Raw genomic sequence first — 288,358 nt, 5'->3', positions numbered from 1 at the left:
GTATGCCATCTAGGTCACTAAGACTAATTTAAAGCAGCCTGAAATAAATTAAAGACTAAATAACCAAAAATACAAATTGCCTGATAAATGTTTCCTTTCCCCTTCAGAGGTGGAACTGACACAGGTCTTTGGCTTGGCTAAAGTGATATTTACTGTTGCATCTGGGATAGATACAGTGGGAGATATAGCTCATAGCTGAACTGTGCAGGAAAGGGAGAGCTCTAGAGATAGCAGAATACAAAATCATGGCATTATTAAATATGAAACAGCTATTTTAGGGTCATTTTAGAAGATTTTCAAATTGTGAAACTTTCCCTACTAGGTTTTTCTAATTAGACTTGTGTCAAAAACAGTAGCCCGATTTTAGAGGACAGTTAGATTTGAAAATATTTTTAGAATAAAATCACATTTAGCATTTAGACAATGTAGATCTTTTGTCAGATGGTTCATGAAAAAAGAACACTTGATAAAATGGGCAGGAGAAGGGTGTTACTGGTCTCAATTTAGGATGATTGTGTCACTTACAAGTACAAGCTCCCTGTTGCCTTAGATAATAGACCACATCCCTTGTGCAAGGGGGTTTTTAGGACTTTATCATTACCCCCAGCATTTTGGAGCTAGTTTCTTTGGCAAGCCCAGTAAAAAATCACAGATGTCTGTCATTTAAAGAAATGAACTTTATACAGTTTGCTTCTTCCCACAAAAGTAGACAACCGTATCATTCCATTTGAACATTTGCCAAATCCTTTTGGATAATCGGATAGAGATGCCTCAGAGTCGTGAACAGTTGTATTTCTGCTGTGAACCTACAGTAGCTCTGTTTTATTTTTTTCCGCTGTGAACCTTGCTCGAGGAATGCCTGCTCTGTGGATTTTATCTTCTCGTTCCTGGTAGGATTACAGAGTATTGTTCCATCCTGTGCTGGCTTGTGGTGTAATGAAGCCATATGAAGTGACATAACTGACCACAGGAGGATCGCAGGAAAGATTAGCAGGCATACGACCCTCAAATATCTGCTGAACAAAGCAGGCTGAAACAGAAGGTCTTCTCATTGCACCACCCAAGAAAGACTGGTGTGGTGGAGCACTTCCTACCCAACAGGGTGAAAAAGAGAAACTCCTCTCTGCTTTCAACAAAGAAAGGGAAGATGTGTGCTTCTCATCTGAAAATATTTATGGAAGGGAGTAAAAAGACCAACTCTACTGTGTATGGATCTCCTGTTACAGAACTGCATCCTGCTGCCCTTAGTCAGACAGCAGTTCCTTTGATGGCAAATGACAGCAGTGGGAATTTTGCTTGAGCAAGACTACAGAGTTTGGCCCATTAAAAATGACTAGATTATCCTTCAGTTTTCAATAAGCTATTCCAAGCCAAATTCTTCTTCTTGTTTACATTCATGTAAATACATAGAGGAAGTAAGATGAAATCATAAGTCTCTAGGTTACACCATTGTAAAGATTTGTTTTTCTAAATTCTCTGACTCAGCTTTTAGGGACTTGTTTTGTTATCATTTTAGCAAACATTCTGAAGCCCATGAAAGTTCCTCACCTGGCAGTCTTTCTTTTTAAAGGATTTTAACCCTAAAAAGGAATAAAAAACCACTTAGGAGGTTTTACTTGGGACTACAAATACCACAGAGACACAAGTTTTGTCAAGTGCTTAGCTTGAGACCAGATTCTGCAAATCCTAAAATCACAGGAGTATTCCTTTCTACTTGAAAAGGACTCGTAATTTTAAGGACTGCTCATGTGACTAGGGATATGCAGGATTTGTCCTTTTTTGGCAAGGCTGAAATCATGGCTTTACTGTATGTTGTTAACCTGTATTTTGTTTAAAGGGATCCCATTAATAAAGTGGAAACAGATTTTTCTTAACTAAGTGCTTACAGTTAAATTTAAAATGCTGCCCTTGTCAAAGGTTAAACTGTTCCCTCCATTGCTCTTATAAGTGTTTTAAACTGTCTATGTTAAATGCTGTAAATACGAAATACAAGGAATGAGGGCACAATCTACGCACAAGAAAATGTAAAACAAAAGGGTGGTTTCGTTGTCCTTATTAAAATGCACTAAAAGTCCAGCCTGCTGCTTATGTTTAACCAATAAAAGTATGGTTTCACACCAAAAGAACAATTTATTTTGTGAATTAAAGCATTTAAAAGGTTTTATTAACAATGGAGAGCGCTTACACACACAAGCACAAAATTAAGTGCTTACTAGTGCAGATAATGCTGCAAAACCGGGGCTGAAAGTGTATAAAATAACTTGAGATGGCTCTGATTAGAAATGGATACAAGCAAAGCCCAAAGATCTGAACCACCGTAGTAATGTAAACATGCGTGTGTATGCACGGAGGTGGGGCTCCAGAATCTAAACGCAGTTTCTAATTTCCCTAGAATCCCCTTTTTTCCTGGCACAGGATTAAAAACCTTGCAGCTTAGGCCCATCTCTGTTGCTCACTTTCTCTAAGGTCTTGACTCGTTTTCTGAGTGAAGAGAGTTGGAGCTTTTTCCAGTGAGGGTGTAGCTAGAAATGTTTATATACACATCACTGAATCTATTGTGCCTCCAGTCCACCCTCTCTCAATGTCAATATACTCTACACAACATGATCGGTAATGCAGCGGTGTAATTAGCTAGCGATCTAGCTGTGTGTTAATAAAAGGCCTAAGGAAAACAAAAATCTGTCTTCCAGCAGGAGTGCCTGTCTAAACATTTATTTCCAACCTCATAGGATTTACGAACAAATAAAGTTCATCCCCTCCCTAATAATACCTATAAATAAATAAGCACTTTCTTCAGTGAATTTTTGCTCTTTAAAAAATTACTCACTGGCCTACTGTTCTCTCTCTTTTCTTCCATCTCCCCCCACTAATTTTCTCCCTTTAAATTCTATTTTTACACTACTTTCAGTTTGCATGTCACTTCATTTCCTCTACCTAGCAAGTTCTTCTGATTCTATATTCTACTTTTCTTTTGTTTCACTTTTTTGTGACCTATACCCAGCCTGTTCTTGCTTTGTTTCATTCACCTCCACACCCTTCATCTCACTGGCTCTCTACTCTCCTTTTCTAGCCTTTTCTCTCCTTGACTTCACCTTTTATGTTTATATCCCACCTGTATTTGGAAATCCTGACAGCATGGTAGTGGAAATATCCCAGGCAAACTCAGGAGGGAAGCTTCTCTGCTGAGAACACTGCCCGTGGTTCCCTGAGACTGATATGAAGTGAATCAACTGCCCAAGGAACGGCAGATACTTTCCCTTCAGGATCATGATCTGCATTAAGATGGCAAAATCTGCACAATTTTTAAGAGACAAGAATTTTTTTTGATAAGCAAGTGGGGCAGCCTGAACATTTGCCAGTAACTGTGCTGCATAGATACAGCTGTAAAAAATCAATTTGGAGAGGGCTCATCAAGACAGTGAAGAAAAATTTTGTCAAACTTAAAAAAAGACAAAACCATGAGAGAGGTAACAAGCAACTGGGACTGACTGAAGCACCTTTCTGTCTCCACAGCACGTTTTACACCAAAAGAGAAATAACCCTGAAACAAAAAGTTCCCACCCCAGAAAACTCCAACTTATCAAAAGCAATTTTTAAAATTGATTTCATGTTCTTAGTGTTTCTTCTTCAACATCTTCACACTTTTTCTTGCCTTTTAAATTTCTTATCATTTTATCTATCTTTTAAGATCTGTTTCCTCTTGAGTGTCATTTTCTTACAATATTCAACGGTTGTTTTCTTCTGCTTTTCATCTCATTCTTTTGTGTTCTATCTCGCCCTCTCTGCCTGGATCACTCTTCCCCTTTCCTGTGTTCCTTTGTCTCCCTCTTCATGTGCTTTATTCATCTTTTCACCCAGATGTTTCATCATACTTTCATCCCCATAGAGGTCTTCTATGCTAGCTTCTGCTCATGCTACAAATTATATATATGCTCTGCTGGCATATTCACAGACGCAGCCTTTCCCTCGCCTTCCCTTTCACTTGCACGCACTCTCATTCTCTCCTATGATCTTGCATTAAGCCAGCACTTCAAAACTGAAACAAATATGTGGATACACAAAGATTTTCCCAATATGTGTTCATACATGCAGGCTCCACAAATCTATTCAAACCCTGCTTGCTGGTTCCATGCCAGACCAGTTTATGTGGGAATTGCAATACAACTTCCTACAAAAACACATGTTCAACCTCTCTTCAACACATGTACCCCACTTTCTTCCAGGTCTCTTCTCCACGTATGCACAGAACCTCCATTCTCATGTATTTTCTCCTCTCCTTATTGATCCATCCTCAGATTACTTTTAAATAAAGAGTTTCAGGTTTGAAGTGATAAGGTATCAGCTCAATTGAAAGTAGCTGGCAGAGTGTCACAGGGGAGTGGGTTTGCTCCTTCAGCTTGGAAAAGTTCTCCTTGTTATCTCAGGAGAGGTTTTTTGATTTTTTTTTTCCCCTTGAAAAGAGCAAAGGGCATTTTCCATTTTGAAAAGCAGGATTTTGTAGGATCTTGCTGAGGAACTGGCTTGGACCAGTATCCTTACTTGATCTTAGGAGAAAGCTCCTTTGGCCTTTCAGAGGGCAGTATTCATAGCATGTTTCTGCAACACTTGTTTTTATGCTTCTGTACTTGCCCTCAGGCATGTCAGAGAAGGAACTAAATCTAAAATTATTGTAAATAAAAAAAAGAACATTCCCAGGATAAGAGCAGTTTCAAGACAGAAGTCAAGTTCCTCAAAACATTACAAGGAAGGGCAAGACCAACTCTCTGGATTCTGCTTTGACTCATGATTGAGGTGCAAATGCTACAATGCTGCGACCCCGCCTCTCCCAGGGCTGGCTGAGTGACACAGAAAGGCTCACCAACTCACATCCTGGCCAGTGTGCATCATGGTGTGCCCCAGCGTCTTAGTTCCTCAGAGCACAAGGCAGCTATCTTCTGGACAGGGTGCCTAGCTTGCTTTCTGATGGAAACTCAGTCTAATGGAGCCGAGGAGGAAAGTGATATGTACTGAAGTCTCAATTTGACATGGGGTTCCTATACAGATATGTTGCTTACCTCATTTCAGGAACTCCAGAGTGCTTCCAGGTCCAGCAGTTTAGAGGTAGCCTTAGCTTATCATGCCAGTCAGGGAAGCTGTCCATGCTTGTCAGCAAGTAATGTTGAAAGACTCACACTTTTCTTGTGTTCTGGGAGCCCCAGAGTGTTTCTATCTTACAAATAAAGCAGGAGCAGAAAGTAGGATTGACATAGAAACCAGCACTGAGAGCCAGTACTTCTTTTACAGACATCTATGGCAAATTATTGATAGCAACTGGACTAAACATGAATCAAGTGTTTGTATTTCAGAATGAAATACCAGCCACCTTCTAAACATCTAGTTATTATTTGCATAAAATGATGTCATATTCTTTTTAACAGTCACCCAATTTCTTTTATGGTAAGCAGCTTCCAGGCTGGTTCACCTGTATGCCAGCTATGCCACAGGAGAGACTCTGGCCCAGGGGGGTTTTTTGGGAGCTTGGTACTGCTTTGTTTTAAAACCTGCAAACCAGTAGCTTCCTCCTCTACTGTGTGTGTGAAAAAGCAGGTACACAGTATATCCCTAACATCTAAACTCACAGAACGCCCCATAAAAGCATTTAGTCTTGTGTATTAAGCAATGTCCTAGGACAAGTCTACACTGCAGATGAAGAAACTTCTGCCTGAGCTGGTGCGAATTCATGAGCAGTAGAAATGTGCCTGAATGAACTAGTTCCACCTTACACTGTTCTGCTGCCAGACCCTGTCTGGCACAGCAGAGACCTGTGCCATGTCAGCTTGCTGCTGTGGCACACTGCTCACTCAGGGATTGCTGCAGCACTCAGCGTGGAGCCAATGCATTGGAGAATCCGCCTGCCAGGCAGTGCTCGGTGGGCAAGAGCAGTAGATGATACACAAGAAGGAAGGAAGGCCGACTGCTGCCTGCTTTTAGCCCTTTCTCTTTCTATGCATGAAGGCTAAAAGGAAATAGGAGTGCATCTGGACCTTCAGAAGCAATAAATAGAAAAACAAACAAAAAGCAAAAATTGTGGCTGCATTCTAGATTCCTGTTCCTAAACAGAGGACCATGAATACAAATAACAGCAGAACATCTGGTTTGAACAGGGAATCTCTGTGCTCCACAGTCCTATAGCACTGGCTTTTTTTTTTTCCATGACATTCTTGTACATACTCATGTTCTTATTTACATATGTTTTTATTACTTATGTTCATGCTTTTCCACACTATTTTTCTCCTTTCTCTTACTAGAATATGAAAAATGTCTCTTGATGTTTCTTCCAAGTCTCTTGAATGCTCAAGAAACTCTTGGGGCAGCTACTGGAGGAAGGTATTATAAGAAAAAATGAACCTCAACATGATGCTGCCATCAAACATACCAAGGAATGCATCTCATACATTTAATGTAATGACTCTAACCAAGAGGCATTCATATAAGACAATGCTACTGAAACAGGATTGAGACATTACACCAAAGATAGAAATACCCCATAGCTTTTGTGTCAAGGTTACCAACAGGTAAGAAAACCATGGACTGGAAAGAATGTCTTGTGATACAGTTGCATGTGTCTATTTAAGGACGCAAAGTCGTGAACAATTTTCAACAGAAGCATCTGACACTGCAAAACTAGCCTACCTCTGTATATACAGATTTAATTTTGGGCCCAAGCAGTCCTGCAGCATGAAAATACAGAAAATGAAAAAGAAATACTCTTACTGATAGAAAATCCAACTATAAATCAACATTTTCAACCAGAGTTAAAAAAAAGAAAAAAAAGTGAATCGGTGCCTCTGCCTGGTGTATGTGCAAAGTGCGTAGTTTTCCTTTTTATTCTTATACAGCTGGCTTTAAAGCAGGGTTTTGGAAAATATCTGAAAACAAACTTTGCAAGACAGAGATTTACAAGTGCTTGTGTCTATCTGATAGAATAGCCAGACATCAGGGAAAAACTTTGCTTGCCTCTCAAGAATATTGGAGCTATCAAGATGAATTGGGCATAGAAGATAGTGTATCTAAAGGCAGCTGGATGACTGAAAATAGAAACTCTGAAGAATAAAGCTGAGCCATTATGGAATAGAAGTCTCTATCTGGAGAGCCAGAGACACAGCAAATTGGCCAAACTACATCAAGGATATCCAGGAACTTGGTGAGCAGATGTGAGACGTGGGAAAATGTGGTCCAAACAGCAAAAGAGACTAAGAAAAACTGCAGCATCCCTAGCAAACTTCAGAGCATAGCAGGAATGGACCTTTTGAGCAAATGCACCAAAATAAGTTACGATTTTGAGCTAGAAATGGCTTACACGGTAGCTGTTTATAAATCTGCTTCAAATACAAGTGCAAAGTTAAAGCACTGTCCCAGTCAATGTAAACCTAGCCCATTTAACTTTGCTTTCATGCTGCATATTGTGAATTGAGTCTGTCTCTCAACTGAGAAGCAATAACTTAATACAAGGGTGTGTTAAATTGATCCATTGCAATCACCTGAACACAGTGTGAGACCATATCTCTGCAAAAAGCAAAGAAAATATATAGTCAGTCATTCCTGAATGGAGGAATATGTGCACCGACAGCCTGAGCAGCTCCAGAGGCTGCACACAATGTTGTCTGCACACTCCTGTGTCTGTAGCCCCAGTGTTGCTATCACCAGTGGTCGGCAGGGTGATGAAGAAGAATGATACTTCTGCAAAGCTGAAAACTCCCTACCACCAAAAACCTAACTGCCTGCTAAACAGGAGACCTTGTTGTAATCAGATTATCTCCCCAGGATAAACTGTGATCTTGAAAAAACTCAGGGCACTGAAGAAGTGATTTCGTGCTGATAGAATACAGCAGTAGGCAAGTGTATATTTTTCTGAGATGTTATAATTACAACAACAGGACTTTGGCATGGTGGCTATGAAGGATGGTGAAATCTAAATCCACTGAGGTATGATCAGCACTACATGGAGAAACGCTAGCCACCAGTAAGGCTGAGTGCAAGACAGCCTCTTGGCACTGTCAGAAGACAAACACTCATTAAACTCCCACAGGTACATCCAAGACCCTGTGCTGCAGCACAGTGTGGAACAACAACTCTCCCAAGCCCACAGGAAAATACTTTAGATCCCATGCATGATAATAAAAAAAAAAAAAAGAGAGAGAAGAAGAGATGGTGTTAAAAATGATAAAATATATATGATGCTAATGACTTCATAACTTCAAGGGAGTGTTACAGAAAGCTAAGCATGTAAATTGGCCATGGTATTTGCACTTAATTTTGGTATCTCAAATAAATATAGTAAATGGGGCACTAGGATAAATATATCCCTATAGGGGATATTATCACGTGATAATTTACTGTATAACACCTGCCGATCCTTACCCTGCATTGTTGGCTGATATCAATAATATTTATGAACTAAAGGCACATCAGTGCTGCCGCAGGAAATATAATGACAACATCATAAGTGATACCTACCTCAGCTTTAATCTAAATATTTCAGGCAACAATGATGAATATACACAAGAACAGGCTTTAGCACAAGCTTGACTCATCTCTGAGGGATGGGTGGCTGGCTTACATTGGTGCCTTTGCAACTCAGGAATCACCGATATTATCATCTAAGGTGGTATCAGGATGCTGACATACTTGGAGGAGGCACTTGGCTAGAGAAGACAACATGCAGGGCAGAAGGAATACTGCTGGGCTGCTGAATTGCCTTGACTCTCTCTCTAGCCTTGCTCTAAAATGAGTGGTCCCAGGCTTTCACTCCCATGGGGATTTGGTGAAACCCGCCTGCAGGCACCCCCTCTTCTCCCTGTGAGCTTCTAAGCTCCTCTGGATCTCCTGGGGCAGATGGTACCAGAGAGGTGGCTTTGGGGACATTCCTCCTTCCAGGGCCTTCAGCTGCACCGCAGCAAGGTGGGGAGCGAGTTCTGCTTGTTGGTGCACGACTGGGTGGAGCTGCGGATTTAGCTGTTCTCTTCCTGTTTCCAGTTGATTTATTCTTGAGTGGAGCACCTGAAGTTCAATCCTTTTGCTTTGCTAAGTACTGAAGCTGTTCTACAGAAACGTCTGCAGGGACGTACACAAGGAAGTCAGGCAGTGAGAGGAATTCTTTCTGGCACCCATGTCCAGCTATGTTCAGACTGGATATAATAATTTTCCTATATAAAGAAGTTAAAGTCTCTTCTAGTATACATTTTTTACTTATAAATTACTCATAACATGTAAAAATTTTATTTAACCTCTGACTGTTGCCTTTTTGTTTTTACATGCAAGGCCTGGAGGGAACCAATTTTTTTTTTTTTTACCTGCATTATGTTGCTGAAAATAAAGTAATTAATTCGTATTCATTGCATTGCTGTTGTAGCTATCATCACTAAACCTAGTGACTGGCATTTGTATTGATCATCAAATACTGGCAGATAACATTAAATCACTGCTGGTTAAGCTTGCATGGGACTCAAATTTTCTGGGAGGAATGTTAAATAATGAAGAGACAGACAGATGTGAATGACTCTGTAAACTGGCTGCAAAAAATAATTCAGGCTCTTTTACTTGCCTAAGTGTGAAATTAATAATTAACAATTAAAATATTCCCTATATTTATAAGATGGAGAGATTGTCCTATGAAAAAGTGGCTCTGAAAAAGACTTCAGAGATGAGGGTCGTTAACTTGCTGAATGTAACTTCTCAATAAACATGGCAGCCAAAAGGGATCCTAAAAGTATATGGCCAGGAACAGTTATGGAGAGCAAGGAAGCTGATGTGACTGCTGCACTTAGCACGGGTAAGAGTCCTGATGGAAAAGAGTCCATTTCAGATATTCCCAATCCGTAAAGGATGCTGATAGATTACACGGACTATGGAGAAGAGTCATGAGGCTCATTAAAGGAGCTGAGAACAAATCTTAAAGCAATAGACTAAAGATTATAAAAGTAGAGTTTAATCTGTTATGTTAAGAAGGAATAGGCTAAGAGATGAGATGATCACATTCTGTAAGTATCTATGGCAGGGATAATCAGAGTTAGTCTAGCAGACAAAGGCATAATAGGGTTTAATTGATGGAAGCTGAATCAAGGCAAATTAAAAATAAAAATACAGCACAAAAATGTAAGGGTGAGAAGAGTTATTCCTTGAAACAATTCACTGAGAGTTGCTGTGGGCTCTCCATCACTGGAAATATTTTAACCGAGATTGACTGCTTCTCTAAACTTTGTGCTCCAGTTCAAACAGGAATTAATTCAGGGAAGTCCCGTGGCTTGTATTATAAAAGAGGCCGAGCCAGATGATCATAGTGGTCCCTTCTGACTTCATAATTTATGAGCTCTGATTTAATCATACCCTAGCGCAATATAGCCATAGGCAAAAATACTTCCTATTCATCACAGATTACTCTGAGAAACTTTACATCTTCTCATTATTTCATCAGGATAAATCAGGTGTTACAGTTTACAGCTATATTAAACTGGTAAAATATAACTGTAGTTTCATGTGTCTTTAACTCATTACCTTAAAAAACCTCAAAACATTTACCCAGCTCATCCTAAGTATTCTGTGTAGAAAGCATTTAAATGTTGAGAACAATGAGTTCAGGCTCCAATACCGCTGAGCTGTCCTTCAGTGAGAACACACAAAATGTATCCTAATAAATGAGCAACCCTAAAGTAAACCCCACATCACTATCACCTGGATGTAACTACACCTAATGTCCCCTTGATCTTTGCACAGAACTCTCATTGCGTACACAGAAAGAGCAGTAAATGGCTCTAAGGAGGTAGATACTGTTTCACAAAAAGGTTTAAGACAAACATAGACAGCAAGAAGTGCTGATTTAGTAACAGAATATTTTACAGCAAAGAAGGTCACAAATTGGCAGCATTACAGGTTTTATTTTGGTTAGTTGACAAGTGCGAATAAATGCTGTACAGAACAGGTAGTCAAGCGCCAGCAATATTTTTCTTTTGGAAATGTTATCTTCACTTAGATCTTCTTCAGTAGAATATCACCAGTCAATCATAAAGCTGGCTGTTCCAGCCAAATACTTGTACCATTACACAATCCTGTGTGAATACTGGGTTCACACAGTAGAGGCATAATGCTGCAAACCCTGAAGATAATGTTTTTTAATCCAAAAAGAGCCCATTTTCCCTTTATATATTAGGAAATGGATCCTTTTGGAAAGTGCATTTTAAAACAAACTAAATTCCTATTCCAGACAAATTGGCTTAACCAAATTTACGTAATTGGACTTTTTATTATTAGGCAGGAAGACAGGCAAACGGCTTATCTCCAGCATGTTTTTAATACACAGTCAAATCAGTATCTGGTGACCAGCTTCATGGAACACATCAGACTTTTTAGCTAATGTGCAATTTTTTTAATCAGATGACTAAGAACAAGCAATTGACTTTATGGCAATTTAAGCAGAAAATACAAAGAAATTTGTCAGAGTAGTGTATAGCTAGTTGTGTCACATGCTAGCCACTGAATCACGGTAGCTGAATTTACCCGTGTTGTCCAGATGGTGCTGTTTGTTGCTTGTTTGTTTAAAGCTCTTGGTAATTTAGCACCTCTTTAAAATTATATTTCTATTTTTCATAATCAGTCAAAAAAGAAATTTCAAAAGATCTGTAGAGTCTCATTAATCTCTTTTTACTTCAGATCTGGATCATATTTTAAATGAAGGTAAGCAAATGGCACGCAGTATTGCCACAAAACATTTACATGCTTATCATCAGCAATACGATCATCAGCGATTAAAAAGCAAGTGGATTGACTTAATAAGCAGACAAGCAGCAACTTGTGGATGAAGTTTCAGTATGCTACAGAATTACCAACAGGGCTCGACATGAATCACAGAATCACAGAATCACTGAGGTTGGAAGGGACCTCTGGAGATCATCTAGTCCAACTCCCCTCCTCAAGCACATTGCACAGGATTGCGTCCAGGCGTGTTTTGAATATCTCCAGAGAAGGAGACTCCACAACCTCTCTGGGCAACCTGTTCCAGTGCTCTGTCACCCTCACAGTCAAGAAGTTTTTCCTCATGTTCAGATGGAACAAGACATGGATAATATCTTCTTTGTTTTTTCTTATTTTTAAATAGTCCTCTCTGCATCTCTGTAGCCACATCCTCCAACTCTCATCCCCCTCTGGCTGCCTGTGACACTTTCCTGCTGACCTCTCCTCTAAACATCCTCCTTCCATCCTTGACTTTGTCTCTTTTCAGTGTTACTCCTTATGCCTTTTTCATTAGCTTGAATTACTTATTGCTCTCAGTGGAGATTTACCTGATCTATACTACTTGAATTCAGCATAAACCCACTGAAAGCAAGGTCAACATTTTATCCCATTCTTCAAAGCACACAAGTGTCATGCCGTTAGTTGCATTTCCTTGATTTTCAGCCCCAAACTAGTACACAGACAAAGAAAATGTACAATAAATATATTACTGGTAGACATAATGTAATATTTTGAACATATTAAAATTAGATTAATGGTTTCGGTATGGGCATTGCCTTTTGATAAAGCAGTCATCTTGCAGAATAGCTTTTGTTTGCCTAGGATGCCTGGATTGACCTGCGTACACCAACAACTAACAATCACGCTGTTGTGCGTTATCAGGAGGAAACAAATATATTGGCTGAGAAATGAAATGAAATACTATTTATTTCAGTCCCAAGGAGGAAGTAGCAAAGCAGCCTAAGTGAAAGCAAAAACCCTGAAAAGAGCATTGCATCTTTGTGAAGATGAAAGAGGGGATGTCAGTGATATCTTATGATTTATAATAGCTTTGCAGTTATGGCTGTGATGTGTGAATGTGATATGTTTTCCTAATAAGAGGAATAAGTGCCCTGAGTTGATCCTTAAATAAATGTATAAAGTGCTGAAAAGCATGAGCAGAGAGTATGGCTTGAGAAGTGTAAATACAGATATGAAATGACTGCTCTTGAGTGCAAGAGCCTGGGTGATAGAACAATGAGAATGAAAGAAAATAGTGTTCCTTAAGGAGTTTACTGGTTAGTGAGAGGAAAATGAACATACTGTCTTCAGTCCTACACTCCCTCTTTCTTTCTTCCTTTTATCATCTTGCCAAAATTGTTTGCTTTTGAAAAATAATGAAGTTTTTTCTAAATAACAACCCTTCTTATACCTTAATACATTGCTTTATTTCTTCAAAGTGCTCAACAAACATTGCCATGTCATCCTAACAACATGGTTCTAAAATATTACTATGAGATAGGGAAACTGAACCTTAGCTATGAAACGACTGAGCTGGGGCCCCATATTTAAAGTTTCTAAGTGATACTGCTGTACAAATAGTGATGATACTAATAAACATACTGTTAAATAGCTGATAGTGGACTCAAGGGTAGAAAATACGTTTTCCTGCCTCTTCATTCAATGTTGTGGACCACATAGCCTGACTATAGGAATCTATTTAAAACCATTCTTTTTTGGTATGTTCTTACTTCGCTGTATGAGCCTCTTACCAATGGGTAATTGATTCTTGAGCTATCAGTTTAATAAGTTACATATTATGCCTCACTTGTAAATTCTATCAAATGGGATCTATGGCCCAGTCAAAATACCTTATATGTTTAGAGTATTGATGAGAATCCAATGTGACCTAGAGATATCTAACTATTGCTGGATGCTCAATGACTCTAGCAAATGAATATAATGGTCTCCATCCCTTTCTGATTAGGCAAATGTCCCTATATCAGAAAAACTGATTCCACAATCAACAAACCAGACTGAAAGAATGAAGACTGCTAGTTCATTCAGATCATGTCTTCTACCAATATCTGTGTTCCTTTCATTATTAAACTGAAGCAATCTTAAAGGACATTGTGGGTACATTTTGCTGTTACTACCTGTGCTTTACTTTTTCTTTAAAGAAAGAAAACTTTAGCCTATGAGAAACTTGCAGAAAAAACAAACTTATAACATCTTTACTCTCACTTCCCCAAATACCTAAGGCTCAGGTTTGCCCTGATATGTCAATAATAATAGGCAAAAAAGTGTGGCTTGTAAGAATACATCAAAATAGAACAAATAGAACACCAACAGAATACAGCATAATGCAGTAGAACCAATAGGAAGGGCTAGTACTGTTTTCTGAAATTATATTCTTCAGCTGGGTCACCCCAATACAGATAATTTGCATGACAGTTGCATTTAGATGATCTCAGAAAGTTTGTTTCTGATAAATAAGTTGTTCATAAAAAATGTCTGATAAGAATACTTATATATGTGATTGTCCCCCATCTTTGATAAGCTTACCATTCTTTAAGCACTTCTAGAGGTGTAGTTAATAGGAAGCTATGTCTTTCTGCTAACTCACTGAAACACCAAATCCAGCATTCTGGGTTTGGAACACTCCCTTGAGGACTTTGTGACCATAAACCAATAAATGGCTTACATTCATTCACATGTCTTTTTCCCATCTGTGATGGAAAATGTGGCGTGCCACAACGAAGGTGAAATGGGATAATCAAAATGTAGTTTATTTCATGCCCTACAATTCATCAAGAAGCATCAGGATAGAGACCAAGATTTTCAGAATCTTGGACCAAATGCAGAGGCTAAACCCTAGAGGTTTAAATAAGGACACTGACATTTTTAAATATCTGAATGTGGGCAGACATCACTGTCACAGAGTAGGAATACTCACAGCCCAACTGCAAATGGGTAAAAATTGCCATGAAAGCAATCAGCTTGGGAGCATGAGGCAAGAACCCCCAGAGTTTTCTTTCCTTCTCCCCAAACTGGCAATAAAAAAACAGCAGAACAGAAAAAATCTCCTTTAGTTTGGATTTTAGATGTTAAAAAATAGGCATGTCACTTTTATACAGTGTCTGATGTATTAACTCTCAAACAACCCAAGAATTCTTATATAACCAAGTAATCAGCAGACTCAAGTTGTTTATAATATGCCAGCAGTAAACGCAGGAGGAATTTATAATTGTATTTTCATGGGGAGAAAGCCAAAACCCCTTCTGCAAGTCAAACAAACTGCTTCACTTTTTCATCTTGGACAGGTTTAAAATACAAAGAGATATGGCAACATGTCAAATAAGTTTTTGCTGTGGCATTTTCCCCATAGAGGTGATGCAAAGAAAAGCAAGAAGATTAGGTTGTTATGTCCTGTGTGTATGTTATAGTTACAATACAAGTGGGTAGTTAGAATATCCTGGTCACAGAATCTCTATAAAAATAAAAGAAAAATACAAAAAATTACTACGCTGCCTATATTTTCTGTTATTCCTGTCAGTTATTATCCATTCTTTTTCTTCCCCTCAAAATGTTTTTTTCTTTCTCCGCATATCTCTTCAGTAGACTCTTGTTTTTTTCTTTCTTTCCTGCCACTCTTAGACTCCTTCAACAATGGAAATTAACTGAGGTTAGCTGAATTGGTTTAAACACAACAGAAATACAGTTCTCTAGTGCCTGAAATTTAAAGACAGATTTGCCCTGACTGATGTCTGCTAGTCATAGCTGTTTTGAGATATTATTTTAAAACTACTTCGCAGATGTTCCCTCTTCAACTAAAATAGTCCCATTCTCGGTAGGGAAAGGGACAATACCTTCCTCATTTCCTCTCTCCTGGCCATCAACTGCTTTTTCCCCTAGGCTTCCCTCCTTCCCCACTCCCATCTCTGGCCTTCAGCTTCTCTTAGAAGAGACTTCAGCTCGGAATATGTTTGGGCACCACAAAAGCCAATCCTTGCTCTGGCGAAGCTCCTAGCACAGGCAGGGCGGTATTTCCAGAGTGTTTCCATCTTGGCTGGCCTACATGAGGATTTATAACACGTTAGTGTTGCAAAAACACATCTTCTCTCCCTCTTGGCTTTCAGTTGGGGCCATTACTAGTTGCAAGCTGCCCTGTAGCCCCCAGGAGTAGGAAGGGAGCAGCCCTCCCTGGAGCCAAACTGGGCAATTGCCCAGGGCCCAGGATGGCAAGCGGAGGAGCAGTTCCTTGGACACTTGCTGACTGGCACAGAGGTACAGGAACGCACGGGACAACAACAGGAAAGGTCTTTTAACGACATGCAGCAAACTAGCTAAGGCACTTGAAGGGCTTTGTGGTGACTTAGGTACTTTTTGTATGGGGTCATCTGCTCCAGGTGCCCCTCTGGTACCCTGAGCCCTCAGCCCTTGCACTCCTGCCATTTTTGCCTTTGGTCCTCTTTTCTTTTTCCATTAGTCTTTTCTCCTCTGGGGAGGTCTTGTCACTTTGTTTAGCCCGTTCATACCCACAGTGCTCTCCCATTCAATTCTGTTCAGAGGGAAGGAAGAAAGAGTAGATACCCCGGGGGAGGGCAGTGATGGAAACAGCGATCATACCCAGGCACGGCTCTAATTTCAGTCTCCGAATGTGGGTTGTAACGGGCTGACTTTCCCAAGACCTGCAAACAGGCTGTTCTGGGGACACGCTCAAGATTGTTCTCTTCACCTGGAAACATTTCACAGGCTCCTACTGACACTGATTCCTCTCCCAAAGGCCAAACCCTACTTCACTTCAGCACCTATGTTTATGAGGTACCTTTAAAGGCCAAGATCACAGCCCAAACTGGTGAAAAACCGCTAGTTTTCCCTTGGATTTAGGGTAAAGGAACCCTTTACGCATGTGGGCAAAGACGCTTGTCTTTGGTGACGAGGCTAAGAGATTTGTGCTTGAAACATTCTTGATAATACAACTTCAAGATGCTTGGCAAGACTCAACTCCTGTGAAAAAATCTGATGCAAGAAAACAGATGAAAGCTGCAATGTAGTTGAAGGGAATTGCAGAGATTTGATTGGGGAGAGGATTTGGCCTCTATCACTGAACATTCATGAGGCCAAACATGATATGGAAACTGTTTCAGCAAAATGTACTCCGCAGCATCTACATGCCAGGAATTCTGAACAGATTCATTTATCACTGCTCCACTGCTGGTGCTTGTCTTTATACAAGATCATAACTTTTTCCATTAAATCCAGTGCTTGACTAGCAGTTCCTGTTGATTTCTAAGGATACAGAAAGATGTTATAGCTGAATCAGTGTATATTCCTTTTTTGAAAGCAAGCTACGTGCTTAGAACCCTTCTGTCCAAGTACATAAAAGTTTGGATGTTTTTCTGAAGTCACTGAGAGTAAATTGAAAATAAATCGCTACATATAGGTTTGGCTAAGAGGAAAACTAAGTGTTAAAAATATTGTCTTTAGTATAGAAGAGTGTCTGTGGCAGTACCCTAGTAAACAAAGAAGGGGAAAACTATGGAAAACTTGAGACTTTTTGATATCGCAAAAATAACTAGTGAAGTGATTTTTCACTCTACATCTCCATCTGATTCATTTATCCTTGTGCTCCCCCAGTGCTTCTCTGAAGTAGCCCAAACTGCACTGTCTAGAAGAACTTTCCACTGTGTTTTTCCCACAAGTTTGATTTCACACGTATACCCTTATTTTCATATGGAAATCTTTAACTCATGAAATGAAGAGAACTGTTTGGTCTCGTATTCAATATTTATCCTAGTTACACACTTTTAAAGTGATGATACTGATTTGCACCACTAAACAAAGAGCACATTACTCTTGCAAGCAGTCATTTTCCATCCAGCTAAGCTTTCTTTGGAATGTGGCTGTCAATTTTTCCTTTTTCAGACCCTGAAGGAAGTATCAACATTTATTCAAAATAATGAATCCAAACTCTTGGACTCCTCAGAGCAAAATAAGCCAGAAGGTGGAGTTGCAACTGTAATTATGATCCCTTTAGTGCCTGAGGACAATGTTTTTAGTTAACTAGATGCATTCCACTGCTACTAATGCAGTCTGTTCATGTTTAAAAATGTTTATTTTGTCCTATCTAGTCATAGCTTTCAATGCTATTGACAAATACATGCAATATGTGCATCCAATAAACATATGAAACGAATTACTGAAAACATCTCTTTCTTATTGGCCCAACACAAGGCTTGAAGAATCAGTTTATTAAACTATTAGCTGTTCTGTTATTTGATGTAAATGTGATAAATGTAATGCTCCTCACACCCTACTAATAGTTTTTAAATTGTTTTAGGATAGTGTATACATATCTAACATGGAACCAATATGATCATTTTTCCATATGAAGATACATAAATTATAGAGAGCGGGGAATTATAAAGGTCTGAGAAAAAGTGAGTATTTGTGCACTTTAGGCTATGAGCAGTTTGACCTGTGAAGAAAGTATGGAAACACTGCAACACTACAACTCCATGAGAATACCTTGCTGCCATCAACTCCCCTTTTTCATGTAGGGGATCCTGAAGAAAGACTGCTTTTAGTTTCACTTGCAATTAAAAATATTCCGATGTTCTTTGCTACAAGTAAACATTACTTGAAGTGGAAAAGAGTTTTAAGTCTGCAAGCAGAGAAATACAGTGCAGCATAACTGTTTGCCCTTATTCTCCACCTTTTTGGTTTGAAAAACTTTGCGTTTTTTTTTTCACAGGGAGAAAAATCTCTTTCTGACATTACACACTGCACCTTCCTATCAAAAGAAGAGCTAAAGAATGACGGGCTCAATACCATAAAAATTAGCACTTGTTTGAAATATGAGAACATTTTCTTGTTGCAGACATTCAGAAATGATACTTAACTGCCAAGATTTTTTTCCCGTCATTTATTTATTTTCCTTTGTCAAAAGTTCACAGATCTGAGATAAGCTGTGGGGCTGTAAAACTAGTGTGAAGACTTGCCTACAATAAAGGAATGGAGAATAGTAAATTATTTGCACAACTACAAAACAATTCTGTAATTCTGTTATACTACAAATTATTCAGCCGTTCTGAAGGTTAGGAGGCTATGCATGTGTGCGCCTCTCTGTTGTATCTATAGGGAAATGTCATGGCAGCGCATTTTTTTAATCTACAATCACATGCCTCAGGAAAGATAATGCAGGCATCTTTATTTCACGCTAAATAAAAAGAGCAATATTGTCCCTTCCTGAGTGGGATGGCTGGAGGTGGTAGGAGATACCACCCAAACTGAGACAAAGCCCAAACTGAACCTACTCTCAGCAGTAAAATGTGGAGGTTAGGGAACCGACGAGCTGTACATCGTGTTTGTGTGTGTGTGTGTGTGTGTGTGTGCGTGTGTGCGTGTCTAGCTGCCTGTAAGAAACAGCAGCCAGGGAGCCAGTCGGAGAGGTGCCCAGCTCAGAGAGGCAGAGCCCTACAGGGCAGCGATCCGCTACAGAAACAAGCTCGGAAATTGTGGGTAAGAAAACGGCCTGTTGTTTGCTTCTATGGCGTTCGGAGAAGCAAGATCATGAGCACATGCTTTGTAAATAAACCAAAGACATTCCTGACTCCTATCATCAATTCCTCCTCCTAATGGAAAAAATCCAGCCAGTTTCCACTCAGTGAATAGGGGCAATAACATAAGCACAAACATAAGGTCAAGGCAAGTATTATCCTCACTTCTACTGGTACAGCCCTGCTCAAATCAGTGCAGGAAAATGGGTCCCTCGATAGAAAAGTCAGAGACATACTTCCACATGTATTTGAATTTTCAAAAACATAAAACTAAATGTAAAAGGAACAGCAGTGCTCATCCCTTTGGCTAGAAAGGAAGTTGCTCTTGCAATAAAGTGAAAGTAGAATTTGATTTATCTGAAAGCTTTAATCTATGGACCAAAATTTTTCTCTTCTCAAGTGTGGGGAATTAGCCTAAACAAATTCCTTCTTATTCAGGCTTCCCAACTGCAAAGCAGGTCTCACATAGCAATCCCAGCTGGCCTCACAAGCAATTGTGAGACCTAATTTTTCGGACTCAAGTGCTGTGAGATCCTGTGGATAACAGGTAGTGAGCACTTTGTTTCTATATGGTCAAAAGTGTTTTTCCATAAGCATAAGTCTTTGGAAAACACTGTAATTGGAGGGGGATGGAAAACTGGTTTTCTTTATGGCAAAGAGGAAAATTTAGAAAAAGACTTCAGAATAACTATTTTGGTCACACACATCCTTTAGATTCGGAGTTCATTACCATTTGATAATGTAGCCTCCCGATTAAGGCTGTATTACAATTAAACACTAATGAAAGCCTTGAAATTTTCTGTCTTTTATTTAAGTCACGACCTGCACTCCCATAAAAATATTGTATTTGGAGGCTTCTAACTTTTCCTCTTGGGATACTCTAACAAGAAAGCGCATGTGGGGTTGAGTGTAGCCTGTGAGGTAAAGGACTTCTTCAGGCGTAACTGTGCCACACGCAGGCAGGAGCCTGCCAGAAGCATTCATGCCAACAGCCCCCCGCACACTGGTCACATCCCGTAGGCAGATAGAGGGACCCCACCAGTGTGGGCAGGAGATTTAGGGCTGAACTAAAGCATTTGTCCATATAAGCCTCTCTCAGAGCTTGGTACAGTGGAAGTCCTGGTGCAAGAGCAGGGCTCCTGACCACTGCAGCAACACAGACAAAATAATCATTATAATGACAACTAGGCTGTAAATTGAAAGAGCATCTTGTCTGTCTTATAACCCTCTTTTTGAAGGGCCCACCTCTCAACCAGATTTCTTGCTCAGGGTGTCTTGCAGGAGTAGGGCAGCAGCCAAGAGCGCACAGTAGCCAAAATGGTGTTGAGGACAGGTACTGAGGGAGCCCTTCAGACACTGCCTCTCCAAAGGTGCAGAAACTGGAAAGACAAGATAAATATTACCATCTGATGGAGAGGAAAAGAAATAACAGCTGTAAAAAGGACAAAAATTGTACAAGACATTTAATCCATAGTTAAAACCAAGAAGGGAAAAACAACAGGCCCAAATTTAAAAAATGGAGAATCTAAAGGAAGTTGAATTAAAAGTCCTGAGAAACAACTGGACTAAAGGAGAAAGAAGCACTATCCTTCTGGTCCTGTGACTTCTGTGCTCCTCCCTATGCGGTGGCTCAACTTTAAGAAATGGGAAAGCATGACCTTTTTCTGTTTGAAATTGGACAATGAAAGTCAGAGGCAGAGGACAAGGCAGCAGACATACAGTAAGCCTGCGACTTGTTAGCATGGTAATGATTTCTGTATTTCAGTTTCTGGATGAGATTGTCCAGAGAGGAAGCGTAGAGAAACATGGGAAGGAGATAGAAGTCAAAATCTGAAGGACCTCTTTGAAAATCTGTAGGGGAGCATAAGAATGATCTTCCAAAGGACATGTTAAAAGAGTGTCTACAGCACTGGGAGAATCAGAAGAAGACAGAGAGAAGAAGACAAGAAGGCATGAGATGACAGGATTGCAGAAGGAGTTGGTAACTGTTGAGGAGCGGAAGGAGAGGCCATGAAGTTGGGAATGGCAGCCCAAAAGGAGTTGGGTTAGTGTTAAGGAGATAGAGGGTGCTTCCCACCCTGGCTGTGCATGGTCCTGCTTGCTCCCCTGTGCTGGCTCCGGTGCGCACCCAGCCCTGTATTAAGCCAAAACAGAACTAACCCAGCAAAGCAAATAGTTTTCCACCAGTTTAGCGTACTATTAAGCAATACTTTAAATAGCAAAGAAAATACAAGAGATGACATATGGAGACACTTTCCCACAGAAGCGTTAAAAGGGAGTTTAGCACAGTGCCTCGTTTTGAGATGTATGAGTATCTTTTATGTCTGTAGCCCCATCTTTACCACTGCTTGCAGCCTCAGAATAGTGAGTGGAGAGAAGGATGGACAAACAGAGGCCAAAGTTTGCCCTGAACAACAAACTAAAGAGACCACAACATTTAAAAATAGGAGCTCAGTGCAGAAGCATGTTGTTCCTGCATAGTCTAAAAGCTACGCAAATTAATGTGATAGCTTTTCATCACAGTGTGAAATAGCTTATATATTTAACAGAAACTGCAAATACATCAACCACATGTATTTGGTCATAGACGTAACACAACCGATCATATATGGGTACACAGAAGGTGGGAAAACAGCCCTCTGCTGAGGCAGCTGTGAAAGGAATATAGCTGATGAACAACCAGATCACATTAACACTGTATCACAAAAGACACAAGTACAAGGCAATGTCCTGCTACATTAGAACTGACTTGTGGTCCCTGCAACATCTAGCTGCAGTGGGATCTCTATTAGGCTTTGTACAGTACTCTAGTGTAAAAGAACAACTTTCTAAAATCTTGAAAAATGATTCGCCAGCACAGCAAAAAATGGTGTTTAGTCATATTTATAAAAATACAGATCAGGGGTATAGAGCTATATATTATAAACATGAAATGATGGTTAGATTTTACAGGGGCATAACAGAATGATAGCAGTGCAAATTATTGATGTATTAACATATAATATAGTTATTCCTTGAAGAATTATGAAAAGAATATAATAATGAAAGTATACATGTGGCAGGCAGCAACACAGTGTGGTAATACATTTACATGCAGAGAACAGCCAAGAAGTGCAGGGACTCCATTTGCAGCGAGTGCTTGGTGAACGAGGACGTTATGTGTGGAGGAAGAAGGAAAAGCCGAATGTTTCACTGTCCTGGCTCTGTTTCCGTGTTTGCTCGCAAGAGCAAATCCCTGACTTTTGCTGAGTCTGACTTACTGTTCAGCCTCTTCTTGGTGTCTGCAGTGAGCACTTGTATTGTCAGAGCCTTTAGGATATTCCCTGTTCATCACAAGCATGGTAGGATAGAGACTTGAACTCAAAAGCCAATGGTGCATGCATATCTAGCAGAGCTGGTTATGTATTAAGACTGGCTGACGCTTGTCATTCTGAGGTTATGATTTTAGTTATACTTTTGTGCCCAACTTTACTCCTTTGGGCTGAGCCCCGCTGAGCTCTCTCCTGAGCGGCTGGGAAGGCCAGGCTGCCCGGTTGTGCTCCTGGAAGGCAGCCCTGTCGTGCCCATGCCCGGCCTGGGAGCGCAAAGCCATACTGGGAGCAAGGCACCCACGAGCCCTGGTCTCCCTGGCCACTGGGCTGCACGATGCAGGCACCCGGGGGCAAATTTCTTGCAGAAGTCGTGAGGTGGGGAGGGAGCGCCACAGAGTCCATGCGTCGGGAGAGAAAGCCAGCAGGACAGAGCTGAAGAGGTGCTGCTGGCACAGCCCAGAGAGAAAAGCAGAAAACAGAGCTCCCTTTTAGCAGAAAACTGTCTGGAAAGGCTGGGCAGGGATTCGGAGCAAAAAAAGCCCATTCGGCTTTTGTTCCTGTTTTAGGAAAGTGGACTCTCTGTTTATTCTTGGTAAATAAACAGGACTGCACCAGAGAATTATCATCCATCTCCCATCCAGAGCAAACACCCAAGAAAGCCTGAAATGCTGGCTCACCTCTCACACCAAAATATGACAACACATCTTGTCCAGTTTCTAATGTCCTGAAATATTTGCATGAATGCTGGCACGACTTGGCAGACCTCGGCACCGTCCCCACCCTGCAGCCATTGTAGGAAAGGAGCTGCTATTTCTGCAGCAGCCTCACTCACCCCAAAGGTCCCATGAGGGGGTAAAACCTACCAGGGAGGAAGCAGCAGGGATCAGGCACTCTGAGGCAGGGAATTCGCTAGCTCAGGCTGAACTTCCTGTCTCCCATTCAGAAATTGTATATTCTACCTCTCCCAGTTTTAGTATTGCTAGTAGTTTAACAAAAGCGGAGCTGTACTGCCAGGGGAAAGGAGGGGAATAAAGCTCATCCATGTAAGTGGCTCTGGCTTCATGGGGAATCCATACGGTCTCTTGGGGGGGTCTTATGGCCCCTCTCATCAGAGAAAAACCTGCTGCCCTTGACTGAGTTGTGAGTAAGAAATTCCAGGTTTGCCTCACACGAGCTCAGCTTTGCAGGGCTCTCGCTGAGCGGGAGGGAGGCTGGATCCCAGGTCTTGTCCTGCAGCAAACACCGGCACGCCTCCCACGAGCAGCCCCTAACAGCCGCTCTGGGAGCTGGGGCTGGTCGTTGATGAAAGGCTAGCAGCATTTGGCCAGCGATAACCTAGTCCTTCTGTGAAGTAAAGCAAGTTAATTAAGTTCACATATGTCTCCTGGCCTGGCTGGATGAGTAAGTTACTGAATGTGCAAAGCAATACCAGATAGCAAGCGGGAGCAGGACAGGATCAAAACTCCAGCTGAACAGTACATGGGCAGAATATAATCACCCGTGCTTATCCACTCAAGTTGGCATGCCTAACTCCTAGGAAAAATTATGGGGGATCTTTGTCATGAATGACAACGGCTGATTTTACATCTTATCCCAAAAGACTCCACTCAAGATCCTTAGGAATTTTTTAAGTAACCACATATGTTGAACTGTTACTTATCTTAATGAAAAAAAGATAGTCACTTAACAAAAAGATATCCAGAGACGAGTTCACGCTATGGATTATAAATATGTACCCCCCCCAAGAAAGAGACAATTTTTATTTATACAAGCACAAATCTTCCATCTGAAAATACTAAATTTAATTGTTTTCCATCATATGAAGGAAGTCCTGGCTCCACTGAATGGCAAAACTCCCATTGACTTCAAATGGATCGGGACTTAAACCTTTGTTTTTAAGAACATGCCGACTGACTTTTAAATTAAAAAAAAAATCAAAAGAAAAATGTGCTTGTATTTAAAAGTTTTGATGCCAAGTCTCATCCCAGGGTGAATTACTTCAGCCTTGATATAAATCTATCAGAAAAGGTTTAAAAAATGTAAAGATGAACACACCCTTAAAGAGTAGCCCTGCTCTCCTCTTGTTCTTCCCAGGTCTGTACAAAAGGATTTGCACAGAAAATAACATGAATCAAGGAGAAAAGATAAAATAACAGACCAAATGATCAACATCCTTATGGCTATAGCCTGCAGTTTGGAAACAGGCGACATGTAATAGTCCTAAGCAAAATTAATAGCAAAAATATTTATTTCCTCAGTTCCAATTTTATTAAGAGATGCTCCATATTTAAGAAATAAAAGTAATACGTTTAAATTAATTTACATCAAGTAAAAACAAATTAATTACAGCCACTCTATCTGAATAAAACACAGACTTTTTCCATGTAATTTAATGTCTTACATCATACAAGAAAGTCAACATTTAGGCAGACCAAAGGTCAAACTATTGCTATATCCTGTCTCTGGCAGCTTTCAGGAGTGGTTCTTTAAGGACAGAGTATAAAACCAGGGCAAGTATCGAAGTATCAGGTCAACATCTTCTAAAACAGTGTAGATGAAGATTTCATAAGAAGATTTTATTCTGTCTAAAAATTCATTAGAGATCTAAATCTGTTCTGTGTCTGATAATGTTGTCTTATGGCGATCAATGAAATAATATGGTTTGGTAGCATACTACAGCTAGATCGCATTGAAATTTCTGCTTAAATAAAAATTTTGCATGCTTCCCATTGCAATCTTGATTCATTTATAGTAATATTGAGAAAAATTTCTTCTGTACTTTCACATTTAAGTAGAAAAACAGCTAGTGTCTTTTGACTGTTTGAAAATTAACCAAGCTCCTTAACTCAAAATAATACCCTAACTAAACAAGTTATGAAGCTTTCCCAGATGCATTAACATAGCTCATCAATCATTGCAATGATATTATGACATGATGATGATATAATTTTGCTGTATTAGTTACAGGGATACCAAAGCAAAAAAGGAATTAACGCTGCAGAAAGCTGTAGAAATGATTTCTCTACTTTCTGATTATGATTAAATCTTGGTGTGCTTTGCAATCCCTGATGTGTAATGCAAAACAGGATTTGGGGTGTTAGGAATGCATCCCCACCCTGCTTCCAGAATGCTCTGTAAATCATCATCTGCAGACCCCAAATCCTTGAGTGGAGGGGGAAGAAGGAGAGAGAGAGGTCGAGAGGAGGAGGGAGAAAGAGAGAGCAAAAGAGAGAGAGATTAGAAGCACTTTTCACCTCTTGGTCCCGTCAGTGTGATCAGCGCTGAGAACTGTGCTTCAAATCCAGTGTTATCGTTAGGCCCGATTGAAAGGAAGTCAAATAATCTACTGAGAAAACAGTGGAAAAAGTAAGGTCCTGAAGAAGTAAGTGCTGCATGTTGAAACGTATGCATGTCACACCCCATTTGTCTTTCATATTGAAGAATAAAGCAGCCTGTCCCGCAGCAGTTATTATACACCATATTCTTTATTTTAAAAATGCAAGAAATTTGGCACAAAGAACAAAAAATCAACTGATGAAAAGCGTTTATGTCATGGTTTAAATTAAGACCTTTGTAATGCAAGAATTACATCAGCAGTGGGCTTAGCTTAATGAAAATAAGACAATGTTTTTAAAAACTATGAACCAACAAATCCTCTCTGCTTTCTGAAAGAAGGAGAAGGCAGAAGTGGATAAATAGACCATTTAAGCTGAAATCAGAGCAAATGACACTTCACTATCTGTATGAGTTACTGAACCTTCTACTCCACTGACAATTCTGTGTCAATGGGGTAAAGCAAGAAGTTATTTTATATTCACATGTATATTTTAAACTTTTGCAGGGCATATTAGGTATTATGAAGTCTCTTCAGTATTCTCATTGTTTGATGTTCTGGTTGAACATCAACTTGAAATTGAATTTTTAGATTTCTCTCTCCTTTGATGTGTTTTTGTTTTCAGGTCCACTGAAGAAAAACTAAAAGTTTGAATGTACCACTTATCAACCTTTTGAAATGCTTATTAACATACTATTTTGGATATAATGATGGTTAAGGGTTTAATAAAAAAATCTTTTCAAATAAGAAGAAACTATGAATAGGAGCCATTTGTGGCTAGTAGAAACAAAGTAGGAATGATTTGATTAATGTTAAATATATGGGCAGAGGTAGGGAAAGGGAAATGGATTCTCTTCTCTTTGATATATATTGTTTGATATAAACCTTTGCCATCTATTCTCTGTGCACATTTTTATCTTCATGGGTCTGCTGAATGCTTTATGAAAATATAAGCAGTAATTCTCCAAAGCAAAGAAATGTATTTAAGCAAGATAAAATAGGATAGGTTTCTAGAGGACATGAGTATAGATTTCAAAAGCTAGAAGGAAAAGTACTTCTACTGTAGTATGGTGAGTATAATTATATGTAATTTTAATATTTCTTACTGCATTTGTGTGGCAGAAGGCTGCAATGTGGTTGGATCAAATGCATGTTTTGCTGTTACTGTGATGAATGCAACTGCTTTATTCACAAAACAACATATATATTTGGGGTGGTTAAGGTATGCGTGTGCAAATACAAATGTACTATTTACATTATATATAAAAATACATAGACAAGCAAAAAAGTTCATTTCAGTGATACCAGTTTCCAGGAAAAATTTTTTTTACAATATTTTGGATTACTCAGCTTCTTTTTAAATAAGCAGTAATTCTCATCTACATATTGTGTCTTAAATATTTTGGGATGTAAATATATGGGATGAGCATTCAGAGCACACAATAGACCCAAATGTTTATGTTTTATATGTAACAACAATACGATCAAACTAATGCCAATATCTGAGAGTATGATGTATATTAACATATTGCTAATCAATCAGTTTTAAAGGTTTTCTGATTTAGTTATGGAGAAGAAATTACCTCTGATATGAGTAAAACTAGCTATCCAAATCCTGAAAGTTACTTAGTCAAAGCAAAATCCCTTGATGTGTCTATTGTGATTTCTAGGGAGATAGTAAGTCTTATGACAGTGCTCCTTCTTATAATATGTGATAAAATAAGCCTTGTTCTACGTGACTACATGGAGTTTCAGTAATGGAAGGATGAGCAGTAGAGGTTTTCTCACAAAAAGATGATGTCAGTATGTTAGAAAATAATATCTTTCATTTTCAGAGGTCTGCTGTCATCTGTTTCAGTTTTATTTTAAAAAAGTGTAGAAAATGATTGACTTTCATTTTTTTTCACTTCCTTTGGGCTGTAAGATTGGATGAGTGAAGAGAAAGGATTTAGGAGCACTGGCCCCAATTCTGTGCCCAGAGCAGGTCAGCAACCACAGCTGTGTCCATGAGACCAGCTCAAAAGCAGCAGCAGCTGCAGAATTGGGCCTGATGCTAAAAGTGATCCAACCTGGAAGCAGGAAGGGAGAGAAGGGAATTGGATTTGCTGTTCACACAAAAAAACGTTTCTTATCAATCAAACACTACCTTTCCTCTTGTAATAAATGTCTCTCCGGGAGGACTCAGAAAGGCTTGTTAGGAGTCTGTGAAGTCCTTGAAAAAAAGCAGACAATACACAATATTTACCAAGAAAACCTTCCCCCTCCCACAGGATTGTTTTCAATAATTTATGTAGAAGTTAAACAGAACAAAAACACTATTTCAACCTGTCTGAATTTCAAATATGGCTTTTCTTCCAAGAATTCTTTGCCTCCTTGATTTCTGTCATATCATCTCAGATATCTAGTGCGTCCATCATCTCAAATATCCACAATCCCCGGGAAACAAAGGGAGATGGTACCTAACTTCATAATAGTAAAAAGGGGGGAAAATATGCCAGACTTTCTTCACACACAATTCAAGAGAAATGCAGGGAGCAGACAAAAAGTCACTAACTTCTAAAACATTTTCCCTTTTGCAGGTCACCTTTAACAAAAATAGGTACCCAGCAGGGTTATATGGTGGTATTATATAATGGGGTGGTAGTTCTGTGATGTGGTGCCAGCAGGAGCAAGGGGCTGGTGTCAGAGGCAGAGAGATCTGTTGCTGTCTGGGGTTTCTACTCCTGTGCTGAGCAGTGTCTGCACACTGCCATGTAACAGCCTTTGCTGCGACAGCAGGCTTCTTAAAAATGCAGTAAATGTGCACAGCAGTCTTTCTTATTTGAGTAACCACCACTTCTGTTTTGCCAGAGGACTTGACAGATGCTGCTAACTAAAAGATAACATTTCTTTTCACCCAATCACTTGAGGTGGACGGTAACAGAAATCTGTTCTCCTGCCCGACTAAAATTTCTGAGCTTTCAAAATATGTACATTGATAGAAAGGGCATGTACATGAAAAGTATTTGTGCCAAGGGTCTTTTTCTTGTGGACATGGTTTTGACAGCTGAGATTGCCAGGCTACATCCTGAGCGAAATGTTACTCGTGCTGTGGCTTACAAAGCAGATATTCCTCCTCAGGCACTAAGGCAAAACAACAGGTCTTAAAACATGGTCAGTGAAGCATGATTTCAGAAGAGCTGGCTACTCACCTGGTGCTAAATTTCTTCCTTCTGCTAATTGCTAAATTGCATTAGACACTGATAAAAACCCATTAAAGATTTTCCTTACATTAATTTTCTTAATATTAATTTTCCATGTCGGCAAAGGTACTCATTACCTCAAATATGTTATGCTACTGTGGCCTGCATGGATAGGATCACAACTGCTATGTATTAAGGTATGAGCCACATCATGAAAATATTAGAGAATGTCTGTGTTAAAAAATGACTATCTCTTGTTTAAAGCAGATTTATATTAATAGGGTTCTTAAGCCTAAAGTGTTTTGGGCAAACAATCCATAAGCAGCTTGATGTGGAGTTAACATTTGCAGGGCCTGATGTTTGCAAATGTGTGTGCTCATAAATAGTTTTATTTGTGACAGAAGCTTTACTGAGTGTAATGGCTCGTTCTGTCAAATGACATGCATACGCGCTTGCAAAATGGCTGCGCGGGCGGGCAGGCAGGCAAGTGCGGGAAGCAGCGCTCTGCTGCGAGACAGGGGAAGAACCCAGCCAGCACAGGACCTTTGAACACAGTAACTTTTTCTAGAATACTGTAAAAGGTGGTACAGCTTCAGACCTGAAAGGTTTGAAGATTATTTACTGTTAATCCATCACTATTACAAGCTATAACAAGAACTCTGCCCATGCTGTAAAAAAACAAACTAGTAAAAACTGTCTTGACTCTAGGGCCTGGTAGCTGCCCCCTTTGGGAACAGGTGATTTGTGTCTACCTTGATCGGCTGCAGAGTCAAATAACAATTAGGAATAATTAGCAAATTAAAATTTATATAGTACTCCTGTTTCCTTGAAAGGGGATAATCATCAAATATAAATGCATTTTTCTCACACTAAACTAAATTTAATTGCCTCAGAAGGTTATAACTAGATGGGTAATTTTTTTCCTTAAAAAAATAAAAGTTAAAGTTTATCCTCCTGAACATTTAAAGCTGAGCGTCATACACAGATACATATATATACACACAGATGGATTTTTGCCCTGCTAGCTCCAGCGATTGCAGTCTTTTCACTGTAATTGTCCTGACACATTCCTGCTTCCATTTATTTTAATCATCTCAGATTGTGCCTCTCATTTGGAAACCCAAGTGCTTAGACAATTTCAAAAGTAGTTTCTGAAAGAAATATTTTTTATAAAGCATTTTGTAATGCTACTGTTGTAACAGACAGCAAACTGGCGTGTTAGACGACCATAACAGAATACTGCTGCTTAACTGCTCAACCCTTCTGAAATGTTTACTTTATCCTACAAAAAATATCTAATTAAGCCTCATGATCATCCTCATTACATAAATAAGTGTTAGTTTCCCTGGGCTGCTAACAGGAAAACTGAGACACAGATGGGTTAAATGAGTTGTTAAAAGCCGCACAGTAGCTGCATTTTTGTTATAAGGGTTAGCTTGAAGGGTAGCTTCACTGATTTAAAATATGAACAAAGGAAAGAGAATCCATATGAAAAACAAATGAAAAAAATTCACCCTCTGTGGACAAATTTCTGCTGGAAAGGATATGCACAGTGATCAAAGCAAAGTTTAAAGAACGAGCGTCTGGAAAAAAAAAAGTTTAAAAGATGTTTTAGTTGTAATAATGCAGTTATCCAAACATCAGTGAATTTGATCAAAGCTGATCTACAGAGCTCAGGTTTAGCATTAGGTGAGTCATTTTCTTTTATTAGTGATGCTTTTTCATTCAAATGGGTAAAAAGGTGAGAGTTTGGATATGCTGAAGGTTTCCTTGGCTTACGGCAGGGGCAGACAAACGAGGCCCACCTAGCCGTATGGCCTGGCCCCCAGCTGCTCTGCTTTTGGCAGAGCACGGCACGGCGCAGGGACAGGGGCAGGCCTCGGCATGGCACAGGGGCAGGCCTCGGCACAGCGCAGGGACAGGGGCAGGCCTCGGCACGGCGCAGGGACAGGCCTTGGCACACCGCGGCCCGTTCCAGCCGCAGCCGGCCACACGGAGAGCCCCGCGGCGAGGCCAGCCTGCTCCAGGCAGGGAGCTCCATCGGCCATTTTGGCCGGCCTCGGGACCCGCGCTGCCTCGTCTGCGCGGCAGCGGTGGCAGCAACGGCGGTGCGGGGCTGGGGCAGTGCTGAGGCAGGGATCGGCTTGGCACGAGGTCCCTGGGCCCGGTGCAGCGCCCCTCTTGCCCCTCGCGCCACCACCCCTGGGCCCCGGGGGGCCCACAGAGCCGCCATGATACACTGGGCAGCCCCATGGGTCTTTCGTCCCTCTCCGCTGAGGCCTGGCAGAGGAAGCCCCTGAAAACTAGCTTTTTGAAATGAATCCGTCCTCCTCACCTGCCCTGTAAGGTGCTTGGGGACTTGCTGTGATGCCCTGCTGATGCCCGAAGCTGGGACCGGGGTTTTTTTGTGTGCTGTTGGTAGAGTGCCTGCTACAACACAGCCCTGATCCTGCACTGATCTAGATGCTATTACGATAAATAGTATTAATAGTGGTGTGAAAATAGAGAGCTGGGGGGCTGCTACTTTTCACAGCCTGCGGCTAAAACTGTATAACGGCTCTTTACAGAGCTTTTTCTCATCTGCGATTTCCTGTCATTGAAACCTGGAGAACTTCTGTCAAATGAGATCTCTGCGTCTAGGCGGCTCTCGGGGCGAAGGCCTCAGAGCTGGCAAGCTCCTGCGTCGTTCCCTCACCTGAACTGCGACTTTGCTGTGGGGTTTTTAGGGAAATGAAGCCGTTGCACCCCACAGTTTGGGCAGACAAACAACTTACTGCAGGGCAAGGTAGTGTAAACCTGCAGTTTAGCTGCTATCCAGTGGCAAATGTCCATGTGCACTCTCTTACCTGGCAGCACCTTGTAGCGAAAGCTAGGTATCTCAGCCTTTGGATGTGAGAGGGGAAGCTCATTTGTGTTTATGAGGAGGTTAAGGACTACACAAGAATAGTTAACTTGGCAGCCACCAAGATGCTGAACTTTCACACCCCCTGTTTTCCCTGCAGTAACTTGTTCCCCTGCCCATACACTCACTTCCCAGTTTGAAAACTCTTGTTTAAACAAACAAACAAACTCTGCATCTGCAGGGCAGGACTAGGCAAAGGCAGCAGAAGGCCCCACATACTGCCTTAGCTTTTGCATTGTAATCTCAGCTGATTTGTGACTTACTGCGTGATTTTAGGGAAATGAGCCCGTTGTGACCCCAGGAAAGGACAGGACCATGTGACTACATCACAATCTAATTTTTCATTAAAATCTCTGTGTCTAGGGTTTGATTTGTTTTTAACTAGACAAACGAGACTCAAACACATTTGTGCTGCCAATAGCTGAACTACAGAAAAACTATTAAGTAGTTTTTCATTTTTAAATAGGAGTTTGAGAACATGAATCATGACAAGACAAGGTTTTAGCTTGGGAAGAACATGACATGATGGTACGAGCTGCCAGGTAGCCTCTTCATGCAGTGTTCATTTCAAGATGCACTTTTCTGTGACAGAAAATAGCAGGTGAACAGGCACATGGCAAAAGGAAATGGGCAGGATCTGGCCCATTCACCCAAACAGATTTATTTTTCCATATATGTAACTGAAATCTCTTTGAAGGCTTCCTTGTTTTTGCAGAGCTTTTCTATTGCTGCCCATGTCCCTGCCTCTCTAGGATGGGACCAGGTCTCTTGGCCATCACTTCTACCATGGAGGGGGAAAAGGAGGCCACAACATGAAAATAAGAGGCAGAATCATGGGGTGACTTGTGTGGTTATGAGAGTCATCCCAGCAGAACCAGCTTCTGGACTAATTTATGGGCTGTATTTATGTTGTACCACAGCCAGGCAGTCTTGAAAGAGCTCCAAACCCAAGGACACCCCTTGGGTGCAGGCCAGGGGAGCATCATTTGCATTGCCCTTGCAGGCAGTCTGAATTTACTCTGGGGCTAAAGCTGCCTGTGCAGCTATGCCTATCATCTGCCATCACAGTTGGACTTTGGGCTCTGCTAGAAAGAACACGGAGAGCTGGTCTTCCCAAAGCCATCCCCGCCAATTCACTGCAGAGGTGGCTGGAGTAGCACTCAGCTGAGTGCTGCTGAAACAGCACAGGACACCCAAGGTTTCCCTGGGAGAACTAATTTGGGCGGTCCCCAGGACTGGCTCTGAGGGCACTCCAGCAGGCAAGTCCTGATGACAGGTGGCAATTTGTGCTGAGCTGCTCTTTCATAGGAGTTTTGGTCCTTTTCCACTTGTGTACTAAGTGTTCAGCACTGCTGCCAAACTCAGCCTTGCGGGGCCCATGGGACCCAGGGAGGAGAGGATGCTTCTGGGACCTGCAAGCATTTGCCATGGTTGCTAACTACTAAAACTACAGTGGGTCCCAGATAAACATAATTCGGCTGTCTATGTTTATCAAGTCAAAGAGGATTAAATAAAATCACTGAAATATAGTAATGAAAGCACCAATGATGAAACACTCGTACTTGTTTCGTACAGAGACACCAGCGTGAGCTCTCCCTGTGTGCGCGCACAGTGTGGCACGTGGAGTATAGGCTGCTTTGAACACAGGCAAACTTGTATTAACATGATAGGTAGGAGCAGTTACATTCTAACATATCAGTGATCCATGCAAATGGGTCACCGGGAGATTTAGAGACTGTACCTTTCAATCCAAGCCAAAGAGATACATCAAGGCATACTGACATGAAGCACGACTGACACCCCTCGAGGCATCTTCAGAGCGGTGAGAGGTAGTGATGCCAAAGGATGTCAGCTGGCAATTTCAGAGACAATACCTATACATAATCTCAGAGGAAAAAGAAAAAAAGATTTTGCTTCCTCTTGGGAAAAAAAAGCAGTCAGTCAATCTCCTTCCCCCAGAAGAGTTAACAGGTCTCCAGAATGCTCTAGCACATCAGAGGTTTCTCACAAGCACTCAGCAAGGGAGCCACAGTTCAACATTTCACTGCCGGAGAACGTGGGAGTCTCAGAGCACTCTGCCTGCGGCAAGGCACCTCAGGCGCTTACAGCCCTTGGGGGTTTAGTTCATATGTGCACAAGGAAGGCTAAGGTACTTAGTACAAAGCCAGAAGTCCAGGGGATTTCTGCACATAGGGAAATCCAAAAGGCCTGGGATTTGTAATCTTCTCCCAGTCCAAACCCTCAGCCCTGTGAGGCGATGGAGCCACTCTCTGGATCCTACGAGAATTTCAGGGAAGCAATAGTGCTGCTGCTCCCCTTGTCCTACGCAGAGCCAGGCCATGGCTGATGGCCAGAGAAGGCTGGGGAACTCGCTGCACCCCTCCTTACCAACTGGAAGCTGCCCGCTGCCCTTCTTGCTGCCCAGCCAGCTCCCTGGCCTGCCCATGGCAAACCAGCCTGGTGGCCTCACACAGGCTCTGTGGCTGGCACCGCTGTAACGCGCCGCCGGGAGAGGCAGAGCCAGTAACCGGCACAGCAAGACCTGAAAGGAGATATCTGCACGTGCCCCGAGGCTGCCACAGCCCCACAGTGCGCCGGTGTCTCCTCGGAGGCAGGCTGTCGGCACATGTCTGTGCACCAGGGGTTGGCTAACATCAGCGTGCTGGTTCAGGAGGTGATTTTTTTTGTGTTCCTTGCTGATATAACCTGCTGGCAGGACATCATGGTGTAGACCAAGCCTCTGTTTGCTTCAAGATGAACTTGGTATTTTCCCTACCAGTAAGATTGAAAGCACCACCTAAAGTCAGCCTGCACTGCAGAGCTTTGCCCCCGCGGTGACTAAGCAGTGCTTGAGAAATACCCTCTAGCTGGCACCAGGCTGCTGACGAAAGCCCTGGCGCAGGCATAACTGGAGTGGCAGCAAGCGCCTTGCCGGCTGCCCCGATGGTGCCGATGGCAGTGGCGTGCCCATGGGCGACGCTCGCGCTCTCAGGCTGAGTACAAATGGAGGTGGGAGGCTACTGTGACGGGATTACACATTTTAAGGACGTGCTCTGCTCATCCTGAGCTCCCCTTTGGCTGCAGAACCGGGCAGCATTTAAAACTTGTGCCTGGTAAACAGTACTCAGCATCACAGGAGAGGCCTCGAAGAAGGGGGAGAAGCCCATGCCTCATGTTTCCATAATTTTGTGGATTTAGAAAAGATGTTTAATTTTCTTAATGTAAATATTTTTGTGTTTCATGTTGAATAGACTAGAAGCTTCTAGAAAAAGTATCACAAACAAACAACTGCATCTGGATTTTTTTTAATGAAATTTTTATATAGATGTTGATGCCTTTATTTTGAATGTATAATAAACATTTTTTAATCTAAGTATTTATTTGCTTCTTTAATAATTTAAACAAAACTAACAATTTCTTTGGCTAATAGCTACCCTATTTTGCCGTAATTACACTGTTCTAAAAAGGAAAAAGAAGTAATAAAAGCTTCCATAATTAGGGTGGAAAAGAGATTCTGTGAGGAGAGAAATATAAGCTGGGAACATAGTACAGTACTGATATAAAGGCTACATATGCCTAAACCTTCATGTAATATATTTCAGTACACAAAGTCCCTCCTCTACATGTAAAAGACTACATGCAGTTAAAAAATGTTAAAAACAGAGATTTATTAATAGGTTCTTAACCAATGGAGAAGCTTAGCTGACTACAACTCTTAACTGCAAACTGTTTTTCTTGTGATTTTTTGGCTGGTACATTGCTTTTTCATGTTACCTCAGCCTGTTTCTTCCTCCGGAGTGCCCCGACAACCACGCAGCACCAGGGGCGCGCTCAGCTCCTGTGGAGGGGCCGATAGCAGCATCCCCCAGGGCAGCCTGGGGCTGCCGGCACTGGCCCGGGAGGCTGCCCAGTGCCCGTGCGGCTACTCCAGCCTGGGCCCTGGGCTGCTGCGCCCATGCTGCCAACTGTGCACCAGACCTTGGGTAAAGTCGTCATTAAAGTTGGCATTAACAGCTCCTAATTTCCATGTAGACACACCAGCGATGAGCGAGCTGGGCAAGGAAGGACTGACAGGATGAAAAGTAGTGGGCAGGGAAAATGAGGTCTAGGCTAGCAAAGAGAAAGAAGCTGACAGGAGCTGGTAGCTAAGGGAGAGATTGATGTAACGAACGAGTTTGGAAAGGGTAGGTTCAAAAAGAGGGAAAGAGTTTGAGTGAGTAATTTTTCCTAGGAAAAGAGAGGTTGAAACACAGGGTGAGGCATGCAAGGCAAAAGAAAAGCAGCAAGAAGAAAGTGGGGCAGGAGATGAGGGGACACAGCGTGCAGGAGGCGGGAGGCAGGGTCTGTGTGGACGAGGAGGCTGCAGCGAGCATCCAGGCTCCAGGAGGGAACGGGCAGCAGAGCAGTGAGGAGAAAGCAGGAGGGAAAAGTGAAGGGGGAGGGAGAAGAAGTACAAAAAATAATGGATTTTGACATGATTTACTCAAAGGGAGTGGATTTATTCCCTTGGCATTCCTGTTAGCGCAAGCCAGACTTGTGTCACCCTCCTGGGGAGCTGCTGCACTGTCTCCCACATAGATTAGGGCTGTGCCTGGTCCTGAGGTGACATCGGGATGATGGCAGCGCCAGCAAAGCTATGCTGGTATCAGGAGTGCGCGTCTGGAACAGCACAGATTGCTGTTGCTGTATAATAGATCACATTGCAGCAAAACGCTATGCACACATGGCTGTATTGAACAGCTCTACCGTCTAGTGTGGACAGCACTCGCTTCGGCAACTAATGTAGACAGAACTCAGTTTGCAGACAAAACCTCAAGAAGCATGCGTTTTTGCCTAATTTGCCCCCAAATTGGAGATTGTAGCCACAGCAGATCTTATCATCTGCTGTTTTTTTCCCCAAATATTTAACACAGATAGTCCTTCTTCCTGTTGGCACATTATAGTTGCTTATTATCTCTAACACAGCAAAAGGTGCAGAATGATCAGAGCCAACAGAGGAAGAGGAGGGGAAAAAAGGTTCAGAAAAGGGGGAAATGGGAGATATAAGAACATGCAGGAGCAGGAGGAAGGTGATTTGGGAAACTTCAAGAAGCTACAGACATACACAGCTGTATGCTATATGCCAGAACAGAACTCTAGAGGAACGAAAGATACTTTATACAGAAACAAATGGCAGTAACAAGGATATTATTGTATTTAGTGTTTGCATTGTAGAATTCAGGATGGCACTTTATAGCTATAAAAAAATGAACCCTGGCACAAAGAGAGCTTTACAGAACCTGTTTCTGTGAAAAACAGGTCTAAAAACAACAAACCATATATATATTTTAACATGTTCTTTATTACTGTCTCTGAAACTTCCCAGTGAGAGGTGATATTTTAAACGTGAATGGAAAATGTCAGTGCTATGGAAAAGGACACTGATATTGAAGAGAAATATTAAATCATCCTCTGACATTTTAAGATTATAGCTACTGGTTTAAATTTAAAAAACAATCAAGGGACCTACTGCTAAACATACTTGTCACTGCCTGGATCCAGCTCTTCAGCCTTTGTTCTGTCCTCTGAACTTTTGAAATCCTGGGAAGATAAATTTACAGGCTGCATCTGCTCAGTGGAAAGATTATTAAACAAGAAACCCCAAACAATTAAATAAAACCTTAGCTATATGTAATCATTTTAATTTAGTCTTTGATAGAGTTCATCTGATCAAGTTCTTTCCAAACTGCACATAGAGTTTGGCCTGGGAGAAGCAGAATAAGCCAACATGTATCCTGACAGGGGTGTTTACTCAAACGGAGTTATCCCAGCCTCCCTGTGTGCGCTTGGTTCTGAGAACAAGAAACTAGGGACGCAAAAGGGCCTGGGGACAGGAACTGCAAGAACAATAAGGATAGAGAAACTTAGAGGAAATAACCTACTGGGAGAACAGGAATGCACTGGGAATAGAAAAATCAGTCAGATGGAGAGAAATCAGAGATTGGTAAGATGCCCACGGTGAGGGAGCGAGATGCCCGTAGAGAGAGGTTTGGAGCAGAGGAGTGGGCAGAGGAGGGAGGACACAGGCTGCAAGCTTGGGGGAAGAGGGGAGCCCCAGGGATGTGGCATCCCAGCGAGGGAAGGGGCGCAAGTCAATGTGGTTGACAAGAAAAAGAGCAGATGGCCCTTAACTAAACTTTGACCAGGGAGGCTGTTCTTCAGCCAGCAGACCAGTATTTCTGGCTGCAGAGACTTATTTTCCCCTCCCCATCTTGCTGGACTAGAGCAGATGAAGAGATAGGCCTTGTCTATGAAATTTTGGCAGCATTTGAGACCGCCTTGTCTGCTGCCATCCTCATCAGTGGACACTCACCTGGCTGACTTGGCCTGAGACAGAGCGGGGCTTTTCTGCGGGGTCCCTTCCCCGTCCCCGTGGTGGTGGTGGGCCAGTAACCTTCTGCAGAGGTGACAGAGAGAGATAATGAGCAGCCCCAAGCAGTAATGCAGCCGTTTCTGCACCTACGACCCAACCACAGCCCAAGCGCTGCTGGTTTTGACTCGGTATTCATTAACAGGGTTCAGGCCGCACGTTTCCGTGCCACAGGACCGCCGAGTGCCAGGCACGGGAGGCAGCAGCCCTGTCGGCGTGGGCTTGCTGCGGGCTGCTCCGCGCCCGGTGAGATCTGTCGCTGCCGCGGACAGGTCCTTCCCTCTGCCGGGGCCTCGGCGCTGTGGGGCCGGGCCCAGGATCCAGCCCCCCCGCGGACCGGGCACGGTGGGGTCGCTCCCGCAGCTCAGGGGCTCCATGGGGCAGCGGGGCAGATTTCACTCTGCTTTTCTAACTTCGTGGTGAATTTGGGGTGGGGGGGGGTCTCGAGCCTGGAGAAAAACAGCAGGCCCCCAACTCCCCCAGACGCTGCGGGAGGGTGCTGGTCGCCCACCCAGGAGGGACCGGAGCGTGGGGTGGCAGAGGGAGGGCAGCGCGCCCGAGCCACCCGGCAGCATCTGGGACCAAGCGCCTCAGCGCTGGCCGCGCCGTTGGGGGGGGGGGGCAGAGGCGCTGGAGGGGGCGACAGGGGTGGGGAGCGGGGCCCGTGAGGCAGGCGCCGGGCCCCGGGGCGGCGGGGACCGGCCGGGGGGAGCCCGCTCGGGGAGAGCAGCCCCTCGGCCCGGCCGCCGGCGGGGGGGCCGCCCCGAGCGCGACCCGTGCGGGACGCGGAGCAGCGCGGAGCCCCCGCGGGATCGCGCCCGCCGCCGCCGCCCGCCGCCGGGGCGCGGCCGCGCTGCCGCCCGGCGAGGGGCCGGCGGGAGCGCGCCGAGGAGGCCCGGGGCGGGGGGGTTATTTACGCCTCGCTGTTTGTTTCCAGAGCTATCGGGAAAGAGTCGTCTTCTGCAGTATAAAGTCCCTGTCTACGCGGGCGAATTGCCCGTGTTCAAAGTCTAATGGCAGGAGACTATCTAATGCAATCTCCACGAAAGGGATGACTTTTACAATATATGGGCTGATTGCAAATAAGTTACTAATAAGCCGCTTTGGCTTAAGAATGGCTCTATACATTATTTCCTAAGATCTGTTTATTTGCAAGTGTTTCTTTCTTTCTCTTCTTTTTAAAAAGTATTTCGTTCGGGAAAATTACAAAAGTACAGTTAATATTTAGACATTCGTATTATTAAGTAATAGAGCTATAAATGCTCAAATACGGACACTTTCATTTTACTTAACAATAGATAACACAAAAGCAACAGTGGAACAGGCCAAACAAAAGCGATCACCGAAATTGTTGTGACAGTACAATTACCCGGCTAGAAAATTTATTCAATATGCTTTACTATTGCATTGACACAGCAGGAAAAAAAAGCCCAAATGTTCAGAGAATAATACAACAAGGCAGGAGGTATTTGGAAAACAAAAAAAGGATTTATTTTGAAATACACTTTTAAGAGATACTTTGACTCCCAGATTTGTTATCAATGTGCATCTGACATGACAATACGAAACAAACAAAACCACATTCTGTACAGAGCTCTAAAATGAGCTGCGAGTATCTACAAGACTAGCTTTACGCTCTCGGTGTGGGTTGGAGAGGGGCCCGATCCTGCAGTCCACACTCTCTAAAGGAGCTTTGCAGACGTGTGGTAGGAAAGATTGGCCCCTGAGTCTGCGTGTGTCTCTGTGTGTGTACGTACGTCTGGTGTGTGTGTGTGTGTGTGTGTGTGCGCGCATGTCTGTGAGTTTCTACAATAGAGTCCTTGAGCAGAATTAGCAACTTGGAGCTGCAGAAGCGGGTGCAGGTCCCTGGCTGCTCTAGAAGTCCTGCCGCGGAGTGTGAGTTAGACTGTGCCGCCGTAGATCACAGTTTCGCCTGAACACTTTGCCGCACTGCTCACAGTTGTAGGGCTTGATGTCTGTATGGGTAAGAAGGTGAGTTTTCAGATTACTTCTTTGATTAAAGGTTCTTCCACATGTGGGGCATTTGTGTGGAGATTCCTGTTCAGATTTGAAGCAAGCAAAGGATTAATCCTTTACAAACTACCTAAGTTATAGATTTTAACGTATTACTGCACTTTTTGTCATCACAATGCACAACGTGAAATATCGGGACTCGGCACAAATCAAGAGCGGGAGCCCGAGCAGACACGACACCAGCCGCCTCGCCATGTCCTGCCCGCGGAGGTCGGGGTTACAGTTGTCAGCTCGAGCGCGCATGGAGCAAACCGCAGCGCGGCCGCCCGTCTCGGCCACGCCGCAGCCGGCGGGCGGGCAGGGCGCTCCGCGGCGCTCCGCAGCCCTCCGCGCCGCGCCGCCCCGTCCCCTGAGCTCTGCGCCGGCCGCCGCGGAGGCAGCTCTGAGCCCGCAACGAAAAACGCGTCCAAGCAGCGGCGCTGACAAAACCAAAAGCAAGGCGCGCACCCCCGTGCGCACCACATCCGCGGCGCGACCGCTGTTTTTAAGCAAGCCCTCCGCGGCCACGGGGATAATCTCCGGCCGCTTTCCCAACCGGCGCAGCGGCGGCAGCAGCGCCAGGCGCGGAGCCGCCCCGCGCCGCGGAGACCCCTCCTCGCCCCGCAGCGCCCGTCCCCGGGGCCGCGGGCCGCCGCCGCCCTGCCCCGCGCCGGGCCGCACTGCCGGCACACGCGAGGGGGAGGCCGGGGTAGCGCCGGGCTTACCTGCATGTGTAAAGTTTTATGGACCGCCAGGGTCCTGGACTGGCAGAAGCCCTTCCCGCACTCCTGGCACTTGAAGGGTTTTTCTTTGGAATGGATATACCTGAAAGGCAAGGGAGGGGGTGAGCTGCCGTCGGGAGACGCGGCGCCAGCGCCCGCCCCGCGGCCCGGCTCTGCGGCAGCAAGTCCGGCGCCCCCGCCGACCCTGCCCGCTCCTTTTTGCCCTGTGTAATTCTGCGCATGGTTAATCTCACATATCGGTTCAAAACATTTACAAAAATTCGTATCAACGCTTGATTGCCCTCTCTGGTGACACATTAGGACTGCATGAGCGGAACTGCATCCATCCCGCCAGCGGGATCCGAGCCCGCCATCCCCCGAGGCGGGCGGGTTTCTGCCGCCCGACGTCCCCGGGCGCCGCTCTCGGCCCGACGGGGGCCCGGCGGGACGGGACGGGACGCGGCGGGGCCGGGCGGGTTGGGAGGCGGAGGGGGACGAGTGCGGGAGCTCCCACCTGCACCTCTCCCTCCTCCCCGGCCCACCACGGCGCCGCGCTGCAGCAGGATCTCCGGGAAGCAAAACAGCCCCGAGGGTTTCACCCCAGCGGCCCCCGCCCCCAGCAGTGCAGAGGTCCCCGGCCCGCGCAGAGCAGAGCAGAGGTCTCGGCTGCTCTGGCTCCTCCGCAGCCGCGGAGCGCAGGGGTTTCCTCCTGCCGCCTCCGCGGCTCAGCGCAGAACTGCCCGGGGCGAGCGCGGTCGGAGCCCCCGCGACGGCTCCCACCGCTGCTGCGCGGCGCCGGCGGCCTCTCGCCGGGAGCGGCGCGGGCCCGGGCGCGGGCGCGGGGCCGCGGGGGCGGCTGGCCCCTCACCTGTGGTCCCGCAGGTGGTCCTGCCTCCGGAAGGCCTTGTGGCAGATGTCGCAGGTGTAGGGCCGCTCGTCCGTGTGGGTGCGCTCGTGGATGAGGAGGTTGTAGGACTTGGTGAAGTGCCTGCCGCAGAACTTGCAGATGAACTCCTTTTTCGTCTTGGAGGGCAGGCGGCCGCGGGAGGGCTTTCGGTCCGGGGACAGCTTGCTGATCCCCGACAGGGGCGATGCCAGTCCGGGGCTCAGCTTGGCTAGCTCCCCCACCTTGGGCGGGTCCTCCTGCGTGGCGGCCACGGCCAGGTTGGCAAAGTCAAAGCGGGGCCTGTCCTTGTGCAAGGCTGGCAGGACGTGGGCGATGGCGCCTTGCTTGGGGTGGAAGAGGTGCGTGGCAAAGGGGAGTGCGGGGAAAGGGAAGCGGGAGTCCACCAAGCCCTGGGCGGCCGCCATCTCCGTGATGGTGGAGCGGGTGATTTCGTGCACATTGGGGTAGCCCAATGTCCAGTGGTTCATGTGCATGGTTTGCACGGCGCTGAGTCCGTACAGACCTTGCAACTGGTCCACAGCTGCGGGGAAGGTGTTCACAGCCTGCAGGAAGGAGTAGTTGGTGAGTTGCAGGGACGGGTGCAGTGGGATCGGAGCTGGCAGCGCCTTGCTTCCCATCTTCCCGAGGCGGGGGCAAGGCGGCGGAGATGCTGCTGCCTCTCTTCAGGGCTTCCAAGGGAAGAAATTCCTAGGAAGTAAGAGGGAGAAGGAAGGGGGAAGAGACTTTTTACTGAAAGCAGCGTGTTTTCCCTTGGCCGAAGCGAGCGAGATGAGGAGCCGGAGAGGTCCAGGCAGGACGGTCGGTGCGCTGCCTTGTTCCAGCTCCGGCTCCCCGCCGCAGCCCGGCCCCCGCGAGCGCCGGGGAGGAGCGGCCGCCAGCGAGCCGCCGGAACGAGGCGCTCAGCCCGAAGAAGCTAAAGCATCAAAAAATAAATAAAAACACGTCTCCCAGAAACAACCTCTCCACCAAAAAAGCTAGGAAAAAAAAACAACGCCGACCCTACTTCGGGCGCTGCAGCCTCGAATTAAAACTAAGCGTGAAAAACGTACCGGGAACGCGCGGCTGGAGCCGGGGCCGGGGCCGGGGCCGCTCCGCTCCCCGCACGGTGCCCCCGGGCTGCGCAGGGCCGAGCTCGGGCCGGGTCGCGGGGACCCCGGGCCGCCTCCCCCTGCCCCCCGCACCTGCCCCCGCCGTCGCTCCCACCCTCCGCCCGGCCCCCTCGAGTCCCTGCGGGCGCGGAGGCCCCGACACCTCCCGGCTGGGGCCTCCCCGGGAAGGAGCAGGGTGCAAATGGAGGGACTAGAGCCGAGGCAGGGCCTGGGGGCGAGTGGGGGGCGGCCTCCGTTTATCCTAGCGCGGGTGCTTATTTTTCTTCCTTCAACAACAACTCATTTATCAAGATAATCGAGGGAGAGTAAAGGAGCTCTTTCCCCCTCTACTGCCTTCTTCACCGCCCGCCCCCCGCGCTGCAGGTCCTAAACAAGCCTCCTTTGGGCTGCGATCCCTTCCAGATGGTCTGGCCGCCCCACGCAGCTCGCTCGCGGGCGAGCGATCCCGTCGGCGGCGAGGAGAGCGGCCGGCCCAGAGCCTCCCCAGCCCCCCGAGCCCGACACGGCCTTACCGCCGCGCTTTCCCTCCTTCCCAGGGGGCCGCCAGAGACGGGCCCCGGGGGCGGCAGCAGCCCCGCCGGCCGCCGGGCCGCGCCGGAGCGGGCAGGGGCCGGGCGCTGCGCGGGGCCGGCGCCGCCGCGGCCTGGCGCTGCCCGTCGGCGGGCCGCCGAGCTCCGTCGGAGCGGCGGTGCACGGTGCGGGAGCGAGCTGCCGAGAGGTGTGTGGCCGCCGGAGGGTTTCGCTCGGCCCGTTCAAGCGAAACCCGCGGCCCCGTGGCTCCCGCGGCCGCCGCTCGCAGTCCTCCGGGGGGCCTCGCCGCCCCCGGCAGGCCAGGGGGCACCTGCGCGGGGCCGGGGCCGAGCCCGAGCCCGAGCCCGAGCCCGAGCCCGAGCCCGGCGCGGCCGCCGCCGCCGTGCCTTTTCTCGGGGACGGCTCGCTGCCAGCGGCCGAGCGGCTGCCGAGGCCGAGGCAAGCGCCGTCGCTTCCCCAGCGGAGCGAAAGCGAGCGCCGGGGTCTCTGCGGGCCTGCCCGGCCGCTGCAAACAAAAGGTAGGGCCGAGGGTGTCTCAGTGCCTCTCGCGATCTGGGCGAACGGACTGGCGACGCGCAGTTTCCAAAAACGCACGGAAAGGGAAATACTGCGAGCGCGGAGCCCGAGCGCTGGTAGCCGGCCCGGGCCGGCGGCGCGTCCCTGCCCCGCTGCCGCCCCGCAGCAGGCGCCGCTGACACCGCGCTTTGGCTTGCTTCAGTAACGCCGCGCAGCCTCTGGGTGCAAAGTGACTTTCGATATATTTTCTAAAATACCTTTCCTCCCTGATTGTCACACAGCACTAAATTGGCCTTCTGGAAAAAAATGCGGCAAAGACATTTCGTACTTATTCCAGCGCTATTCACTCCTATTTTCGTTTTCTTTGAATCATGGCTCCCTGGAATTTCTTCCGTTGGCGCTTAATTTTTTTTCATTTGTTACTGTATGGAGACCAAGGACACTGTTATCACTATGATCTATTATATAGAGAGATTTTTTTTGAGGGGGGGCGGTTATATATAGAGACCTATTTTTAAAGATGTCGTAGTGTTAGTTCCTATTCGCTTTCGGTCGGAAAACAGCACAGAGTGTTTAAAATCCGTTTTCGCTGTTTGACACCACGGAGCGTTCCCAGATTAATTTCGGTTCACTGAAGCTGTATTTCGGAGCCATCGGAAATAAGCGAAAGAGCGATGTAGGTACATTGTTTCTGTAGGACAGAGTTTCGTTTTTTAGTGCTGCATTTTGTAACTAAGTCTGTTATCATTGCAAGGCGCTCGTTTTCGTGTCAAAGAACCAAGTCCGTAATTATTCTAGAAAAAGTATTCCAAACATGGAGTCCGTATTTTAACACAGAAAGTTTTAAAACTACATTTTTAGACTACATTGCTGTCTGAACCACGATACTTGTACTACTGTTTGTACTTTGAGATACCTTTCTTAAAACCTATCAAAAAAGCCCGGAAAGTGTCTTCGTGTGCGATTTTAAGGCTACTTATAATAAGGCAGTTGTGGGGGGGGGGGGCGAAAGTCAACCAAAAACGGATGTTACTTAAACCTTGGCACTTCCTTTTCCCTTTCCATTCAGAGCGCTTAATTAAATCAAGCCCGCTGTCTCCCTAACGCGTCTCTATCTACCTGCTTGCGTCCGACCTGCGCTCCGCGGCGGCGGGGCAGGCGGTGCCGCCGCTTTGCTCGCGGCACCAGCGCGGCGGCGGGACGCGGCAGCCGCCCCGCAAGCCGCGCCCGGAGCCGGAGCCGGGGCGCGGAGCCCGGCGCGGCCGCCGCGGTCCGCTCGGCGGGGACGCGGCTCCCCGAGGGTCGCGACGGCGGCGAGCCGTGGACGGGGCCGCCCCGCGGGGCTCCGCGCCGAAAGCCGGCGGCGCCCCGCCGCCCCGCGCGGCGGCTCCGCCGAGGGGCCGCGCTCCCGCCGACGGCGCGGCCGGCACCGGGCACGGCGAGCCGCGGCGTCGCGGCCCGGGAGGCGGCCGCCGGCCCCGGCCGCGGCGCAGCACGGCCCGCGCGGGAGCCACTTACCGACGGCGGCGGGCCGCTCCTCCAGGCCTCCCGGGGCGGCGCCGAGGCAGCGGTCGCGGCGCCCTCACGGAGACATTAGATCCAGAGCGAGCCGGCGGCGGCGTGCAGCGCGGCGGTCCCGGTAGCGGCCGGCATGGTGCGGGGGCCGCAGGGCAGCTCGGGGCGCGTCTCGCTGCGGAAGTCCCGGGGCGCCGGCATAGACCTGCGCCGCCCGCCCCGGAGCCTCCTGCCTTCGACCCCGGCGAGGCTCGGTGCGCGTCTGACCGCCCCCCGCCCGGTCCATCACATTTCAGCGGCAAGTGGCGTGGAGCGCTGTCCCCGCCCGCCGCCGCCGCCGCCGGCCCTCCCCGCGGCGCGCACGGCCCCGCGCCGCCGCCGGCCCCGCCCCCCCGCCCGCGGCCCCGCCCCCCCGCCGCCCGCACTGTTTACTCGTGTTTGGGTAGCAACTGGGCTTTAAAGGGGCAGGACGCCCTTCCCCCGCCGGGCTCCCCGCGTCACCTAAGGTGACTCTTCCATCCGCCCGCCCCCCCCCGGCTCCCGCCGCCCCTCCGGCAGCCCCCCGCCGCCGCCGCGGCTCGGGACCCTGCGCGCCGCGGACACCTCGCCCGCGGGCCGCGCTCCGCCGCCGGCGCCGCTTTATTCCCCCTTAAAACGCTCTAAAAAGCCGCGGAGCGTGTCCGTTTGGCGGCCGCCCGCGTTTCCGAGAGAAGCCGCGCGTGCAGGTAACGTTCGCTCCCAACGGCTGCGTGCGCGTCACGCGGGCCGCCCGGCCGCGCGATGCCGCGGGCCCCCGCGCGGGGCCCTGTCGCGGCGTCGCCGGCGCCGCGCCTGAGCGCCCGGCCCGTACCTGGGGCGGACCGGCAGCTCCGGGAGCAGTTTCGGTTTATTGCGGGGGAGTTCACTGCCCAAGGGGGCCTCAGCGACACTGCCCGAATTTCCCGATAAAAAGCACTCTGGTAGTTTTCGTCGTCAGCTGCAATATTGTCAGTTTCATACAGCGTATCGGGGTTGAATTTTTAGTAATAACGTCTTCGTATTCTGTACATTAATTAAACGCCGTGTGGGTCGAATTTATTGGGTAATCTCGTTGGATAATTGGAGGAAGAGTTTGAGAAGAATTAAAAGATGTAAGGACGAATGGCATTTAAAAAACAAACTGGCATAATTTTTAAGGCAGAGACTGCAGGTTAATTCCTGCCCGCTGAAGAAGACACAAGTGACGGCTGCACGGGAACTTCTCCTTCTAGTGTGCGGTAAAAAACGTGCTGATCCAGCCGGGGGAGCAGAAGTCGGCACACGGAGCTTGTGAAGCGCCCGTGGCCGCGTCCGCGCCGGCCGCTCCGCGCCGTTTTCGTTTGCGGCCGCGCAGCGCTGCGTAAAGACTGCGCTGTCGTAAATCCCGGCTGCCCCAGAGAAAAAATACTGCGTCTGCTCCGCGGTGGGGCGCAGCGGAAGGGGCGCAGCGGCCGGCGGCGGGCGAGCGGCGGAGGCGCCCTGCGCGCTGCCGCGTCCGCGCAGCCCCGCTGCCCCCGGAGCGCAGGGCCAAGGGCGCTGCTTACTCGCGTTTTCCACTCCACGCCGCAGCCTTTCGGATGCCGAGGAGGACCCCTCCCCTTCGATATGCGGGCTGGAGGGGTTTTGTTTTCGCGGGAACCATCATTTCTTGCCCTTTACAGCAAGGAAAAAATCGCGGCACTTGTTGGGGAGAAAAACCCCAAACCAGCCAACGAAACGAAAAAGGCTCCAGGCCCGGGGAGCCGAAGACGGGAATAAAACGGTACAGAAACGCTCCCCGGGCTGTTTGCCCCGGGTACGTCGCCGTTCCTGCGCTGGCGAAGACGGCCCAGCCCAGGGGCAGCGCCTCAGGCGCAGGTGCCGGCAGGGCGCCCACGGGGCTCGCGCGGCTCCCCGCGCCGCGCAGGGGGGGCCGCCACGCGCCGGGAGCCCCCGCAGCAGCGCGGCGCGCGCAGCGCTGCCGCTAATCACTGAAAGCGCCCCGCCGCGAGGAGCAGGGGCTGCGGCTCCGCGGAGGGCGCCCCGTGGGGCCGCGCCGCCGGCTCCCGCGGGCATGCAGCGCTTCCACGCCTGTCTCCCGCCCGCAGCGGGCCCCTTCTCGCCCGGGCGCGCGGCGCCGGCGGCCCGCGGGCGCGCGCGCTGCCGCTCGGGACAGGTGCCGTCCGCCGCCGCCTCAGCGGAGCCCGGCGCGGCGGGGCGGGTGCCGGGGCTGCGCGGCCCCCGCGGGTGCCGCGGCGTCGGGCGCGGCGTGCGGCGGTGCTGCAGCGCCGCCTGGAGGCCCGCGCGCCGCACGCCAGCGGCGCCGCCTCGCCCGCCGCCGGCCGCTCCGCTCCGGCCCCGCTCCGGCCCCGCGCCGCGCTGCCCGGTCGCCCGGCCCCCAGGGCCGCCCGCGGGGAGGGCGGCGCGGCCCGCGGTGCCTTTGGGCGCCCGGCCCCGCGGCACCTGGCGCGGCCCTCTGCCGCCCCGCGCACCGGCCGGCTGCACCTGGCGGCGGGGCTGCGGCGCCCTGCGGTGCGGCAGCGGCCTGCGGAAAGCGGCGCTGACGGCTTAGCTGCCGCGCATCCCGCCGGGGCGCCGCCGAGCAGCGCGAACACGGCTGTCACAGTCGCTGCTGCACCCCCTCCCCGCTTTTTCTTTCCAGAAATATAATCTAAGTTCTGGATGTCTTCCAGGGGAGCATGGAAATACACAATGTTTGTTCTGACTGCGAGGAACAGATTAAAATAGTTACTGTGCTGGAAGTGTAACTTCGGGGCAAACCTTGACCGTCCGTTCTGCCCTCAGCACAAAAATGCACCGGGGGCGGGTGGCAGCGGCGAAGCCGCGCAGCGCCGCCGCACGCAAACGCGCTGCCAGCAGCTTTAAGTCCTGTGCGAGTGCGGTGATGCGAGGACTAGCCCAAACTAGAGTAAACGCAAAAAAGTGCCGCAGCGGGACTGGCCCGCCGCGGGGTAGCGCGGCGCCCCCCGGCAGTCGCAAGGGCGGCGGCGGAGCGGCCGCCCGCAGCTCCAGGCCGAGCCGCGCACGGCCAGAAATCGCGTCCCAGCCGCGGCTGCCGCCGGGCTGCGCTTTCCGCCGGGACCCCCGCTCCCCCCTTGTCGACGACGGCGCCCATCTCCAGCCCCTCGTCTCTCCCCGGCTGCGGCCGTTCACGCGGCGGGGCAGACGCTGCTTATTATTTGCTGCTCTTACAGTATTCGATTTCCCTGGTAGACAGGCCGGTGCTTAAAAGCACTCGGACGACACACCGGGGGCTATTTTTTTTTAGGGGAAACAGTGACCACCCGTAGATCTGGCATCTGTTACCTCTGGTGCTTCTAGGTGACTAAATCATCATCTATTTCACTCAGATTTGTTGGGGCTTTTTTGTTTTGTTGTTTTGTTATTGTTGTTTTTTAATATACCAGTCATGAAATGCCACGGTTTAACCAACCAGCCAAAACGGCAGGAGGCGAGGCGCTGAGCCGGGGCCCGGGGACACAGCAGAGGCGATTCCTGCCCAGCACCACCCTCGGACTGGGAGCCCCGTGAAGCGTCCCCGGGACGCACCTCGGCGAAAGAAGAAAAAGATGAGGCACGCAGCGACCCCGGCCCCGGCCCGCCCGGGGGCAGCCGGCCCCGGCGCTCCCCGACGGCGGCCGCCCCGGCGGTGCCTTCCCTCCGCCGCGGCAACCGCGCCGCCCCGGGGGGCTCCGCCGCCGCGGCGCAGGAGCGCGGCTCTGCCCCGGGACGCGGGTCCCTCTTGCTGAGGGATGTCGCCGTCGTGCCCCGAGGTGAGCTCGGCCCGCACGGCGGGGGCATCCTGCCGCTCCTCCGTGCCCCACGCCTGCGACCTGCCGGGCAGGGGCAGAGGGAAGCCCGCAGCAAGTGGGCTTTCCTGGCCTGAAACATTCCTCCCTCTGCCTCCAGCAATCAGATGTTTTCGCGGTGCCTGAAACGAACAATTGTCAAGCCATAAAGAAACACAGCGTGCCTTACCTTATTACCATTCGTTTTAAGCAGCCGTTTGGCTAAAATCTGCCCTGCCGTCAGTATTCAGCCACTGAGCAGGGCTGCTGCCCCCAGTCGCAGCCGGAGCGGGTCCCTTCCCCTCGCGCGGGAGGCCGCGCGGAGCCGCGGGGCTGCCGAGGGCTCCCGGCCCTGCGTGCGTGCTCTGTTGCTCGCTGGCGGCAGCGGTTTACCGCGCTTTGCCCGCTCACCTCGGCGTGCCAAGCGGCTGAGCACGCGAGGTGGAGGTCAGCGCGGCTGCGGAGCCGCCGGCTTGCTGCACGCACGTGGGTTTGTGCTCTTCGCTCCTGGGGAAAACGGGATTTCAGGCACTGCTGAAGTCCTGCAGCTGCCTGAGGCTGCAAGAATCATGAAGTTTGCAATCTCAGTCAACTGTTAGGAGGGGAAACCTAAGAGAAGTACTGTATAAAAGCAATAAATTGGTTTAAGAAATGCAGTCGTACTTTTGGTCTCATGCCTCGTAACTCATCTAGGACATGAGATCTCCAAGGCAGCGGAGAACGGGGCCCATACATCTTGTCCTGTGGCTTGTATTAAATAACTCTATTTCCTTTTGAGAACTATTTTATATCCAAGTGAATAGCTTGATTTTCACAAATAAAATTAATACTATAGGGTGAAAGTCAGCAAACAACAGAGAAGCTCAAAGGGGTTTTTCCAGTTGTAAACATGCAGGATACATATGGTCATTAGATACATCTGTGGGTTAAGCAATGATTTGTTTATGCTAATCTGGTGCTTATGATACTTTTAAACTGGGACTACTCTGTTGAATATAATGTGCATACTATAATTGCTTTTTACCTACCCTCCACATGTGTATTTCCTGTTTTCAGCATGCATTCTCGATGTATAAACTGTGGCAAAGAATATGTTATAAACTGGGATACTACAGAGCATTTCAAATATTTTCAGAGTATTACAAGCATGGTGCAAGCATATGCAAATCATCACTTACAGATGTGCACAATGTCTGTATAAATCTCTGCGTGTTTTTTCTATTGTTTGTGACATCTAATTAAAAAAAAAGCACAATAATGAATATTATGAAAAAGTACCAATTGTTCCTGGGCAAGCTCACACCTAGGATGTCCAGATAAACCTTGCTAATGAAACCTTGCCCTTCTTTGGAAAATCAGGGTCTTTTAAAGTTAAGGGATTGAAGATTCCTGAAATATAAGGAAATGGAGGAAAAACTTACTATGGTAAGGCATTTGAAGACTCTTCACTGCCGAAGCTGAACACTACCCCATATATCTATTGGATATAATCCAGGAAACCACTTAAGCGCATGCTTAAGTCCATCACTGCTCAGGCAGTACCTAAGCAGGTGCTTCAGTTTCTTTATGTGCCGAAGTCACATGCTGAGCATGTGTTTTACTGCTGTTCTAAAGGATTTCCTGAATCAGGGCCATTATTTTCAGATCACCTCATAAAATAAATAAATGAATAAAAGCTTATAAAAAAAACAAAGACAGTTGCCATTCTAGGCAAAATTTTGCGTCATGACTGCATTCATGCCCATTTTCATGAATTAAGTTGTTGCCACTTGGTCATCTATTACGACCATCCTGTGCAATGCTGCTGTTCCCTTCAGCTTCCTCCTACTGCCACCTCCCAGCAGCAGAGTGCGGTCAGGTGGAAGGACAGTTGCTCCAACATGAAGCTTGTGGATATGATGCTGATCTTGCCTAGGGAGGCCGTGGAGGTTTTTCAGAACAGATTAGACAACTATCAGGATCAGTTTGGATATAGCTTGTGGCATGGAAAGAAGAACCCTTTTACCCATGAACTCAGAGGTAATTGTACTGAACTCCCCATTGCCACACTGGAGAAAAATCAGGGCAAGATCACCCTGGAGCATGGAAAGGCTGCACAGTCAAAGGGGCAGCTAAGAATGGGGCTGGAGCTACAATCAGTTCAAGAATGTATCTGAGCTGGGCAGGGACCAGTCAGAACATTTTCTGGTAAAGAATACTATTCTCCATCCTCTCTTCTCCTCTCCTCTCCCATCCCATCCCATCCCATCCCATCCCTGTGCTAGCTGAGTCCTTCAGATGGGTAGTCCACTGCCAACTAGCAAACCTAGTGTATCATGACAAACAGTCTTGCCTCTCTGGGTGTTGCAAGCTGACAATGCACAGAAGGCATGTAAGACCCGTATGACTCTTGAGTTGAAACTGAGCAATGGATTCCCACCTTCTTTACTCATGAATCCCTATTTTATTTTCCAGTGCTGATAAATACCCCTCTTCAATGGACTGGCATTAAATTTGTTCTCCTTTGTTTCCATTCACAGACCCTCTCAAAAGTAATTGAGGAACTCCTACAGGCTGGTAAATCGTAGGTTGAAAACCGGTAAATAGAAGTTTCTTCTCTTTCACCCTGATGGTGTGTCACATCTAGTAAAGAATATCAATGATTATTGCAGCTCTGTCTTGCTTGCATTAGCTATTTCATTTATTTGACCTGCTCACCCATGAAAGGCTGGCAAAACTTACACTACTAGTTCCAATGCCCCTTTGGGAAGTGTTTCCAAGAAAAATACAAAACCTATTCATTTCAACAATAGAACTCATTTTAGCCACAAGGGAGCTGAAAGCCTAGGACATCACACTGCAGCAGAAGTAGAACTGCCTTGAGGCCAGTTATTTTCAGCTTTTCAGCTCATCGAAGAGAGGAAAAAGATACTGTGTCAGCCATACTACAAACCTGACTTTTTGAATTTCACTGCTGTACTTGCCATGAGCCTGCCCGTATCCCTGAATGTGGGATGGAGCCAACCTGTGTCAGTACAGTATTCCCTGTCTGTTGTTTCAGGAAAATTGGGTTTGCACAGAGGGGAACAGCAAGACCCTGGGACCAGGCGTGCTTTAGGATGCCAGCCTTACTGGGTAGCAAGGTAGGCATAAAGTAAGGATTAATGTCATCTGAAAGACTAGAGACTTTCAGGGAACCTAGGATGGTGTCTATGAAAATTTGTGAGGAAGCCTTCATTATTAACAGAAATGTTAATGGAAGAGAAATCAAAGCTGATCATAGTAAGTGAAAAATTATTTTCTGAATCCAACAAAGGTGCCACAAGAAGACCCTTGCAGCCATCTGAAAGGATTCTTGAACAAAAGCTATCTTGCCCTTGAACCCTTCGCTAAACCTGAAAGTGGAGAAGTCTCCCTGACTTTGGCCAGGTGGGCTGTGCCTGACATGGCACAGTAAAGACCTCTACCAGGAAGAAGCAGCAAGTAAATGCAATACAGTCCGCAGTGTGTTTACTTCAGTGGGAGCTGGTATGAGAGTCAGCTTGTGGCCATAGCAGCATCGCCAACACTCCTGAGATCTGAAAAGGAGACCACTGATAAAGGTCATTAGCTAAAGTTAAGCAGGGTTAACCCTGATCTTTCTTCGGTCTCCAAATAGACAGCTCTTAAGCAAATACAAAAACACAGTTACTAAAGAACTCTTAAACAACTACAATAACAAAATAAATCAGAGTGAAGTGGAGCCAAAACTGCAGATCTGTTTTATTCAAAGCATAATATTTATAGATGGCAGATACTGAAAGGCAGTGTGATTGGTATGAAGAACCATGCATATAGCTAGATAGCGGAGGCATACTTGAAAGCATTCTGTCTTTTGAAATGCAGTGAGACATGACTTTAATTTTTTTTTGAAGGGAGTATTTTTATTCCTAGAAGCTTTTATGTGTGCTTGGTAAAGAGGAATATTAGAAATACTTGCCTTCCTGTTAGAGTTACAGGTGAAACTTGAAATGCTAAAAGGCTGCACAAAGCATCACTTAAGTCTGATCTAGTTCAACATTAGTCTAATGTTATCTCTGCCCCCCCCCAAAATGGCTTCAAGAAGATACATACAAACAGACCAGAGCTAATGTTTACTTTTACAGCTAATGGTTCCTCAAATCTATAAGAACTTCTAAGGAGTAGATAAAAGCAGCTGCAAAAGTGATCTAGAAATAAACATCCAGAAGAAAACATAACTGTAATCAAAGTTCCAGCTGCTCCCTTCCTAATTCTTATCAGTAGTCTTTTTAATCAGGCACATTTTGAAGTCAAAGGCTTATTTCCAACAGCTTTTGTCCATATATATATATATATATATATGTCCCTTGAAATATTACAGAAGTTCTGTTTCACATCAAAATAGTGTACATTGTCACTGAAATTATTAATTTGCTTTTCCTCATCCCCCATGTTCCTGCTGGGCCCCTCTTTTGCATCTGGCATCTGTACTGATACTCAAGATGACAAATACTGATAACTGTGAAGCTGCAGTGCTGCATACTTCTATAACGCAAAGTTTAGCCAAAGTTAGTCATTGATTTATGTGCTGTATTCTGCTCAACAGTGCAAGGTTTTTCTAATTCCATACCTTTAATCCTTACCACCTTCAACCTAGTGTGTGTCAAATTTCCATCTTATTGTTGCAGCTGTGGTTTCTTAAAACTAAAGCACATTTCTTGAATGCAGTGACACATTCTTAAGTTTATTTGCAGATTTAAATGCTCAATTGTTTAAAAAAGTCTGGGCTCATTAAAATGGGATGGTAGTTAGAAGTTATTGTTTTTCCATATTAATACAGAGATTGGTACAGAGATTTTAGAAAACAAATTAGGGACATCAGGATGACTATTTTTATTCAGCCCAAATCTGTAGAAAGTGTGGTAACCTAGGCAGCATGACAGAGACCTTAAGCCCAGCGTTCTTTTTAGCAGAGAAGCTACAAAATACACAATGCAGAAAAAAGTCCTCCCACACATAAAAAGTCTTCTGCAGGTATACAGATGAAAGGAAGTAAACTCTGTACTGTCTAGATACCATGTTACTTAGGATGACTTCATGACCCACAGTAAGATAAAGCCCAAGAAGCAGAGAAATTTCATAAGAATCTATATGCCCATGAAAAAGAGCTGCAAAAGTTAAGGATTTTTATTATGACCTTCACTGTGGTAAAAGAAAGCCCAGATTCCTTGTGCTCTCCCAAGGAGAATGGACCAGAGGCTAAATGCTATAAATATGTCTCCAAGTACTTGCAAGTGAGTGGTCCATGCCACCATTGCAAATGCTTCTGACAACCATCTGCGCAAGACTACGCTTCCTCTAGGTGACCTGGTGAAAAGGGCTGCACCTTCATTTCAGCTGCTTCAGTTCACAGTCTAGCGCAGTAACACAAACCCACTTTTATCATCTTTTAAAGCTAAGACATTAGTGTTTTCCACCAGAGCAGCTGAGATATGTCCCATTCCAGGAAAAGGCCAAGCAAATAGCTGAGAGTAGTAACAACTTAAACCGCTGCAAAAAATCTGCCAGAGGACATCTGTCAAAGCCCAAAGAGTTCCAGTTATGTATGATTTCATTTGATCCCAGAGGCTAAATAATGTACAGGAAAGATTTAATAATGTTATGCAGATTATGTGTGGAAATGTAAAAGGAACTGAATACAATGCCAGTTTGAAAAATCTTCATGTGCTCACAGCACTAGTATTGCTGCGAAGTCAGAAAACACAGCTTGAGCAACAGACTACGATAATAAAATTAAAAATTGGAATTGCTGGAATATTTACTCAGGTGAGAGTATTTGATTAAAAAAAGATGACTTAATAATATTTTCTCTCTGCCAGGAAATTATCAGTGAAGAAGGCCTCATTCCTGTTTCCGCCACATCAGTTCCATTTCCATGTGAAACCTTGATAGTGAAAACATGGTAACCAAGGATCACTGGTCACAACATTTGCAAATACCAGTGCAAAGGAGACTTCAGCTATTAAAAGAACAAAAATGAATGGCCCTAAGCTATATCTGCTTGCAATTTTGAGTTATAGCATCTGACTGTGAACTGGACCTGCTGAAGGGGTATGGTCCCTTTTGCCAATTCACCTCCAGAAACATTAACTTTTGGCAGGGAAGTGGAAGACACAGTTGGAATAGTGAACTGCCACCACAGGATTTACCAAAGGATATCTGTCAAATCTTCTAGTAGCATAACTTTCCAATGCTATGTGACACTATTTAAATACTGGCAAAGGAAAGGATTATTAAACGGGATCCTTAACCAGGATGGTCATGGACTTCATCATCAAATAACAACTTAAAACAAGAAGTAAATGGATCTTCCCTGGCATTACCTGCAAACTTTTCTGTTGAATCCCACAAAGTAAGCAAGTGTAATACTTCCTAGATTTCTTCAGGCTGGCACTTGTGGTGGCTTTTCTTCGACTGGTGCTTTTATGTCCCTTGGGATAATAGTTATAGTTCTATAGCAGCTGAAAACTTATGCTCACCAGTTTTTCTTTCAGTGAAAGGATCTAAGACTTTTCCTTCCAAGGTTAGATCTTTATTTGAAGGGAGTTCCAGCAGGTTTCTTAGGTTTCTCATTTCCTCTTGCTATTTCTGCTCTCATCTGTTTTGCAAATGGCCATCATAATACTAAGTTTATCTAATGGCCAGGCCTCCTCCTGGAAGAGTGCCAGCAGTGCACTGAAAAACCAGCCGTCTGAAAGCATTCAGAGTAGATGGCCATCACCTTCTCCCTGAACCCCAAACATAAAACTTCCCTGATAAGCACATACTCCAATGACACGAAAAGCAAGAGGTTACTCTTAAATCCAGATATCACTTTAACCAGCCTCCTGGGGTGACAGTCAGGCACTCTTCTGAATTAGTCTCTCTACAAATTCTTTTTGTCAGTCTTCGGAAAAAAGTATCACCTGTTCATACAGTAAAGAGGCAATGTCCCCACAGTGGCTTCTCTGTGAACACAGGTTTCCTTCTACAGTTGCTTCTCAGTCTTGTTAACTGTGATCCTTCCCTCCCTCACTGTGGTAGGGTGTATTTTGGGTCCAGCTGCTCCCACCTTTTGAGTGGAGGTTTGGAAGAGGCAGTTCCTGGGATCAGTGAGACTTAGGGGCTTTTCCTGCCAAGAAGGTGGCAAGGGCAGAGCAACTTTCTTTTCCTTGGTAAGGGGAAGTCTGTGAAAAGGCAAGATTTGTTGCAGGTCTTTATGTGCAGACATACATGGAAAACAAAATCTTGTTAATTTTGCTATTGACCTTGGTGAGATCTGGATTTTACCCAAAAGGAGGAAGTCAGTAGGAGTTCTGGGTCTCCAATTTAGAAATTTGAGAAGATGCCTAAAAAAAATGCCCCAGGTCTGCATAAGACACTCTGAGGACACAAAATGTAGCAGTAAAGGTTGACACAAGAGCTTAACCTTGTAAAAAGAAAAACAGGAGAGGTTTGTTGTCAAACTAAGAAGGAAGATCCAAGAGTTGTGTCTATATATCTCATAGAGGAACCAGCTCTGTAGGAATGGAGGACTGGGGTCTGAGTGAAAAATCATGCCTTGTTTGGACTTCTGTTTCCCCAAAGAAAAGGGATTTTGACCTTCACTGGAGACCTGGAGAAAGAAACAGCAGGCCAGAAAGAAGAAACAGAAGTATGAAGACATCTGTGCAGCAAGAACAAGAGAATACGTTCTCAGCTAGCCTGTTTTGGAAAAAGGGTTGATGGCAGTATGGGAGGAGAAAGATCTGTTGGCTGCTGCTATGTCTGTCTGAAAGGCTGGTTCAATCAGCACAGAGAGAGAGACCTACCGGGAGCTTGCTGGGAAAACAGTGTTTTCCAGCGCCCAGGGATCCCACTGTCTCAGTGCTGTAGGATTTGCTACTTACCACGTTCGAAGGCTGCCGAGTCAGCCACTGAGCACCAGTCTAATACTTTCCAGTCTGCTATACCAGAGGAAATACAAAGCCAGGAATACAGGACAAAACTAAAGAAGATATCACAGTATGCAAGGTAAACTCCGTTCTGTTCCAAAAAAAAAAAAAAAAAAAAAAAGGGAAAAAAGAAAAGTCATCCACTTCATACTGTTTTATTAAACTAAGCAGACTAAATAATACTTTGGCCTGGTTTATTTATTTAAATAATATTTATTTAGAAGGATGCTTTATGTAAGTGACTTTAATCAAAAATAAGTGACTTTAATCAAAACTCAAGCTTAACACAATAGGCAGATTGTCAGGTGGAATAAACTGGCACAGCTCTGTTGGTGTCAACTGCTGACTTACAGCGGCTGCGGGGCTGCCTCAGCACAGTCATTTGCTGATTAAACAAACTTCCTTAAGGCTGAGGAATCCAAATAACGGCAATAAGGCTCACTCTGGCTTCTAACTTGTGCGATAAGGTCCTGTGCTAGTCTTCCCATCATAGGACTAAGGCAAACACAGCTAGAATTTCTGGAATCTATTGCCTTTTTGAAGGGTATTATTTAAAAATTAGACTGCAAGAGATTATTACCAGAGGCACAAGACTTTAGAACAGACTTCCTAGAAACAAAACAAGCTTGGGGAAAACCCCTCAAACACCACCACCCACCACCCCCCCCATAAGGCACCTGTTCTCCTTAAAACACTTTTTTTAGTGGAAGTCACCCCAGCTGAATTAAATTTGTTTCCCTTGGGCCTGCATTTTCTTTAGCCAACACAACAGCTGCACCATGTGGAGATGAGCCACAAGAAGTGTAACAACACATGTTTGTGATTGCTGTATCAGCTTTGGCAGATTTAAGTGCGGAGGTCTTTAGCTGCCTTCTATTAGAGAGCCAGCTTTACAAAAGTAGTAGCAATTATATATATATATAGTTTTATGTATTTCTGGTACATGCTGGTACAGTAAAACCAGAAAGGAACTGACTATTACTTATAGCTATAAATATTGTATTAAGCACAAATATTTTCTTTTGCATGTAAAAATAGGAGCAGAACAGGAGGATGGGTTAACTACAGTAAAATCCCCAGAGGCTCACTGTGCTAGCTGTTATCCAGCCCTGCAGAGTTATGCAACCATTCAGAATTTGCAGTAACCCTATTATTTCAAAGCTGCAGTAAATCTAATCTCTCCAAGAAATTGCTGAATTCCTGGAAAATAGTGCATAATCGTTGTGCAGAGCACTTTTTTTTTTTCCTTCTTATTTTAAGAACAGGTGCCAAAAACCGGTCTTGGGAGCCTATTTCAATATGCTTTAGAACAGGGCTTCAGAGCCTGCTTTTGAGGCATTTGATTAAGAGTTGCTGAGTATCCTTCACCTTTCAAAATGAAGAGACTTCAGGTATTTGTTTTTGAAAGGTCATTTTGAAACTTTAAGTCAAACACCAATAATACAGCATAAATCAAGCATTTGTATGTATAGTGTGTCCATTCCTATTACTTCATGTGTAACTAGTACTGTAGATATTTGTGGGTATTCTTTCTTACACAGTTGTGTGACTTTAATCAGCCTCTACATAATCTCGCTTAAAATGATCATACCATTTAAAGAGTCCTCAAATAGCACAACATTGTGTAAGTGTCTCTGTGACTCAGGACAGCAAATTTTCTCAGCATCTAAAATTTCAAATTCCTAGTTTCACTTCCACGATAAGGGGACCGTTTCTATGCTGTTTATTTTATCTTCTTTGGCTGTATTATTCCTAATCAAATAAACTTATGACGTATTATTAAGAGGTTATGTCAAATAAATGGTGGTGTCTAACGTGATCTGCCTCTGATTTTGACCTTTCCTCCGTTCTCCTGGAAAATGAATCAGACTGAGGATGGAAACACCAGTCACGCAAAAATCTGCATTTATATTCACACTTCCATCAGCAAATTAGAGCGGACCTGCTTTGAGAACTGGTCCCCAAAGTAGTATATTTCAAAGAAAGACTCTGTTTGCTGCTAATGGATTTTGGATCAGGTCCTAGAGATATTCCACCTATTGTGAATTGTATAAAGCAAGGATTTAATATCTATTAATCTCACTGAAGGAGAGACAATATATATTAAAACATCTAGTCTGGCTTTTTTCTTCTGTTTCAGTTTTTCCTTGTACTACCTCGTATTCAGATTAACACATGAATTTTAAAAGGAGTTTTAAATAATTAAAATTTTGTATTGTTAATCAGGTAAGAGCAGCTTAATACCACCAGCATAACAAATTAGATCATAGAACTACAGAAGAGCTCAAGGATGAAGCAATAAAACTTGTGTATCGGCCAATTCAAGGTTACACAAAACATTAAACTGTCCCTTGTTTAGAAGACATTGAAATGTGATATATGAACACAAAAGAAGAAATGTCTTTAAATCTTAAAATGATTAGCAGTTTTACTCTGTAGGGATCTCTGGGAGGAGATGGTCTCCACCCCGAGGAAGATAAAGGGCCTCAGTTTTCTAGACTGGAAGGAATGATTCATTTTAGGTGGAAGCTGTATGCATGTGAGATGCTGAATATTCCTCATGTGGTAACTTAACTGTTCCCATTAAGAAAATTCCTAGCATATGAAATTGTTTTATTTTCTTCGGCTTTTTCTTGTAGAGAAAATTTTATCATCAAAACATTTCTTTCTTGCTCAACTCAGCTGGGTAAGAATGGGCATAACAGCTGTTGATAAGCTCTTTTTTGCTGTTAAAGAAATTCATTAATCTTCCACTAGTTTTCTGCTAGTAACTAAGAAAATGTATTTTTAGTGAAGAAATAGAGGAAAAAACTTAGGCCTCAAATTTAATAAGGTTTCTAAGATCTCTAGATAGTAACTTGCTTCATGTTTTACTGTGATTTTTATAGCCTGACCCGTGCATATTCAGCCACCTAAAAGTTTTGTTTTAAGCAGAGAGTTCTCTTGTTCAGCAGTGACAGTATCTTAGTGCTCATCTCGGGGAGCAGGGAGGCTGCCATAAAATCTCTCCTATTGAACCAAACTGAACTTGATTAGTGGAGGCCAAATCAGTGCACGTTATAAAGGAAGTTCTGTGAAACTTGACTATTTGTTGCTCTGCTATTGCTGTGGCAGAGGGGCTGCTGTGAGGATGGTGTCCTGCTGCTCTTAGGAGCAGAATGGGAATGTAAGTGCAAAGCTTAATCTTTCTTTTGGTATTGAGTATATTTCTACTTTCTGTGGGATCTTATCTTGTAATCAGACCCACTGCTTCAGAGTCAGTCATGAAATGATAATTATGTCACTGAGCTTTTTCATGAAGCTTTAAGGCTAGAATTGTTGTATGTCTTTTTTTTTTTTTAAGGTATGACCATGTATGTTATATGAGTAGCTTATCTGGACTTGAATTATGATCTTTCAGCATGTTTTGATTGGAAAAGCTTGGGGGAAAAAAAGTAGGAAACTGAAATTTGGTGGTTTTAAAGTCAGTAGAGTGAGTGGTCCTTTCACAAACACAGCACTTGCTTTGCTGCTGAAGCAAGCTGGAAAGGCACTTCAGAAATAAATAGAAAGGGTTTTATTAACAAAAGCACCGTAACTAGAATAAGCTGTAAGCATTTCATGGCATAGCTCTTGTAGTGCTCACTGTTCACAATGCACTTTGCAGTACTATGGGGTTCTGCTTGTTTGTCACCTGTTGTTGTACACTTGTGCTTCCTGTCTTTTTATGCTTTTCTCCAAGCACCTCTGCAAAAGGCCCATAAGAATGGGAAAGCTTCCCTTCTCCATAAGCTGAAAGAATGGGTCTTGTTAGCTTCTTGAAAGTGTTGTCCCTAAAAATGAAAATATCCTGTTCTATTCCTAATCTTCCTTTAATGTTTTTGCCATGTCTTCCTCTACCTCTAAATTCCATAACTAAAGGAAGAGGTGAGAAAATGTAGCCTTCACAGTGACCAAAACCTTGGGCTAGCCACACTGATGTGTCTGTATATTCAGACAGCTGAAATTTGCTTCATGTAATACTTGTTCCATCAAGTAATGATGATTCAGTCATTCTTTAGTTATTGATACTAGTTTCCATTGCTAACACAGGCATCGAGCTCTGCTGGGAAGTGTTATTTATTCTCTGGTGTCCCAGCACACCTTTTTTGCAGACTGGAGAACAGATGGTTGCCCCCATAAAGCGGGTGAATATTTCTGTGTAGATGGGAATCCAGAGTAACTCTGAGTATTACCAACAACGACAGTAATTTTTTAACAAACCAAAAAGATTTTTTTTTCCACATTGATGGTGATCCTTAGATCCCAGGAGCACAATCAATGCAGCTGTGGGTACATATTGGAATAGCTTTTGTGGTTAACTGTAAATAGCAACTCTGTCTCCATGGTTTATTTTTACTATAGTGTGCTATAATAGGAAAAACAGCAAATGGTAAGTCTATATATAGCCTATTACCAAGACTGTGAGTTAAATGGACAGTCAATAGAAAAATTCTATCCTAATCAACAAATATAGTTAGCTCTAGCAATAATATTTTGGATATTAAAATGATATGTATTTCATAGTGAGAAGAATTGCAGCAGTAAAGCTAATATTTTTATTATGCCAAATTTTATTACTCTTTTTAATGCCAAGTAGGATCCTTGTGAATCACACTAATTTCAGTAGGGTGAATGTGGATGACAGAATTTGTACCTCTATTTTCTGACTATTTATTTTCTGCATCTTTCTTTTGCTGGACCAGCAAAAATTAAGTGTCAATTTCCTTTTATGCAAAATTAATTGCCTATTCAGCTGTGGGTACTTCAGGGGGAAAACATGCAGTTCTTTATTCCTAAGTTTTGAAAGACTTGCTTTAAAAAAAAAAAATCTAAATTTTAGTCCAAACTTGAGAAGATGTTGTTCTTTTACTGTTTTATTTATAACTATTTTATGACTGTTAGGGTTAAGGAATTATATAACAAATTCTTAGATAAGCCTTCAAGGTTACTTCACATTAGACATGATAGGTAGGAAAAAATACAGGCAGAAGTCAATTTTTCTTATCTTCTGTATAAACAAGCTGGTATTTCACTCAAGGCCTTTTCCTTAACTTTCAGCATACCAGATCGCTATCAGGCAATCACACCGAGAGGCATGCAAACATGTTGTTGTTGACTATTTGTCTACAGAATTTACAAATCGGCTTCCTAAGGAAATAAGGCTCCTGCAGCCGTTCTGCCCCTCCGCGCGCCTGCCAGCCCTTTCCTGTCTTCCCCTCACAGTAACTGGTGACTTAGCTGGCCGGTATTAATCAAGTTTGATGAAGAACTGGGGTCTCTGATATCAACTCCTCTATTTGCAAAGCTCGTAGGTGACTGGGCAGAGGAGGGAATGCCCCGTCTGTGGGTCCGTCCATCCCCCGGTAAGGGAGAAGTAAGGGAAACGCTGTCCCTAGCCGCTGACTGTGCCACCACGCTGCAGACCGACCCGCCAGCGCAGCCCGGGCTCGGGCAGCAGGCGCCGAGTTTGCTGCCTCGTCGCTCCGCGTGGCAGCGCCGCGGGGCGCCAGGGCAGCCGCAGAGAGCGAGGGGCGCTGCGGAGGGGGCCTGAGGAGCGCAGAGCTGGGCGCCGGCTTGGGGGCGGGGGGGGCGCGGGGGGCTTCGGCACGGGGGTGAATGGAAGGACTGTAGAAGGAAATAGGAGATACGGAGGGAGGGAGCACGGAGGAGCCCGAGAGGGGACTGGGAGGCTACGGCGGCGAAAGGGGAGAAAGCACGTGGAGAAAGGAGCTGGGCTGGGAGGCAGAGCTGGGATATTTTGTTTGATGAAGAGCATAAGGTGTTCATGACTCAATAGTACATGTTTTCCTATAGATTTAAGTTTGGTGTTTTCTAGAAATACTATCTATTTGTTAAAATGCGTGGTGTTTAAATGAGCTTGATCTGATACCTTCTGAAGTAAATGTTTATTTTATTGCTAGCAAAGGAGCTGGATAAGGTCCCTACTATAACACATCTTATTTATGTGATGTTTATGATTGTTTGTGAAGTATATATTTGGAATTTAAATCTTGTTATTAGTAATCCCTCTTAGAAATTCAGACATGTGTTCATCAGATAGTAACTTTTGTCCTTCTCTAGTTTGTGTTTTATTATGAATTCTGTGTCATTGAGGCAGGACTGACATCTTGGAATTTGTTGGTACATATATTTAGGGTTTTGGGGACTGTCTTAGTTTGTGGTTATACAACATCTAATACTTGTCCAAGCCATTAAGATTCCTGATTCTATTGCAGTAAAAATAATTATAGTTGTAATATAAATCATTTTATTTGTTTACAAAATTACATTTTAATATAAAATAATAATCATAGTACTCAAATACTAAGTAGGGTCTTCATCTATCCTTTCATCTAAGGAACTGTATTTGATGTTGATGCCAGCTCTGCAGAGAAGTGAATCCTAATGCATGCCGGTAAAATGGTGAAGTGGATAAACTACTTAAAAGGAAGAAGAGTAATTCAGTAAGTTTTTCACCTAAATTCTTAAGATTGGACCACATCAAACCTTTTCTTACTTCTACTTCCTGGTAGCATTGTATAGTTCCACTGGTGGCAGAAATCATGGGAACACTAATGTAGATTGTCTGCAACTTCCTCATCTCCATGTTGTCTAGACACCAGCAATCTAATATTATATTAATGCCTCCAGAACATCTAGACTTGCCTTTATTGGAAAGCCTGAATTAGATAGTAGGAGACGCTTTTCCCTTTCAAAATTCCTTCTTTGCTAGTGGCGAGGTACAGTACTGTAATGACTACTGAATCAGTATTATATTTCACAGCAAGGTTCCCAAATTCCTGTTGCAGGGGAAAGGTGAGATGATGTTATTTATTCCAGTGTTGTAAACTAAGAATACCATTTGGAATGATAAGAGATTAATAAATTGATCTTGAAAAATACTATGGCATCTATGTTGTTTTCCTATTGACATTTTATTTTCAGCATAAAAATATTCAGAAGGCATTCTGGCAGTTGATATAAGGCACAACTGAAACTTCTGCCAGTAAGAAAGGCATGGAATTAGTCCATATTTTTTGGCACTGCTCTCCTCGCTAGGCTATAAAGCCAGGTTACCTCACTCTTTCTATTTAGTCATCTTGGCTTCCTTCAAATTGTTCTGTTTTCAGCAGTAGAGATGGAGGATGCTCCTGTTCCCTTCTTCCCCAACTATCTGGTGGTCAGGGTATTTTCTAGAAGTGGGGACTGTGGTAGTAAATCACTTGGTGAGAAGAGCTAACATCTAAATTTGCTTTTCTTGGACAAGCTGGACAAGTCTGTCCCTTGGACAAGAGATTTATGAAGGGGGCTTTGTGCTTAACCAACCTGATAGTCTTCTATGATGAGACGACTGCCTCAGTGGATGAGAGGAGAGCAATGGATGTTATTTATCTCGACTTTAGTGAGGTTTTTGACACTGTCTCCTATAACATCCTCATAGACAAACTGATGAAGTATGGGCTAGGTAAGTGGACAGTGAGGTGGACTGAAAACTGGCCAAGCTGCTGGGCTCAGAGGCTTGTGATCAGTGGCACAAAGTCCAGCTGTAGATCAGTCACTAGTCACAGGGTTTGACGCTGGGTCCAATACTGTTTAACCTCTTCATTAATGACCTGGATGATGGGACTGAGTGCACCCTCAGCAAGATCAGATGATACAAAACTGGGAAGAGTGGCTGATCCACTAGACAGTTGTGCTGCCATTAAAAGGGACCTTAGTAGGTTAGAGAAATGGGCAGAGAGGAACCTCATGATGTTCAACAAAGGGAAGTCCAGAGTCCCGCCCCTAGGGAGGAATAACGTCGTTCACCAGCACATGCTGGGGCTAACTGGCTGGAAAGCTGCTTGGCAGAGAAGGACCTGGGGTTCCTGGCAGACAAGCTGACCATGGGCCAGCAATATGCCCTTGCATCAAAGAAGGCCAACAGCCTTCTGGGCTGCATTAGGCAGAGCGTTGCCAGCAGGTCGAGGGAGGTGATCCTTCCCCTTTACTCAGCACTGGTGAGACCACATCTGGAGTGCTGTGTCCAGTTCTGGGTTCCCCAGTACAAGAGAGACATGGCACTACTGGAGCAAGTCCAGCAAAGGGCTACTAAGATGATGAAGGGACTGGAACATCCCTCCTATGAGGAGAGGCTGAGAGCTGGGACTGTTCAGCCTGGAGAAGAGAAGGCTCAAGGGGGATCTTATCAATGTGTATAAATACCTGATGGGAGAGGGGAATGTTAAGAGGACAGGGCCAAACTCTTCTCATTGGCACCCAGTGACAGGATGTGAGGCAATGAGCACAAACTGGAAAAATCCACTTAAGCATAAGAAGAAACCTTTTCAATATGAGAGTAACTGAGCACTGGAGCAGGTTGCCCAAGGATGGAGACTCCATAACCTCCCTGGAGATATTCAAAACCTGACTAGACATGGTCCTGGGCAATGTGCTCTAGGTGACCCTGCTTGAGCAGATAATCTCCAGAGGTCTGTTCTGACCCGAACCATTCTGTGATTCTGCAAATTTTTCTTTAGACCTGTTCTCTTCAACTGTTGTTGAAGGAGGAGTGAAAGATTAGTCTGTTAAGCTTAACTCTTCCCAGAAAGAGCTACATGCGTGGCTGGGGAGATGGAACACTTCTTGGCTCGCTTTCTTTGTGTCTTGCTCTTACAGCTACAACATAGCACCCATATTTTTGTAAGACTGTGGCTTGAGAGGGAGGGGGAGAAATTCTGCCTTCTCTGAAATATCCGGAACAAAATATTGTCTTAAAGATGTGTGTTAAAGGATATGAAGATAGTTTCTGCATTCCAGGAGTGTCATAGCCAAATGGGGATGTCAGGCCCCTGGGTGAAATCAGCAAATTGTAAATAATAAAAAATTGGTCGGGTAGGTACAGCCAAATACCCTGTAAAACCAAGTTGGGAACTAGCCACATGGCACCTTCTAACCTCACTTGACCTAGAACTGGGAGAGTGGAAGTCCTGCAGGGTTCCTCCCCACCATTTTCTAATGCACTCATAGTGCGCTGAGTCTGAGGTATCCACTGGCTCCTCTGTCTAGGTGCATTTTTGGTGTCTCCTGCAAACAGCTGTCTAAGGTATGGACATATTTGGCAGTACTGCTGGTGGGCCACTCTGGCTTGTAAGCTGATAGTTGAAGAGCTCTGCATTAACCTGCTGTGTAAAGGAAAATGTCCTATTTGTTTTTTTGGTTTTTTTTGATTCAAGAAAAAAACACATCAAAAAACCTGCAAAGGTCATATGGTGGCACGTGCTTTGTTTTATGGGTTCATTCAACATTGCCACTGTGCATGTATCCTGACCATAGTGAATCAACTGGATTGGACTGATTCAGGCAAAATCGTGGATATTGGTAGCAGTGAGACTCCAGTCACCTAAAATTTCCTTGCTAATGCACATTGAGGAGATGAAATTAGGTGTGAGGGTTTTTTTTTTCTTTTTGTTATGCATCTAAAATCTGCTTAAAGTGAAGCTTGGACATCCCAGTACCTTTATGGATCTTACCCAAGTTTTTTACTACCTTAAGCTTCCATTAGCTAGACAAATAAACCTACTTTCAGGAAAGGGTATAGGAACCAGCTTGAACATTTAAGCTTTTCTTGTATTGACTCGCCTGGGTCTATTGGATGCTCTGCAAAGTTAGCATCTTAACTTGCTACATCAACAGCACGAAGCTTAAAGCTGTAATGGGGAGAAATTGCAGGTAGCTGTCACTCAGTACTCAGCAGCCTAAATCCCTTGAATAATTAATTACCCTACAGTTTTGTACGGTAACTTGTATGCTTTGGCATTAAAACCAGTCCGCTGCCCGTGTTATTAGCCTCCACGCTGTGCTGTGTGACCCGAGTCAGCCCAGCAAAGCCCCTCACGCGTCCTGCCGCCACCGACTTCAGCCCTCCGGCCTCCTCGGCCCTGGGGCCGGGTGTCCATGGGGGCGAGGAGGCCGCTCCGTGGCGGGTTTGGCTGCCGCTCAGCACCGGCGTGCGCCTGCCCCGGCTCGGCCCGCGGCGGCTCGCGCAGAGGAGAGCCGGCGCAGTCGGGGCTGGCAGGAGCGGAAGCCGCCGCCCGGCCCGAAGCGCCGGCTCCTGCAGTCGGGCGATGAGGCGAGCGCGGGGGAAGACACGGCCGCCCCGCGCCCCGGCGGCGCCTCTGCGGCCCGGCTCCCGCTTTGCCCGCGCCGCGGGCGGGCCAGGCCGGCCCCTCCGCCGCCTCTCCGGGGAGGCCCGCGGGAAGACTACATCTCCCGACGTGCCCTGCGGGGCGCCGCCGCGTGGAGCATGCCGGGAGCGCGGGGCCTGGGGCCGGCGTGCGCCACCGCCTCCATGTTCCCCCTCCCGCCGGCGCGATGCCGCCCGCTCTTCCCGTGAGACGCACCCTCTCCCTCCGCCCCTAGCGGGCGGAGCCTCGGCCCTCCTGCTGGCTGTCGTTCTGGGTGACTTCCTTCCCACCCAATCAGCACTCGATATGGTGCAGTTTGTAGCCAATGAGAGGCGCAGGAGGGCGGGCCTCCGCCGGCGGGCGGGCAGGCAGCGGTAGTGGCGTTTGGCTGAGCGGCCGGGAACGGCGCGAGCCCCATTTAAAGGGCCAGCGAGTTTGGAGGAAAGTTGCGCGGAGTTCCGCGGGCCGGCCCGCCGCTGGCCAGGGCCATCCGCGAGCCGCACCGGGCGGCGGCGGGGGCGCCCGGCGCCCCGGGACCTGGCGGCGGCATGGAGCAGGCAGCGCCCAAAAGGTAGCGACCCTCGCGTGCCGCTCCTGCCTCTCCCGGAAGCGAGCGCGGCGGCACCTTCGGGGCGGGGGGGGGCGGCCGGGCGCGGCCTTGTCGCGGCGCGGCGCGGCGGCCCCGCCTGCCCCTCCGCCGCCCCCCGCGGGAGCGCGCCCGGCGGCCGCGGAGCCCCCGGGGCGGCGGGGCCCGGCGGGAGCGGAGCCGCGGGCGCTGGGAGGGGGCGTGGCGCGCGGGCAGGGCAGGGCAGGGCAGGGCAGGGCCGGCGGCGGCGGCGGGCCCCGGCGGGCCGGGGCGCGGTGGCTGCGCGACGCCCCCTCCTCGCCGCGGGGCCTGGGCCGCGGAGGGGCTGCCGGCCGCGGCGTGCTGCGGGGGCGGAGGCTCTGCAGCAGGTCGCTGTTAGTGCGCGGTAGCGCTCCCGAAATCATCCTTCTGATAAACGTGCAGTGACCCTTAGGGAATGCGGGAGGGACTGAATTGGAAGAGGAAAACTTTAGCGGGAAGTGAGTGCAACTTGATTGCCTGGAGCTAGCGAGCAGTCCCTTTTGGCCTTAAAGCCTGCGTGCTTTTTATAATTCAGATCTAAGGCAGAAACCGATATAAGCAGTTCATATCTTTTTACACTAGAAAGTACCCGTCTGTTTTGCTGGTGGAGAGATGTTTGTGGGGGTGGGGGTTGCATACTTGCAATTGCAAATCAGGGAGTGGGAAGAGGTTCCCTTCCCCTAGTATAAGCATTTTCATAAGTATTTAGAATAACCGTTCTTATTAATCAGTGTGTATTTGGGGGGCCCTTAGGATTTGAGTATTCTTCTTGGTAGTCCCCAGGGCAAGAAAAAGTTTTTGTTTCTCAGTTCAGGGAATGATGTGAAACCCTGAGCTTTTGTTTTAAATATAGTACTGTGGTCTTCATACACAAAGCTATTCTGCTTTAATTACATGGATATGCTTAAATTGCAACGATCCTTTCTTAGATGTAGTTAGTGTACAGAATGTAGTTATGTAGCGTACATGTATTCTTACCATTTTAGAACTCTAAATAGTTTACTCTTGCTTCCTGATAATTTAGCAAAACATCTAGAAACTGCACAGTAAAAACTTGTGCTGGAAGATAATAAATCAATTTTTATTTCCTACTTTATTTCTTTAAATATGCATGTTTTTGTGGCGAAGACTTGTTGTATTTTATAATTTTTTTTAGAACTTAGTGTCTTAATCTTTGACTCCTGATTTGACAGCGTGATAGTCTGGCTTCTGTAGAAGATGCATTGTGATCAGCATGAGAATCAAATTTTGTCTTCTCCACATTGAACATGTGAGAGAAGGTACCTAGTATGTTTAGTTTGCCTTAAGGACTGATGATGAGCTTTATAGTGTTTGACTCTGTTTTGTTTTCAGTGTTTTAATGTGTACTGAAGCTCCTAGCTGTGGACATCTTGACCCCAATATGTGGGGGAACATGGGTGGTAAAGAAATGCACAAGAGAATCTTAATTTGGAAATAAATTCAGTATGGAGGGAACTAGATGAGATTCTGGTGACCAAGTCCATTTTTGCAAATGAACTCCTGCTGGTGGTGTTGACAGTATTTCCTGCAAACATACTTTCTGCAGTCTTTTTTGGCTTAGTTATGAGACTTTGAGAAGTATAGGCTTTAGCAGTCTTTTGCTTTTTGAACTTATTTGACCATTTAGGATACGCTTATCTTAGGTTTTTCAAGCTTTTCTTCACTGTTACAACAGCTATAAACTTTCTTCGAAAACGAAGCCTCAGACTGTCTTCTGTTAGATATTGGCTCCTGCTTTTGTGTTGAGGAGGACAGTAGATACTGCAGTGTTGCAGAAGAACTGCAAGAGGTAGTAGAACTTGAAGGACAAGAGCCCTGATTTGCTTCTTGATGCATATAACCGTTAAATTATCTGTTTCCAGCCAATTAAATTTACCAAAGCTTAAGGTAAGGGAAAAGGAAGCAGGGACAGTATCACTATTTAAAGCATTGAGGCTGCCTTTCTCTACCTCGCTTGTAGTGAGATAGCATGCTACTGAGAAGAAAGGGAGACAGTGCTGCAAGTTAGATTGTATTTTAGGTTTTTCTATATTCTTCATCTCTGGTCCTGCCCTGCTGCTGCTTCTTTCTGATGGAAGACTGAATGCTGGAAATCTCTCATGTAGAAGCTGGGAATGAAGCAGTGAGGGGGGGTGGAGGGACAGACCTACAGCATAATTTCAGACTGGCAGCATTGCATGTCTTGAATACAGGAAATAGGAGAGGCACCAGTAAGAATTTAGGAGATGAAATGAGAATACTTGAGAAGGAATGGATATTAGAAGCACCAGTACAGAGCTTGTGTTCTGGTGATATCAGAAGATTGAAAATGAAGCTTGAAGTTAGCATAACTTACAGTTTTCTTATGATCCAGGATTTGCACTAGTTTTATTACCGAATTTTGACTGTGTGGGTATCCTAACTGAGAGTGGAGAGGTGGAGCTACTTAAATCCTTAAATTCAGGCAGGAAGAACTAGAAAGCTGATGGGGAAACTTCTAAACTCTCTGGCATGTTTTTAAACTTTTCAGGAAATAAGCTTCAAAAACTGAAATTTGAATGTGATGAGAACTTTGTGTATTTGTTTCTTTAATGGGAGGAAAGATAAGAACTCAGCTTTTCATGAGAAATTAGTGTATGCAGCCTTCACTCTGCAGCCCTTTTGTCTATTGGCTTTGGCAGTTTTTGGAGTGTTTTGTGGTGTTCCCAACTATTCTGCTAGACTATGCACTTTTTCTACAAGTCTAGAAAGAATACAGATTATTTTGTGGGTGATGGATTTTTTTCTTAATACCTGCTGTGGTGACTTGGGAGGGAAGCACCATATTTACTTGGCAAAATAGATGAGATCATTAGATTTCTTTACTTACTGTGTCTTCTATCTACAGGATCAATTACTGAGAGGGACCTATATATGTCACAATCTATGTAGCATAAGATACTCATTTAGAGGTAGCAAGAGTTTCATATGAACACTTCAAAGCTCCATAGATGTCTTAGAATCCCAAAGTTTTTGTATGGGTATAGAACACTTTTATTCCACCTTTGTCTATGAAGGAACACACCACTGATGCCAATGGGCTACATCACAGAAATTTTGTGTAGACGCTTGCAAGCCTTTAAAACAGGTTCTTCAGAAAATAGCAACGATGATGTCCAAGTGACAGGCCAGGCCATTGTAGTTTTTTTAAAAAAGGAATGGTTAAACAAAGTTAGTATTTTTGACAGCAATGTACTGCAACAATAACAAAAGACTTGTAAGAAGTCCTTTTCAGAATAATTTCATTTACTTTTTTTATTCAGAACACCTACTTCAAATTATTATAGTGAAGAATTTTTGTAGCAATTGACATGAACTGTTTTCTTGCGTCTGAATTTTAACTGTATTTCAGATGTGCTTCTCTCAGTCACTAAAAAAGATGTTCACTCTTGAACTGCAGTCAGTTAGAAGTGATTGAAAGTTGTTTTGGCTACAAAACTTGCCTCTGAATCTTTCTGCCACTTTTCTGTGGGTTTTGGTTGTGTTTTTCTGTATATATTAACATACTCATGTAGGGAAGTAGACTACATGCAAGGGAAAAGGAAGGTGGCTAGAGATGCAATTCTATCAAATAAATATATTTTAATCTTGCTCATCTGTTTATCCTGCCCACTGCCCCCAAATAAAAGGCTCCTTAACAAGCATGGAACATAGTGATCAAGGTCCTTTCTGTAAACTGTAACAATTTAACTTTTATTTAAATCCAGCTTTCTAAGTTTTGTGGGAAGGAGTCAATTCATATTTTAGTATGAAATTTTTTGTGAAACAGGTGCAGTTCTTAATATGAATGGGCATTTACTCAGTCATGTGGATGACAATTGCCAATTTCGTGCTGAAAGTGATGGGACAAAGGTGCAAGTTTGTTTAGGTTGAGAAAACTATGTAAATACACAACATAATGTAATCTCTCTTAAACTTGCCTCTATTTATGTGAATGGCATAAAACTGTATAAATGTCTCAAGACTTTTGTATACCACCTCTGTTTCTGATGATTACAGTGATTTCTCTTACTAGTTTCTCTTTTAGTATTTTGGTATAATTCGGTATAATTTAGTATTTCGGTATAATTGATCACAGCCATTCTTTTTGAATGTTTCGACATGGTAGTTCTACAAAATCAACTGTGCATATATCTGTGTTTCATGGAGTAGGTGTCCATTTTTTTTATAACTCATGACAATAATCAGTGGAGTTTTGTTCTTTATCCCTGCTTTATTTTTCTTTGCCACCTTTCAGTTTTCTTTATGCCTATCTCTTTAGCACATTGTCAGTTTATTTTGTACAGGCTGTACATAGTGACATAGAACACTAAACTTGTGCTTCTTTTTTTCATGTCTGAGGGAAAAAATTCCTGCTCTTTCAGTTCCAAATTCAGATGTTTCTGATCTTTATGCTAGAATCAGTAGTCTTGGGTATCTCTCACTGTTTCTAAATTTTTCTGTGTTTAGTTATATGCAGTTTTGGTGACATAATCAATGATGTAAAGGATTCTGGTCATGCTAAGTGTGAATATTTTTGCCCATCAACTGGATTTTTATAAGTAACTTTTTTTAGTTGGTCTCCATGCTTGCAGGAACAGTTCTCCTGGAAAATTACTGAAATTGCTCATAATTGTTACTTAATGATTATGGGCAACCTTTCTAGAGCAAACAAATACAGAATGACTTTCTCCCCAGGGTTTATAATTATCTTCTACATTTCTCCTTTAGGCTTTCTCACAGTTGCATCTATGGGACTTGCATCCTGTAGCCAGAATAAAACTGTTCCTGAACAGTTCCTGATTTATTCTGTTTTATACCCTTCCGTCATGAGGACCCATGGAGGAGAGGAATGCAAGGAGGCTTTTACTCTGATTGCTCTGTGCTCTCGAGCCATTTGTCTCTACAGTTTTCCCCTCTATTTCTAGTAATGCCTTAGCAGATAGGTATTCTGTTGGGTGCTCATAGTATGTACTTCCTGTGTAGAACATTGTAATACTTCCAGTAAACACCTATTTTAAATCGGCAGTGATGCTTCTAAAATGTTTGGCTCAATGTGTCTTGTTTGTCTTGCATGCCTATAAAATGAGGCTACTAAGGCATACATGCAACTCCTGATTAAGAAGCTGAGTCTTAAGTCTTAGATGTTACTTTCTGACTCCAATTTTAGTTGCTTAGTTTTTAACCAAGATAGTATGTTAATATCTCTAGTCCTTTCTTCTTGTATTCTATTTAGTGGTTTACAGGCAGTTATGACAGTCATCTTTCTCCTCCTCCCCTTCTCACTAAATTTTCTTTAATGCTTTCTTAATAGCATATGATACACCCTGAAATGGTTGCAATATAGTTTAATGATTTCTAGTTCTGAAAGTCTAATAGAATTCCTGGCCTTTAAACCATCTGTGTCTTTAGTAACTTTCTGTGTGATTCAAAGAACTGTGGTGTTGATGCTGTCGCTTGAACACTGGAGTTCTTTCATGATCTGCCATCTGGGCTTTCCAGTATGTTTTCAAAGGAGTGCGAAGTACTTTGAACAATGTATTTGGAGATGAAATTACTGAGGCTGACATATCTTGCATCCTCTAAACTGGTCTAGTATTTAGCTGTCTTATTGTTCAGTGTTACTTGGCCTCATAAAATGTTTTCCAGAGTGGGGTAAACATGAAAATAATTTTAAAACTACCAAGTGCTTATTTCTTTGGTCTCCAGGTTGTCTCTTAAGTACTCCAGATAATATCTGTTATTTGACAATAATGCTTGTTTTATTCAGTTTATGGCTATTCATTAGCACTTCCCTAGTGCTTCACAAGCAGCCCTAATGCCTTGGCATTAGGGAGCTGATAAAACCCTTTTGGTGTTGAGTATATTCTGAAGTTCTCTTTCAAGAAGCAAATCTGCTGAAAGGAACACTTGAAAGTGAAATTTTGAAGGCTTCTTCAAAATGGGCTTCAGATGGGAAAACTTTAATTTTAGCAAACGTTTTGGTGAGCAAGTGGAAGTGTTTTCTTCCTACACCTCTTTGGAGGAAGGCCCTTGTATGTTTTCTTTTTTCCTCCAATTACTAAAAAGTTTAGTCTTTCCACTGGTTCTGTTGAAGGTGTCATCTGTTACGCAGTTCTTCAGTTAAGTGAGAGACTCGGCTAATGGTCATATCTTTTATTTAAGATTTTTGAGGCATTGCTGGTAGCATAAATATATCGTGTATGTTCTCTGTTGGTGGCAAACCAAGCACAAATGCAGTAATTTTTCTTCTGTGTACATTACCTTTAAGGATGCAAGTAACCTGGTTGGGGATGGGGAAGAGAATGTGGAGGGGGGGGAGGAAAAAAAAAAGACTCGAAACAAAAGAAAATGGACTAAGCTTCTTAATGATTTCTTTCTTTCTTTAATACTTACATTTTTATTTATGCCTCAGTTTACACTTGTTCGGCAATGAAATATGTGCTTCCCTGCAGGATTTGAGTTCATGACAGTTCTTTCCTTCACTTTGGGAACTCTTATTTCCCCTTAACCCATATGCTTTCCAGCTACCTGTCTGTTCATTGTAGCAAACTGCATGGTCTTTACTGCAGTACATACACCTTCCTTTACCGGTTGTGGATGCTCTTTATATTCACATCAGTCAGATTATCTTGTGTGTATGTATATGTGCACACAGAGCTTTCTTTCCTCATTTAACACTAGTCTGTGTGTGCCTGTGTGCTTGTACAATTACTTTAAATTTTTGTCTTTACTCAGATGGCTGGAAATAACAAATCCTGTCTTCCCCTACCCTGGAGCTGCTCAGTCACAGTCATTTCACTTATCTTTTTAGTTCTCCATATCACAAAATTACTTCATTTAATATGAAGGAGTCTGTCTTGAGTACTGTTCTTTATGTTATGTTAATGTTAGATTTGACAACCTGTTCTGTCCATGTCCCCCTCCTTTTCTATATTTTGCATTCTTTTCCAGGGAAGTGTCACAGGGTAACATGTTTTCCATAAGGTCTCAATGATATTCTGTGCTTCAAAGTTTTCTTCTCCTCCATATGGAATACATTGTCTATGTCTAGCACTACAGCACTAGCTATTCTTCAGGTCATCTTTTGCTTTAATAGTCCCCTTGGCTACCATGTAGAGTTAACTTGTTATTTCAGTCTTGTAGCAGAATTCCCTATAACTTCTGGAGTGAAGGATTTACATGTTGCGGCCACATGGCCCTACTGCAATATGTGTGTGTTTTTCTTTCCTGTGTTATGTTCAGTGCCAGTTTCATCAAAAGCTTGCAGCTGAGTTATTTTCATCTTAGATCCGTAAGGAACCTGCAAGCGGGGCAGACAGGAGGACTGGAGCCCAGGGGAAAGACAAGGGCACGTTGTGAAGAACTGAGAATGGTGGTGAAAGTGGGCTCAAGATGCTGGAAGAGATGGCAGTGTGATATGCAGCTGTGAGAGAGTAAACTGGAAGAAAAATACTACAGTGTTACATAATTAGAGATGCTGTGTTGTAACTGTCCCTACGTGTGTTCACGAAGATGCCACAGTGGACTACTCATGCAACTCCTTAAAGAGTATTTGACTTTTGGAAGTTCAGTGTTCTGCTGTCATTTGTGTGGCTGAAACGCTACCATCTGCTTCTATCGTCATCCTGACTCTGGGTTCTGCTTTTAACTTAATGTTAAACTTAACTGGCTTATAAGGAGAGTGGTGTAGTTTTAAAAACTCTGAAGACTTATATAGCTGAGTTCATTTAAGTTGGTTACGCTTCCTGTGCTAGCTGTTTTAGTTTCCTTCTATCCAAGGTGTGCTGCAGAACAAGCTGTAAATTTTAGTTATAATAGACATTTAATTCGTTTTAAGAGTAACTAAAATCCATACTTTCTTAGAAACCGGTATTTCATATAGGTGGAGGACTGGTTTATTCTTTCTTAGAAAGCCACGGAGTGCGCTAGTCAGTAATGACCGTGTGTTTGCATGCTGGCTGCTTTGTGATGAAAGGTGTGCTTTGCTGGATGACTTCCAAGCTTCTGTGGTTTGTTCCTCTGTGTACTTTTGGCTTGCTTGTATCCTTCACAAAGGAAGTGGGTTGATCAGTGGATTGGTCCCATGCTACTCTGTGTTGGATGAACATTAGTGGGAAGATTGTAATGTCAAAATTGTCTTAACTTTCCCCGTTTTGTACTTGATGATGTTTCATTAGTGCGTCATAATTAGACACCTTATTTTCATCGTAATATGTTTTTCTTCATATGCTTTTTTTTTTCTTGTCCAGCCACTTACACATTTGCTAGAGTTCTTTTATTTGCCTTCCTCCTTCAAAATAACTTTGTCTTTATCCTAGCAAACTGAAAAAGCTAAGTGAAGATAGCTTAACTAAGCAGCCTGAAGAAGTCTTTGATGTTCTGGAGAAACTTGGTGAAGGGTAAGTGCAACTGTTTATGAGAGGAGAGGATCAGAGGGGAACAGTATCTAAAGCATGTGGTGGAATGTTACGTTACAGAGGCAGGGATTGTCAATGCCAGAGGAATGCTTCTTGAGCTCTTTTAGAGAAGCTTTAATAATAAAGCAAATGCATGTATTGGTAGCCTTCCATGCTACCCCAAAGCTGTTTATGCATTCTTGTCATGTCTCTCACTGATTATGGCAGCAAAGGTGTGTATGCCTATACTGAGGTTAGATACAGTACATCTTGACAAAGATTCATTATTCAGAGGTATTGCTTTTCTGAGGTCCTGATAGAATTGCAGCCTGACCACCCCCACCCCCTCCAACTTCTACATAAGCATGTGGCTTATGTGACATTTTATAGGTAATACTTGCTAGAAATGAGAAGCAAATTCTCTTGTAAAAATAACATTTTAATTCTTTCTTTTATTTTCAGATCTTATGGTAGTGTGTTTAAAGCAATACACAAAGAGTCTGGACAAGTTGTAGCAATTAAACAGGTCCCTGTGGAGTCAGATCTTCAAGAAATAATTAAAGAAATCTCTATAATGCAACAATGTGACAGGTAGGCATGACAATTCTGCTCCCTTTCTAAGAATCTACGTGAAAATGTATTTGCAATTGAAATGTGTTGTGAATGTAACTGAAATTTAGAAAAGTGTTTGCAGCTGCATATATGGAAAACTAAAGCAGTTTACTTAAAGCAACCTCTTTGAGCATCTAATCCTATCCTTTATTTGGACTGAAGGAAGTGCAAATGAGGTACTTAGAAATTGTTGAAAGAATAAAGTGTTGTGAATGTGGAGAATTCTAAGCACATACAACTACTTATTTGCACTGCCAAGCTCAAAGATTACTATTTCCTGTAAACATTCTAGGCCATGTGAATTCCGAGTTACCCATTCTGGAAGATGGATAAAGATACTTATAGCACAAGACTAATGGCTAGCTGTTAACTTCCAAAATAGTATCATATCAATAGCCACTTTTCATGGAGGAACACTTCTGTTAAATAACAAACAATCTTAAAATAGTTCTGGAGAAGGGCTGTTATCTTACACTTCATAAACAATATATCTTGGCTAGTACTGTAGGATTGTAGCATCAAATATCTGCAAGGATGCTGAAATAAATTATTTTGCTTCCTCTCTTCTGTAGAGTTTCTTTCTTTGTTTGTTTCCATGTACCTCTTGGTATCACTTTTTAAAGTTTTGGTTATAATTTCACGAACAGATTTGTCAGGGTGAGTTTTTATTCATATCTAATCAGTGCTGCAGGAGTCTATTGTTTGCAGTTCAAGGAAAGTTTCACACTCCAGTTAGAAGAAACTTCCTTTAAAATTTTGATTGTTTTACTCATTAACTTGGTAAGTCTGTATTATAGCAAGTGGTCTGTTACTTTCTTAGTTGTGTTTGTGCTTTCCTGGTGTGTCAGTGTTGAATTTTTGTCATTAAATGAAAAATTTGCCCTTGTTTGACAATGAGTGGTACTCACCCCAGATTTGAAGATAATTCTTTTAGTGCAGTCTGTATTTATTCAGATGTTGCTGAATGTTTTGGACAAGATGCAGCCATTCTCTGGTTGAAGCAAAGGTTGGGGTGCAGCTCTGCTTCTGTGTTGTCTTCCTCAGTGCAAATACAATACTGTGCAGTGCTGATGGGAGGGAGGGACCATACCCTTTTAACACTTCCTTTTGCCATGTGGTGATTCCACAGATGTTGCATTAAAGCCCTGGGTTTATAGAGCATCTGAAATAAAAGGTGCTTCAATCTTAACACTTCCTCCTTTCGCCCCCTTCTCCATGCTAGGTTCTAGAAGTAGCTACACTGTTTGGGCTGAAGCCCTCCTGGGGAAAAAAGTAGATCCATAGCAACTGCTTGCCTTAGAAAAAGGCTGATTTATATGGTTAGCTGGGATGAGGCTGTAAGCAAATGTGATGATGTTATGGTTGCCTTGTTTTGATTTGTAATAATACAGTTTTTGCTGGGAATACTAACAGTGTAAATCTGGTAGGAGATGGTCACAAAAATCAGTGGGATTAGTAATTCTGTTGAAAAGATTTTATTCTACAGAGATGATGGTAAATTCCTCGTTTCAGGAATTCCTAGGGGCAAGATCAGTATGTAGTTCTGATTTGTTAGATTTTAGTTCTAGATTTGTTAGGTAGGTGGGAATTGGATGTTCTTATGGTAGTGGCAATAGCTCTTTACCGAGGTGTAGTTTGCAGTACCTGCCATATCATGAAAAGGTGTGTTTGCTTTGGGTTTTGACCTGTCCTACATAAGATAGCACCGTGTTGCAGGAGGAAACCATAGATCCTCTTTTTCTTGTAGCAGTATTCTAACAAAAAACCCTGCTGCCAAAAGCCCCCATCCAAAACCACAGTCCCTTGCTCCAAAACAAAACTGTGTTTAGTTCCACCCCGCAATGTAGGTGTTCTGATCAGAGGCCAGCGTCAGAGATCTCAGGATGCTGCTCTGAGGGACTGATGCCAGTCTGACTAGCCTCCTTTGCTTAAGTTCCTGGAAAAAACTCCAGCCTTTTATTTCCGTAAACACAACATCTAATCACTATTCTGAAGGAAGATCCTTGTTACATCTTTACCACATCTGTTTATACCTTTTTGTTGCGAGTGCCTCAGAGGAAGCATTATGTCAAGTGACATGTTGATGAATAACAAAGCAACATGTTCTGTTTATGACAGTACTATAAATATATCTTCACATGAGATATTTCAGTATGGAAATGGATTTTCAGATCCAGAAATCTTGTTCTAACCAACACTAAATTCTGTTTTCAGACAGTAGCCTACATCTGCACTTGAAAGAAGTTCATGTATGTGAAAAAGGGGGAAATGAGGGAGTTTGTGTGTGTGTGTCTTTTTTTTTTTTTTTTCCTTTGTATTTGGTACTGGGAGAGAGGAAACGGGAGGTTTTTCAAGGTGCTGAGGGAAGAAGGAAAAAGCCATTAGCTTCTCAAGGAGAGTTAAAAATGGAGAGGTCTTAGGAAGAGGAAAAACAAGCTTGTTAAGTAAGAAAGATGCTGCCTGCCTTTCATCAGAAGACTGATATTTGGGCAAAACTGTTTCTTAAGTTTTCGGTGATATTTAAATAATTATGTGTATAGTAATGCCTTTATTATTTTATTAGCAGTCAAACTTTATTGTTCAAACTAGGCATTGATTAAACTAATTACAGTTTTAAAATGTATTTGATTACACTTGCTATCTGGCTGTGCTGTTGTCTGTCAAACTGTAATTTTTAACAGAACTTTTGCTGATATCTTCCCAATGAAAATTCATCTATTTATTTTTATTTTTTCCATCTAGTCCCTATGTTGTCAAGTATTATGGCAGCTATTTTAAGAACACAGATCTATGGATTGTTATGGAATATTGTGGGGCTGGCTCTGTTTCAGACATAATTAGACTTCGTAATAAAACGGTGAGTTGTTTTTTCTTATCTTACAGCGTTTATTAAAATTAAACTGTTATTTAAGACTAGAAGTGAGAATAAAAATCAGAGTAACCAGACAAGATTTCGGCTGTTGCTGAGGGAAGTATTTTCACCTCAGTTCCTCAGGAAACAAGCTTGTGCATTTGCTCTGGCTATCTGTTTTATCATTTCTCCATGGAGTGATCACTAACAGTACACAATGTATCTTGAAATATGAAGTTCCTGTAAATTTCATGAAAGTTGCTGTCTTGTAAAAGGAAAGACTTTTGTGTGGCTTCTTCCCCCTATCCTTTCCACCCCACAGTCTGTGAGCAGGTTGTTTGGTACATGCATGGCTTGAAAACAGCCACAGAATTGTCTTTCTCCCACTCGGTAATTCGGGAGCGTAAGTAAGTGGTGTTACACAAGGAATGAGAAGGGAAAGGGATGCCATTTGGAGAATGTGGGAGAGAATCCAAAGGGGAGTTTTAGGGAGGAGTTGCAATGAGGCTATGACAGAAGTGATGCAGAGGAGGATGCAAGCCTGCAGGAAACTGGCTTTGTTAGTTCTACTTGTGAAAGAGTTTCTTTTAAAAAGGTTTTGTTGTAGGTGCTGAATATTCTTTAAATGCTTTGATGTTGTTTTCTCCCCAGTAGTGGGCAGTAACATAAGGTATTTATTTTACTAGTAAGTGTTGTAAGATGATCCTGCACTTGCTAGCTTTTTTACATTTTGTAAAGACACTTTAAATATGCTCTAAAATGTTCTTTGTACCACATGTGGGAGCAGAGGAAGGAAATAGTGTTGAGGCTTAGGAGGAAAAAAGGAGGCAAGGGAAGATGGAGTTGGATTTATTAGGAAGTGGGGTAATGTCCAGAACAGAGGGAACCTCTTTGGGAAGGATGACATTCATTTTAAATTAAAATGCATCAGGACTGCTGTGTTGTTGAACTGAAGACTCTGGGGAAAAAAACAAAAAATATAGGAGAGTACACTGCTGGAGTTTTTGCATCATTTAGTAATGATGTTCTTATGGTTGTATATTAGCCAAGGAATAGGATGATAATCAGTAGCTCAAACAGAAAATGATGCAAACTAGTCCAGAACTAGTGAAGTTCTGTTTAAACCAGGATGTAGAAAAATAAGCAAAAAAACTTGTATGTGTGTCTATAGAAAAAGCTAGACTTCTTTATTAAAAAGTGTGTGTGTGTGTGTGTCTATATAGATTGAAAAAAAAATTGGGCAATCCAGTTTCTTAGATATTTTAGAATATTGACATGATAGGGATGCTGGAAACTCAATGGAAAGATGATATTTAAAGAGTCTTGGAGCAAATGTATATCAATGATCACAGAAACTAACTTTTTTTTTTCCCCCCTTATTCCTGTTTCATATGGTAAAAATTGATAGCAGAAACTTTACTCTGAAAATAGAATCAATAGGTACATGGATTAACATAATGGGGAAAAGTCAACATACCTTTTTGTAAGGGGAAGTCATGCCATGCATGCCTATTAGAAGTGTGGTGTGTTTTTTTTATTTATTTTTATTTTTTTAGGAGTTGTTGGCCATGTGAGTAACTCTGGTTGATGTAGGTATATTCTCGTGTTGAAAGATTTTTGGACAGATTTTCACACCAGAGACTCTTGAAGAAATATGGCTGCAGTGGAGTAAATGGGAAGTCCTCTCATAGATTAAGTGGTTTATAGTTGGAGAAAGAAAGAAAGGGTTAGAATAAATCATCAGTTTGGGAACCCTACGCAGGTCTGTGCTATCCTTTCTGGGAAACAGGATAGAAATGCCGATAGAATGTTGCTAGTAGTAAAATCAAGGAAAGACTTGCAGAAGGACTTTGTGATGCTGAGTCTCTGGCTGAGGAAAGAAGCATGGTAAATGTGAAGGGATGCGTTTGGCTTGGGGTGAGGGGGTGAATCTTTAGACACAGGTTCCTGAGCGCTTCAGCTTAATGTTTAGCAATAATTAAATAAGTAAAGGGGGTGCTAAAGATGCCAAGGATGTAACAGAATAACAGAAGTTAGAGAAAGGTGGTGAGGATGATCAAAAACATAGAAAACTTCTCTGTAAGGAGGTACTAAATTAATTAGATTTCTTCTGTGTGGAAAAGAGGTACCCAGAGGGCAAAATGGTGAAGACTTAGAAAACCATAAGTGGCACAAAGAAAGTGAGTAAGACTTGGTTATCTGCTCTTTGTTACAAAACAAAGGAGCACTTGGGTGGTAGATTTGAAACAGTTTTTTTTTTTTTTTTTTTCCCTCCACCTGTGGTGATGAGGTCCACCATATAATTCTAAAAGATAGTATAGCTGTTGAGAGTTTGGTTTCAAAAGGCAATTGGACAAGACTATGGAAAAAACAGTGAGAGCTGATGAACAGAAATATTGAATATCTGGCTCAGGAAATCTGCATACTTCAGATTACTGGGTAGGTAAAGCAGACAAGTATCCCTGTTTACTTGCCATGTTCTTATATTCTTCCCTGGGTACCTACTGTAGGCCACTGCTGAAGACAGACTACTGGGCTAGATAGGCCTTTTAGTCTGGCTTCTGACAGGTGGTGTTCTGGTGGACAAATATAAAAGCAAACTCCTCCACTTCTCACTTGTCATGTCTACAACTCGCAGGATTTGGGCAGCTTTTTTTTTTCTGTACCACCAAAACTGTATTAGTCCTTATTTTGACATTTCCCTGCCTCATGAAATATTAAGAGAGATTCTGAAAGTTGAATATTATTTCATAGACACTGATTGCCATTCAGCCTCCTTTTGTTGTCTTCTCTGTAAATATGGAAGCTATTTTGTGTTCTGTTTGCATAAGATGGTTTGGACAGACAATTGCTATTGTATTTATGCGTTATAACTAAACACAAATTTAGCTTCCAATTGCACATGTCTTTACAAACTTTCTGTGTGGTGAGTTTGTGGAAAATATTCTCAGGTCACAACAACAGACAAATTATAGTGGTTCAAAGTCTTCTCTGGAAAATGTGTAGTGTACTGGATGTCTGCATCAGTCATTGTGTAAATCCATCAATATCTCCTTGCTCATGTAAAGGGAGAATAAGAATTTGACTTGTGCTATGTGAATATGCTTGAAAGTGTCTATTCTTGTACATACTAAACTTAAAAATGAAAAAAAAAATTGCTATTTTATTTCTAGCAAGTGAAACAAAAGTATTATCTCTAATTTGCTTCGATTGCCTTATTTTAAGAATGTGCCCTGTTAAAATTATAGTCTTCCCTTTTCAGTCCTGCTTGCCCTCCCTGGCAAATCATTTCAGGCTGTCTGAAAGAGCTCTAACTGATTTAATTAACCTATATACAATTTAATTGCATTTGCATTAAAAGCAGTTTTAACTGTTTAAATTGTAAGCCTATATGGAAAAAGTTAGTTACCTTAGTAAGCTAAAGCTGGTGCGCATCCCATTAGTGGCTGCCATAATTTATAAGACTGAAACTACCATATTTTTTGTATAATCACTGAGGAACAAGAGAACTTACATTCTTGATTTTTGTGGAATCAAGTGACTTGATTACTCTGACTATTGTGTGATGGATAATGTCTGACAATGCGTTACTGGAATGAGGCTGTTTAGAGTATTCAGTGGTTCACCTTAAACAGAATTTGTTTGTGGAAACAATAAATGGCTCCACTATGGAGGGGTTGATCCTTATTTTGTCAGAATGTATATTCAGTAGCCCCAAACACTCATGACAATTTTCCTAAGTTGTCATAGTGAGAATGAAGACTATGGATGGGCCAAGAAAAAGGTCTGTTTCCTGCTTTTCTATATCTAAGAAGAAGAAACTGAGGAATTGCAGAATCACAGAATAGTTGAGTTTGGAAGGACCTCTGGAGATCATCTAGTCCACCCCCCTTGCTCAAGCAGGGTCACCTAGAGAATGTTGCCCAGGGTTACGTCCAGACGGCTTTTGAATATCTCGAAGGATGGAGACTCCACAACCTCTCTGGGCAACCTGTTCCAGTGCTCTGTCACCCTCACAGTGAAGAAGTACTTCCTCATGTTCAGATGGAACTGTCTGTGTTTCAGTTTGTGCCCGTTATCTCATGTCCTGTCGCTGGGCACCACTGAAAAGAGTCTGGCCCTGTCCTCTTTACACCCTCCCTTCAGATATTTATACACGTTGATAAGATTCCTCCCCTCAGTCTTCTCTTCTCCAGGCTGAACAGGCCCAGCTCTCTCAGCCTTTCCTCAAATGAGAGATGCCTCAGTCCCTTAATCATTTTAGTAGCCCTCTGCTGGACCCTCTCCAGTAGTGCCATGTCTCTCTTGTACTGGGGAGCCCAGCACTGGACATAGTGCTCCAGCTGTGGCCTCCCCAGGGCGGAGTAGAGGGGGAGGAACACCTCCCTCAACCTGCTGGTTCACTGTAATGTAGCAAAAAAGGGGGAAGCAGAATCCGGAGTTAAGGCAGTTTCTGATGACTGTTGGTAGCTTATTCACGTCAAAAAGTTTCCAGCTTGGTAGGAGCAACTTCTTGCTGAAGAGGTCAAAGCCACAACTGTGGAAGTTAAGTCAACCCCTCAAATTCTGCTCCAGAGTTTTATAGCATGCCAGGCAGGTTCAGCAATGCTGGAGCAAGTTTGTGATGCTGTCTGCTAGCTTACCTAAGGTGTGGTTCTCATCAGTCCAAGGCAACAAAGCTGTATATCTAGTTTTGTCTGTGTTTTCACAATGCCTGATTTGGGATGTGCTTTTATCTTACACAGTCAAACTCTGAGTAGCTGCCAAAAAGGGGCAGTTAACCTGGCTTATGTGTTCCTACCTCCTCCATGCCTCAGATCAAGTGATTATGTGGCTTCAGGGAAAGCTTGGATAAGCTTGTTGATATGATTTTCTTTTAATTTACTTTATGTATGTATGTATTTATTGAAACTGCTTCCCCTCTAGGTTGGCCGAGGTTTTTTGTTTGTTTGCTCTTGTGTGGGGTTGTGTGTGGGTTTTTTTTTTTTTTCCCCCCTATTTTTAGCGAGTTAACTTGACTCTAGTTGTAGCAAATAGTGGGTAGATCTGATGCAAGAGAGGCATTAGGAATGAGCAGTGGGGAAGGGGAGGGAAAAGAAGGAATGAGACTGACTTTCAGTCTGCAATGGAATAAGATAATTATAATATGAAGCTACACCTTAAGTTCTGCTGGCTACTATTAACACTTCAGGGAGTATTGGCACATCAGCGTCTTTACTGATAACCTAGGATGTGCTTGCGCATCTGCTGATTCCAATCAGCTGAGTGATTCTAATCCCATCTCTTTCATGGACCAAACTCTGCTGTAGCCTGCCACATAGCTGTGCTTGGCAGTGGGTTTGCGAGATGAAACCTGCATGTTCAGGACAGTGTTGTAACTAGCAAGTGTAGCAGTGTATTACTATATAGATGGCATGCTGTTGGGTCCAGAGGTCCTGCATCTTGTATCTAAGCCGTAATTTCCTTTATATACGAATTTATTAATCAGTTACTTGCACGTTGCCTCGTGTTGTTTTCAGCCATGCATCTGTTTTATTTTCTTAGCTAATTACTTTTTTTCATGCGTTTAAGTGCCAGCAATTCAAAGGCACAGTGTATCTATATCTTTAAACACTGTGTTTGAATGCCTGATTTCACTTTCCCTCTACAGTACATAGGGGTCCAGGGCACACCTTTGTTACCTCTTTGGGCTAAAGACATTTTGGTCAAAAGACTGTTATTTTGCAGTTTTAAGCAGTCATACTTCTTGGTAACTTTAATTTTCCAGTTAAAATAGTTTAAATTTGTGGGCCTTTGCAGCACTAAAACATGTATGACTTGCAGCTGTGAATTGGATATCTAAGGCCTAAAATCTCTGTTATGTTTTTCAGTTTAACTGGTATCTATTGTAGAATACCTTCCCTTCCTAATCTGACATGGATTGATTTATAGCCAGCCAGGCCTTTATGTAAGGTCAAAATTCCTCATGCCTGGTTGACTTGTTCTACTGATGTCAGTGGTCAGAAGTTAAGGCAGTGGACAAGTCCATCTGGGATCTGCTGCTGACCATGTTCTGTTGCTAGGCCTTCCAGGAGATGAATAGGATCAATAAGCTAGTCAGCTGCGCTGCTGTTCCAGAGTGGTCTTTAGGCCAAGACTTTTCAAGTACTTTTCTGCAGAGCCATACTGAGGAGACATCCAGGCTGAGAAGGCAGGATAGACTGTATGTGACTAGGGAAAGGAAAAATGTGCTTGTGTGTCCTTCTTCCTTTCTTGCTATTCTTTTTCCTCCTTGTCTATCCTACTTTAAGCCCTGCTCGTTTCCCTCATAGGATCACACTTACCTGGATTGTATTTGTTTGGTAAAAGAAACAGGAGTGGAATATTTCCTGCTCTTCTACTCTTATCAAAAGAAGTTATTTTCTGCCAATGTCCTGTATTTTCTTCTCTTCCCTCCCCCACCCCCAACTGTGCTTGTCTGTTGTTTTCTCTTTAGATCAATCTCATGCCTTCCTAGCATGCTAGAGTCTCAAGATCCAGCTTTATACCCACTATGCTTGCTTACTGCAATAAGTCTGTCAAAATGGATTTTTCTTTTAGCACCTGCACCTTAGGCTCCTTCCCTTGATTACATACTGTGGGTAATTGGGTCCTCTTCCCTCTCCATCCTCTGTTTTCTCCAGCTGAGCTCCTCTCATCTCTCACCTTCTCGCTGTGTCAGAGGCTCAGTCTTCTCTTGCTGTCAGGACCCAGGCGGAGCAGTGGCTGCTGTCCAGTACCGCTGCAGAGCTCCACGTGTTGGAGTGCCACGGCTTCTTGCTGATATGTTCATCAACAAAGAAGAGCTGAAGTGCAGCAGCCTTTTGCAGTCAACACATCTTTGATCTTGAAGGCAAATAATGTATAGTCTTCAGTGGCTTTCTGAAGATATAAGCTTTCTAATGGTTGAGGAAGAAGATTGTTATAGTCCCTTAACTTGTCCTTTGGTTTGTCAGCTGTATGTGGCCTATGATCTGGCAGCTGTAGAGCACTGTCTTAGTTGGTGAATGCTACAACAGAAGTTGGGCTCCTTTTATAAAATGAATAAAGCTCCTTGGTGATTTTATTGTTGCTATAGTTGGTAAACAAATTAATAATATCAGAAGCTCATGATTAGTCTAAAAGAATAAGTGTAAACTTTTGCAGAATAAGAGCAAAATTTTGCTTGGTTACCTACCTACAAGGTATGCAAAGCTGGACTGCTCAGTCATCTTTGAAACTGGATAGTGAAACTCCATGGGACAAGGAAAGGGCAGCCCCTGCCTATAGGCACTGATCTGGGATGGAGAAGTGTTCTGCATTCCATTGCTTCTCCTGGATTTTTGTATAGTCTATACATTAATTTTACTGTTTTACTTTAAACTGCATATGCACTTTAGGGAACTGGACTCCTGTTCTTTTCCTTTCTTTTCCCTTCCCTCCCAAGTGCCCTAGCTCTCGGGCTTCTCTTGCTTTCTGTCCTTGTTTTTCAGAGATACAGCTTCAAAAAGATGATCACCCCAACAGGATGACTTAAATGCTAATCTGTAGGCTTTCTTCTGGGAGGCAGAAGATGGTAAATGTGTTTGAATTCCCACTGAATGAGAAGGGCTTAAACTTCCTGCCATGATTTATCTCCCATGACCATATACTGGTTGTTTGGTATCTGTGATGAAATCTTTATATGGCTCTTCCTTCTGTCAGTTTGTGGGGAGAGGAGAAAAGAGGTTGATCCGAAATGTCCTGGTTGCCTTATTCCTTGCCTAGCCTTACAAACCAGGTTACCCTATACTAGTTTCTGCAATGCAACACACAGCTTATCCAGTTCTTCCACCAGAGGGTTGGCCAGGGTGAATGTTTGTCTAGTAAAATCCTTGTTATGGCTCTGAACATTTGGCTGCTACATAAATGCTGAGTGGTACTACCTCAATTTTAAGAATTATTTTTGCTCAGGTCTTTAGAGTAGCAGTGTAGGTTCCCTCAGAAATTGGTTGTAGTGTTTAAATCTCAAACTGGTAGAGCTTTCTTCAACCCTGCAGTAAAACTGTATCAGCCTGTTTGGAAATTGGCTCATGGTGGAACATCAGTTTCTGTCTCAGGAAAAGAACTATTTATGCACCAGGTGTGAAATGGAGATGATAAATTGGTTAAATGACATCAAATAAGAGCAAGTTAGAGCTATGCTATTATACAGTAGTTATTCTGAAAGCAAATTAATATATTATATGCAAATAAGGCTGCAAAATAGAGCTTTCAGAAGTTTGGAAGTTTCTGAATTAAGATTCACTGTGCAATTTGATTCATCCTCCAGTACATGTGCAGCATGAAATACTTTTTATTATCCTCTTGCCCCCCTTTTTCTGCAGGACTCAGTGTGCAGAATGGATTGTGCTCACTCAGTGAATAAACACTATATGCGCTGTTAAAAATACTATTTAATTTGAGATTTTGTGTTCATTTGCACAGTATTCAAGAGCTGCTCTGAAGACAGTTATTTTTCCCAGACTTTTGTATTGTATTATTCATTGTAATATCTGACTAATTAATAACAGAATTTATTTTCATAGAAATCTGAAGGTCACATGAACATCTGCAGGTCCATTCTAAGGAAAATTAGCTTCCTGGAAGATTCCTGTAGTTTCCCACCTAGATTATTCTAGGTAGATGCTTAAGACATTAGAGAGCTGTTTTGTGGGCTGTCTTAAAGTTGTTGGCAGCCAGGTAGTGGTAAAATGTTTGGCATTGTGTAACTTATTGGTCGTCTTTTTTAAAAATATGCTTATTGTAAGAAAGTTGACAACATACTACTTCAGTTCTAATGGACGTATTTGCTGGGTTTCACAAGATTTACTTTTGTTAATGATCTCATTCTGCAATCTGGTCACTTCTGAAAGCTGAGAGAGGCTTCTGTATGCTCAGTGGGGGACAGGGAGACAGAATTTTTGCAGTGTGTGTGTGTGGTGTGTCCCCCCCCCCACACACACACCCCGACATGTAGAAAGTATCTACTTGCATATTCAATGGACTCCACCACCTAACTTTGGGGGGATTTCAAGAGAATGGCAGAAGTTGCACCTGTGACTCATCTTTCAATTTGAGCTGCTATAGATTTTTTTCAAAGAAAAGATTGCTAGGATTACATAAAATAAACAAAACCTTTTTTTCCCCTTTATATATAATTTTAGGTAGTGTCAGCCTTATGTTGCTGAAAGAATAACATGGTCATATAAACACAGGATGAGAAAGAATTTATCTGTACTAATGTATTCCAATCAAAGGTAGCTATTTAAATGAGTGTTTAATCAGGATAATCATGTGTGGGCATCCCATACACACTGAACGTCACAAAACACTCTCAAAGCCCTATTCCTGTAATACTAAAAGATGGAAGTCTAACCTTACCTCCTCCCCCCAATGCATTTCCCCTCAAAAAAAAAAAAAAAAAAAAGTTTGCTGTAGAACTAAAACCATTAGATGATTTGTATGTGTGTACAAGTATCTTAAGGGAGGGTGTCAAGAAGAAGGAGCCAGACTCTTTTCAGTGGTGCCCAGCGACAGGACAAGAGGCAACGGGCACAAACTGAAACATGGGAAGTTCTGTCTGAACATGAGAAAAAACTTCTTTACTGTGAGGGTGACAGAGCACTGGAACAGGCTGCCCAGAGAGGTTGTGGAGTCTCCTTCTCTGGAGATATTCAAAACCTGCCTGGACGCGATCCTGTGCAATGCGCTCTAGGTGACCCTGCTTGAGCAGGGGGGTTGGACTAGATGATCTCCAGAGGTCTCTTCCAACCTCAGCGATTCTGTGATTCTTTGTGATTCTGTGATTTGCTAATGTCTCTTTCAATTTTTCAGTTCGAGGCAATCTCTCACCATATAAAATTCTAATTTAGACAGTAAAAATTATCTTAATCCTAAGGAATTAAAACCAGAATCATTAAAGTTAGAACAGTGTATCATTCCTCCATGTATATTTTCTTTTACAGTAAAAGAATCTGTATTTAAAGTTGAGATGGATTTATTGCTGTATATTATTGTGTTGAAGAAAGGGAGGAAATGTAGGAAAACTGCAGATAAAGGAAAGGCTTCTCTGTTGTAACTGAATGTTTATTTTGGAGGTGATGAGGGAGGAGGAGAATGGCTTGTTGCCACTGCTTGAAACAGAATAATTTAGCTTGGAAGGGACCTCTGGAAGTCATCTAAATCCACTCTCCTGCTCCAAGGAAGGCTAACTTCAAAGTTCAGTCAGGTTGATCAGGACCTTGTCCAGCTGAGTTCTGAAAAATCTGCAAAGGTCTTTCCGGGCAGTAGTCTTTCTGGGCAGCCTTCCAGTGCTTATTCACTTTCATTATGTGTTTCTTTTTTTCGTTGGATCTAACTGGAATTTCCCCTGTTACAACTTGTGACTGTTGCCTCTTTTTCTTTTGCTGGGCAATTCCAAGAGGTGTCTGCCTCTTTTTATTTTTATTTTATTTATTTTTTTATTTTATTTTTAAATTTATTCCCCCTTTAGATGGTTGAAGGCAGCACCAAGATCTCCCCTCTTCTCCAAACAAGACAACCCTCCCCCCTCAACCTCTCCTTGTGTGTCATTTGCTCTAGCCCCCAGCCAGCTTACTGGCCCACTGCTGGACTCTCTCCGGTTTGTCAGTATTTCTTTTATAATAGCCTGTAGCTGGACACAGCATTCCAGATTTGTCTTCACAAGTGCTAATTAAAGGGGAGTATTTACTTCCCTTGACTTGCTGACAGTACTTTCCTGATGAAGGCCAAGCTTGCTGATATGGCAAGCCTTCACTGTTGTAAGTGTAATGCTGGCTCATGTTCAGCTTGTCTCCTGGGACCCCTAGAGCCTTTTCTGAAGTGGTGCTACCTAGCTGGTTGATCCCCAGCCCATACTGCTGCATGGGGTTATTCTGTCACAGGTGCTGGACTTTACCTCTGTTAAACTTAATGAAATTTGCTGTGTGCCTTAAGTCCTCCAGGCTGTTGAGGTCTGAGTGGCAGCTCTGCCTTTCAGTATATTGACAGCTCCCCACAATGTGGTGTCATCCACAAACTTGAGAGTGCATTCTAGCTCATTGCACAGGTTGTTGATGAAGATGTTAGAGTAATGGATTGTTGGAGTATTGGCCCCAGTAACAGCCAGTTACTCCTCCCCATCTTGTAATCTACCTGTCTGTTCCATGACTCCCCAGTTTGGCTACAAAGATATGGGAGACTGTATCGACAGCCTTCCTAAAGGAAAGGTAGACAACATCCATAGCTCTCACATCATCCTCACAAAAAAGTAGTCAGGTTAATTAGGCATGATTTCCCCTTGGTAAACTTGCGTTGGCTATTTCTAATCACCTTGTTACATTTTGTGTAATGGCTTCTGTGAGTATTTGTTCCATAATATCCCAGAGACTGAGGATAACCTGGCCAGCCTGTAATTTCTTACCCTTTTTGAAGATGATATCCTAAGGGACCTCCCCTGATTGCTGTGACTTTTTAAAGGTGATTGAGAGTAGGCTTGGGTTGGCATTAGCCAGCTCCTCAGCACCTTTGGATGCATCCCATCTGCTCCCATGGACTTGGACTTGTCCAGTTTACTTGAGCAATTCCTAACTCATTTCTACTTTGCTACTAAGCACAGAGATCTGGGAGGTTTGAGGGACCCCACTAAAGAGTGAGGCAAAGGAGGTGTTGAGGAGCTTCTGTGTCTCTTGTTAATAGTTTGACCACCTTGTTTAGCAGCAGGCCAACATTTTTCTTGATCTCTTTTGCTGCATATACATCAGTAGAACCTTTCTTATCCTCCATATTGCTGTCCAGTTTCAAATCCAGCCTAGATTTGGCCTTCCTAATTCCTGAGGGCCTGGGCAATGCTGCTTTGTTTTCACAGAATCACAGAATGGTTGAGGTTGGAAGGGACTGCTGGAGATCATCTAGTCCAACCCCCCTGCTCAAGCAGGGTCACCTAGAGCACATCGCACAGATCCTGTCAATATCTTTATCTCCTCAAAAGACATTGCTTCATCATTATTAGAGTGAATAGCTATCTTGTGATCAGCTTTAACCTTTCTTGAACCATCACGTCTACTACAAAGGCCAGAATAGCTTACACAGTAACATATACTGAGGCTTTATATTTCATACATTCCCAACTGCTACTTTCTCACCATGCAAGTTAGCCTACAATACAGTGGCAGATAATTCTCCTGGGAAACAGGAGATGGGAGCTTTGAATACATTAGAGTTGAAGAAGTTCTGGAATTTAGAGCTCAAAGTTACTGGGCAAGCACTCTTACACTGCCATGTAGAAAGTCAGCACAGCCAGCTCCTGCAGCCATGTTCTAAGCAGAAAGACATTGTGACTTTATTTTAGGAGTGGGCCACTTCTGCTGGTATGTACTGGGCATGTTTTATACATGTTTATTGGATGCCCAACTCAGAGAACTAGAGGTTAGTCTACTTAGTTTCTGTATTACAAGAAAGTATGAGCAGAAACGAGATGACCAGTTGCTTAGGCCAGAGTGATTGGCCATCCACCAGAGAACTAAGAAATATATCTAAGAAATAGTTTGGCCAACAGAAAGCTGCCTAATAAAGCAGCTACTGAATTCACAGCTTTCATATCACAGTTTGACTTAAACACCCAACTCCTCATTCAAATTCAGGGTTCGTTCAGTATAGGGGATAGATACCCAAGAGGCAAAAATGAAGCTATAAATCCAGCATTTCTTAAACTTTTGAGAACTTTACTACAGAAGTGAAGATCTTTGTTTTGTTTTTATAATATAACATACCTAATTATCAGAAATAATTGCAACTGGCATTTAAGTGGAAAACCCAGATATTTTTCAACCAAACAGTTTTCGTAAATTTTTTGAAGAGACCATTAACTCAAGTTTAAAGACTTTTTATGGGAAAAGTTTCTTGCACAAAATATTCCTTTGCTTCCTAAGAATGAGACTTATAAAATGGGTTTAATAACTCTTGCGCTATTTTTCCCACCTTCTGGAGAAAAGGAAAATCTAGATGATCTCCAGAGGTCCCTTCCAACCTCAACCATTCCGTGATTCTGTGATTCTGTGAAAAAACAGTAAATGACACTACTGTTATAAATCCATTAGTCCTTTCCAGCTGAGTTATACTTTAGTTCTGCTTTCTGCAAAACAAAAGAAAATCCATGTTAAGCATGCATTTTTGCAACTGCTGTTGAACCAGGATTGCCAACATGATTGCCCCTCCAATTTGTAAAAGATATTGCTACTAGAGGCATAAATGAACAACTTCATTACCAATCACAGGAAAGGGCTTGAGGACTGGAATAGGCTTGGAAAACACCTATCATCTCCTTCTGTATGTACAGTAGAAAAGCCCTAGTACACAGCATATGGCATCAAGCAAACTGTCTTAACATGGACACAGTAAGCATGCTTAAACAAAACTACATCAATGAAATATCAATGCCCAGGCTACAGCACCACTGAAATCAGTAAATAACTAAGTTTCCTTGCTGAGTTCCTATAAATTTTTAATTATCCCATTCAAGCTAAGACATCCTAACTGCCAGACAGGGCAGACAATTTTTAAGAAATGCTTTAAACAGGAGAGATATCCAAAATCCAAAGAACTACCTGGGTCTGAGTCTCTGCTAGAGAAACAAACTAGGCTCAAGAGACAATTAGCGAAGCACAGAAGAGATAATTAGAGAAACATTATCTGAATTGGACTGTCAGGTAATTTTAAAAACCATTTGAGTGAACATTTGGGAAACCAACTAGGAATAACTAACAGAGCTACAGGCAGAGAGTCATGCCTCACTAACTACTTGATATTCTGTTCTATTACTATAGTAATGCACATGGACATATGCTGACATCACTTAACTGGACTTTCAGAAAATGTTAAAATTCCACACTACAGAATGAGGTCTACATTATAAACCCCCACAACAGAGGGAGTATTTGTTCATTCTTATGAATTAGCTAAGCAAGGGAAACAACTCTAAAAGAAAACTTTTCCAATTCAGAAACATCTTCTAATGAAATCTCAATTGAAAAGACCAATCTGTGAGACTCCAGTATTATAGTATGAATTCAGCAACCAGTATGTGATTAAGAGAACTATCAGAAACTTGTTCAAAACCAGGAAAGTGACAAATGGTTTTCAAATTCTGGGCAATCATTTTTATATCTGTTAAAAAGGTACTGCAGTCATATAACATATGAGAGTAAAACATTTATATTTATTACCTATAAGAGGGGAAAATACTGCAGTATATGCAAAAACTGATACTAAAATCAGTAATACTAATACAGTTGCTAAAACGTAAGCAGGTCTTATTCCAGGTCTATTTCCAGAACAGGAAAATAAAATGCCGCGAGAAAACAAGTATCAACTTAAGAATCTGAATGTAAAAGTTTCACCTTCAAAGGAAATAAGTCACACATCCAAATGTTCATTCAAGCAAAATCTGCTATTTGCTCTGCCTTTCTTTCCTTTCATTTTAATATTGACTACCAAATTTTTCCCTGCTCCAGTAAATATATCTGTACAGGAAGATACCATGGGGAGCTTTGCAGAAGTCTACAGGGGCTTTGTACATGTGTCTGGCCCATGCCAAGGCTGTCATAGGACCTATGCCATAGTTTCACAGAATCACAGAATGGTTGAGGTTGGAAGGGACCATCTAGTCCAACCTCCCTGCTCAAGCAAGGTCACCTAGAGCACATTGCCCATGACCCTGTCCAGACAGCTTTTGAATATCTCCAAGGAAGGAGACTCCACAACCTCTCTGGGCAATCTCTTCCAGTGCTCTGTCACCCTCACAGTAAAAAAGTTTTTCCTCATATTCAGATGGAACTTCCTGTGTTTCAGTTTGTGCCCGTTGCCTCACGTCCTGTCGCTGGGCACCACTGAAAGAGTCTGGCCCCATCCTCTTGACACTCTCCCTTTAGATGTTTGTACACATTGATAAGATCTCCTCTCAGCCTTCTCTTCTCCAGGCTGAACAGGCCCAGCTCTCTCAGCCTTTCCTCATAAGAGAGATGCACCAGTCCCCTAATCATCTTTGTAGCCCTTCGCTGGACTTGCTCCAGTAGTGCCACATCCCTCTTGTACTGGGGAGCCCAGCACTGGACACAGCACTCCAGATGTGGCCTCCCCAGGGCTGAGGAGAGGGGGAGGATCACCTCCCTTGACCTGCTGGCAACACTCTTCCTGATGCACCCCAGGATACCATTGGCCTTCTTGGCCACAAGGGCACATTGCTGCCTCATGCTTAACTTGGTGTCCACCAGCACTCCCAGGTCCTTCTCCGCAGAGCTGCTTTCCAGCAGGTCAGCCCCCAACCTGTACTGGTGCATGGGGTTATTCCTCCCAAGGTGCAGGACCCTGCACTTGCCTTTGTTGAACTTCATGAGGTTCCTCCCCGCCCACCTCTCCAGCCTGTCGAGGTCCCTCTGAATGGCAGCACAGCCCTCTGGGGTATCAGACACTTCTCCTAGTTTTGTATCATCAGCAAACCTGCTGAGGGTGCACTCTGTGCCTTCATCCAGGTCACTGATGAATAAGCTGAACAAGACTGGACCCAGTACTGACCCCTGGCGGACACCGCTAGCTACAGGCCTCCAACTAGACTCTGCGCCGCTGATCACAACCCTCTGAGCTCTGCCATTCAGCCAGTTCTCAGTCCACCTCACTGTCCACTCATCTAGCCCACACTTCCTGAGCTTGTCTATGAGGATGTTATGGGAGACAGTGTCAAAAGCCTTGCTGAAGTCAAGGGAGACACCATCCACTGCTCTCCTCTCATCTACCCAGCCAGTCATTCCATCATAGAAGGCTATCAGACTGGTTAAGCATGATTTCCCCTTGGTGAAGCCATGCTGACTACTCCTGATCACCTTCTTTTCCTCCACATGCTTGGAGATGGCCTCCAGGATGAGCTGCTTCATCACCTTTCCAGAGATGGGGGTGAGGCTGAGTGGCCTGTAGTTCCCTGGGTCCTCCTTCTTGCCCTTTTTGAAGACTGGAGTGACACTGGCTTTCTTCCAGTCCTCAAGCACCTCTCCTGATCTCCATGCCCTTTCAAAGATGATGGAGAGTGGCCTAGCAATGACATCCGCCAGCTCCCTCAGCACCCGTTAGTGCATCCCATCGGGACCCATGGATGTGTGGATGTCAGGTTTGCCTAAATGATCTCTGACCTGATCCTCCTCGACCAAGGGAACGTCTTCCTTTCTCCAGACTTTCTCTCCTGCCTCCAGGGTGTGGGATTCCTGAGGGCTGGCCTGAGCAGTAAAGACTGAAGCAAAGAAGGCATTCAGTAACTCTGCCTTCTCTGTATCCTTCATCACCAGGGCGCCCACCCCCTTCAGCAGCAGGCCCACATTTTCCCTAGTCTTCCTTTTGCCACCGATGTATTTGAAGAAGCCCTTCTTGTTGTCCCTGACATCCCTTGCCAGATTTAATTCCAAAGGGGCCTTAGCCTTCCTCGTCACATCCCTGCATACTCTGACAACGTTCCTATATTCCTCCCAAGTGGCCTGTCCCCCTTTCCGCTTTCTGCATACTTCCTTCTTCTGTTTGAGTTTTGCCAGGAGCTCCTTGCTCATCCACGCAGGTCTCCTGCCCCCTTTGCTTGGCTTCTAACTCACAGGGATGCACTGCTCTTGAGCTTGGAGGAAGTGTTCCTTGAATATTAACCAGCTCTCTTGGATCCACCCTTCCTTCTAGGGCCCTAACCCATGGGATTCCTCCAAGTAGGTCCCTGAAGAGGCCAAAGTTTGCTCTCCTGAAGTCCAGGGTTGCGATCCTACTTAGTGCCCTGCTGCCTCCTCGCAGGATCCTGAACTCCACCATCTCGTGGTCACTGCAGCCAAGGCTGCCCCTGACTTTCACATCTTCCACCAGTTCTTCTTTGTTTGTTAGTACGAGGTCCAGCAGCACACCTCTCCTTGTTGGCTGCTCCACCACCTGTGTCAAGAAGTTGTCATCAATGCTCTGCAGGAACCTCCTGGACTGTTTGTGCCTGTGTTGTCTTTCCAGCAGATATCAGGATAGTGAAGTCCCCCATGAGAACCAGGGCCTGTGATTGTGAGGCTACTTCCAGCTGTCTGTGGAAGGCCTCATCAACTTCCTCTTCCTGATCAGGTGGCCTGTAGTAAACACCCACCACAGTGTCACCCATGTTAGCCTGCCCTTTAATCCTTACCCATAAGCTTTCAACTCACTCTTTTGGGTAGTCTGCTCCCGCTTCTGTTACAAACTTTCTTTTTTGTGCTCCAGCTCAGTCAGGAGTTCCCTGTTCATTCAAGATGCTGTGCTTGCTCACTTTTTTGCACATTGGGGTGGACTTTTTTGTGCTCTGAGGAGGCTGCCCTTGATGATGAACCAGCTCTCCAAGGCTCTGTTGTCCTTCAGAGCAGTGCGCCGTGGCATCCCGCCGACTTAGTTCCTGGAACCAACTAAAGTTTGCTATTTCGTAATCTCGTTCTGCTACTTGCTACTGTCACTTTCCTCAGTATCTTAAGCTCTACCATCTCATGGTCACTACCAAGGCTGCCATTGACTGTCACATCCCTGGTGAGTTCTTCCTTATTCCTGAGTAACAGATACAGCAGAACACCTCTCCTAGTTGGCCTCTCTGGCCTGCAGCAAAAATTGTTACCAGCTCACTCCTGGGTTTCTTGTACCATGTCATGTTGCCCTCCCAGCAGATACTGGGATAACTGAACTCCCCTATGAGAGCCAGGGGGGAGGCTGTCATCAGGGGAGTTTTTAGTTGTTGAGGAATGCTTCATCTGCTGTCTTTTTGATTGGGAGGTCTGTAGCAGATGCCACCATGACCTCCCTCTTTTGGGCTACCCTTCTGATCCTGGCCTATAAGCTCTCAACAAGCCTGTTAACTGTTCCATAGCAGAGCTGTGTGCATTCAGACTGCTTGTTTGTGTACAGCCCAGCCCTCCACCACTATCTTTTCTGTCTGTCCCTTGTAAAGAGCCTGTATTGCATCTGTCACAGTGCTCTAGTTGTGTGAGGTATCCCATCATGTCTCTAATTCCAGTGTCATCATAGCTTTGCAACTGTGCGCAGACTGTTAGCTCCTCCTGTTTGCATCCCTGAACCTTCTAGGGCTTCTATTGTTTTTGTGTACAGGAATTCAGATGTATTCTTACTTGCCCTGCTTTCTCAAGGGGAGCAAGAAAATCTCCTCCCAAACCCTGTTCATTGTGTGCTTCCTCCATGTAGCTGAAGGCTTTGATTTCTGTCCCTAGATGAACCTAGTTTAAACCTCTTGTTAAGTTAGCAAGCCTGTTGGCAAAAATACGCTTCTCCTCCTTTGTCAGTGGATCCTGCTTCTCCCCAGCAGTCCTCATTTTTCTGAGGATCCTGTGGTCATGTTCTGCTGGTGACAGCAGGCATGCTGCAAGATGTTGATCTGCAGATGCATCTGCTTCTGCCTGAGGCTTTCCCCTTGACTGGCATGACCAAACCCACCATCAGTTTGACCCTTGTTCTTTTCATACTGATTGCTCAGGGTCTCCTTTGGCAGGATTGTTGGGGCCAACATGGATGAGCAGCAAAAGGCAGTGTTGTGAACAGGCATCTAGTTTGTGAGCCAAGTGATCTAATTGCAAATATGTTTTGTATCACTGTGAGGTGTAGGGTGCTGTGTGTTTTTTTGTTTGTTTGTTTTTTTGTCACAGCTCAGGTAGGTGCTTCCTGTTTGAAAGGCATATGGTGATATCTTTTGAATGATCCATGAATAGGATTTCCATTGGGGTTTTTGACCCTAATCACAGTACTTTGTCAGAAAATGACTTTGAAGAACCAAATTAACTACATTGATGCTGATCACAAGTGTGTGTAGACATGACAAATGTGTGACTTTGTGCTACTGAATTGTAGTTAAAAACTGCATATTTTTCCGTATTATCTATACTTAGTACAGTGTTGAAGAGGCTCTGTGCTGTTCTGCACTATTTCCAAGATTGTGGTCAGCATCTGGTCAGCCAATTTAGTACTTCAGAGATTTATTTTTTTTTAGCAAGCTAAAACTTGGTAATGATGAGTAAGGTCTAAGGAGTCTAATTTCCATATTCTGTTCAGTTCTGATCTCCTTATATTGGCTAATTAGTGCCAAGTGATGTTGAGAATGGGTTCGGGGGAGATGCTTTCGATTTCCTGAAACAGTTTTGCATAGGAGTTACTAGATGTGAATTAGATAATTTACTGTTGCTTATAGGCTAGGCTCATTTTTAAACTACAGGTAAAAGACTCTGGTTCATTAGTGCTATTTTGTCCAGTATAAAAATGCTAAGTTAAGGGATGAGGTCTGTTGCATATTATATTCAAGAAACATTACAAAATTTTTGTTACAGGGATTACGTAGTCAAAAACTCAAATCTGCACCATTCAACACCTGTGCAGCCCTGTTCTTGTGAATTATCATTGTTATGCTTACTGTTGCTTATTTTTCATGTGAATTTTGTGCAGAATGACTTATGTTCAATAGGAAGAATGATATTTGCTGCCTCACTGCCTTCATTATATAATGCGTGATCCTGTGCCTCATTTATTATACTTCAGTAAAACTGGTAATTCCTCTGTGGTAGTGAGTTCCTATTTCTCCCACTACCATAATATTGAAGTGTTCCTTTAGTTTTAATATAGGAAGAGGAAGGGATTATTGCCCTAGCATAAAAGTATTGAATACTGAAAGTCTAATACCAAACCTTGTTGGAATAACTAATTTAAATGTCATGATTTGGTACCTCACTCAAGACATACAGGCTATGATTTTGTTTGAAGAGCACTGTCTTCACTCGGAGTGTGCAAAACTGCTTAAAAATGGAGTCTCAAAGGTAATGGCTCTGAAAGTGAAGCTCAAGTAATTATTGGCTTCAGGAAAGTGTAGTCTCTCTGAAGTTTATAGCAGAGTGGGATCCAGAATCTAGCCTTGGTCTCAGGCTAGAGCTGTAATCATAATTCTTTCTGTAGCTTCCTGCCTTATTTGAAGTATAGTTTGTAAGTTATGACAAGTGAGGAAGGAGTCTTAGTAACTTTGTTGTCTCTTCTTCCCTGTCTCAGCCTCTTAGTTCAGCCTTATCTTCACATAAATGAAGAAGGGGAGAGGTATGTGATTATAAGGTCAGTGATGTCTGGACCTCATAGCTTATTCTGGTGAATGATTATACCACGGCCCCTTTATTTGCCGTGAGAGTGGACTTATCCAGTGTGCTTGGTCTAATCAGTCTGTTCACGTGCAGTGATCTGATACTTCCTGGAAGCATCAGGCTTAATGTGCATGTATTACATAGTGTAAGAAGAGCAGCTGGGAATGGACTTAGGCAGTTAAAACAATTCAGCTGACTCACAGCCATTTCTAAGGGAGGTCTCAGGAAGGAGAATGACTGCAAGCAGAGAACCTGGTTAGATGAGTTGTCCCAGCGTAAGTGTGTGATATAAGTCACGTAACATAGAAGTGAATGAGGTGGTCTCCTATTAGACGCGGAACACCTGAATTGGCTGTGTGTCTGATTTACTCCAAATTTTCATTTTAAAGTTTGGCTTCATAGTTGATACTGTTATTTGTGTAGGTAGTAGCGTTGTCCATCTTTATCATTCTCATTCATTGTAATTTATAACTTACTTGTGCTTTTGATGGTGAAGGATTTGAAGCTACCTCATAGCTCACTCGTGTTTAGAGGGTACTACCAGTCCATCAAAAGGACATAGTGTACAGGATGAGAACTAGCCAAAGACACCAAGCACAAGAATGTTCCTCTGGATTTTAAATGAGGGTGCTGACATAACTGAAGATCAGAATGAAGTAGGAAGATAATGATTGTGAAATCATACGAAGGTGCAAGGTACAGAGTATGTTATGCTGGTGGAAGAATGGTGCTGTATGTTTAAAAGCTTAGCATCAAATCAAGCAATTGCTCTAACAAGAAACAGGGTATCCATATGGCCTGACCTTCTAGGAATAGTACAGTGTAAGAAACATATTTGCTGCCTGATCAGGATAGCAACACTGATTGTAACCTATTCCTACTATTAAGATACTAAATAGTTTTATTTCTTTTAATTGTATTGTGTGTTGTCAATGGCTTTAATTTTATGTCAGCATTAAACTAGTGCTAAGACTAGCGAGTACAGGGTGTTAAGTAGTTGGCAAGTTGTTTGCCTTGCTGAGCCAAAACATGTACCGATTCTGTAGTTTGTAGTTTCCTTTGTAAGCTGAAACTCATTTCCAGGGATATAGGCATTACACTACCTACTCTAGTGGCTTTTAACAGTCCTCATGAGGAGAGCCTGTAAGTTAGGGGAAAGAAGGGAGGAGGCTTAGTTAGGAAATATTTTGCTGTGGTATTAAGAGTTTATATGTACTTTTGTAGGTTCTGCCTCTGAATGACATGAATCAGAAGTTTTGGATCTGTTTCAGTGTGCTTTGGCTCTGTGCTGCTTCCAGCAATCAGGAGGCTCAAAAAGTACCTGCCTCTTCTTTCCCCATGAATTGCACCAAGTTTAAGTTACTTCATGTGCCACCAAGTCTGTGTACTGTATAAAAAGAGATATACATTATAATTTGTGGTTAAAAAATCTTGTATTTTTATAGATTTCCCAACAAGATGTTTTTTCGTAACTTGTAAAGATGAGGACATATGCCTCTGATGCTTTTGGGTAATCTGACTTTCAGGATCATGTCCTTGTAATACAAGCTTAAAAATGTGGAATGCATTACAAAATCCAAAAGGGGGTAACTGTATAGCCATAGGGGGGGAAAAGTGGCTACCTTCTGTTTGGACAGAACTCAGCTAAGTTGTTGGATATTCCTTAGCAGTTAAATATTAAGGAATTCCTTTATTTTTTGGGGTGACATACAAGCCTTAAATGTAGATCAGTCAACTAAAAAACCCCTGAATTATTCAAACTGGCCTAAATGCACCTAACCCTGCTGTATGGAATGATTTAGTTGTAAATGATAGTAATATAAAATATTTAAATACCATTACTGCTGTGCAAAAACAGCTACAATAGACAGTTTTGGTCTCACCTCTTTAGAAACAATGTAGGCCTGTATCTTTTTGTACACTGCTTTGTGTGTTGAATAAGAGTAGAAATGGTGTACCTATGACTCAGCACTGCCATAGTTAAATAATGATAAAATACGTGTTAAAATGTAATTCTTAGGTGGACTGTCTGTAGATTTAGAAGTACTTCTACTTCAGAATTTCCTATTTCTGTAAATGTTTGAAATGGTGTGCTTAGGTGGAATATATTCTGTAATAAGCTGAATGTTTAAATTGCATAAAAATCAAGAAGCAGATGATTCTGAAAAACTACTTAAGATCTTTTGTGTTGTTATTGCATATTAATGATTAATATGGTAGTACATTATTTTTTGAAAAGATAATCTAGCGTGGGGAAGGTAAGCACACTTTTTTTCTTGAATGAGACTGGAAGTCCATTTGTATGTGTCTCAATGTTAAGATGTTAAATATTTTGTCGCTGTTATGCATACACTAGGTCATGTTTTGCAGGAATGATTCCTTTAGAAATTGCATCAAGTTATATAGATGATGGTTATATATTTTACAAAGTATAAATGGATGGAACGGAGGCATCCAGAGCTGGGATTGTGTAGCGAGTATCAGAGCTCTGTGAGGCAGAGTAAGCCTCTTCTCTTTTCTTTTCTCCTGTGCTTTCCTGTTACTGCTGTTCCTGATAAAAATTACTCACACTGTGCACACTTACAGACTATGTTCACTTCTGTCTGTTTTTCTGACCATTATATATATATATTGATGTTGCTTAACTGTTTTTATTTTTTTAACTTTTGTTACATGGAGCCCTGTTAGAGCTTTTCCATGGTCCCCAGATAGTGTATTTGGACTGCAGTACTCTAGAACTCACTCACTTCTGGTTTCCTGGATTCTCACTCCGTAACATCTCTGACAGCCTTTTGGTACAGGTATTCTGCTACCTGCTCCTTCACGAGAGCTGGCTTTTGCAATGCAGCTGCAAAAGCGCTCCTCTATCCAGAGCTAACCTTAAGATGTGGCTTAACCACTAATTTTTCAAGAACTAAACTGGAGACTTGCCTCCTTAGGAGCACGTCATATTGAAGAGAGACATTATTTGCAGAACTTTCTAAACACAATTTGTCTTTATTTTAGACAAGGCAAATAACACTTGTTTACAGACCAAAATGGGCATTAAGTTCTATGGATATCTCCATGTATGTTTGTTAATGCTCAGGATCATTCTTTTGATGCGTGTTAGTTCAAGATTAACTGCATGGAAGACATCAGAGATTAAGGATACTGCAGTGTTTCTCAACTGGGATAGATTTGGCAAAGCTCTGACAGAAAGTGGTATATTCAGCATATCATATTTGCTAATGGCCAGAATCTGTAAATTGTATCTAGAGTGAGTCTTTAGATAATCACAGTTCTACTGTACTTACCCAGAAAATTGTGAGCTCATGTAATATGGGTGGGAAGTTCCACTCCCTGGGGGCAGAGCAATGCCAGGAAAGCCATCTTGCTTGAGCTGTGCATAACGGAGCTTTCTGTTCTCATGGCCTACAGTCCTTGGAAACAACATAGCAGTGAGCTTAAAGAAGTAGCACAAGTAAAGGCTTAGAGCAGTGTGCCAACAAATGGAAGGGTTGAAGATGAACCACTGTGAAAGATTTGAGATAAATGGCTGGCAGGGAATGTATAATGTGTTGCAGAGGCAGTCAGTGATGGCTATGGCACGTGGAGTTATTGTCATCCTCAATTTTCTTCTCTGCTTGCACAGGGAAGTGGCATGAAAGGCACTGGGAATCTTTGGGTATGGTTGCACACGTGTGTGTTCGGAAAGCAGCACCAGCTTGAGCTCCTGCCTTTGTTATACCCTCGTTGGCTATGCCATGAACTGAATCAGGGAACTGATTGCTTTGAAAAATAATTTGTCAAAGGGATTTGTTTTTACCAGGGTCAGTCATAGTGGCTCAGTAGAAGGGCTGGCACAGGGTGGGAATGGCTGCTGTGGGCTTCAGTGACAGGAAGGACTGGAGCTTGACGCTACTGTTTAACTAAATATGCATGTAACTGTGCCCTGGCTCCACACCCAGATTTTATGGGACTGGATTGAAGCAGGAACAGGGAAGTGGTTCTGGTTGTTAAATAATTGAAACTTGTTATAAGTAACTCAAGTGCAGATAATCTGGCTGACTAATCATTTTCCTTTCTATTCCTTTCTATTTCCTTTCTGCTGGCTTATAAAGTGACTGTGAGAATTGGCTGGTGGGTCTTTTTGGTGGTGGGGAAGGAAGGTGTGGATGTGTATCCAGCAATTTCAAAACTGAAACTGGAAGAAATTGCTATTGCTCAATTTAATTTCTATATAGAATTGTGAAAGTAGAGAAAGGAAAAACTGGAACCCAGTGTTGCAGCCTAATTTGAGTGTTCCTCTTTCATTTTATAGATTCTTGCATTTCTAAGACTGTCAGGTTCACTTGCTTAGTTCTTATATTAAAAATAAATGTATTTTAACTGAGCAATAATTCAATTGCATGAATAGTTTCTGTGTATTTCTTTGAAAACTTGCATCACATGGGATGAATTGTGTTTTTATTTTATTCTAGAATCTTGGTCAAAATCTGAGTGTTTTTCTGGGGTATGGCATGTGCTAAAGATTTATTCTCACCATTTCTCCGTGAGCACTTATTAAGGAAGTGTACATGTTCCTATTATGTTCATCTAAAGTGATTAAGATAATTGTGCTAGCTGATAATTTATTCAGTAGTCCATGTAGTTCTGAAGCAGATAAATGAAAATATGCATATCTCAATTTTTTTGTACTATGTTGCATTTTCTTTGGTAATGAAGTGCCTGTCAGTTTGTTGGCAGTTGATACTTGCAGCTTATTGCATTATTTGTGATGCTGTATGAATTCTATAATGTATTAATGGAATAAATGAGAGAGGTATTTTAGGCTACCTAGTTTACACTACCTCTTTATTTATAGTAGGTTTTTAATAGTCAATTTTTTTTCTTTTTACTTTTAAAACTGAAGTTTGTTTGGTCTGCCTAAAAAATAAAATCAAGCAGAGGAGTTCTTAATGTTTCTTTTGTGATGTTTTTTCAGAGTTTAATAGATTTCCCTGTTGACAGTTTTTAGCTTACTCTTCAATTTTTAAATTTTGTTTTTCAGTTTCTATTCAATTTTATTGTGCCTCTTCTTGCCACTCTGACTAATTATGAGATTATCTTTCTGTTCATCCTGACTGAAAAATAAATAACAAATGTAACAATATGAAAAAATGCTGGGTATAACTATGCAAAATGTATTATTGACTTCAGAATTTAGGCTCTTTAGAACTTGAATTCCTTTTATGTTAATTCTCAGAGGTAACTGAAGGCCAGGTTGTTATTAAGGAACATAAACTTGTTTAAAATTCAGCATGGTTATAGGTGATACTTATGGACAGGTAAGCTTCATGTTTTCTAGAGAACAGAAGATACTAACAGGCTGTAGCTACTTTGAAAGTCACATGTTTTATTATTTTCACGTAGTGGTAGTTGTGCTTATTAAAATGTAGAGTATCTTACTTATCAAATATATTCAGGGCCAGCTGTGTTAGGATTCCTGTTAGTTCAATTATGTAACCTTACAGTGCAATAGTAACATAATATATTATAATGTAGCTCAAGAGCTAACAGGAAACCTTTGCATGAACAGCAGAGTAATTAAGATTCTTGGAAGACGCTTTAAAGCATACGGTATTTGTATCTGAAATTGAAAAGCCATACATTCAATATGGTTGTGTTTTCCTATGAGGATGTCATGTAGCAATTGCAGAAAGAGGCAGATAACTTGAAAAGAATCCCAAAGGTCAGGGAGTGTTCTTGCGTCAGTCAGCAACAAGAGAGGGTGGTGGAAGAAAGAGCCCATAGCTCTGTTGGCATCGAATCCGAGTCCTTTCTGTGATTGTCTACAGATCAAAGGAACAGGTGATAATGGTTATTGGCACCTTCCAGCATAATCGTACCCTGATACCTTCGTTTTCCTTTTTCAGGGCTGAGTAGGATTTTTGGGAAGGTCATAGGACGCATCTGTATAGGTATAGTTCTACAGCTTTGCATCAGTATGGAGCACAGGCAGAATGAGAAATATTTATCTTCAAAAATTAGCATTTACTTGTATTCTGTATAAAATTAAAATCTTAAAAATAATAACTTGCTTTACAAAATTTTACTGAAGCCTGTTAACTAGTTGGTAATTGTTGGGAGTTTTATGACTATATTTCTGCGTGTGCTTTGTCTTTCTACAGATAGTAAATAGCAAAATGTCCTTGATGAATATATTTTTAGCAAGCTTTGTGGTAAATGACTTTTTGACTGTTTTCTGTATACCATAATTCCCTGCCCTCTGTTCTGTTGTTCTTCGTTTTTGCCAGCAAGCTCCTAATGCATCCTTTCTGATTTGTGAATTGCCAGCAATGAGAAACTAAGTGATGCAATTAGGAAATGCTAATGGGCAAAAGCAGATTCTTGATAATACTAATTGTAGACTCAGCAGGCCTTTCATATGTGGGAGTTTGCGAATTAAGAAAACGCGGCATTCCTTTCATCTCTTTCCAAATGTAGGACTCTGCTAGTTTGTTGTGCAAATGCTTAACTTAAGGGCCTGAATGCTTGAGGAATGGCTCTGACCTTCTAGCATAGAGAAAGGGTTATCTTTTTTCCTAGGGAAGTATTCTGGTGTGTGCTATCTAGTCCAGTGGTGACTAGCTGTTTTGACAAAGATAATGCATAACTTGACAATTAATATTTATCATTTTAGTGATAAATGTTAATTGTGTATTGTTGAAACTGTGCAGCAGTTTTTATGGAAGACTTCAGTGTCTGAAGGGTAATAATTTTTGACTGACAGGCAAGAGAATATTGCCTATTGCACCTTCTGATCTGCCTCAGTCAGTCCCTTCTCTAATTTTGCAGCTCATTTACTTTAATTGGACTCTAGAGGTGTGCATAGGCATCTAGCCCTGTGGATCAAGTTGCTAGATCAGAGATTTGAATTGTAAGTGCTTTTGGGCGTATTCCTGTCTATATGTACTTTTTTGTGTGTATTATTTATAAGAGTTGTTATGTAATGCTTACCTGATCATGTCTTAGATAGTTTAAATAATACACATTGTGTATGCATATACCTGAAAATAAAAGTGATTTTATGTGTTCTTGCAGCTAACAGAAGATGAAATTGCAACTATTCTTAAATCTACTCTTAAAGGACTTGAATATTTGCACTTTATGAGAAAAATACACAGAGATATAAAGGCTGGAAACATCCTTCTTAACACTGAGGGGCACGCAAAATTAGCTGATTTCGGTGTTGCTGGCCAGTTAACAGTAAGTATATGTGGAAAGATCATTTAAAAATGCTTTAATGCTCCTAACCATGTCTTTTCCTTTTCTCTTTTTTCTTCTCCCTTGAATTTTGTGTCTGAGAAGTGACTAGAATTGGTGGTAGAGCTGACATTTTTTGTCATGATGAGTATTTCATGTATTGAAAGGCTATTTAGTTCTCAATTGCTTATTATTATAATCTGTTTTATGTAAAGTGCTGGATGATCCTGCTTTAAAGTTTTATTTGAGAGTTAGTGATTGTCAGCTGTTTGGCCTCAGTAGGCTGACAGGCTGAATCAGTTTGATCATAGCAGGAAGTCATTACAGTTTGACCTTTGGGTGGCTAATTTAACATTTAAATATAGAATTAATGTCAAAGGAGTCTGTGAAAATAAGCATTCCTGTTTTAACTGCACAAATAATGTAATTGCAGGATACAATGGCAAAACGTAATACTGTTATAGGAACTCCATTTTGGATGGCTCCGGAGGTAATACAAGAGATTGGCTATAACTGTGTGGCAGACATCTGGTCCCTTGGTATCACTTCAATAGAAATGGCTGAAGGAAAGCCTCCATATGCCGATATTCATCCAATGAGGGTAAGTGTGGATGGGAGGGGGTTCTTGTTTGTTGTATAAAAACACTAATCCTATAATCTCAGAACTGGACATCTAAGGACAAAGTTTTAATATATTTTTTATTTGCTGTCTCACTTCCTATTTACTGTAGTTTGCCTGTGTTTTGACATGTGTCTGTAAGGTTTTGAAGTGTTCTTGTCTCTACATGAGAGAGAAAACTAAGGCAATATGTGCTTAATTGACTTGAAGGCAACGTGTAGAGCCTGTGTCAGGCTGCATTTCCAGAGTTGCATCACCAAGAAGCCATCCTCCTTTGAAAGGCAGTTTTGAAGTAAAGGTGGGCAAGAGAAGAATTCAGAATTGTCCTATGTGAGCACTGCTAATATAAATAGCCTTGAGCAGTTTTTATGTATTACTGACTTTTAACATCTGTTACTGAATTAGTTTACTGTTTGCAAAATAAAATATAAATAAAATTAGTAGTTTTATGAGAGGTGGGTGTTATAAAGAAATTACTTTGAGAAGTTTATGGAAAAAATGTTTATGTAGGGATAACTTGTTGCTGTTGGTCATGATTTTGTTTTTTTGAAATGAACTATACAATAGCTATACTGGTTTAGTATCAATAAATACTCAGTTCTAGGATTGTATACATCTAAAGTCCATTTGGTATGAACAAGACATTTTGTATATAGTTAAAGTAATTTTTTTTCCATCTGTGTGCTTTGTTATAAGAATGGCACGCACACTGGATTATCTATTCAGTTTTCTTCTGTTGATGTCTAGGATACCAGGATCTTAATATAGGGCAGTCACTGCTATTGAGAGAGAAGGTACTGTAGATACATGATTACTTAAGGTAGCACAAATGTAAATTCAGGTGTTTTTCGTGCTGTTGGGTTCTTGTTTTTGGTTTGCGTGAACTTTCATTAGAGAAGGGACATTTTCTGAAGTTTTTTTTAGTGTGCAGTACAATTAAAGCTAGTGACTATTTTGTAATTTGAAACATTACATCATTTTGGAAACAAAATGTATTTGTCCTGCACTTTTTTTTCTCTTCTCTGGGAATTAGCTATTTTAAAATCAATGTCCAAACTGAAAATACTTCATCTGAAGTTGAGAAGAACAAGATAATCATCTCTCAAGCTTGTTTTTAGTGGGGAATTTAACTTAAGATGAATTAATATTTTAAAATTCTTTTTAAGAACCATATTGATTACAGATTAGTGTGATCATGCTGGATTTTTTTAGTTGTACCCTTAAATTAATTGTCTTCATTATGTCTGGATTCATTTTAACATAATTGTGTGTAGTTGTACTAGCTGATGAAAGGTAAGGGCTACGTTACCAGAGAGGATTTTATAAGCATGACAATAGCTGCTTATAAACCAAAGGTCACTGTTTGAATTTGAAAGCTTGTGAATCTATTTAATTCTTGTAATCAAATGAATGCTATCAAAGGCCAAATTAAAACAATTCTGGGTTGCATAGAACACGTGTTCTTGTTAATAAATTACGTTATGGTCTTTAAGGACTTCTATGCAGTTAGTACTCTTTTGTATATTTGATACCTTCAGTTTTTCTTAATTTTTATTAGTGAGTTGTTACAGTGGTTAACAAGAAATACACAGATTTAAGTTGCAATAGTTTTTCCAGTGTTATACGATATAACTTCACAGGACTTTTGGACATATGTAGATGCTTTCCTACTTTGTTTTAGTTATGACATAGAATTGATATAGGCAAGCATGAAAGCTTGGGCAAATTTTCATTGATTTTTTTTCTAGATGTTGCTGGAGTTCTGTGGTATTTATGTAAAGTACAATTTTGTTACTTGGGAATGCATGTTGAAATTATCATGTGCGCTATTTTGCTGTAGGCTGGTTGGCACTGCCGCAAAGGTAATGTACTGCCAGCAGGCCATTTCCTTGTCAACTGCATTTACAATTTAATAGAAATATTACATGACTTCTTTAAACAAGTGTTTTGGCAGAGAGGAAATAGCAGATTCCATGCAAACAAGCGTAGCTTCCTCTCCTTAACCACACTCCAGCTACTCCAAAGAATTGTACTAGTTTCAGTTGAGGAAGGGTGAGAAGTGGGGGTGCAAAATGGAATTTTGGCAGTTTATAGCACTTTTCTTGTTTACGTATTCCTCATCTAGTATATATGACTGCATAAGTATCATCAATGATATTTCACTTGTTTTTGCTGCAGGTCCGAATCCAATATAACCTGCAGTTGTCATACTTGGTTTAAAGCTCAAATGTCAAGATCATCTGCCAGCCCAATAGTCTAATACTTAATTCATGCAAGAATTATGGAATGCCTCATGTTTGACGTCAGAGTTCTTTTATACTTTCAGTAATGTTATGATAATGATATACTTTGCTAATGCTGGAAGGTGAAATCTCTTTATTTTCTCTGATATGTTTTCCTCAAAGCAGAAATACTTTCAAGTAGTTTTAAAGTGTGTGTGTGTGTGGGGAATGCAGGCATCCTCAAGGTTGCTGTAAAACATGGTGATACAGCTACTAGAAATAGCAACAAGTTTCCTGTTAAGTAAAAGATCACTTAAACCTAGATGTTTTAACCCATCCAACATGGCTAAAAACATGCCTGTTGCAGTAGCTGGTTCAGCAGCCAGGGGTTAGTATGGCTAATGGTGTGTGCATTTGCCTTGGATTCCTCTGCTAGGATGAGCAGTTGTCAGTTTACAGCTAAGCTAATTAAAGAGGGCTTCAGTCTGATTCCAGAGCAAGATTCAAACTCCTGTTCTGGAACGATAGTGAAATGTTTTAACAGCTATGCTCCTGTGTCCCCTGTTGATTGCAGCATATACGCTGTCCTGTTTTGCTAAGATATTTATGTCCTACTACTGTCTTAATTTAACTCAAATTATTAGCTACTTTGCTCAGTTTCTCCTCTTCAGGCGATATTTATCTCTAGTATTTCTTTTTGTTTCCCCATTCCTCCTCTTTTGTAATGGAAGCACAAAGATTGGCACTATTTTGCCATAGTAGTTCTGATTTTGCTTTTTCTTTAATTGCAACTAATAACTTGCCCTTGAAATATCTTTCAGTTGTTCTAATCAAGCCATCATCTCAAATTCCTCATGTAAAGGATCTTCATCCAAAAACAGCTCTTCTAAGCTATGAAGTTTATACTTATTCATAGTTTACCAACTTCTGAAATTTGGCTTTGTTAACAAGTAGATTAACAACACTCTACCATAAAGCTAATCATAAACTTTAAGAATGGCTCATTTTGAGATCCTTTTTCTAGGACCACCCTTACCACAGATTTTCTTGTATTCAGCCAATGTCATGATCACTTGCTGCTGTGAGGCTGTGATTTTTCATGATCAATTTAAGCCAATTTAAATGTGGGCAGCTGATTATAGAAACAGCCTATCCCAGCTGTGAGTTCCTGACCTTTCTGTTAAGCGAATGCTAATGTTTTTGTGGCCTCACAAGGAGCTGAATAAAGGAGCTGATCTTCTGAAAAGTCAACGTGACAAAAACCTGCTAGAATTGTGGAAGAGGAGGTGCAGGGGCAGGGAGGTTGCCTACGGAAGTGGGCAGAATGGAGTTGCGCACGTAGCCACAGTTTGGATCTGTGCATAGCTGTGATCATGTAGACCAATGGTAAAACTGCAACCTGGCTTTTATAAACACTTGCTCTTCTTTGCAAGGTCAGCTCTTACTGACAGTGTGGAGTGCTTCAGATAAATGCTGGTAGTTTTCTTCCAAAACAAAACAAAAAATTCTTTTCTTTCATGCTTTTCAGGCAGCTGCAATAATTCATGTAGCTGTGGTACGGAAGAAGCTGGTGGTGGATGTGTTTTTCAACACTTCACAGTATTGGCCTTTGTTTTTTATGGTGAAGTTTGTTGGAAATGGACATGTGGGCATCATATGTTCTACAGTGAATTGGAGGAAGCCAATTCGAAATGCTTCCATTTGCCTTAGGTCCAATCATGATATTTATTTTTCCATGGCACTTACCCAGATTACCCATGCCTCCTGTCTAGCCTGTGTCATTTCCACCCTGGACTAATCTGTTTGTAATAACCCTGTGTTTTTTCATAAATCTTATAACAATCTACCATTTTTCCAGTTTTTGATTCTCAGTATGTTACATATGAAACTGGCAATTGAAGTGAGAATTATCGCTATGTAAACTTTCAAGAACCAAGGAAGGTGTCATGCTGGGCATCACTGCATGATTGAGAGCTGTTTTTTATTTGCTGAGAAAATGATTTCCTCTGTCTTCTATGCCTAGAGTGAAGGACAGAGGAAAAATCCACTCTTGGCAATGTCAGCTGTCTTTCTATATAGTCAATTCTAACAGAGGAATCTCTTACGTTTCTTCTCTCCAACAGATGGAATTGCCTCATCAGTTTCTATTTTCTTTGTGATTTGATCAATCTTATCTCAGCATTATTGCTTTTGATTTAGAGCAGTTCTATAGAAGAATATCATAAAGGTTTCTTACTTTAATGTTTTCACTTATCTTTAGAATTAGAATTAACTTCTTCAAGTCCTTTTCATTGAGAATTTTCTATGAGACACTTTTCGTTAATCTGTGACTTGATCCTGCCTACTGTTTCTAGACAGGGTGAGCTAATATTTAAAGAGACTTTAAATACAGATTTTTGATTATACATTGCTGTTTATTATTTTACTGTCTCTTCAAAAATCTTGTGGAAGAATGGCAGTGAGTTGTGGTAGGACTCACTGAGTAGGATTACTCAGGGATAATAATCCTTCAACATTTCTGTTGTGAGTTCTGTGCTATGATGGTTCCCTTACAATTAAATATTTTATGTGCTTTTAAGTGACTTAAAATATGTAACCATTTTAAAACACTCTTAATACTTTAAGTAGTTCTCGAAAGAGCCTGCGAGACCCTAACACATCCATTTCTTTCAATGGCAGGGTTGCACTAATAAATACAGTTGAAGGGGAAAAAATTTACTACTTCCTCTGGATCTTCCTTTGTATCTTGTCTTTCTTCAAAAATTGAATTTCTCAGGACAGGAATTAAATGTGCGCTGTCTTGCACAATGCTATATTCTTTCTAAATTCTTAAATAATAAATGGTGATCCCCTGTATAATGCACTTTTATAGTGGGGAGCTATGGCTGTGACAGGATATGATTGAGGCAGTAGACTAGAATTTGAAAATATAGATAGTGTAAACTATATTTAAAACCTTGAACAAAGATCTATGTATACGGTATGTGAGCAGACCTCCTTACTTGAAGGACTTACTAGCTTCTGTTTTAGAAAGCTGCTCCTGGTGTGAGAAGTTAATGCTGAGGTGCAGTCCTGTTCCTACTACCCTGTTTCATGCTTCTCTCATGGAAGCTTCTGGAATGGAGAGATCGTAAATGGGAGAGGCAGATTACAACAAGAAGTTGTGTACATTTGAATTTACACATCTGGCATATCCAGTTTTTGTGATCAAATACCTGATGTGCTTATTTACATGAGATCTCTATAGATTTTGCCAGAACCTTAATATCTAGGTGTTAGGTCTAGTGATCTGGAGAAGAACCGCTCTTTCCATGCGGTAAGATATCAGGTGGTGCTTGCTGCAGTCGTGATGAGAGGTGGAAGTGGTGGTGGAGTTTGTCAGCATTCTTTAGGCGTGTTAGAAGCAAGATTTCTATGGGCAGTTAGATGTTACTTAACAGGAGGAAATTTTATTTTGAGATGTATGTAGATCTCCAAACTTAAAATAAAGATTTATCATGGTTTGAGTTAAACTGTGCTTGACGTTCACCTGTGTCTGTAGGTGGTCTGAGGGGGATTCAGGTGCTTTCCTCCTTAGCTCCTATTGCTAGGCATAGCTACAGACACAGTACGCTTTTGAATGTAATTCTTTTGGCGTATTTAATGCCCACAGGACTCATGGAGGAAGAGAGTTTCAAAAGGATTTCATTATTTGTTTGCTCGTTGACCAGCTCTTGCACTGGCTGGAAGCAGAGGAGGAGACAGCTGGGAGTATTCTAACGTGATTCTAGTGAGGAGGTCAACACAGGCAAATACCCCTAGCTTACAGTCTGATTTCTTGGTAATATAGAAATATAATTTCTTCTCACTTTTCAGCATATCTAGCATAGAGTTTTAATGAAGTTTTCTATGGCTATTTTTTCCAAACGATAAGCAGAGTAAAAGAAATAGTACATAAATCGTTCTCAAGCATTGAAAACAACTTTAGGGGTGTTAGGTTTCAAAATATATGAAATAAGCTTGTGATATTTTACTTATTTTCTTAAATAGCAAGGTAGTTCATTGACAGTACCACATTCAGTTATGTATATTGAGCCTCCTTGAGGGTGATATGCTAACATGGCAGAATCTAGTTTTCTCTTTGCTTGCTATGCAAAGGGATAGTATGCTTAGCATCACCCCATTTCACATGGAAAGGAGAGGTTTTGGGATACTGTTATAAAAGCAAAGTAGGAGAAAATACCATTTGTCCTCTGGCAAAACTTTGCAGATGAGAAAGATTTCCCCCCCACCCCAATCCTCCAAGGGCTTTTTGAAGAGGTTCTGCCATGTTGCTTTATCAGAGCCAGTACTCCCTTCTTCCCACAGAAAAGATTGACAGATTTGCAGTTCATGGGACTCTGAGAGTGCAAACCACATAAAAGAGTAGAGGCGTGTAGTAGTTCAATTGTGCTTCCATATGTATTCACAAAGGGGTGTAGATTGGGCCTGATAATCTAGTTTCTTTTAAGTTAGATACTACCTTATGAGCATGTGGCTCTTCATAGAGGAAAACTGACATAAAAGAGATGGATGTAAGTAAAGGAAGAAAGTAAAAGATGAGGATTACAGTAAAGAGAGATGGGTTGAGTTCAGCTTTAGCAGTCCAAAAGATCTTACTGAGGTAAGACAGGGGAAGCTATGTAAAACCTGGAAGAAGAGCTCACTAACGAGGAAATCAATGCGTTATAAAGGTTCACATTCTTTCATAGTTTCTTTTCTAACCAGCACAGAGTGATACGACATTAACGTTGATAATTTGTATTTTCATAATGTGTGTGTAACGGAGGTAATTATGGTGACTAGATCAGAGGATGACAAGGCCCTATTTCTGTCCTTATTAAAGCTTTTTTAAATCTCCAATCTGATAATAGGAAGACAACTTGATTATATATATGAATTGCTGCTTTTATCTACTACTTTTTTTTCCTTCTCCTCCATGCATCTCTCTAGCTTGTTTTTCCCTGAAGTGATGTCTTGAAAGTTTGCATAGTGGACACTTGCAATATAAATAAAGTAAAATTAAAAATATTTGTGGTTATATAATCTAGCATAAATGCTTCACCATGGTTTGAAGAATGCACTTTCACCCCTTTGCACCACTTGAATTATTTTAATTTAGAATAGGATACCATAATATGTACTTTTTCCCACTATTAGAAGTATGAATTCTTTAATTTTTTTATGATATCAAGTCTGTCTACATGTGTGCATAAACAGGAAAGGTTAATCTGGCATGTGTAATAAAGTAGCAGAAGCAGACAATATTTGATATTTGGACTAAAACTTGAATTTAATTTGAATTAAATAGAAAACATTTATTTCATGCTTCTAAATGAGGATTTAATTAAAATTAAATTAGTTCATCTTTTTAGACTTACCCTGAATAGGAAATTTGAAACATACTTCAATTGATGGTTGGTTTTCTCTGACTTTGATTAATCACTTTCAAAGTATGCAGAGAATCAGTACAGTAATTTCATAATTACACACAAGTGAGTTAACTTGAAACCTTAACTAAAATAACTGTAAAGGAAATTTGATGTTGGTTAGTTTCATGTAATGCTGTGTATCTTTTGTGTATGATTCACATTCTTACAAGTGCTAATCTGAAAAAAGTCCTGCACCATGATACTACCAATTTATTTGCACGATACTTTAATAGGCAAATGATTGACTTGGCAACGTGATTTTTCAAAGTCATTGGAACAGTAAATGGAGGCTGAGTAAAGCCACGAGGGTGATGGAAAGATTCTTGATGGCCTCAGTGTACCTTGCATCAAACCCTACGTTTGTAAGCATTGTTAGAGGTTATTTGATAAAACTGTCATTGTGGTTAAAGCAGGGAACTATTCAACAAATGTAGCATTGTAGGGGTTAATATTATTCTCTACTACTGAACTGGCTACCTTCTCTCTGGAGAAATGCTTAAAAAAAAGAAAGGCAAACAAAAAAAACCCTAATCCAAAAGTTTAAATCATTGCACATTTGCTCATTTGTGATTTGTGATGTTACTGTAAATACAGATCAAAGTGCAAAGCAAAAGCAAAACTATCCTGCAGCTTGAAGATCTAAGTTTTGTTTGAAATGAGCAACCATTAGTGAAACAAGATCCATTAAAACTAGAATCATAATGTGAATGCAGCAAAAAAGTTCTTTATTATTTAACTTCATAGATACTCTTATTTGAAAAAAACTTTCTATCATTAGTGCATGTTGTTGTATGCTGAATTTACTCAATTTATATTTAACTTGCACTATGGGTTTGGGAAAATAGTAAGTGCAGAGTCTTATGAGAACCCATTGTACTAAAATTTCTAATAACCTGCAGGATATTGTAAAATTTGCCACAGAGTTCAAAACTTTAAGTGAGTAGATATATATATTTACTCTGGATGCTTCTATTTCTTTTTATTCTATTAACCTTCAAGCTCCAAGATTAACACAAAATATACAAGGTTAATTTTTTTCAGAGGTCTGGCAGCTAGCTTTATTGAAGAGGGAATTTGTATTTTGCTTTTAATTAAGTAGAACTATTTGGATTTTTGTACGTGACTAGTGTCTTGTTAAGCCAAAAAAGAACCCAGTAAATAATTTTAAAAGGTTCTTGGAAGTTTGAATCTGTTTTTCCTTTTAAGTAAACTGTATATTCATTCTTTTTTCTTGAATTTCAACATATTTTATATCAATATAGCTAATTGATTCGGGGGAAGTGCTTTAAGGAGACCTGACTAATATAGTGCCAAATTCTTAACACATTATGATACTTTAAAAAAGCAAAAGTGTATTTAAATGGGTTTTGCTTAGAGAAGTCATGTAGGAGAAAATGGCAATCGGATTAGGAGGAAAATATTAAGCTTCTATCGCTACTCACTGTAAGACTTTTTTATGTTTAAGTTTATATTGGTTATTTACTTTGTAGAAAATCTTAAAAATTGCTTAGATTGAAAGGAGGGTAAAATTTGGAATTGAGAAAGCCTATTAAGATTGTATATACCCACTTTCTGTCTTGGTATTATATTGCCTTAAAATGTATACCAAGTCATTTTTAAAGAGGATGATGCATATTTAATGTAAGAAATTTATTTAAAAGGAAGGGTTGCCAATCAGTCTAAATTTGTTTCAGTTAAAACTTGATGGTCTAAAGACAACTTATAATCCTTTTCTTGTTATAAAGTATTGTCAAATTTGTAGCAGTATCAGTTAAAAAGTTTATGGAAACTTTGTTTTAAGGTGGTTTAAAGTAAAACTACATCTTTAATTAGAATTTGATGGCACCTGTTTTCATTTTGTTTCCGCAGCAACACCAGTGATATCAAAAATTGCCCGTAGACCACCCTGGTTTTAGAGAAGCATGAAACCAGCCTGGCTATTTCATTTCAGCTTTTTATTTTACTGGCTAAATAGTCAAACAGAGCTCTAACACATTGTCATAGTTTGTGCAATTTCCTTAAAGCCCCTCTTTAAAATTTAACACATGCTGTTTAGTTCAATAGTCAGATGTAATTGAATCTTGTAGAGAAATCGGTACACAGTTTCTTAAAACTTGATCTTTCTTCCACTGATGAAAGTCGTCAGATATCCATAGACTCTAGTGTGAATGCATAGTAATGCTGGAGCAAAACTATTTGGGACCACCTGGATGCAGTCGCAGTTTCTTGGTGTGAGACTGTTTTGAGTATGATCTAGCTAGAAGGTTCTTGCTAGACTGGAACTACTACAATAAGCTGATAGCGCTAAAGAAAGGTTTTATTGTCATATCTCTGGATGAACAGTGGGATAGGCTAAAAGCCAAAGGGCATGTCTGTCTGTCGGGGTGTTGAAAAGTGGGTGGGAGCTCAGATACCAGTGCTCTTGGAGAGCAGTGCGTGAGTCAGCTCCAGCTCAGAGGCAGTACACTGCATTAACGTGCAGGTGTATCCAAAGTATTACACCTGGCTTCAGAGTTCACTTACACGTTACCTCTCTTGAGGTAAAAATACCTGCTGTTTCAGCCTGTAGTTCAGCCTAGGTACTGGATTCATTCATGCTACGTAGACTGAGTACGGGTTCAGACGTGCAATTCTCTTAATTGGCTAGAGCATACCCTACAGTGGTTCTGCTTCTGGTTTCTTGACTTTATGCCAGTTGATGGTAGATGAGCATCTGAGTCAGCATAAAGTTAGCTGATATAAAGTTTAACCTATTAAATTTCTTTTTTTAATGAACTTACTGGTAGAGAGTGTATTCAGTTACAATATTTTTGATCTAGCACTAGGATTCCTAAATCTGTTTTAGTGTTGTCTGAAGCCATGTCTTTCTAAAAAATTAACTGGGTTGACATGTCCATAATATGGCTATACAGCAAAAATGTGATTGTAATATTGACAAATATGTCTATGCTAGATCTACATTATCTGGCATGCATAACGATAGCAATGATTATGTGGTTAAAAAAGAAAAAAAAAAGTAGTGTGGGAAAACTGGCCAATGGACTTGGACAAACCTACTCAGTGAACACAGAAGGTCCACGTTACCACAGCTTCACTGTTCATCCATTCTGGCTATTCCAAAGCAGCACAGTCATACCTTCAGTTACAAATTTTATCATCCAGAGTTCTTCTGAAAACTTAAAGTCAAACTATGTTTTGTTAAACTGAAGACAGAAATGTTCAAAATTTGAACTGTGTGCAGAGAAATTTAAAATACTTCCCAAGTAAAGAAGCTCCCCCCCAAGTTTTTAGAAAAATCATTGAGAAAATAATCACAGACTTTAATCACCTTCCCTGCCTTTTTTTTTTTCTTTCCAACTTTAAAGTGTAAAACTTAATCAGCTCAGCAGTTCTGTTTAAAAATGAGGTTGTTGCTTGCGAATAATGCCTATTAATTGATTAATTAATTAATTAATTTACTTATTTATTTTAATGTATTGCTTGGTAAAGGAAACACAATCTGGTGCTACCTGAAATGTTTTACTCCAGCTGGTAAAAATAGCATCACGAATGTGTCTTAAGAACTAGAAAACGGGGTTATAAAAATGGGTGAGTTTGGGGAAGGTACTACTGTACTTCGTCAAGGATCAGTATTGTAATTATTTAACTCTTATATTTACCATTCTGGAAATGAAGTGAAAATCTGTTGATCAAATGTTTTGGTGACAAATGATACTATAAATTTTGAGGAGGATAAGGATATCATACACGAAGAACTAGATCGTCTTGTGGGTTGGAGAGGAAAGGGAAATTAAAAATATGCACTAGACTACTCCTGGTAGGAGATAATCAGTCAATTTTAAGAATCGGGCAGGTCACAGGAAGACCAGGTTTGGTCTTCTACAGTGATGACTAAGAAAAACGCAATCTTGGGAATGTAGGGGAATGTTTGCAGTAGAGCTAGGGATGTCTGAATACCATTATACTAGAAACTGATGAGACAGTGTATGCAGTTCTGGTCACCATGAAAGGTGTTTTACTACTGGAAAAAGTACAGAGAAGGAGGACCGAATCCTAGAAGATCAAAGCAAAGAGACTGAAAGAGCTTGGCTTATTAGTTTGACAAAATAAAAGCTTGACAGAGAGATGATTGTACTCTTTAGGCATGTGAGCGGATAAATACTGAGAGAGGAAGAAGCCATGTAAGGCAGTGGACAATGTGGTATAAACTAACATGAATTAGTCTGGAAACTGGGTTTTTAAACGTCAAAGAAGCAAGGGTAGAGTTGCATGATGTGTTGGGTTGAAGGCTAAGCCAACTGAACTTCTTGTTTTCTTTTCTGCCCCAGAACTGATGTTTTGTGCCCTTGCAGGATGGTGTCAGACTGTACAGCTGGACTGAGTGAATGACTTGCTGCCCTGCAAGGGGGCAGATCAAGGACTGTCAGGATTTCTCCATCTGGTGTTTTATGATCTCTTGTGCTTGTCTGACCTGACAAACTTGTCTGGTGCTGTTGCTAAGCTGATCCAACTTTCTGATTTGATAGATTTTTTTTTTAATTTTTTTTTGAGGTGGAGGTAATTTTCTGCCAGATCAACATGTTGAATTGGTCTACCACAGACAGTCAGAAAAGTACCAGAGGAGTAGGAATGTGATGGGGAGAGTGATCTCCCTTTTCAGCAGCAAGAAGCTGTTACATCAGCATAATTATTGATGTTAGCTGTGCTGACACAACTGTTTGTGGAAGACCGTTGTAAACTGGATCACTGATGTGGTATCGGTTAAAAATAGACTTTCTGAAGAAATTTACATTGGTATATGTGAACATAAAGATCTGCAGATAGAGGATTTGCAGAGAAACTGCTCCCAAGAAGCCAGCCTGTCTGTCTTTTTGTCTGTCTTGAAACATTTCTAGATGTACAGATTTAAAAAATATATATAGCCAGAGATACCTAAACAACTGTGTGCCTACTAAATGTTTTCTTTATACCAAAGTAAGCTCTCACTAGTATTGAGTTCCAAAGAAGGGAAAGATTGCTTGTTTGTATTTACAGTATTGAAAGAGTTGGGTGGAAAAACTGCATAACTTTGGAAAGAAGCACTCTGACTCTCTTTTGAGACGCAATGATGATTTTGACCAAAGGCTTCTAGTGTTCCTTGCCCCATCAAAGAATTTGGGAGGAGATTACCTCCTGTAATCTTAAGTTTAACCCCTCTTCCCCCCCCCCCCTTATTTCTGAATCACACATGACGTTTAAATTACATAACACATTTTTCACTTTCTTTACAAAAGCTATTCGCTCACTAGGCCACTTTTGGACATTCATCCATCGACCTGCATTTATGGAAGAGTTGGTCAAGGCAGGCTGTTGCCCTTTCGTCTTAGCTTGGTCCTATATTGGCTGTGTGTGTTCCTTTAAAACATGATGCGATTACAGGCATCCCATTAACATCAAAACTGTATCTGTTTCTGATTAATGTCTCTTTGAAAGTGTTTGTTTTGTTGGTAGATTAATTGATCCCTGTGATTATTATTTTTACATCTGTGGCTGGCAGTTGATTTAGAGAAGCCTATTTGGGTCCCTTTTAGGTTTGCTCAGTGTTCAGCAAATGGTATTGTACAAATCAAATTCCTCATATTTGGGGGCAAAAAAAAAAGGAATCAGTATTTGGTGCCTCTAGGGGTTATTAACACTAACATTAGGTTACATACAAATATATAAGAAAAGCTTTTAGGAAAACACTGTCTTACCTCCTTCCTTTTTGGTTCCTTTTCTTTATCACCTCTTCCTTTGTAAATACTAAGCTTTTAACATAACTACAGAACAAGGACAAAATTACATTTCTCAATAATAGTGTTCAAACTGTGGTATTAATTGTAACAAAAAAAATCATTAGGACTTTATATTTCTGACTTTATAGCTTTGACAATCGTTACAAGCATAGATTTTGATATACCATATTTGGCTTTTTTGGGCCACTTAGACTCATTAGCTGGCTTTTTGTAGAGGTATCCTTGACCCTTGAGTATTTTACCTTTGTCCTCAACCCTTTTAGTATTCTAAAATGGATGAAGTCAGTTGGGTATAACAATCATTTTCCTAAGCCATTATTGACCATATGTGTCTTTCAGCTGTAGTTTCTGAATGCATTAATTTTCAACTGTTGCTTAATAGTTTAATTAGTATGTTACATTGATTACTTATGTATATGCAGAAAATACAACACAGTTGGCTCAGTTGTCTTTCAGACTTCAGGGGAGCTCTTTTATTTACCATAAAATTAACCTTTGCTGTCAGGTGAAGAAAAAGACCTACACTGAATGTCATGAGTTAAATGTGTTATGATCATGATTATAACGCTTGTCAGAAAACATAAGGTGAATAAAGGAGACTGGCAACTGTGGCAATTACATCGTAACTTTTTTTTAAGCCTTTTATAACATTACTTTGCTCAAAAGGCTCTCTTAGTGTATGTTATATGAAATAAGCTAATTTGCACTCTAGAATTTGAATGACTGACAAAGTCTCCAGCTTTTCTGGTTTCCTTTGATGATTACTTTTTTTTTTTAAATGGCCTCGAAGAGTGTATTAAGGTTCTAAACTAGGTGACCAGTGGCCGAGCAAGACAGAGCAAGTCTGAAGCCAAAGACACTTCACTGAAAATATCTTCCTTTGTATTTAAATTAGAAATTTGTTTATTAGGCTCAATTGCTGTAGTAGTCCTGCAAAGTGAGGTGACTTCAACATTATCCCTTCACTAGCTTTCTTGTTTTCATGTTACATTTAGGATTTACTGGTATCTTCTTTCGCTTATTCCTCCAACATGCCCATGCTGGTGGGCATCAAACTTTCTCTCAACAACTTTTATGATTTCTCCATGGTGTCTCCTGTGGGCAGTCTGGCCTTCATGTTATCTATTCTTCTGTCAAGTCTCTTTTTAAAATCCAGGTTTTCGATACTGACATTAAAGCTTGTTGGCTTGTATCTTAAAACAAAATCAGCTTTAGAACAGCTATTCTTTTTGCACGTCTAACTCGAGACTAATTAATAAATAAATAAATTTCACTTGAAAAGAAATAAGATCTTAACGCATACTGCATATTCCCTGTGGGAAATGAGGATAAGCAAGCAGGCAATGCTCTTAGCTGTGAAATTTTAAGCATCTATCAAAAGTAACTCTGATGTAAGCTGCATCTAAGAAATTTGGTGTTAAAATGACAAAGATGCATCTTGATAATATACATGTTTCCCTGCATTTTTCATTGAATTTTTTTATTTTATTGGTAAGTAGGAGAACTCTATGTATTTGAGGATGCTTCTCAGAAAGAATTGAAATACCTAGTAGTGCTTTTCTTCAGGATTGCTTCTGTCAATTCCATCTTTATATTAGCAGAAATGGATTACAAACGGTTCTCTTCTTTTCATCTCCCAATTCTGAATTATTTTACTGCTTATTTCAAACTGGTCTTTCAGTTGGCTTCTTATGTCAACTCCTTGTTTTGTAAAACACAACAGCTAGAGCAGTAACAAGAACTCTCTTGTCTTCAGCTGCTGTTATGGTTTTGTGGGCTTTGGCTTCTAGGTGGAAAGCAGATTTATTTTAAAACGTTTTTTATGTTCACAGAATATTAAATGAATTTCCTTCTGACTATTGTTATTTATTTTTCTGTGTTCTTATTGTTTTTTCTTTCTATGCTTAATAGTACATTACAGGTGTCTTTTTGTATGTAATTATGTATTCTTGTTTCAATGCTTATTTATTACATTCAGAGAATTTAATATTAAGTTTAAGTATCCTGTTGGTTCTTGATATTTAAATGGTAGCTTCTGTTTGCTATTGAGACTTAACAGTTTATTAACAAATAAAGATTATCATCTGCAAGAGAAGTTTGTTCTATGAAGTAGTATGTTATGTTTCTTATGCCTTTGCATTTCAGTTGATGATGGTTTAAATTATGACACCCAGTCCTTTGCCTTAGGGCTTGTGATTCTGTAACTTTTTTCAGATGCATCAACTAAGCATTGCCTAATTTGTTATGAAAGTGAAAGAAAAGTTGTTCAACAATTCTGACTCAGTTGTGCTGCCAACATCTGTTTCTGATAAAATATTGGTAATATGATAAGAACTTGAAAAAATTGTGTGATTACGGGGTTCAAATAATCATTCAAATAATAGTCAACCAAAGATGGCTTTTCCTTCCTTTGGAGAGTCATTTATTATGTATGAGATGTTATTAAGTCCAAATGTCAGAGAAATTTAATGCTAAGAGGCAGCCAAGGTAGTCCATGTCTTTTATGACACTGTTCTTCATGGAAACTCTGGAGAATTGTAAGATAAGTTTTATGTTTGTAGTCACTTCTTGAATTTAGCATTAAGTGTATTTATAATTTAATCAAGGGAATCAGTTGCATATTCACTAGTAAAATGAAGGAGATTGTTATAGAAAATTCAAAATATACACTCTAATTTTTTTTTTAATAAGTATTTTTGACACTTAGACAATGGCTCTTTAAAAACAAGTGTCCTTTGATAAGCATAGGATGCATTCTGGAAGTGGAGGGGATTAATTGGCCCTGTTTGAACCAGAATAATGTTGGACTGAAACTTGGATGGTCCCACACCAGAAGTTAAGGACAGACTTTGATGCTTATCTCTGTCATTAAGGTCAGGCAAGATCTGCTCAGAACTCTTGGCCGTTTCCCTGACTTCCACAGGTTCCAGATACATGGATTTTCTTCTCTTTCACCTCTTCTCTAGTTCCTAGTACTGTGCTTGCACAAAGGGAAAGGTAAAAGCTCTCCAGCAGGCAGGAGAGAAGCAGTAAAGCCAGAGAACTGGAAGCTCTGCCAGGTGTCCTTGCAGGTTTGTGGATCTGTTTCACACAGTTTCTCTTTCTCAATACTTATGAAAATAGGGGGAGAATTTGTCTGAATGATACCCATACCATAGAGATGTCTATGGTCTTCATATATATGAACTTTGCATACTATGGGAAGAGACTCTAATTTTCTTTTTATCTTTTAATAATTTTTCAGTTGAAATGTGTTAAGAACTTGAGTGAAGATGAGAATCTAGTCATGGTGATCTCTTCACTGGGAACCTCTGCTTTCAGTTTTTTCAGTAGTTTATAATGTTTCACCTGAATTTTGTTGTCTCTGCATGCTGACTTCCTAAGCAAAAACCCAACAGTGCGAGGTCAGAGCGTGCATGCGAGTAGTTAGTGTGCTGTAACAGGTGCACTGCAAGAACTCGCCCTTTCGGAACTGCTGCAACCTGCTTGTGTGCCTGTACCTTAGGATTCAGCTTCAGCTCTGATATGGACAGCCTTGGTAGGGAAACCTGTATAAATCTTCCACAGTGGAAGGTCAGTGAGTTTCCAAGACTTGCTCAGGAGCCTCAGGATTTTCAGAGAAAAGTGAGCAGTTGTATTCTTCGTCATTTCTTTCCTGTGGTTACAAACTAGTTCCAAGCACATGGAATCCAACCCCCATTAAGTGGAGGGAAAGAAAGTAATGATTTTTTTTGTAGTTAGCTTTGTGATATATTTACGGACAACTGTATCAAGTGCCCCATTACAGCTGGATATTTTGAGGTGGACAGAAAAGTGCCCATTTGTTTGACACTGGGAAGGCATTATTTGTTTAATAACTCACATGGTGTCTTGTATGTATGAACTGTTTGTCTCTGTAGCTCTTTAACGCATGTTTGTGCCTAACAGTTATAATTAACTTAAATCTCTGCCTGATACTAAACTGGTGCTCTGCCAGTTTCCTTACTAATAATGGGTGCCTCAGGAATGCTAAACTAGCCCATAGAAAATGTTTTTTATTTGCTTGTTGTTTTTATTTATGCATTTCGAACATTAATTGGATTCCAAGTATTTCATCTGGAACAGAATTTACCAGAGATCTTGTAAATCATTCTACACTTATCTTTAGTGGCAAACAGATTAATATGAAAAATGTTTTAACTTCAACTTCCAGCCTTTGGATCTTGTTATACAAAAAATATAAAGTAGTTTCAGGCACTGAACCTGTGTATGAATTTAGTCCTTTTCAGCTAAGTAGATTGCATATATCTAAAGTTTCTGTTGGTGGTTTTAAGAATAACTTTCTAGTTTAATCTGTACTTCAGTTTTAGAACTCAAGCAACTGAATTGGTTTCGTTTTTTTCCTCTGTATGTAATTTCCCTTTAAGTGATGGCTTGTGTCAGTCTAACATAGAGATTGCTAGGCTATAATACCTTACTAACAGTAATGCTTACACTCTGTTTTTAGTTTCCTGCATATAAAGGAAGGGTGGAGTACATCTTGCATCTCCCTTTCCTTTTGTATGCCAGTTGAGTTAGGAATGTCTTTGGAGTTTGCTGCTGCTTAAAATAAAGGCCAGCATAAGTGAAATTATTCTTCCTTGTTTCTTTATTTTCTTTAATTTAAATTAATATTCTTTATCCTAGTTGGATAGTTTTTTTAATCAGGTTTATGGCATTCCCAGCTAAGTTTTTATGTTCTCTTTAACTTACAAAAGCTTATTCCCTTCTTCAGTGGGCATATTCATTTATTGACAAAGAAGATAATTCACTGAAACATTCTGTTTGTTGAGTGATTTGCTGTCCAGTGACTGGAAAGACCTTTTGGGGTGTGCTAGGCTTTTTTTGGGCCATTGCTTCAGAACATCACTTTGTGCAGCTCCTTGTTAGGAGCCAAGAGAAACTGCAGGAGAAACAGTCAAGAGATCATCCTTGGTGCTTTCTGGTCTTGCTGCCTGTTCTGGTCACACTTAGAAAACCCTTGCTTCATTACTTGCACTCAGTGCTTTGCTGTCTTCTGATCCTGTTGCACTCCTTTCTCTGACTTGAAATGGTTGGGATGCAACTTACAGCTTGATGTTAGACCCTAAAAGAGTAGGGTTGCAGAGGGAAGGAAGGCATCAGCTTGTAAATCTCTTAACATTTACCATTTACAGTCTTTGAAAAGGAGAATGTGATGTGTATAAATTCATTGCCCTGTAGGTAGTGTTTCATTGACTATCTAGCCCATTTTGCTGATGGAAATTTTATTTCAGCCCCCAAAAGCCCATATGGGATGGGCTAAGACACTGAGTCCCCCTCTGCTTAAAGGAAATGGAATCTGTCTGTGACTAAGTTTGCAGGGTCTTCCTTGGGGCGGGTTGCTGATTTTTCTCATGATTAGGAGACCCATCTCAATTTCTTTTGAGTCTGTCTTTTTGGTTTGCGCTTGAGGTCATGTTAACTTTATAACTCAAACATGTCGAGTTACATGTTAGTGTTTAATTCCGCTCTAAATATGATGACAGAGAAAGATTGTTCCAGAATAATTTAAGGACAACTAGAGAGTTTGTAGGTATAGTTGTGGCACTCCTAATGCAGGGTCTTACCGTGACTCTGGTTTTATATTAGCAAATTGTTTTGGTCTGGATGAGTGGACTTCCATTGTATCCACTATAGAGATCACTTTAGTTATGATTATCTCAAGTTGGGGACCATCATGTTGGATAGAGGACTGTCAGAAATTTCTGTGAAACTGCTTGAATGGAATGAATATGTACAATTAGAGCAAGAGATAGGTGAGATCCCCAGCATCTTCTAAGTTATCTTTCTCAAATCTGCAAACACCTCACTTGATAGTTCCACCTGCATATTGCAAAGTACTGTGCCATTCCGAGGCTGTCTGAGCAAGATAACTCTTGGTAAGATGCACTTTGAGATGCTTTTCATGTGACTGTGTAGGCTACTCAGTGTGAAAGATCATCAGTGATGCTAGAAGAAGCTAAGAATATGTGTGTGTTGAAGGAGAGAGAGAAAGGCTGTTTACAAGTAACTGTACAGGACTGTCATGTCTTGAACCTCTGCGTTCATAATCCCTTCCTTCCCCCACCTTCTACCTTGGACAAAGCAGTACAATGTAGACCACAGATCAGGACCAAAATCTACTAAATTTTGTCAGCACTGAAGTAAGACACCCTAGATTAAATAATTTGGGGATCTTGATAGATTCTTGTCTTTTGTCTTTTTTTTTTCTTTTTCTTCTTCTTCTTTTGTATTCTCCCTTCATATTTGCTTAAAACTTGGTTTAAACAAAGAAATTCAGATGTAAGGCTAATTCCATGTTGTAAATCCTTTCTCTCAGTATCTGTATATCCTTTTAACTTCAAAATGTTACACTTGCTACTATAAGCTTTTTTCCTAATTACATAAGTTTATTTTTTCCTAAGTTCTTGATCCTGGAGAGTGACCTCATGACCATTTATATTTACATGCAACTAAGGAGTTTATCTGCATGAATTCTGTACCTTTCCTCTAGGCTCTAGAGTGTTGTGAAGATAATGACCAAGTCTAGAGGATGCATCATGAAATCTAGTTAGCCTGCATTGCTGAAGGTTAGGCTTCTGTTTTTCCATATTGGGTGAAATTTTTTTAAAAGCTGAGTACCTCATGTTGGGAGGAAGTAAAAATGGATACAAAAACCTTGAGAGGTTACAAATAATAACAAACTTGCATCATTCAGTCCCTTTCTCTCCCGTTACTGTGAAGATCAATGTAGAGAGGAAGATCACATACTAAGAAGGAGCTAGCTCTTGATAAGCTGCTATAAAATGTTGCTTGTATTAGTCCATTGCTAAGTATCAAGAAAACATTCCAGTAAATCTCCATCAGACAGTCTATCTACTCTGTTCTGAATTTCAGTTATCCCCAAACTACTTAAAGACTGAAAAGCTTCAGTTATATGAAGATTGCACAGTACCTTGGTTTTTAGTAATCATGGATATTGTTTCTAGACTTCTTCACAGGAACAAATACTTTATATTCTGTGTTTCCTGTGTGTTTTGGCAGCAATCATATTGAAGAGCGTAGGACATCCTGATCTGTAATTTTTTTTTGAAGGCTGCAACTATTTGGAATCACCTCTGTACATTTTCATACTTTAAGTAATCTTCATATCCACAATATATAGAATAAACTACTAACTGGGCTACTATTTTATAATAGATGTTAAAGTGTACTTTAACAGTTGATGATACTGTTTCAGAAGTATTAAACTTTTGAAAAAACATACCAAGTCCATGCATGGCTAGAAATAATACCTTTGATGGATTTGCAGTTGGTTGCACAAGGTCTAATTTGATGTTTTATTTAGTAGTGTAGGCTTTAGTTGTCATTTTAAACCCAGTGTTTTTGTCAGAAAAAGCTCAGCCCTTGATCATGAATAAGATATTAACAGAGGCATATTGTTTATTTGCTTCTTGGAGATAAGCTTGAGGGTTTTCCTACCCCTCTGGAACTACTTTCTCTGCATTATCAGTAAAGGTTATTGTATGGCTAATTACATGGCAGTTCAGGTTGATTTAAGAGTACAAATGTTATTGCAGAAATAGAAGAGGCTTAGACCAGTATTATTTTTAGTGTTCACCAAATCTTCAGTGCTATGTTTTTCTTTTGTACTGTAGTAGGTTAAAATCAACAGGCTTGAAAAGGTTAGTTAGCCACTTGGGATATTAAAAATAAAGTGGAAACTAGATTGTTTATAGTTCCTGGAATATTAAAAAATTTTTTTTAATTGAGTGGAGAAGAGGAGACAAGAAAAAATTATCATGAGTCTGTTCTTACCTATCACATCAGCATGGGAAAGAGTTGACTTTTAAATTAGTACAATTAAACATGAGAATTCTAGAAGGAATGGAGAAAAAAAGTAGTTTATAACTTCAGTTCTGTGTTTGATGTTAGCCAAAATGTAATTCAAGCAATTGTGTTCTGTAGCCACTGTATGACCTACCCAGCGGCAATCAATCCCCCCCCCCCCTTTTTTTTTCCTAATTGGTCCATGTTTAGTTTACTAAATGTCATCTGGACTTGGTAAAAAGCAAGTGACCTGCATTGAGTTAGTATAATTGTAATACAAACAGAACATCACATAGTTTTCATCTTATACAGGAAAGGAGAAAGTTGGAAAGATTTTTCTGTTTGATAAATAAAACTGAAGGTATGGGGAGCCAACTGTGGTTTGTAGCTCATTTTACCTTCTAATGTCTTTTAAAAGATATTAATTGGCATTTGGATTTTGTATGCATATTTTCTCTTTGGATTTTTTTTTCTTCTGGAAAAATCTTCCTTAGGTTAGATGTGGTGCAAGTTATTAAGTCCAATACCAATTCTAGTTTCATCAGAGACAGTGCCATTTCTGAAACATAATTTCTTTTTGATCTAGCCAGACTGTCGAGAATTTGGTATATTACTTTCCTTCTGCCATGACTGATTGGGTAGGGTCACTTCTACATGCCATTATGTGGTTCATATTTATTGCATTCTGGTGCAGAGGTAATGGTTACATCTGCCAGTATAGCAAAGTGCTGTGGAGAATTGAAGTGTCAGTTCCAATGATATATTTGAATTTTACCTGGGTGACTTTGATCTTGTATTATTCAATTTGGTTTAAAAGGGTTGTTATTTTAAAATGTAGGTTAGTGTCATTGTATAAGTAATGCTGTACCTTGGTTATACTTCTCTTTTTGTTTGGTCATTCAAAAATAATGTCCAGATTTTACTCAGTGTTATGCCTTGTACAGTCTGTATCTGGATCATAGCCTATACGGAGTAGAAAAGGAGAGTTGGATGTACTCTAGCAACTGTATTTGCTCACAGGAAAGGATGTAGATAACTTTTATGCTATTGTTAGATAACAATGAAATTAAGAGGCTATAATGTAAATGGTATTTCTGTGAAGCTGCTAGAGAGAACATTGGAAATAGTAGCTAGGTAAACACAGTAACTGTTCTCTGTATGTGTCTGGTAGCTGGGATGGCAGCACTATAAAGTCGGTAGCTTGGGGTGAGTGGGCATAGAGGAGAAGATGCTTTTCTTCTTAGCTTGAAGGAAGGCAGAACTTGGAGACATAAGTAGTTAATAATGCTTAGTACTCTTTAATAGACTAGAAAAGTCTTCTGAAATTAATTAGACATTTCCATTATTTCATGGGGTGTGGGCTTTTAATATCTGGAATGTTACAGTTTGTCAGTTTAATTTCAGTTCTTAGTTTGGATGCTGCAAGTAAATGAGTCATTTTTCCTTTTGCCATCACCTGTTTGCCTGTTGCCATTTGTTATAGCCTACTTCACTCTTTATGAGTGTTGTCTTGTGTGTTGCTCCTTAGTTTTTCTTCCATTAATGTAATAGCTTCATTATTCTGTTTCTGTACCTTGGGTGACCAAATGTGATAAACTTCTTATTTGTAACCAAAATCACCTTTGAACATCCCAGTGAGAAGTAAGCCACTGTAGGTTTTAAATTCACAGTGTGCAGATTTTTTTTTTCTAGCAAGATACCATTCCATTTGTGATTTGGCTATTTTTAAATTACTGTTTTGTTTTGTTACCTGGAACCCTTTAAAAGTATTGACTCTTTAAGTCCTTACACAATCCAATTAAAACCAGAGGCAGAAGAGGTGCTGTGGGAGAGAAAATGATCTGTGAAGGATCAGATGCATGGGGACTACTGAGGAAAACTTTTTGTGTTGTTTCACCTTTGTATAATGCACCCTTCTCCTGAATTTTCAGGTTAGACGTGTGGAAAATGCTGTTTTCCATGACTTTGCTGTGTGACCACTTAGAGAATGTATATGTATTTGTGTGAACACAGGGCAAGTAGGGGCTTAAGGTGTGTGTGTGTAGAGTGGAATAGATCTTCCAAACACACACAAACTTTAATCAAAAGGGGTTTGTCTACGCTTTTCTTAGAAAAATACAAGGACAGAAGTTCTGTATCTCCTTAGGTAATCTATTGGATACTTTCCTGCTCTCTAACCTGAATATTCTTTGTTGAATCTTAAACTCAGTAGTTTTTGTTCTGTTCTTTATAGCCTTGAAGAAAAGAATATTCACTTCCTCTTCAAAGTGGCATTTAACATGTGGGAGACTGTTACCGTGTTTCGCACTGTAGTCACCTCTTTTTTAGACTAGGCAATCCTAGTTCATTCAATATTTCCTCATAGATCATGTTTTTTAGATACCTAATAATTCTTGTTGCTCTACTTTGAACCCTCTTCAGTTGGTTCATATCTCTCTGAAAGTGTGATGCCTAAAAACTGAACACAGTATTGCAGCTGGTGGTCTAACATATCCTGAATAAAACATATCCTGAACTACTTTGTTTCTTGAAGGCTGTCTTCTGTCATTCCTACTGTGAGGTTATGGCAGAAGTTTCTCATTTACTGGCCAGCCAGTTCGCTACGGCTTTTTCTCACAAATATAAGTTTCTCACTTTTTGACTCTTTTATTATTAAATATAATTGCCCATGTAGTTTTTTCCAATTCCTGTCTCAGTGGATGTTATATTTTTGGATGTAATCACTGCCTCATTTTCTGAGAAACTGTAGAAATAAGTGTGGAAGGAAGAGAAAAGATATTATAACAAGCATGTTCTTGGACTTTTCTTGGAGGGAGGCAAATGCAAGTTTCTTAGTCTGTAACACAGTTCGATTCTGTTATATCATCTGATAACAGAATATGAACCCTCTAGTCATTATACCATTACATGTCTGTGAATTTCAAGATACTGCTGAAATAATAGTAGAAAAAAATATTGTGAAAGAAGAGTGAATTAATCAAAAGAGTATTCCCTGAACTGGGTCTTGCTGCATGTGCGCTGTCAGAACCATTTTTTGTAACTGATGAGAAGGCCCTGGTGAAAAGCACTGGTTGTTCAGGTGCAGTGCCCTTCTCTTATGCTCTAGGCCTCTTAGATTCTTTGAAAATTGGGATTTAGTTGGAAGCAAGATGCTTATATCCAAGAGAGGTACCCTGGCAGTACCAGATATTTATGAGGGTACCCCCTCACTCTTGTTCCCTAGGTGCCTGTGCAGCTGTGAAACATCTTTTAGGCAGCTAGCTGCCCAGCTCCTGAGTAAGATCTGTCATCATGTAGAATTTGGTCTGAGAGGATCCTAATGTAGCTTAAGTTCCCGAAGGGGTATGATAGGACTCGGAATTGGCTCTTGCTCTGAAATGGACCTGTCTAAATCTATTTCTTGCATTGATTTCCTCAGAAAGAGGAAGAAGGCTGTTTTTATAGAATATAAATAAAGTAGTTAGCTTGTTAAACAGTGAGAAGGCTAAATGATTAAACTAGATTGAATAAAAATAAAAATTATATGTGTACCATTCTTTTCCTGTCAATCGTCTTTGCTGAGAAGGTCTTTGCTTACTAACTTTGGTTTCACCCAACTTTGTGACTTTGATAACAGTCCTGTTCAGTAAGTGTACTGGTACCAAACATCTCTGAGTTCAGCACTGGCCACTGTAAATAACAATAAAGGATCAAACCTGTAGTTCCTCAGTTTCTATGGACTGTGGTGTGATTCTCCTCCCTCTCCTCCCCCTTCACCCCCCCAAGATGTCAGTCATAGGACCAAAAACCAAGAACAGCCTTGATGCTGTAGCACTGGTGAGAAAGGAAGTTTTAAAATGGAAGAAGTCTAAATTCTGGTCTCTGCTGCCTGGACTGCATAGGCATTTTGCACAAAATCTGATAGGGGAAGAAAAGCAAAAACCCCCCAAACAAACAAAAAAGTCCTCAGGTTGAGTATCGTACTTCTTTGTTAATTCTAAATACGAAGTAACTATATCCTTTCTGTTGAGAGTATTTTACTTCCATGTAATTGAAGAGAACGTGGGATTCTCTGAGGCTGTCAAAGCTCTAAGGGGCTTTAATCATCTCCTCAGATTCTTCAAGGCACTCTAAGAGCAGGTGGTGTCTAACACTGTTGAAAGGAAATTTTCTCCTCTAGGTGTATGTTTAAAAATACCTCTATTTACAAGACAGCATTAAGCAAAAATTGGGTTAGAGAGTTAAGCAGCTACATCAGATACTTCTTGCAGTCTAAAGGAAGCTTCTTTAATAACAACTACTTTTGTTCTACCTTAAACTCCAGCCCCCCCCAAACAACAAAACCACATGTGTGTGCCTGTATGCACCCTCCCTTCTCATGCTCAGATTAAATGTGTCCTGTTCAGTCAGTGTTGAGGTTAAGTGTACTTTTCAGAACAGGAATGATGAATTAATCTGTGGCCCACTTAAGTTTTCTTTTTGGAGAATGAAATTGTTGGACATACTAGCACACGCTGTCATGGATGGTGTCTGAATGTTGCAGTTCATTTCAGATGTCTGAAACTTCTGTGCATGTTTGTAAGACTCACTGACTTTCGTTGTCTTGTTTTCTGATACAGTGTTTGGTGTATTTCTTAATCCCCGTGAATTTTTGTTTCTGGGCACTGTGAAAATGTGCGGACTTGCAATTACTATGGAGATGATCTAAATAAATACTTTCAATAAAATATCAAGCAATTATACTGGTTTGTACCTATGGTAGATTATTTATAAGCTAGTTATCCTTATATATTTCTGAAAAATCCTTAATGCATTGATTTTTTTTGTATGTGCTTAATGTTCAAAATCTTTAGCTGCTTGGGGTAGTTTAAGCAAAAACTCTTGAGTTGCCTGAAGTGATATTTTGTTTTCTCTAAATGCCTTCACTTTGAAAGTTGTGTAGTTTGCTTATTTAAAAAAAAAAAAAAAAAGTAAGGGGGAGGAGAGACAGGGGCAAACCAAACCTTTTTCATGAGATTATGCATATTCCAAGTTTTTTTTTTTTTCCCTTCATTTCTACCAACTTTTAAAAGGCAGTTATAGCCCTTGTTGTCAGGTTTGCTACATAAGTTGAAGGAGGGGAGAATACAGAGGATTGTACTGCGGTCTCTTCTATTGTAACTTTCCTCACTTTAATGAGTTCGTAATACTGTAGATGAAAATAGGAACTTGAATGTTATGTCCCTAAACAAAAAGAAAGTGGGAGAACAAAGTCTGGTTGAATGGCAGAGTTCAAGGATATTTTGTGCCAAAGAGTTGACTTTGGGAAGTTGAAATGGCCCAAATGAAGTGGGTAGAAAAAATCTTAAACCATGCCATTTTTAAATATAAAATGGAAAGTTGGGAGAAGATGATATCTGAAGAACATACATGCAGAAGTCATGAAAAGTTCCACAAATAATTGGAAAAAGCCTGGAGAAAAATCAGTAGGGCTGCTGGACTTCAAGGGAGTAGGAACAGTAATCAAGCAAAATAAGCTACTGCAGAAAAACAAAGTTGTTTCTTTGCATACAACTCCATCAGGTAATCCGAGTTGCTTCCAGCTTGCTTTAGATAATAAAAGTGATGATCGATTAGAGATCAAGAGATTAAAGAAAAGGAACAACTGGATAAATTGGTACATGAACTGGCGGTAGAACACCATGCTGAGGTGATAAATCCTTCTGGGGAAGGATTGGTGGTGATAATTTTTTTTTTTAATCAATAATCTGGAAAAAGGATTTGAATAAAGAACAGACATATGTAGATCATACTGAATCATTTCAGATTGGTTAGCAGTGGGAACTTGCTCTTTGTCTTGCTGTTTGGATGACAGTTGGTGCAATGAATTCTGCTTAAGTGTCCCAAAGCAGATTTGCCTCAGCATATGCTAGAACATTAAAGTTGTGACATGGCTTGGGATTTAAAAGTCAGTTGTATATGTGATCTTATTTAAAATGAAATAAGAAAAAACAAAACAGAACTCACTGGCAGTCTTGCAGTGTAGACTATTTCAAGTTGTTGTCAACAAAAGAACAAATCTATAATGTTCTCTTAAAATTTAAAGCAAAAATTTTTTAAAAGGAATCATCCTCTTTAGTAGAAAGAGTAAATTTAGATGTAAATCTTCAGCCACAATGCTGTTGCGTGACCATGTTAACAAGGTGAAGGTTGATTCTTTTCAATAGATTTACAATTGCACCATTACACTTACTGTTGCAAAATGTTTGAGATTGGTATCTTTATATTCTTGACCTATTGTAACGCTGTCAAAATGTTATGAATTTACTAGCAATAATAAATATACAGGTCAATATAAGTGACTTATCTTTCAGTAACCCATCTTTGCTGTTAATCATGTGATTATTCTTTCCATTATCTGTCTTTTCTCTGTGTTTATTACTTTATTACTTTACATCTTAAGTGCATCATACTTTGCTTTGAACACCAAAGGTCATTGTTCTAGAAAGAAGCTTGTGATAGTGAATGGCTGTTAAAGCACTGGTAATAGTTGTTTAAAAAAAATGCTACTAGTGTTAATATGAGTTGTCTGTCATTTTATGCTTAAGTAATTTAAATGTCATTTTTGTTCTATGTAGTAGTGTTTACATGTTTTTTATCACCAGTCACTATTAAAGAACTATTAGAATACAATAGAATTGTTGTATATGTTTCCCATCATTGGGACTAAAATTTCTGCATCAATTATTATTTGTCCAGACTTCCCTGGATTTGATATCCCCTTCTCCCCCACCTGAATTTAGGACTGTTTCCATAATCATAGCTGTGTTTCATTGGGTGTTTGTAGAGGCAGGTGGGTATAACTGCACACTATTCTGATTTTCATTCAATTTGATGAGGAACCATTGCTAACTATCAGTGAAGGAAATGACTTTTTGATTGTTCGGTGATAGACATGTTTAAGTTTTTGCTTAACGTTGAAAATGTAATTTTACTGTTGACAGTATGCATCTATTACTTTTTGGTACTAGCTGTGTTTAAAATTTTGTGGAAGTAGAAAACGTTTTCCTTTTTGATGATTTAATTTTCAGAAGAATAACTAGTGTTTTTTCAGATGTCATTTCAAAACATTTCTCTGTTGATAACCGTTTTTGAAGTTGAGTGAAAAATAATACACTGTATCCTTTGGGGTTGATAGATTCACTAATTCACTTGTTAGTGTTCTGAAATGTCATAAATAGTAACAGACCTCCCAGTTTATGCGGAACACTAGGTTTTCTTGCTTTATCAGCCTGCAGATTGTTAAGCAGAGGAGAGGAGATGCATTTTTATAAAGGTGTCTTTGGAAAAACTGAAGATAATGGTGAATTGAACTAGCTAGATCTTTTTAGCTCTGTGGAGATAATTGACTTAAAGTACTAAAGGCATTTACTGTTACAGACATACAGTTATTCATCTGTGCCTTGTAGCTACTTGGAAGAGAGACTTAATATGAGCCAGTGTTTAGATGTAAATGATACTTGAAATTTTGCAGAAAGACCTAATTTTTATAGGAAAAAACTGAGCTTTGCCATCTTCTAGCTGAGGTCTGTTGTTCTTTAACCACTGTATTTGGGGCGAGTGGAAGATTTGGAAGGGAGCTGGGTCACTGGGGGAAGAGTTTGTCTGAAGTTGTTGATCGAATGTGGAGCCACTTAAATGTCAGCTTGGTAAGTGAAGGGGAACATGCAGGCTTCTATGCTAATTTGTGAAGTGTGACTTTATATATATACTTCTATGCCTGCATGTCCTAATTAAAGATGATCATGGCCAATTTTGATTTTGATAAGGAATTTTATTTTTTTTTTTGTTTTATTGATCTACTCAAAGTAACTTTATTGTTTGTGTTTTTTTTCTAAATGCTTAAAACAAACATGTTTTTAGCTAATATACTGGAGAAACTGTTATCCAGTGGGTAGCTAGATCAGTCTGGAGTATTTATTCACTGAAGATATCTTCAGTGAATGCTTTCCACAACACACCATTTCCAAAAAGTTAATGATAAATTCAAATAGGATGAAATTTATTTGACAACTTTAGCATATCTCTGCTCTTTAATTCACAGTAAATTTTTCAGCTCTTCTTGTGCTAAATTGAAATGAATGCTCTGCTTTAGTGTACTTCTCCAAGCCACCTCTCTGTTAAGAAGCATGTGGAATATGAGAGAGTCAGCAAAAAAGAAAATTATGGCATTGCATAACCATTGGATGGAGAGTTTTGATTTGAGCAGTGGACTCTTGCTCTCTGTAGTTCATGTCGCTGTTTCATCACTGAGATCAGGAAATAGCACTTGCAAAATGGATGAATGGGCGTTGGTGCATGGCTGAGGAAAAAAAAAGAAAAATTAGCTTGTGGTACTTCAACTGTTTGAAAAGAAGGGAAATAATATTTCACAGAAAATAAATAAGCTTTTCAAACAAACACTTGTGTATTACATGTTCGATTCCCAATTTCCTTTTTTCTTTTTTTTCTTTTTGACCTTTGAACTGCTGTGTTTATGGATGGGAGGAGGAAGGTGGTAATTTTTAGGGGAGTTCTAACAATTAAATTTAATCTACTCTGAAGCAGAAAACGTAAACCAGTTTCCTTGTTGTTACATGCAAGGTTGTTCAATAACTGCTTGTTCTCGTCACTGTTGGAGTTTTGCAAAAAGTTTCCTGTAATATATTGTTGGTCTGAGTTAAAATCAAAAACACCTCCCCCCCCCCCCAAAAAAAAAACAACAAAAAAACATGCAGGAACAGTGCAGAACCTGCACGTGTCTCGCCGTCCTTGCCTGTGCTGGTGTCTCAGGCAGCTGCCAAGTCTGTGATTGAACAGGTTAGTGGTGTTTCAGCAGCTTTTCTGTTGAAGAAGCGAGGAAAGTTCTATGACATCCATCACAAAGAAGAACAAATATGCTTATTTTAGCTGATTCCTCTTTTCTAAAGCTGATAAAATGTCACAGTATTCAAGGTTTAAAAAAAAAACCACCCACGCCCTGATGTAGGATTTTGTACTCTAAAATGTTTTATTCTGTTTACAAATATTTGAGTCTGTTGCTTCTAGAAGTTTTTTTGAAGTAGAGTGATAAACCAATTAATAGAACTATGTGGTGCCAAAGCCAACTATGGATGCACAAACTGCCTGTGGATGTCTTATATCCCTACCCTGTTTCTTAAAGTTTCTCTCCCTGCAGATTGTCTGGCAGTACGTCATAGCATAAAAATAAAAGTGGCAAAATTACCATGATATAAAAATTTTTGCTGTCTCTTTCAGTAGTAGCCAGCATTGATTATACTTGGCAAATAACAAGAAAAGTTAAATAACAGGAAGTCGCAAGACTTTAATGCAAATCACTGTTATTTAAACTAAACAGTAGAGAAATTATTCTAGGAGCTGAAAACAAAAAGATGTAGTACCTCTACCAGCTTACTGTTGGCTATTTAACTTGTTCTTGGGTTGTGTGAAATAATACAGATGTATAACCTGACTGACAGGAGGAATGAGCTGCAAGGATTTTCTGATTAGGAAATTCCAAATGCAGTGTATGAGGTTCTCATTTTTCTTTTGGCATTTCCTAATTCATCTGATTACATTTTCACGCCAATAAAATTGTCCATAAAAGAACCCTTGCAAAAAATGTTTTCAGCCTGGACTTCATTTAAAATGATGGACTCTTTAAGAAGAATGAAAAGAAAATTATATGCTGACTTACTCATTTCTGCTGCCATTTGAGACTAAGTACACTTTCCAATACTCAGCTTAACTATATCTTGGTACTTGGCTGATAAGTACTTCCAGAGTAGATCAGGCAACGGTTACAGTAGTAACTGTTAAATTGCCTAATGCTCAATTTGGAAGTGGTAACCGAAAGCTCCACTGGAGAATGTTTTTTTGTTTGTTTGTTTTGTTTTTAATTTTTCTGTCATGTGTATATTGTAATTCTCCTTGAATTCCGGTTTCACTAAGTGATTTAGAGCTTGTCTCAAAGCAATGTAGGAAAGATAACCTACAACCCAGTTGGATTTGAGATTCAGAGCTGGAAAGGCCAGTTGAAGACACACTTAGAAGGGAATGTCTATTACAGACTGGCAAAGACAAACATTGGTTAAGTTATCATGCTCCCTCAGGCCTGAGTTTTGACTTCTCACCGCTTAGAGATGTATTTCAAAGGATGATTGAATAGATGAAACTGAAGATTAGGACTCTCATGATCTAACACCTTGGCTGTGTATGTTTGATGTGTTAACTTGGGTAAGACTTGCCAGTCTGTCTCAGGTATATAGGGAAACGTAGAAAGGGATGCTGAAGATGAAAGAGAAAAGAATTGGCACTGTCTCTCCTCCTCGGTATGTCAAGGCCCTGGTTGGGGAATGGTTTTGCCTAAAGGCTTCCTGCAGCTGTTAGCACCAGTTCAGCCGGGGTGATCAGGTGGGTGGTAGCGCAGACCAAGTGCTGCTTGGTGCTGATATTTTACACATCGATCCCCTAACACTGGCTGTGCGAGCATTGTCATCCGTCCTGCTGTTAGAAGAGCTGAACTAATACTAAAAGCAGTGGGAACTTCTTAGAGAAAATTTTAAGTGGAGTGAAAGCCAAAAATGACTACAAATGGAGAAGAAAGGGAATGGAGAAATACAGGGTAAAATGAAAGAAGAATATAAGTGAAGAGTCTCTTGTGTTTTCTGCTTCTGGTTGAAATTTCTTAGTTTTATTTTAAAATAGGACAGAGTTCTATTAGAGTATAAAAGATGTGTTTGACTAGAAATAGAAGGAAAAATGGTGAATAAATTTCTGTCAGATAAGCACTTTGTTTTTACTTCTGGAGATCTGGGACTAGTTTTATAACTCTCCAGTGATTGCTCTGCAAGTTGCTTGGAAGGAAACAGAAGTAGTTGGAATCTAAATCATAGCTTGTTTTGAAGGAGAAAGGAAGCTTAACTTTTCTGCAGAGAACTCTGCAAGCCAATGGTAGGAAGCAGGGAGTGAAGATGGAACCGAGCATTAGCACCAGCCTTTCAGGCGAGGCAGCCAAAGCCAGCGATGAGGGCTGCGAAGGAGAGGGGTGCGCTAGCCTATGCGTGATGTACTTAACATGTTGGACTAAGCGGATGGAATAAGTAGTTTCTGTATGTTTTCTTGTATAAAATAAAAGCATCCAAAATTGTTTTTTGGGTAGTGCAGCTCACATCACATATCAAGATTTAAAAAAGCCTGGAGTTTAAGCATTAAAGGAGAAGTTTTTTTGAAGCAGGTATTTTCAACAAATGAATGAGGATTTCGGATCCTAACTCTTAGATATTTCCTTTTGTAGCTTTTATTGCCTGCCATAAAAGAATGAATCATGAATTCCTACTTTCTTCTCACTGTCCTTTGTAGATTATAAAGAAGTCAGTTCTTTGCTGTGGTTCTCAAATGCTGTGTAGGTGATTAAAATAATTTGTGAAGGGAAATATTTTTTTCTAGGACATTCTGCCGAATATGACTCCTAAACTTAGATTTGCTTTTATTTTGAGACACAGGTCAGTGTTTATCAAATAAGAGATATACGTTTTGACATTACATAAACAGTAGTTGCTAGTCAAGTATTATACCTGTGTGTTTTTAATAGCTACTGCAGAGCTGATCTGTGAAGTTTAAGATTATCCTAAAGATAAGATTAAAAATCATTAGTTCAAAGTTCAGAAGAGATCATCGCTTTCAAGGACAGAAACAGCTGAATCTGTTATTCCCTGCTTTGTAGCAGAAGCACTCCATTTGCACTGACAATTGGGCTGGTATTGCAAATGAGTTATTAAGGCCAATGACAGGGCAATAGAGCACTACTTTTTCTACCTGAATTCACTTACTACTTTGGCAAGGCTGTTCACTGAAGATATAAAACTACTGTAGCATACATCATAATTTTATTAAACAAAATGCCCAGATCTGTTCCTGAAAGTTTTGTGTTAGTCAGATAAAGAAATGTGTTCTGTAAATGTTTAAGTATTTGAAATAAAATAAAATATTCAGTACTGAAAGAATTTTTAAATTAAAAGTTATAGTAAAAAGTTCTTGCATTGTTCAGCATGGGTTCTACTTTTCTTCATCGTATGAAATGAATTTTAGAATTGGGGTTTTGAACAAGGTAAACTGACTTACAAGGCCAGTCAAACATATTAAGAAATTATGGGTAAAAATCTTAAGAAGTTTGTCTCTGTTCGCCTTACTGACCTTTCCTATGCTTCAAATACAATCTGAAGCTTCTGGTACCTCTACTGTGTAAACTATATGCATGATACATTGTTTTTTTATATTCCATTTGGTTGTCGTTTCACTTTTCCCCCTGCTTTTCTGTTTTTATTTGTAGAGAGAAACAAACTCTATTATGCTTAAATGTCTTTTACTTCCTTTCACTTTGGAAAATGTGGTAGAGTTGAACCTGGTTTTAGAAGAATGGAATAGCTTATTATTTCAGTCAATAGACCTAGTTCTGAATAGTGTGTTGCTGTCATTTATAAGTCTTAAGAAGTGATACTGTATGTATTTGATATTACATATGGAAGTTCACAATTTAAAAGTTTTCCTGCTTATTTTACAGTGGTCTCTCAAAAGTGCATTGCTTGTCTTTTTTTTCTAAAAGTGTAAATATCTAATTAGAGGAAATTCTGGTTAAAATCATAAAACAAATAGCACAATTTATATAGCCTTAAGTAGGACAAGATTTTTTTTTCTTATAGATAGCATGAATCTTCTTCCTAGATGAAGAATTTGTCTGCACAGGGTTCCAGCAGTGTGAAATTTTATGTAGATAGGTAAATACTGCCTTTTCAGTTTCAAGTAAGTTCTTGTTGCTAGTAAGCAAGTTATTTGGTTTTTCTGTTTTTGCAGTCTTCTACTGTTGTTTTCTGTCTCTTAGCATTCATTTTAAATTGTATTAGAAAAAGCATGTTTTAAAATTACAGCTAAACCATTATGAATGCAAAAGCTAGTACTCCTACCAATTTTCTGTAGCAGTTCTCCTATAGCACTAAATAAAATTAAGGGATGAGAAAGTGAACTTGGCTTTTCATAGCAACATTTTGATATATATCTATTTAAACAAGCAGCGCCATTATTTCTGTTAAGAATTTCCAAAAGAACCAAATCATCTCTTGAGACTGATAAACAGTAATAGATAAAATAAAGAGTGATGTGCTCAATGGGGTACAGTTTAAATAGAGGAAATCTAATAGGAAGTAGCTACATTAGTAGCAGATGGATTTACTTCCTCAATCTCAATCTTAGTGGAAATCCTAGACTATTTAAAATTTGTCTTCCAGATTCTTAACCTGATTTACAAAAAAAAAAAAAAAAAAAAAGGTGAATAAAGCAATTATTTACTTGGCTTCAGTACTGTGACTTTTTTTTTGGTCTAAAACTTGCTATTGTTGTTTGTTTGTTTTTAATTAATTAATTTATTTATACCAGGCTATTTTTATGATTCCTACAAATCCCCCTCCAACATTCAGGAAGCCAGAGCTCTGGTCTGATGAATTCACAGATTTTGTGAAGAAGTGTTTAGTGAAAAATCCTGAACAGAGAGCTACAGCAACACAGCTTCTACAGGTCAGTATTTAAATTGCTGAGGAAATGCATGTTTTATGGCTTTCTTTTCTTTTTTTCTTTTTTCTTTCCTCCAATCTCAAGCCAGAACTGCTGTGAAAATTTCCAAAAGCAGGTCCCATTTTAGCTGTTATGCTCTATTTCTTTTCCACTTTGTGTTTTTTTCTCTGTCAGCTTCTGTATCTCTAGCCCCATCTTATTCCTCCTTTTCCCGCTTCTAAAAATGAATTGCTATTTATGAAGTGTAGGGCTGGTTCTTGCTATCAAAACTGCATTCTTGCTTTGTGGATAGAGACCTTCATTAGGTTTCAGGATTTAGACAAGTGTTAGGTAAAGGAATTGAGCCCAGGTTACCCTTCAGTGGGGACCACCGATGGAGTGTATTCAGTCCGCCCTTCTGGTTATGTCAAATTAAGCAGACGAGTTGTTCTGTGTCCTGGAAGGGTCTGAGGCAGACGGGCGGTGTGAGGAGTTTGTTTTTGGGTCAAGTTATAGCAGCTGGGCACTTTACATCCAAGCTGCAGTTGGCAATGGGGATGTATGGCGCCAGTGAAGGGTGTGCCAGGCTTTAGCTTGCTCACTGACCTGAGTTTCTAATACCTGAGGAAATATAACAGTTGTATCTTTTTGGTACTGAGATGCAAGCAAAGCAGAGGAAATTCAAAGAACTACAGAAGTTGAACAGATGAGGGATTGATCTATCAAGAAGATGTAGCATTATGAAATAGGCCTAATTTTTAATAGGGCTGCACACTTTAGTATGTGAGGGAGAGAGAAAATGCAAAGGGACTTTCCTCTTTTAGCCCCTTATTTGTGTTATTGCTGCCTTCAGTGCTGTCATAACCAGGCTTCAAGTAACTGAGAGAAAATACATTTATTTAAGCTTTGTAGAACAAATGTAATGGAATAAAAAAGGGAATTTGGATTTCTTGAAAAATTGGAATTGGTTCTGACCAGTGGAAATGGAAACTAAAATTTCCTGTAAATAATCTTCCTTTGATAATGAAACAGAAACTGAAAATTTTACTAGGTCTTTTGGATCCTTTTCTTTTTCTGAATCTTCATTCATTAACCTATTGGATAATTTGTTCTTTTAAGCTTCTCTTTGCTATTGTTAGATATTATTCTTGAGGTTCTTAGATAGACTGATGAACAAAGAAAATGGTTATCTTCTGGAATTTCAGCTATAAGACTCTTGTGATAGTTTTTTGTTGTTTTGTTTTGTTTTTTTCCCCCCCTCCTGTCTCCAGGTAGAAATATCCTCTTTTTAAATATAAATTTGAGTCAGCTCCACTACAAGAAGAACATCAAAATTTTTGGAAGTAGTTTCCAGTAATAAATCTCCAAATTCATAGGTCATGATATTAAGTATCTTATTTTTCACACCATGAGATCATCAAAATGTAGAGTGGAAGGACAGTTACAAATTGAAAGTTTTAGATTTTAATATGAGTGAATCAGTATCTGAGACCTTAAAGATTTGAAGTCCCAATAGTTAACTGAAAACTGGCAGCTGGATAGAAGAGACTTCCATTAATGCACACACTTAGAAAAAAGGTTCAGTCTGCCTCTTTCCTTACACCTACTGGCCAGAAAACCATGATTTGTCCAACGTATGTACCTATTGCCTTTTCCTCAGTTGGAATTTAGAGGATGTGTGACAGAACTGGAATTGCTGTGGGATATGAATGGGAATTAAAGTACTTCTTGAGGGGGAATATTGTGGAGGAAAGAGGAGAGTAATTGGGTTAATATGGTAGGGGAGAAGACAGGTAGTAGGTGTAGAACACTAGACTTCATCCGTTCTATTCTTGTTGGAACAATTTTGTGTAGTAATATACTTCTGAGACTCCAAGAGTTACATTTTGCCTTGATAATGTTTTTCTTATAATGACTCAAAAATCTGAATCTTTCTGACAGGTGTTTACTCGAGCAAAATGAATGTAAATTGCATCATGCACATGTTGTCTTAAAGGAGGGAATGATGTTTTAAATGGTTTTGAATTAAAATTAATCTTCCTGCTAAAAAGTAGTGTTTTTTCTTTTGTCTGTTCCACATTTCAGCATTGTAGATGATGAAATGTTTTATGACATATTAAAGTGCAGGTTTGTTGAAGTAAGCAACAGCCATAGTTGCTCTGCTTACGGCCACTAATTTATGCTGTCAGCTTGTTAAGATTAATTAAATGCTGTAACTGAATATCTGAAAAAGTTTGCTTTTCTATGTCAGACAATCACCACTCTATTTATTTACTACTTAACGTACATTTCCTTTGGACAATTATATCCTTAACTATAAAGCGGCTGTGTTATATGATTACATTTTCCCATAGCTTGCTGTTTAAAAAACCCAACTAAATAAAACAATAAGACCTTAGTTATAAAGCAACTAAAAGGTATCACATGTTGCGTTAGTGTAGATTTTAATTAGTGTGTGATGTGAAATACTGTTTATCACTAAAATCTGATGTTGAATGGTATGTTGTTTTTAACACGTGACTTGTAATTACATTGTATCTGAAGGGTATCTATTGTAATGATGTTACATGACTCCATGATCTTGTTTTCTAGCATACATTTATTAAGAATGCCAAGCCAGTTTCAATTTTAAGGGACCTGATCACTGAAGCTATGGAAATAAAAGCGAAGCGACATGAGGAACAACAGAGAGAACTAGAAGAAGAGGAAGAAAATTCGGTGTGTACTTTTTTTTCCCTAGAAATATCTGTATTTTGTAGATTAGCTACTGTTTCTTTTTTCCCCTACTTTCTGTACTCAGATTTACAAATACTTTTACTGTTCCTATATATTTTTCAGCCTATAAGGTCTGAGTGTTCTCTTATTCTTACAGAGTAAAATGCTTCTGAGAGTAATGTAGCATCGGCCTGTTTTCAGCACTTTTGCATGAGATGCCATAGTAAGAACTTTTTCTAGAAGGGGAGAAAGAAAACATGTCAATTTTAGTTGTGCAAACTAACATTAAAAAGAAAAAAGGACTGCTAAATTACACTGTTAAGTTCCCATTTTCACATTGAAGTTAAAAAAAAAAAAAGAGAAAAAGAGTGGTTTAATTTTCAGGAGTTCAGACTACTTAGCTTTTTCTGAAAAGTCAAATATATAAAATAGTTGCTCATGAAGCACGATAAGTAGTCATTAAAGTATCATTTGGCTCAAGTTTTGTGTATAAAATGAAAATGGTGACAGCAACTGATTCCTCAGATGACATTAGCATATGTTTGAGGGGGGGCGAGGTCATGTGATAAATAGGTTATATTTATAATTGTTTAGCAATGTTAGAAATAAATCGGTGTTCCTTAGCATTATTACTCTCTCTATGTGATTTATTTTAGGGCAGTCTTGTGCAAGGCAGCAGTATACGTTTCAAAGAAGTGTATTGCCACACATTCCATCAGAGCCAAGGTCACTCAGGAATAGCACACAGAAAAGATGGAGGCTGGGATGTTAGTAGAAATCTTGCAGCTTTGCGCAAACACAAAAGAACAGTGCAGTAATGCATTGTCTGCCACATCTCAAATTATAGAATTTCTGTTAGATCATCTAAGACTAGGTAATTCATGCAGGAATAGCTTTCAGGCAAATACTGTAGAGTATTTTGGATCCCAACATATAGTATTGTCTTTTGTTTGCAGGATATTTTTCTGTTCTAAGAGTACTGATGGTTTGTTTATAAAGTTAGTTTATTCTGGATAACATTTGCTTATTCAGGAATAAAACAAGCAGGGAAGGTTGGGATTATTTTTAGCATTAGGAAATGTTACCTATGTGGAGATGTGTGACTTGACATGCAGAGTTGATGTTTGTTACTTAATATATAGAATAGTTGAATAGTTGGCCTCTGAAGAGATTGATTTATAACAGACATAAAAATTTAATGTCTTTACTAGCATGCTTTCCTCCCTACTGTTGCCTTCCAAATTACAGACCTCAAATGTTTGGGTGTTGGTGTTTTTCGTGAGCCCAGAATTAGGAATGACACTTAATTGCACAGTCTGAGGTTCAGATGAGGAATCAGGTGACCAGGCAGGGACTAAATAATGCATGGCAGCCCAGTATGTGGTGCACCCCACATATCGTGTGAAAGGGTGCAACCCAAATTCTGTCTACCGTTAATAGAAGAAGGATTTAGCAGCTTTTCATGCTTTTTGCATGGATACAAAAATCAGAAATGAAGACTCCTCAGATAAATACAGATATATTTTCTAGACTGTTCAGTGTCTAGAGTAAGAGAACCTCAAATACGGGGTCTTGGGCAGGAACCTGTTATTTGTGTACTATTACAATGGATGGGAGTTTTACCATTTACTTGCATGGTTGAGTCAGGCACTAGGTTCTGAGTTAAAAAGACAGTGAGACCTCAGTTTTTACTGCCTATAAAAGATAGATGCCTCAGGTCCTAAAATAACAGAAGTATCTTTGATTAGCAGGGCTGAGAGAGTAGTAGAACTTGTTCATTAAAAGGAATTGCAGTCATTTTATAGTCCATGGAAATGTTAAGTCCATCACTTTTTACATATATTACCATAATTTCTGGGGGCTGTGGTCATATATCAGTGCATGAGCATGAACAAACCCAGAACCGGAGGCTAGCTTCTGCCTGAAAGAAATTGGTCTTAAACACAAGGCAGAAAAGCAGTGTGGATGACAGGGAGCCACAGCCAGAGATAATAAGCTTAGTTGGTATGGGAAGCGCTGGCATTAGCATACCTTGCCAATTTTTTTCAGGATCATGATGTAGTGGAGTTTTAAAGGACAATAATGGCAGTCTTGCAGAGGGCTAGTGGAAGGCCTGCCAGTGGTAGCACAGGACCTGAGAAAAGAGTAAAGGGATTTGAAAACTTAAGAAGTGAGTAATTGAAGGGACCAGTTTGAGACTGGAGTTGAATTCTCAGTACTGAATGAGATACAATGGAATGGGAGAAGGCCATGAAGGGAACTTGTGAATGAAGCTAGTCAGCTTATGTTTGAGAAAAGGAGGCTAGTAGAAAAATGAAAAGCAAGGTATCACTTTATCATAATGAAACAATGGAGAAGTTGGAAGAGTGAGCCTTTGCAGTGGTATTACCTGGAGTGGAGGGATCACTAGCTGAGACTTGAAGATGACAGGCAAGAGGGAATGAGAGAGTCTGAATAAAAAGGTTAACAGTATGGACATATTGAAAAGAAGGGTGTATTTCTTAGGAGAAGCTCTTTTTACTGATAAAATTATAAAAGACTTCAGAATGATTTAAATTAAAAAAAAGTTACATTGAAAGTCTAAACCAGGGCACATTATACTGTATAGTATCCTCAGAGTTGATTGTTGAAATTGTTTGTACAATAGCTTTACAATCCTTAGTGATTTGATCTCTTGTACTCCTTTTTGTCTTCTACTATGATGCTGACTTACAGGCTATAATTGACTCATTAAAGTTAATAAATGATGTTTGTAAGGGATGTTGAAGGATGGGTCCTGGATACTGAGTGCATCATGTATTGCATTTAAATGCATAAGACATAATAAGCACTTACAGTTCAATTTTTAAGGTAAGAAGTTTGCTTCCTCAGCAAGATAAGCTGGTTGCCTCTATGAGTCTATTTTACTGCAAAGTAAACTTTGCAAAGGTTAGGCTTAAATGGACGCTGAAGGTAGTCTGAATACAAAGTGCAAAAAAGATTAGTTCAAGCTATCACTTAATGTTTTTACAGCAAAAAAAGACAAGTTTAAGAGTTCATGTGGGTACATACTGCATCCTGCTAGTGGTAGTAATTGCCTAAACTACTTATTCTAACTCTACTTAACAGCTTATGCAACTGTTCTTCTTTGGGGGAAAAAACAGAGAAAGGTTAATCCTTAAAACTTCATATCTGTTTTATGTGCTGTGAGAAAGATCCAGCAGTAGACTAGGCATATCACAAATAGCCCAGGGTCAAATTCATTGTGGGCTAAGGTAAGTCACATTACCTAACACTTGCTGCGGACCTGTGTGTGCATTTGAAGTTACAGTAACTCAGAGGATGCGTTAGTAATGCCATGGTGATGTGAGCGTGAGCTTAATTGTGTAGCTCTCCAGCAAAGGCCAGCGTTGCTCATAGTATAGAAAATGGATATTTTTTGAAGTTAGTCTGTGTCATTCTCATAAGCTTCAGTAGGGGGAAGGAATAAATCTTCTGTCTGAGCTTGGGAGGAAGTTCCAGATCTAGAGGAAAACCCATGTGCAAAGATAACAAGAAGATGCACTAGTAAGCAGAACAGATGAAAGGAATGTACCAACTGGCAAAACTGGAAAAGTGGAAATGGCATGTGTCGGTATGATAATTGTATATCTTTTTCCTGATGTTGGAGAAATAAATTTAATTATTCCTGGGAACTAATTAAGCTGAAGAGTTTTTGTGCCTTTTTTGTTCACTTAAGTCCATTAGCTTTATAGAAGGCTATAAGCCACCATGTGTTGCAAAAATGTCTTATAATAAATGAGAGGATAGCTCATGCTAGTAGTCCAGGTGTCTTTGCTGTAAGGTTTATGTTGAATAGCTAAACTTTTGAAAAAGTTGTTTCTTTACCAAAAGATTAGGTAAAATGTATTTTTGCTCCTTTCTTTCAAAGATTTTGGTTTGTGTTCTTTTATGCTGTTTAGAGATACATGCCTTTTTAATTCCCTAAATTTTCATATGGTTCTATGGTTCGGAGAAACAATCTGTGATAAAGCTTGTGAAGTTATAATTAGGACTTAATTTTACTTTTTACAATTTCTTAATGTGATATTTGGTAGTAAGTATGCTTTTTCCCACCGGTAAACATATCCTCTAAATATTTTGTATTGCTTGGTAAGCCTTGAGTGGGGGGAAAAAAATTAAGAAATGCTTAACCTTAAAATTTAAGTTACAGAGCAAGTGAAATTAAGAATACTGATGGGTGCAGGGAATTTACTTATATTTTTGACAAATACAGTTTGAATAGCTGTAATATTGTAAAAATGTGTAATTAATCTTGTACAGAAATAGTTTTAATAATCATTCGTGATACAGGTTTCCCATGTCTTCTCACCAAATTTCAGTGCAATAAATCATTATAAGAAACTACAGTTTCATTTTAGAGATGAAACCAAAATGTTTCCCTGTTCCAGTCATTAAACATTGTGATTGGTTAAAAGCACAAAAACTGCCAAACTGGGAAGTCGTGCTGAACAGTAAGACAAAGTGTTACAAATATTTTTCTTTAATCAGAGAAGTTTTCTGTACCACGTGTCCTAAACTGTAAAGAGCCAAACTGAAAAGGGCTAGAAGACTCCTGAGCAACGTGTGGGTGTGATTGAGGTCAGAATAAAGTGAAATTCTGGAAAGCGCAGATTTTAGTTTTTTTAAAGAAACTTACTAGGCAGAAATTGATGAATGGATTGACAGATTATTAAAGGAAACCAGGATTAAAAAAAAAAAGAAAGAGAAAGCTTTGGAACATTTGTTTGTCATTTTCTATTAAAAATATTTTTATTTTTCAATTTGAAATAATGCTTAATTTCAAAATAAGATCAAAGATTATGTATTTCAGTTAATTTGGAACTTGCTTTGGGAATGGCAAGAAAAACAATAAACCAGTTCTTCTTACAGTTCTAATTGAGCATGAATCCCTTTTCTGGAAAGGGAAAACAGATAACGTGAGTGCTGATTTGGTGTATTGTAGTGGGTGAAGTCAGCAGTCCAGCTTCCAAGTGGAAGAGTAAGTAACCATTGCACGTGCCCTGTTCTTTCATACTGGTTTCCATCCAGCCCTGGAGAAATACAGAGCTTCTTATGCAGTTTACATGGCTACATGAATATGCCGTTCAAATGATAATTTCATTTTTGATAAGCCAGCGTGCAACGATGGCTGCAGTTCTGGAAAGGGATATGATTGTCCCTATAAATACTTTGTGTAGTAGTAGTCAAATATGCATATTTCTTCATCTTTTAAAATCTCAAATGCTGTCAGGTTATGTATGTAATTGGAATCACCATTGGATTGGAAAGTTATAACCAGCTAGCACATAAATTCTGCAAAATAATACCTTAGAAGTGGATTTTGCCCAGTGATACTGCTGTGCTGAGGACCAGAGAGATGCATATTTAAATAACACCTAGAAGCAAAAGCAAGTTTTGATGTTAGTGTAAAGTAGGCAATCCATTGACGTTAAAGGTCTCTCATGGGCAGTGAACTGAGTCTATATACCGTTGAAAGAGAATGATTTGAGTTAACCTGTCTGTGGCTTCAATTTATTGATCTAAAAACTCAAGAATTTCCTATGTAAAGCTTGAGCAGTTGTGTATGTACTGTTATGTGTTTTGGGGCCCTTCAGGAAGAAAGGTGTTAAATGCAAGTATAAGATTCCTTCATTAGGAAACCAGATTTAACACTACCGGTATTAAAAATATATGCACATATATATGTATGTGTGTCTATATATACATACCGATATTGGGTAATGTGGAAGTTTAACCAATTTTATATGTTGTACTAGGAAAAGGATGATTTTTATGTTACTCAGTACTTCCAAAGCTGCTTTGAAAAGGATTCTATTGATGTATTGCATTTAATCCTTGATGATAGTAGCCACCACTTCTGCTGGTTATTAATAAATCGTATTAATGTCTAAAATATCCACTCTAACATGAAAAAACAAAACACTTTAAGGAATATCCTTTCTGTATTATAAACAGTCGTATTTAGAGTTGTATAGATACTGTAATGGGCATTGGGGTTATAAGGGACTTATGTAACTAGAATTGGAATGGAAAGTAGCATGTGTTTTTGAAGAATTAAATCAGATACAAAAATTTCCTAGTTATGTACTTAATTTTCAGGACCTATTCAGTCTGGTTTTCTTCAAGTGAGGAGGAATCATATCCCTAAAATTGATTTCTGTTTTTCATTTTCGCCACTTTCTGTGATCACTTTATAGTATGGGAAGTTGTCAGTTTTAAAATGTAAATATCTTTTGCTCTTCAAAACTTCATTTGCCGCCTGTAACTAAATGGCTGTGTTAAATACTGTCTTTATGTCTGTATTCTTCCAGAGAGATACATAATGTCATTATAAATAGTGCACTCCAAATTGATTTTTATGCCTGTTACAAGAGCTGCTTGTGTGATGAAAATACATTTTGACAAACTGACATGTTTTGATAGGTGCTGAAGTAATTGTACAGATTTTTTTAATTAAGCAAAAATTGCAAGTGGTGTATTCTACAGAAGGTTAATCCCAATATCAAAGTTTAAATGTTAGTTTAAGCATTACTAAACATGACCAGTCTCTTCTCTTGTGCATTTTTTGAAGTGTGATGTGAATTTGATTCTGAGGTTGGGCAGCTGTATTATGGGAATGTAAAGTAACTCGTTGCCTGGCAGCTCGCAAGAAACATGTCTAAATATTTATTTCTGTGGATCTTTAAACGAATGAGCTAACAAGCAGCTCTTACTGTATGTTTTCTTTTACATTTAGATGCCTGTATTATGTGAGGAATGCTTAATTATTTTAGAGCATTCAAACAAGTAATTCCTCCTTCAGTGATCTGCTTTGTTTCTCCTAGGAATGCAGTGTTAATAGTTGTCTATCTTTATGCTTATTTATTCATACAGAAGTTTGTTTGGTTAATCATGTATTAATTATGAGAAGTTGGCTTCTGACTTTTGAGATTTAGCGACTAATTGATGGTGTTATTCCTTTATATTTTTATAATATTTATATCAGTAGTTTTAAAGGAACTAGTGAGTAATTTAAGTTATTCTGTATTTAAAATCTGATACACTAGGCAGTAATTTTCTCAAGGATATTAGATTTACTTTGCTATATATTTATATATGTATATGTGTGTGTATATGTGTGTGTGTGTGTGTGTGTATGTATATATATATATATATAAAACTTTGCATGACAAATACACTGTTAAAACTTCGTCTTTTCATAGCATTTTTCCTCTAATTTAGAGGACACTTACCATACCTGCTAATCCCATACCTGTCTGACTGTAGTCCTTTAAGTGTCCTTCAAGTTAGGTAAGAAATACATGAAGATCACTTTGTCCAGTGAAATATCCAAGGGAGCCTAAACGACTTTTTAAGAACATATTGTTAAAGTCCACAGCAATTTAGAGCCAGAAGCCTATTACAGGCAGGTTGAACATAGTGAGGTAAGTGTGAGCAGTAAGTCGTTACCAGATACATCAGTTGAAAGTACACAGAAAATAAGCTTAAACACCGTTTCATGACTTTAAGTTTAGACTATGTGTTTAGACTACCCATTGAATTCTATAGGATTTTAGCATATGCTGAAAGTTAAGTCTTCACATGTTTTGCTGATATGTTTAAACTTAATGCGTGTTCAAATTAAGCGTATATTCAAGTTGTAGCTGGGCTTTATAAATGTTATGGAACTTTGAAAAAATCCTTGTACTTGACCAAACTATACTATGTGTTTATGTAGCTACTACAGTGCTTTTACAAAAAGATAGCTGTGACTACAACCACGTTTTTCAAAGGTGATGATGAGGTGTTAATAGTAAATGAAATTATTTTACAGGATACTAAATTTTTCCGGCATGTAAATCTTCCTTTAACACACTGCTGTCTAATTAGCTGTCTTTGGTGCCCTCTAGCGGTTTTTTATACTTACAAACCATAGATGAAGACAGATTGTAAAGGCACACTGCCGTATTTGCTTGGCCTGTGTTTGTTTCCTTTATCAGTCTTCATCACTTTTTTCTCCTTTGAAAGTTAGAAATGCAACAGAGAAATCCTTAAATCTGTATTGCTTCAGTTCATTTGGGTGTATCATAATGTAGTTTAGATATCATATGCAAGAAAATCTTTTCTGTAAAAAAGCTTGTAATGTGTGATGATGATATCTTTTATGTAATGAACATATTGTGAAGTCTTGCACGTGGTTTCCATTGAGGTCTTTTTGAACTTGCTGTCTTCATGAATGCATTTTCATACTTTAAGGGTTTGTTTGATAATCAAGTCTTTTAACTTGACTTTGGTAGATACGGAGATCCAAAGTATATTAGCGTCGCGGGATATTGACAGTGTTTTACTGAAGTTCAGAATTTCTGTAATTGATGATACTGTAGCATGTTAGAAGAAGTTAGCTCTCGTGCTCGCGTGTGCTCTCGCTTGCTGTCTCTGTCTCTCTGTTGTTGCATACTGATGCATCAGAAACCCCAGTCAAATACAAATTTGGTGCTTATTACTGTACACAAGAGAATGGGAGACAGTGTAATGCCCTAGTTAGCTATTTTCATTACTTGGTTTTTGGATCTGTTTTCATAAACAGTATGGGAACATGACACTTCTGCTTTACTAACTTATATTTTTTTCCTGGTTAAAAATGATATTGTATTTGTTTTTATTTAATCAGTGAGTTTACTTTTTTTTAATAACAGATCAGAAGTTCTACAAAAATATTTATGAACAATAAAGTACAAATCATAATTGGTACTCAGGAATGACTTTCATCTGTTATGTAAACATGCACTTATGTAACTTTATAAAAATACCCAGTTGATCTAAGTGATTTGTTCAGATTCAGTATGGTCTACTGGCTTATTAGCCAAATCTCATATTTGTGAAAAATACTGGCATGATAATTCTGGAAGCACACAACCTGATTAATCCACAAAACTGATGATTTTACAGCATACACAGCCCCAGAAAAAGCTGTATATCACGCTCTCTCAGTACATCATTCCTGATCTAGAGAAATCATGATTGACGCAATATTGTGTACGTCCCCTTTTGGGACAGCTGTTATGTCAGTTGTTTTGTGACCAATAGTCTTCTAGGTGCTAGATAACAATTGTTCTGTATGCCACTAACAATGGTAAAATAAAAACTTTCAGTCATTCTTAGACTGGAAAATGAAACGCCATACCTTGGGAAAATCCGTGTGTTGATTTGGGACAAGAACTAAAAAACACCGACATTTTTAATGAAGTGGAAGATATTAAAATGGCTATTAATGACTCCATTTCATATTTGTTCATATTGGTTAGGTTTTCACTTTTTCATGTTAACTTCTATAATAATTCTAAGCTTCAGAAAAACATTTATTTCATCTCTGATTTCAGTTTTAGTAAATTTAGGACCTTATGCACAGCATGCAGATATTAATAGTAGTCAAATTAATAAATCAAATGTTACTGGATCTGAAACTCAAAGATTTGCCTGTGTGTTAGAGAAACTTAATCTGAAACTTTTAATAGAAAGAAATAGCAGTGCACCCTGACTCCGTGTTCTTTGTATTGCAGTACTAAAGAAACACTCATAGATAACCACTTGATTGCTCTGCCACTTTTAACATACAGTGCAGAAAGACAGTTCTGGGTGAAAAGACTTTACTTCCAAGGACCCTTGGCACAAAGGGGAAAACTTGTGGAAAACAGTGGGATCAGCAAGAATGTTAAGGGGAGAAAAAAAGTAATTTTAAGTTGCCACCAGGAGGAGCACTACTAAAATATTTCTTATTCATATCCTGGCACGGGCCTTACGAATAGTTTACAGCTACAGCACTGAATCTTTGGGAGTATCTTTGTTTTTTAGAGTAGGTATAAATATAGTTTTTTAGAATGCAGCTCAAGAAAAATTCAGGAAGCAAGCAAGTGAAGGGCTTGCATATTGTTACACATTGTAATTGGAGAATGATTCTTTTGACATCTGAAATACCAATCACAGATTGAGGTCTGTATCCTGGTGTCAGTATGTTATGCTGTTGGCCACACTCCCCGAATCGAGATTGGATCTACTTCCATGTCTCTGGGTAGGGGTACAGTAGCTGATTTTCAGGAGCTAGTGTATTGATATTGCTAGTTACAATTTTTTATATGTGCTTACATCAGCCATTAGTGCAGTAGGCACTCATGCTATGTGGTTTGCTCTTGCAGTTATGTGTATATTAGAGGCCAAAAAAGTGAATGCTTTGTCAGACTAAGGGGAAAGGAACTAGTTCAGTAAGAAACAAAGTGCCAGGCCTGTAGATGTCTCCTCCTCTCCCCGCCCCCTCCCCAACAGGTCTCTTTGTGTTAAAAACAGAACATATGTAAAACAATATAAAGATTTAGAAAGAAAGGGGAAATTTGTTAGTGGATGAAATGTGGTTTTAGTATTACATATAGTAACAGGCCTATTATTTGTAGTTAGCAAATAATAGAAAAACATGTTATGTGATAGTCCTTCAAGCTGAGCTGTGTAGTAAGAATATCTTGCTCATCAGGGATAGAGTTCATTGCATCTGAACACAAGTGATGTCGTGACATAGCAGAGGAAATGCATGCATATCTAACTGTTTTTTTAAGTCCTGTTTAGGAAGATTATAAAATCAGCAAGGGTAGCATTTGCATTTAAAATTTAAATATGTGAAACTGACTGCCTTCACGGTGGTGGGTATTATTTGTTTTATAAACAACAAGGAGAACATTTTAAATTTATTTTTTTTCTTGGCGCATAGATTTTACCCAGGTAGAAAACGTGTAGAGTACCTCACACTATTCCTCAGATTGTTATGATGACATGCATATACTATAAATCTGACTTCAGAAAGGAGTAGGATTTGCTAATAATGTTTTCAAATATTTGTATTCCATATGGATCTTATAATTCATAAACTGGATTAAACTGGATTGTAATTCATAAACTGGTCCTTACATTCATGGTGCACAACTGTCACTGATTCAAAATGCTTTTGTATCTCCCTATGAAACTAGCTGCCCCCCCACTGCCCCGTAATGCTAAGGATTTGTGCTCCACAGATATTTTTCTCCACAGTATCAATAAGTGCTTTTGCTCAGTCTTACAACAAAGGGTTTTAAGGAGAATGACTTGAAATAAAACAAGTTGACTTTGTGTTTTTGAGGTGGACTTTCATAACTATTGCAGAGGATCGTTCTGACACCTAAATTTAACTGACTTCTGTCATCTGGGTGCTGTGCTATGTAAGATCCTGGCCATGGTCATTTGGGGGTGACTGGGGCAAATGCTTGGTGATGGTCCATTACAAAACAACCACATTACTTTGCATACAAGGTGGTTCTGATTTTGGAACTCAGACAGGTATAATGGGTCCTGAAGATCAATGAGACATTCAAAGCTGAGTGCTGCTGCAAAGTGGATGTGTGGCTCAATCTTGTATTGTGACTGGAACCATGTAGTGTAATAGCTAGTGTTAATGGAGGGGGAGAGAAATGGCTGCTTTTCTGGTAAATCCATCCCACCATACATAGGCGAGAGAGAAGAATATTTACTTATTTTTGCATTTCTTTTATTTATATAAAAATTACTGTTTTAAATCTGGAAGTCTAACGGAGTACAAATAGGTTATGTAAAGATGCAAAATTAATGAATAAGCATCTAAACAATTGCATCATAACTTTATTCTTTAAAATGCTCTGCTGTGTTCTGATAAATATTTCTTCATAGGATGAAGATGAGCTGGACTCTCACACCATGGTGAAGACCAGTTCAGAGAGTGCTGGTACCATGAGGGCCACAAGCACGATGAGTGAAGGTGCTCAGACAATGATTGAACACAACAGCACTATGTTAGAATCAGACTTGGGGACCATGGTGATAAATAGTGATGATGATGAAGAGGAAGATGGGACCATGAAAAGTACGTTGTTAATTTACATCCCTTTTCTGTTGAGTAATGTGATATGTTATCTTATACTGCATGAGAACATTGTGTCATCATGGTCCATTAAGTAGCAAGTACTGAGAGGGGAAGGTGTTCATCTCCCAAAGTGCTCTCTCTGGTTGGTAGAGAAAAAGGTGACTGTAGTAGGAGACTCAAAGCGTAAGCCTAATCTTGGTCCTGTGATAAGTCTAATTTTAGACTTTTGTGAATTCTCCCTTCTGTTCTATTTGTTTCTTGCTTTTTGCCTCCTGTCCCACATATATTCCTTGGAGCTAAACTGAAATGAAGTGATTATGTTGCTGTTTCTGTGTACACGTTCCTGCGAACTTATCATGACTCCCCATGGGTTCAGTGATAGTACAGATCTTAATGACAAATTGTTTTATAACTTTATGATCAATTAGCAGATTTTTCTTTTATCACTTAGTATTATTATGAGAACGTATTTGTGGAATGTAATTCAACATGCTTGATTTAAAGGAATGGTCAAAAGATTATTGAAGCCAAAGTAAAACATCCAGATTGACTTCAGCAACATTTGAGTGATTACCTAACAAAGAAAATTTATGAATGTTTTTAAAGTATAAAATTATAAACTATACTTTTGAAATACATGCAATCTATATTTGTTAAATATTTAGTTATGTGCCTACATTCTGATGTGTTTATGATAAAACCACTGCAGAATTAGGCCCACTGAATATAACAGAATTATTTGTTTGAATGGGTAGCATCATTGGGTGAATCTAACTCTAGCTGCAGGTGCCTGATTTTGTGAGGCACAATGTTTAATTCCAGGTATTTAAGTAACTTCCTTAACTTGGGGGAGGGGGGGGGGAATCCTGCAAAGAAGGCTCCCCATACCCTCCCCCCTCCCCAAAGAAAGCAAATATCTCAAGAGTTGAAATTTGTTACCAAATAACTAACTCTTTAGAATGCTTTATAGTAAGTGGAATGTTGCATTTCTGTTTGCCCATATACTCCTGATGTGTTTTGCTCAAGATTAGTTGGAGGCACAAGTCAGGAGTATGTTTTATTTGTGGTTTAACATACAACAGATTGGGAGGAAGGGGGGGGGTTGTTGATTTTTGTTTGTTTGTTTGCTTGTTTGTTTGTATTTAAGTGTCTTCAGCTGTAGGATAATACACATACCTATTGAGTGATTGGTTTAATAGTATGATCACCTAATGAAAGCACTTGGTATATGCTTTAATTTGTTTTCATACTGAAACAGAATATTTGCATATTAAACTGTGAGGATAATGGACTTAGCACAAATGATCTTGATCTAATCAAGTTCAACGTATTAAGGAAAAAATTAGCGATACAAAGAAACAAAGATATTAGAAGCAAATTTGAAGAAGTAGAAGATAATAAAGTAGTTCTTATGGTAGAAGTATTACAAAGTAAGGTTTTTGTGCAGTTTATATGCATCCTTTCAAGTCACTTAAGGGTGAATGGCCATCCATGTAGTTTATACGTGTATTGAGAGGAGATATCTGTTAGTATGCCAAACCAATCAAAGTAGTGTCATTAGGCTTGCATTGCAATCTCTTACCAGTGTCCTGTTTGTCTTGTATGTTGCTGGAGACATTGTTCTCAACAATCTGAATTGATTTCAGTAGCAATGGTAGTTAGATGTCAAGAAAGGGAACTACCTTTCTATACCTTGGCATTTAATCTGTAGAATTTTTAAATCCGTTCTTTGCTCTTGTGAAAGAGAAGAATGTACTCTTTGGGACAGCAGGTTTCTCCCCTGCCTCCCCGGTGACTATCTTGACACCTGTAACATCAATGAAGGAAAGCAAACAAAACTGGAAGCAGACTGATGGCAAGCAACAGTCACAGCGTCTGGGGATAGGTGTGGGTTCCAGTATCTACTAACTGAACTTTATTGTGTACTTCACATTAGACACTCATTGGTTAAAAATTAAAAATAATTCAAGAACACATCTCTCAGTTGAGAGCAAATATAAATTGTACCCACCTTAGCTGATCATCTTCTGGTTTTGTGATTCATGTATTACTGGCTAAAGCAATAGCAATAGCAGGTGTCCTAATTTTTCCTGAAGTGGGAGTAAAGAGAGGTCTTGAACCCATGTTTCTCACTACTTCCTAAGTGAGTTATAAAACACAGAGAGTACTACTGTTGCCTCCTGAGCTGTTTTTGAATGAAAATGGCTGTGGGTTTGTTGAGCCAAACCCAGACATCTCTGTATTTAAGCGTGCTCAGATCATATTTAACAAAGAATCAAGTTCATTGGGAGGTTTAGGTGCAGGATTGCCTTGTTTATGAATGCCAAGCAGTCTCAAGTCAAAGGGAGGAATTTAAATTTTGGTTCAGCCTAAGTGACAATACCTGTATGAACAGTAACCAGAGTATGAGGCCTCTCAGGTGCACTTAAATATTTAGGTGAAGTTTTTAGATTACTTTCTGGGACTTGTATGTCTTAATTTTGCCAGAGTTGTGCTTTAGACCTTTGTGTACCATTTTGATTTTATCTAAGCAGTCCTCCTTTTCATCCTTTTTGTGCTATGTTGCCAGACATAGGCATACAAATCACTGTACTGCCCTCCTTTTTGCTTGAGGGAGATGCAAGATTTTGGAGACAGGTTGCTTCTTCCAAAGTCTCTTAATAGGCAAGGTGGGGGCTTTCTAAATGCTTGCTTCATTTGATTGTAATAAATCAGAACAGGTAGCTTAAAAGTGCTCTTGATACTTCTGAATAATAGAACATTGCAAGCCTGCAACTTGGAGAAATAAACTTAGTTAACTAGGGAAGAGGGATTTCGTTTCCCTACTAGAGACACAACGTATTTATGACAAACTTTTTTTAATTGCTCTTGTGTTTAGTTTCGCGTTTTGTTTCCCTCTGCCTTTTGTTTCCCTCCTCTAGGACAAAATAAGAAACAATAATAAGTTTTTATTTGTAAGTGCCTGTGCTCAGAGGCCTCTGGGAGCCATGACAGAAAATAATCAAAAACAGATTATTTTTTTCACAAATAGGGAATTGTGCCCAAATAAAATTGGGATTTGGAACAAAAAGAGGCCTGTCATCCTACCCCAACATACAATATACAGCCCAGCAATAAACAAAATCATGCTTTCTTGCTTAGCATGTCTGTACATGCTCATGAGCAGAGACTATGGAGTATGCACCTAAAAGGAGAAAAGAAAAAAATATAAGAGGTGGGAAAAACAGAGCTAAGTTTGGGACGTTGAACATGGAGTGGGAGAAAAAGAGTAGAACTGATGGAAAGTAGTACTGCTTTTGGACAGCTGCTCAGACTGCACTAGCTATACTAGAAGTATCATCTTAACTCAGCGCAGAGCAATATGCAGACCAGTTTCCCCAAGCATTTCCTCTGGGGCTTGTCTGCAAGGCTTAGTGTTAGGGCTTTTTGTTTCACTGAGTATACTCTTGATTGTTCCTTCTCTTTTTCATCGTCTCTTCCCCCTTCTCCCTACTTCCCTAACTTTTTTTTTTTTTGGTTACTTTTACATTTGCCATTAGCTTTGGGTTGGCAAAAAAGTTGCCTCTTCTTGCCATTTGGATTTATTCTGGATTTTGTTGTTGTTGCTTCAGACTTCAGTGAAGCTTCTAAATGGTTCATGATTGGCAATGAATAAATAGAAAGAAGAGGGCAATGAACTAATTAGGTGACATTTGACAGACTGAACATAGAAAACTGGTGTTTTTTTTGTTGTTGTTGTTTTGTTTCGTTTTCCCTCCCCTGTAAGAAATGAAATGTTCTAGGCAGTTATCCTAGCACATGGCATCCCTGCCTACAGTGGGGCATGCACCACACTGTACAACCTAGGCTTTGATTAGGATCCGTTCTGTCCTTTTAATTGAATAGGAAAGCTACATGAGAGTTGATATTTTTTGCTGTTGTTTTTTTTGATGATTTCAATCCATCCAACGTAAGAGATAGTGCTATATTGTAAGTCAGTCTCCTCTATAACAGGAGGTGGACATGTGAATGTTGGGTAGCTCTGAAGTGCATAATCCAGAACTCTTAAGAAGGTCAAAGCCCTTCAACCCCAGCTGATTTTTCAGCTTGAAAGAAAAAGCTGTTGGCATGTGTTTTATAACAAAGAGGTGAGGGAGTCACCCTTTCTGTGAGAGAGCAACTGGAATGTATGGAGCTCTGCCTAGAGGTGGATGAAGAGACAGTCGAGAGCTTATGGGTAAGGATTAAAAGGTAGGCTAGCATGGGTGACACTGTTGTGGGTGTTTACTACAGGCCACCTGATCAGGAAGAGGAAGTCGATGAGGCCTTCCACAGACAGCTGGAAGTAGCCTCACAGTCACAGGCCCTGGTTCTCATGGGGGACTTCATTATCCTGATATCTGCTGGAAAGACAGCACAGTTAGGCACAAACAGTCCAGGAGGTTCCTGCAGAGCATTGATGACAACTTCTTGACACAGGTGGTGGAGCAGCCAACAAGGAGAGGTGTGCTGCTGGACCTCGTACTAACAAACAAAGAAGAACTGGTGGAAGATGTGAAGGTTGGGGGCAGCCTTGGCTGCAGTGACCACAAGATGGTGGAGTTCAGGATCCTGCGAGGAGGCAGCAGGGCACTAAGTAGGATCGCAACCCTGGACTTCAGGAGAGCAAACTTTGGCCTCTTCAGGGACCTACTTGGAGGAATCCCATGGGTTAGGGCCCTAGAAGGAAGGGTGGATCCAAGAGAGCTGGTTAATATTCAAGGAACACTTCCTCCAAGCTCAAGAGCAGTGCATCCCTGTGAGTTAGAAGCCAAGCAAAGGGGGCAGGAGACCTGCGTGGATGAGCAAGGAGCTCCTGGCAAAACTCAAACAGAAGAAGGAAGTATGCAGAAAGCGGAAAGGGGGACAGGCCACTTGGGAGGAATATGGGAACGTTGTCAGAGTATGCAGGGATGTGACGAGGAAGGCTAAGGCCCCTTTGGAATTAAATCTGGCAAGGGATGTCAGGGACAACAAGAAGGGCTTCTTCAAATACATCAGTGGCAAAAGGAAGACTAGGGAAAATGTGGGCCTGCTGCTGAAGGGGGTGGGCGCCCTGGTGATGAAGGATACAGAGAAGGCAGAGTTACTGAATGCCTTCTTTGCTTCAGTCTTTACTGCTCAGGCCAGCCCTCAGGAATCCCACACCCTGGAGGCAGGAGAGAAAGTCTGGAGAAAGGAAGACGTTCCCTTGGTCGAGGAGGATCAGGTCAGAGATCATTTAGGCAAACTTGACATCCACACATCCATGGGTCCCGATGGGATGCACTAACGGGTGCTGAGGGAGCTGGCGGATGTCATTGCTAGGCCACTCTCCATCATCTTTGAAAGGGCATGGAGATCAGGAGAGGTGCTTGAGGACTGGAAGAAAGCCAGTGTCACTCCAGTCTTCAAAAAGGGCAAGAAGGAGGACCCAGGGAACTACAGGCCACTCAGCCTCACCCCCATCTCTGGAAAGGTGATGAAGCAGCTCATCCTGGAAGCCATCTCCAAGCATGTGGAGGAAAAGAAGGTGATCAGGAGTAGTCAGCATGGCTTCACCAAGGGGAAATCATGCTTAACCAATCTGATAGCCTTCTATGGTGGGACAACTGTCTGGGTAGATGAGGGGAGAGCAGTGGATGGTGTCTCCCTTGACTTCAGCAAGGCTTTTGACACTGTCTCCCATAACATCCTCATAGACAAGCTCAGGAAGTGTGGGCTAGATGAGTGGACAGTGAGGTGGACTGAGAACTGGCTGAATGGCAGAGCTCAGAGGGTTGTGATCAGCGGCGCAGAGTCTAGTTGGAGGCCTGTAGCTAGCGGTGTCCGCCAGGGGTCAGTGCTGGGTCCAGTCTTGTTCAGCTTATTCATCAGTGACCTGGATGAAGGCACAGAGTGCACCCTCAGCAGGTTTGCTGATGATACAAAACTAGGAGAAGTGTCTGATACCCCAGAGGGCTGTGCTGCCATTCAGAGGGACCTCGACAGGCTGGAGAGGTGGGCGGGGAGGAACCTCATGAAGTTCAACAAAGGCAAGTGCAGGGTCCTGCACCTTGGGAGGAATAACCCCATGCACCAGTACAGGTTGGGGGCTGACCTGCTGGAAAGCAGCTCTGCGGAGAAGGACCTGGGAGTGCTGGTAGACACCAAGTTAAGCATGAGGCAGCAATGTGCCCTTGTGGCCAAGAAGGCCAATGGTATCCTGGGGTGCATCAGGAAGAGTGTTGCCAGCAGGTCAAGGGAGGTGATCCTCCCCCTCTCCTCAGCCCTGGGGAGGCCACATCTGGAGTGCTGTGTCCAGTGCTGGGCTCCCCAGTACAAGAGGGATGTGGCACTACTGGAGCAAGTCCAGCGAAGGGCTACAAAGATGATTAGGGGACTGGTGCATCTCTCTTATGAGGAAAGGCTGAGAGAGCTGGGCCTGTTCAGCCTGGAGAAGAGAAGGCTGAGAGGAGATCTTATCAATGTGTACAAACATCTAAAGGGAGAGTGTCAAGAGGATGAGCCAGACTCTTTCAGTGGTGCCCAGCGACAGGACGTGAGGCAACGGGCACAAACTGAAACACAGGAAGTTCCATCTGAATATGAGGAAAAACTTTTTTACTGTGAGGGTGACAGAGCACTGGAAGAGATTGCCCAGAGAGGTTGTGGAGTCTCCTTCCTTGGAGATATTCAAAAGCTGTCTGGACAGGGTCATGGGCAATGTGCTCTAGGTGACCTTGCTTGAGCAGGGAGGTTGGACTAGATGGTCCCTTCCAACCTCAACCATTCTGTGATTCTGTGAAACTATGGCATAGGTCCTATGACAGCCTTGGCATGGGCCAGACACATGTACAAAGCCCCTGTAGACTTCTGCAAAGCTCCCCATGGTATCTTCCTGTACAGATATATTTACTGGAGCAGGGAAAAATTTGGTAGTCAATATTAAAATGAAAGGAAAGAAAGGCAGAGCAAATAGCAGATTTTGCTTGAATGAACATTTGGATGTGTGACTTATTTCCTTTGAAGGTGAAACTTTTACATTCAGATTCTTAAGTTGATACTTGTTTTCTCGCGGCATTTTATTTTCCTGTTCTGGAAATAGACCTGGAATAAGACCTGCTTACGTTTTAGCAACTGTATTAGTATTACTGATTTTAGTATCAGTTTTTGCATATACTGCAGTATTTTCCCCTCTTATAGGTAATAAATATAAATGTTTTACTCTCATATGTTATATGACTGCAGTACCTTTTTAACAGATATAAAAATGATTGCCCAGAATTTGAAAACCATTTGTCACTTTCCTGGTTTTGAACAAGTTTCTGATAGTTCTCTTAATCACATACTGGTTGCTGAATTCATACTATAATACTGGAGTCTCACAGATTGGTCTTTTCAATTGAGATTTCATTAGAAGATGTTTCTGAATTGGAAAAGTTTTCTTTTAGAGTTGTTTCCCTTGCTTAGCTAATTCATAAGAATGAACAAATACTCCCTCTGTTGTGGGGGTTTATAATGTAGACCTCATTCTGTAGTGTGGAATTTTAACATTTTCTGAAAGTCCAGTTAAGTGATGTCAGCATATGTCCATGTGCATTACTATAGTAATAGAACAGAATATCAAGTAGTTAGTGAGGCATGACTCTCTGCCTGTAGCTCTGTTAGTTATTCCTAGTTGGTTTCCCAAATGTTCACTCAAATGGTTTTTAAAATTACCTGACAGTCCAATTCAGATAATGTTTCTCTAATTATCTCTTCTGTGCTTCGCTAATTGTCTCTTGAGCCTAGTTTGTTTCTCTAGCAGAGACTCAGACCCAGGTAGTTCTTTGGATTTTGGATATCTCTCCTGTTTAAAGCATTTCTTAAAAATTGTCTGCCCTGTCTGGCAGTTAGGATGTCTTAGCTTGAATGGGATAATTAAAAATTTATAGGAACTCAGCAAGGAAACTTAGTTATTTACTGATTTCAGTGGTGCTGTAGCCTGGGCATTGATATTTCATTGATGTAGTTTTGTTTAAGCATGCTTACTGTGTCCATGTTAAGACAGTTTGCTTGATGCCATATGCTGTGTACTAGGGCTTTTCTACTGTACATACAGAAGGAGATGATAGGTGTTTTCCAAGCCTATTCCAGTCCTCAAGCCCTTTCCTGTGATTGGTAATGAAGTTGTTCATTTATGCCTCTAGTAGCAATATCTTTTACAAATTGGAGGGGCAATCATGTTGGCAATCCTGGTTCAACAGCAGTTGCAAAAATGCATGCTTAACATGGATTTTCTTTTGTTTTGCAGAAAGCAGAACTAAAGTATAACTCAGCTGGAAAGGACTAATGGATTTATAACAGTAGTGTCATTTACTGTTTTTTCACAGAATCACAGAATCACGGAATGGTTGAGGTTGGAAGGGACCTCTGGAGATCATCTAGATTTTCCTTTTCTCCAGAAGGTGGGAAAAATAGCGCAAGAGTTATTAAACCCATTTTATAAGTCTCATTCTTAGGAAGCAAAGGAATATTTTGTGCAAGAAACTTTTCCCATAAAAAGTCTTTAAACTTGAGTTAATGGTCTCTTCAAAAAATTTACGAAAACTGTTTGGTTGAAAAATATCTGGGTTTTCCACTTAAATGCCAGTTGCAATTATTTCTGATAATTAGGTATGTTATATTATAAAAACAAAACAAAGATCTTCACTTCTGTAGTAAAGTTCTCAAAAGTTTAAGAAATGCTGGATTTATAGCTTCATTTTTGCCTCTTGGGTATCTATCCCCTATACTGAACGAACCCTGAATTTGAATGAGGAGTTGGGTGTTTAAGTCAAACTGTGATATGAAAGCTGTGAATTCAGTAGCTGCTTTATTAGGCAGCTTTCTGTTGGCCAAACTATTTCTTAGATATATTTCTTAGTTCTCTGGTGGATGGCCAATCACTCTGGCCTAAGCAACTGGTCATCTCGTTTCTGCTCATACTTTCTTGTAATACAGAAACTAAGTAGACTAACCTCTAGTTCTCTGAGTTGGGCATCCAATAAACATGTATAAAACATGCCCAGTACATACCAGCAGAAGTGGCCCACTCCTAAAATAAAGTCACAATGTCTTTCTGCTTAGAACATGGCTGCAGGAGCTGGCTGTGCTGACTTTCTACATGGCAGTGTAAGAGTGCTTGCCCAGTAACTTTGAGCTCTAAATTCCAGAACTTCTTCAACTCTAATGTATTCAAAGCTCCCATCTCCTGTTTCCCAGGAGAATTATCTGCCACTGTATTGTAGGCTAACTTGCATGGTGAGAAAGTAGCAGTTGGGAATGTATGAAATATAAAGCCTCAGTATATGTTACTGTGTAAGCTATTCTGGCCTTTGTAGTAGACGTGATGGTTCAAGAAAGGTTAAAGCTGATCACAAGATAGCTATTCACTCTAATAATGATGAAGCAATGTCTTTTGAGGAGATAAAGATATTGACAGGATCTTTGCAGAAGCACTGTGGACAGGAGAGTGCGGTCCCCTAACTTCACAGAAGGGACAGCAGCCAGAAGCATTCCTTAATCAGGCAGCAAGTGGAAACTCCTAAGATGGGGAAGGCTGAAAGCTTGTGACTTCTGGCAAAAGGAATAAGGCTCTTCCTCCACTGCAGATTTGCAGCTGCAGAATAGGTATGGTGCCCTGGTAGTAGAGGAGTGAGAGAAAGCCATGCCTGGGGAAGCATCAGAGCTGGCCAAGGCCAAAGCGTGCCTCAGCACCAAGAGGAGGAGACAGGAAATAGTAGTGGGAGACTCCCTCCTAGAGAGGATAGAGGTTCCCATCTGCTGACCTTACTTGCTATCTAAGAAGGCTCATTGCTTGCTGGTGGCTCAGCTCCAGGATGTTGAGGAGAGACTGCCAAGGCTTGTCTGACCCTCAGGCTGTTATCCCCTACTGCCCATCCATGTGGGTGCATTCCAGTGATACTGCCAGGGGAAACCTTGAGCATATCAAGAGTGACTCCAGGGTTCTGGATGTGAGGGTAGAGGGCATGGGGCCCAGGTGGCGTTCTCCTCGATCTTGCTGGTGAAGGAGAGAGGCTTGGAAGAATGGATGGATCCTATGAGTCAACACCTGGCTGTGCAGCTGGTATTGTTGACAAGGATTCAGCTTTTTATGACCATGGGACCTTCTTTGAGAATGAGAGACTGCTGGGGAGAGACAGGATCCACCTGACAAAGTGGGGCAAGACTGTTTTTGCCAACAAGCTGGCCAACCTAGTGAGGAGAGCTTTAAATTAGGAATGTCGGGGAGGGAGGTGATGACCCACAGTGAAGTGAGGAAATGGTGATCAGAAGTGGAAAACAAATGGATCAAGGTGACAGGAGCAAGAGAGATTTCAGGAATGATAAAATGGGGCCAAAGGAAGCCATCTTTAAGTGTCTGTACACAAATGCACAGCGCTTGAGTAATGAGCAGGAGGAACTAGAGCTCCGCATGCAGTCAGAGCTACAGCATCATTTGGAATAAGTGACACACAGTGGGGCAGGCTTGCACAACTGTAGTGCCATGATGGGTGGATACAGGCTATTCAGTGAGGTTGAGGGTGGCTTGCCCTCTGTATGAAGGAGCAGCTGGAATGCATAGAGCTGTTGTATGGGATGGATGACAGACTGGTTGAGAGTTTGTCAGGCTCAGAGGGGAGCTCAGTAAGGATGGCATTCTGTTGGGATTGTGTTACAGACCACCTGATCGATCAGAGTCAGGAAGTGGACAAGGCCTTCTTTAAAACTACTCAAGAAACTCGCTGGATCACAGACCCAAGTTCTTATGGGGGCTTCAACCCCCCTGACATTTCCTGGAAAGGTACCACAGCAGGATGCAAGAAATCCAGGAGGTTTCCGGAGGATGTCAGAGGTAATGTCTTGATACAGTACTGGATGGGCCAAAGAGGGGCAACATACAGCTGGATCTGCTATTCACAAGCAAGGAAGAAAGGCTGGAGGTGTGATAATCAGTGACAGCCTTAACTCTAGTGACCACAAAACAGAGGAGTTGAAGATCCTGAGGGGAGTGAGAATGGTAACTAGATACAGATTTCAGACTTTAGGGATGCAGGTTTTGGCTTATAGATGGTACTCGCTGGTGGATGAAATTGCTTCGAAGGCAGCTCCAAAGGGCAAAAGAGCTCAGGAAGGCTGGTAGGTCTTTAAAGATAGCATCCTTCAAGCTCAGGAATGGTTCAGCCCAATACTGAGGAAAACAAAAAATGTATCAGGAGATTGGCTTGGCTAAGCAGAGAATTTGTGACTGAGCTCCTATACTCCCAGTATATAGGAGGTGGGAGCAGGGAGAGGCTACAGAGGGGGAATTTAGAAATGTTACCTAGGTGCGTTGCATTGATGTTAGGAAAGCCAAAGCTCACCTAGAGTTGAGACTTGCAAGGAACGTCAAGAGCAACAAGAGGAGTGTCTATCACTACGCTAGTAGTAATAAAAGGCTGGACAAGGAAAATATGGGCCTGTTGCTGAATGGGTGGATAACAGTGACGGTGGGACACAGATAAGGCTGAGCTACTTGATGGCTGCTTTGCTTCTGTCTTCACTGACAAGGTCTCACAGGCTTCTGTGCTTAGAAACAGGGTTCAAGATAATGATCGAGTTAGGGGTTACACATGACCCATTGAAGTTCACGAGTCTGGATGGGCTGCATTTGAGGGCACTGAGAGATTACTGATGTCATCTCTTATAATCTTTGAAAAGTCATGGAGATTTTCTGTTCTTACGGACTTTCTTTGAAAGATGAGTATTGCATCCATTTTCAAAAAAAGGCAGAAAAGAGTCTGGGAAACTGATTATGTTTAACTGTCACAGAAAACTGTAGCATAGCTCACATAGAACAAATGAAAAGTAACTTACTGGATATATTTGAATGAGTTGGTTATCCTTAGAAGAATCTTTATGTATCGTGCTTTTAACTTTATTTGTTCTTGAAAGGCAGTCCACAAGATACTATTACTCTATTGTAAAGTAAGATATACAAAGCTTTCAGATCAAAATGATCTTCCAGGAACCTTACATTTTGCAAAGAAGTCCAAACTAACATTTAGTTTACTGTGGTGTGAGGAGCCTAAGTCCTCTGTAAAGTCCATGAAAAAGAGGTAGGAGCCTTCAAAGGGGCAGTGGGAAGCCTATGCTTTGCGCTTTTAAATTAGTAGGTGTCAACTTATGCCCTTGTTTTCCATGAAGTATTAACTAAATTTGTTTGTGTTAAGTTAGCTAGAGATCAAAAGGAATTTCTTTTTGTATTTAATTATCTGTAAGGATAAGGATTTTTATTTTTTTTATTTTACTTTGGAAGAACAAACCCTCCTAACAGCTCAGGTCCTCTCATTTTTCAGGGGTGTGTGTGTGTGTGTGTGTGTGTGTGTGTGTGTGTACACCTGCATGAGAGGAAGGAGACTATCTTACCTGTGATGGGCCAATGTTATGGTACTTCAGTGTTTCTAATGGAGATACATTTCATCCTTGAGACATAAACAGGAAGAATAACAGTAAGTACAGTAATCTCAGCAGGAAGAGAATAATTGATAGTGAAAGACCAGCAGTGTGGTGTCCTACCTCTTGGAACAAGTAGTTTCATTTTTTTTTGGGAAGCAGTCAGCACATAGTCTAGCAAGTAATAAAAAACTGTTGTTAAGAAAATGCATTGTATCCTGGTTTTTCATTCCCCTCTCTCCATACTACCACTTTCTTTTGGATGCTTTTTAAATTATGCTTTGCTGAAGTATGTATTCTTCAGTTTTCACTCTTTTAGTGCTTATTTCTCTAGCTTTTTGTCATCTCTGCCATTTTCCTCCTATCCCCTCCTCTGCTCTAGACTCCAGAGGTTCAGGAAACTCATTCAAGTAATCCTGAGTTCAGTGGGGGCAGACTCAGGAGATTCTGGAGAGGAGGCATCTACCATGTGGTCCCCTTACTTCAAACTTAAGTTTAGCTCACTGGATGCTTTTGTATGGTAGATAGTTGTCAATTAAAAGATAGTGAATAGAGTTAACTGCAGTCTAGGATTATGAAAGAATATGGCAATAACTAAGGGGAAAAAGGGGTAAACAATTTGGGAGGAGGAGGTGTGTATGAAAACATGGCAGTTTGAACAAAGGAATCATCATGGAATTGAGGAGGAGCAAATAGTCAAGTGCCGTAAGGCCTAGAACATAAGCAAAACAGTAGAATACATTTAAAAAAATCCCCAAAGAAATCTTACTAGAACAGAATGATATAGAGAAGGTAGAAAGAAAAGAATAAATAAATCAACATGTTACAAAAGGTGGCAGTGCAGAAATTAGGATTTGTGAATGAAAATAGGCCACTATTAATTATGCAGCAAAATTGGAATGAATAAAAAAATCCAGAAGGATGGATGGAATGAGATACTACGGGAAAAGATGATGAAATAAGAGATGAAGGAAAAAGTGTCACTGAATTAGTAAAAACAAATGTAAAGTCAGATGTGAAGATCAGCAAGTCCTAATGATCACATGTTAAGCACAAGCTCAGAAAGTATTTCTAGTGTCTTCCCTTTTTCTCTTTTTAAAAACAAATAGCTCAAACAAAATTTCTTAATTCTTTTGTAATGTTTATAATTAAGTATAGTTCTACCTGTAGTTTTTTCAGCTTGGTTATTTACATTTCTCATCCTGTTCCATATTTTACTGGTAGAAATGTGTTTCAGATCTCTCTACGAAAAATGTTTTACATTGTGAGCAAGTACATGTTTCATGAGTCATAAAGCTGTGCAGAAATAATCTCTGAGATAACAGTTACATAGAACTACTAAAGTATTTTTTAGATTTTATTTATTGCTCTATTTAATAATTAATTCACTTGGAAATCTGACAAATGAAAACAAATTTCAGTTATTTAGGATTGTGGATTTATTATTATTTTTATTTAGTTTCATGAAAAGGATAATAGAATGGGAGTTCACACTATGGTCTTGGTCTGCGTTTCATAATGCTCTTGCAGCTGTGTAGATGATGACAAAAAATCCCATAGGGTTTCTACACCATAGAGATAGGGCACTTTGCAACCATCTGTGGAGCGTGATCCTATAATATGCTGAGAATCCTCAGTTGGCAATGAATTCGATTAAGCAGCGTCTAGATGCAATTTGTACAGTTGTTTTTCTGCAATTTTTTTTTCTAGATAGTTTTTAAATCACACCTTTGATGAAACTGATGCAACTTGGTTGCTTTCCTATTAGTGCCTGTGGACCAGGCCTTAAAGTTAAGGGCATTCAGCACCCAAAGGGATGCTTAGCACCTTGTGTTATTCAGTTTTTATAACAACAAATAGATATCACATGAAGTAACTTCTAATGTTATTTGTGTATGCAACTCTGAAAGGTCTTGAACATTTCCCCACATTATATCTTGCTACAAAAATATCATTCTTGGGCTATGAGCTTTTATGCCAGAGATCCTCAGGGGACAAACAGAGTTTCTGTAAAATCCAAGAAAATTAAGGCAATGAATTAATAAATGGAGTTTATTGAATTAATAAATGGAGTTTAATTTATAGCATAGTAAATCTTTCATTTTTAAAGAGTTTTAACTTCTTCTTTTTTTTCTTTCAACTAAGGAAATGCTACTTCACCGCAAGTACAAAGACCTTCTTTCATGGACTACTTTGATAAACAAGATTCCAAGAATAAAAGCCCTGAAAACTGTAATCAGAACATGCATGAACCTTACCACATATCCAAAAATGTTTTCCCTGATAACTGGAAAGTCCCTCAAGATGGAGACTTTGATTTTGTAAGTACATTCTTAATGTTTTTGATGCATGCAGTTTATTTTATATGTGCCAAAAATAGTTCATTCTTTTCTATAATTCTCTTCATACAAATAAAATAAGTAGTCTTTCAAGAATACAGTCCAGTTTTTTCATCTTAAGGTCATGTACTGGCAGCAAAGTGCATTTGCTTGACGCAAGACCTCATAGATGAGTATGTGACATTAAAAATATATTTCTTTGTTACTACAATTTTTAGGTATAAAGTATTCTTAGTTCTTTATAATTTGTGTGGTGTTATGACTTCAGGATTTGATCCAGTTCTATTAAAGGTTTTAAAAATATTGTTATAGACCTGAAATACTGTTATGTTGGGGGAGTATCTCATTGAAATAATGCTCATTTTAAACTGGATAGAGACATTTACTCGTCTCCTTGCGAGATTAAGATCACTTACTGTTTTGCATGAGCCAGTTTGTTCATACTGTTCCAATAGCACACATCTTTCTACATGGAATTATTATATCTGACACTGGTCAATCTATTTCAGTGTGTTTCTTTTGTCCCCTGCGTAGTGTGTATAGTTTTTTTTTTTTTCACCTGCATTGTAAATAATAATAGAGGCAAAAAGAGAATGTTCCTAAGCTATTTATATGTATATAGTAATTTTAAGATGTTATTAATAAAGTGCAATAAATAATTACTTTGTTTGAAGACTTGCATATAATTATACCTGGTTTCCCCTTTGTTAAAAATTTAACATTTTTGAATGAAAGAACTTAGTTTATCTGTTACAGCTTTAACATGTTCTTCGCTGCAGTGCAGTAGCTAAATATGATCACATGACACCTTTGAAAGTACACTTGGGTTTTGGAGAAAAACATTGTGTTTAATTTTAGGTGACAGCTGTAGGTGTGGGGTTTTTTTTTTCCAGTTTTTCACTTACTGCATTTCTAAATAAAGCTGACTCTTAAATTTAAGCTGCTGGAGTGTATCCAGCTAAACAGCACAGTACAAGCTGTTGCTGCTGGAGAACAGAGTTTTGATTAAGCTGATACTTTTTTGGACCTTAAAATGCAATAGCCAGCATCCTCATAATAGACTAATAAAACAGCTAATTGAATTATTCATTGGAAAATAACTGGCTGTGTTTAAGTGGGATTATTATAGTGGCAACAAAATTGCTCATAGAACAATTCAAATTCATTCTTTTACATCACTTGCTAAGAAATGCAAACAAAAATGGTACCTCTTGTAAATGCTAGGATCCCGATTCTGTAAGTGCTTATCCATGAATAATTTTGACACGAATAATCCTGTGTATCTTGCTGGGATTGCTTGTATGTGTGAAGTTGCCTTCCTGAAATAAGAATTTGTCCTAGGATCAAACCCTGAGGAAGTCTGAATCTTCAGAAAGCAATTACACTGTGTTGTGGGTGAACCTTGTTAGTGGTTTAGAATGAGTGGCAAGTGAAACACTTCAGAAGCTACATGATGTGTTGTTTGTCCTTGACTTTCTAAAAATATAGTGTTGCAAGACTTGTTGCTACAAAATGATTCTGATGGAATAGTATTCAAAAAAAATGATTAGCTATTTGTATGGGTGATGTATGTAGGTTTCTTTGTGATTTTATTTTATGGATAGCAAAAGCCAAATACTTCCACAGAAAAGCCAGTCTAAGAAAGAGGTTAGGAAGAATCATCGATAATGGTTGTACTGTTTCAGACTAGTACACTATAATACCTTTTTCTGAAACATCTGCTGTGAGCTGATATCTCGCAAGATATTGGTTTTAACAGTTTGAACCATAGACAATTATTGTTTGTTTATGTATTTTATAAACACTTCTATTTATCTTTTAGACAGTCATGGATGTTTTAAAAAATGTTTTGTAACAAGTGAGTGACAGTATTAGTAAATGGTCTGTAAGAGACTTTCTGGAGGGATAAATCAGTGGGTGGCATGCATAATATATTGTCTACTTTTTATAAGATCAGTATGAATGTTTTCAGTGGTTGATGTGAAGTCTTTAAATGATTCATGAGAGTGATAAATAATGGAAACATGTCGTACTAAATAATTCTATTTTATTTTGGTTGGAATTAGTCTTAATGGGATCTAGAAAGGAATCCTAACAGTAAATGCCAACAATCATCATTTTATTTAAGGAAGAAGAAATTAATAAACCTAAAGCATAAATGATCAAAATCTAATTTAATGCTTTAATAGTACTCCATCATGTAGAAAAGAAAGTATGTTCTGTAAGATGGAGGTCACCAAACTCATTTGGCGAACGATACCTTAATTCTCAGAAAGCTTACTTAACCATATACCCCCATAAGCCATACAGAGCATGTCAGTGCTGGCAGTCAGCAAGCGCTTTACTTGGGAGCTGGGACAGAATCACAGCGCCATGCTCAGAAGAGGTATTCAAGTGTATCAAGTGGAAAGAATTATAACAAGTTTATTGGTGCATGCATCTCTTACAGCGTAAAATGGAAAAGGGAAAATGCCAGTCAAACTGGTCAGGAGGGAGGAGGGAACAGGAAGAAGAAGAAATCCTCATAAATCCCTGCAAATAATCAGTTTGCTTAATTTCTATATATAAAGTGAGACCTGCAGAATTAAGAGCTAATTCTTTTGGCCAGAGTGTATATTTGCTTTATGTTGTGGTGATACAGTATCCTATTCCCCATATATTTTGCTGTTTGACTGGGTAAAGCAATACACTGTTATTTAGTTTGTTTAAATGTACATGTAATGCAGCCAGTTTTACACACTTCCTAACTTCTTTTAGATACTGTAAATAAATGATACATGAAACTTTTATCTAAAGTTGGATAAATGAAAGTATAAAATAATGCAGAACAAACGTACCACTAAGTCTAGCTTGAAAGTTCTATGTGTGGGCATAATTTTCTGCCCTGTTGTATATGGTTTAAAAACAGTTATCAAATAATATAAGACTTTTGAAGAAAATAAGATGCTTTGGTTACTAATCAGAGGTTTAAGAAAAGTTATTTTAGCAATGATTTTTCTTCTGAAAGTAGATGTTTATGCTTTGTTTTTCACTGTTGAAGTCCATCTGATTCGAAAGTCAAAAGCTGATCTGATTTCTTTGTCACTAAATGGTATATGGGAATTTGAGATCCATCCCCTTCCTCTTGACTGTTGGTCCTGCTGCCCCTCAGTTTCTTGATCAATCTGTGCTCATTGGTGTAAAGCTCCATGAATTGATAAGCAAAAGTTCCCTTTGCAGACCTTTTAAGTTTGCACTGTATTCAATTAGGAATATTATAAATAACTTTTAACTAGACTTAATTCTGATACTGCGTGCTCACCTTTAACCTTACCTTATTCTATATGTTACCCTGTTGTGTATGCTTTAGGACTAAGGTGCTATTTTCCATGAACAGGAGTTTTTAAAAAGCAAATAGAAAAGTAGTAAAAAACAAACATTTTTGAATTTTGTATTTTCTAGGAATTTGCATAGTTATTTAAAAAAAATCTTATCTTTTTCAGTTATTTTGTTGTCTATTTCTAAATCTCATGGTAGATTCTGAAAACCAGAAATATGAGTCTTCTATATCAGTGAATCCCAGAGAAATGAATTAGTGTTGAAGTACTTCTAACCATTTTATTCACTTCACCCTTTTCAAAAGTACAGCGTTCAAGCTGTGATTGGATATAAATCTTATAAACAGTAAACTAGAGTTGGAACAAACTTTAGCCTTTGTATTAGACTTTGAATATATATTTTACACTTGAGTGTCACTGTGGGTTTTCTTTTTCGATGATTACTTCTGACTACAAGCAATTCCTTTGCATTCTTTTATTATTTTTAAATGGCATGCAACTAATGGCAAAATGAAAGAAGTATTTTAAACCCTAATTCTATTAGTTTTACTTGGGGTTAAGTGTTGCTTTATTTCACAGTAGACCTTGATGCTAGTAGAACTAACTGACAAGGTTTTGCTCATTCTGAGGAAAAGCGGTATAATGTCTTTGAATAAGTAAAGATGCAGTAAAACTATACAGTGTATGGATATGATATTCGTATGAACATTGATATACAACATAAGCGGCTTTTCGTAATGAGGCTTAACCATTTACTGGGCTGACTTATGTCCTTCTGTCTCAGAGTTCACAGGTCAGTAGCTTGGAACAGTGTGCCAAATTAAGCAAATGATGGGGTGTCTGTTTTGACTGTTGAAGTGACCGGTCCTTTTAAGAACAGTTATTTTATAGTTACTGTGTATTCATAAGACTGTTTTACTTTTATAATAGCTCTGTTCTTTCCATGAGCAATATTTTCTCTTGGACATGTACGTGCTGCAGAGAACTATATTGAATGAGCAATAAAACTGCAAGGTGTCATTGAAGCAGCTTGTTCAAATTTATCTTTGTCTTTCACAATTTAAGGTATTGTGGGTATTATATATAGCTTTTGTTAGATTCTTATGTGAGCAATAGAGAAGATAGTTTCTAGAAAAAATAAAGTGAACTTTTACTGAGCAAGAAGTGCGTGAAACTTTCATCATGGGGGGAAAAACAGGTAAATCTTAGCTTATTAGACTAATACACTGTGTGCATGTCTTCTTAATTAGCCTGCTCTTTAAATTTTTACTGTATCATGACATTTTACATTTCATTAAGGTATAATGTTGCTCTGTAAAATCTCCTTCTGCTTAGTAATGTGTATTAGCATGAGACACAATGTTAAAGGATTTACACGAGTTACAGTGAAGTGATATGTAATTGATGATAACCTGTGAGATGACATTACTCAGAATGAGTTGCTAAACATCATTTGCACTGATTGAATATATTACTTCACTTTAAATGGAAAATCATTTACTTTTTGTTGTAAGATGTCAATAGAAAAATGTAAAAAGGCAAATCCATTTATTATAGCAATGCTGGGTAATGATTTCTGTCTTTAGTAGAATTATTTCCAAACAGGAATGATATCCAGATTGTTAAATATTAAACAGTGAACTGTAGATCATGTTTTGCAGCAACTACAGTATCATGTTGAAGTAGATGCATTTTGGGTTACTTAGATTCTGGAATAGTAACAAAAATTTAAAAAGCCATCTGTTACTCTAGGCAGAATATTTCACTGGGTTTCAACTAGAACAAATATATTAGAATATAATCATTGTGAAATAACAGTATTGCAGATAGGGAGTACTTTCGTTAACATATTTTCAAATGTATAATGTGACAGTTTATTTGGTAGGAATTAAACACCATAAAAAGGGTGAAGATTGTTCACAATTTAATTAAAACTTCAATAACAAAACTAGGCTGAGTTAGCTTCATTAGAAATACCTCCATTTGTCTGGATTTACTCTGATTTTATTTGAGCAGCATACAACTTTTTTTTTTTTGTATAGCCTTCTTTCTAATGGGAAAGTATCTTTCTAATGGGAGTGTATTTCATGTAGTTGGTTCTTTTTTCAGCTATTTCATACCCTCCTCTAAGTCATATGCATTTTTTAAATAAAGTATTAACATATATTCATTTTGCTTTGTTTTTAGTTAGTTGCATAAATATCATGAAGCATTTCCAGATGCTGACAAGAAGAACATTAAAATATAAGAAATAGCAGCATTGTGTTTTTGTAATTGAGCAAATACGAAACTTAGGTTTGGACTGTGACTGTGTCTGTGCATACGCGATAAACAGGAGAGTCCGTACCACGTCATACAGCTGATCAGAGTGTTATTGATGTCGACAATTAACCTGCATGTGGAATTTCATCGATTTCAGTCCGGAGGCAGCTAACACAGCAGAGGCTGTTGAATAAATGTGTGTGCTTGCTGCTTTATCTAGCTCGTTTTGTGAGGACAGTGCGAACCGCAGCAGCAGAGAGTTTTGCGCCCCTTACAATAGAGGGCTGTACAGCCTCTTGTGCAGTGAGTGGTTATTTAAGGAAAAGCGGGGCGGCCGGGCAGGTGATTCAGTGGGAGGGTGTCAGTATTGGCAGTCTGCTGTGCATGACTTGCAAGTTACTGTGGTAGTTTCTTAGGCTTGTCATATAGTTGTTTATGCAGTCAGTATGGGAAGCTGTGCCAGCCTGTCATGTAAGTTAAAAATCTGTTACTGTTGTTTTCCTGTAGGGAAAGAGAACTGACCAACCTATTAAAATTTTTTGTTTGTTTGTTTGCTTGTTTTCAATTCTGCAAGTCAGATACTGACTCCAACTTAGCTAAGGAGCTAAGGACTGTATAAGGAGTGTTATTTTTCTTATAGAGAGTGGGGAATAAACTATCTGAGCAGGGTGATTCTCCAACTGATAGAATATATGATCCTTTCTCTTCGAATACATCCCTTCCCCAATTGGTATAGAAGTAAATAATTGAAAGTCAAGCCCAATAATTTTGGTCTTGTATATAACTAAATTGTTTAAACTGTAAACAGGATCAATCCTTCCTGTTTGTTCTAGGCTGTAGGATAGGATTACTGTAAAGCTGTTGGCCAATCACTAAGTCATTAATGTCCAAGTGCCAGTGCTATATTTCTGCAATTTTGGAAGGTGAATCTTGCCTTCTGACAAAGACCGTATGTATTTTGTATCCTGCAAGAGCCCAAAAGACGCCCTACTAGGCCAAAAAGCTTTTTTGCTTTCTTATGTGTGAATAATGGAGTAAGAGATTTTTAGTTATCACTCTCATGTCCTCTGAGGATAAGGCAACTAGCAGGCTAAAATTGTAGCAATATATTTTAAGTTAGATAATAGGAAAATTTTCTAATATGATAGCAAAGCACTGGAGTAGATTGCCTCAGGGGGTTGTGGAAGTGCCGTTATTTTAAGTGTTAAAAACCTGGTTAGATAAACATCTGTCAGGAATAGTTTTGGTGGAGTTAATCGTGCCTTGGAGCAGCAAAATGTTCTAGGTGACCTCTAAAAGTTGCTGACAGCCCTGCTTGCCCTGTTTTCTATGACTTTTTAAGCTGTTGCTGTGTTAGTTGTTAACTAGAACGATACTTTTAATATCGCAAATACCATGAAAGATTTTGAGAAGACCTTCTTTTTTACAAGCCCAAGCTTTCAAAAATAGTAATGTGCCAAATTTGTGTAGGAGCCTCAGTATTTTGGAGGATCTGCTCTTCGAGTAACCTTGACAATTTTCACAATTAACAGTCACCTATTATTTCCAAACATGAATCTGTCTCTGGAAAATTTTGGCCAAGGTTCAGTCAGGCGTACCTGCCATCATCTTATTGTATCATGTCAAATATTTTCAATAGGAAAAGACGGTATACTTGCATTTTAGTTACAAAATAGTTTCTAGTGAGAAGACATTTTAAAACTTACTTTTCAGCCAATTTTCAAATTTTTGTATGAAGTGAAAAACAAAACTACTCTACTCCAGGGAGCTTAAATGCCTGCATCATCTAAAAACTCTTTTTTCCGCACTAGCTGGAGTGAAGTGTAGCTCATGTGTATATATTTAGTTATACAATACGCCTGTAATTTATGCATAGTTTAAAGAGAACAAATGAAAGAAACCAGTGAAACTGATGAGCTGAGGCAGCACTGCTAGTTTAAAGTAACATCTTGTTACCGTGGTAACTGACGGTCTGTATTAATATGCTTCTTTGAGATCATTGTGTAATAGCTAAGTAATGTTTATAGGCTAGAAAAGAGCTTTGAAATACTTGGGGAAAAAAAAACCCACAGTTTTGGCTGGACAAGTTTTAGATGATACTTTTTTGTCCATCAAAACAATTCACTGTCAGATCTCTCTATTCTGTTTTCTCTTAAAAGAAGGGCTATTTAATCCAAATTGTTTCCATGTTACATGAATCACTGCTAATGTCAGGAAAGCGTACCACACCTTTGTGTGTAATGCCTGAGCCCCAAACTGCACGCTGACGATAAGAGCTGCCTGTTTTACTTTGTGTTGCCATTTTCAGCAGAAAGTCCTTTGAAATCATCTCTGTGAAATTATTGTGCAAGTTTACCACTGGGGAACAAAATCTGCTTTCCTGCTCTTTGCCATGATGATTAATGATAATGAAAAGAAGTAAAAGTAAAACTTGCCTAAGGAGAGTGGGCGAGTGGAATTTTGCAGTATGTTTTAATTTTTATAACCTCTTGGTTTTAAAGAGGATTTCCTCTTTATGTGGTTTGTTAAAAATTATGTTTTTGTCAGTTTAATGTTAGGGTTTTTTGTTTTGTTTTTTTTTTTACTGGGTTCAAATAGGAGCACGAGAACTTGTCAAATAGAATTCTAGCAATTTGGAATTTAACTGAAAAAATTTGGATTAGTTTGGTTTTCCATGTGGCTAATTCTCAATATTCAAAAGGTCTTGTATTAAATTTCTGTGCCCTGTGTTTTGGTCTGCGGCCAATAAATACTGTGTGTAGACTGTATATTAAGACATAGATGTTAACAATATCTCATAAACAAAATATTAGGAATTAAATGGTTGATATTTAATACTATTGAAGTTTATGAAGAAAGAATTGAACTTTTCCATGTAGTTTTTGGTTTGTGAATACCTTCTAGAATTTGAAATAAGACTTGTGTATTAAGGCATTTACTTCAGATAGTAGAAGGCTGTTAATACTTATCAGTGTTCTTTGTTATTTGGAATTAATGTCTCCAGATATCTGATTAGGCTGGACTTAGCGCACACACACATGACAAAAAACAGGGATTGCCCAGAATACATAGTGTTTTACATGTGGTTTTTTTTCTTTTCTTATAATTGTCATAAGTCAGAGAGAAAAAAGGCAACTCCTAAGAAACTTGAAAATCAAGCCTCTGTTTCTATAAGGATACATATTATTTGTTTGTGTTATAGTAATGTGTGAACTGTGTAAATATAGAATATTCTAAATGTCATTCCTTTACACTGATTCTCTGCCTATAGATGCCTTATAAACCACATTTACTTTTTTTTATTGGGAGTAGTAGCATTGCCATATGCTAGTCACTTTATTTTTTGGGAAAAAGGTGATTCTTTTAATAGAAATGTGGTACTGTCTAAGGCTTCAAGCTAATTCTTTAGGGGCTTAATTTTTTGCCTTTATTCTTATTATTTGGGTCTCGATAAAAGTGTGCTTTTTGGACAACACCTCTACTTAAAAAGATGAAAAACATTGTTCAGTAAAATCACCCAGTGAGAGGGGGGGAAAATGAATTTGGCAAGTTTTGGTACTTATTTTACAGTGTTATATGGGTAACAATATAAAAATAAAGACATGCAATCCCAATATGTAAATCTGTAGCTGTAGCTACTGACAAACTCTGCATATGAAGGTTAATCCCATGCTTCTTGCTAAAGTCAGTGGCAAAAATCCCACTGACAGCAATGTTGACTTTAGCTGCTCAGCTTATTAGAAGAACAAACCATTGTCATTTATGTGTCTAAATGTGAACTTGAGACTCCTGCATTTAAGTTTAGGGTTAGAAATTTCAGAGTTTAGAATGTTTCTCTTGGTATCCCTTAGTCTAGGGCAAGTATGCCTGTAACTTTTAAAATATATAAAATGTGCTGTTCCTAGAAAAAAAAAAACTGAAGAATTAAGGTTTAATTAGCAGGTACTTAAAGACTTTAGTCGTGTACTTACTGATATGTTAATGCTTGTTTTGACACTAGGAGTTGTACTAATATGAGAAAATTAGTGTTTAAAAAAAAAAAGTTTGTTAACCTAAATAGAGATACCAGGACAAAATTGCTCTGTAGGAAAGCTCTAAAGGTATAACAACATTGTTACAGCTTTTTCAAAAGGCTGCTTGATGCTCAGCTGAGACAAGAATCCTGACAGCGTTTATGCTTTTAGTCTGCCATAGTGAGAAGTAAAACAAGTTAGCTTAATCTGTTTTGAAGAATTTAACCTGTTTTACTTTGCAGTGCTTCAGACTAGGGTCATGGACAAGGTCAGGTCATCTTTTCAGCTGAGAGAAGCAGGAACGTGGTAAATTGTGCAAACTTGACTGCTTGAAGTGTATGAACATGGTGTAGTGATTGTTGAATTAGATGGCACCGTTTTTAAAACCGTTTGAAATTTTTTCCCTCGTGGTGTCACTACAGGCCAATATATTTAGTTGTTTTTTGTAATTGAATGTTCTTCTTTCAACCAAGATGAGAGGAACAAATATTTGGCAAAAAAATTTACAGAAGATATTTCCCCCTCACCCCAAAAAGTTTTCTATATCCAAAAAGTTCTCTAAGAAAAAATGAGCTGTCCCAAAATGACTATACCTCTTTTATCGTGTCCTTTGAAGATTGCCCTTTTTGGCATAGGGCATTACCTGGAGAGTGTGTGCACGGAAGAGGAGACTACCTTGCCAAGGGCTCCAGGGGCAGCACTCCCCCTGCAGACCTGGAGAAGGTGCTTCTATTTTTTGAAGGCAGTTCTTCATAGGCTTCTCATGCAAACAATTTTCTTCTCCAGTCTGGGAAGGAAAACTGATGAAGAATAACAGCCAAAATAAGTACTTTTTCAAGAAAAAAAAATTAGATGTAGCCTGTGAACAGCACTGGATTTGTACTGAACAAACCTTCATTAAAATTTTTTGGGACAAAGCAAAGCAATGTCAAAAGTCTTAGCGCTCAGGATTTATTTTAGAATAAGTTTAAGCTCATACTGTGCTGTTATAAAAGTCTGAAGAAATTATTTTTTAATCAAACAGTAAATTCTGTAACTTTGATCTATATGAAATGCACAGCTTAACATTAAGAATAGAACATAGGACTCTTATTGCCACAATAATTGCAGTTGAATTATTACTTGCCTAGAATGATGATTTATTTTAGTTAAAATTAATTGCTACTTAAAGATCGCCATACTTGCCATTACATATACCCGCAGGTTAGATGCCATCAACACATGAGTATAGCATACATTCTTCAGATAGAGGATCATCTAAAGATAAAAATGAGAAATAGCGTCCTGATAGTGGTCTTAGTGATAGAAACACATTTTAGTTCCATGATGTGTCTGTGATGTATATGTATACCCTTTTGCTGGAATGAGCTTTTTATTTTGCTTTTGTAAATTTTGTTGCCATTTCTATTTTTTTAAAGTGTTTCCATTAACTAATAAAATGCCACTGTAGATCAAGATAGAGAAGGAGACCCTTTGTAAGCAAACCTTCATTTAGACAGGTTCAGTTAAAATAAAGACATTAATTAAAAAAGAAAACCGACACTGGTCTGTTGTGACTTTGTTCGTGGTGTCTAATTATTCCTTGACGGGTGAGCCCCTCTGCGCAGCCTGCCCTCGGCACACCTGCAGAGAAAGCGAAGTGGGCTCCACACGAGTGCGTTCATCCTGGTACCGCTTTATTTGGGTGTGCTCTCCCATTTGACTTGGTGACTCTTGCACAGGTTAGCTTCCTTGTGATGGGTTTCACAGAGCCTGTGTTACAGTGATTGGCTTTTCCTATGCCGAGTGCTTGGACAGCACCTAGCATGTTTTGAGCACTACTGCGACGCAAAGCCCGTTGAAGTGAGGAGACTGTGGGCAAATCATGCTCCTTTCACCCATGCTCAGTGGTTAACAGGATTTAACCCCCAAATAGTGCAGTGCCCTTTTATAGAAGAGCAAGTGTTTGCAAGAGTAGGTTACGTTTGCAGAGAGAGAGGGAGACTGAAGGAGGTGGCGATTCTGCAGAGGGTTGCTGAGGGATTTGGGGAAGGGGAGTGGTAGGTGGAGGGGGCCGATCTCGGCCTTACTTAAGCATCTCCATGGCCTACGACACTCCAGAGCCTTGTTTTCCCCTCTCTGCTGGCTGATGACACTATGGCAACAGCCCACTGATCATCTTGGAGGCTGGCTGATTCAAAACTACAGGGGAAAATAGTGACATTGGAAACAGTGGTTTGAAACTACCTGAACTGTTTTCCATGTTTTAAAGAGCTGTTGCTACAGCAACAGCAGCTCACAGAGGACAGAGCGCTGCTAAGTTTCAGAGATTTGGCAGTTGTGTGTGCGGAGTGGGCGTATCACTTCCGACACCAACCTGTATTCCCTGCCCCCATCTTCTTTGAAGATACCTACACTAACCTAGGATCTAGGTAGCATAGTTTTCTAATGTGTTTGCAGTAATTCTAAGTGAGCAATTTACTAATGTAGCTGGATTTCAACTCATTCTTCTATTGTTCTTTTCCTTCTTCTCTCTCTTTTTGCCCCCCCTTCCTAAACCAAAACACCTCTGAAGACCAGTACTTGCCATATCCTACAGTCTTCAGACTCTTCTCTCATCAAACACCATGATGATGATGTTCCACATCTCCTGTTATGGCAGTCAACAAACATAAGCTCTGTTTGACCATGCGTTAGGAAAAAATTAATTCCAGAGCTGAGATACCTTCACTGAAAAATAACCCAACATTTTTAATCAGTTAATTATTATCTGAAGTGCCTCTGCTGCTGGCAGTTGCCATTGTAACATATGGGGAAGAGAGGATTTTGCAGATGGCCAATTCAGTAAACTATTTCACAGCTTTAAATTGAAAATCAGTACAGTGAGCTTCACCTGGCATCTAGAGTGTACTATGCCTGCTGTGAAAGCTGTCACTTAGTAAGTGGACAAAAATACAGTATGTGAACAGAAATGTCTGGTTAGCAGAGGTGTCTTCTAATATTCAGTTTACTGCAGTAGTATTTTTATGGAATGAGAAAAGCTACTGTAATGTGATCCATATCTGAAAGGGGAAAGTACATTCTTGCCAAGCAGAAATTTCAAGAGGAGTCCTAGTCATAACTGCAACTTGCATACCCAGGAGCAGTTAGGAGTCTAGCGAAACATCTTAATTGTAGTAATACTGAGGCTGCTACCTTACCAAAGGGGAGCTGAGAGAGGAAAGGACACTCCAGTTGCTTTTTTCAAATGTACTAGCATTGTTTCAGATTTCCCAGGTTGAGCCATGGATTGAAAATCATCCTCCGTGTTGCATCCTCTAACAAAGAGATCTATAAGCCCAAATATGAAGGAGTATATCAGTCTGTGATGTTTATTTATTGGCTGTCTCAGAAAAATAATAATGCGAGTGTTGTAAATGATTCTCAACTAATGTAATCTCATATTAAACACTAGAAAGTGTTAAAAACATGCTTATGTCCTGAAATCAAATGCTCAAAAGTTAGGGAATGCTGTATTTATGATTGTTTGACCCTTATGTACCAACTCTTTGGCTGAGTCATAACCTGTAGTCATGTAATTAAAGACTTTATAATAAAGTTAATGTGTAATATAACTGGAAAAGGACAAAATTAAAGTTGTGTAAGGAGTTTATAAGCATTGTCTTCCCTAATGTGTTTCAAGTATTTGATTTAACAGTCTTTCGAAGAGTTGTATGCATATAATTTGATATCCATTTACAAAGGAAAAAGGTGAAGAAAAATGAAGTTTGTTCCATGCAAACATGATAGTCCTCCATTGCACAATGTCAGTGAGGTTTGAAGGCTGAATTGTTAACCACAGCACTCAGATCAATGTCTTGAGTAGTTAGAGTAAGTGTATTGACTGGTAGAGGAAAGAAATCAAAAGGAAGAATAGACTACTCATTGGGAGCCTGGATGAAGGGGACCAGGAAGGGAATGAACAAGGAAAATCAACGTACTCTTTCTCCTGCTCTTGGGATAGGATTTGTGTGAGCTGGTCCAGCAGAGTTATTTCTCTGAATGAGACACAAGTGACTTTGAGCACCAGTCATTGTGGCGGGGAGTCAGCCCAACACAGTTCCTTCTTGTAACAATGCGTGTGTAACAGAATTGCCTTGTGAAGGTGTGAAGATGCGTACTGTGAGATGAGGTACGGGCTGATTAGATGAGTAAGACTTGAGAGTTCAAGTGTCACTTATTTATGCTTCCTAGAGAAGTGGAATAGATCTTAGGTTTTTTTGTTTCTAACCTGCTATCAGTATGTTCTTGTGAAGTGTAAGTGCTAGAAAGGATATAGCAATTAAAAATATTTTATATCCTAGTAAAAGCTGAGTAGAGTTTCATGCAACTAAGCAGTTGTTGCATTCATAAACCCCAGGCACTTACAAGTTGTCCAGTACTTAATGTCTCCTGAAGGAAACTGAGAAGGCATTGCAAATACTAAGGTTAGATAACTTTCTAAATGTTATGCTTTATCTCAAATCATTCATAATTTCATGCTTAATAATGAAATTACTAACTGAGTTTTTCTGGCATGTCTAAATTATCTTAATGATCTCTTTTGACCATAAAATTTTATTAAAAAAGTGTTAAGTTTATTAAAAAGGAAATACAGAGGTTGCTACCAGCTCATAGCTGAATTCTGAACATGTTCAAGGACAGAATCTCCACAACTTCCAGGCAATCTGTTCTGGTATATGAACATCCTCATGCTCCACTGATGATAACTTGTACAATCTTTTTCATGATGTTTGCCTTTGTGAAAAACTATAATAGGGAAACTATATGTTTTCCTTTTGCTATATATGTTCAAGGAATGTACTTTTTACCCTTTACTGTGTCTTTTCACACAGTTTTTTAAAATAAAATTTAATGTTTCTTGGATAAAGTTGTGAGCCATACAGATTGAGTCTGGTGGGGTGGTTTTTGTTTAAGCAGAGATTTCTTCAAGAGAATTTCTTGTTCAGTTGTCTGTTGCTACATCTGTTCAGGAGTGCTCCTTTATATACGAGTAGGGCAATATACTAAGCAGTTTGCATTTTCCTTTTAATATTTAGGGAGAAAGGTCTTGTTATGTTTGGTGAGGGGGGGTAATAGTAATATAAATCCATACCTTTTGTTGTCCATAGCTTTTTTTTCCCCTAACCCTTTGGCACTTCTGGAAACTTCATGTGTTTGAAGTTACTCAGTTCTATATGTCTAAAATCAATGTAGATGTCTGGAATCAAAGTAAAGGGAGCAAAGGGTGACTAACCCAAATTTATTTATAAACGTGCTTTTAAAATCAAGTTTTGAAACTCAGAAACTATTTTTAAGGAGTATCTACCTAAGACTTAGACAACATGACTGAATAATTTAAAATATCTGAAGTTTGTGGGTGTTTTTTTGGTCTGCATGCTGTCTTGCAGTATGTTGTCTGAATGAGTACTCCACAGTTAACACAGTAGAAATCCAGAAACTAGTTATAAGTGACCGATGGGGACTGTTACAATCCAGATAAGGGCTCATGACTCAAACCTACAAGGAATATATGGTATCAAACATGTTACTTCTGTGCCGCTGAAGGGTTTGTGCCTGGGAGGAGAATTCTGATCAGACCAACACTGTAACGTTAGAATTTTTAAATAGGCCATAGTCATATGTCTGGGAGGCATCCATGAAACAGCCTCTTTTATCTAGCAGACTGAATGCATGGTTTCATCGCAGTAATGCATACATCTTCCAGTCGCTGCTGAGAATGATGGTCCCTTTTGGGTGCCTATTTGAGGCTTCTATAAGTAGTACTGCAATGGCAGAAGACGTGCTGGATTCCAGCAGCAAAGAGGATAGTGTGTAGGAATATGAGTGGCATTTGTAGAAGGTGTAGCTTGGGAAGTAGTGTTAAGTGAACTTTCCTCAGCGATGTTAGGGATATTTGTGATTGTTGCCAAGCAGGAATAGATGATGTGCCTGGTGGTTTTGCGTATTCCTATTAAGATCTTACAGATGAAGCATCCTTATGCCAAAGCAGCTCACTGAAAGATGGGCCAAGTTCTAGAAGGCAATGGTGACCCTTCGGGTACTTGAATGAGGTTCCTCAGGAATATGCTTTTGGCTGCAGAATAGGGTCACAGCTTCCAACAGAAGGAAACTGAAGGAGACCTTTTATACCTGAAAATTTTGCACCTGCTCTTGTCCATCCGAGGTGTCAGAAAATTGGTGCTATCAGTAGATTTTGATCATCCATCTGAATTTGCATCAGATTGTTCTCAGAAAGCAGGTCTTCTGAGCCATGTCTAATCCAGATGGGAATAATCCCCAAAAGAGCAAAGAAGACTTGTGAACATATTAAATATTCATAATATTTGAAGTACTTTTAAAGTACTCACCATCCTCTGTTCTGGTAATAATTTCTTTGTCTAGCAATACATACATAACAGTCTGAAATAATTTTATTAAATAAAATTGCACTGAAATCTCAGTTGTGCAGAAGTTTACCAGTGCATGTATGCAAACATACAAACACTCCTTGTGTGTGTGTGCACTTATATATGCCTCTGTATCTTTGGAGAGGGATAATATATTGTAAAAATTAAGCATTGTGTTAAAGGCTAGAGCATAATTCTAGGTTCAATTCTGAATGAATGGTGGTGTGTAAGGGGTATGGCCCTAAGGAGGTTTGGAAAATGTGCTTTGGAATGTTTCATGGATGCCTTCTGGCCATGTGACTATGACTTATTTAGAAATTCTAGTGATATGCCCATAGGCGCATTCACATGTGGTTGTGCATATTTCAAACACTCTGCGGGTGTAGAATACATATTGGGCTGAATGACACTGGTCTTCTGTTCCTGTCAGCTAAGCTATTTCTAGTTTGTTGATTACTTTTTGAAATGTATTTCTTTTGGTCTTCATTTTCTCTGTTTGAATTTATTTTCCTTTTTGCTCTAGTCCCTTTTGGAGCCATAGCATTATCTTTCTTTAGAGAGTTATTTTTTACTTACTTTAATTTTATTTACCTTTTTTCTTTTGACATTTTGGCCTAGGATTGCTTAAGCCCTCTGACTTTAAGCTGTGTCTTGTATGTGTAATTATATATTGTTTTGGATGGAATGGTCATTCCTGGATTTCTTTTGATTAGGGGTAAACAGTATGCTTGGGAAGTACTTCAGTTGTAAAGAATTTAGGCCCAGAACCATAAAAGCGTCAAGAATAGTTTCAGATATATCCTTTTGAATGAAGTTTTATTTGTTTGGGCTTATGGATTAGGTTTGCTCCAGGTTTTGTTTGAAATCTCACTCATTTTGATTTATCCCAGAGGAAAGTTAAGAGGTTCTCTTGGATGAGCACAATGTCTCGGAAGAGGTGCTTTAGCAACCCATTTGCTTTCTACTGCCCTCATCTTGCCTGCCTTCTCCAAACACTTATGGCCTCTGAAAGTCTGGAGAGTTGTTTATGAGCCAGCCCGGCTTCCACATCTTGGGATTTAGGCTTGTCCAGAAGAGAAGGGAGAGTTAATTGGCTCTACTTCTTAGCATTGCCATATAAAATTGCTGTAAGGCATCAATTATATATAGATTTGAGTGCTTTCCCTAGAACAGGGTTTGATATTGTAAAGTTCTTTTGAGGTTTATACATTTTAAGTTCTATCTATATTCCATCTGGGGCAAATTCTTGCCTTGTGAAATGGAAAGTGATCTGTCCTAGCCTTTAAAGATAACAAAGCTCTTTGCTTCCCAACAAGACTTATTTCAGCAGTCTCTTTTCCTTAGCTAGAATTTCACATGTCCTTGACATTAAGATGAAGCAGCAGTTTCATTGTCTGTATCAATTCTTTATCTTTTCCTGACATGGCACTTCTATCATGTAGTCATAGCTCGGTAACGAAGAAGCACCACTGCAGATGCTTGCTTTACTGGAAAGAATGCCAGGTCTAATTCCCCCTCAGTGATCTAAAGAACAAACACCATCTGTTCTACAGTTAAGAACACTTCAGTGAGTTTCTACATAGCCACTCACACTTGCCAGAGACAGAGAATCTACCCAGCTGCTTTTTAACTTCTTTTTACAGAATTGTCCTCAAACTGCCCCATATCACACATACAGAAGTACTGTTTCCAAATTCCTCCTCGTTCAAGTCAGCAACTTTCTCTGGAACTTCTCAGAAGAAGGTCTCCTCTGCAGACTGAGCACTCCAGCGGTGCCTGAGAACATTTCTTGACCTTTCTCTGGAAAAGTGACTCTCTCTCCTCAGCATAGTGGTTGAGTCAGAGCTGGCTCACAGTCGTCTTGATATTTTGGAACAGCTAGCTGATTGCTATATTGATGAATATTTAAGTCTTACAGCTGGTGAAGTTATCAGAAAGGCTCATGCTTCATACAGATACAACCCAAAGGGCAGTTGTAGTTGAAGAAATTGATATTTTTCAGCATTCCACTTGGTACTCCCTTGTGGCAATGATGACAATAGAGTATTAGGAAGAATCTAAGTCTCCTTGTCTCAAGAGCACCAAAATACACCAGCAAGGTAATTTATATAAACAAACAGGGAGGCATGAGGTCTTGATCTTCTGCAGGAAAGCAGATGACATTTGGAAGAGACATATCTAGTATCTAACTCATATATTGGCCATCTATTTCTTGAGAGCACTAATTATGTTGGATAACAAGAAAGTTGATTACATTACCCTATTCAGGCTGGAGAATTGTCAGTGGGTAGGCCTCAAGATGATGTTCAAAGCCAATTTTTTGGTCCTTAGGGTATGCAACAGTGGGCCTATTTTTCCTGACAACTAAGAAATATTTTTGATTAAACTGATTAATGTTTTTGGTCTTGGCTTGGATTATCCCTATGATTCCTTTTAGATGTTTCTTCAATCCACCAGTCAGGGTCCTTCTACTCATCATTTTCTTGCATCTTATCTTTATCTTAACTGTCTGAGGATCATCAGTAATCAGAAGAAGTAAGGTTCCCCTAGTTTCTTGGAGGCAGTTTTTATTCCAGAATCTCTTCTACCTCTCAGTGATGACAATGAGTTTTGGGATTCAGGCTTACTGTTGTAGGATTTGCATTGCCTGACTCTTGGAGTGTTAAGCCAGGCTGTTGAATGTCTCCTTGAGTTAAAATACTTCTGTGCTGATCCTCTGAGAACATCCTTATCAAAAAATGTTAGGGAGTTCGCCATACGTACATATATAGCCATGTGGTCTGGTTTCTGTGGGCGATGGTCAGCTTTGTTCTCATCCTTTGTTGATGAGTAGGGGGGAAGTCTCCTTTCCTTTAATTCAGGATCACTGTTTCAAAACAAAAACAGGAGTTGTTCTTTAGGCAGGAGTGCACCTATCTCTTGGAAAGGTTTTCATGATCTTCTTGAGGGAAACTTCCCAAGAGCTTAATGGGAGCTTTCTGGCTGGTTTAATGAACCATTTTTTTTAATTGAGACTTTAATGTGGTCTTTATGTCCCCTTGTGGATCATCTCTGTGAGCTTACGGCTACATACTCACTCCTTCATTGTTGTAATCCTTTTAGTGAAAGTAGTATTTTTCTATTCATTACCACATACTTAGGAAAAATATATCTTGAGTCATTATTGGCTTTCTTTATATTAGAAAGAACTGTACAAGGTTGCACTTCATATGCATCCTGCAGAGTTTAATTCAAGCTAGGAAATCAACCTGTCTGTATTCTTATCTAAATCTTACATGTCCAGAACTGAGACATCAAATTTGTTCTCTCTTTTTTTTTTTTTTTTTTGACGAGAAGATTTAGGAAAATTGTTCAGCTTTTCAGTTGTATGGCAGAAAGGTCTATGTGTGTGATGATTTCCTCACAAGAAAGTAGTGCAGTGAAAATAGCATGCTGTGTTAGGATCTACTGCAAGAGTGCCAGGAATGTGATACAAGAACACAAGCATGGTTTGACATCTGAGGAACGTTTCCATCCCTGAGACTTGCAGAGCTGTCCCAAGGAATCCAGACATGCTTTTTGCTAAGCACATTGCCTTTGGGGAGGCTTCTGTGTATGATACAGCTCTTCAGTGGTTCTTCAGGCATTGTTTTCCTTAAGACCTTATGTTCCTTCATAAGATTCAGTTTCAGCTTGTAATGGAAGCTCTTCAGGAAGCTACGCTCACGTGTATATTCCTAACTCTACCTGTATTCAGTATAGTATTAACTTACCTGTGTTATTCAAGCTATTGTTTACAACTTATGTTTATAAAGTCAGCCCTTTAGTCTCAGGAATCTGTCTTCTGCATGTTTCCTGCAGTGTCTAGTAGTTTGACAGGTGCTATAAACCAATAATTGAAGCAATTATGTGAGGAAAATCTGGAGGGTCTCAGTAGTAGTTTGTATCCACTACTAAATTGTGGGCAGACAGAATTACTTTGAATACACCTTGTTTGAAGAAAACTTGCTTCTGCTACTAGATTAGGGGCAGACTGGATTTGTCTGCAGACTTGTCATACCTGAATATACTGCTACTTGAGGAACACCACTTTCTGACCTTAGCACTTTTTTTTTTCCCTAAAACAATCTGGATAATATTGACTCTCTAAGTTTTTGGGAGAGAGTATTGTATAAATTATTGGTCTCCTTCAAATCAAAAGCAGAAAGGTTCAAAATCATTGTAAATAAATGTTTTTTCGCAAAGGGTGTAAAAGGTGACTTTTATAGACTGTCACAAAATTTTCCTGGCCTTTCAACATTTCTGTTTCAGATAAACTTGAGTTCTGCTTTTCCTTTATGTTTAAATGAATCCCCAGCTTAAAGAAAACATTGAGTCACAAAACCAAACAAATCCACTGGTAATATCTGTTAGAACTCAAAAGGAGCAGAACATCAATTTATTCTTCTGATGGTTTCTGAGCCTCTTATACTTGGGATGCGTTAACAGCATAATTCAAATGTGAGTACATGTGGAGGTCATCTTAAAGTAGGTTAGCAATTAAAGAATGATTCCAACATTTTCTTTTTATGTGTACTACTATATTATTTTTATTTAGAAAGGTAGTTCTTCTTCCGAACCACTCCTAATCTGAAAAATGATAGATGAAAATGACTTACTAAATGATCTTTTCTGTATCCTTACTCAGATATATTATTCCAACAATCTGCTACTGAATGCTTTTTCCAGACTAGTTTAACATGACAGAATTGAAGTTACTTCTGTCACTTTCCTTGGGGGACTGTCTCACAGTTTTATAGATCTGACTGCTAAAAAATATTTTTTTTATGTTCAGTTTAAAATTTATGATGTTATGCCTAGTTATAGCTCTTTGAACAATCTTTAACAGTTCTTATTCCTCCAAGGAAAAATAACTTACTCAAGTTATATAGGTTATTAAATCTTCCCTTACATATCTATCTTAGAGAGAATATTATACAAATAAAACTATATATGCATGAGGGTATAAATACCCCCCCTCAAATCATTATGAAGATTTGGAGCACTGTGTTCATTTCTCCTTTGAAGGTCCCTGGAGCATAACCAAGTTGAGAGTAGCTGCCAAGAATGTGATCGGTTACCCTGTGTCTCATCGGTTCTGTACTTGCAGCATGAGTATCCACAGGTGGGAATAGCTTGTCTTCCAGGAATAGGACATCTGTCAGCAGGCCACTAATTTTAGCTTGTGAAATGCCATCTTTGGTTCTGGAGCAGCAGCACAGAAAGCAATACAATAACTGCCTTGCAACTCCTTGGCACCAGCAAAGGCAGTGTAAGCAGAGGAAAGAGGTGAGTCAGTCAGTCAGTGTACTGTCTCCCCTAAGAAGCTACTTGCTTTGCCTGTATGTTCTAGACAGTCAGAGAAAAGGTATTAGAGAGCAAAGTCTTTACTTTTGGACTCTGAGACAAAACACTGTCATGTTAAAAAATACTCTGTTGTTTCACGTGTGAACTATTTTCAAGATGTGTAAATAAATTATTGGCTCCACAGAAGGGAGACGAATTGGTAGACGTGAAGGAATTTATGCTCAAGGATGCTGCCAGGTTTGTTATAATAGTTGTACAGTGTAGAAAGTGTAGAAGCAGCCATTGTCTTCAAGCTCAGTATTTCATTCATGTAATCCAGCAGTTTGTAGGAATGATTTTTTTAGAGTGCATGATCTGCTCAGACTATATTGTGGTGTGTTTTCTGGCTGGTATTAATGGCTTGAAAGAGGAAAATATTTTATGCCATACAGTATATTAACAAAGGTTAATGCAGTTTAGTACTAGAAATATAAATGCCAATATAAGAAAACAGTCTTTGAAATTTTTAAGATCGCATCTTGATTGGTTTTTACATTTTTTTTAAAGATTATGTACTGATTCTTTAGGATTGTGTTCTGATTTTCACCACAGATGCAATGTTTTTGAGACATGTTTATTGTACTCTAATGCTAGCTACAGAAATGATTAGCCATGTTTTAAACAGTTCAGAAGACTAACTTCAGTTTATTTGGGTTACACAAGATTATATTACCTGTGTTGTACTTTTGAAATGGTGATTTTTCCCCTCTTTTGTTAGAGAGATTCTTCAGTAAAAATTAGCATTGTTTATAATTTGCAGATAAACTGCATTTTAACTCTTTGTGCCATTCATTTCAGAATTCATGAGAATTTACATATATTAGGGCTGGTTTGTCCTGCATCGTTGCAAGGCTTTTTCTCTAGATTACCTTTTTTATCCCTATTTCTGGTGTTTTTCCTCTGTGCTAATGTAACACACCTATTTGCTCCAGGTTATTTTTATGTCACTAGCATTGTCCGACAGACAGGATTCTTTTCAAATCAGCATAGCTATGCCAGATCTTAAGGGAATGAAGCACTGTTTGAACCTATGACAAATGATTTTCATGGTATATAAATTACATGGAGTTTTTGTAAAACAGACAACAGTTATGAGATTCAAATATTGTGGCTTTTAGGAGGAGTTTTCTTCTTTAGTTTAGCAAAATACTACATAATAAATTCAGATAGGAGTTTCTCAATGTGTTAAATGAGCAAAACAATTTCATAAATTAAACAGAAATGCCTTGAGGCTGTCACCCGTCTGAAAACCTGTTGTGCTTTCTAACCAGTTGGTTTCAGGGGGTTGGTAGAGCAGGAGATTGTTGAGAATGATGAATAAGCAGGGGTGAAGGCAAAAGAAGGGAAAATTCTTCTTGTAAGGGGAAAGCTGCTAGCTCCAGTTGCTTATATGCTTCAGTGAATGCAGTATTTATGTATATGGGCTAACCTAGACTGTAAGGAAAGACTTTTCTGCTATAGCTGAAGTGATGTAATTCCAATAGTAGTAACCTCTCGGTTGAGAGAGAGCAGTGAAAAGGATCCAGATCTGGGTATTTATTCGAGTACTTTTTTAATCGTAGCCCTGTATAAAGCAAAAATGAATAAATGTTGTGATCATCAGGAAGACAGTGGCACAGAAACAGAAAGTGGTGTTTCCCAGATACTATGTTCAGTTCATAGCAGAGCTGGGATAAGATGCAGGCATCCTGCCTTCTGGTCTCCTGTAAAGCTTAAACTCTCCTCGCTCCCATATATCTCATCTTCCCTTTCAAATGACCTGTTGCTTTGTAACTAACTTACCTTACTTAGGTTGTGTCTCCTTCTGGGCAGTTTGGAAAGCGCCAGGCAATGAGGTCTTGGTTCAGATGCTGTTGCAGTTCAGATAATAAGTGATATGTATGGCATTATTTAATCAGATCTATTAGTAAATTACATATATGGTTTACATATATGGTTGTAGATCTTTTCCTGCTACTTCCTTTATTTATAAATAAATAAATAAATACACACACACACACACACACACACACACACACATATAAAATTCCATCTGTTGGCTATTAAAAGGTTGGGTTCTCTTCTCCTTTAGACAAGCAGTATTTTCCTTATTTTGCCAGCCAAATAAATGGAATGATGGGTGTTTGTCAAGATTCACAATAACCTTGAATATATATGCTTACCTGTATGGGCTACTTTCATACGAATTTGCATAACCTACTAGTGCAGTAAGAATTTGTTTCTCAGCAAACATCTAGCCATTCTGACCTGCTGTGTAGGCAAAACAATATTTCTAACTTTCTTGTCATCTACATTTAAAACGTTGGATGTGTCAGCGGTGATAGTAAACTGCTGAAACATTGTCAAAATTTATAATAGCCAGCTTCTCTCCTGCTTGTGTGCTGGAGTATTCTGTTTTAGAATATACAATTATCAGTGATACAGAACATAGAAGAAAAATTCTGAGAATATATGTTTGTAAAGCCAACTATTTATGAATTATCCTGTAGTTTGGTAGATCTTTCCTGAGTGTATTTAAATTTCAATTCCTGTCTTTCCTTACTACAGCTGTTGATAACATTAACCTCACAAGCGCTGTACTTTGGCTCTTCTGACGTGTCGAGGAGAGAAGGATTTGGTCTGTAATGATGACCAAAGTCAGAAATACAAGGAAACAACTAGAAGTCTTCTGAGTAGAAAGTATACTTAAATTATTGCTGTACTAAAATGAATTTGCAATGTCAAGAAAGTACATAGTGTAAAATGATACACGGTGTGCTTACATTACAGAAATTTTAGGCCTCATTGGATTTTATGTAGGCATTACATTCTGTTGATTTTAAATCCCAAATGCTTTATTAAGTATGCTGTGCCTAATTTCTTAGTGCTACTTGGTCACAAATAGGAGGAAAAACCTCGTATCAAATATGTAAAGACCATTCACTAATTTATTGAAGCCTTCTTATAAAAATAAATTGTCACTGAAACTCTTCAACACAATTCAAAATGTAATTTAAGCACATTCTCAAGTTCAAGCCTGTGAGTAACTACAGTTTAACAGTAGGATAACTCGTGTTTAAAACTGACATGGCTATTTAAATAGTTTCTTGTGTCAGGGCCCTTTGTTGTCTCTTCTGCAGCTATGTTCATTGCTACAGCTACATGTTCCCTTCATTCATAGTTGCAATACTTATACGAGACTAACTAGTTTCTGAAAAAAGTTGCTTCAGTTCCAGCAGGCTGTTGCTTGTCAAATCTAGCTTTAATATAGTCTAACACATTAAAAATATCAGTCATGTGAACTTGGTGTTTACCTATAGAACTGTTTATAGCGCTATTGAAATCTAAGAGGGATTTTCATTAATAACGAAGAAAGCCATAAAGAGTGTATACAGATGTTTCCTAATGTAGTAAGTCTGTTGCTCTAAAGGCGTATGATCACATTTGGAAAATTGCTATTGCATGTCTTGGCAGTTCGTTAAAAACTGAAAACTTAAAGTTAACTGGTATTTTGATGGACTGAGTTCAAGGTCACCTTTTGTTTAAATGATGTTTTGTTTTCTGTAATTAGACCATGCCAGGTGTATTAAGTATGTAATTAAAAACAGAAGGTTTGGCTAATTCAGAGTAAATGAGAATGAAATACAAGGTCATTATTCGTCTCTAGTGAGACTCCAGATGAACAGTGCACATGGAACTATTTATAAAACATTTTGCATGGTCAAAAATTGCTTTAGGTTGCTGTCCATGGCTTTTAAATTAAACTACTCACAGATTTTTACAAAAGTACCTGTAGCATAGAAATATGTTCTCATGCCTAGTGCTGAATTTGAATGGAAATAAAACATATACGATGCACAATTTTATGGCCCAGATTAAAAAAAAAAAAAAAGGCAGTAAGAGAATATATGAGGCACTCTGCAAAATATTATTAAGATTCACTTTCCAGAGATTGCCACGGTACCAAACGACTGATTCAAAGCGGTAGAAATAATACCTGAAAGGGAACGGAGTACTCTTGTGTTAGTGGGTTTAATTTGTTGCTCTGTAAACGTGGCAAGTTTCCACCACTATATTACACGTAAACCGAGGTCTAATGGAAACAGAATTGACCTGTTGGTGATGGTGCCTGTTGCCTCTACACCACCGACCCACATCGCCTTCCCGAAGGGCTCTGCCCTCCCCACATGTGGAGCTGCAGTGGGAGCGAAACTGCAGCTCTGACCAGCCCAGGGTAGGGCCAGTGGGAACTCCTGTAACCGGGGAGGTTCTTGGTGGTCTCTCAAGCTTAGGAAATACAATGTTAATCCTTTTTTTGCTTCCCATGTGTATTTTGAGAAAAGCTAATTAGGAGACATATATCCTACACAGTAATACGTGTACTTCTTAGATCAGATATAGCCAAGTGCAATCCCTTAGATTTGTCTTCAGAAGTTAGAAGAGTCCAGATATACAGCAATATATAAAGTTTAAGCTAGTATTTACAAGTGACAAGTGATCTTTGAATATTTCACTGTGGAGATACTTTTGAGAATTGTTTAGAAAATGAGGTGTACACTCTAAAACCAGTCCCTTTGAGATGTGTTAGACTGGCCTCACTGAATTCAGGCAAAACCAGAAATGCTTATGTTGAGCTTTCATGGGCTTTTGTATTTTGTATATTTGTATGCAGTTGAGATGAAAAAATGAGATTTTTTTTAGTGTTACACATTTTATTCAGGACTCTAATGTACTTGGAAAATCTTTTCAGTGAGAGGCACTTGTTCTTCACAGTTTGTATCATCATCTTCCATCCATTTACAAGTGACAAGTGATTGAAGAGAGTTGCCTCAGAAGGACCATCAGAAGTAGCACAGTTGTTCCTTTCAGTCCTGTAAATTCAATCAACAAAGAGAAACAAGTTGCTGAACTTTATACTTGTGCCATATTTTCTGAAAGACCAATTTCAGAGTGCTCGTACAGAATAGCTGGAAAATTCTTTTTGTCATATGTATTTCTGTACCTGAATTTCAACAAGCCTGGGAATTGTCAAGAATATGGGTCAGCCTGAGAAGACAATTCTTAAATCTTCTGTCTATATCTCTTTGTCTGTTTTAGAACTCAGTCTTTACAGATTCCCAGATGAGGAAGAGGGAGTACCATGGTATTCCTGGGCTGTTTTAGTTGCAATTATAGGAATGTGGTAACTTGGAGTTATTTGCATGTCAGACAACTGCACGTTTTTCTGAAGATATACTCATTTCCCTTCATTGTTTTGCCATCTCCGTGTTTACTGTTACATAACTTAATCCTGTTTTCCTATTGTCTGTGTCTTTTTCCCTAATATTATTTTCTACTGTAAAATGAGTTTGTTATTTTTTGCAGTTTGTACTAACAACCTTGGATCCACAAAAGCATTTGTTTCTTGGAACCTGCAACCAAACAATTGCACTGGTCTCTTCTTGCATTATCATCCTACTCTTCGTTTGTAAAGGCAAAGCAGGTCGAGTCAAAGCTGTATGTTGTGAAGTCCATTTCAAGCAGAGAGCAAAGGTGGTCATCTGCACCTGGGTTGTGTGGCGCTGGCGCAGTCTGCACGCAGTGTACGTGAGGACTGTTGTAATTGACTGCAACCTACTTCAGTTGCCAAAAGTCCTCTGCAGCCCTGAGGCTATATTGCATGGAAAATAAAGCTGGCGTACTCCCACGGTGTGTCAGTCTTTATACATATGCACTTTTGCGCTAGGATGTAACAGGGCACTGGGGCCAAGTGGGTATATGTGCGTGCAACACCTACAGCTGTAAGTGCAGGGCGTGTAACTACAGCTCCTGTATCAGGAATATCCTGTCTGGGAATATGCAGTCCACTTTGTAAGGGTGAGTGTTGGTGCCAGAATCATGAGGAGGTGATTTATGGGATGCATAGTAGAGTTTTTCAGCTAAAAATTAAAATGAGTGCCTGATATATGAAACTACTGACTCAGAAGGTTGCTGATCTTGCCAGCTGTTATTGCAGGACTGGCTGCATTAAAAAAAAAAAAAAATCAAGACAAGTAATTATCAATTTGGAATGCAGTGTCCCTGAGAGTGTACAAACACATAGCATAAAACATATTTTAAGTAAGATCTAGCTTTCCTCCTATCATCAGCAATACATGTTTCTTCAACTAAACAAAGGTGAAAGATTAAAATAAGACACATTCCTGAAGCTAAATGAAAGCATGTTTGTGCTTGATATGATGGGAAATAGTTTTGAGTATTTTATTCTTAAAAAACAAAAAAAACCACAAAAACCCCACACGTTTTAAAGCTGCCAAGGACTTAGCATGCAGGTGGTTATCGGTTGAGTAAGTGTCAGGTATTAAAGTGAAAGCTGGCTGACTTATTCACTTTTTTTTTAATATTGTTTTTGGCTGACTCTGCCAGCAAACTTCGTGCTTTGTTTCACCTTGTACTCATCTACTACACAGTACTTAGTGCCAAGAGTCCATGCTCACAACTAGCAATTTTAGTTAAATTTCATAAAAGGTTGTACAAGATACATTCATGAACATGGAATATACTTTTTGAGTAATATGTCTTACTTTTTCTGCTAGCCGCTGCAGATGCTGTTTAATCTTTGGTATATTTATACTTTAAAAAAGCATATGTTGACTTATGGAAAAAAGTACATAGTAAAAATGCTGCTTTTTATTACCTCTGTTAATAACAGGCATGTCTAATTGTGAAGCAGGTAATAGAGGTAGAAGTTTGCTCTAAATACAACTGGACTTTATAAGAATCTCAGGAGATTGGTAAATGTGTCTTCCATTCCTTTTGGTAACTTTCAGATCACATTTAGCCATTACATTTTATTTTACATGAATATTCGTGAAATAATTTTTGTTGCTGCTCATGTTTTGTTAGTATTTTCTTAGTGATGATACCAGAATGCATCTGGCCAGTTTTATATTTGGGGAAGATATTCTGAAAACCAGAAAATAATAGTGGTTTTGTATTCAGTTAATGTTGTTTGAGAACTCAGGGCAGTTACAGAGAGGACTCTTCCTGTCGCTTCTGCTTTACCTGCGATCTATAATGCATGTGTTGGTGTTACGAGAAAGAAATCTCATGCTGACATTGGTGCCTTAGGAAGCTTATATCTAGATGGACAATCATAGGAATCATTAATAGGGAACTTCCTGTTTTTGTTGCTTGCCAAAATTTCCTTTATATTTCATCCCTCTTGAGTAAGAAACACTAGGTGACTTTACATTCTGAATATAAGAGGGGCTTTTAGTTTTTATCAGTGGGAGGCTTTTGTTAAGAAATGATATGTTACTTTTACATTAAACATATTTAAGGGTTAAATTGAAAGACGTTCAGTCAGTGCTTTGTGATTGATAGCAGCCATCTCAGACTTGCTCTGCTTTTGAAGTTTTCAAAGCAGTCACCTGAAATTAATTGAATCCATTTAATTAGCACGCATGCCATGACGATGTGATACAGGGAATCTAAATACAGTTTGACTGCACTTCAAACTTTGCTTCTTTAACAGCTGTCTGCCTTATGGGATGGGTATTACTATAGCTCATCACGTGATTCTGGAGCACATGCTATCCTGGGCAGCAGCAAGTAAAAACCTCCCTTTCCCCCCTGACTTTGGTCTGCCAGTTTAGGCTGGGAATGATCTTAGCATATCATTTTAGTAGGTAACACATGTGACCTCAGTGTTAGATGTTGCATAGCGTGTAGCAACAGTATGAAGTACTGTAGTCCTTATCAGTAAAAAGTGTAGTTACTGTAGGAATAAGATACATTTTTCTTGCAGTGTTGTAAATTTTCAGTATTTGAAGAGTTTTAGTAGGCTGTGCAGTAGCTTATTCTGTAATACTTGCAGAAAATTTTATCCTGGTTTTTATATCCAGTATGTCAGCAGATGCCTTTTACTTTATAGGCCAGAGAATTTCCTAATAAACAATCACTTGCTGGAGACATGTTTCCTAATAAGTCCATGATAATGACTTAAACTTTCTATTGTAATTGGTTGAATTGTTTTTAATGAGCAAGCAAAATATATGTAAAAAGTGAAATAGCAGTTTCCTCACTGAAATAAATAATTTAATATAAAAAATTTTTTGCTAAATTATTATGATTCTCTTTGCATTTTCATTAGAACTATCACAAGAATTGTGGATTCTGCTATTCTTATACTGGTTTTAAATTTATGTGATGTTTTGACAAAGTTGTGCTTTTGCACAGCGGTGGGAAGATGTGATGCCAAGTCACTGAAGGCTTTTCTAACAGAGAAGTTACAAATTAAACCATGGGCTGCCTGAGCAGCTAATTGAAAGCAGGTCAGGACCTCAGCAATAATGCTGAGACGACCAAGGATACATCAGTGACCTGTCAGTGACACCTTGAACTTCTCCAAAGACAGTACTTCTTCATCTTCAAAGGTACAAAGGCTTTTTAGAAATGCATTTTGTGAGTTAGGTTGTGTTTCAGAGTTCACCTTGGTATGACGACGACAGTGTTTGAGTGGATCCATGTTTACATCCACAATTAGGGCATAATTTAAATTCATTTCCTAATGTAAGAAGATCAAATTTATATAGTAATTAAAACAATCCATGATACTAGATTTTTGTTCTGTTGCTTTAATTCTCTTCATTTTTCTCATGATATTTTTTGTTTTTTATTATGAAGGGATATAAACACTTAAGAAATTATTGCGATAGTTTATTTTGTAAGATGATGTTTCAAAAAACAGTTTCAAAAATCATGTATTGTATAGCCCTTTGATCATGTCTGATGATCATACCACAGCATTTATGGTGTGTATTTTAGATTTAAAAGAAACTTTGTGAATTAAAATCTAAAAGTTAACAACTGAATTTTCTAAGCCTGATAATCCCAAACCCACAAGAAATAATTGGTACAAAAACTTTGCTTGCCTTAATTAGATTTTTCACTTACAGCTTGATTGCTTCTGAGATCCCCTGCTATTTTTGGTATGGCTAGGGCAATCATATTATTCTACTATTTAATATAACATGAATCTTAAAATGTACTGAGGGTACGGGGTCTCTGTGTTTCTTCTAAAAAGATATGAATATCAGAAGGAGGAAAGCCTCTGTATAGATTTTCCCCCCTGCAGTTTGATACTGTTGTATTTTGATTACTTGTTTACAGTTCTGCTTGCAGATTGAATTTGAGGAAACTAGCAATCTTGTTGCCAGAGCTTTGGGGAAAATATTTTATACGATTAATTCTTTAGTAGTTGTAGTGCATAAAATCAATTTTATTCACTCTGTCATGAAAGCATGTCCATCTTTCATAGGGTTTTTATGACCCCCCCGCCCATTGTCTCCAAAATGAGATATTCAGTTTTACTCTATGTTTTCTGCTAACATTTAATCATATCAGTGTTTCTAATTTTTAATTACCTTGTCTGAAGAAGAATTTTATGCAATTTAGCTATATATTATTTTTGGTCTGTTTTCTGAGGAAATGACACTTCTGTGATTGGGCTGGTTGTCCTGATAACTTTTGAGCCACATTGTCCAAATTTCGCAAAGGTAGAAGTCTCCAAATAAGCTAGTTTGCTACAAGTTTATTTAAAATAAACATTGCAGCTGAGAGAAGGGATCCAGATTAGTGCCTCTGCTGAAGTATGGGCTGTGGTTTGAGGTCAGCAGTTAGCCATTGCCTGGGGCTTGCTGGTGGGCCAACTCTCACTCGCCTGGCTTGAACCGGGGTAGACTGGTGGCATCTTACACAGCCTTACTTTGGAGATGGGGGTTGAGGGGAGAGGGGCATTGGAGAAGGGGACACCTGCTCTTTTTCTGGTACTTCCTCTGTGGTGACTGTAGCAGTCGTGATGTCCTCCTGTCCCCTCTCCCCAGCTTGCCCTGCGGGTGCAGAAGTGGTAGACCTTCCGCAGGAGCCCAAGGGTACCGTACGGTAGGAGTGACCGTTTTGGCTACCTCCTGTCATTAGAGCTGATTAAGTGTAAAATGAAGCTGCTCCCTTAATCTTTATCTGTTTTCAGACTGCTTCCAAATCCTACTGCTGTTTTATTAGCAACAAATCAAGACTGTTCTTCCTTTTAAGATTCTTGTCTGTGATTTAGTTGTATCTCACCTGAACTAACTTTCTTATCCAAGAATTCCCTTCTTTATATAATGGTTTCCTTACGTCTGCTGAATCAAATCTAAACTTCCCATCTTTGGTTTGAGCTCCATTTTAATCCCATCTGTTTTTTTTCCCTGCTTTGAAACAGAAGAGAGATAGGAAAAGAAAGTGTTTTTTCTTGGTTATGCTCTCAATAGAAGTCCATGGATAACATCCAAAATGGAGTGTTACTAGACAGAGGTTCAGTTTGGGCTTTGTTAATTCTTAAAACAAAGAACTGTAAATGTATTATTTCTTCTACTGTACACAAAACTTTGATTCTGACTAGTCCATGTGTTAATTCTAGCTTTGATATAGAGATATCTGTACAACATTTATTTTTATTTTAGGAGAAATTAATGTTTTAAAGGTGTTTTGCTTGTAGGTAGGAATGTCATATTATCCTGCCTGTGTGACTTCCATGTCAAACAAAATTCAGGCTCCAGGATGTTTTCTCTTAAAGGTCGTTGGAAAGGTGAGGAGCAAAGATGAAATGATATCATTTCATGTTTACATTTATTATACAGTGCAGTGGTGGGTTGACCTGCAGGAATATAAATCCCTACATTTGAATTCCTTCATAACTTCCTAAGTCAATTGTTAGTTCCTTCTGCTTGAGGGAATTTTAGAAAACCAAGTGGAACTGGCAGCAATTTAGCTATTACTCTATTCTGGTTTTGAAGGCTTTTAACTATTTCTATAGTGTGACAGTGCAGCAGTATTATTATAAGTAAGAGATGGGTATATAGGAAAACTGAAATCTAGAGGGCTTTGATCTTCTTTTCATTAGTTGTGGACCTGTCTTCATGAGATGAAATCAAGAATAAGACCTGTAATTTTTATATTTTAAGGAATGGCTCCTACTGTAGGATTTCACTTCTTGCTTCTCATTACTAAGCCTTTGGGATTTATTTTAGTAGTAGTCTAAGAAAGTCCAAATCTTTTATAGTGTGTTATAGTCTGATATTCTTAGTATTAAATGAAAGATTCAAAATTGTTTTACACTGTTAGGATGTTGGTCAAGGAGCTCTAACAGCTCGCTTCTGCTGAAAGGGGTAGTATTGTGCCCGCTCGCTGCTTCGGATGCAGCTCGCTAATCAGAAGCAGCAGTCAATAGCTCTCAGCTAATTTAGTGAGCTGAATCCGTTCATCACAGCGTTAAGTGAACACCGCTGTGAGGAGGGGGCTGGGGCAAGATGATCCCTTTGGACAGTAGGAAGCTGTTAGGTCAGTTCACCTCATCTTCTTGCACGTTTCGTGAAGCAATGAGTTTGTATCGTCATCTCTGCTGAATGTTTTCTCTGAATTTTTATCTAATGTGTTTTAGTTTTCTCAGAGGTTTAAACTAATCTGCATGAAATCTCTGTTGGAGAACATGGGTAATATTCCATATAACTGCCTATTTCTGTTTCCTCACCTTTTTATAATTCTATCCATGAATTTGTTTGTGCCTGAATTTTTGCTTAAAGCTAGTGCTGACACAACTCATTCTATTCTTATTCTGTTTCTATGACATTTCATCCTTTATTGCTTGGTATTTTCTTTTGCGGATTTCTGTGGTTGCTATAGCAACAATAAATAGCAAATTTGTCAATTTTCAAGTGATATTGCTACTTTTAAAATATTGCGTGATATTAAACTGCTGAGCAAGATGTGAATTTATTAAACTATGCCGAACATATTTAATATAATTAATTTAAATTACCCGGTGGCTTTACAATGTTACTGCTTCTAGTTAAAGCTGTGCACTGTGATGCTGCCTGGGAGAGTGTAAATAGAATTCAGTGGTGAAAGTGAGAGAAAACAGTCATTAAATTCTGAAACTCCCCATTTCCTCTTGTTATTCTAATAGTCAAGTTCTGGTAAACGTTGCTGGCATTCTAGCAACATCGTCATCAACCAGGCTAGTGGATGTTTAGCTTATAATTACTAGGGTTCCCTGTGTGCTACAGGTCATCAGGTGGCATAAGTACAAGCTCCCAGAATGGAAGATGTTTGGAGACACTAATGGCAAAATAACAGAATGAGCTATTTCTGTAAGACTGTGTTTAAAGGAAGGGGAGATAGTGACAGAGGAGAAAGAAATGTAGTTTGAGACTGAAATGGGCGAGAAAGGCAAAAAGCCAATACCTCCGTTGATTTGTACCCTCCAGATCATTAATGAAAATGAAAGCAATCAAAATTAGTTATTTATTAAAATTGATCTAATGGCCCAAGTCCACAAGCTTTTATGTACAATATGATTATGTTACTACCTTAAAATATCTTTTAATATGTTGGTTTTTTTAAAATGTTCTGAAGTCATCGCTTACTTTTTTTGTGACTTTTTAGCTGAGTGTTTGATGAATTTGATGTTTGCCTGTAGCAGAATAATGTGCTAAAATAAATTATTTTTCATTGTCTCTAATATATTTGATTTTACAGCATAGTGAATTCTTGAAAAGTGTTGAGTATTTGTAATTTCAACTATGTGTGCCTGTGTGCGTGTGTGAGATTAACTAGGAATATTTTAATGAAAACCATACCTCTGCAGTGTTGTCAAGAAAAAAAAAAAGCTTTATTTTTGTCTCTTGCGTTCTTAAATTGTTAGTGTAACTTCTGTGATGATAGGATGTTAGGACATCTAGTCTCTGATTACGCTGTAATTTCAGAGCATAAGAACGCAAGGTCTTCAGCTGTGTCAGCAGCACTACAAATCTCAAAGGAAATAAGCAGAAAAAGAGGTGTAATTTTTTCTCCATCCAAACCTGTTCGGGCAGCTCACACCTTTTCAGAGAAAAGAATTGACTTGTTGGTCCACTGTTCAGTACATTTGGTGGTTCAGCAAGGCAGCTTGTATTCAAAACTGTAACAGCTTTTCGGAGGATCGTGGCTTAAAGCTAAAACTCACTCATCTGTCCTTAGGAGATTCTGTCCAGAAGATCATATTAATTTTCAAATGAAAATATCCCTCTTGGTTTGGGGTGAAAAGGGAAGAGGAGAGCAGTGTTGGGGATACTTTTAAATTATTACATTTCTAAGGTTCTTAATATTTGTTGCTGTATATTATAAAAGTTGTTAAACTCCTTTATACTGTGTTGTTTTCTACTTGTGACAAGACACTAACATTGTAAAGATGCACACTGGTTTTTTGAATGTGGCATAATTCTGCCACATAAGGTGAATTTCATTAACACCAATTCAGGAATGCGTGGAGTGTATTTATATGTCTGTCTGAGAGAATTTTCTTTAACCATAAGTCCTAATGTCCAGATTCTGATATGTGCGACAGTTGGATCAAGAAGTAATTCACATGCTTTGCTGAACTCATATTTAATACAGAAAGTCCAGGACAGATGTGATCTTTTTGACACTAACCCTGTGTATCCCTGCATTTGTTTGTTCTTGTGCATATGCACATCAGATCTGTTGGTGGAGAGAGATGTTCATGCCCTCTCTAGTCTCACAAAGCTCTGAAGAAGCTAATGATACTAAGTATGTTACCAGTCCCATTCATTTGTATTTTCTCTCTTCAGTGAGAGACCATTGAATGTAGCATACCATTCAAACAGAGGAATAGATCTTCTGTAAAAACAAAACCCAGTGATGGTGTTTTAAATGAATTATGAGAGCATTTAATAACCTCAGCTTTTATGCTTTTATCTTTACTTTAGAAAAGCACTATTCTAAAGATGATATTAACAATTGAACTGCTTTGGCAAGATACTCTAAATTGAAATCAATGTTTCTTTGGCTTTTAATTATTTCTGAAAGTGCAGTTGTGAAACACATTACAGTTCTATTTAAAAATTAGCCTGTGAGCTGTATAGCAGTTGACTGAATTGAGCACAGATTTTATTTGAGTACTAACACTCTGCATTTCAGGTGTATGTATGTCTGGCTCACATTTTCCTCATCCTTTTTATATGGTCTGGGAATGTGCTGAATGGATTGTTTGGAATGAGTTAGAGCTTGATAGGGGCGCTCATTATTTCCTGCCATGGTAGTTAGATTTGGAAATAATACGGGTGAGGCCTTGGTTCTCCTTCAGTTTCCAAATCATGAATGCTAAATCAATTTTAAAACCTATGTTTGAGCCCCAACAGTGTTTTTCAGGACAAGGATTTCCATTTGAAGGTATAGCCATCTCTACCTTAAGTGTGGTATGTGTAGCATTTTCATTGTTAATACACTATGCATTGACTAAGATTTTAGAATTATTTCCATTTCTTTAATGTTTTTAAGTGTAGAAAAGTGAAACTTAATCAAAATGTAGATAATCACTCTAGAAATGATGAATGGGAAAACTAGCAGTGGGTAGATAGGCCAGTAGGGTTCTGCTGAGACTCGGAACACATCATACATCTGGAGAGTTCGCAGAGCTAGTATCAGTCCCTAGTTGTGGTCTAGGTAATTGTGTAATTTAGTCAAGCAATCCAGAAGTGGAACACTAAGTGCTGTAAATTGGGACTGTGATTGATTGGCGGTGCTGTTGCAAAAGCTTGCGCAATACCTGTTTGCATTATGCTTAGCGCTAATGTTTTTTCCTCATCTTAATAAACCACAAATATATCTGCAAAGTATAATCTGAAAAACCTAATTAAACAAAGTAATATTCTTTAAACTGTGACAAAGTGAATAGATCACATGTGGTATAGACCTTCCTGGGAGTTCATACTGTGAAGGTAAAAATGAACTATGCTAATTTTTGGCTTGATCAGATTAATGTTTAAGTCATGGACAAAATATTTGATAACAAAATTTTTTTGGCAAATGATTTTGGCAGTTCTGGACTCAGTAAGTGAATGTGCCACTGAATCATTGAATCTTGTTTAATGAATAAATAGTGTACAGCATTTCTAACCTAATACACAGCTTTCACTGAGTGGACTCCATTTTAGAGAATAGAATTAGTTGGTGGTTAAGTTTCTGTTCAGTGTCGAGATAGTGTGGAGTTCCTGTTCATTGAGCTGATGGCACTTGTTTTATTTAGTATTGCTCTTAGTAGTGTGTTGATACATGAGCTTCTTACTTCATGTGTTTTAACATAATGATTATCTTTTTCTGTATTTTCATTTTTCAGGATATTTCTTAGTATATTACTTGTAGCGAGAGTAAAGTACTACATGTCTTTAAAGGAGAAGATACTGTATATATAAAAGCTGCTAGATAAGTGGTACTATCTGGTAGGTTACCAATTTCTGTATTTGTTAACTTATCTTAGATTTAATTTGGTCTGAACTTGAAGCATGACAGTATCTGTCTGTGCTACAGTTAGACCATTCTAATGTGTATTTCATCAGGTTGATTAAAGATTATTTGATAATCAGTTTTTTATTTATGCTGTTTTTAATGACTGTGGAGCTGGTGCATTTTGTCAGAAGTAAAACTAAATCTTCTACATTAATGAACCTGCTGCAACTCTGCAGTATCTGTCTGATTTGTATGATTTGTAGATATAACTCCAATAAAAAGCAATGCTGTTAAGAATTAAAGTGTTTCTTAAAACGTAATGAGATTTTTGAAAATGCTCCTCGGTTCTTGAACAGAGTAAGAAAGTTTTCTAAATGAGTTTCATCAGTTCTTGTATCATCAAAGCTCTTTTTATAAAAGAAAATGAAATCTCCATCCCTTATGGTCAGCGAGCTTCCAAATATGATACAAGAGTGAGACAATACAATTCTGTTGTCTGGAGACTCAGCAACCTGGGCTGCTGCTGTTGGAAACCCAAATATTTTGCTAGCTTAATTCTTCTGGTGCTTAGGAAAATTGTGAACCACATCAAACTAAATAGGTAGTTGAGCAGTTCCCTGGGAAAAAAGAAATCTAAAAAATGGCTGAGACGAGGATAAAGAAGGTTTGAGGAACTTATGGACTGAGGCTAATTCTTTAGAAGCCAACAGTGCTTCTGCTGAATCCTTAAAGTTAAACAGAAAATGAAACTTGCTGCTCTCTTGCAAAGATGACGGTAGCCTTGGACCGAGGGATCATTTCTCCCCTCCCAGATCACTACAGGCCTCCAAAAGTGACATCAATATGCTGTGCGTTGTTGTTTAAGGTCAGGTAGGTTCAACTGTCGTCTTCTCCCTGGTCCTTTCTCCCCAGGCATTAAATAGACATGGCTTTTAGCAGGTAGACATCTCTCTCTCACTCTGCTGTGACTCACCGTTCAGTTTCATTACTCTGTTTTTCCTTTTCTGTCTCTATCATCTGTTTTTGACTGGCTTTGCTAATTTGTTGTGTTCAGATCCTCCTCTTTCTGTTGCTTTGCAGGCCTCTTTATCAACTGGTATCTCAGTTTTGCTGTTTTCTCGCTGTCTTTGCTGTAATCTCTTCCGTCCCATAGTGATTAAGAAACATGGCATTTGTTGCCTATAAATTTCCCTGGGTTTCTATACGATTTTTCCTGTCCAGCTTGTACTGAAAGCGGTTGAAACCAATACTCTCCTGTATGTGACTACCAGAGTGCTTTCTGCATGAAATATAAACCAACAAACAGTATGTCTATCATCTTTCCATTTATTAAAGATGATGTGTTATTTTCCTAGATCCCTTCTAAATTGGCTATTTTAAACGGGATTGAATCATCTTCCTTACAAAGAATATAAATCAGTCAAGATTCTTCAACAACTAGATATAAATGTGTGTGTGTGTGTGTGTGTGTGTGTGTGTGTGTGTGTGTGTGTGTGTTTGGGGGTTATTTTCTGAGGTTGTCCTCCCAACAGACTTTTCTGGTTAGGAAAATTTAGTTTTGCTGTATCCATTTTTGTTTTAGTTTTGAGTATCAACATTTTGCATTTCTAAGAAATATGAGATTAACTTGTATTGCCCTTCACTATGACATGGAGGTTTAAGATTTAAAATTCTTTTAGTCTTTGCCAATGTTCTCCAGGTTAGATGCTTTTCTGGGTCTCGGTTTAACTTCAGGATTATCTCTATGTATACATGTATGTTGTTGTGTGATATAAAGGAATCCTGATTATTCAGTGCATTTCCATTGTCAATTTTATTTTTAAAAGAATCTTAAATGGAAATTTTAAAAGTAAAGTATCTTTAAATGATATCATTATGTATTTCATGAATTTGTAGGTTTATAGTTTTCTTTTTCATGTTAGTTATGTCTTTAGTTTTACTTCTTAATAGAGATTTACATTTACAAAATATTGTAGCAAAATTGGGAAAATTTTTAATTTTGTCTTTGGGATTTTTGGGAGCCTTAATTGAATGGTTTTATTAAAATGATTCTAATCCTAAAAAATTCATAGTCTCAATAGTTAATACAACTTGCATTTACACATAGTTTAGTGGAACCTTAAAAAGATACAAAACTGTTATTTTCTGAACATTTAAATAATGATCATCTCATCTGAAGAATGAAATGTCAAGGAGGCAATACCTTAGCTTAGAAAACATCTTTTGAATATGAAAGTAACTTTTGGATCTGTGTAGCTGAATGAATGATACCTGCAATTTGCTGGAAATGTGATACAATATTTTTATAACTATTAAACTCAAGTGCACTGTAATGTACCTGCTGGTAACTGAGCCAATGCTGAAGAATATGAAGAGTAACCAAAAATGCTTGCCCTGGAGATACACATCTTAATAGAGATAAAATACTGACTTTTTGATACTACTTATTTAGCACACTAAGAACTCTAGCTAAAGAATTCCTTTCTGTTTTAAAGGTTTATGCCTTTGTTGGGTTGTGTTTGCAAATTTTTTTTTCATGTGTTTTTTTTCTTCTCCAAAAGGGGGGGGGGGGGGAGTTCTGTATATTTTTAGATCAGGTGTTGTAGCTGCTTTGCTGTCAGCACTGTGTGGGTATATTTGCAACTGAGTTTAAAAAGCATGATATGAATATCCAGATGGAGTGTTTTTCCTAATCTTTAGATTATTTACTCTGTTGGGAGCTTTGGTAAACCTTTAGAGTATTTTTCATGGCTGTGCCCAAAAGCTTGAGATGCCTGATATAGAAAATCACAGTATTAAAAATACACCAAGATCTGTATGGAACTGTCGTTCTCTAAGGCATTTCAAACAGTGAATTTTTGCCAGAGATACCTAAAAAGTCGTTTTGAAAAATCTCTGTGATAGATGATGTAATTTTAAAGAGAAGGTGAAAGCACATTGAAGTGTCATGCTTCAGTAGACTCACTTGTAAGCATGTAATGTACCAACACACTCTCTAAATGACAGAGCAAAGAGCGGAGAGAGTGAGAGAGAGTATGGTAGGCTTTTTTTTTCCCTTCTGTACAGGTTTTCTTTTTTTTGTTGTTTTTATTTTTTATTAACAGGAAACTATTTCAGCTACTAAACAGTTGATCTCAAAGCCTCTTATTAATGGACATTTATTAGCTACCAGGTTTTTGAGGTACATCGCTTGCAGGTTATTTCCCTGTGCTCAGATTCTTCTAGGTTGTTTTATCTTTCTTAGTGAAAATCACAAACTGTCCAACTACATGAACATCAGCCATTACAGTAGTGAAAGCAATGTCAATGATGTTTGAACTGTTTAGTACGCAATGAAGCATTAACACACTCAAAGACTAGTTTTGTCAGGAATTGCATAAAATTACAACATGCAAGAAGTACCAATATTACTAATTTTATACTGCTTTTCATGATGATTTCTGCTTTTTCCTTAGGGTTCAATTTCCCTGGTCAAGATTGCTCATTAAAGTTTTAGACTCGGAGAATTTTTGTTCCTGAACTTTTTAGTCCTTTTAATTGTGCAGAAATACTTAGATTCTAGGTGCATCCTCATGACTCAGAAATAAGAAGGGAAATAAAAAGACAACTTCCTCCCCCTAAAAACTCTCATTTTGGAGATCTAATGTCTTTTAAGGTAATTTAATGATTGTGAAGGACCTGGCTCATGATTTTTGAATTGGCAGTACTTCATGTTAGGTTGGCAGTACTTTATGTGCTCAAAGAAAATGCCCTGGGTAGTATGCAACAATAGTACACAAACGATAGTATGCACTAATGCTACAGAAAACTCCTTTTTTCCCCTGTGGTGGTTTGCTGTTAAAATCTAACTTTGCATAGAGCTAAAAAAAGCTTTCTAAAACTGAAAGTGATGATTGTTGTTAGTATCTGAGATTTACCTCTGTTTTGTTAAAACAATGTAGCTTTAATGTATGAGCAGAGATGGTTCTACTAGTGAATGTAGGACTTCATCATGGAACATTCATGTACAAATTTATTGCAAAAGACTTTATAAAATTACATTGAGTTGTCCCTGTTTAATTTTTTTTCTTAATGCTATGTGCTTATTTTACCCCCCAAAATGTTTAAGATAACTGTCAGTATTGTCTGACTTGTTGACTGAACTTTGGGTTTTAAAAGTCATGTTTTTAATTCTTTTCTCTCATAAATTCTCAAAAACAATGACAGTAAATGAGGTCCTTTTTATATCTGTATAACCCCATGTTTCCCATTTGGCCACAAGGAGACTTGCTGTTCAGACCTATTGAAATAAATGTTCCCCTTCTATCCCCTGTCCGAGTTTGCTTTCTTGTGGCTGATTTACCCGCCGTGGTGCCAACAGGGCAGGAGTGCCAGCGAGACAGCTCCAACTGGTGGCTGCGGGGTGCCTCAGACAGCTCGCTGCCTGACATTGCCCATCCTGGCTCAGTATAATTTGACATATAAGCATAGGACATACAGCAGTTCTTGCTTCATTGCTATGCTGGGGCAGCTGAACAGATGACAGTAACTGAGGAATATTTCAGGGAAAAAATCCTTTTGCACACAGGCCCGAGAGAACTACTACATAAGTGAGATTCACAGGGTTTGGCTGTGAGCTTGTAGACTGGAAAATTAGGTTAAAAAGGCTCACCTTTTACCTTTGTGTGGGCTCAAGTCCAACTTTTTTGTATTATTTAAAAGGAGTTTGAAATCATCAGTGGACCTCATTCCATAAGAGAAAAGAAAACTTTGCTCAGGAGAGGTAAAGGAACAGCTAGAATGGAGAGAAAGTAAGTTCCTCTTACCTGAGGCCACTAACAACACAAAACAATCCAAGGCATGCACTGGTTAAATCTTAAAGTGCTATAGGCAACCCACTTTTGCAATTGCCATAGAAAATTATTATTGTTAGCCATTCTGTTGATAGTTCATATTGCAAGAATTACTAGCAGATGGGAAAATAGATGACTCAGAATACAGTATTAGCAATCCATATTTTTTTAATCAAAGGCCTCTAATAAGGCATGTAGCATCTGTAAGATTCATTTAAGCAGTTGCTAGGAAGAATTTGTTTTTTCAGGTAAACACAACAAACTTAATACAGATCATTTTTTGATTGAATATCTATTTTCTTAACAATTTAAACCCTGAAAATACATTTGCTTGTTTTTGTTGCACCAGCTTAATGGCAGTATCCCATAATTTAGTTTGATGGACTGGAGGTTTGCAATGGTAACTCATGCATTATGGAATTACTAATGAAATCTAATTTTATCATATTGAAAACATCACAGGCCTAGAGCTTTTATTTATCTCCATTAGCTGTCAAGGGTGGATTAAGATTATAGTGCTCTACATCCACCAAAACCTTGGCTTTCACCCCCTGAAAAGTTTGGATGGCTACGGATATGTGCTGGCCAAGTGCAGCTAACGAGTTCCAGCCTCTGTCGTCCAGACCCCTTCACCTAAATTCATGGACTGCAAGCGCCCCCAAGTACCTCAGATGCATTGCCTCCTTCCTGACTCCTGTGCTGGAAACAGGTGAAAGCCAGTAGTCAGTATTTGCATTGCACCGCTTGACTTGATGACTTCTGAGAGGCCATTTTTGGTTGTACACTATCTCTTTCCTTCCTAGCTATTGCTGCATAATTCCAGCCTGTAGCAGGCACGCATATAGATTTTCCAGTTGCCCATTTTGGCCTGAATTTCCTTCAGTATGACTTGACCATGGTTGCAAGCAAAATATATAGGGTATGGTATGTGTCCTCCTACAGGTAGAAGAATTACTGACTGCAAATAGTTATTCTGGGATTTGCTGAAAATACCGATCCAAATGAAGCTAGTCCATCTGGGATGCAAGACGTTAGGTTGAAATACCAAAAAGTAAAAGTTGTTTCATTTGACTTGCTGGAGTTTAGTTCTGAGAGACAACCACGTGAGTATGTGAGGAAAGAATTCCTTCTCTGTCATTATTTGATGAAGACATGTTAAAAAAATAGAAAATAATTTGATGAAATGTGAAAGTGCACTACAGTCCACATACCTTGCATAATAGTACTGCATTATTTTTTTTCAGCTACAAAACTCATCTCTGCTTCTAAAATTACAGATAATAGTGATGAGCAATGGTTTCTGCCACCTTCATGCAAGGAAAGTGCACCTATCTTTGGAGAGCTAATAGCTGTGATATGTGCTCTGATCACAACTTGATCACTTTGTGGTTGGTTATCAAAGTCCTGTAGGAACTTCAGTTTGCCTAATAACTTGCAGGCTAACTGTCCCAACTTTCAGATTTTTAACCTATCCCAGGTTAAGATCTCAATAGTGAAGATGGTCGCATTAAGAAAAGTTTGCTCACAATTCTTAATCTGTTCTGCTGCTTTTTGACTTCTGTATGTAGCCTTTCTTGGAAATATCTCTAACCCTATTATGAGTAAGTTGAAAAGTGGGTCAGGAGGAGGCAAATAATTGGCCTCCCATTTCCAAAAAGTCCGAGATAAGTTATACCAGGTTTCCACACTTACCTGTCTCCTAAGGGGAGCCTAAACAGTGTGGCTGGGTTGCCTTTTCTAAAGATCTCCTCTAAAGAGGAGAGGAACCTCATGAAGTTAACAAAGGGAAGGTCAGAGTCCTGCACCTAGGGAGGAATAACCCCTGGCACCAGTACAGGTTGGGGGCTGACCTGCTGGAAAGCAGCTCTGCAGAGAAGGACCTGGGAGTGCTGGTGGACACCAAGTTAAGCATGAGGCAGCAATGTGCCCTTGTGGCCAAGAAGGCCAATGGTATCCTGGGGTGCATCAGGAAGAGTGGTGCCAGCAGGTCGAGGGAGGTGATCCTCCCCCTCTACTCAGCCCTGGTGAGGCCACATCTGGAGTGCTGCGTCCAGTGCTGGGCTCCCCAGTACAAGAGTGATGTGGCACTACTGGAGCAAGTCCACTGAAGGGCTACAAAGATGATTAGGGGACTGGTGCATCTCTCTTATGAGGAAAGGCTGAGAGAGCTGGGCCTGTTCAGCCTGGAGAAGAAAAGACTGAGAGGGGATCTTATTAATGTGTACAAATATCTAAAGGGAGGGTGTCAAGAGGATGGGACCAGACCCTTTTCAGTGGTGCCCAGCGACAGGACGTGAGGCAACGGGCACAAACTGAAACACAGACAGTTCCATCTGAACATGAGGAAAAACTTCTTTACTGTGAGGGTGACAGAGCACTGGAAGAGATTGCCCAGAGAGGTTGTGGAGTCTCCATCCTTCAAGATATTCAGAAGCTGTCTGGACACGATCCTGTGCAATGTGCTCTAGGTGACCCTTCTTGAGCAGGGAAGTTGGACTAGCTGATCTCCAGCAGTCCCTTCCAACCTCAACCATTCTGTGATTCTGTGATTGTTACTGAAAATTGAGTATAGTACAGTAACAAATTCAGTTATGGTTGTATTTTGTGCTGGTTGTCTTCAGTTCAAGTTGGTGTTGCTTAAAGGATCTTCAGCCAGAGGAAGCTTGGGGTGACAGAGCTCCTTTCTGCTTGGGCACCTTTCTTCTGCCAGGATTTCCACTTAAAGCAGCAAGAGGAGAAGGGAGCTGATAGCACTCAGCTTGTGTTGCTACGAGCTTCCTCTGAGAGAGCAGCTCTCAACTGGCCTCTTTATAGGCAAAATCCATTTCCTTTGGTACAGCAAAGCAGAGTAGATAATTTCATTCTGACTTGTTTTGGATGAAACCATGGTCTGAGAATCCTTCAACTTGTAGAAGACATTATTCAATGTTATCTGGCTCTGGAGATTGCTGTGCTTTGTTTTCTCCCTCTTCCCTTAGCAGTGTGGCTCTCTCTTCAGTTATTAGATTAACAAGCATACCTTTCAGGAGCAAATATATATATATTTTTTTCTTCTACACACTTAATTTCTTGTACTGGAAAACTGAGTATGCGTACCCACTCTAGAAGACTATTTGTGTGTGTAAAATAGGTATACACATCTGTTTCCAGATATTATATATTGCTGTATGTACTTGATACATACATGGTGTTATAGGTTCTAATTTGGCCTGTTGCTTTCCCAAAACCATGTGATTACACGGTGATATGAAGGGTCCCAGTGAAGGCAAATGCTGTTAGCAGAAACTTCATTCACTGAAAACTGCCTCTGTCTTAGAGTGGCTCGTCCTGGTACTAATTGTTATGTGTTTGATTGTGGCTATTTGATCTCAGAAAGGAGAAGACTGTTTCTGTTACTTGGAGTGGCAGGAATTGAACCATCCTCAGGGTAATTCTATCCTGATTACTGGATGGCTACAGCTTACAGCTTTTAAAAAGCAATCAAAATATCATATAAAGCCTTTCTGATTTCCTCTAGCCTTCACAGCTGAATACTCTACCCATTAACATTGGTAGCCCTAATAGTTACAACAGCAAACTACATGGGAAATTATTTATGGCAGTGTGTGACCTGTTTGCAATTGGAAATAAATGAGTGTCTACCTCTCTCATTTTAAGAATTGGAATTGAAATATTTACTGATTAGCTAAATCAAATTGGTACCCTGCAAAATTGAAAATTATTTCTGTTAGAATTAAGAACTAAATAAAAAGTTACTTATCATTCAGGGGAATAAATTGCATAGGAATAATTAAATTTCCTGCTTGAATTATTTTGCCGCCTCTCACTGGGAAATGTCAATAGCATGGATAGAAGTCAAGAAAAAAATACTTTGAAATTTGCCAAGGAGGTGCGCACACATGCACATCCCAGAATGATCTGCAGCTTTTAGATGTGATAAACTGGTTTTCTGTAGTACATAGAGCACTGTGACCATTCCTGTTTAATCCTGCATCTGATGTCAGATAGATGAGACATTCATAACTCTGTTTTCAGTTTCTTAATTTCCCTGTTTTCTGTCATTTACTTCCTTTGGATGACCCAAGCATCATGCATTTATACAAATGAGTACTGCAGTTGCTTAGGTCCCCTGGGTGACGTGACTGAGATCATTCTGAAAGATTCTTATTTTCTGGATTTGAAAATTCAGTCTCTTTAATTTCCAGCCCAGCTGCCTGTGGTCTTTAAAAAATACTTAATTCTATTTGCTGTCTCTATTTCTTGATTGAAATTTAAATAAAAACTCACCCATGGCATTTCTCTCTAACAATTTATACAAAATGTTTTTCAACACAGAATAATTATGTGATCACATGAGTTTGAGTCTACTATATATAGTTTAAGCCTGATGTCTATAGCAGTGATTCAGAGGGGATACCTGGCTACTCAAGCTGGTAGCTGGTCTGGCCCAGGCCAGATAGCAGACTTTAATAATGGTCCTCACGCAGCATGTGCATACACAATTATTTATGGTGCCTTTCTTAGTCCATTTGCTAGTCCATGGTGCCCCAAATGCATTCCTCCTCTTACACATGCTAGAAAACATGGTTTTATTGCTCCTTTCATCTGTGTTGCTTTGGAATTGGTTAAACAGGGGAATCAGCACTGTGATCTCTTCCTGTGATACTGCAAATCTCTCTGACACTCCTCTAAAGAATATCTTCAGTGAAAAGTGTCTTTAATGTGCCAGTTATATTTAGCAATTGGCTAAAAATGAAAGAGAATGGATTTTTTCCTTTCTTTCTCTGAAAATAGAAAGATGTTTTTCTGTAAGAGTCTTGGTGACGAAGGAATTATGATTCCTTTTGCCAGTTCCTTCTCGTGTTTATCAAATGTGAGAAACGTACCAAACTAGAGGATATTTAATTATTTAGGAGGCAACTCCTTCCCTCCTAAGAAGCCAAAGTTGTCATTTGTCCTTGGAGAAACAAATATTACTCAATGAGCTTCTGAGCTACTAAGCACGTGTGAGGTTGCTCTGAAGCTAATACTAGTGTGAGGATCTTTGGTCCTGGAAGGTGTTTTGACTTCTGGGTTTGATTGCCAAGTGCAAGGGGGATTGCTCTTGGCTGTGGGACCATAAACATCCTCACGTGGTTCCTTCTGAAGGAATCGCAGAATGATGCATGTTTTCTGCTGTGGGGAGGCCTTGTAGAATTAATTACGAGCAGATTTTGCCTTAATTAGATATTTTCCCATAAATTCGCATCTTCATGGGAATTTCATTATTAAAATCACTTTGCATGAAAATTTTCATCTTTTTCCATATGCTCTTCTATGAATTTCTGATCTCCACTCCCTCTGTGTTCTGGCTTTGTTAATCGTTTACTATGTACAATGTAATATATTAGTAGCAGCCATAACACTCGTGTTTGGACTGTATGTAGCAATATGTGTTGCTAACTTATATGCCTCAGATGCTAATAAAAATATAGATCAAAAGTAGTATTGCATTCCTCAGGGAAAACAGATCAGACTGTGTTGATGGAAAATTGCCCTAGATTCATGAACTAAGTATTGACTCATTAGTAGGTTGATTCAGAAAATGTTTTCATTTTTTTTTCTGAGTTAGGTGGTGTGCTTGTTTGCAATGTCAGAATATTGGCAAACAAAATATAGATTGTCCCTTTCCTAGGATGAAATTACTTGTGCTATTTGAAATATATTGATGTATTTCACACTTTTTCCACAGTCATTTTTACACTGAGTAATTGGTGCATCCCTGGCAAGAAATAGAAAGGCAGAGAAGCACTAAACTTCCCCATGAAAAAATACATAGGCCAATCAAAGGACCAAATTTCAAATGTAGGTATTTCCATGGAAGACCAGATGGGGCAGCAGTGCCTGAAGTGCCCCATTATGTGGCCAGATTCCAGCTGTTGTTATCTGCAGTGGCCAGCAAGGCAGCGAGACTATTTATTTTTAAATGACCCATTGGTCTTTAATTTTTGTACAAGTTCTGAGCAAGTAATGAACCATTTAACACTGTAAGAAAATATCTTTAGAAATAAAAGAGCTTGGTCAAAGCTAAGTCCTTCCCATGAGTTCAGGAAATTATTTCATGTATTATTTATACACTCTGGCAATTTCTTTGAGTAGTTATGGCAGCAATCCATTGAGGAATACAGGTGCCTTGTCATTCTTACCAGAAAGTACTTCTAAATATTTGTCAGTATATTACTTGTGGGAGACTAAAGTTCTGTAAAAAGTATTTGATTAGGCAGTTTAATTTTTATATGTGAATATCATTATGTCTCTACTATGGCGTGTTTTTTTCAGAATAATGAATTTAACTCCAGATCTATTATTTATTTACCATCTATTTACAAGGTATGCAAAGTGATTTTTTTTAAATGTACAGTAAGTATGTGTGTGTTCTTATGCTATTAAACTTACTATAGTGCATACTAGTGCTTTTTGTTATATAAATAGTTATATATGCATACACAAAAAACTGTAAAACTTTTTCAAATGTAAATTAAATGCTTATGAAAGGTGGTGAGTTTCATTGTTGTTGTAAATACTTTTTAATCTTTTTTTTTTTTTGGTTGGTTGATTTACAGTTAAAGAATCTAAGTTTAGAAGAATTACAGATGAGATTAAAGGCTTTGGACCCTATGATGGAACGAGAAATTGAAGAGCTTCGTCAGAGATACACTGCAAAGAGGCAGCCTATCCTAGATGCGATGGACGCAAAGAAACGGAGACAACAAAATTTCTGAGTTTGTTTTGCTTTCGTTCAGAGATAATGTCATGAGTCAGTGTGGACACTGGTAACTGTAAGTCTGAAGGAGTTCTGAGAGTTAAAAAAAAAAATGCAGCCTTTCAAATTTTCCTTCACAAATGATGACAATTGGAGCAGTGAAAGAGCATACGTATGGTATTCTGCAAAGGCAGTAAAACACATTACCACTTGTTATATTTTCAAATGTTTAATGTAATAGAAGTTCAGTCTATTACTTCCTAATCTTTTTTCAGCTGTATAGTGGTAATTTTGTGTTGTATGTTAGGAGTTGTGTTTTGGAGCACCTGGAACTATTTCTTGATTGTGCAACACTACAGAGCCTTATGTTGCAATATATTTTCCTCCCATTTAGTAGCATATTTATTATGTAATCTTTGGCTATCCTATTTATTTTATGCCTGTTTACTTTTTTTATTAGGAAGCATTAGGATAATATAGTGGAGAGAAGAGCCAGATTAGATAAAACTGGTATTGTAGTATGATACAAAAGCTCACTACTATATTGTCTTCTAAAACTCCCATTTCAGCAAGCATCCTAATTCAGGACAGCACTTGAACATGTATCCAGTCCATTCAGATCAGTAAGATTTAAGCATAAACGAAATGATAGACATATGCCTTACTGCTGTCCTGAATCAAGGACTGTGGCTGTGGTTGAGCAATACAGTTGTTACACTAGAGAGTGCTCTTTTAGAGAGTATTTCTGTCATCTTTACTCACACTGAATGATCTCTTATTAAATAAGAAAACAAGTGCCTAGTCAGTTTTGATTTTCTATAATTCAGGAGAAGCAATAATTGCAGTCGCTCCTACAGTGTAAATTTCCAATTGCTATTGCAATTCTGACCAGTGGAAACCCCTATTTTGCACCGTAGTTTTATGATGAAGTAACAGCAACACTTTTGGGATATTTTTTTTTGGTTCGTTTAATTTTCTATCACTGTCTTGGGGGGAGAGGGAGTTATTGGTGGTTTGGTTTGGTTTCACATTATAAACATTAAGGGATAGTAATTTAAAAGCCAAAGAAAATCAACTGTATACTTAAGTACTGAAAAGCAGTGTTTTGCAGTACTCTGAGGGTTCTGTCCTGCAATCACTGAACATTCAAAATTCCTGAAGTCTTCTGTGGTAAATTTTGGGGAATCAGAAATGCAGGATCAAGCTCTTAGTATCTTTTTACAGGTTTTCTCTCTGGTTCATGTTGTGTTATATCTAGTAGGTAGAATTTATCACATTGCAAGAAATAGTTCAGACTTAGCAGAAAATGTGATCCACTTTCTGAACAATCTAGTGTGTTCTCTATTGATATCTTTACAATTGTTGCCTTTTATGTAATTAACTTTACTGTGATAGTCATACTTCTTTAAACAATACAGCTGAAAAGATCTTTACATGCAACCTTCAGCTGTTCATTTTTTAATGGTGACTACTGTATGGGCATCTTCTGTTAAATATTTTCTGGAAGTTAGTAATCATCTCATACCTCTTAACATTTACTGTCATCATATATGGACCATTCAGATGGAACAGTGCAGATTTTGGAGATGGTGCATTGTATTATAGAGTTTAAGCAAAAGGGAAAAAAAAATTTAAACAGTTCAACTTATTACAGCCATGCTGGGACCAGAGTTTGCTTTTGAGCTGTCTACAGCCGTTGTTGTCATTGTCGTTCTGTGCGTGTGTTTGTGTGCACACCACGCTCTAACATGTAAAGTCAAATAAATTTTAATTGTGATTATTAAAACATCCTCATCCTCAACTCCCTTGTGCTTCTTAAAATAATGATCATCCCTTACAAGGAAATAAGAACACAGAAGATCCATAAAAATTACTTTAAGCAAGATAAATACGCCTTGTAGTCTTACGCCTCACGTTTATACAATGAAATATGTCAAGTAAAAAATAGTATAATCATATCACTGTATCATTTGATTATAATCATAATGCAACAAAAAACAGCAGCAACCCTCCCAATTAGTACAGTTACATTATTTATTTAAAATTTATTTCCAATTCCTGAACTTTCTGTTCTCAAAAACTCTCTGTTGTTTATATACAAAAACAAACAGATGAAATATAGAAAGATTTAAACCATCAGGAGAGAAAGCTAACTTGTCTTATGTTGGTATGCCTTTTAAGCAAAATGTCACTGTCCAGCATTCTTATTTGCATCATTAGTAGCTTTCTTTTCCTTTATTCTCTTAAACTTTTCCCACCAAAAATAAGACACTAATTTTGAATAATGCAGCTTTGCAGCATAATATGCAGTGTAGTATAATGATCACAATTTTCATATTTTATGTTATGGAAATTTTTGCAAGGTAGTGCACTAAATATTAAATAGCTACCCAGAGGGACTCCAGTAAATGGCCATTTTAGACTAGAGCTGTTGCAGTCTGACATCTGAAAGGTATCAGAAGATGAGGGACATCCTTTCTTTATTCCTGATCTGTCTGCATAGAAGCAATTTGACTAAATTTTGTGCACATGCATACATACATACAGCTATGGATTATACACACAGGAGAAAAATCTGAAAGAGTGGAGTAATCAAAACTCTTAACAGTCCACTTAAAATGGCTGAAAATTAGCTTCTGAGTAGCTTGGATAGATGCAGGAAGTTTGTGACCAAAGAATACTTCCACCAATTAATACAAAATTAGTAATGTTGCCATCTGATATGGTGCACACTATAGTCAGTATAAAGCTGTCTTTGGCTTCAAAAGCCAGCTTATTGGGCTCTAAATTAGATGCAAGAATAACATACAGAACTGGGTTTTGTATTAAGAGATGGATACAATTTATTTTTTCTTCTGTTTATGTAAGTGAATCAAATCGTCCCTGTTAATGACTACACATCTCCACTGGTGGATGAGCATCCCTGTAAAGGAAAGCAGATAGTGCAATAAATAAGATATTTTGAAAGCAAGACTTGCAGCAAATCTAATAGAACTACTGACAAGTTAACTTTCAATAAGGTTTTAACCCAGCATTTTCTTGTTTGCTTCTGATTTTGTATGTTTAGGTTAATCAGTAAAAAAAAAAATTTTTGAGAAAATTAATTACCAAACATTTGTAATAAAAGCTAATTTCTTAGGTATAATCGTCGTCTTGTTGTTCATTCTAACTGAAGCTAAATTATGTTAATAATAACCATTAAAGTTCATTTACATAGCCTCTCATGCTTAAATTTCCTTTCTATAATACCGTGAGCCCAGAAAACCGTGTCTCTAAAAGTCAGGTATGGAAAGGTTTTTTCCACCTGAAGACATTGATGCAAGCTCCAGAACTCTGGGGATCATCATGGAAAAGAATAACAGGCCAGTCTAAGGACAGAAATTCTCAATACTTTGCAGAAGTCCCTCTCTGCAGTCTAAGCTTGCTCAAGGCCTAATCTCGAGAGAGCTGAGCAGTACCCCAACATGGTGAAGGCTGGAGGTATTCATAGACATCCTTTACCTGGAGGTACTAGCAGACATTAGCAGCTTTAGGTGCACCTTTGATTGCCTAGTGTAATGAGAACAGTAGTTAATGGAGAGTCTTTGCTGGGGAAAGCTGCTGCATATAATTACTTAAATTTGGTGCCATAGCCCATATCTTTTCTGATTTTTTTAAAATTATTCATTCTGTTCTAAGAATCTGTCCGTAAAGACTCTTTAGTGAAAGGGACTCATGAGCAAAACTCCTCAGTGAAACACATTATGTTTGAAGTGACAAAATTCTACTGCTAATATGAATTAATCTGACAGTTATTGGATATTATAATTGTTTACTGTTTATCCACAATAAATAATAGCTTGTCTATATTTGCCAAGATGTATTCAGATGAGAGAACATAATGTACAATGGCTCAGACTGCTTCTCCATTCATCTGTACCGTATGTTGAACTTCCTAGTATAAAAATGGCTGGTTAAGAATGGCTCGATGGATGAATACATGAGATAATGTTAGTGACCATTCCTAGGCACTGGTGCTTCTAAATAGAATGTATACTGTAAAACTTCTGTCGAACACTCTGTATGCACACTGCTTTATCAGAATGTGACATGATGAGGGTTAAATTTTCTAAGTATATACTTGGTTATAAAACTATAATTAAAAAGACCTTATAACATGAGGAAAGCCTTTATTTCTTTCATTCATAAATAATAAGAGCTTCACCTTACTGTCGCATTTTTTTTTCTGTACTTCAGAAAACAATGATGGATGTTCTGTAATGTCATATAGTTGGTCAGGAAAGTGGCTTGGGGAATTTTCTATACTAGGATGCATTGCAACAGTATTATGTCCACTCTTGCCAATGAAAGCCTCGGAGAAGACAAGTCTTTGGCAGTGCATGAAGTTTCTTACCATATCTTTGTGCCAGGTGACATAATAGCTAATTCCTTTTTGGAGAAAGCAAAATTACTTTGATGGTTCTTTGTAAAGTCATTAAGTTGTGCTGGGGATATGATCCATTAAGTTTGTTTTAAAATATCTTCTCTTCACAGAATGTGTTTCTTTTCTCTGGTTAGTGTATTCATTGTGGAAAGGGACTCCCATTTACATGTTTCCTCCTCCTTTCTGCCCCACTCCCGTCTGGGGTCATGGAAGGATTTGACTGCAGGTGATGGCTATTTAGGCAGAGACTTTCCATGCCCCAACCCCGGGCAGATATGGACACAGCTGGTTCTATCAAGAGGGCCAAATGAGCTGGATCCTGTAGTCAGGTTATCTTATAAACACTGTGCCCCACTGGAAACTGTTGTCACCTTCCTCTGCTTCTTCAGTCCCTCCCCTGTTGCAGCAGGGACTTCCAGGCTCCTGGGAGGTGCGAGGAAGGGGTGCGAAGTGGTACGTCGGCAAAGGGGAGCAAACCGCCCAGTGCTCACCTCGCCACCAAGGGAGGTAGCAGGAATGTGGATACTTGATCAGCATCAAACCAATGACTCTGGTCTGGGAAGCCTTGCAGGAGCCAGCTCACTATTTCAGGGACCAGACTGCAGTGATGGGGCAAATGGCTTTTGATCCAGCTCTGCTCGGATGGCAGGAATTCACCATGGCCATAGCTACTGGTGCAGACGTAGGCAGGGCCAAGTGAAGGCATTTGAAAATTGTATTGAGCCCTTGGAAAGGAAAAGGTTCCTTGTGTCTATTTTTATACAGAGGTACAAGAGAATGTTTAGTGACCCTTAAAAATAATCTCAACACAGTGGAAGGGTCTTTGTAAATGCATCAGCTTATGATTGCTCCATGCGCTGCACAATGCTGTTTCTCAGTCCGGTCACGCTCTCCCTAGGCCTCTCAAGTTCTCACTGTGGGTGGTGGGCTTAGCTTTGCTGCAAGTAACGGTGAGGGTGGGAAGTCTGCATGTGCTGTAGGCAAACACTTTAAGTTCTAGCTTGGTATCAGGACTTGTTCAGTGCAAATAGGCCTTTCTAAAAGCTACAGATGATTTGAGAGGGCATAAATTGGGCAGTAAGCAGGAAGCTGCCTGGAGCCAGTCAACAGGAAAGAATTGGCAGGAATTAAGGTCACCTGAATCTGGGCTCAAACATTGACTGTTCTGTCACCTTACAGTGGGCGAAACGTTAAATAATGGTGCTTACCCAGGTACTGCAAGTCCCAAGGACTTTCAAAGTTTTCTTACTTAAGTGTCAGGACTGTAGAAATTGATTTTGTAAATATGCACGATAATGTATCTGTATATATGTTTTTCTTTGTCAAGAGAATGGAATCAGAGATTCTTTACTAAAGATCTGGACTCTACTCCATGTGGATGTTTCTTCTAAAGAGAGAGATTATATATTGCAAAATCTTTCCCTATCCAATTTCAAGAGAGAAATATAGCCCTCCTAATCATGTTTCTCCCCTCAAGGACAGGGTTTGAAACTGGCCCCTTTGGTACAATTTTTCTGTACACAGGTGTGTGTATATACGCACCCCCCCCCCCCCAACTCTCATTCATTCTTTGGTCAGTTTTGTCTCTGAAAGAACTGATTCATGGATGTGGCACTCAGATGTTTGCAGCACTACTCTTCCCTCCTAAGCTCTTTCTGCTGCTTTGCACTCCTCATGTACTTCCAAAGCTTTCCTGGTTACTGTTAAGGAAAAACTCACGGCGAATACATCAAAGAGGAAGACCAAAAGCTTTTGATTTGATTTATCTGACACTAAGCCTTTAGTGTGATGCATCAATTGATATTTCATTTTTATTACAGTACTATGGGATATACAGACTTAACAGCAAGAGGTGTCCTTTTGATCTCTCATAGCACATGAAAACAGGTGTCATAGTCCAGAGATTATGTAGGTCAGAAATTATTTGAAGAAGGATTAAGTAGCATTACCATTTTTCTTAGCAACCGTATCCAAATGTATGAGATTCTTTTTCAAATTCAGGCCTTATTTTCAGTCTGAAGTATTTGTCATATAGTCTTTCCCCCCTGAAACTGTGGAAGAAGACTAGATTTTTTAAAGTGTTTAATATTAAAAATGCAGAAACAAATCAAAATCTGTACTTAGAAATGCAGTTAATAAAATATCTTTTTTGAGTTTCTTAAAATCCAGGAAGATTTCTTTTTCTGTTAGTTGATCTTTACAGAATGAAATTTCTGAGATCATACAGAAAATAATATGGTGACTATATTGATATTCAATAATGTACTGATTTATCTTATATGCACGTATGTGTCTATATGTATACATATATAATTGCTTAATCCAAATCCAATTTACATCTGAAAAATGAACAGAAGTCTATAATGCAAGAAGTAATGGTTCAGGTTTTTAATAAATACAATGGTGCTTCTGAAATGTTGCTCTTATTCATTCCAAGAATCTCTGTAATCCTGTTAGAAACTCTAAAACTACCAAAAGTAATTTAGTAACCAGCTATGGGTACATACTAGCAAATATTGATGGACTATAACCCTGGAGTGTTTTCTTAGCAACGTATTGTACTAAGCACAAATATCCAGCAATGACTGCTCAGCTTTCATAGAAATCCAGTAGCTTTCAGGTTTGTTTGTATTCCACAATGTAATCTGCCTGAAATTGCTGGCGGTAGTGTTGTATTAGATTTGATAAACCTGTTCCTTCTATTTAAAGCGTAATTATAAGTGTGTTTTGTTGACACACAGGTGTTTAAACAGCCCCAAAATATGTAATTATTGGGATAAAGAATTCAGAATTTTTCTGATCGTAGGATGGGCAATGTGGTAGCCCCACATCCCAACAATTAATGCAAATTTATTCCAAGAGTGGGTATAAGTTTGAAGCCTTTTAAATGTGGTTAACATTCATTTATTCAGCTCATCAACTGACACAATTTTTATACATCTCATAGCACTTATCTTCAGTTACTGCCTCCACAAAAAGCACAATAGTTGGGTTCTATCTTGCAGCTCAAGTAGGAGGAAGTCTTATTAGCAAAGTGTTTGACTAATAATTTATTTTGTAGACAGATGCTGAACTAAAGTGTTTAGCTCAGCTCTTCGCTCAGGAACAAGGAACAATGATTAAGTTATATTTAAGAAGAGATCATTCTGGTGTTTCTGAGCCATGTGCCAGCTTATGTCCCGATCAATGGAAATGAGCCTGCTCAGTCTTGACTGTGCCGGAACAGCTCTGGTGTTCATGCACCACAGCAAGCGACAGAAACACGGCCGGACTTGGGCAGCATTTGCTTCGCCTCTCCCTGCTTGCCCCCCAAATATGGAGGCTGACAAATTCATATTTAGAGCTCCCATTCCTACTGCTGACATCAGTGAGAAAGGGCTATGCTTTGCACTTCTGATAACCACTCTTTACTTAAAAATTGGGGAATCTACACTTTGGGGAGCCAGCCTCAGATATTTGGTCCAGTCCTCTAAATTCAGCCATGCAAGGTGGGCCTGTCCCATGTGCTTTGTAAGTGCCCCCTGGCATGGTAGTGATTTCAGTGCTGTTCCCAGGGCTTTGCTCCGACGAGACAGCTCTGTTGGCCAGCTCGGGCAGGTTGGGCTGGGAGGCAGCGAAGGGCGCTGGCCTGCAGCCCAGAGGAAATGGCTGCAGGGACTGGAGGTGTTGCCACGACAGCTGGGGTAGGAGCCAGGAGTGGGCTGCCCTGGCTAGCCACAAAGGAATAAGGAAGGCTCTGGGCTCTGAGCATCTTTGCCCATGCCTGCCACTTCAAGCGTGAGCAAAATTGCCCTGTATTTATAAAGCATTTCCTGTATCGCAGCTGAGAAGTACCATGCAAAAACCAGTTGTCAAACCTGCTAGCTCACCTGCCAGATTGAACATAGCAGGATCAAAAAGAAGCTGCTTCTTGACTTGGGCAGTTTGAGATGTTCCTCTCGTGGTGGCCTGCTGCCGCTCTGCTGAAAATGCAAGAGAGAGGGAGAGGCAAACGAGGGAATTAAACAGCAAGGACCTGCTGTTCTGGCAGGTACTTGCAAGTGCCACCGGCTTCATTTTGGATTTGTCTTTTTTAAAGCATGCTCCCCCAGGGAATGCCAAGTGCCACTTCACCAGAGAAAAATACATTCAGGGCTCCTTCATGTTTTCAGGATAGGGATCAAAAAGTTCAAAAACACTCATACTAACGAGGCAGTAGGAAGCTGTGCCTTGCTATAGAGAGAAGAAAGAATGAGACAACATAGAAGAAAGGATTTTTTTCTCCAAAATAAACCACATTTTTGATGTATTATATTTTTCCATGCTTTAAAGCCTAACATATGAAAGTGCTGGCCCAAGATCTGGAGTGCCTAAGCACTGGTACAACAGAAATAAATAAGAGTTTATTTGGTAATTAAAAGGCTGGTATTTAATGAAGCTATGCTAGGGTGTATATGTTCAGAACATTGCTTAAAATAGAACGTGAATTTCAAGAATACTCTAGTAATTTAGGAGGATAACTTCCTCTGAAAGGTGGTGGGACTTACATTCCTAAGTCAGATGATTATTTTTCAAACTCCAACCCCTCATTTTTCTGTGTTGTGACCCACGTCACCCATTCATCATATGTAATGGGGGTGGCAGGAATACCACATACCAGAATACAGCAAACAGCTCGAGAGGGTCAGTCAAGAGGGGCAGGACTTAAAATGGGGAGAACAGTGGATGCTGGTAAGCAGACTGTGACATTTGAGTCATCACTAATCTTCCAAATGTGATTAAAATTATCTTTGAAGGTCAACAGCGTGATCATTGAACTAGTCTGGTCAGAACTGCACAGGCTCACGCACCACGCAGAGATCCCGGGCACATGGTGACCACAAGCAGGCACTGCATCGGGCATCTCAAAGTGGACAATTCTCTTGTGGTGCCAGGTTTAGATGCACAGAAGAAATTTGCAGATTTATAGCTGTCTTTGTCCAATCCCCAAGAAACATAGCCCTGATTATTTCTGAATAGGGTTCAGCAAGAGGCCAAAACCCATTAGTAGTTTGAAAGGAAAAAGAGTAGGAGGTGCTGATGGCTTTTCTACTTTTGTGAGTTTGAAGTGTTGAATCTGTGTCATTGCCTCCTATAGCCAGATGGATGCATTTATTAAAGTGAAGACTTACATGATTTAGGGTCGTGTGTAAAGGGTGAGCAGATATAAGGCAAACACCTTTCTGCTGTGTCCAGTGGGAGGTCAGTTTGAATCTCAGCACCTGTGAGGCAATTCTCCATCCTCTGTACTAGCAAGAGAAATACATGCAAGAGCCAGGCCTTCACCATGAGTGTTATGCTATCTTGGGAATCACTTCCTAGGCTGTTTGGAGGGTGCTTCTTTCAGCTGATGACCCGTAATTTTGTGTAAGAGAGGTGGAGATCAGCAATCCTTGATGAGAGTGATGTTTCTTAACTCAACAATTGCTCTGAAGGCAGATGCAACATTAAGGCTGTCTCTTAATCAGCTAAGTAAAGAACTGTTTCTTTAGATAATGTATTGCCTCTTGTTGCCTTGATAACCCAGTAAATTATTCTTAGGTGAAAAGCATTGTCTTTTTTTTCTTTTTTTCTTTTTTTAAGGAAAAAGGCAGAATTAGTGAAAGATGCTTCAGAAACTGAATGGGAATATTGTCCTATCTCTGCCTAAATAGTGGGCAGCTTGAAAGTAAGAAAGGAGAGACCAAACAAATTTCTGGTGTAAGTTAATGTAAAACCAGGTGGATTAATTGGGAAAGAATGAAGAATAACATGATGAAAAAAGAATAGTTCTGGCACACACCTCACTGAAGTATATGAGTGGTGATTGCAAGTTGAATGTCGTTTGAAAGTACCATCAAAGGTAGATTAAAGCCAGGAATACTGTGAGAGGAAATGGATAACTAGCACAACAAGAGCAGTTACTCCAGAGGTGCTCTGCTGCTTAAATGTGCACAGCTGGAAGGTGTTTGTTTTGGAAGAGATGAAAGGTCATGTCAAATTCATTTAGCACCTAGAAGTGCTATTGGTATGTTGCTCAGTCCCTAATCTATGAAGTAGAGAACAAGAAGCTTGTGCCATTTGCTCAGCTGAAAAATGTGGGTCTCCCCCACCAATTAAGAGTATTTATAAAAATGTAGCCTGACGTATGCTTTTAAAAGAAATCTGTCTTCACAATGAGATCCAGGCTTTTCATTGATTATAATGTATACTGAGAATATCCTGAAATTTAAATCAATGCTGTGGAAATGTTGTTTTTTGGGGGGTTTTTTTGCATTTAATTTGAATTTCATGGCACAAGGCTGAATTCTTGAGTGTGTTGCACACTACTGGGACAAGATATGAGGTTCAAAGAACATCACATACAGTAGTTCCCTGCAATCTCATAAAGTCCTGTACAAAAAGATACAAATATTGAAGGTATTAAAATTGAAAACTAAATGCAAATTTCTTTGTTTTTAAGCCTACAGTGTGAAATAGATCATGCTATACTATGTGAAGAAAAACTTGTCTGCATTCAAAACGGGTAAGATATTCTGCAGGGAAAGAGAATTAGCAATTCATGAAAAGTATGTGAATAATAAAATGGGCAATAATACAAAATCTAAACATATGTAAAATGCTTAATCACAATCTATATATGGATTTTACATCTCAAGAAGGTAATATAGCATATTCCTTCTCAAGGACATCTCTGAATCTCCATAATAGCCTAGATGTGTACTAGAATTCAAGATTCTCTATCAGTTTGTTTCTGGCAATAAAGTAAGTCCCCTCATTTCAAGTGTTATCATAATCCTTATTTAAGCACTTCAAAGCTTTCAGCCTAAAGAGAGTAGTAGCAGCATGTTCCCACATTTTCAGTGATGCCAGAAAGGTAACGGCCACCAGGCAGGAGCATCATGTACCACGTGCAATGTTCTTCATTAAACTGCGTGTCTAGAGGAAGCAGATTTCTGACAATGACAATTTTCAAGTTCCAAATACCAGAGAAAGTTGCCAATTAGTCGTCTAATCCTTAAATTCTGACCTACTATTTTATAGAACTGAAGATGCCTTGCTCTTATAAACCAGTGATTTTAAAAAGTCTAGCAGAAATACTGACTATTCAAAAAGTACACCGCCTCTTCTCCTCATTAAGACTTTTACATATTTAATTTTTCCTTCTAAGTGTAAAATTTTTTCTTTAGCTTTTATTTAATGAGAGGTGAGGATTCTCAGCACTTACTTGACTGAGCCCTAGAATAGAGGTTACTTCATAAAATGGCAGGAAGGGTGTGTCTCAGTCTTACTTACCTGGATATTTTCAGTGATTTAAAACAGCAACATCACTTAAATCAGAATATTTGTCATCCCCCTCAGTGAAAATTTCTGTAGTAAGCAAGTATTAATACCACTGTACAAAGCTGTAGTAAGAACTCATACAGGCTACAATGCTGTACAATGCTGGTTCAGAAAGATTAAATCTAAGCAGAACAAATTCAGAAAAAAAAAGCTGCAAGGATGATCAGGGAACAAGACTTGCAAAAAGAAAACTAAAGGAGCTTGGCAGGTAGCCCCATGACAATAAGCCTGTTAGGGCATATGGTTGCTGTCTATAAATACACCACACAGGCAAACATCAAGGAAGAAGAGGAATTATTTAAACTAAAGAACAATGTTGGCATGAGAAGAACTTCATATAAAGCAGTCATTAATAAAATTATGCTAAAAATTACACAAATTTTGGAGGGCAGTGCAGTTCTGGAATACTCTTCCAAAGTAGTGGGAGCAAAAATCTGACTACTTTTAACATTGAATTAGTTAAGTTTATGAAGGGAATTCCTATGTACTGCATAAAGTCATTGTCATGATAATGAGAACATATTAAATTTCAGTACTTTATTTATTTAGTGTCTTTGATCCAAAGCACTTATATAAAAAAGCAGTAATGAAAATTCCTTTCAACCAGTACAATAAAAGTCATGATTCCTTGGGGTATTTCATTTTCTTTAGCAAAATGCAATTTGGACATGTTCCATTCAATATTTGCAGAAATGACAGAGCACCAGCCTTATGAATAATAAATCTACAACGTAAGATAAATTATAGGTTATTGAAATGATGTGTTGCAAAGTTTGGATCCAGCCTTTGCATTGCTGAACGAGCAACAGCTGAGGGAATTTGCGACTCTTTGACCGGTTTACAGGTCTCTTCAAATAACTGCCCTGAAAGGCATCGTTTTTAAACTCTGTGAATCTACAGCTCATGAAACTGAAATAAAACCCCTGCTTAGGGCTAGATTCTCTGTAGGCCCGAACCAACAGACCTAGTGAGGATTGCAGTGTCCTTGACATCAGTGGGAGATTTTTGCCGCTCTTGCAGACTTTCACCCAACAGGGGTGTATGTGCTTTGCAAGCCCATCTCTTCCCTCTCTTATTTCTTTCATGGTATTTCAATCTGACAGCCAGCCTAGTGCTATGCTGCATTTTGGTGGATATTCCTAAGCATATGATAACTTACACGCATGCAGTGAGAGGCAGGGACAAGACTATTAACTTATGCCTGTGATCCAGCAGAGAATTTGAACCAGCTCTCCAGAAGTGAAGCCTTAACAAAACATTTCAAGTTTGGATGCCTAATCCAGGTTATCTGAGCCTGCCTTCAGGAACAGGTATATAGCTCACTGGTTTTCAGGGATTCTAAGCACCCTTCTTGCCTATTGACTTTATAGGTCTGGCAAGTTATGTTGAAATCTCTAAGAGTTTTATTTTGGTAATGTTGGAAGGGACCTGTTTCCCTTGCAACTTATGCCCTAAATCAACTACTAATTGATGTGGGGGAAGGGTGTTCAAAGGAAATTTTAAGTGTGAGTAAGTTATTTCACATTACGCATTCTGTGATAGGTCACTGGACATATAGGAATCTGATCCTGGGTGCTCAATTTTCTGTTTCCAAGTGGAGTTGATAAAACAACATCAAAAAATCCAGACTGGACAACAACCTCTAGTAGTCTAATAAGGGAAATTACTTATTTGTACTAAATTTGCTTTATTCTGCTATTTGGGCTACATGTATTCAGTTACCACTCTTAGTTGTGGGATGCAAGCACAGGCTTCCAAACATGACAATTTTAGCTTTATTGTTTTAATTTTTGTTCCTACTAGTTTAAATCTATTTTCTGAACCTTTCTAGTCTTCACAAGTAACAAAGAAAATTGGAACACTATATGTAATAAATTGGCTGGAAAAAAAATGAAAAAAAAGCCATTATGTTCACTGAGTGTCACTAGTTTGTTTTATAACACAAATCACTAGAAATACAAAGAAAGGACAGCAGTGGGTTCTGCCTGTTGGCTGTGAGTGTTTGATGTCTGCACAATTACATAATGGAAAAGGCTGATGATTGAAAAGATAAGCTTATGCAGATTCAGATTATTCTTGAGAACCCAGGTGATCTGCTCTCTCATTTTTTTAAAGGACTTGAAAATGTACAGGCCAGCCTTTGAGAGGGTTTAAGTAGACTAAGTCATTGAACTAGCTAGGAGGAGAATCTGCCCACAGTGAGTGAAGTATTAAGCGCTTTATCTATTTTTTTCTTAGGCCCTGGTGCTTTTTGTTAGTTGGAAGTTGTGAGTTCTTTTCTGAGTAAAAATACGACTTACAGGGTTTTTTTTTCCTCTTAGAGTTTCCTTGGCAGAAAGCTTAATGGAATTGTCTGCCCTCAGCACCTGTTTTCAAGCTTTCCTGATAAAATTAGCTTTTATATCTCAGGATCACATATGGCATCTTTATAATTAGTCTTTTTGCAGTATATGAATGTCAGTTCCTAAAATGCTGCCTGTACTGTTCATATGGGAATATTTCTCTTCATTAAACCAATCCAGGTTTTCCAATGGCACTTCTAATTGTTGAAAACCTACATATTTGTGTGTCTAATCTCAGACCCATTTTGATGGACTGATACTGAGTATCTTTAGCTTCATTGGAACCAAGCTATGTGCTCATAACCTCTGAAAATGGAAGCCTGAGATGTTTTCATGGGCCTCCATAACTAAAACCACTTGTGGAAATGTAGTCTTTGAATATGTAGCTATCTGGAAATGAGCAGCAGTCTTCTCCAAAATGCTCAGTATGGACCTAATCTTGGAAACAGAGGTAGGTCTATGCTTAAGAGCTTCTGAAAAATATTACACTCTGTACCATTTCAAAAGAACAACGTCCCATTTCTAAGACATTTGCTCAAGAGTAAGCAAGTTTCCATGAAACGGGAAGCTCAGAGGTGTTTACAGACATGTGATGATAAGAATTACCAGTCAGAAAGGTGGGGAAATATGTTCCCACATTAGTGATTCACAGGTGTTTTCTAAAACTGCAGCAGTGTCAAGTTTTAAAATACATTGGAAGTGCTACATCTGTCTTGAGATGGTCTTGAGCTACTACAGATACCAGTATAGGTGATAGGGGGTTTGTCCATTATTAGTTTCACAGCTGAGAACTTTTATTCTGCTTGGGTAAGTTCCTTTCCCTGTTCAAATGAGGATTTCTATGGCAAATGCACAAAGTAACTAATTATCATCATACCGCTAGCACTAATGTTAGGGACATGGTAACAGCTGTATGAAAAAGTTAGCATTTAGTACATATGCAACAGGATGAAAATGTGCAAATTCTCAACTTGTAATACAAATTTCATTAGGTTTTCAAGTGCAAAGTTAGTGCAGTGTCAGCAACACTATCTTCTAGGAAAAAAAGAAGATGACAAATAGGAAAACATTTATAAACATAGCTCTTGAAAGCTCTCATGCAAACTGCTGTCAAACTTGTACGCTAATGCAGTGAATCATTCAGGCTCAGTTCGCTGGGGGTACTCCTGCTCATATTGGTAAGACTGGCCATAAGGGATTTAACTTTATAGGCATAGTAGTCCCTTAAGTTGACTGATGGAACCTCTTTCATGCCATCACCAAAATCACAGCTTCTCATGGCACTCTCTAACTGCTTCTGACGCCTATAAAAGTGAGAGAATTTATTGAAGATCAGTGTAATAGGAAGTACTACCACTAGGATACCAGCTAGGATGCATGCAGACGCCGTCAACTTGCCAGCAGTGCTCCCTGGCACCACATCTCCATAGCCAACTGTGGTCATGCTAACTGTAGCCCACCACCAGCAAGCAGGGATGGTGGCTAACCCCTCGTTATCTTCTTTTTCAATGGTGTAAGCCACTACTGAAAAAATGGAGATGCCAACAGAGAGGTAAAGCAAAAGAAGCCCTACCTCTCTGTAGCTATACTTCAAGGTGGCTCCAAGTGACCTGAGACCTGTTGAGTGTCTAGCAAGCTTTAAGATGCGAAAGATCCTCATGAGTCTCAGGACTTGTGCCACCCTACCTAAATTTGCTAAAGTTGGACTACTTTCCACCACCAAGTTGACAATTAAGGTAATATAAAATGGGAGGATAGACATGAGGTCAATCAGATTCAGGGCATGCTTGAAAAATTTTAAAAAGTCAGGAGCTACTGCAAATCTTGCCACCAGTTCAAAAGTGAACCATGCAATACCAAAATGTTCCACGATTTCAAACCGAGGGTCTTCCTCAGGGTTCCCATTGCTGTCCACAATCTGAAAGTCTGGGAGGCTGTTCAGGCACATGGTCACGATGGAGCCCAGCACCACCACTATTGAAAGGACACTGAAGATTCGGCTTAAGACTGAGTAACCAGGGTTATCCAAAGCAAGCCAGAGCTGCCTCCTGACATTTCCGAAGGGTTGTTTGTCAAATTTAGAGGCATCATTGTAGAAAGCCAAAATCTCATCAAAAGACGATGTGGTACTTTCCTGGTCACTTTGTTCTTCCCATTTCTCCTGGTCTGGCTCCATTTTCCTTCCATGGTAGCTGTAACTGCAGCACGAGTCTATAAAGAATTCATTGATTCCCCAGTATTCAATCTCCTGGCTGAAAGAAAACACACAGAGTTCACCCATCACATGGAGCTTGCCAGTGTTATAAAAATGTAACACGTAAGGGAAGAGCTCAGGGTTCCTGTCAAAATAAAATTCATTCTTGGTGTCGTCGTAGTCATCACAGAGCTCCAGTATCGACTCCTTTGAATGGCAGCTCAGCAGTTTGCCCAGTCTGGTCTCGGGGAATCTTAATAATGTGTTGGATCTCATCTTTTTCTTAAAGCCTCCAACGTTGATGCTGATCTCATTGTCTTCAAAATTAGCTTCAGATAAAGCCTTCAGACTCTGCCCTGTCATAGTGAGCTCCTTCCAAAGGGACATAGTGAATAGAAATCTAGGATGCAATCAAACAGAAAAAATCAGCAGAATGGGCAAATCTACTGCATGTTCAGCTATTGACTCTTTCCTTCTTGCTTCCTTTCTTTCCCTTTCTTTCTTTCCTTCTTTCTTTCTTTCTTTTTTTTCTTTCTTTCTTTCTTTTTTTCTGTCTCTCTGTCTCTCTCTCTTTCTCTTTCCTTCCTTTCTTTCTCCCCCTTCTTCCTTTTCTTCCCTTCCTTTCTCCGCTTTCCCCTCTCTCGCGCACCTCCCCGCCGGGGCGCGCAGGGCTGCTCCTTTGTCTCCGCGGTGTTTCCACCTCCCGGTCCCCTTCAGCCGGGCTGCGGCTGCCGCCCGCGAACCAGCCGTGACACACGGCCTCCGGCCGCCGCCACCGCCGCCCCGGCCCGGCCCAGCCCGGCCCGGCCAGCGCCGGCACCGGCACCGGCACCGGCACCGGCACCGCACGCGGCCGGGGCGGCCGCACCGCGCTCCCGCCGCGGAGCCGCCGCGTTACCCGAGGGCCGGAGCCCCGCGCCGCCGCCGCCGCCGCCGCCGCCTCCCGGCCCGGGGCCCCGCTATGCCCGGGGGGCGCCGCCGCCGCCCGCCGCCGCCTCAGCCCGCCGCCGCCGCCGCCGCCGCCGCCGCCGCGCCTTCCCGCCCGCCGCCTCGGGGGAGCCGCCCCGCGCCCGCCCGTCCTCCCGCCCGCCCGCCCTACCTGTGCCTCAGCGCCCGCGGCCCCCTGCCGGCGCGCCCGGCTGCCCCCGGCCCCGGCCCGCCATCGCCGCCCGCGGGGGCTGCAGGGGTCGCGCCGCGGCGGCGCCGCGCTCCCTCCGCCCTCCGCCGCGGCGCCCGGGGCCGGGGCCGGGGCCGGGGCCGGGGCCGGAGCGGCCGCCCGGCGGGCCGCGGTGCTGAAGGGACAGCGGCGGCGCCGCCCTCAGCCCCGGCAGGCGGCCGCGGCCGCGCTCGCCATGGCGACGACCCCCGCGGCAGCCGCCCTCCGCCTCCTCGCCGCTCCGCGCCTCCCCGGCGGCCGCCGCCGCAGGTGGGGCCGCTCCGGCGGCGGCTCCGCGGCGCCGCGCCGCTCCCCGCCCGAGCGGGGACGGCGCGAAGGCGTCCGATGTGCCGGAGGGTGTTTTCTCGCGCTGCCTCCTGCCCCCGCGCACCAGCGCGGCGCGGAGACGGCGACAGCTCCGCAAACTCTGATTCTCCCTCTCCCTCGCTCTCTGCCGCGTGTTTCAGCCCGCAGGACTGCTTCCCTCACAGCCCTGCCGCACACGCCGTCCCCGCGAGCACAACTTGGCCAGCGGCCTCCCGCGGGTGGCCGTGGTGGTGGGGCCCCATAGCCCGAGGGGGGACGCCCACCGGGGGCACCCACAGATGGCAAGGCCCCCACAGCCCCTCTCCCGAGAGGAGACATCCACTGGAGACACCTGCCCATGGATGGCGGGACCCCCACGGCCCCTCTCCTGAGGGGGGACACCTGCCAGGGCCACAGGTTCCTCGGTACAGCCTGGTCCCTCCGGAGAGGCGGGAGAGCAGCACCCCTCGCCCGCCAGCCCCACTCAGGGGCACGCTGTCAGAGCCAGGCCGAGTGCATGGGATCCCCAGGAGGAGGCATGTGCCAAGGGTGGCAGGGAGGTGATGCAGCCCCTTCACTGCACTCCAGAGATGTGCTGCTGCTCTTGACAGGCCAGAGTTTTGTACCTCAGGTGATGGTATTTGGAATAACGTCTAATTACATGGCTACTGGTGGTGGTTTTCTCTGCCTATGCTTGGAGATGGGTGTGAAGAAATCCATCCCCCCCCCCCCCCCCCCGGCCCTTGCTCAGCCCAATGTGAGGCTGCATTTCCTGCAGTGGAAGCCTGGTCCTGGCTGCTGTTAGAAGTGGTATTGGTCCCCGCGTGCATGAGCTACCAGTGTGTCTGACCTGTTCTGAGCAGGAATCTGGGGTGGGGAGGGGGCTGGCTTGCTCTGCGAGAGGCACTCTTTATCTGGCTAACCCGTGTCCTCTCCTGCCAGCTGCCTCTTACTCCTTACCCAACAGAGTCAGAGCCCTCTAGCCCCTGGAAATCAAAGAATCACAGAATGGTTGAGGTTGGAAGGGCCCTCTGGAGATCAGCTAGTCCAACCCCCCCTGCTTAAGCAGGGTCGCCTAGAGCACGTTGCACAGGACCCTGTCCAGATGGCTTTTGAATATCTCGAAGGATGGAGACTCCACAACCTCCCTGGGCAACCTGTTCCAGTGCTCTGTTACTCTCACAGGAGGTTTTTCCTCATGTTCACATGGAACTTCCTGTTTCAGTTTGTGCCCATTGCCTCTTGTCCTGTTGCTGGGCACCACTGAAAAGAATCTGGCCCCGTCCTCTATACCCTGCCTGTTGAGAACACTCTGAATGGCAGCACAGCCTTCTGGTGTATCAGCCACTCCTCCCAGTTTTGTATCATCAGCAAACTTGCTGAGGGTGCACTCTGTGCCTTCATCCAGGTCACTGATGAATAAGTTGAACAAGACTGGACCCAGTACTGACCCCTGGGGGACACCGCTAGCTACAGGCCTTCAACTAGACTCTGCGCCACTGATCACAACCCTCTGAGCTCTGCCATTCAGCCAGTCCTCAAGCCACCTCACTGTCCACTCATCTAGCCCACACTTCCTGAGCTTGTCTATGAGGATGTTATGGGAGACAGTGTCAAAAGCCTTGCTGAAGTCAAGGGAGACACCATCCACTGCTCTCCCCTCATCTACCCAGACAGTTGTCCCACCATAGAAGGCTATCAGATTGGTTAAGCATGATTTCCCCTTGGTGAAGCCATGCTGACTACTCCTGATCACCTTCTTTTCCTCCACATGCTTGGAGATGGCCTCCAGGATGAGCTGCTTCATCACCTTTCCAGAGATGGGGGTGAGGCTGAGTGGCCTGTAGTTCCCTGGGTCCTCCTTCTTGCCCTTTTTGAAGACTGGAGTGACACTGGCTTTCTTCCAGTCCTCAAGCACCTCTCCTGATCTCCATGCCCTTTCAAAGATGATGGAGAGTGGCCTAGCAATGACATCCGCCAGCTCCCTCAGCACCCGTTAGTGCATCCCATCGGGACCCATGGATGTGTGGATGTCAAGTTTGCCTAAATGATCTCTGACCTGATCCTCCTCGACCAAGGGAACGTCTTCCTTTCTCCAGACTTTCTCTCCTGCCTCCAGGATCTGGGATTCCTGAGGCCAGTAGAGACTGCAGCAAAAAGGCATTTAGTATCTTTGCCTTCTCTGTATCATTTGTCAACAGGACCCTTTTCCCATTCAGTAGCTGACCCACATTTTCCCTAGTCTTCCTTTTGCTACTGATGTGTTTGAAGAAGCCCTTCTTGCTGTCCTTGACATCCCTTGCCAGATTAAACTCCAAACGGGCCTTGGATTCCTGTCAACAGTGCCAGAGATCCCTGGGGGCAGAGGGGGAGATGGAGGGTTGTAAACGCCTCCTTGCTGCTTCCCCCAGCACTTGCCACTCCAGTCCTATACATTGCTTTTGGCATGGGGATGTGCCTGGGCCCATGGCACCCTCAGCCCCCCAGAGATGCTTCTCCCCGGAGGTGCTTTTCCTGCTTGCTGCCTCCTGGCTGATGCTTACATTCACCTGGGTCTCCTGCCGATGTGTGCATGGCCACCTCTGCCTCCCAGTCCTCCCATGGCCCTCCTGGGTGTCCCTCCCTTCTCCGCAGATCCCCTGTGTCTGCACTCTGAGTATGGTTTGCTTCACTGCACATTTGGTGGCATCTCACAGGAGCTCAGATCTGCACTGAATTATGCCCACCAGGCTGCCTCCTTGCCTAGAAAAGTGCTGCTGCTGCATGGTTCAGTGCCCACTTCCCCTTCCGGGATGGAGCGTGCAAGAGGCACTGACTGCATGCAGCAGAGAAGAGGCTTTCCAAATGGAGGGACACCTTGCACATTTCCCTGTAACAATGGCTTATTTTTAATCTCCAGAGGGTTAGTTTGTGACAACCTCCTTGTCTGAGAGCTGTGCTACTGAACTGGTCACTGAAGAAGCTGTAATATATTGTCTTTTTATGCTTAGGGCAAGGAATGGCAGGATACAAAATGGAGCCACCAAATTGGGATTTCCGAGCTGAACAAAGGCTCTCCCCGCCGCAAGACTTGGGCAAATCACCAAACTTCTCTGCTTTTATTTCCCCTTCATCATTAAGAGAACAAAAATAACTCATATTCCTTACTGACATTGCAAGGAATAGTGAGCTACTATTGACAGTATATTCAGGAGGCATAAGGGTTTTCAACAACTCTTTTCTATTCTGGGTATTTAGTTGAAGCTTGAAACATATTGAAATATCTTCAATATATATTTCTTAAAAAGTATTCTTTTATTAATTTTCTTTCTTATTCTTGAAGTGAGACACTTTCTCCCTAATGCTTCTTTGGAAGAAACTAAGTCCAGATACATTTAGAGGATTTTCAAGGGCTAGAAGGTGGTTGATTCCGGAAACTCACTTTTCTTTGTATTCTTTCTACACCACAGTCAATATTTACCTGTGTGCAATAATGTTTCTGAAATATTTTTCTTTACATGAGGAGAATGTTTTTCATCAAACCTACTGATTCTAATAAGCTTTGATACATTGTCCACTCGGCTAAGAAACTGATTATAGGCAGTCTCATATTCGTGCTGGGAAATGCACTTAGCCATCTGTTCTTAGCTTTACCCTGGAAAAAGCATAGGTGACTCTCAGCTGAATTTCTGACCTGGAATATTTACTTTTTTTCTTAATAAATGGCACAGTGAAGTCCATGCAGAGACACAGGAGATAAGTAGCAAAGTAATATATCTGTGATAGGATACAGTCTCCTCCTAGTGTAACATAACTGTTCCTGTAATTAGAGCTAATTGGCTGGAACACTTTGCAAATAAGGCTAAAATGCTTCTAGCACCCAAGATAGTAATCCCAAATTCATCTGAATGTTTCTGCAAGACATGCACTCTGCTTTGTAGACATACATTTAAAAAATCTGCAGCCAACATAGTGCTTTTGCCTCTTCCACTAGTGAGTGCAGGATGAGTTTCTACAGAGGCAGTATCACTGGTGGAATCCAAGGCAAAAGATCCACTTTGATATGTCAAAAGGAGTCATGTGTGTCATTTTTGTACAAAATGAGCTTGTGATGTGCCAGCTAAGAGTGAAGCTTGGGAAGCACTAACAATAAATGAAATAATGTAAGACAGCGGCTTTGTCTATATTGCCTGGTGGATGCTGCTTGAACTGAGGAAAATGTACGAGGCACACTGAAGCAGGGCTGGACTGGGAAGGGAAGGAGGCTGAAAGAATCACGGAGTGGGGAGACAAAGGGTGACTAATGCAGCCCTAGGGCAGTACTAAGCCCAACTAACTTTGGGTCCGCTCATTGTTGTTGTTGACTCCAAGACTGCATGAGAGAGATGAGGTTTGTTTTATTACTGCGTGTGATCATGTAGTAATAAAACATTACCACATCATTTAATCCATATGGGAATATACTAGCACAGTACTAGGCCTGTCAGGGCCAGTCTGGGCCTAGCCACATACTACGGCAATGCATTTGCCATGATTATATACCGTGCTTTGGGCTTGTAGTGACCAAGCTTTGACAGAGCTCATTGCAATATAGGATTATTGCTTTGCTGTCAACTGAACAGGCGTAGGAAGCTGCCACCTAAGAAGCCATGTCCCTGGACAACATCTCCTGTCTGGTCTCTGTTGGCTGTCCCACAACTACAGGATGTCGTCACTCCGCAGTGAGCTGAATGTTGATGAGGACGTGTGGTGTTTCTGTTCCACAAGAGGGATATACTGGTATCTTAGATACATTGTCAGCTTTGGAAGAAGTGAAACTGTTATGGCACTAATGACATATTGAATAGGATCTAAAGGAAGGTATGGGACCTAACTGAGTATTTTTATCAGCTAGATTCACTTTGGACTTGTGGACGAAACCATCCATAAGGCTGAAGGTGGAAAGTCTGAACATAATACCTACTGGAAGGTCCCCCTCTGACCCTGGTGCCAGATTCAAACCTACATTCTTGTTGACCATTTTCTTTTGCACCAGGTGAACTAGAAAATCCTGGAGCCTTAGTGTGTCAGCTCAAGGTCAATAGATATGATCTGTATTGCTTTGCAGAGGCTCGCAGACAACTGGGAGCAAATCTAAGATCCTTTCTTGACAACATTTCTACTACCACAACAGTTGACTGTGGTCAACTGGTCAACATGTTTAAAAGAAATAAAAGTCATTTTTCACATAATGCCCATTTAAATACTGAAATAGGACTGTTGCAGCATATCTCTGAGGCTAAAACAATGAATACGTTGAGCATGGATTTAAATAAATTCACTGAGGATATGTCCCTCTCTGGATATTTATCACAATCACCTGAGTGCAACCTCCGGTTTGACAGCACCTCTGATTGATTGACAGAAAATATTCCAGAGGAAAGGTCATTCTATATAAGCTTTGTTCTTCAGCTCTTCCATAAACAAGGTAGCTGTTCACATGGCTTTTAGTTGCTGGCAATCTATAGCCAGCTTTTACAAACTGTAAGCTTAAAGAAAGCTGACATTAGCCCAGCTGCATGATTTTTCAGCTGTTCTTGAAAGAACTATGTCAAACCTTCCAAAACCACAGGCAGAAAAGAACTGCCAATTGTTTATGAATTTGCTTGTTGCACGAGTGTCCTGACTGACATGCTTGCTTTTCTTAGGAGGCAAAGGCATTTGGAGTATAAAATTGGGCAGGGAGGTGAGTCAAATGCTTTACTAAGCTAGAAGCTTACAAGACAGTGATAATGATGTATGAAAACAGAACTCTACTGTGAGGAAGTGAAACTTGAGTGGACTGCAGAAAGGCCATCTGGCAGCTAAAGAAACTGAACCACGTATTCCACATTTCATTTTGGCTCATAGAGGCTCAACAGAATGAAAAAATAATGATCTTCTGTGGTGCATTGATTGCATGTTTATTGAAGTTTTACTGTGATGATTGTTGCATTATGCTTTTTGTTGTGAGTTGACCTTTTTGGTCACTTTTGTACCTGCTGCACCTGATTCTTCACTATGAGGAACACATAATAATATTTACTTTTGCAAACCCTGTAAGGAACATTGGCTTCCTTAAGTAAGTCACCATATCCCAGAATCATAGAGTGTAAGGCAAGAAAGGATCATCAGATAATCTATCTTGACTTTCCTTTAGCACAGACTGAAGAATTTCAACCATTTGTCTCCCCCTGAACATTGATGCCTGAGGTTAAATGAACCATACCTACTGACTCCACTGACAGTATATTAGAGGACCCTGCGGTGGATATTTTTACATCATCATTTTACTTGAGATTGGAATTGTGCTTTTCAAGTGACCCTCTTGATCAGCTTCACTATTGTGCTTTGGTTTACACTGAGTCTGAGAACTATATTCCCTTGGGATTAAAAATAAATAAATGCAAAACTGAGCTGCAGGAGCATGTCTGATGCACTTCAATGACAAATGGACATTCAGTCCACAGGACCAGACTAGTGCTAGTCTGAAATAATCTCTGAATCATGTATAACATGGACATTTTATCCTCAGCACGAAGTGCTTTCACTCTACAGAGATGCTCTGAATGAGCCATACTACTTACTAATGTACACACAGCCAATGCCTAGCTCAGATGCGGATGTCTCTACTGTCATATAATGTAGATGTCCTACGTTGTATGAGATGCTTGGTGGTGCTCTGGAGTTTTAAGCATTTCGAGTACTATTAAGCAACAGGCGAGAAGAGTTTTCAGGGCTGCAATTTCAGATTTTAGGTGATGAGCTAATACAGTGCATCTGTCACTTTCCCCATGACCCTGGTGCAGACAGAAGTGAGCATAACCTCTTTGATATTTGTCTGAATAAAAATGGGGAGGAAAGAGTCTTGCTTGGATCAGGATTATGGCTGTTGGTTTTAGTTAGACTAAAAAATCTGGTTCTATGCTGTCAGTCAGCTAACCTGGAGCATTTGAAGGCTATTTCACTTGCCTCTGGAACCTACCCATGTCTTTCTTGCCCTACCCTTTTCAGACTTCTGTGTATCTAGAAAACAGAGCCATGGGAAATCCAGCTACAGCATAGCTCCTCTGGGCAGATCCCCAGATCTTATATATTCACAGCTGATTTGCACTCACTGAGAACACTCTTACATGGTGCGTTGTGTTTTGTCTTCATTTTTCTTCTGTGCACATGCTTGTTACCACTTAGAGAAGATGAGGAAGATGCTACTTGTTTGAAGCAAGTGAGAAAAGGTTCACCCAAAGCTAATCTGAGTCATTTATTTTAAAAAGAATAGTTGAGATGATAGTTTTGTGTTCCCATATATGTGTGTGTATATATCTTTGACACAGGCATCTCTATTTTAAATCCAGAAAGCAAGTTGAATACAAACAGGAAGAATAGTCCTTACTTGGAAATATTTTATTCAAAAAGCATGAATATGATAAACCCTCCCCTAGCTTTAATCTATTTCAGTATGAGAGGAAAACTGATTTTGAGTATGAAACAGGCATGCAGAAGGGCAGGAGAAACCTCTCAGGTTAACTAATCCAAGCTTGTAGGCTCCACTAACCTCCTGGAGCAACCAAGGGCCATGCAGGACTTTACATAGGTTAGTAAGCTTCAGGGAAGGGTTGTTCAGTGTTGTGGTGATGGACCAGCTCCAGTGTTGCAGCCATTGCCTGCCATGTGGACAAGTATTATCTCCTTCCTTCTTGGCAGTTCCTGACCTGTCTCTGAGAGTTTGGAATTAGGAGACCACTAGCTGATCCTGTGTTTCAGGTAAACAATAACAACAATGAAACTGTGCTGGTAGCAGCCAGAATAGACTGCTTCTGCTGCCAAAAACAGTTTCTTAGACCAGTGACTTCCTCTCCCAGTTTCTGATGGGTGTCCAATTCCTATCATCAAACTGTCACTGGAAAATACTAAAGGTGAGGAATTCACACTCCTGCCTGCAACTTACCATAACCCTGAAGAGCCTGAAGGTATGTTACCTCTGCCTTTGCCATCATCACTGACCAAGCAATGCATGCTGGCTGCACTCATGTTGTTGAAGTCACACCAATACAGCATATTCCCTGCCATGAGACCTCCTCCACCACCTTTTGCACCCTGTTAGCACAGACCTCTCCAGGACACCCCCTGCTCTGACTTGTCTGCCTCAGGTACAACTGAGGAGTGCTCCATAGGGGTCCAGGTAGTCAGCTTGTTATTTCGTAGCCTTGTCACTAATGATATTGACAAGGACAGTCTGAAGAGAATCATTTCATGGCCACCATCTGCACACTGTGGGCTAGTCCACAGTGGGCCAGGTAGAGCCTGGAATAATAATAATAATCTTTGCTTAACCTAAAAAAAAAAAAAAAAAAAGGAAGCATGAGAGAACACAGCAGTTCATTTGTCCAAAATATTTATTTTACAAATGGAAATCTTAAAAGCCCAACTAAATCAGTGAATGAAATGATACAAACCAACAAAGGGAATGGGAAGCAGGCATACCAGCAATGTTCCTTGCACCTCCCAAAAGTGGCTCTGCAGGGAAAGAGCAGAGGAAGCATGATGCCCTTGGGTTGCCTCCTGCTACTACTCACTGGCTGCCCAAACAGCCTGCTGCTGCAATTCCTGGTGGCTCACCAAACTCTGCCTCTTAGAAGTCCTGGATCTACTCTTCGATCTGCCCCATAATACTTGGCAAGAACAACCTTCTTGGAGAGGTACTTGCAATGTCCATTGTTGTGTTTGCCTGTGTTGTGATTTGTTGTCAATGGCCCAGGCTGTGTTTTTAGTTTGACAGTAACTGACTTTTGGCAGCCAGTGCCAGCTGAACATTGCAGTTTTCCAAATGAACACAGCAAAGGGCTGTGAGCAGCCTGCAGTTTCTGCCCCATATGAATGGAGAAAAGGTTTCAATGTTGTTGAACATTTCTTATTGTATAACATCATCATTTCCATCTGAGGCTTATCTCCTGTCTGTCATAGGCGGCCCACTACATTATTTACCATATATCCCTTAATACAAGTGCTTTCTGTCCTGCACCACATCCTTAGTCCCTAGGAGCAAAAGCACCTGTCTCAAAATACACACAAGAAAATAGCTCCTTCACTATTTTATCTGGTGTCAGGTGTGCTCTTGGATGGCAATGCTAGGAGAAAGGGAGAGGCCCTATTCTGGCTTGAGAGAAGGCTCTTCTTCTGGGTCCTTGGCTGCCTCAATGCCTGAGGAAGGAGAGATTTGGGTGGAAAGATTCTTGGGAGCTATCATAAGCACTGAGATTCAGCTCTGATCACAGAGGATCATGGGCCAGGAGGGCCTCTGACCCTGCCTGACTCCAGATGACAAGATGACAACATCTTGTGCAGCTCAGAACAGAGTCAAAAGCTGCTGGTTCCTGCCTCCCACATATTGTTCTCAATTTTTTAAATTTGAGGTACCAAAACTGGTTTGTATGAAGCCAACCAACAACACTTCCTTTGTTTTCATATTGCTTGTGAGGGACTCAGTTCTGGGGCATCAGGGCTCCAGTGTTCACAGTTCTGCAGTCTTCACCCTGTTTTCCCAGGTTTCTCCACCAAGACAAGAGCAAATTTTGCCCCTAATGTCAGCATGAATGTGAAGAAGCTTAAGGATCCTGGATGATCAGAATAGTAGGACCATAAGGTCAAAAATTATCCCAAACTGGCAGCACAGATACATCCTCAGTACCCAGCGTTGTTAGTAGGGAGCGAGTTTAAAGGCCTATCACAGCTAGCTAGTTGCCTGAAGCTTCCCAAAAGAGGTGCTGTGAATATGCTCTCCCAGTCTGTGTAGTGTGGACCATTTAACATTGCCTCATATACCATCACGTGCAGAATTTGTGAGCTGGTAATTTAGGATAAATCTATCTTCAGCTGTTTGCAGCAGGTAGCCTGGGAAGACACTGTCTAGGACATATATGACCATCATACACAGTCAAGAAGATATGTTTCTATAACGGTAATGCCTTTAGCAATTTCTCCTTTTTTTGGAACAAACTAAAACACAAAGACAAGTATTTTGTGTCATGCAGAGCTTTACCGTGATTGCTATAGATTAAAAAAAAAAAAACCAATCTCCTTAGTGGAAAACAGTCAGCTTTAAACATTTATTGTTTAATAACAGCCCACACAGTAAAAGGAATTCAAAAACTTTTTCTTAGCCTGGATGATGCTTATGTTACATTTGAATGCGAGAACACCCACCAACCCCTCAATAATTAATAATGAACTTTCTGCAGCAGTAGTGTCCATCTCTGATTCATTTGCTGTAACTTTGCATTGGAAGTACCTTTTCTGAAATATATCTCAAATGCAACTTGGGCTGTAATTTGTCCTAAAAGTCAGACTCATCTATCTGAAGGGCTAACTGGAAGTATGCACATCATTATATGTCACCAAACATATTCTGGCTGCTAAGAAATCTCTCACTAGTGGATGAAGGGTCAAGAAACTATTTCCTTTGGATTTAATTCACTTTGATGTTTTTGTATTATATTTAAGACAAGCACAAGCCAATTCAAAAAAACTAAAAATGGATTGCTAAATTAGATTCGAATTAATTTTTCCCACTACTATCATGGAACAAATGGTTTTAAAGTTTCTGAAACATGTTGGGACATCTGTACTCAGTTTCTATCCACAATGCAGAAAGTCCAAAACATCATGGGAAACCTTATTCTGAAGGGATGCAAGTCCAGATCCATGATCTGAAGAGTTTCATATGGTTCAGATCAGTTTTAAAAAAGCCTCCAAATTGTTTTATCCTTAGCTAACATGATTTTAAACTTCAGACTTTATAACCTTAATTCCACAAAGCACTAAATGATATTCTTAATTGTAACCACCTCTGGTTTTCAGAATCATATTTTCCTTTGCTCCCCTGGAGTTTGTTAGTTCTATAATAAAGAGTAAGAGGAAATAATGAAGCAATTTTTTTTTTTCAAGAGCATACTATGGAATTAAGAAAATACAGCACTATTCTAAACTTTACCATTCCACTCACTGACTGATTTGTTTGGTATAAAGTCAAGTGAGGGCTAGCATGTTGTGAATACAGGAAAACATGAATTTCATTTTATTTGTTTTTCTTTTCAAATCACTGCTTTATAGAGCAATTCTGAACATTGCTGCAGTCAGAATATTACACTAACCAGCTGCTGAACAAAGACTCCAGTGAATCTAGGTCAGGTCTAATTTGTGAAGCTAGTAGAGTTAGTCACTGTGGCAGCTTTCTGAAAGGTACAGATGGAGAATCCATGAGCTGTGGGAACAGAATTACAGGGCTTCTTCTCACCATCAGTTTTAATGAAATTCATTTTATTTCCTTTTCCAGGAGTTCTTGTTCTCAGAGTTCCTAGTAAAAGAGAGATTAAATGTGACAGCCACATCTGTTTTAGTAAATTCCAGTGGAGATATCAGATTGGTAGCTGGATCAAGCACTGTTAAAAGTGAATGCTTCTGGTCTGAGCAGGTGGTCTATGAACATTATGAAAAATCTGTAGCCTTTTATATTGACTTTCATCTCAGGATCTCAAAGTACTCTATAAATATCAGTTGAACAGGCCTTACAACATCCCTGTGAGGTGATCACTTTGTAACTGAAGGGAGTGGGTTTTATGGCTCACAAATTTGCTGCTGGCTGTGAAATCCTATTTGTGACTCACACAATCTGCCACAAGTAGAGCAGATGTATTGCTGCTGTGTCTGGAAGTAAGAGCTTTTTGAGATGCAGTGCTACTTGTTCCACTCTTACAAGGGCTCTTCTTCCCTTCTGAGTTGCTCCACTGTCCCTTTTTCTTCCATTCTCATTTCCCAATGCCCCCTGCCAAGAGCATACACCAGCTGTACTTTCTTTTGGACGTTCCACTTTGTGTTGTATTTTCCAGAGAGAACTCTACATAGATTCATACTTTGCAGAATGTTTTTCTGCAGTTCCTAGGACAAAATGCATGCTAAGATGTATCTCAGACAGCCTTCTCTGAGGCATAGTAGTGGAGAAAATAGCAGTGGAACTCTACTCTCACTTCTCAGTAGAGTATTGTTGGGATTAATTTATTGGGCTGACTTAGCGCTACAGAGACCACCTGGACAGACAGAGAAGAACGTCTGTCTGAGCAATGCCCTGCAGCTACCAGAAGGTGCCTTGAAAAGCAGTTCTATCCCACAGATGGAACGAAGCATCAGGGCCACCAAGGACATGTGTTTTTGGTGAATCTTACTTCTGTATATCACAAGAAACCATGAACAGGCTTATTTCAGAGCCTAAAGTCACACAGTGATAAACATTATTTTGGTGTGTGTGTGTAAATATGTGTATATATGTGTGTGTGTATATATATATATGTGTGTGTGTGTGTGTGTGCGCGCGCGCACTGCTTATATGATAATCGCCAACGTTTCTTAGCCTTTAGGGCAGTATTTGGATATAAAATTAGTCTTTTATGAGTTTATTTTTGTCTCTATAGCTGTAGAGGCTATTTCTGTTGAGCACTCTTAGACTGGCTTGCACTGAACATATTTAAAATTCAGCCAGATATAGTCTTTTTGGTGCTGCAAAGATTCTGTCACTTTCTTCAGTAAAACATGGGTGTGGGAGAAGAATAGTATTCTGGCTGTAAATGCACCTGGTTGGATAAAGACATGGGGTTTTGTTGCCTGTAGAAAGTCACTCAGGCTACAAGTAATCAAATTCTGATAATATTGATCAGCAGTCCATGTAATGCTGGCTAGTAAATCCCAGTTTTTTCTTTTAAGCATTCTGTACAATAAGGTTGCTCTCCAAGGCTGAATCACCCACTGCATTACTCTGGAACTTGTACAGCATATTATACTTCTTGGTATATTAAGGTTGATAATAGCAACTCTCCCTAGCCAATATTTGCAGCATGATGTAATACTTAAATGCAAAGATATTTGACTTTTTATACCATTACACCAAAGGAAAACTTGATGTCAGTTTTGCACGTGGTTATAATTTATAAGTTTGCTTTGCAAATGACTTTACCTTCCCATTTCTGTAGCAGTTAGCACATCTGGATTTCTACCCTGATTGTAACCTCTGGATACTGCCATGACATAAATATTAAGTAATTATTGATAAAAAGTGGCCAAATTATTTCTTGTCTTGATTTGTGGTTTAAAAGATTTCTGTGGGCATGGGCCATTGCTAATCTACAGCTACCAAAAGATTAATACAATGACTGGTGTGTGAGGATAGTGTCACAGAATTAAAAAAAAGAGGATTCTTTTGGATGGCTGAAGCAGAGTGACTGAATTTAGCATTCAGTCAATTCACATTTTGACTGTATCACAACATGCTGCAGATATTTTAACTAACAATATTGAATAATCACATGGAATTGATAACCTCCTGGGAGAAACTGGGAATTTTACAAGAGGAAAGGAAGTAATGAGAAAGTTTACTACTGTAAAAGTTTATTTTGTACCCCATAGAGGGGCAGAAAGAGAATAGTTTCTTGGAGGAGATTAAAATGTGTAATATCAGGCAAGCCTTCATATACTCAAAGCATCCAGTTCTTAGCACAGCAAACAGTAACCTAGAAACATATGTGGTGAGCAATAACACTTATAAATCTTATGAGATTATATGTTCCTCATGCGAGATTTCAGACTGATCTATTTTGCTAAGTGCCAAACTTCAGCATGATTCAATCAAGTTTTGCTTAATCTGAATTTATTTACTCTTGGTGATGATGATTCATTAAACAGGTCTGTAGTCCGGTCTGTTGAACTAATTTATCAGGCATTTTGATGGACTGGTGATTTGTGTTTTCTGAACATTTCATGGTTTATTTATTTATATCATCAAGTGAAATCTGGATTGTGTAGAACAAGGGCAGTAGTTCTGCTAAGAATTATACATTCCTTAGCGATGCCTTTAGTAACAGGAAATACTTTCTAGATAGGTATTCTTGTTGCAATTCAGCCAAACAACAAATGCAGGAAAACTTCCCTTCTCATCTGCATATCCAGTTCCCCTAGCTAAATTCCTATGTTAACCTGAATAGACTTGCATCAGAGACACAACCCTGCAAAGACGGAGGGACAGCAGTGGTGAGGTGAAGGACAGAGAGTTCTCTTGGAGCCTGGCCCAAGAGTATAGGTCATCCCTAGAAGAAATAAGACACTAGAGATTTACTTACATACCCAAAATAGCATGTGATTACTGTGCAGAGAAGGCATTCTCACACTAGCTGTACTCTGGGTCGCATGGATAACAACAGCATACAGACAGGCCAGCAAGGACTTTAGCATAAATTGGCAAATCATATACTTTCCCAGAACTGTACTTGAATTGCTGTTCTATATTCAAATCCATGTCACTATAACTTCACTACTGTGGCTACTTCTTAAAGGTAACTTCAGTAGGACTAAAAGCAGCAGGTATGCCAACCCTCACTGCAGGCACATTGCTTTGACCTTCTTCTTTCTATGGGAATATATCTCATTAAATGCTTTTTAGAAAGACTCCCAAGCTCAGACATTCAAACTCCTTACCTGCGGAAGGAATGAAAGAGCAAACAAGCAGAAGAGCCCAGCTATTTCCCCCATTGGAAGGTGCTCAGCTTCTGTAGTGTGAGTGCAGAAGAAATATCTAGAACACAACAGGACAAGCAGACTAGACTAGATTAGACCAGACTAGACTACACTAGACTAGACTAGAATAGAAATGTCTTCTTTCCCTTCCAAAGGGATGTAATATGCCAGTTCTGGCTCCTCAGTACAAGAGATACATGGATTTACTGGAGTGAGTCTGGCAAAGGGCCACCAAGGACTGGAGCATCTCTCATACAAGGAGAGGCTGAGAGAGCTGGGACTGTTCAGCCTGGAGAAGAGAAGGCTCGGCAGAGTCTGATCCATGTGTATAAATACCTGATGGGTGCATGTAAAGAAGACGGAACCAGACTCTTAGTGGTGCCCAGCGAGAGGATGAGAGGCAATGGGCACAAACTGAAAGAAAGGAAAATCCACTTAAACATAAGAAGAAACCTTTTAAATGTGGGGGTGGTTGAACACTGGAGCAGATTGCCCAGAGAGATTGTTCAGCCTCCAACCTTGGAGGTTTTCGAAACCTGACGGCACACGGTCCTGGGCAACGTGCTCTAGGTGACCCTGCTTGAGCAGGGAGGTTAGACTAGGCAATCTCGAGAGGCTCCATCCAGCCTCGGCTGTTCTGTGATTCTATGAAATCATAAAATCTCGACTATTTGTTAGTGCAGATTTTCCTGTCAAATGACTGCAGGGAACAGGGCATTTCTTGTGTATCAGGTATATGGTAAGCCTCTTGGCTCTTAGGCACACAGGGTTCATTTCGTAAGCAGGCAAAGAGTGTATTTAAATTACACATCAAGCGTCGTTACTAGAACAACAGAGCTAGAAGTATGATAGTCAGTAGGTGTGATGTTGGTTATGAGAGTGTAAGAAAAAGTAGGGACATGACTCAAATACTAATTGGACGTGCTTTATTTATGACCATTCAAGGACTTGTGTTCCTTCTTAACCACCGTGTCTGACCTGTGGAGTCAGAGTTTGTTCCCTTTGCTTATGGTTGCTGTTTTATGAGCTACATCAGCTCTGAACTTGGCTCAAAGACCTCCTCAAGAGTTGTGTCATTTTGAGTTTTTTTGCCTAGTCATTAGAAAGAAGTTGTAAAAATCTAATGTTGCATGGGTTTATGCTATAAGTCACTGGGGCTGTAAATACCACTGATGAGGACAAATATGTGTCGTTTTTTTCTGTGAAACTTTCTTCTAGCTTCCCCATGTACTGACTTACTTTGTACGTTAGCTAGCCCTAAATACAAAACCTATCAGTGCACTTCTGAGGACAGCAATGTAAGATATCCCAAACATATCTGGCATGTTTAAACACATCCTTTCAGCTGGTCTGCTTTCACACAGCTACTGAGATATTACTGATAATACCATTTGGATGACTGATTCTGTGATTGTTGCTTCTACGTCCTAAATGCAATGCTCCCAACCTTCACTTTTTCATCTTCAGGGACATATGTTCAGCTTTTCCAGTCATTCTATATATTTAGAGCTGGAAGACCCACTTCTATACAGGCCTAATGGTATTAAACAATCAGAACTACTCAGATCTAACTGTTCTATTAGTGCCTCTGTATTGACTTTGATTGAGGTAAGAGATTTACATTGCCAGGTAGAAGAAATGAGTTAGGCTTTTATGTATAGACATATATATTAGGTGATTTATGAATTTTTAATACGGGAAACAAGCTAGGTACATTAAAATGAAAAAAAAAAGCCTTTATATAACACTATTGTTATTTGCTGGTGTTACCTGGAAATAATTCTACAGGGGTCAGTGAAATTGGATGTGTATAAAACCTGTGGAAGATCAGAACTGAGATCTATGCTTTCAGATTTATTTTAGGTTCAGAAATCAGCACAGGAGCTATGCACAGTTTCAGAAAGAAGATACTTAGGTTTCTTATTCAGTTAGAGATCCACAGTGGGATTTTTTTGTACCTTACAAAAGAGCCAAATGTAGCTAACTAGCCTCTTTTAACAACATGGCTTTATTTTTTTATAATTGGAGAATAGCCAGAATGCTGGTACGCCTATAAAATTAACCAGAATTTGAGGGCAAGAAGCTGGTGTGACAGAAAGATAGGTACATTTGTCTGAAGAGTATCTTTTTCAAGAAAAGGAGAAATACCACTATTTTCTTCTGAAATGCACAAAACCTGTTTGAAGATATGCAAATAATAAAAGCATCTGAAGATAACAGCCTATCATCATCACCAGCTGTGCCATTGTATCTCCATATACCAGCTGAACTGTGCTGTGGGTGCAAAGGTCCCAGTTCTGCTGTTTACTCAGCTGTGGATCAGATGGTTCCATATAAGGAATGTCTTTCCAGTTTGCTTTGGTAAAAATCTAAAAAATCAACTTGCAACAATAAAAAAAAATAAACCCATAAGAAAAAAATATAATAATTGTCAAGCCAAACTAAAGAATGTCAGAACTAAAGCTGTCATAATTCAGGCCCATTGTGTGCATTATCTTCCAATTTGTAATTACATGACCACAGCCTGGTTTTTTTTCACTGTACAGGATGGACCTGCTGTGGAATGAATTATGGTTACTTTATTGTAGAAACCAAGGAATTTGGATGGTGATGGCAGAGGAAAGATAGGAAAGGATTGCCTTGAGGTTTGGGAAACTGAGTGTTGTCCTAGTATTGGATTTTGTTGCTATTATGGATTTCGTTGTTATTGTCTTGAACATCATTGCTATGTAATGCTGGGCAGGTCACTTAACTCAAAACTTTTCACAGATGGTAATGGATTTTCTGGAAACCCTGACAACTGGGATCTGATTTCGGATACTCTGAACACTCACTATTATGTGAACTGTACTTTGAAGAAATTTTATAGATCCTGAAGAAAAATTGTTAAGCATCTCAAACTAGAAACCAAAGTTTATGGTTTCTTTTGGTGATTTTGACTTTGATTTCTTTATACCTCAGCTGCCATTGTAAACACATGAGTAAACACAGAAGGTAAATACTCCCTCTGCATCTATAGGAGCATTGTGAAAATAAATTATTAGTGTTTGCAGAACATTAAGATCCTGCAGGGATAAGGCCGTAAAATGCCTTTTTGGGAATGTGTGTTTCAATGCAGTGCCAGATGATGGGTGCCACACCTTGAATAACAGGATAAGATTTTTCAAACAGCAATGCCCCTATTTCCGTATAGTGAATTGGGAGAGAACTGTAGCAAAACCTCCAAAAGTTCATTTAATCCACTCCCCTGCCTGAAAGCAGGATCAGCTAGGCCTAATACTTTCCTGTTACATACTTAGGTAAACTCCACTAACAGATTTTCACAATCTGCCTCCATAATTTTCCATTGCTTTACTATTCTTACCATTAAAAAGCTTTTCCAAACAGCTGAAATCTCTCTGCTTTCCCAGTCCTCAGCAGAGATGGAGACATGTTTATCTAGGGGACTGCATCACAGTACACATGGAAAAGCGGACAGAACTGAGGCTATTCCTTTATTTCCAAAGAGATTTAAAAATTCCCCAGACAAATGGCCTGCATCAGTACAGGTTAGGGGCCGACTGACTGAAAAGCAGCTTGGCAGAAAAGGCCCTGGTGGTCCTAGTGGACAAGCTGACCATGGGCCAACAATGTGCCCTTGTGGCAAAGAAGGCCAACAGCATCCTGGGCTGCATTAGGCAGAGCATTGCCAGCAGGTCGAGGGATGTGATGCTTCCCCTCTGCTCAGCCCTAGTGAGATATATCTGGAGTGCTGGGTCCAGTGCTGGACTCCCCAGTACGAGAGACATGGAGTTAGTGGAGCGAGCCTAGTGAAGGGCCACAAAGATGATTAAGGGAGTGGGGCATCTCTCATATGAGCAGAAGCTACGAGAGCTGGGTCTGTTCAGCCTGGAGGAAAGAAAGCTTGGGGGGATCTGATCCATGTATATAAATACCTGACAGGGCTGTGTAAATAAGACAGAGCTGGACTAATATCAGTGGTGCCCAGTGACAGGACAAGTGTTGATGGGCACAACCAAAACACAGGAAATTCTACTTAAACATAAGAAGAAACCTTTTAAATGTGAGAGTGGTTGAACTCTGTTCTTTGCATTAAACTTGGAGATGCCTGTTTCACTCAGGGACTGTCTGTACAGTAAAGGGAATTAAAGTAGAAATACTTAATGACTGAACAGCTCTTACAATTCTGTATGGTGGGAGTTTGCCCTTGCTTAAGAGGATCTGGAGTTTGGGCACCTTCCCAGCTCTGTAAGTAAGGCTAATTACTTTTTGAAAATTTATTGGCATTTTTGTGTATATTTTTAAAATTGACTATTGTCTAAGTAAAGAACTGTAGCTTGTTATCAAGTCTAATGCTTACATCACCAGTGATATATTAAAATTTCCTCACTTTCTCTTTTGTTCTTATCTTCTCCAGACAGCTGGGAAGCCAGTTACCAGTGTCCTATGTTTGAAAATATGATGATCAATAGATTTCTTTTCAGTCTTTCTCCTTTTCTCCTTCCCTTCAGCCCAAATCATGAGATCTCATTTTATAATGTATTATAGCTGCTTGTCTGGGAAAAGGAGCTATCTATCTAAATGAAGGGTAATTTTCCAGGATATCCTGGATATTCTTGTGGTGCATGAAGGAGCTTTATTGCCTTGAAACGATGACCTTGCAAGATGTTAGCACTAGATTAACTGATCCCATATCCAAAAGTAGATCTGAAACTTCCCTTGCCCTTTCCACTTTACCCTCAGATTGTCTAAATTCCTGAGGCATTTGCATTTCTGCCAGCCAAGTTCCTCTTAATTGTCTGCTTCTGGTCCTGCCTCCAGAGCCATCCAAACCTGCACTGTGCTGAGCAGTCATCCTTGAAGTTCACATCTCCTAAGTTGTCACCCTGCCTTTTTCTTCTGTTGAAGCTCTTTCAGATTCCCTCCTTCCCTCTTCCCCCCTGAGAAAGCACTGTGTAAATGCTTTCCTTTTGCTCAGTAACTCCTCTGTTAGAAGCTGCTGAATGCTGAAACGTTTTCTGTGAGAACTGCAAGCTAGATCTTTACCTTCCCATACAATGAGAACAGCATTTTCATTTCCCATCCTGTCTCTAGCCCAGTAAAAACTTGAGTGGATACAAGAAGTAAAAGCTTAAATGGAAGGGTTGGTAACCACTGCTCCCTCTGCCAGCCTGTATGGTTAGGATGCTCTTCAGGGAGCTGGGAGATGTGGGTTCAAATACAGCCTGCCAAAAGGGGCGCAATCTCAGGTCTCCCATGCCTCTGGTGAATATGCCAACCACTGAGCTGTTAAGTGTCAAGGTCCCTTGATGCAGACCCGAGCTGGTGCCTGTTGCCAGGTGGCTCATTTTAGTTCCTTGGCCTCTCTCTTGCCCTTGTATTTTCGTTAGCTGTCCCCTGGCTTTGTCATTTTTGCTTTCCAGACAACTGCTGTGCAGGCAGTTTTGGGTAGAGGTAGGCTTACCTCTTCTTAAGATTTTACAACAGATGAGACCTATTAGTGCAAACAACCCCTTTTATCCAGACTGCACTCACTGTGGCTGCCATTTTCCTGTGTATTTATTCAGTCCATCCTCTCAAAGACAAAAATCTGTTTCCTAGAATATGTTCTCTCAGATGTTTTTCTACAATCTAGTTTTAAGGGATTCAGAGTGAAGAAATGTCAGACCCCTCTGCAGGTAGCTGTTTCACAGGGCAATACAACTCACCCTGTCTCTGAGCCAGCCTATATTTCTTTCAGTTTGTTTCTGATCCTTATTCCTCCCCACTCCATAAATCAGTACTGCTCCTCCTCTGTGGTGTTTACACTGTCCAAATAGATAGACATACACATAAACAGATAAATACATAGGTCCCTTGGGTGGTTCCTCATCTCCAAAAGATTGTCTCAACATTAATGCCTGGGCACACTCTGCTCTCTTTTCTCAGCAGTCATGCAGCCAAACTCATCTGATTGACTTAATTCCTCATAAATCAATAGGTTCATATACTTACCCTCTTGCTTCCTTTGGGATGAGTCTGTTCCACAAGCTCACAGCCAGTTTGTTGGTCTCTGCCATCGTTAGGACATCCTGCTTCCCTTCTTTAAGTGCATTCCTCCACTTAATCTCTGCATTTTAGTTTATTCTTCCTCCTGAAGATTATTGGCTTGTGCCCATGCACTTGACTGTCATTTTGTTATTTCCAGCCTGTCTAGGTTTTATTGCGTTTTGTGTCTTGTCCTCACTGGTTTACACAACACCTCTCTAATTCATAGGAGTCATTATATCAAATATAAATTGAATGAATGTGCTGTTTACTGCTTCCTTCCAGATCATTAATAGACATTAAATAAAACCAGACTTAGTGCAGATTGCTAGCCCTCCTTTCCTCCCCTCCCCACACCCAATCCATGTCCCAGATATTCTCCCATCGGCTCTTTATATTCATGTTTATCTTTCATTCCTCTTTGTTTATGGACCTACAGCCTGTGTTCAATCTCTGTGACAGGACTCATTTCCCAGCCAACTTGCCTTCATTTTTCAAGTCATGTTTTGTTCTGAGGCTTTTCTCAGGACTGGCTATAGGCTGCTTCTTCATTTCCTTCATTTGCTGATCTTGAAATTCAATAAAAAAGGAGTGTTCATGTTTGTTTGGCAAGATGTAGTCTTTATTGACTCTTTGGGATGAATTTCATGCTGGAGCAAATGCACCACCACTGGTGATGGGGGATGTGCTCCCATTTGTGCCAGCAAGGTTTTTTCCCTATGCTCTTCACTGCTTCCTGTGTTTATTAATCTCATTGTATTATTAATCCACACCCTTAGCAGCGTAGAATGCGGGTCATGATGACCAGCTGGTTGTTTTTCCATGCTGGCTCTCATCTGTCTCCTACCAGTGAATACTTTATCCCTCTTCTTAGGAAGGTCTTGAGTTTGTACCAAGAGGAAAGAGATTGTCACTGACAAATTCTGAGAAACAAATTGCAAATTATCTGGGAGGGTGGAGGCAGGAGGGAGAATCATGCAGTTAAAATGTGATCTCCAGCAGAGACAACACTGCAGTGGGAACTGTAATGTGAGTGCAGCAGCCTGCTCTCTGAAGGCAGGGTCAGGTAACAGGAACCAGTGGGGCTCATCTCTTCTTGGCACCTTGTTGCTATGGCTCAGCTATACAGGTTAGTGGAGAGAAGGTACTGAGGGGAATTGCTAAGATCTTGACAGGAAAGACAGGCATGTGCGGATTAGCCTCACTGACACCTGATGAAGTAATGAGGAGAAACAGTGTGTGGGGTTTCTGATCCACTGTTAGCACCAGTGGGCTTCACAGTAATGAAGAAAAATGCCTGAGAAGTGCAAGTCAAAAAATCTTTTCTTTTCATGAGAAATACAGCTCACTTTCTCACCCTTTATCTTCTCAGAGGCAAAATTCAAGCCTTTCAGTGCCCTCATTTTTCTCTGCTACCTTATTCTCTGTTGCCTTATTCTCTCTTTTTAAAGATGTATTTTGTCTCTCCCACCTTCCGTACCCTTACACTAGATCACTAGTTGGTCAAGGATCTGTGGGAAGAAAGGTGCAATTCTTACTGCAAAAAAGAATCTTTTGATAGGAGAGAGGTGACTTAGCAACTCTTCCCATTCAGCTGCAGGTTCCTAACTTGCTGCCATAGTGGCTTTGGTCTGTAATAGCTTTAGTCTACTCTCTGTTTTAAGAGGTTAGGGAGGACACTGAATTTTTATGCTACAATATCAGATGGATGGAAATGGTTGACAGGGTGGGGGAGTACAAAGAAACAATAAAACAGTTAGGACAACCTGATGAGTGGTTGTCTCAGCCCATTAGTGACTTAGCTCTGGATAGGCTTTGTGGTAAAGAGAATTTGCAAAAAGAGTTTTCAAGGTGTATAATGAGCAAGGTGTGTGGATATTCATGGTTCTTGAACAGGAAAAACTGATAGGTAGTAAAGACAAAAGCTAGAGCTTCTAGACTGGGCAAATCGATGGAGGGATACAAGAGGGTGGTGCGCTCAGAGGTACAGCTGAGCCAGGAGGGGGCTGCGTGACCTCATGTTTGATCCAGCAGGGAGCTGGGCTGAAAGCAGGGGCCAGAGACCATAGTCCTGACTGGCTGATAGTGAGGATGTGGGAAGCTAGGAGTTAACCAGACCAGGAGAACCAAGGGGAGGGTGCGGGATCCAAGCATTCTGTGCCTACAGCTCTGTTTGTAAATTAAATGTGCCCCAGCTGAATCTCTGGCACTGAGGCTAACTGGCACAGGATGGGCCTTATTTATTGTCTTACATTGCGTTAGCCTCCAAAAAAGGATGACTATTTGCAAACCCTAATTTGAGCTACTTCCCAAATCATGCCTTCAAATTGTTTAGGAGTGTTTGCTGGTAAGGATCCAAGTCATGACAAGGGCTGTTCTTACAACTTCACAGTTACTGTCATTGAGTCCCAGCACCCAGGAACAGGCTCTGGTGCTTTTAAATTTACAGATATAGATGACACTTTATATGCAGCAAGGGACAAGATGGAGTCTAGGCCAGGGTTTGGAGCAAAAGTCAGAGTAAAGGAGTCTAAACAGACAGCAAGGTCCCAGGAGTAGGATCAGTCAGCACTGAAGCAAGGCCTAGCAGAATAATCAGAAACAGGAGGCACAGCAAGGTGGCAGAAGGCAGGATCAGGATCCAGGACCCAGAAATAATCTTGTTAGGGGTTACCAAAGCCAGTAGCCTTAGAGAGGTGAGGCTGCTGCAGCTCCCTGTTGCCAGATTGCACCAAACACACATATACAACACATATATACATACACACATGGCCACCACACAGATCAGCATAGACAGAAACACTCAGCACTTGCAGAAACACAAACAGCACCAACGGCCTCATCCTGGTCCCCTCTCTGGCTGTTCAGGATGAAGGTCCATTAGTGGCAAATGAAAAAAATATATAAATAATATGGATCCCTCCATCAGCTGGCTTTAGACACTCAATCTATGCAGTAGCTGCCCCTGGGTCCCTGCTCTCTCTCAGGGCATGGCTGGACAAGCACACTACCAGAACTGTTTACACTTGACTGGCCCCTTTTATCCCCTATCCCTCTGTTTTCCCACACTTGTTCCTCCTGAAGCCACCTTGCTCTCTCCCTTTCCCCACCTATGGTCTTTCCCCTAAACATCCCACAATGACTTCTGTATAATCCCCAAATGCTCTTCCCTGCATCCCATATTAAGTCCCCAAACCTCACAGCAGCAGGCCTCCTTAGTTTGTAAAGTGTCCTGGAGAGCCTCTTCCATCGACCCATCTAGCTGGCATCACCCCTGGCTGCGGACTGATGGCCCTCCTGGGACAGCCCCGGGAGGCACCAGGGAGGGCCTTCCTTTCTGCAGCTGGGTCACTGGCGTCCCACACCTGCTGTGGTGCCTCTGGACTCCTTCGTGCATGTGGAGATGAGCCTTTGACCACATAACCTAACAAATCTTAACAGGCATGAGGCAGAATCAGAAACCTCAGGGTGAAGATCACATTTTAGAAATAGAATATAGAAATAACAGCAGTAAAATGTGGACAGTGCGCATGGATGCAAAAAACTTACAAAAATGTCAAAATAATGGTTGCTAGTTGTAATGATAAGCAAGTCTGTGAGACCAAGACAGAAGGACAGCTTTCTGGGGGAGGGTTAAAGGTCTCATGTTGGACTCTCCCTAAAAGCCTGATGGCTAGGAGTCATGTCAGAAGGACAGGCTGTGATGTGAAAGATGGTTATGCATCATTCCTATAAAGATAGCAGCTAAATGGGTGTTTTTGGATGAAACAGGATTTGTATGATGCCTGTCTAAACCCCAGCATAGGGGGTTCTACTTAACCCACAACCAACAATACATTTTCCTTATGTCTGGATTGTCAGGATCAGGATATAATTTAAAAAGTTGCTCAGAAAGAAGCAAAGACAAACATTGGTGCTCTCACACTGTTCTGTGGCTAAGCAGCCAGATCGGCCAGGAATAGGTCTAGTACATTAGGTTTTATGTCTCTTCTTCTGCAGCCATGTGAGGAAGATAGACAGGTCACTCTGTGAACCACCTCTTGGGAAGGTTCCTGTGAGAATATTTGTGACAGAGTGTGAAACCCTCAAATGTCCTGGGCGCTCCTTGGGCAAGGAAGCTTCTGGGAGGTGCCTGCCTGGAGACCACAGAAAAGAGCATTTCCTTAGCTTTCCTTGCACCATTTGGTGAATGGGTGGGCTGGTTCTTGTCACTTGAATTGAGGAGCAGAACATGTACATCTTGTTGCTTTGTTAACAGATGATGATGATGATGGAGATACTGGTGATTATGGATGAGATCTGGCTCTCTTGGCCTCAACAGGAGTCTCATTGTAGAGTCACATGCTTTCTGTAAAGAATTTTCAAATGCTAAGGGCTGCTAACTGAACATACTATTTTTGTTATCAAAGGATATTGGTGATTTTGTCAGCCTCATGTAAAAAACATGTAACCAAGATAGCTGTAACCGTGGGTCTACCCATTGTGGAATGAGGACAACATGAACCCTTGCTCTGGCATAGTTGATACAAACGTTGCACAGAGGTCCTCATTCTTGGGTATTGTGGGAATAAAAGTGCAGAAAAAACATATTTCTATGACTTTTAAGGGCCAAATTTTTGTCTTTATTTTATACCTAAGCCTCTAATAGGAACACGTGTACTAGAGTAGGGGGGTGACTGGAGTGTTCTGTCTTGCAGTGAATCCTTTGAGGACCAAAATTGTTACATGGTACTAAGCTGCTCTAACTCACTTTGAGGCCAGAGTACAACAGAGGACCAGAAGCCATAAACTAGTCCTGGAAATCCTTGCTCCTTGGTTGTGCTGAGTGGTCTCAGCTGCCATGGAGGATCTGGACTTTTCTGTACATGGTTGAAAAATATTCAGAATGACCATGCTTATAAAGGGGCAAAACGTCAAATTGCAACAGGCCATGTTGCCTAAGTGCTATGTTTAAATGGGTAAAGCTGCCCATGGTTTGAATAAAATTGAACTGCAAACATCATTAAAATGTTACTCTTCAGCCAGCATGGTGATTCTAAACAGAGGGTTCCCAGTGTGGAGACACAGCAGTAGTGAGCTGCCAGTGTAATTCCCAGCCCCACAGACTGTGCCGTAACCACATCTGCAATAATGACAGCAGACCTGGAAGTCTTGATGTGGAAAGTTATGGCAAGCCTTGGTCTCTGGAGAGAGGAAAAGGGAAGGGTTTAGAATGACTTTGCACCTGTGGAACAATGTGCTGCTATTACAATACCCAGCACCAGCCAATCTTTGCTCCAGGGAAGCCTGGAGTGCTTTAGAACGCTTTTTGCAACATCTATGGTCACTATAAGCACAAATGGAGAAAGCAGCTATTAAAAGATTTTTAAAAGGCCCTCTGTCAGTTTCTGCTCTCTCTAGCTGCTTTTGGAAAGGTTAAGGATGTAGTGAATGCCAAATGATAAGCTTTACAGTCCCCAGTACTCCCGAGACCTGAAAGAAATCTGCTAGTAGGTGTTTTAAGCTAATGATTCCCTGAAGGTTGATTGGTGCTTATGGGCCTAGGGGTGAGAGGCTGTAGTTACAGAAGCTATGAAAACAAATTGCCTCTGTGTTAAGGAATGCCAAGCTGCCTGTTCAGTTTAGCTCACTTCTGCCTTTTTATTTTAAGGTCTGTTTGCAAACTCTAAGCTTGGACCCTGCTGATTAAATAGCCTCCTACTAGGATTTACTGAACCACAGCAGGACATTGATACCAGGACACCGTTTCTCCTTGTGAAAGATAAGGAGGACTTCAATGAGTTCCATTTAATCCAAATCACATTGGCTATTAGACTTTTGGGAAGCAAGAAAAGAAGGAGTAGAGAATGACAACTTCCTTCCCTTGGAAAAATAGAAAAATCTACTGCGCTTTCAACAGATGGGAGTTGCATTTAGTTCCCATTTGTGACTAATCAGCTGCCTCCCAAATGGTACAAGGCTTGGGTTGGAGTTGGAAAATCATCTGGTCTTCAAAAGTGCCAGCAAGGAGACTTTGTTCTGGGGCTGGGTTCTTGAAAGGATTCGGATACATGAGTCCTGTCTACATGGGTCTGTAAGAGCCAGAGTACAAAATATGGTTCCTCACACACACCTGCTCAGTACCTGTCTAATCTTGGAGACATCTTAGGTCCCTGAGGAAAGGCACAAGAAAGGTGAACACCTGCTTGAAATTAGCATTAGGTGGTAAACCTAGGGGGATGCCAACCAGCTATACAGTGTCTGTGCTGAGCATTGTCCCTGCCTGCCTCCCAGGACACAGGTGCCGGCAGGCACAGGCAGGTCAGAGGCTGTCTGCTCCAAGCTAGCTAGCACATGGAGTTGGGCACTGCCTCCCGCTGGCCAGTAGGAACGGCTGAGCCCAGGATTTTTTAAGTGTGAAAATCCTCAGGTTTAGACATTTTGCACAAGCTGCAGCCCAGAGTAGAGTGTCTTCATGTGAAGGGGGGTAAGAAGTAGACCTTTCCCCTGCCCTGGGTTGCCTGTTGACTACTCTTGGCAGCCAACCACTCGGTGATCTGCCTTCTGCAGCCCCTTCCAGATTCACTGGGAACCCTGGGTCTGGATTCATGCCCCACTTTCAGGCTCTCAACTGAGATGCCCCAGTCAGGAGCTGAGCCCAGCTAGGTTCTCTGTGCACTTAGGGAAGAAACTGTCACCTCCTGGGGCAATCCAATGGGTCTGAGATACAAAGTTGACCTGGCTCCTGATTTAGGCAACTCATTTAAGTTAGATGGAATGAATCAAAGTCTGTGTGCCCAATGCAGGGTGCAGATTGCCTTGGTAAGCAAGTTCCCCTTTGCAGGCTTAACCCTGGTCTTTGTAGTGCTGTCTTGCAAGGAACACACTGGAGAGAAGAGGAGAATGGAAGGGCCCACCTTAGTGCCTGACAGTGCTGGCTGAGCCCTCATGTTGAGGAAAGATCATAAAAGCAGTAGAGGGAAACTTGTGAAAGGTGGTGGGTTGGCAGGACTCAGCTGTGATACTGAATTTGTGTTAAACAGGTATGTGTGAATAAAAGCAATGGCTGAAACAGAAAAGCACAGGGATCCTTTGATGGGAGAGTGTTCTTCAGAGCATTGTACAGAGAATAAAATTTAACAGCCTGCCTACAGAAGGCACAGAAGAAGAAAGCTGCTCCCAGGAAGGGACTCCTCTGCCCCCACGCAGCCTAATGACCAGCAGTGCACTGCTAATTGGATGATTTACAAGAGCACCTTTGCTGGAGACACTGGGCCCTGCTTAAAGAAACACATTGGACTGGGAAGTCTAATTCAATAACAAATTCTGTGCTCATGTGGCCACTTGCCCTCAGCTGAACAACTGAGTGTTGCTCAGGTGTGTATTGCTGTTAGTACTGAGGTGTTCCTGGTAACTCTGGGAGGTAGAGGGGGAGCAGGTAGAAGCAAGATTTTGGTAATATGCAGGTGACTTAGCTACCAAAAGCTTAGGCCAGCTAGCAAAGGAGCAAGGAGAGCTGCACAGAAACTTCTCTTGCTCATGTTAGCAGACCTAGGGACACGGTCGGGGATTGAATCCTGTGAGCCAGGGACTGGATGAGGACTAGATGTGGGGTTCTGCTTAGGGTCCACTGCAATAAGTGCCACTGTACAAAGGGAGGTGCTCCACTGCTTTTTGGACACACACGAGATCCACAATTCATATTGCCATTCCTCCTGTTATCAGAACAGTTGGGGCCTTTCCAGCATGTGGTAGTTTGTCTGACAGCCCAACCTTGCCTGTTATAATACAACTTGCCTTTCATTACCACTTCTACGACAGGCAATCTTGCAGCATCCTACACCACTGCCTGCTGAAATGCAAATGACTACATGGTAAGGTGGATGTATAAAGGGTCAGGTCTTATTTCTGACCACATATCTTGTCCTATTCATCCCCTATAGCAACATGGGGGAAATGTGTGCTTTGAACCTTCAAGGACCACTACTGCCTAAACTGATCTCTTTTAGCTTGCTGGGGAGCTATCGGAGAGCTGGCAAGCCAGGCAGAAAAGAATGGATTTGGATTTTCCTGTAATTCTCCCTGCACAGTTGAGAGAAGAAAAATCACTCCCAGAACTTTATTACCTTGCTGCATCCTCAGTGGCAGTGGCAGGACTTCCATGGTAAGCATCTGATGCACACTGTGTCAAACCCTCAGAAAAAGCAAGCTATAGCGGACTTGTCTGCCTGACTTCATCTATGTGATGCCACTGCAGGGACTGATGGGCTAAATATATAGTAATGCACTTGGTTCAAGAATTTGTGTGCCTGTGCCATCCACACATTCAAAGGAAGAGCAGCTCCAAGTGTTCTCCACTGATCACATAAAACTCACGCCTGAGAATGGGCATCTGTCCAAAACTAGCTATATGTCAGGTGATTTAGGTCTCAAACACAGTACTAGGTCTAGACTTGGCAGGCGATATACACCTAATACCTAGAATTCCAGCTCCATTTTCAAACAGGCATTCATTTTGTCAGTGTGATCTTTGATGGTCCATTAATAGAAGTACTATTCCCATTGTTTTTTCTAATACTATCGCTCTCATCATCACTAGCCCATGTATTAGTTCTAAAACAGTAGCACAAGCCCTGAATTTTTCCACCATGAGCAGGGACTGAAATCAGTCTGTAAATGCTCAACAAGTAGGACATGAGCTTCTCTGGGAACCTATGCATTTTATGTAAGATGAATATGTGATCATTTTGAACTCAAAGGCTATTTTTGTGATGTGGGGGAGAGAAAGACAGTTGGAGCTGAGATTGAGGATGATTTCAAAGGCATGCTGAGTTCTCCCAGGGGAAGTGAACTTTTCCCCTCTCTGGGGTCTTTCAGTGGAATCACTGCTACATCTTCTGGAAATCTAAACAAAGCCAGTGCTGGGGAAATATCTGTTATTATCCGCTGAGGGAAGAGACAGGCACAGACATACCAACAAACAAGAACGCTTTTCTTTCCTGAAGAGTTTAAATTGATCACTACCAGAGTGGAAAGCAAAGTGTTGAACATGGTATTATTATTCAATTTGTCTACAAGAAACTTGCTCTTTCAGAATCAGCAGGACCTTCACAAATCTTATAATAGGCAGTTGCTGCAGAAAATAATGTAACACAGACCAACAAGCCAACTGTAGGCAAGAACATTAGATTGCCTATACATTCATGGTTTTCTTTAAAAATCACAAATTGATTACATCCCTCTCTGAGAAATATTCCTACCAATTGCAATACTCTGTTCAGCTATATCTAGCTGTGAGCTTCCAAGTCAAATAAGCTAGTAAGTGCATACACATTTATGTTTCTCTTGGTAATCATGACCTTTCCATAGTATTCTGCAAGCAAATGCTTTAGCTGTCAGAGATATAATACAGATGCAAGTTTCTCTGTCAAATAAAGCTGTGCACTAGACATGCAATCTCATTGCTCTTGAAATAAAATCAACATGGAAATATTTTTATTTCTACAGTAACTTAAATTAGCAGAAAAATTGCAACTGACTATAATCCCCAAGCAACTAAATGGTATGTGTTTTGGAACTTGCTTCTCTAATAAATTGACTACTACAATCAACATGGTCTGCATCATCTACATGAAAAGAGTACTCTCTTCCCATCCATACAATGAGGCACATAATCACCTCTGCTGGCCAAGAAATCCTTCAGCAAATATACAAACAAAGAAACATAACAGCAGAGGCTCACAACATACATCTGAACAATTTCTATCAATCAGTGGTGGTTTTGATACTATCTGTCACCTCATTTTAGATTTCATTAAGTGATATGTATCACTGGCCAGTCAAAAATTATGGTCATCCATTCCAAGAACATTTCTGTGCCTATTACACTTGTTATGAGATGAGGCAAATTTTTAGCAACACAGTTCACAGATTCAGAGAATTTTTAAGCCTGGAAGGGGCTGCCAGCTGAGCCCAGCCTCCTGTGTATCCCCAGCTATTCAGTTACTTCCCATTGCTTCTATTTTGAGTCCAACAACTAGTTTTTTACTAAAACTTAACTTGCAGAAAGATGTCCAGTGTTGAACAGGAGACATTATGAGAAAATTATGGAAAATCCGTTCCTTCCAATTTTTTTTTTTCCCCTAGTGGTTAATTGTTCTCACTGGTAAGAATCTGTGCTTTATTTCCAATGTGAATTCATGTGACTTCATCTGCCATCCATTGTTCTCATTATGCTTTTCTCCAAGAAAACGAAGTGCCCCTTCAAATCTGGTATTTTATGCCATTAAGGTGCTTCTAAATTAGTCTTGTCTTCTTTTTTTAAACCAGCTTAACAGCCTGATATCTTTAAGTCTCCCACTACAAGGTATTTTCTCCAGCCCTCCAATATTTTGATGGTTCTTCTTTGTACCTTCTTCAGTTCCTCAGAGGCCTTCTAAAAAACTCGAGAAAGAAAATGATGGTGGCATACAGTACTGTGGTTTCATCTTCACTAGTGCCCATACTCAGCAGCAAATTTCAATTAGTTTTACTCACGAATGATTCCTCTACAACATTGCACTGGGAGTTTCTGGTAAGGTACTTGTTTACTGTGACCCTCTGGATCCCTGCCAGAGTCACACATCCCAGGCTGGAGTCCCTCCACTCTGCAAAGATTTGGTCTCCATTCCTTGTTCAATAGTGTATAATGCGGAATTTAGCTCTATTAAAAGGTATTTGGATAAAATGAGCCCAGATTCTCAGTCAGTACAGATCTCTCTTGTGTACCTGTCCAACCCTCACAATTTACCACTTGACCAATCTTCCTGTTACCAAATATCTTATTAACAATGATTTTTTGCTTCTAGATCATTGGTGAAGATGTCAACCAGTGCCAAGCTCGGCACCCACCCCAAAAGAGCCTGAATAAAGCCAGACTGATTTGATAATGGCTGTCACTATGGTATATTGGTTCCTCATCAGCTTAATGTTTACTTTATGGATATTCTATAATTCCAGTTTTTCATCAAAACATTGTGTAACGCTAGATCAGGTGCCTTGCAAAGACTGAAGCATATTATTTATACAGAGCTGCCTTTATCAACCAAGGATATGATGCCATCAGAAAAACAAAGTGGAGCTGTTGGAAAAGAACTACACTTCGCATGTGTATATTTTAAATTGACTGAATAAACCTTGATCAGGTCTAAAAATTTAAACTGTAACATCCATCCACCCTGTAGATATTATAACTGGTCGGTTTGTGTCTCACTGCTGTGGCCCAGAGAGCTCAAAGTCATCAGCACCTCCCAGATCCGAGAAGCCAAGAAGTCGGCTTCTCCCGCCACAGATCATCGGGGAGGTATCATGCTCATGCCACTGGTCCCGCTAAACTCCAGCAGACTGGAGAGCTGGTGCCTTTGAGGAGGAGGAGGAGGTCTTTATTTATACTCATGTCAGTTAAATGGGAAGCAAAATGGTGCTTTGGGTCAGCCTGGGAGTGCTTGTTTAGCCCCTGGGATGGTACTCGCTCATCTGTGGTTGCCTCCTGTGCAAGTCCACTGTGACCCTCACCTGTCAAATGCCCTCTCCTCCCCTAAGAGTAAAGGAGCATTAGAAGGGCTACGGTAGCCCTACATGTGTCCATTTTGTGACTCCTGTCCTTCCCCAAAGATCCTGTGCAACCGAGAAAACCACATCTGGCTACGTAGGCCAGCTTTACCTTTATTTCAGAATGCCATGACAGCTCTGATCAGTACCAGGAGAGCTGGACTTTGCTCCATAGTGCTTGGCTGGCAATTATAACAAGCGTTTGAGTGGCCAAAAAAACCTATGTGGGTTGAAAACCATGTGAGAACTTCTTTCTTATGTTTGCAGTTTCTCTCCCAGATTTGATAATTTCTCCTTGGTGGAAGGGATCTGCTCTTTTCCTTTTTAATTGAAGAGGCTCATGGCAAGCTTGTGGGTTTATGCAGCAGTGCCACCCCTTATTGCTCATGTGCAGCAATGATATTAAAAATAAATCAGCCAGTTGTCATAGCTCAGGAACATGCATATGAATTAAAAACAGACAGTAAGCAATATCTGGGAAAATCCATACCATCAAAAGCTTAGAGGGTTGTAGTCAAGTTCAGTTAGTTCACAAGTGAAGCTTTTGGAAAACAGGATCAATAAATATGTTTGTATGAGCTGTGAGTGTATTTTTAGTGAAACAAATTTTAACTCAGATTTAACCATTTTCCTGTAGAATTTGCAGCCCAAGCACTGCCATGCTGAGTTACTGCAGGAAAGCCAGGAAAGGAAATTGAGCAGAAACTAACTATAAACAGCAATGAAACTAACTGGATTATTTTAAGTCCTGAGTCTGAATATAAAATGGGTGCTGTTAAAATATGGGTATTTTACACCGTGCTTGTTTACCTTCTCTTGGCAAAGATTGGGGAATTCGGAATATTCCTTGCTCATAGAAAGTTTGAAAGTACTGATGCTGTCAGTGAACGTTCAGCATTGAATGCCATCTTCTGTAGAGGATGAGATACCTCTAAGATGACAAAGCAGAAACACGTAAGCACTGCCCTAAGTATCAGAGCAGGAAGCTAAGAAGGGATGGCTTGGAATCCCAAACCCCCTGTGGTGTTTCCTTATGTTGTGAACCTCCAAGGGTTGTCATCTTCCATTTGAGGGTGAGATAAAAGGTGTGTTCAGTGTTTGCCAAGGAAGAGCTATATGCACACTTTTGTCTCTCTCCCACACCTATCTTTTCTCTTTTAGACACTTTCTAAAAGTTCTCTCAGTCTCTAAGTATTTCCCTTCTTAAAAGCATGCAACTGCTTAATGGCTTATAGACTGAAGGCATCTTTTGCTGGACAGGGAGCAGGCACTGAGCAGGTCTGCTCAACACATGGCCTACTGGCAACATGTGGCCTGCAAGACAGTTTTTCCATGAAGCTGAAAGGCCAGGCAGCCAAGAGGTACTGCATGATGGTCATATGGGGAGCCGAAAGGCTGTGGTGCCTTGCCCTGCTTTACTTCTTCTGAGAGCTCAGTTCTATGCAGAAGGACTGTGGTCTCAAGACCTTCTCTTCAAATGGCAATGTGATGTTAGGGCTGGGGGAGAGGTTTGGAGGGGTTGGAACAGGATCTTACCTGACATTGACAAGTCTTCATGGCTTATCTGCTCAAACGGGTTGTGCACCCATGAAGTGAAGGTTACATTTCCTCATCCATGTGACAACCAGTTTGCCAAGGAACATTACCTACTAATATAATAGACCCTTAGATTAAGAGGCAGCCAGCAAGCAGACTGTGATTTTCTGAGTCAACTATGTGTTTCTCCATATTCTGGGCTATTGGCAAAGCTACATTCTGCCTTGGAAAAGCTCAACAGATGAGAGTGCTGCCAACACTGATTTTAACACAAGTCATCACATTTCTGTTTTCTTAGAGCTGTAGAGAAAAGTAATTGAGTGAGAATCTTAGGTTTTATTTTAAAAAGGAAGGACACTAGAGGAAAAACTCAAAACATGTGATGCATATGCATCCTCATTCCTTGGAAGACAGAGGAAAAAACAAACAGTGAAGGGGTCGCTTAATTTTTTTTTAATCTCCTACTTAAACAAATGTCATGATTTATTTTTTTAGGTATTTCTCCTGAGTGTTTGACAGCTTTGGGGAATACAAATGCTGCGGCAAGAAACCAAATGGAAAGCAATAGGGGAAACTGAGTTAATGAGTGTCGTTGTTACAGGCATTACTACCAGCACAGGTGAAAGAGCAATTTGGGCTTGTTTGCATTTTGTTTTTAAGCTGAGCTTCTGCATTTACGGACACTTCAGAAGCAGCTAGGTGACAGCTGAAGCCATCTGGGGTGTGGCTGCCTCAGGTCTGGCCCTCGCTCAAGCCAAACCCAGCCAAACCCAGCTCCTCCTTACACTGGCCCTGGTGAACATGGGGTCACCAGATGCTCACACGGACCTAGTGGAAGTGGGAAAGGGCCTCGCCGCCATAGTTCAAGATTAGTGGGCAGGTTGGGCTAAGTCTCTCCAAGCTTCTTCCCATGCTGTCACACTATTTCACTGTGAGATTTTTCTTCTGGAGAGCAGGCAGTGAGGCTCACCCTCAAACCCTTCTTTTCCTGGGTGAGCTGTAAAAGGTCAGAGACTCCTTCAAATGTTTCCTCACTCTGATGTGCTTCTCCTGCAGGATGAACTTGGTCAGAGGGGCACCAGGCCACTCCATCAGTGGTGGGTCCCAAACCATACATCTTGCCAGTGGGAAACCTGATCCACAACTAATGGCTGTACTGGGGGTCCCTTTGAAAGCTGGTGGTGGTCCTGCCCCCTGTCTCAGGTGGACTTCTCTGTTTCTCATGGCCCCTAGACTGCACAGTTCTGCCAGAGTCAGAGAGGATACTTGCCTGTGACAAGGGGAAAGCTGGGGTGACCAAGATGAGTATCCCCTTTTCCACTCAGGAGGCGTAGACACACTGACTGAGGGATGAAATGTTGTGAGGAAAAGGGATGGCTACTAACAGGAGCAAGCCAGTTTGGGTGAGGAAATGAACTCATGGTCAACAATAATATCAAAAGGACAGTAGAAAAACTACAGCTGCAAGCCTAGAATGCAACACAAACATAAAATAAACCTTAAAAGCCCCCAGAGAGAATTGCAGAGATGCCTCCACCCTTTTAGGTTGTCAGCAAACATCTCAATGGCAAGGAGAATGGAAGGCATCTAAATGCACTCAAAACTCTGCATCCCTCCAGGCTCATAATGTATGCACCTCGTAACTTGAGAAACACAGGCACCAGCTCAACAGGCGGATGATGGTTTTTAACCTCTTTCTGTATGATCTTTCTTTTTTTAACAGGAGAAAAGAGGTTATTGGTTATAATTTGCTCCCCAAACAGCAAGATGAATCATACACTTATATTCAGTTGTTTTCCAACTCAAAGAATGGATTTAAAGTTCTCCTTTCACAAATAAAACTCATGGTGCCAAAATTTGACAGTTACTGCTGGGAAGTCTCTTCCGATGAGCATAGGTGTCCTTCACATGCAGAAACCCCAGTGAAGAGCCAGAGTCTGTACTCAGAGTGTTTTGTGCTTCTAAGCCTTTCTGAACAGGGTCCATGATCACCAAATCTATAACATGAGGATGGTGTTCTCAATTACAGCACAGTGAATAAAATTGGCAGTGACTGATTTGCCGAGCGAACGTTACTGGCCTTCCAAATAGACTTGCCCCAATGTTCCTAGATGTATTCAACGTGAATTGTTCATGCACAGATGTCTGTGCATCGTTCTGGCTTTGCTAGCTTGCTTGGAAGCAATTAATGATGTTAGTGTTTGATGCTCAAAATTCAGGCTGCAGAACTCTCAGGAGTTTCTTTCCTCCCTCAGAGTGAATAGTTTGTATCATTTTGTAGCCTCAGTTAAAGAAAGCACTCAAGCATGTACAGATAAATAGATGGGGCCAAAAGCAGGTTCCCAGGGTGGATGTGCAAAGCAAAATTCTTTGTTTTTCCCTGTAAAGTTTGCTGATGCTTTCCTGTTGTGGCTAAACAAGCCTGCAAGTATACTCATCAGCCGAATTCAGTGCTCCAGGCAACTTCCTTACCAAAATTGCCAAAGATTCACGTTTTAAAATCTCATCTTTCAGTTCTGAATAGAGGATGTTTATAGTCCTCATTGTTGTGGAATAACGTGAAAAATGTATAAAATGTCAGTACTGTCTCTGGAGTCTTTGTTCTTCGCAAGCAGAGCTCATTTGGATTTCTAAACACTCTGAAGGCCACGGAGAGATTCCTCCCTGCTGAAACAAGCTTTGAAGCAGGATCTGTGTGTCTAGAGCTACGTTTCCCCTGTCTTGTAACAGTGGCCTCAGGACCCCCAGGAGGGGTGGCTGTGCCAGCCTTCCTCACTCCTGCCGTCCATGGTGCAGCCGGAGGTACAGCCTGCACTCCTGCTCTGGAGGATGTGGGAGCACACGTCTGACCAGAGCTGGCGTGTTGACCTGCTATGAGGTGTTGCTGCAGCAGCAAGTAGCAGCCAGGTGACCAGGAGGTGCACGGGCTGCTGCGTCCATCATCTTTCAGAGCCATGTGGGCATAGTCTGTGAGATTAAATGCCAAAACCCTGGGGAAGAGAGCTGAGGGCTTTAGCCCACTCTATTGAGAAGGTAGCAAAACACTCAAGCAAAGCAGCAGTCTGGCATAGCACATAGCATGCACTTAACTTTAAGCCTGTAAGCAATTCATTTTAGAGTATTCATAACTAGAAGGAATCAGAAGAATAAAAACTGTCTTATATTACATTTGTAAGCAGATTCAAAAGCCTTCAGTACAATATCCTGAGGAGGGCCATACATTTTCTTTCCTTACTGAGAGAAATGAGACCTTTCAAAGGTTTAAAATTGTCCTGTCGATAATTATTAGACTTACTAGTAATTACTGAGAAGGAAAGTAAAGTGGCAGTCGGATCTCTACTCCTCAAAACCCCCCAGGTAATCTGCCACTCTCATGCCCTAGTGCTCTTATCAACTCTTCCCTGTGATACCACATAGCACAAGTCTGTTAATATGTAACACTGAAAGAAACTCCATCCCAGTGCAGTGTACTATCTATCGTTGTATATTTAAGCTGCATGAGTCAGAGTGTATTTAGAGATCTCCTTCCATGTAAGTGTGATCTATTTACAAGCATGCGTAGGTTTTCAGAGTTTCACAATAGCTGGCATAAGAGCATAATTTATTTGAAAACTCAATTTGTTCTGGACTGCTTGCTAGTCATGTGAGTATAGCTGCTTTTTGGAAAGACAGCGTCTGTCTCTAAATTCAAAGCAAAACTTTGATCCTGCTGTATCTGAGGTGCTTCTTTTTCAAGAAACACTTTCTACTGACAGACCTTTGACATTCCATGCTGAGTGTTTTAATGAAGAATAAATGTGAATTTCATCCCTGTGTTTCTTGTAAAATTCAATATCTCCATGTACTGTGCATATATCAGAAGTCAAGGGCAATCAGGCAAATAAAAGCCACTGGATTGTGCCTAACACAAAGCTGGTACAAAACACAACTTTTAAAAGCCCCATAAGATTATTTCAGACTCAGAAATCTTTATTATCCTCATTCTTTTGTTTCAAGTAATAACTGAAACTGCAAACTACCATCAGGGGAACCACCCAAGCAGAGAGTTGGTCACTGACAGATCTTTTATATTATACCACTGGAGCTAAATTCCATTTTCGTTTCTGTGCCTAACATTTCCTGCTGACTAGCTCTAAGCAGCTCCCTACTTACTGCCTTATTTAGGTCCTATGAATCACTGTCAGAGGCACCCCCACCGACATAAGGAGACAGGTGGAATTTAGGCTGCAGGTTTTTCTACACCTACACAAATGCAAGGCCAATTTCAGTGCAGCTGTGCATGACTGTGGGACTGCACAGAATAGCTGCCAGCTCCCTCTTCACTGGCACATTTGCATGTCCCCTTTCTTGGAGGTCCTCAGTGTGTGTCATACCAGTGACATTCCCTTGGAAGAACAATAACTGGTGAAGGTCCCCTCTCTTTTGGCCTTTTCCTTCTGAATTGTATCAAACAGTGTAAAGCAATGGGCTAAATCTTACTCCCACTGAAGTCAGCAGCAAGAAACCGGCAGGTATAATCTCTGCAAATAGGAATATGGAAATAAAAGGGATTTGTGTAGCAGCCCAGCAAGGTCCCAAGTCCACAGCCAAGGCACAGCAGCACTAAATCTCTCCCAAGTTAGACTCAGGGTCTGGAACAGACTCATTAAGGACTGGGCTGAGGAGGCAGACCTGCTCTGCCCTTGGCCTTCTGTGTGGCATTGGGAAAACAACATGGTGTCTCTGTGCCTCAGTTTATCCATCTGTAAAATGGGGCAGGGAAATGCACAGCCCTGCTTTGCAAAACATTTTGAGATATTTTGCTGGAGTGTGCTAAGTACTATTATCATCATCAATAACCTGGCAATTAAATCAAGAATAAAAATGCAACAAATGTAACACTGAGCATAAAAACAGAACTTTCACTTTTGAGGGTTTCACAGGTCACTTCTACATTTGCAGGTGGTGTCCCCTAGCATATACTGTAATTCCACAGGTCAAGATTAGCATTATGCAAATAATAATGAAATGAAGAGCTGCAGTGGACCATCACTAGTCATGTCTATATGCAGTGGTGGACAGGCTGTATGGTACAGCTCAGATACTAGTCACTGATTCTCCACACCAAGGACCTGACTGGATGCACTGTGGTTCTGTCTAGACCCTGTTTCTGGGCATCCTTCTGAGGTGTAGTAGGTGACAGGCATCATTCATGGCCAGGTCTTGACCAAGTACGGAAGGAGACAGAGCTTGGGTGTGTACCTGGACCAAGATGCTCAGAAGCACTCCTAAGTCCAGGAGTTCACACATAATCTATGTTTTGTGTTTTTTTTTTTTAATCAAAAGAAGCAATTTCTGCTGTGGGGTGCATGCTTACATCTCATGCTTTGGGATTTGCTCCTGTGTATCTGACAGCAGAAAAGCCATAAAGAATCCATCTCCTGGGGGCAGTAGTCTTGAAAGTCCATGAAATGGGTCCATCAAAGCCTCCTGCAGCCAATTTTGCAGATAGTCCCTCTCTGTGGTATAAGTCAAGTAAGCGCAGTAATGTTCTCACTCTCTTGAATTAAGTAGCAAATTCCTCATTGACTCAGTGGGGCCAAAATTTTACCCAGGAATTTAAATGTTATAGCACTGTAGTTGCCCTTCTTGCCAACTGGGAGAGTTGAACTTGTTCAGGAGTATTTAAAAACAAACTGCTGAAAAGGAAGATCAGGGTGTTTCTAAGACCCTTTAGAGCGTGTTGCTTATTTGTGCTATAAAACCTGACAAAGAAAAGTTGGAGGGTTTGTTTTTGAAGGTAATGTTTTTTCCGTCATACCAAGTGATGGCACCGTGCTGTACTGCTTAGAGGATTCCCTCCTGGGAGTGCCTCAGTTTTGAAAATCAGCTGTGGGACAACACCATGGCTAAAATACTTGGGGGACAACAGCAAGAAAGACCATTACATTCAAGTGATACTTAACAGAGGAAACACGAACAGATTTATTGTGTCTCAGCTCACAGTTATGTGCCTAGGGGTGTGAAGGCACACATCTGGTTTCTCTAGAGAAATGTACCCAGGCCAGACGTCCCTCAACCCTAACCAGATGAGACCATTCTTAAATCTGAATCTGGAGCAAACTTGGTAATTTCCTTGAAGTTTTTTCCTTTGTTACATGACTTTTAAAATAGATCTCTTCATCAGCTGGATACATTCAGACGAGTGGTACCTGACAGTACGCATTTTTACTAGTAAGGAGAATTTAAGATCAGAGTAATTTACTTAGGGATGTGTTGGACTTTCTGTCAGTCAAGTCTGGGTATGGGTATGTTCAACAAGAAGTTAAAGACATGATGGAGAGATCACCCCCAAGACTGTCTGCATGGCACAAGAGACCAGATGTTTTTAAAGTACCCTTCCATCTCTAGACTCTACTAATTTAAGTCATCTTTTTCCCAGAAAGAATAAAGACTTGAACATGGGGAAAGATCAGCATGTACTCACTGTGGTTCAAATGGCTCTGGGGTTCAAGAGCGAGAACCCTTCCTACTTCAGTGTGTGACCTGATTTTTTTAATATGTCTTTCTTAGATGTTTACCTATTTTTCTTTTACCCCTCCTGTGCTCTCATTGTTCATCTGAACATGTTTTTCTTTAATTTACTTGGTTTTGAGAATTTTTGTATAGGCACGAACATTTTGCAGTTTTTGGGTAAGGTTTTCATTGTTCCTGCAAAAAGGTAGATCTAGCCCAAATCTGTTCATTTCTGTTCAGGTAGTCCAGCATGCAGTTCGTGGGAGTGAGATTCAAATACAGCTGATAACACTGCATATATGTTTGGGATGGGGATGGTGTCCTTTAGGTGACCTCTGTAGTTTGGACCAGGTTCCCCATTTTAGTACCACAAGACTTTTTAACCTGTGAACTTGGCTCTGTCTCTAGAGGCAATCCAAAACCAGAGTATCTGATTTGAGAAAGGTTGTAAAAATTTGACTCAGGCCAAATTGGCCTGAAATATTTTTTCCTGTCTTTCCTATTTACACCCAGGAGCCATGGCAGTCCCACCCTGCTATCTTGCCCTGCAGGCAGAAATGCTGGGACTAGTCCCAGTCCTCCCAAGACTTGGCTCTGCAGCTAGGAACCGAGCAAGCCCACCTGTGGCTCTGTGGGTCGCCAGCATCCCTGACTCGATGCAGGGAGCTGGGGCCCGTCACAGCCAGGGCATTGAACCTTCTTGCTCCCTGGAGTCATAGAGTCTCCAGACTTTCGGCATGCTGCCTGGCTGGGGACTGGCTGGCTGGGGACTGGGTATGCCTGGAGTCTAAGATATGAAGCAATGAGTCTTCCCCACTGGTGTTTCCTATTAGCCACTACACCAATCTGCATTACCTTTCCCACCTCCTGCAGATTTCTGAAAGATAAACTAATCCCATCATGATGAAGCTGACCAGTTCACACCAGATGCCCTGAAGAACAAGGAGTTGCTCTAAGGATTCCTTCTGATCCTGCAAGGTTTGTAATGGAAACCTTTTGTAGTTGTGCTAATCTTCAAAGAATTGTGCTAAGAATTGTGCTAAGAATTGTGCTAATCTTCAAAGAAGTGATGTGAAAATTCATGAGGGAGACGACAAGCCACAGGAGGTGATATTTTTTAAAAATATATCATTTGCTAGGGCTGCCAGCTGCGGGCCAGACACTGCTTTAGCTGCCTTCCTCAAACAGAGGAATCTGCTGAATAAATGCTCCTTTTGTGCACATTTTTGCAGCTGAGGCTTGAACCGAGAGCCTTGTGGTCTGCAGGCAGCAGCTCCACAAAGACAGCCAAAACTGATTCTTGCTCTGGACTAGACAGGCAGGAAACTGAAGCCTTTCTCAGCTGGAAGCATTCTTTGCCTATCTCACAACATCGCTTCCAATCATATAAAAATTTTTGAAGGAGAACATCTCCCTGCAATCCTTCACAGAGCGAATCCACTCAGGCAAGGCACATTTTTGGAAAGGAGCCAGCTTTGCTTGGTGGTCCTGGCTTTTGGCATCTACCATGACTCAGTAGGGAACAGAGAGTAAATAAAATACAATTAAGAGGTACAACAATGTTACCAAACGGGATTGTGCCTTTCCCAATTAGAGTTGTTTTTCCTACCTCCATATGTTGCATATTACAGAGCCCTTTTGTTGGTAAACATATCCATGACTCCCTGCAGGGGTGCCAGGGCCACTCACCAGGAACTTTGAGACTGAAATTGTGCATGAAGTCCGATATGCCATTCAAAGACGCTCTTATTTCCATGTGTGCTCTCCTATAACACAGAGGGACTCTGAGAAGCTGGAAGCTGCTGGCAGTTGGCACAGCAATTCTTCCGCAGATACCTCTCCCTAAAAAAAAAAAGAGGAAGGCTGGGAATAAGCTTAGCAATGTGTGTTTCTTTATATGGTGGATCCACAATAAGAATAAAGCAACTAAAACATTTCCATTACTCCTGTCCATCTGAGAGTCTCTGAGACCTTAACAAGGACTATGGGAACATACTTCACATTCGCAAGTCAGGCAGTGTTATCCCAGTTTGTGAAGAAGCAAAGTGATTTTTCCCAGGGCTCAGACACAGGAGCTGGTAACATGGGCTTAACAACCTACCATGCATCTGCTGAGCTGTGTCTGCGTTTCTGCTCTCAGCCCATGGCAGATGCAACTTAAATCTCTTTCACTGTGGACTAAGTTAAGTTGTTACCTGGCATTTAATGGCAGACTTAGGGGATATAAACACATGCATCAACAGTTACTGTGGCTTAGCTGTTGCACAATTATCTGTTATATCATGGTAACTTGTCTTTACATCTAAGCCTCGAAATCACCTGGCACATTGGTGGCAGAGCAGGCAATAAAATTCCCAGATGCTGGTTCTCAGAGCTGTGCTTTAAGCACTGGCCTGTCAGTTCATTTAATGCCACAGCAAACCAGGCACAACTTCATAACAAAGCCTGAGCACGAACCACAGGAGACTGAGTTTTCTAGCGTAGGTACAGTATAGGCTTTGAAATAGGATCTGCTTCTTACTGCAGCTGTTATTTTGCTAGCCTTTCCTGGCTAACTGAGTAAAAGTTGATGGGCACCGGAAAATTCTTTTGTCATGTATTTCTCCATTAATTGCTCAGAATGTGTGTGATTCAAGAGTGATGTAAATCATCATTGCCACCTCACTCTATTTATCTGTTTTTTCAGGAGGCTCTCATGGTAACCAGTAACTACTGTATTTAAAGAATGCACTGTACCACACCTACTCTGTGCTGCACTTTGCTGTGGAAGAGTGAGAGAAAGAAAGGAAGAAAGAAAGAGAGGAAGAGAGAGAAAGAGATGGAGCTGAAAAAAAAATGAAGAAGGAACCTTATGTCCTTTATCAGAAGAGGGGAAAGATTAGATTTATTTCTGGAGTGACTATGAATACCAGACCAGCTAACTGCAGTTTAGGAGGTCTTTCTATATAATCTACCCAGTCCCAGTTATTTTAATTCTGTGTTGCCAGCTGGCCTCTGCAGAAATCTATTCAGGGTTCAATTCTAAACAGTAATGTTTGGGAAAAGTTCAATCTAAAACAGACAGATCTGTATGTGTTTAGGTTTTGCTTTCTTTCCACTTTTAAATATTAAAAATTGACTCCAGCTGCAGGGTGAAGTAACGCCCAACCTATAAAGACACTGACAAATAAATCACAATGCAATTTGCTGTGCATTTTCTGAGGTCTAAACACCAGCTCTTGAAAGGAATTTTCCATGATTACATCTTGGGAAGATATCTTCAGTACCAACAACTCCTTTGACTTTTATACTTCTTAAAAGTGGTCACACTCCTGCAGGGCCAGACCCTGCCATTACTTCTCTGCCACGTATCTCAGAAGCTAAATGAGCTATCTGATGCTACTTAAGATATAAGCAGAGCTTCACTACCCCTATCTGGAATGTTGCTAACCAGAATAGCTACCTTGTGTTTTTAAAATGCACTTTTTACATGGGTAAATTGTTGGTCAATTGATCACCCCCTCAGTTGATTTGTGTCCATGATCTGAACTGCTTGGTTCCTCTTCTTTGCTGTGTCAAGTTTAGGCAGCCTTGCCTGAAGTTAAGGCTTTTATTATAATTCCTCTGAAAATTGCTGAAGAGTAGGAAGTTTCCTGCTTCATCAGGGTACATCCCAGAGAAAGCAGGCTTACGTCCTGAAAGCTGACCCAGCTAACCTTGGCTCTGTTTGTGGCCTGCAGTAATCGCCCAGATGTCCTGTCTTACATTTCCTCCTCAAGAAGAGATAAATATTTAGTGTTCAAGAGAGGAAGAAGAAGATGGAAATGCCATCCAAGAGGCACCCCACTTCCTCTGTCAGGGAACAGTCATTAACCCACAGAGCTCTTCATCTGCACAGCCTGGATAATAACCTAGAAATAGCTTTTATTTTTATTTTGTATTTTTAAAATGACAAGTTAACTTACAGTTGAAAAAGGCTAGCTTTGAACCAAAACACCTTGAACTATCCTATTCCAATTACTAAAAAAAAAAGAAAAAGAGAATTTCTGGGCATTGCCCTGTTCCTGCCAAAAGATATCAATATCAAATTTTTTGTGGAGAAAAATCATTAAAACAAAAATATCTGACCACTTTCCGAAGACATCGCTGGGCCTGCACATGAGCTGCCGTTCCTGTCGCTGCCCTGGCCCCGGTGTTCAAACCTCTGCACACAGGGTTATGCTGGGGTGCAATCAGCTCTCCAGAGCATCTCCCACCCCAGGCTAAGCTGAAGTTTTTCTTTGGGGTTATAGGATCTCCTCGCTCTTGAGAGAGGTGTCCGGAGCAGCCTGTGTAGGAGCCTGCGTGTAACCTACAGAGCTTTCCCAAGGGATCTTGGTCTCAGCGGGGGCTGGAGCTGGTGGCTATGGGAGCTCCCTCCAGGGGAGGATTTTGTACACCCTTTACTAACTGTATGCAAAGCAGGAAGCCAAATGATTATTCTTTCCCCTGTGCAAATGGGCTAGAAAGTCTAATGAACAATGCAGGAAAGAGCAATCTGAGCCAGGATTGTAAAGCAGGAATCCCCATCCGCTGCATAAATGCTTGCAAATCTGGAACGGGAGGGCATACACAAGAGTCTCCCCTGACTGTAGTCAGGAGCTCTTTGTCACCTGGAAATCCAAAAAGCAGAAACAAGAGCGCATTCCTAAGATGAATAGAAATTACAACATAAGAACAAAACAGCAGTGAAAAAGACTTAAAGGCCTTAAAGCAGTTACCGACAACAAGAGATGTAAAAACAAATGGTTAAAAAAGGGTTCCATAAATGCAGTAGATGTGAGGAAATATCAGATTCTATAAATAAGCCTGGAAAATAATAAGTTTTAACCAGATGCACAATGTAATTAAAAATAACAAGGAGACAGTGCCGTAAGACAAAGCAGGGTAAGAATACATAAAGATTATTTTGATGAGCTGGACATGTTGCTTGCAGGAGGGTCTAATAAATTTTAGCTTGGAGAGTCAAAGAATTAGCCAAAGCAATCTCTGAACAAGAAGCAATTGATTTGAATTGTGAATAGAGGAAAATGCTTACCTTTACGGGGGGGAGAGAGGAGGGCCTGGGGATTTATAACTTAGCTAGATTAGCTATGATTTAAAGTTATTCTAATAAATGCTTTAATATAGGACTACCTGGAAGGAAAAGAAATGATAACAAAGAGAAACATGGAATTGTTAAGAACAGATCATGTCAAAGCAATCTACTTCCCCTCCTTGAAGAGAAACTGGCATTGTGGAAAAGAAGGAAGTAGATGTGATCTATCTTGATCTGAGTAAGATTTTTGACATTTTTGAATATGATGTTCTCATACAGAAACTCGGCAGTCTGGTCTCGCTGAAGTTCCTATGGGGATGATGCACAACTGGTTGGAAAATGTAATTAAGAAAGGTACTCAGAAAGTAGTTCTCAACAGTTTACTATCAAATGAGCCAAGCAGCATTTGTGGGGTTTCTTAGAAATCTGTCCAGGGCTTGGTAGTGTTCAATATTTCCATTAATGACTTGAATAGTGGAAGAGCAAACATGCTTGTGAAATTCACACAGGACACCATGCTGGCAGGCTCTTTGGAGGCCAGGAGAAGAACTTAAAATGATCTTGATAAATTTAGAGAAATAGTCTGAAATCAGTTAGGTGAAATTCAATGAAGGCCACAAAGACAAAACTGCAGGAATGTCTCTCTCTAAACATAAGGCAATTTTTAAAGCAGAAAGGATTTGAAACTGCAGTCCATTTTTCATAAATCCTGAGGGCAGCTAGAGCGTCAGGTAACAAATGGGCACACCTCTAAGATTTTAACCTTAACTTTTCACCTAAATGAAAGATCACAGAAGTTTTCATGCTTCCATTTCCTAAAAGATGGAGATCTGACAAAAAGCTGGCTTTGTTCTCCCCCAGTGGTGGGACTCTTCCTTACTGTGCTACTGCTAGGAGTTAAGGTGTATTTGCAACCCCCTTGAGGAAAGAATGAGGAAAAATATATGCCTTTTGTTTTCTTTATAAATACCAATATATCAATATCAGTATCAGGCACCTCTCTGTTTTCCTGGCTGATAATATCCTGCCTGGCCACATGGAGTTAAATCAAAGCAGGCTGTTAGCGAGTAACTAGCAGGAAATGAAGCAATGTGAGGGTCTAAGGAAGGATAGACGTGTATGGTCCTGCCTGGAGAATACTGAGAGTCCTTTTAAAATGAGGGGAATCTGTTAATGAGAAAATGGTCCCTTCCCTGGCTCCAAGGGACTGTGTGGTCTGATCACTGTTTTGTCCAGCAGGAGCCCTGCTCTGCCACTTGCATCTGCTCTCTGCCGCTTGCCTTCCCCGTCACATGGGACAACAGTCTGGGGCCATGATCTGCTTGCGAACCGCATTGAAGAGTAACACCAAACTCCAGATATTCCTTGGGCATTGCTTTTTCTTTCCACCAGGTCATTGTTTATCCGTCTTTCTTCTCCAGTCCTGTTCCCTGCACAGCCCTGCAAGTATCTTGGCGGTGGTGGAAGGGGGAGCAGTGAGCAAGGAGGGAGATTGTGTTTCTAGGTGCAAAGGCACTTTTGCCACCAAAAGAAATCTGTGCCAAGGGTTGTTCTGTTTCAATCCTGGCACGGGAGTGGAGGAGGCAGGTAGGGAGCCAGGGCGGCAGCACTGGCTGGAAAGGGTCTGATGGGGAGGCTTGCACCCGGGGAGCCGCAAAGGCTGCTGGCCGTGCACCCCGCGTGGGGCAGAGGCATGTGCCCAAGGCACCGGGGCTCTCTTCCGCACCCAAGCTCTGCTCCGCTGTGAGAACGAAGAGGGAAAGTCTTGTTTTAGTGGGGTGTTTTTGGCTTTGGGAGCTGTTCTCATGGTTTGCGTGTCACAGCCCCCCGGGGTGACGGGGCTCTTGGGTGCTGACCCAAGGCAAGTGTCACCACTCTCCTGTGGGACGCCAAAAGGACCAGGCCTTTTGCTCAAGGGACGTATTCTGGGGTAGAACAGGGGCCTGCAGCACAGCTTGCTCTGTTGCTGCAACTCCATGGAAGGCCCCGAGTGTAATTAATCTGAATATTACTCTTTCTAGCTGTCGTCTGGACCAGAGGTATGTTTAATTTCAGAGAAGTGATGCTTTCAGCTCCCCAGGTCCTGCTTACAGTGATAGCATTTCACATAGCCTTACTTTGCCAGGGTAAGGCTGCTTTGGCTTTCAGCATCATGGTCATGACCGAGATTCCCTTGAGTGGCCTGGCAGTTCAGCGGTGGGTGAAATGGGAGGGTTCCCCCACGGAGCAGCGGGATGTGCTGCCTGCACCATTCCTCTGTTCCCGCAGGAACGTGTGAACTCTGCCTCCCCCACTTTTTATGGTGGGGCTCTGTCTGTGCCATAATTTATAAACAAAAGCGTCCTAGTGGATACAAAGGGCGTAGGCATTTCTGAGACCTTGGGAGTTATGTGGGTGTAGGAGAGAACGTGTATGTCCTACGCAAATAGGCTAAGCAACATGCAAAAAGAGAGAGTGAGAGACAGTGCAGCGCTGGAAAAACTGAGCAAGTGACAAATGTTCTCCCTCTTAGTAAATGAGTAAGCAATAAAAGAATATAAACACAAATTTACTGTTTTAAGTTAGAGCCAGCTCTTGCTGTCTTCAGCATGTGTGCTATTCCTGGGCACAGAGGTTTCAGCGTTATGCCGTTATAACGCTGTATCTGCAGGTACACAGGCAAATTCCGAGGAGGAGATCAATGGCTTATATAAGAAAATGCTTTGGTTGCTACTGCATTGTCACTGAGCTTTAAGAAATCAGTGGCTATTTTGCAAGCAAGCGAAAGATCTCATTGCTCATATGCCACTTATAGCTGCTCATCAACTAATGTCCTCTCATTCGAGGATGACAACTGATTGAAACAAAAGCTTCCACCAAAAGCCCAAATAATCCCTATATTAAGTCCAACTACTTTGCAGTAAAAGACACTTTTTTTCTTCTTGTCGTTATGTTGTAAGGGCAAAGTAGAGACAATATTTTACCTAAAATATCAGTATCATAAGGGCTATCACAGTGTCACCCAGTGAGAACCAGGCTTGTGACAACATGACTGACAGATATAACTGCATTGTGGTTGTGCTGTGGGAAGTGACTGCATTAAAACAGTGCTTGCTGCCCCAGAAGATACCCCTTCTTCAGAGGAAACTCATTCCTGCACAGAGGTGGTTAGATGCAGTTCAAGCACTCAGGATTGTGCAGAGGGGTGATGGTCACTCTGTGCCTTTTTGCCATCTCTCCTGCTGACACCAGCTGGAGAAGGGGATCACTGCTGCCAGCTCTGAAGTATCAAAGTGCCTTTGGAGAGGGAAGAGCCACCGTGGGCTCCCTGTTCACCGGCAGCCTTCCCGCAGCAAGGGCACTGGCACCTGCTTAGGGCATTGCTTAATGTCAGCAATGGCTGCAGGCAGGGAGCTGAGGGCATCGTGTGAGGACCACAAGACCGTAGGGGTGCTTGAAGCCTGGCAAAGAGACTTTGTGTATTCACAATATGCATAGTATGAATATGTATATTTACTTGCAGTTGTGGGTAGGACAGCACTGCAAAGCAAATGCCAAGCTTCCTTCTTCTCTCATCCTTTGCCATGTCCAGGTTTTCTGGGTTTCCACTACAAACAGAAATATATTAGCCCTCCTACCTGCACACTATAAGAAATCCAAGTATAGGAAGGAAACAGAGTCTCTCAAATGCTGTTCTCCAGCTGAGAGCATTGTTGTATTCAAGGACCATACTCTCCCTAGAGATAGGGGGTTTTCAGGCTGTTGCATCTTTGCTTACCGTCTCTTAAAGAAGGAGAAGGATAAATTAATCTGTTATCTACTGAGGATGTGTTCAGTGATCCACCTAGCTTGGAAGGAGGTTGTGGAAGGGCTCAGCTCTACAAATGTTTATTGCTGTTACTGTGAAATTGTTTTGACAGAAAATGTTGGGTTCCTATCAATTAGCAATAGCTAGGAAAGAAAAATTTAAGAAAAAAATGTTGTGAGCCAGACCGAGCAGATCAGTCAATCACTTACTCTCCCTGCTGACAGGCTGAGGTCAGGCCTTCTTTTAACCCTTGCAAAATACTAACTGCGAAGTATGGCAACATGTTGAGTATACTGAAGTCATTTTGAATATTGCTTTTTTTCTGTATTCTCACATACCTATTTCTTTGTCCCTCACCACAGTGTACTGAGAGCACTTCTTGCCATATGCAAATGTCAAATTGTATCTGAAGCTGAGACTTTGTGATTTTTTTAAGTATCTGCTTTTGCCTATAGCAAATTATTAACTACCACCGGTCTGCTAGAGAGCATGGGGAATGTCAATATTTACTGATGTATATCTTACAAATCTTTAAGTAGCTCAGCGCTGTGAGCCTATGCAAGTGCCTACATGATAGAGGTGACTTAGTGCCAAGGTCCCTATTCTCCTTTGCTCTGCTCCCCTCTGGGAGTACCTAGGACAACTTTCCGGCTGTAGGCACTCCTCAGCATGGACGGATGTTGTGTTTGGGATCTGGCTGTGCTGGCAGAAGAGGTGCTGCCGGCAAGTATCCACATGCCTCATCCCCCACAGCTCATGGCAGAGCAGCTGGTGCCAGCACCCTGCATCCTGACCCAGGCACTCCCTGCATTGGCTCACACCAGCAATTTTAACTTCTGTAAGTCACCCAGGACAAGCTGGACTGTAGGAGACACTCGCTTGCTG

General features: G+C 40.8%; 3 protein-coding genes across 11 annotated transcripts; 1 reads left to right on the top strand and 2 right to left on the bottom strand.

Moving 5' to 3' along the window:
• Positions 1 to 39,911: 39,911 nt before the first annotated feature.
• OSR2 (odd-skipped related transciption factor 2) lies at positions 39,912 to 46,029 on the bottom strand. Of its 2 annotated transcripts, none has more exons than XM_067292305.1 (4): positions 45,762 to 46,029; positions 42,049 to 42,774; positions 41,184 to 41,283; positions 39,912 to 40,503 (listed from the first exon to the last, which is right to left on the bottom strand). In XM_067292305.1, exons 2-4 carry the CDS (start codon positions 42,702 to 42,704, stop codon positions 40,321 to 40,323), a joined length of 939 nt encoding a protein of 312 aa, XP_067148406.1. In that variant the 5' UTR covers positions 42,705 to 42,774; positions 45,762 to 46,029; the 3' UTR covers positions 39,912 to 40,320. The 2 variants fall into 2 exon arrangements, with proteins under 2 accessions (XP_067148406.1, XP_067148407.1); XM_067292306.1 differs by having other exon boundaries at positions 39,912 to 40,421.
• Positions 46,030 to 68,119: 22,090 nt separating this feature from the next.
• Positions 68,120 to 224,854, top strand: STK3 (serine/threonine kinase 3). 8 transcript variants are annotated; one of them, XM_067290355.1, is made up of 12 exons: positions 68,121 to 68,274; positions 76,650 to 76,730; positions 77,190 to 77,318; positions 80,082 to 80,196; positions 107,424 to 107,588; positions 108,019 to 108,186; positions 142,927 to 143,064; positions 145,633 to 145,758; positions 157,501 to 157,693; positions 168,375 to 168,548; positions 172,274 to 172,449; positions 220,550 to 224,854. In XM_067290355.1, exons 1-12 carry the CDS (start codon positions 68,252 to 68,254, stop codon positions 220,706 to 220,708), a joined length of 1,647 nt encoding a protein of 548 aa, XP_067146456.1. In that variant the 5' UTR covers positions 68,121 to 68,251; the 3' UTR covers positions 220,709 to 224,854. The 8 variants fall into 8 exon arrangements, with proteins under 8 accessions (XP_067146463.1, XP_067146456.1, XP_067146460.1 ...); XM_067290359.1 differs by lacking the exon at positions 220,550 to 224,854 and adding an exon at positions 209,006 to 209,262; XM_067290356.1 differs by lacking the exon at positions 220,550 to 224,854 and adding an exon at positions 184,614 to 185,679.
• Positions 224,855 to 235,918: 11,064 nt separating this feature from the next.
• On the bottom strand, positions 235,919 to 237,364 carry KCNS2 (potassium voltage-gated channel modifier subfamily S member 2). The gene has a single exon (XM_013941907.2). The coding sequence runs from the start codon at positions 237,350 to 237,352 to the stop codon at positions 235,919 to 235,921; it is 1,434 nt and encodes a 477-aa protein (XP_013797361.2). The 5' UTR covers positions 237,353 to 237,364.
• Positions 237,365 to 288,358: the final 50,994 nt, after the last annotated feature.

The sequence above is a fragment of the Apteryx mantelli genome, chromosome 2 (genome assembly GCF_036417845.1).
Source record: "Apteryx mantelli isolate bAptMan1 chromosome 2, bAptMan1.hap1, whole genome shotgun sequence".
Lineage (NCBI taxonomy): Eukaryota > Metazoa > Chordata > Aves > Apterygiformes > Apterygidae > Apteryx > Apteryx mantelli.
The sequence above is the reverse complement of the archived record's forward strand: the minus strand, read 5'-3'. Positions and strand labels throughout refer to the sequence as shown.

What these genes read in the sequence shown, in the direction of transcription:
- OSR2 (XM_067292305.1), bottom strand. Translation starts at nt 42,704, where the DNA reads ATGGGAAGCAAGGCGCTGCCAGCTCCGATCCCACTGCACCCGTCCCTG. An exon ending in GACCACCTGCGGGACCACAG is followed by an intron (nt 41,284 to 42,048) that starts GTGAGGGGCCAG and finishes CTTGCCTTTCAG; the next exon opens with GTATATCCATTCCAAAGAAA. An exon ending in ATAAAACTTTACACATGCAG is followed by an intron (nt 40,504 to 41,183) that starts GTAAGCCCGGCG and finishes AAATCTGAACAG; the next exon opens with GAATCTCCACACAAATGCCC.
- STK3 (XM_067290355.1), top strand. Translation starts at nt 68,252, where the DNA reads ATGGAGCAGGCAGCGCCCAAAAG. An exon ending in TTAGACTTCGTAATAAAACG is followed by an intron (nt 80,197 to 107,423) that starts GTGAGTTGTTTT and finishes GTGTTCTTGCAG; the next exon opens with CTAACAGAAGATGAAATTGC. An exon ending in GGAAGATGGGACCATGAAAA is followed by an intron (nt 157,694 to 168,374) that starts GTACGTTGTTAA and finishes ATTGTGTTACAG; the next exon opens with ACCACCTGATCGATCAGAGT.
- KCNS2 (XM_013941907.2), bottom strand. Translation starts at nt 237,352, where the DNA reads ATGACAGGGCAGAGTCTGAAGGCTTTATCTGAAGCTAATTTTGAAGAC.